At 36.4% G+C, this 288,358-nt stretch overlaps 7 protein-coding genes and 1 long non-coding RNA gene across 14 annotated transcripts; 2 read left to right on the forward strand and 6 right to left on the reverse strand.

Annotated features, from left to right (window-relative positions):
* Positions 1-22,890: 22,890 nt before the first annotated feature.
* Positions 22,891-133,411, reverse strand: LOC127959861 (neuronal growth regulator 1). 2 transcript variants are annotated; one of them, XM_052559263.1, is made up of 8 exons: positions 132,798-133,411; positions 114,068-114,306; positions 103,885-104,010; positions 92,414-92,545; positions 76,255-76,375; positions 71,794-71,942; positions 56,905-56,946; positions 22,891-27,719 (listed from the first exon to the last, which is right to left on the reverse strand). In XM_052559263.1, exons 1-8 carry the CDS (start codon positions 132,965-132,967, stop codon positions 27,619-27,621), a joined length of 1,080 nt encoding a protein of 359 aa, XP_052415223.1. In that variant the 5' UTR covers positions 132,968-133,411; the 3' UTR covers positions 22,891-27,618. The 2 variants fall into 2 exon arrangements, with proteins under 2 accessions (XP_052415223.1, XP_052415224.1); XM_052559264.1 differs by lacking the exon at positions 56,905-56,946 and having other exon boundaries at positions 132,798-133,396.
* Positions 63,140-67,612, forward strand: LOC127959860 (uncharacterized). Of its 2 annotated transcripts, XM_052559261.1 has the most exons (11): positions 63,140-63,764; positions 63,950-64,079; positions 64,198-64,375; positions 64,479-64,755; positions 64,855-65,032; positions 65,156-65,232; positions 65,349-65,535; positions 65,654-65,899; positions 66,008-66,179; positions 66,952-67,100; positions 67,428-67,612. In XM_052559261.1, the coding sequence occupies exons 1-11, from the start codon at positions 63,477-63,479 to the stop codon at positions 67,610-67,612; spliced, it is 2,067 nt and encodes a 688-aa protein (XP_052415221.1). In that variant the 5' UTR covers positions 63,140-63,476. The 2 variants fall into 2 exon arrangements, with proteins under 2 accessions (XP_052415221.1, XP_052415222.1); XM_052559262.1 differs by having other exon boundaries at positions 63,142-64,079.
* LOC127959862 (uncharacterized) lies at positions 67,684-69,214 on the reverse strand. The gene is made up of 3 exons (XR_008154310.1): positions 68,348-69,214; positions 67,962-68,113; positions 67,684-67,832 (listed from the first exon to the last, which is right to left on the reverse strand). It is a non-coding gene; the product is annotated as an uncharacterized LOC127959862 (long non-coding RNA).
* Positions 133,412-156,289: 22,878 nt separating the features above from the next.
* traf3ip2l (TRAF3 interacting protein 2-like) lies at positions 156,290-166,795 on the reverse strand. The gene is made up of 10 exons (XM_052557980.1): positions 166,644-166,795; positions 165,420-165,504; positions 162,097-162,779; positions 160,671-160,713; positions 160,464-160,531; positions 160,048-160,145; positions 159,874-159,942; positions 157,820-157,933; positions 157,663-157,737; positions 156,290-157,403 (listed from the first exon to the last, which is right to left on the reverse strand). The coding sequence occupies exons 2-10, from the start codon at positions 165,449-165,451 to the stop codon at positions 157,257-157,259; spliced, it is 1,329 nt and encodes a 442-aa protein (XP_052413940.1). The 5' UTR covers positions 165,452-165,504; positions 166,644-166,795; the 3' UTR covers positions 156,290-157,256.
* A 977-nt stretch (positions 166,796-167,772) lies between these two features.
* chd1l (chromodomain helicase DNA binding protein 1-like) lies at positions 167,773-183,117 on the reverse strand. Its single transcript, XM_052559743.1, has 25 exons — positions 182,920-183,117; positions 182,392-182,504; positions 182,203-182,309; positions 181,815-181,929; positions 181,667-181,698; positions 178,438-178,519; positions 178,141-178,303; positions 177,459-177,614; positions 177,269-177,361; positions 177,079-177,175; positions 175,286-175,359; positions 174,742-174,852; positions 173,778-173,892; positions 173,520-173,673; positions 173,179-173,359; positions 172,945-173,090; positions 171,677-171,840; positions 171,347-171,555; positions 171,108-171,206; positions 170,205-170,275; positions 169,995-170,109; positions 169,308-169,416; positions 168,412-168,703; positions 168,189-168,266; positions 167,773-168,096 (listed from the first exon to the last, which is right to left on the reverse strand). Exons 1-25 carry the CDS (start codon positions 183,011-183,013, stop codon positions 167,974-167,976), a joined length of 3,093 nt encoding a protein of 1,030 aa, XP_052415703.1. The 5' UTR covers positions 183,014-183,117; the 3' UTR covers positions 167,773-167,973.
* A 2,368-nt stretch (positions 183,118-185,485) lies between these two features.
* LOC127959155 (transmembrane protein 45B) lies at positions 185,486-192,092 on the reverse strand. Its single transcript, XM_052558161.1, has 6 exons — positions 191,799-192,092; positions 189,662-189,872; positions 188,046-188,258; positions 187,451-187,635; positions 187,192-187,334; positions 185,486-186,808 (listed from the first exon to the last, which is right to left on the reverse strand). Exons 2-6 carry the CDS (start codon positions 189,855-189,857, stop codon positions 186,712-186,714), a joined length of 834 nt encoding a protein of 277 aa, XP_052414121.1. The 5' UTR covers positions 189,858-189,872; positions 191,799-192,092; the 3' UTR covers positions 185,486-186,711.
* Positions 192,093-195,527: 3,435 nt separating this feature from the next.
* LOC127959308 (leukemia NUP98 fusion partner 1-like) lies at positions 195,528-201,043 on the reverse strand. The gene is made up of 4 exons (XM_052558387.1): positions 200,504-201,043; positions 197,514-197,744; positions 196,259-196,357; positions 195,528-196,026 (listed from the first exon to the last, which is right to left on the reverse strand). The coding sequence occupies exons 1-4, from the start codon at positions 200,657-200,659 to the stop codon at positions 195,883-195,885; spliced, it is 630 nt and encodes a 209-aa protein (XP_052414347.1). The 5' UTR covers positions 200,660-201,043; the 3' UTR covers positions 195,528-195,882.
* Positions 201,044-209,124: 8,081 nt separating this feature from the next.
* Positions 209,125-251,284, forward strand: LOC127959744 (dynamin-like 120 kDa protein, mitochondrial). 5 transcript variants are annotated; one of them, XM_052559102.1, is made up of 31 exons: positions 209,125-209,313; positions 213,203-213,521; positions 213,832-213,928; positions 214,061-214,168; positions 215,284-215,331; positions 216,528-216,616; positions 219,671-219,832; positions 223,941-223,994; positions 224,117-224,221; positions 225,629-225,715; positions 225,905-226,018; positions 226,115-226,195; positions 227,227-227,301; positions 227,412-227,483; positions 227,584-227,683; positions 227,782-227,912; positions 228,101-228,173; positions 228,256-228,328; positions 228,416-228,531; positions 230,447-230,511; positions 231,394-231,470; positions 232,512-232,677; positions 233,126-233,278; positions 233,390-233,498; positions 233,574-233,653; positions 233,771-233,911; positions 233,998-234,114; positions 235,110-235,203; positions 235,402-235,512; positions 249,045-249,113; positions 249,772-251,284. In XM_052559102.1, exons 1-30 carry the CDS (start codon positions 209,285-209,287, stop codon positions 249,107-249,109), a joined length of 3,111 nt encoding a protein of 1,036 aa, XP_052415062.1. In that variant the 5' UTR covers positions 209,125-209,284; the 3' UTR covers positions 249,110-249,113; positions 249,772-251,284. The 5 variants fall into 5 exon arrangements, with proteins under 5 accessions (XP_052415062.1, XP_052415064.1, XP_052415063.1 ...); XM_052559104.1 differs by lacking the exon at positions 219,671-219,832; XM_052559103.1 differs by lacking the exon at positions 215,284-215,331.
* Positions 251,285-288,358: the final 37,074 nt, after the last annotated feature.

Genomic DNA, 288,358 nt, shown 5'->3' on the forward strand with positions numbered 1-288,358 from the left:
GGCACTTTTTCATCAATTACAACCAATCTTTAAGCTACTGAACAAGGAGCATTTTGTTGCGATGCTGTATTTTATAAGCATGCTAGTGACATGTCAGTGAAATGAGATGGTAACTATGCACTCACCCTTTGCCATAGACACTGCAGATCTATGAGAGAGTGAGCCTTGTTGCTAGGATACAGAGCATGGCTCTTTACAGGGAGCGCTGAAGAATGGAGAGAATTGGGAAGAGAGAGATTTCTTGAAACTAATGGCTTTTCGATGAATTTTGAAATAGAGCTGATCAATGGAAATAACTACACATAACTATACTGGCTTATTTTTTTTGTTCAATTCACTTTCTCTCTGACCTACAGGTACAAAACACTGTATAGGAGATAATAACAAACACTATACATAGAAACTACTGATTTTGTCTGCTTTAAACACTAAAGTTATACTATATATATAAGGAATAATGTACAGTGCTGTGAAATAAACCATGACAGATTGATCAGGATCTCAGTAGATTAATAATTATGTGGACATGAACAGGGCCGTTGCAAGAGGGGTGCGAGGCCGACACCCCATAATACATCACAAATACATCACTTCGCTTCTGAAGGTCTTTATTACTGTAATATTGCACAATGCACATCACATTAGCAAAATATTGCAGAAGTTTCACATCTAAAAAAAGGGTAATATATATATTTTTTTATCTATGTGTGGAAATTTATCTCCTGATTGCACAGATTTCTATAGAAATGACTATTGAATTGCCATTGCTAAGCAATGGTAAAACATTCAAGTCGCTATTTTTTTATTGAACGCTCACTGTCGTGGCTGTTCGACTGATTCTGTGGATATTTTATAGAACTTAAGTTTATGCAAACGTCTATGCAGAAACATGCTAATTTATATTAGGTTTATTTATTTTTTTGTTAGTTTGAAGGTATGGCACATGAGCTTTGATTAGGCAGCTGTACTGAAATAGCTTTCTGTCTGCCTGTCAACAACAGCTCTGACCCCATAACCCTTCGTCTTAATTACATGTAGGATTAAAATGGATTGTCGTCCTTTAGAGATCCATTGTGAATTTTATTAGACAGCCTGGTTGCAAGGTCCTTGAGTGGATAATTAAAACAGAAAGGCAGTTTAGGTGATGAATTTAAACATTCTGCCACTGAAATTATTCAAATGGTTAAACAGTTCTAGGGCATCATATGGGAGCTGTTACCTTCTTATTAATAAAAATAAATGTGGACTGAAAAAAGGAAATGTGGTGAAACATGCCTTGGCGAATCAATCTTTGGTATCCCCGTAGACAGTTTGAAGGTTCTTTTGGAGTGCAGGTGCTCCTGACACTTCTGTATCATTTATTCTCCACCTTTTAGCCATGAAATTTAGTTTCTCCCCAAGAAACAGCAACAGGGCCAATCAGAGACGAGGAGAGCAGCTGTGTTGAGTTGCACTCCCTTGCTCGGAGTGGTTTGTTTTAAATGTTTGTGTGACAGGAGCGGGACATCATTAGGGAACTTGAACACACGTGAGCATTGGCTGAAAATGCAAAGACCTGCCTATGCTGACAGAAAACAGGATGGCCTCCTCACATATCCTGATCCTGATGTCTTCGTCAGCCAGATAATCGATAGATCTGAGGAACTTTAAGGAACACTTGCCACCACTGAGACCTGGCAAAGAGCATTTAAAACAGCTTGTTAGTAAAACACATTTTGCCCTCTGCTACATAAAAAAAAGAGAGTTTTATCTGATGAGATGAGCTCACAAAATTACAGCCATGTCGAATAATCTTCAGTTCTACTAAATTAGCAGAGGCCATTTGCATTTTGGAATGCATAAATATACCCATGAGATTTTCTCAAATGATGTTTGGTAGGAGGCTCTCTGATTTCCCATGCAAAATGCAGTGACCCTTCTAACCCAAGACAAATGGAATAATCTATATTCGAATCATATATATTATATTATCAATATATATTATCTATATCAAATTTGAATCATTCTGAGATTATTGAAATTGGTAACACTTTCATTCATAATATTAATATATTTTATATGATAAAGGGCTTAAGAGATGATTATGGATGTCACAGGGATTATAAGTAACTATAAGGTTTACAAGAGTTATATGACCTCAAAAACATTTTACAGTTTATTAATCTCAGTTTTTGTTGGTCTTAACAATGGTTTGACATTTTCTGTATGCTACCTTATTATTATAAGTGTTTCATAATTGTTTTACTTTTTATATTTATTATGATTATGATTATGATTATGATTATGATTACATGACAGCTTACCTTATACAGTGTGACAGCATTCTGTTCTGTAGAGGAATGTTTTCATGAAATGTTCAATCAGTTCTGTTTTCCTGAGCAATAACAGTGGAAATGTTCAACAGTTTTATATATAGCAATAGAAAACTGACCTGACCTGACCAGAGATATAGTCACTGGAGTAAAAAAGGGGACAACCTGTCTTTGTTTTGGTGGAGATAAACTGGAAACTATTTGATAAAAGATCACTAATTACAGGGCATTATTTGCACATTAGAAGGATTGAGTGGATTACTTTGTAAATGCTCTTGGTTTAAACATTAGTAGAGCCTTTTTGTGAGTAATGATACATCAGGTTTTAATGTCACAGAATCCTAAAGGCAAATAAAATGGAATGGAAATGCTAAAATATAATGTGTCCCATTATTTTAACCAGGTTAAATAAAGAGAATTACAATGTGGTTTTCAGATTTCTGTTCACTGTTAGTGTAATCAGTGTCAGAGTTGTCTGAATGAATAAAAAGCCAACACCTCAGCATGAGCATTTTAAATGTCATCAATATTTTTCTGCACATACTACTGTGGCTGTCTGATTAGCACTTCTAAAGAAGAAGACAAAATTGGCAGCTTTCCCTCAAGTTTGATGACTAAAGCATTTATTAAAGTCAGGCGTGCACAGTACTTCTGAATGTTACATGACAAGCTAACATAATAAAAAATTCTCCTCTAAAGATTCAGTTTTGCTGAGGACTTGTGTTTAGAAAATGACCTGATTAAGTGAACTGAATGAAAAGTACTGACATGATGCTGGACAGATTTATCTCGGCACAGAATGTCTATTCCTAATTTATTTTTCCTCAAACAAATGATTCTGGAAATATGTTTAAATATTTGAAATTAATGAATGAATAAATAAAATAATTAAATAAATAAAGACCATGTATCTTCTAGACCCTATTCCAAAAAGCAAATCACACATTCTATGCATACAGTACGTGTATACAAATATTGTATATTAATAAAATATTCTTTTAAAAACATCAGTTTTTACTAAAAATAATGAAATCATGTATAGTTAAATATTAAAGTCAATCAGCCAAGTGAATAGTTGCTTAGTGTCAGATGCTTACATATTTAATTTTACATCCACTACAACAATCGTTATGTGGTTTACAAGACTCATTTAGATACTTTAATAATTTAAACTGGATCAATTATCAAATTGATGCTTGTCAGACCAGAATATGCTAAGCAGCAGCAGAGCAAAAGTTCAGGTTGAACAAATGATCATGAATTTATAAGAGGAAAAACCCTCTGAGAACGAAGTGCCCATATTGAGTCATCATATTTCACTTAAAGATAAGAAAAACTCGGGCGAAAGGGCAAATAGTTTGTTCAACTACACAGAAGAAAATAGAAAAATCTGGTCCGACATGTTTTACAAATGCTTAAGGATTTTTTTTTCTTTTTTAAATACATAGTGGCACTTATCTCCAGAGGACAGGTGCTCAGGTTTGCAGTAAATAAATGCTACCCAGGGCAGTTTTCTGTGAAATTGGCACATGTTTGGCATAGCACTGAAAATATGCCATAAAGCAATTGATTTTAACCAGGTCGAGGCCTCCAGAAGGCAATCAGATTGTTCTTTAAGAAACATTTATATACAATTGCCTCAGATGATATAATATGTAACTGCGTAAATGAAAAAAAAAGAAGAAAATTGACTGATATCTCCATGAATAGCCCGAGAACGTGTCTTGAATGTCCTTCACCTAATAACCGACCGAGTTCTTCCAGCAACACAGCACATAGCATTACTAGCTAAATAACCTTGTTGCATCACACATTACAAATTACATGTCTGTTTTACACCGAATAGCATCCATCACGACGAAACTGATACTAGTACAAAATCCAAGCAGACATTTTCTGTTGGTGAGATATAAGACGACAAAGATATTTTATAAAAAAGAATAGGGAAAGCATTATTCTTTCTGTTCATTTTAATATACTCGACTGTCTTTTATGTTGAATGAGAGAAATATGACCAAAAAGTGACAGGGGCCATTGTGATGAGTTCGGTACATTCCCAGCCCAAGAGGCCAAGATTCACAGCGATTTAATTGGAATAATGTATGAAATGAGTCATGCTTGCAGCTAGGAACGTTAACTCCCAGCTTCGCCAATCTCAACAGAGATCAATGCACCTAACCTCAATTCAAGAAAACATCCTTTAATGGATACCCTGGGGAACCATGCCAAGCTTCTACCCTCCACTTATTTATTTATTTTTTACATTTGCGCGACTGTAGTGCACACTTTCTAATTACCCACTGGAGCACGAAGGGGCTTGTGTCAGAATGTAATTTTTAAATCCCATCACGCTAAACAGTGGCGTTTTATCCTCTTCATTCAACTTGTGATGTTCAGGTTTATAGTCTCTTTCATGCCTTGATAGCTATGGGGGAACATGTTCAGACAAGAGCTGTAAAGTAACTTGAGCTCTGGCGAAGACGCTCTCAGACTAACAGCACAACATCTTGCATTTATAGGGAGCCTAATGCTTGAGATTAATGGGGTGTTGCAATGATGCCATAATGTAATGGAGTTTTAGTACAATAAGTGACATAGTTTTAATCTCTCCGAAAATTGCTAAAACAAGTGTGACCTTTCGAGACAGTCTTTTACTTCTCGCTTTCTTTCATCTCAGAAGGAAATTAAATACATGCTTTTAGCTCATTTAGACATGACAAGACACTCTTTCTCCCCATTTTTGTGGAGGTTTTCTTGACCTCTGTGAAAGAGAGTGTGAATTCCAGACACACCGCAGCTGATTTCTGAAGATTACATTAAAAACCCTGATGAATGGGAGGAAAAAGCAGTCAGAATAGGAGGCTAGTATTTTATATTTGAGATTTCATGTGAGATGTAATTTTGTTTGGGCGCTTTCTTCAAAATAATTAAGAGATGAGACTCTACGAGAAAGCTTTTTTTTCTTTTAATGGCGAAAGCACAAAAGGCCTTTCACCTGAAGTTTTTTATAAACCTAAAATAAGAAAGAATATATAAAAGAATATATCTTCATACGTTCAGGATTCAGATTTTACATTGGATCTATAAAGAAATAAACAAATATTACATAAAAATCATACTTTTTAATCTTATGAGCTTCTTATAACTGGGTTAAAAATTAATCGCATCCAAAATAAAAGTTTGTGTTTGCATAATATATATGTGTGTACTGTGTATAATTATTTTGTATATAAATACACACATATGCATGTATATATTTAATATTTTTACTTATTTGTATATAAATTATTTATATTTATATATAATATAAATTATGTATAAATGTATATATACATGCAAAAAAAATAATTAATACATGCATATGCGTGTATTTATATACAAAATAGTTATACATAGTTCACACACATATATTATGCAAACACAAACTTTTATTTTGGATGCAATTAATTTTTTTCCCAGCACTAATATATATATATATATATATATATATATATATATATATATATATATATATATATATATATATGGGGGGGGGGGGGGGGTCACGGATTGTTAAATACGTAAAAAGGTTGGGAACCACTGATCTAGATATTCCAAAATTAAATGAGTAATAATTCATTGCGTTTCATGCACACTTCACATAGCTCAGAGTATGTTATTCACACACATCGTTTACATTGCAGATGCCAATGTTATTAGAAACAAGACAATTAATAGCCACATTGCCACATCAGATATTTCTCTCACTGCAGTTTCTTCCATAGTGCCGTCCTGGTGTTGAAATAAGCAAACACATTACAGAATCTTCATATAGCCCACATCAATTATTCATTCCAGAATACTATTATATTCCTCTCTCTACTTTTTATTACCACATTGAATTTCCTTTCACATTGATATTATAATGAGTACCTGAATCCAGCAGCCTCCCATGCTGGCTACATCCTCTCATTTGTATTTACTTTCTCAGCTTAGTGTCACACATTATGAAAGGATTAGGTATGATTTATGCCTTCCAATTCATGAAACCGAACACCACTACTAGGTATTCCAAACCTGTACCCCAAACAATATATATCATTATATATAACATTATGCCGCTTTCAACCAGGATGTTAAAATGTGCTGAATATTAGCTAAACGAACACAATCCAGTCGAACATAAACCAAAATTTAAAGAGTACCAATTGTTTTTTACTCTCAAGAGCTGCAAGCATTGATTTGCCAAAGACTTTCTTTCTCCTTGCCTCATGATGTGCCCCTTTATAAGACTACTACTTGGCCAGACTCCCCACCAGTCAACACTCCCCTGACAGGCAACGTGATCAAAAGCAAGAACTGTCACCACCTCACATTGGCTCTTTAATCGCTCTGAGAGGGAAAGGAGGGTAGGGAATCTACTTTGGAACTGTCACTGTGCTCTTTTTCATGCTTTTATACAGCCATTAAAGCAGCCGAGACGGAAGCGGGCAGATGGAGCAGGCGAACCAACAGCACACAAGAGAGGCTTTACAAATCCACCCTCGGCGTATACTAATGACTAGTTAGCGCTTTCCGATTTCACCTGTCATTGCATTGCTTTTTAGGGTTAACGAAAGCAGGAAGCTGGCTATTGTGCCGCGTGGATTATTTGGTTTGATTACTGAGGGAAGGACTTTCACTTCAGATGGCCTACCACAAGTGTTTGTGATTGGAGTTAATCGCACGCCTGCTCCTAATTTGTATTTCAGACTCGCGACTGCATCAAAGAAATTACCGTTCCAAGGTATAAATTAAATTGTCAGACTGTGGAAGATGAGCGATTCGACAGGTCATGTTCATCCGAGAGAGAGTGGAAGTGAGAAACACAGATTTGCTTCTTATTAAAGGAAATTAGTCTAAGGTAGTCAGATCATGTGCCACAGGCCTTCATTATCCTCTTCTCATGTCCACATCATTATCGCAGGCTTTGAGAATTTACCCCAGTTATTGCGAATACGAATAAGGGGATATCAGAAAACAGGAGTTTACAAGCAATAATCTATACTTATGAAATGAATCAGTCAGATTGGATCAATAATACTCATCTTACCCCAGTGTTATTCTATTCCATTAGATGTCATTACAAGTTGTTTGTGTAGATAAACTCAGATTGACTCAAAGAACTAAGCATGACTGATGACCGCAGAGAGTGTCTCTACACTCCAATCGTGAGCCGAATGAATCATTCGAAGCAGTAAATTAGCATTTAAGTCAATGATTTTCACTCAGCACTGTTTCCAAGTGCCGAGAGATTTCACAGTCACTGGCTCATATACGTTTTCGCAACCCTGAGATACAGTACTTCAATGGGACCTTCAAAGTTCAAAAGTCACCACGCTGTCGTTAGCGAGTATCCTTTGTCCTGAGAGTCACTTTGACAATCATTATGGAGAAAAGGTTAATTAGATTCCACCTGATTACAAGCCATGCTTATGTACAGGCGACTGGCATACAAACATGCTTTTGACTCCCTTGCCCAAGCTGACTGCCTGTCACAAGCCTGATGGATCAATGGCATTATTCATTCATGCACAATGGAATCTATGCCAACGTCCCCTCACAGCGCCACATTCAATGGCTCTCTTACTACATCACATTAAGCACCAATTACTCACTAATTAAAAAAGATCAGCGCATTGGGCTCGTACGAGGAGCAAATTAATACATTTGATAGGATTAGTTGCCTCAGAGATTATTGAAAATGTATTCAACTATCAATGAAGGTGCATTCAGGGTTTGACGGCTAATTGATCCCAAATGGGAAAATATTTGCAAAGTGTTACTGAAGAAGTGTTAAAAACAGAAACATCACTGAAGAGCCGCCTGACATTTAACTGGCTTTGACAGATTTCAACAGAAGATGCTTTTCTTAAACCATTTGGCAAACATGACCTTATTATTCCCTACGAGAATGAAGGAATTTGGCACAGATCTGACAAAACCGATGCACTTCTTTTGAAATGAAATTGGTTTTAAAAATATGAAGTGATATGATAGCTGATATGGCCTTGATGTTCTTAAGAGCTGGCATGACAGAGGAAGAATCTGATCTCTATCGGCTGTTCCATCTTAAAAAACGTCAGACGTACAGCGCTGCTAGCTCATAAACAGAGATCAGGGTTCAGATTGCTTGATTGGTAATTCGGCAAAGCTAATCTCCCCCTGCAAGAACCTTCTAAATACTCATGCCGTAAACACTTTGCATTAGATTTAGTGCTGGAGTAATTAAAAAAAAGTGCAAAAACGTCAGAAGAAATAAAATTCCGTATTTCCATACGGGCTCAAAATGCAAGCTGGCATTGAAAACGAGAGCTAATCAGGTATTAATGTATGTAAATGTCAAGTGAAAAATAGCCCAAGTTCAAAATGCATTAGTTTCCCAATAACAGGAACAGGGCTCATTATATTACCTGTGCAAATGTCAAGTCCTGTGATGCCGAGATGACACAGCTGGGGAAAATGGAAGAAAGGACAAGAGTCAGCCGAAAAGTGGAGTGAAGGTTTGGCTTGTTTAGTGATGGTCTGTTAGCCTTAGGGCTTACCTCTCTGTCAGTAAATTTTAGGCGGGTGATGTCTTAAAGGTGCACTGCACTGTCTAGATAATTTCAGTCAAGAGAGGCCAAAACAATAGCACCAACTGCACTTGAAATGCAATCCTGTTTAGCATGTTTATTTCCTCAAGGGGCATTTTTATACATCCAGATGTAGAGGTAGTGCGCCTCCGCTTATCCGCTCTGAATACATGATGAAACGCCATCAGAGAAGATGCACACACTAAATACAATATTATATTTCCAAGATCTTTGTCTCAGCCATTTTTAATACATTTCACTATATCTAAGTTGCAGCTGGAGGCACTTTCCACAGATTTGGTGCCACTTGACCTTTATAAAAAAAGCATTAGAGGCACAAATACCATGTTTTTTTTTTTTTTTTTTTTATTGTTTTGTCAGGACTAGAAAATGCGTATTAACTTTTATACTATTATGTAGCAAAACGAACTTAGCAAGTAGTTTCCAACTGTAGTTAATGGTTCATTAATAGTGACAATTATCTTAAAATAAAGTCTGCCCATAAAACCTAATCATATACACATATACAGTGATTACACACTGAATCTCATAATGAGTGTAGGACCAACATAAGCAATTATATTTGACATAGTACTTTAATGACATTATTTTCTATAAATACATTTGATATTTCTTTTAATATTAAATGTTGAGGATAAAATTCCCAATTATAATCATCCAAGAATCATTTGTATGATTCAAATAACTGTACATGATCAAGCAATTGTTTTTATTTATCTCCCATAAACTCATAATAATAATAATAATAATAACAATAATAATAATAATAATAATAATAATAGTTCATTTATAATTCTCATTTAGCCAAAAAATCTAATATTTTGAGACTTAACACTTATCTGTTTGATTGAGAGATGTCAAAATGTATATATATATATATATATATATATATATATATATATATATATATATATATATATATATATATGTATATTTAGTCTTGAAATTTTTATACATGGTTTGATTCTCTCTCTATGATGTCAGTGTTGCAAGTATTGACTTCTATTCATGTTTCCACCTGTGTGGCTTCATGGCTTCATCTGAGATCAATTTCTATTAACCGGTTAGCCAAATGAAAACTGCAACAAGCTAGAATGATATCACACAAACAGCTAAGCATGAACATTTAACAATAGTGACAGGAAGTGAAAGAAAAAAATTATCTTTGCTCTACAAAGTGGGAAAAAAATATTTCTTATATTTTGGCTATTTCATTTTGATAACTGTTTACATACAGTCACACAAATTAAGTTTCTAATTTGCATTTAGACAGCATTTAGTCCCATTTTTGATAACAGTGCTGTAAATACAGCAAACATAGTTTAAAAGGAAGGAATAAAACATAACGAATCATATATTATATGTAAACATTTTTTTTTTTACATTTGAAAAATCAAGCCATTTTTTACTGTCCTCATTTAAAAGCAGAGCAGAGCAGAGCCTGAGAAGAAATACGCATGCTACACATGCAACAGCAAATCCTCTTTACATGATAATGGAGGCTGAAGAATCGTGACTCATCCGTGCTGAGTAAGCACATGGGCTTTTGCGGTTAGGGTCACAGGATAAAGTGAATTTTGAGACCATAACATCAGTTACATAACAACATGCATATGGGCCTATATCTGATGACTGAAGCGTCCAGCTTTCCTATGAGGGCAGCAGAAGCTGGCTTAGATAAACAAACTATTTCAGGAAGTGTTGTATGTTTGATCACCAGTGCACTGATTTATGTACTACCTCTGCATTGCTAATATAAGTTAAGGCGAGATAGACATTATGTATCTGATGTAATGTCTACACAAACTGTGTAAATTGTGCAAACTATGTGCAAGGGCAATAAATTACTTCTCGTTTGTGTTAGCAGAGCTGAAATCCAATTTATTCCCACAAGTATCATTTATTGTCCAGATGATGCAGTGTGAATATTACGATTGTTGTGGTCGCCGTCGTCCATTCTGGATCTTGCTCTTAGAGCTTCTTTTTTTATAATGTTGGGGTTAGACTTTGACAATACGGTTTTCCGAAATGGATAAAAAGGAAAAGCAGGGTCTCTCCGAGTAATTGGATCAGGTGGTGCTGTTTCATAAAGATAACAAGTCAAACCCATTACCGTTGAATAAGGACTGACAGCCAGCAGATCTGAATTACTTTTATTATAGTGTGGCTACATTAATATTTTCAACAACAGGTGTTTTCTGAAATGCCGGGTGGCGTCTGAGGAATGATGACCTTGGGAAATATCCATAGCGATAGCAGGATGCATTCGGATTTGTTTGAAAGTGTTTCAGATGGCTATCGGCCACTCCAGACTGAGATTAAAACAGAGCAAAATGATAACAGTATTGAACTCACCACAAATCAATGTCTGCTTATGTGACAGAGCCCTGCCTAAACTTTTTTCTCTATGCACTAGATCCTACTTTACTATTTTTTTAATAGTGCGGCTAAGGGGGGGGGGGGGGGGGATGGGGGCTCACCACGATGGGTTCATTCATTGTGATGTAATCTCTTGGCGAAGAATGTTAATCTCTCTGTCTCTCATCTGTCACAATGATGGATCTTATTGTTTCACTACTTTAAGCCTTTATCTTTCATTAAAGTGTGACATTTATTTCACAGAGTGTTTTTCTGCATACGGATGGCCTGAGTTAACACTGGGAAAATAAAGCCATTGAAATGGATGACTTTCCAATACACAGAGCCTTTGGTAGCAAAGAGGAAATGTAGTCATTTTCAAATCTCCCTAGAGACATTCCTGAAATAAATTAGCAAAAATGTTTTTTTTTTCTTCTGCACTGTTGCTGAAACGGATGGTAGATGTCCCTGAAGGCATGATTGAAAAATTCTGCCAAAAACATTTAAATATCATTTTAATAATTGTGTCTCGAGACTGCAAAACTGAGCATATTTTATCAGGTATATTTATTATGCTGGCTGATTTAAATTCTCTACATCCTTAAGATGATGTAAAGCATTGAGAATTTATGCTTTGACACATCTTTACCTCATAAAGTAGAGGAGACCTGGGCTAATTGTCCCACTTTTTACTCAGGTGAATATTTCTATGTGAAAATACAAATCTGAACAGGTCCATAATTTAAAGTCTAGGCTATTGAACTTACAGTGTATTGAACTATTGATTTGATTGACCTGAACTCATTTTGACCTTTTGTTAACACTTTATGGGGTATTTTGTTACAACAGAGACTGCCATAAAACAGCATATTATAGGCTTTTAAGGTAATTTAAAGAATCAAACAATTGATGACACCATGAATATGTAAAGGGCAACAAGCAAAGACATAAAAAATGTTTTTAACCAACAAGAAAATTTACTTAATAAATTAAGAATAACATTATGTAATAAAAATATGATATAAATACATTAAGATATAATTAAAATGTAAATTAAATTTTAATTACAATTTTAAATAAAATGTTAAATTAATTGTAAATTAAAATTAAATTTAAATTTAAATTAAATTTGAATTTAAATTTAAATTTAAATTTAAATTTAAATTTAAATTTAAATTTAAATTTAAATTTAAATTAACACACACACACACACACACACACACACACACACACACACACACACACACATATATATATATAAGAAAAACATTAACACAATATAATTATATATAATATACATATAAAATGTTGGCTTTAAATCATCTGTTTTGAAGCCAACACAATACTTATACCCCTAGCATTTATTTCTATAAGAGCTTTATGTGATTAGTGACAGGGTTATTTTATAGAAAACAGAAAAACATATGTTGGTATGATAAAATTCATATTCAATATCATTTTAACTCATTTCAGCAGGACTCCATATGGGAGTGATATTTTTTAGGTTGCTGGAATATTCATCTTATTTAATTCTTTCCATGTCACACTAGCTGTATGTCTGTCCTTATATTAATAAAGGGAGATAAATGAGTGCATATTGGCAAATCAGATGAGGAAAGTTATGAATCAAATCTGTTAGACGCCTTCCTGGAATGAGGGAAACCTTGAGTTTTCCTCAGAAAGAGGGCAGGATTATGACTAGAGAATCGCCATCCATATTGTTGACATAAATCAATTTGGTCTGCATTGAGATTGAAATTCGTTTAGTGCCAGAAGGTAGGAAAGAAGTAAAGAAAAGAAGAAGAAGAAGAAGAAAAACAAACAAAAACAAAACAATGTGTCTGTGTGTGTTAAAGGAAAGGTTGGCAAATTCAACATAAGAGCAACCAAGCTATCGTAGTTCTTGGGAGGAAGAAAGCGATACTCTATAGATTACGGATACCGTTGTGACACCACAGGTGCAGTTCTGTAAACGTACACATCACTTGACGGGAAGTCAGTAAGTAATTGTACGTCAGCAACAAAACAGACAATAAAAGTCAGACAGGCCTTAAAGGTATGCATTGAGCATCCCACTGACTCCAGGGCCACTTTTGCAGTCAGTGTGACAGCTCCATTAGTGTTAATGACAGTGTGTGATACTCCCTGAAACCACTAAACCTGGGAAATAACATCAACAGCTGCATCTGAAGAGAGCATTTGATTCTGAATAGGTATACTTCATGAGACTTCTAGTCGCTTTATCTCGCTTGTTAAGAGCCGTTTTACATGATGCAACATATAATTTCCTGCAATATGCTCTTTTGTGATGTGGAAACCAAGGATTCAAGGTTTGTCTGGTTAGCATGGCCCAGGTAGCAACACCATCAGGACTAAAAAGTGTCTTTCTCTATAATATAATATAATATAATATAATATAATATAATATAATATAATATAATATAATATAATATAATATAATATAATATAATATAATATAATATAATATAATATAATATAATATAATATAATATAATACTGAAATATGTTGTGTAATAATATATTTAGGACTTATTTACAACTTAACTAAAATGTTAAAAACTTAAATTGATTCATCTACTAAAATTTTAACAATAATAATTCCCTATGAAATGGGTTTTATTTTTTCCAATAATTCAGTTTTTATTTAAATGTTTTTGGATTCTGTGTTTTATGATTTAATACAAATGTATTATCAAAAACTGTGGTGATTCATCAAATGAATGCAATTTAACAGTTTAACTACACTTTTAAGATCTAATTAAAACATAAATTAGATATTTTGAGATATTTCATCAAATCTTATCAACTATATTCTTAGATTTGTTATTATTCGTTTGTACAACAGTAATGTATTTCTGTTATGACCTCTTCAAATTATTGAGTTTTAGTAAAGACCTTTGTGTATGTGGCGGTAGTTCTATCATATAAAATTGTGGAGCTCATACGGCCCTGTATATAATATAATGTATTTTCCTGCTCTTCTTGATTGATTCACAATGCATTAATAGCTCAGGTTATTGGCACAGAAATGGCACTGATCAGAGCCTCTAAGGAACTATCAGATTTATCCTCCATTATAACCTTCTCCCCACAGACTGTGGTTAAACAAAAGGCCAGAAGATTATGTTAGAAAATACCATGTTACCTTTAATGAATCCGCCTAGATTAAGTCACAGTGAGGGACATGGATAAATCAACCAGGACACATTTGGTTTGATCCAGACTCCATAATCCTGATTATAAAAACCTTTAAATACATGATAATATTGTGTTGTTTAATGCTGTCCTCTTTCCAAACACAGCGACTAAACTTTGCGGATATGTTACAATCCAGCCGTCGACAGTTTACAGTGCTGTGTTAAACATATTTATTGAATCCGTAAGCAGTTCACTTGGTTGGAAGAATTATGAATACCGTTTAACGTCACTGAGGCGACCTTTTGCACAGTTGTCATGACTATGATTTTATTCACAGGCAATCCAGGTTTTTAGCTACTGATGGTGCTTGACTGAAGTTGAAGTGTGAATTACTTCTAATGTGGAGGGCATCCCTGCTCAACGGTGACTGCATGGGAAGATTCTGCATATATCAAGAGAAGAGACATAATCAACACGAAATAGAGGCTCATTTCGGTTAGAGTGCAGGGTGATATGCTTTCAGTGTCTATTGAAACATATTGTCACAAAGCAGGTTTAAGTGGCTACCTGGGTAAGCTTGAGTTTAGCTTGAGCCAGCCCTGGATTCTCAGTGTGTTGGAAGTGGATATGCTTTAAAGGTAAACACGATGCTACATCTAATAATGTCTCAGTAAAAATGTGTACAAATAAAAATTCTGCCAGAAATTTCAAAATAAATAAAAATTGAGCTAAGAATGAACTGCACCATTTGTGTGTTTCATTTGTGGTCCCAGGTACCTGCTTACCTCTGCTCGGCAGCCCAACCAAAACCAGAACTTATATTTCCGATCTCGGAGGCTAGACTATACTTTCATTCTAACAATATTTTAAAATGTCAATTATTACATGTGATGGCAAAGCTGAATTTTCACCAGCCATCACTCCGATCTTCAGCGTCACATGATCCTTCAGAAATCACTCTGTATGCTGATTTGGTGCTCAAGTAACATTTCTCCATTATTACTCCATTATTCTCCATTATTACAAATTATCTTTGTTGCTTGATATGTTTGCAGAGACTGCAACACATTAAAAAAAAAAAATTTTACATTCTTTTATGAATATATATATATATATATATATATAGTTTATCAGAACAGCATTTAATAGAAACCTAAATGTAAAAGAATGTATTTTCTGGTCATTTTAATGAAACCTGAATCAAACTATCAACTTCACTTAATCATTTGAAAGTAAGATGGGTTTCAATAAAATACTTGGAAATAACTGTTCAAGTGGTTTAATACACTAGCTATAAGTGATGATTATGTTAACAGAAATGTTACAGTCTCAATGCAGAGGTAAGCCTATGTACAGCTCATTTGTCTTTGACTAATCTGACATCCAGACATTGGCTGATCCCATTAGCCCCTGACAACCCAACTGGCGCAGCTGTTAGAGGTGCCATCATCATATATTACACTTAAAGTTCAATAAAACCATATTGGTATAGCAATTAAGTCTTCATCGCTTTTCACACTGCTGGAAAAATATACAAGGTCAGCCTAATAACAAAATAAGACCAAGCAATTAAAATACTGCCAATAGCTGGTTATGATTCACTCTTTGTGTATTGTCACTCACTTCAGTTTGTGGAACTGCCACCAACATCAGATCATTTCCTGAAGTGCAGATAACACTCACAGAGTCAGCCATATGCTCAATTAATAAATACGAACTCACACTCACACCCTGCATCAAAGAGCTTTGTTTGGAGGAGATCAAACCAGAATATTCCTTCCTGGATCTCTTCCTCTACCACAGTGCAGGTGGAGAAGATCCTCCTCCCATTTTCTCCATTTCGCATTTTCCTATTTGCTGCAGATGATTTGTGTGTGATAATTTACACAGCACAGTTTGCCATCCTTATGGGTTGGGGTAGCATCTAATTATAATGAAGATCAAGTGTATAGTCTGCAAACTCTTTTTTGGGCTTAAGCTGTGATTCCCAATCAGAGGTAGAGTACATGTACCCCTGAGAGTACTTAAGCAGGTTGTTAGGTCTTTTTAAAGAAAGTTATCGCCCCCGGAACTGACAAAGCTTTTGATAGACATATAAGCTCAGGTGTCTCATTAAAAGAAGATGAATCAACCCACACCCAGTTTTGACTGCTTTAAGTTTAAAGGTTACATTTTTTTTTTAATGATGGCTACTCAAAGAATATTTCACGGATTTAATGATAATGGCGAATGATATCCTCTATGACATTAAGAGGAACACACTTCTAGTTTGATGTTGATTAAGGACATTTTAAAGGATTTGAGCATTATTGATAGTGCTGTGAGGGGTGGAGCTTTACACATGAACAATTATATTTTGAAAAATAGATTTTAAAATAAAGGTTACAAAATAGGATTTTGGGATCCAGTGATTCCATAGAAAAATGATTCTGGGTTTTTGTGCATATCAAGTACCCTTTCCACTATAAATAACCTTTTATACAATTAAAAGATTCCTTGGATGTGAAAAGTTCTTCACGGAACCATCAAAATCAATTAAGAACCTTTATTTTTTAAGAGTGTATATTATTCTTGTTGCAGAGTTACAGACCTATATATGTATTTATAACTCCATGGGCTGTATCAATTTTCCTCAATTAGCCCTCTCAAGTGTTCATAGCAAACGTGTTGCTTTTTGCTGTGTACATGTAGTTATTTTTTCATTCTTTTCATAATAATTTCTTAATCTTCAGGAGAAATAAATGATGCTTATTTCCTCCATGTTTCACACAATTAAGTATAATATGAGCAGCAGGATTTGTTTAGTCACCCTGCATCTGAACATTGCTGATTCATGCATGACACTGATTATACATAAATGGAAAACACATTCAATTATTTCACTTATTAACACACTCAAACAGTTCTAGGAAACATGGGAGAGTTCAGCATTTTACAATGTCCATTAACCCTCTGAGGTCTAAGGGTATTTTTGGGGCCTGGAGAAGTTTTGTCATGCCCTGACATTTGTGCTTTTTTCAGATTCTTATAAATATCTAAATGGCTTAAGTCTAATCTCACTGTAATCAGCACAAACTGGGCTATAATAATATGTGCGCAGCATGTATGTACTTGACTGTGTTTTTTTGAGAATTTTTTTTTTATGCATGGTTAGTGAAAAACTAAACATTTTAAATCACTTGAATAAGGCCATAAAACACATACATAACATTGGTTCCCAGGACTTTTGAGAAATGGAGCTCGTAGCCTAGAATTTTTCTTTCTAAATGATGTGAAAATAATCTTGTTTACTCACAGAAAACAATATATCGATTTAAATTTTCTTAGACACTTTTTGTTTTTAAAAGTCATATGAGTATGCGTATATCATTGTGATTTGCACCTGAGAAGACAAAGGCCCGTATAATGAGCTGCATAATGAGGAGGAGTAGGAGGAGTTACAAGAAAGAATGTGAGGACAAAATAAATGTATATAATTTTATGTTTGTAGTTTATTTAGAATATATTTAATTATCCCACAAAATAATTTAATATTATAACACACACACACACACACACACACACACACACACACACACACACACACACACACACACACACACACACCAACACACACTCTCTCTTCTTTGTACAGCTGACCATTTTGCTTACTTTTTTCTATGAACCACATCTAATAAATTGGTAGTTAAAATAGCTAATTTATCAATTTTTTTGTGTGCATGAGATCAGGTTGGAAGATCCATTGCATGATGCATTGTCCATTGTGTTTCTTCCTGTGAAATGTATCTTTTGAACATCTTTGTGAGCCGGTTTTACAGATTAAAAACAGTCGAATTGATCAAAAGCTATACATTTTTGTGGTTTGCAGTGAAAATGTATCTGAGTAAAAGTAGAGCCTATTGATTTTATTTTGAAAACAGTGACATTAGTGAAAGACAACCCTCAATACTTGTGCAAACCAGAAATATCTCAAAACTTAAAACTTTGTTACTAGACCCATCTGACACTCATATATTTAAACATGCCATAATATAACGCAACATATGCAAGCTACAAGTAACTATCAACATTTAGGCGATTAATAATACAAATGATAACATATGAAATCTTGTTCTACAATGTTGTAGCAATGTTCAAATGCTAGATGCAATGCTCATGCAAGCTTGACTTAAAACTCTTTTAGAGTGCTTGCACGATTCCAGCCTTTAGAAACCTGCTTCATGGGTAAGCTGAGACACGGAGGATGTGTGGTGTGCTGGTGGAGCATCCCAGTTTTGTTCCTTTGTAGATTGGGTTTTTGTGTGCAGTCTTGCTCATGGCAATTCTTTGGTGGAACAAGATAGCGCTCTGTTTACCAGTGGGGAAGTTGAAATGGGATAAGAGAGATTTGTTTAGGTTTTGTCATGTGTAGTCAGTTTAACCCCAAGTTTTGCAAGCAATTTATTGGTTTAATCTTACAAGGTTCTGCCTGGAGAAAGTATGAAAAATGAAAACCAACCAAACAAACAAGCAGCCAAGGAACAATTGCTTGAAATCTTGACGTCCTAATTAGATTGGCTCTTATTGCTTTAACGAAAAAACATAAACAGAGGGCTATTTGCATCCTTGTGCCTTACGGTTTTGCTGGAGTGCTCATATTTGCTGCTTTAAAATCAATAAGAAAAAAAAACATTCATAAACCATGCTCTAAATAAAACACTCAACATAAAACGGCCTTCTGTGCTTGCTGCAGGATGTACAAGGACATTATCAGTCTGTCAGCAAAGCCTCCCTTAACCACTATTTGCATCTTTCTGTTATTCCTTATCGGGGTGCATTCAGTTTGACATGCATTATGACTGATTCTCCACTCTTGTCACTGATTAAATTTCCATTAGCCATGCTTACCAGTTGTTGTGGCCCTGAGAGCTCCTGAAAGATGTTCTCCAAATATGATTGCTGGGAAGAGAGCAGAGGTGGGATAATGACACAGTAACATGATTTTAGGAAGTGCTCTGTGTGACGGCTCCCTTCCTCACCGATTCAGTCTCTCCCTCACACGTCCTTTCTCATTCTTCCTCTTCTCCGTGTGGAGTTGCTTCTCATCTGCCATGAGCACAGCAATAAGGCACGTATATAGAAAAAGACACAAAGCATGTACGTGTCTGTGTGTAGGGGTGGTGTTAAGAGATCTATATAAATCCTATTGTGCCCACACACATACTCACAAACGGAAATAGCCATGTGTGGTTTAGTTTAGAATGAGATAGTTCATTCCTCACTGTTGTGTTATTTTAAACCCAGATTACTTTTTTTGGGGTCTTTTTGGACCCATTTGGTCTTTTGATGAATCTTGGCATCTTTTCCATACAAACTAAAATTTCCATACTCTAAAAATAACCAAAAACTCCAAGAAAATAAATACGGTCACCTTCTAGAATATAATTAAATTGAACTATTCTTATTTATTTATTTTTTAATGCAGTGAGCTGGTAACTTGAGGCCAGATAATTGAGTGCGTAAATGCTGATTCATGAATGAATCAGTCCAGCGATTCATTGATGAAATGTTCCATCCAATTTGTGAACCATATCAACCAGTTCATTCAAAAGTATAGCTTAAAAGAACGATTCTTTTGCCGATTCAGTTTGAGGTGGTTCTTGGATTTCACGGCTCAACAGAAGTTAATCAGTGAATAAAGACTTATATTTGGTCTATTTCTCACACAAAGCTATCAAATTTTAGGCTGAAGTGATGGTTTGAATTTGAATACATCTTGATGGATTTGTTTATGACGAACTCAGAGCTTTTCACAAGTTAACTTGTGAGGTTCAGTTATTTGATGAACTTGAGTCATGTGGATTACTGTGGTGTTTATATCAGCTGTTTGCACTCTCATTCTGATGGCACCCATCCACTGCTGAGGATTCACTGATGAGCAAGTAATGTAATGCCTTAGCTGAAATGGTCACTATGAATTTATATGTATTTTTTTTAAATGGAAAAATAGGAGCATACAAGTTTAGAATAGCAGAGTGAAATGCTTAAAATGAGTAAGTAAATAATGAAAGAATTTTTATATATCCTCATCATCTCAGTCTGTATGTTAATCAGTTTCAGTATGGAGATAACATAAAATGCCTGCTATTTGAATGAAGCTAACCATTATTGCTAATGACCAGCAGGATTAATTAGAGAGAGCAGGATGGGCAGCTCGGAGAGCAGTCTCTCCCTCATTAATCCGCTTACAGGTGTTCTTCTGCCACTCTCTCCCCCTCCGTCTGCGCATGGAGAAGAGCGACGAGAAGCCAACTCACACCAATTCATTCTCATACAGAAATCACATCCATGAAAGAACCTCCAGTGGAGGACAGCGGTAGATAAAGGCAGCAAGAGACTCTCAAACACAAAGATTTGAGGAAATTGTGCTGGGAGAACTTGTGTAAAGGTGGTATCTTCTGTGCTGAGAGACCAATGAATGTTGCATCTGAGAGGCTTTTTAAGGTTTGTTTTCAGCACATTTTCTCCAAGCTCCAAGTCAAAGCAGCATCATGTAATATTTGTTGTCATTATTTATAATGGGACTAAAAATTGAGGCGCAACCCAAATTCTAAATTAGGCTGATATTATGCTAATGTGAATTTTGCTCGTGCATAAAATAGGGTGAACAAATTATTATTATTTTTCATATAGCTTATCTGATTTTCAAGGCTACTTAAAACACATTGTAATTTTGTAAAATAAATATGTAAACATTTATGTAAATTAATGCAAGTTATATTATAATTAAAGTTAGATTATAATAAATTAAAATATAATAATTAAAATAAATAACATTTATGGTTAATGCAACACACTTTCATGGCATTTTTTTTTTTTTTTTACTTTCTGGGTAATTGGTGAATTTGTACAATCTATAATTTGTACATTTTCATAAAACTTAAGGTTATGTTTTGGAGTGGTGTGGAAATAAAAATCATATATTTCCAAAACAAATCCCACCACAGAATTATAAACAATATCCTTTTCTTCTGAAATACGGGTTATTAAGGATTTACCAGCACTTGAGATCAAACAAGTTTAAACCAAATATTCTCATCAATGGAAACTAAATCATGAAAACTACATTTCCAGATTGTCAGAATACAAGCAATGAGTTAAACACAAACTCAACACCCAAAAAAATAATCCATTATTGATTGTAAATACAGCAGGGAGGATCACTGATCTATGGCTACTGTTGGTTTGGAGCTGTGAGTATGGGAGACTGGGGAGTGTTGTCACACTGAGTGATTTGCAACACCATTTAACCAATTAGAATTGAGCTACAGGGGTGGAATCACTATCACACATGACCACCACCCTCCTGAAGAGAGAGCAGCAGTTGGAAGACAGTTTGTGAAGTACATTTATACATCTGGTTTTCATTTTAATATACAGCATCCAAGATTTTCATACATGAAGTAATAATAATGACATGTAAAAGAATTGCAGTATCATGGAAGATAGCATTTGCTAGATCATTACATAATTATTATTTATTTTTTCTCAGTGTACCTACACAATTTAAACTGATGTCCATGTTTTCCTTTAATTTTACAACTTAGTCCACTTGGGGAATAAATTAGTTTTATTCATTTCTACTTTTATTTGTAGCAGATAAATATAGAAATTTGATATCAAAAATTGAGATGCAAGTGCAAATAATAACTACATAACTACAAAACAAAATCCACTGCGACATTACACCTCCTCTAACTGGTGTTCTTTATTCAGCGCAGCTTTTTCTTGAAGCTGAAGGAACACTGTGATGTGGGCCATTAACTGAGGCTTTAAGAGGGCCATTGAAAATGACCTGGCCTGATCTCAAAATGAAAGATAAATATGCTGCAGTGTGGACATCTGTCATGGGGATGTGGGAGGAGGCTGACAGACTCGGAGTACTAAATCATTTCCACATTGAACTCTGGGTATGATTCACTTTGTGACGGCGCTTACACAACTTGTTTTCACCATGGAAGGTGAAAGGTTTTTAGTGTAGAATGAACTCTATTAACATGAACTGCAAAAGATGTAGCCAAATGTAGTAACGGGGGAATGGTCTTTTTTGGCAATTTAGGTTTTTCATTTAGTGCCGCAGGAGATCAGCTTGTTTGCAGCACACATAAAACGTTGTTTCCCATGAGGCACTGCTTGGATCCTAGTGCAGCAGGCCATGCACCACTGACATGAAAATTCAAATAGACCAGGGATTAACTCTTTAGACTTCCACAGACCCGCCAGTACATCATGTTCCTGATGAGAAACCAAACAAGGCATGTTGGAATGAAAGATGAAAAAAATAAAATAATTGAAAGATGGAAAATTTCTATGTCACTTACAGTACATGATCAGCATTGTGTTGTAAATGCACTTTACATAGGTCTTGCTATGGCACTTGATTGAAAGGGACAGGCAAAATAAACAAATTAACTAACAAACGTTTTAATTTTATTACAGTGCAACATTATACACTTACGTGGGAAGTAGTATTCCGACATAGGAGTACGTAGTCTTAACTACTGGAAATTAATTGAAATATATTCATATTTATTTTAAATGCAATAAAACACACCATCTCGCGTTCTTGCTGAATTATATCATATGCAGGTACAGCATTTTAAAATAATAACATTTCATTAAGTATCATGTAAAGCACATTTCACAGTTCCATCACCAACTTCCAACTTTATTAGTATCAAACCACTGCTACAAAATTACATCAAACATGATGAAAATGAACTTGCATACGTGCTATACACAATGTAAGCTTTTAAAGTAATTAAAGTATATGGTTCTTTTTTTTTTTTCTTGACAATATCAATATATATCAATGCCACTTAAAGCCATATATGTCATTCCAGTGATCTAGAGCCTAAAATATACAACTATATCCCTGGTGGCTAAAGTTTCTCCATACACATGTAAGTAAAGATGACCATTTCAAATTTCTCATCACAGAAATTTCAGCTTCTAGAGTTGAGGAAATAAAAGTACAGCCATCCCAATATGGTTACAATGTCCATTTTACTTAGTCACCAAATTGAACAAAACAAAATAAAAGGTACTGAAATCAAATAAACATGTATATACAAAAGTAACCGAAGCTCACCAAATGTTTCCCAAAAGCATTAGTGTAAACTTGGATCGTTCTGGCGGGTGTCCTCTGTGCTCAATTACTCAGTAGCAGACGGGTGGTTTCACTGGTGGGCTTATTCCACTTCACAAAATAACTGCTTAAGATATGAACAGTGCCAACACAAATAGCCCATGCCATTCAAAACAGCTAGCAACAATTACCAGGCCAACCAACAGCTAATGAGACATAACGGTAAATAAAAGAGAACGGTGTGTTTTTCGAAAAATGCTGGACTTGCGTACTTAAATTGATCCCTTGCTTTTCACATAAAAACATTTCTCCTGATAAGACGCAATCGGAGGTTTCAAACAGAGCTCAGCGAAAGAGGGCTCTGCTAAATCCTTAGCATTATCAAAACCACTGCATCAGTGCTTGGCTAACTTATTTTCCAGCTCAGTGAAAATAATGAGCGAGGGGGCCGACAAACACTTGATGGCGAGGAACAAAAAAAAAGCTTTGGAATTCACTCATTCTCATTTGGGCAGCTACTTTATTATCCAGACAAATATTTTTCCTATGCATGTTTCTAGGTACAGTCATGGCGGCCGCTTCATGTATCATCAGTTTCGTATCATTCGAAGCTTTAACACAACAGCCGCAAACCAAATGGGCTTCGCGAAGGATTACAGGTTTTTGTTCTTTACAGTGCTCCGTGGAGTCAATTAGAATACTGCAAAACTGCAATTACTGGCAAACGTTTTGAAAAGGACAGAGGTTTATGTAGATTACTGTCAGCCCTGCCAGAGTGCTGCTGAGAGAGTGAGCGCTCACAGCTGGTTAATGCAGCACCCTCCAGCACTCCACAGAATCATCCTCCAGAAACTGACAAAGGCACAGGAAGAATTTTATTAACTGCCAGGTCAGAAGAATCACCTCCCCTGGCCGCACACACAGCACTCTCAAACCGACTTTCAAAAGAGTCCGGCCAATACAGAGATGGAGCTGACAGGTTTTTAATCATTGAAATACCGCCTCCCACCCTCATTCTGTCTCGCCAGAAGCCTCGCTCGAGATAGGAGATGAAGTATCTGAAATGTTTGGGTTTTTTCGGACTGTACACGTGTGGTTACACATCCACCTTTTTTTGTATGGATATGTGCTCATAGGATTTCGAGAAAAAAAAAAAAACTTAATTGCTAGCTCATAGCACACGGCGACGACTCTGGGAAGGTGTTGGAACCCAAGGGGTCTCCTCGGGCCACAACATACTGTGCTGCTTGCAGTAATTTGAACCCATTCGAAAATAGAATTGGCCTTTTGGGTTTTCTTGACCACTGGCACCACACAAGTTCTGTATATCTGTCGCTTGGCTGACGTGAGAAATTTCGAAACACGTCATTGAATATTAATGCATGTCCAGGAATGTGATCATCAAGTCATTAGATGCTCGGAGTGAAAATTTGCAGCACATTTGCCAGTTATTTACCGACTCTTTTGAAAGGCTGTAACTTTCAGGAGAATTATGCATGCATGGATGCTCTTGTCTGCTTTTTTTATCTTGATACCCATTTACGCAGTTTTAATGATGCTTTAATGAGCTCTTTGTTAAGGTATCATTCACAATATTTATTTAAAGAGCATGTGCTGCTTTTATTTCTTTACAGAACTCAAAATTGGCAGACGTATAGTTTTTTAATGCCCCTTTTATCATCTATTAGACTGAAAGAAGCCAGAAATACTGCACAACACTGATTCGTCTTGTATAATAGCTATGAATGGCAAATGCATGAGGCTTACACATGCCACTTGACATGGTATGGCAACAGATCATATCAATTAATACTTTTAAAGGCACATTTTATACAGTACTTGCTTCTAGAGTGGAGTCAGAATATTGAAATGGAGCGTATTTACTGTAACTGTCAAAGCTCTTGGTTTTAATCTGCGATTATGGATCTTTGTGGCAATGATAAGCAAGTTCAATGTTACTTTTTATTTCACAACGGCGAGAGCCAGGCCTTCGCAGCGATGAATATTTAACAGCTCTCGTTTTGATCTTTGAGGCTTTTAGGTCTGTAATAAGCAAAGGGAGATATCGGTGAGACCTATATGATTCTTCATCAGAACATATCCGTTGTAAGTGAAATATTCCGACACTTCCTGTCATTGAAAATGTACTTTGCGCAAGAAATAATAAATTAAAAAAAAGTAATTCGCCACACGTTCCGAATAGCACAGTCCATAGGAGAGGACCCAGTATTGCACACTGAGCAGAAATGATTCTGTGATGACTTTCACATGAAAAGAACATTTCATCATAGCTCAACAGACAGGCCTAGTGATGTTCAGTAGTGTAGAACACATTTCATTAAGTCAAAGCAGCCTCGAAACTGGTTTTGTTCTCAAATTATCGATTTATGGTAAGTGGCCACCTTAACATACATATTAATTCGACATGCAGCACATTTATAATTTCTGCACATCTTAGTATACAACAATTGTGTGGGAACTAGGGTAGAGGTTAAACTAAACCTAGACACTGGCTCTACCAATAAGATAAAATGAATTCTACTTTCTTCGAATATACACACACGTGACTCGTTTTCTATTATACCGTATGACTGGTTCACACCCTCTGAGTTAAAAGTAGATTATTTGATTACAAACGGTTCTTTTTTCCAACTTCTACTCGTTTGACAAGAATCAACAACAGTTGTGGCATCTAAAATGAAAGACAACATTGTAAACTATGCCATACTGCATACGTATTTTGAAATAATATTCATTCACATGTTTGGATCCACACTTGAAAGTTTCATATTGTCCCCACAAGGGAAGTGCATATTCTGTTTTTTTCTGCTTCCCTATTCAAAACTATTTCACACTTACAGAAGCAAAGCAGGTAATATGTTAATACATTATAAAAATCCAGTTCAAATGATTACAACCATAAAACATACTCCATAAAATGAAAGAAAAAAAAGCTAATAATGATTTGAATGATCGTCAGATAAGTTCCATTAGACACTGTTCGTAATTTCCTCATTTAATCAAAGTGCACATCAAATATGACCTACTTTTTCCCCACTTTTTACTTTGGATTGGCCTGTTACAATATTTTGCATACTGCCAACTAAAGAATATCTTTTATGTGCTATTTTTATTTGATATCTTAATATATATAACATCACATGCAACACAGACAATTTCTCGATTGCTTTTTCACATTTCTCTGTAACTCTGCTTTGCTGTTTTATAACCTTTTGACCACCAGAAAAGGCTCATTTTAATTTTAAAATTAGGCTTACAAACAGCTTTATAAGAGGCAAATGTATCTCATATGATTACATATTTGAATCTCCAGTGCAATCTAGGTTTAAATTTTTTTTAACATTTTTTTTTTTTCAGAGGTCTAAACCATTGAGGTATGGCTGTAGTTTTGGTCAAGAAAATTAATAATCATATTTCACAGTCAATGGAAAACCATGTGCATTAGCGTATTAAACTAAAGCTGCTCTTCAATTGTTCGCTTCGCCTTTGACTGTATTACTTTTGATATCAATTTCAATATCTCTCCCTTTGTAAAATCTTAAACAGTGTTTCTTGGTTCACTGGATTTAAATGAGCTCGGCAAAAAACTTACTATTTAAACATTTAGTGGGTATGTGAATGATGGAGAGCAAGGTGGCACACTAGGGCGTCTTTCCTTTTTCAATAACAAAGACACTAACGTCACACACCCGTACTTTTCCAAAGCGTGATTTCGGCTAATTTGTGAGCGTTTGAAGGGGACAATGTGTGCTGATTCACAAAGTGGGAACTCAGGAAAAAGAAAATAAGAAAAGAATAGAAAATAAGACAAGAGAAAGAAAACCACCCCCCTAAAACCGTATGTATTTACATGATGACAAACACCACAGAAGAAAATTACCATCCCAACATAAGCAATGCTGATTAAAATCCCTCGCTGCTTTCCAAACACACTGTACCAGATTGGATCCAGCCATCAGCAATGTCAAAGGATCTGTAAATGCTCAAAAGGGTTCTTTACAGTCATTGTGTATGGCCATCCCCAGGACTAGTAAACGCTGACGAGAGAAGAGAGAGCCAGGATCAGGTACCGGCAGGCCAGCAGGACTTCAGCGCCTCCTGTACTTCCATACGGAGCGGTGTTGGGTGCTGTAAACAACAGAGCAGAGACACACGCTGATTAGCAGATTCTCCCTCTCTCCTGGCAGCGAGTCATAGTCTCAGTCAAGCACTACCTCCTCCCTTTTCATATGAGCGGAGCTCACGCTGCCTGCCTTTACGCTCTCAAATCAAGACTCTTGACGGGCTTGCATGCCGGAAGGAGTCCTTTCATAAGACGCCTTGTTTTAAACCCGTGCTGGGTACTTCAAAATAAGAAGGCATAACAATTCGTCTCAAAGATATGATCATGCTGCTTTCTCTTCTTGTACCTATGAACCTGCTAGAACTTATTTAAATTCATTTCATCCCTAATGAAAATATATTAGCATAAAATATATTTAGAAAATGTATGCAAAATCTCGCTGACATGCTTGGGTGTTCTGGGTGGTTGTCAAGGAGTTGCTACGCAGCTGTTAAGATGTTATGAGCTCTAGCTCCTTTGCTAGAGTGTTCTGGATGGTTACCGGGGCGCTGCTATGCAGTTGCTGAGGAACTGAGGAGCTCTGAATGATTCTTAAAACACTGCTACAATATGTGGTTGCAAGGGTTTTGTTATGCACTTGCTAGGGTGTTCTGGGTAGTAGCCAAGGAGTTGCCATGTAGCTGTTATGATCTGCTATGTCCTTTGCAATTTTGTTTTGGAAATCACCAAGGTTCATCTAAAGGGCACCTATCACGCAAAATTCACTTTTACATGTAGTTTGGACATAAATGTGTGTCGGCAGCGTGTGTACACAACCACCCTATAATAATAAAAATCCACTCGCTTCTATTTTAATTTTCATAAATCATAATCAGTGTCTCAGAACAAGCCGTTTGTAGAAACTGTAAAATGTGACGTCACATTTAAATAGGTACTGTATATTACACTGCTGTCACTTAATACACAGATCTAAGATAGAAAATATGTGTGATTTCTTTCCGGCTTTTTATCCTCACCAGACATAACCATAACCAGACATTTTTTTAACTTGTGTGTTTAAAAAAAAACTCGTTTGTGCTTGACAGTTTAAGTGCAACAAGACATGAAAGAGAACTAGTTTAGTACTCACATGCTGTGTGACAGGCACTTTCTGTGTGCTCAGAAAACCCTATATCAGAAGTTTAAACTAATATGGCTTTAAAAAGCATGGTTTCAGCACGATAGACATAATAATCAAAACCAAACAGTTGTTTTTTTTAAAAGAATATCTAAGGTAAGAGCTGTAAATGTAAAGCACTATTCTCAAAAGGAATGGGGAGAAGCAGCTCATTTGCATTTAAAGAGACACACACACACACACACACACACACACACACACAGATATATATTAGGGGTGTAACGGTTCACAAAATTCACGGTTCGGTTCGATACGATACACTGATGTCACGGTTCGGTTCGGTTCGGTTCGATACGTTTTAGATACAGCAAAATGTAAAAACATCTCAACTTTTCAGAATGCCGCAAGCGCACCGCGGGTCATGTGACAAGAACTAACCAATCAGCTTCATCCTTTCCCGTAACAACGTTGAGAGCTCAGCCAAGATGAAGGATCAGCTGATCATAGTTGTATATGGATTGCAATTTTGAAATAAATTTAGTAGCAGAGCTACTGCAAGCGATTTTTAGAGCTGCAAATCCATTTATCCTTCGCTGAAATTTCCGCGTCTCATGGAGAGAGCACGTCATTGTTGCTTAGCAAAGACAGACGCCTCATGAGCGCTTCTGCCCGAGCGCTTTGGAAAGGAGGAGAAAGACGCGCTTAGCGTTTTCCACGCGTTTTTAGGCACGATATGTGAACGGCCCCTAAGGCGCTCGCTCACTCAGCACGCGCTGAAGGCTCGTTGCAAAATGTCGCCTTTAACAGACCAGAAATATAAGATCCTAAAATAACCAACAGGTCTGGTGTTTGGGTTGGATTCCCTGTAAGCTATAGTTTCTAAATGCTGCAGGGATAGTTTGCTGCGTGCATGTTTCTCCTTTTTTTCGTCTTTTCCCAGATAGTACTGACGCATATATCTCAGATATTCACGCTGGTGTTTTTTTTTTTTTTTTTTGTAATCCCGCTGGTGTACCCTGTCATGTTGCAGATGCGACATACCGTTGTTTTTTTATCCACCACTCTCTTGCCATCACCATTATAGCTTAAAGGGAATCCAAAGTGCACCCAAACACCAGACCTGTTGGTTATTGGAGGATCTTCTCATTTCTAGTCTGTTAAACGCATTGGCTATTTTGCAACGAGCAACACCCCTAATATATATATATATATATATATATATATATAGATATATATATATCTATATATATATATATATATATATATATATCTATATATAGATATATATATAGATATATATATATATATATATATATATATATAGATATATATATATATATATATATATATATATATATATATATATATATATATATATATATATATATATATAGCATTTTTGTTGCTTCCACTCATAATAGGCTTTTTCAAAATTATATAATAAATGATCTGTGGGGTAATTTCAGCTAAAACTTAACAGACACATTCTGGTGACACCTGAGACATATACATTACATCTTGCAAAAGGGGGCATGATGAGTGCCCTTCAAAGATTCTTACTCTTGCCATTGTAAAGGTGTTTTGGATGGGTGCCAAAGAGTTGCTATGCAGCTGCTAAAGACTGGAATACACTTCATGACTTTTAAAATGTGAACAGATTTTAAAACACTAGGCATCATATACTTGCAGACTTTAGAAACAGGTACAGACGAAAAACTGTCCATCACACACCAAACAACTGAGGATTATACACCACCAGACTTTATCTTTCTGATTACAAAAAACACAAACACAAATGTGTCTTTTTGCTGAAACACATAACAAACACAAAATGTTTTCTAAAATCAGCTCAAAATATCAAACATCTTTGATATCCTCTGACTAAATTAATTCATAGTCTGAAGCAAAAAATACAATAAAAAAATCTGCAGACTGGTTCTGATTTTTGGCAACTAGCGTCAGCTTCTCCAGAATATAAATTGGAACAGAAATCTGTAGTGTATTCTAGCCAAAAGATACCCTGAGTTCTTATTTACACTATGTTGCTGTGCAGTTGCTTCGTGGTCGATGGTCAAAAAAGTATTATTCACATCCATAGAATGGTACGGGGCAAAGTTTAATCTCCAAGCATGAGCAATAGTAATAATGGTGCTTTCCTTAGCAAACCCGCTGATAAGCCTGTGCTACTGATGCTGGGTATACTCATATTTTCCCAGCCAACACAGATCTCAGTGGCTGAAAGCCTTCAGGTCTGTCCCCGAAGCAAAACAACTCGAGTGTAGTACTCGGGAGAGGCGCTTCAGAACAGGTGTGAGAGTGTACAGGCATTCATCTTCATGAGAGTTTTTGTTTCACAGCTCTGTTAATGACAGACACTGGCCTACCTAAGGAGATTAGTGCATCACACACACACACACACACAGGAGATTATGTGTCCTGGCTGGTACCACTGACTTTTTTTTACATCCATCCAGCAAATTCTCGTTGTGCATGTTATTTGCGAATACATGTGATGACAGTATCTAATGGAGTTATTATGATATGGATTCATTTGTTTGAACTGTTTTCCCGCACTGAAAGCCACAATAAGGCTGAATCATGGCATCAAATTGCACATCTGACAGTAATAAGTATCTTTGTGCATGGAAGGTAGATAAAATAATTGCTTTATGACAAGTCCTCTCACGAATTGCAAAAATGGGAGATGAAAAGCCGCGCATCCATTTTCGCTTCCATTCCAGCTTTTACGGCTTTAAATTACCAGTGTTGCTTAAAAATCTTTATACCAAAAAATTACAGCCACCTGCAACGAGAAGCCCAGAATATCAGAAATGGGTATATGAGATAGAAAATGATGCAAATTGTGATGGTCAGGAAACGAGGAGTGCAAACTGCCCTGTACACTGCGGCTTCATTCTGCCTCCATCCAAAGCACCGGATAATGACACAGTTTTTGCTAGGCAGAGAGAGTGGAGCCGGTAACCATGGAAACAGCTCACATCCTGCGCTGGCCCCTTTGCCAGAGCCACAGAGTGTGCACAGCGCTACCAATGGAACAGAATCATTTAGGCTATAGGCACCTGCTGCAGTATCTAACTATAAGCGCTCTTCGTCAAAAAACAAACAACGCCATATGGCCTGTGAAAGGTAAAAGGACGAAACGCTTTGTCCCTACAGTATATTTCTTTCCAGTGCCCCATCGGACTAATAGCTTCTGGAACGTCAGTGATGATTCAGGGTCGTACCAGAAACATCCTATCATCTGGCACTATAGAAGCAATTAAGGAAAGCACCAATATTACCTGCCTGGCTGTGTTGTGCGAGTTAGGGAGCTGTTTAATATCCCACTGCGTCTAAATCAGTCTGTTGTTGTAACGGTGCAGGTTGTTACTGCACTTGCCATTTTAATTAACTCAACTCAACCCCTCCCCATCCAGACAGTGGAGCCTTGTGATTTCTCTGCTTTAAATCTAAAGTGTGTAAATACAGTGAGAAAGGAGGTTATTGCACCGGCTTTTGCAACAACATGGCGGTCCTACAGAGCAAAGTTAGAACAGGTATTAGGAACGGCGTGACATTTTCGCACATAAAAACAAATCATCGGATTAACCGTCTAAAGACTGCATATCTTGAGATGCAAGAGCATCAATTTCCTCATTATATACGGATCAGGAAGTAATCAGTCATGTGCGTCTAAATCATGGTTTTGCACCCTATCTAAAGCATGCCTAACCTTCCCTTTGTCTGATTATGAAGAGGACACATTATAATTCCTCATAATGATCGCCATAGGCCACAGACAGAAGTTTCTGCATTGCCTATATATATAAGTACAAGACTCCAATTAAAGTAAATGAGAGCTCTCCCTCTGTTCTACTTTGTGTATTTGTTTTGCTTGATTTAGTTAACAGCTTAAGTTGTTTTAGGCATAATGTTGTTGGTGTGACATGGTGCAGAATAAAAAGAGGGGCTGGCACCCTATAATCAGCTACTAGTTCGAGTCCCACCATTCCTTTTAACTGGCACAAGACCCATCGTTAAGCTGCTTGATGAATTTCATCCTTCCATTCAGTGCTCTGCCTCTTTGTCTCGCTCTTATGCTGTGATAAAACAAGCTACAGTTATAATAAGACTATTTCCACAGTTTCCTTTTTATTGGAATTTTCTATTCATCAGAAAAAAAAACAAGTTTCGACAAATATATTATGGAGTACAACTGTTTTCAACACTGATAAAAAGAAACGTTTCTTGAAAACCAAACCAGCATATAAGGATGATTTATGAATGTCATGTGACACTGAAGACTCCAGTAATGGCTGCTGAAAATTTAGCTTTGCCCTCACAGGAACAGATTAGAAATGCTTAAATAGATAACAGACATTTTTTTTATTTGATACAATTTTCATAATATTAGCGTTTTCACTGTATTATTTATTTTGAACATTAGTGCAGATACATTTAAAGTTAAAGAAATTCATATAACTCCAAAAGGTCAAATTATTAACTGGGTAAAAAAAAACAAAAAAAAAAACAAAAAAAAAAAACACCCACACACATGTTTGTTTTTGTGAAAAAAAAAAGTGGGGTACTTGGGGTACTGTACAAACTGTATGTTCTATGGCCCTACACCAACCCTACACCTAACCCTAAGCCTCACAGGAAATTTTGTGCATTGTTACTTTCTTCAAAAAAAAAAAAAAAAAAAAAAAAACTCATTCTGTATGATTTATAAGCGTCTTGAAAAATGTCCTCATAAGTCACCCTATCTTTGTAATACCTGTGTCATACCCATGTCATTATACAGAGTTGTGTCCTGATATGTCACAAAAACAAGAGCACACACACACACACACACACACACACACACGTAATTTCCCAAAATGCCATAAGCCATAATTGATTTCTTTAAATTCCCATTTAGTAAATTCCACTTCCTGATGTATCAATTGAAATTTCACATCAACTTCCAGTGTGGAATGGTCAATTTATTTCAAATAATGAACTGAAAGGGAAGCGGTTTTTAGCTCTGAATTTTGCACAACCCTGATGGCCCTTAGGATCATTAATGTTAGTTCATTATCTAATTAAATAAATGATATCTAATATAAATAAATAAATCATTTTAAATGTGTACTGTTGTGAACATTCTGAATCACTCCTCTCTAAAAACACATGCAGTACAGCAGTGGCAAATGAAACAGCAGTTTACATAATTAAATGAAAGCAATCATCTCAATGGCGGTTATGTGAGGGTGGCTGTATCTCCAGGTAATCTGCACAGACGACGGCTGGCTGCAGCCCTTCTCCCTGGAGGCTAGTCTTCTTTGGCTTGGAGAGAAGGGTTCAATGTCCTTGACCATCAATCAGTGGCCTATTGTTCCCTCTACTGCCTCCAGAGAAAGGGGCCTAAGCTTCTGCCGAGTCCTTGGCAAGCTGGCGTAAATCCCACATCTCCAATCTTGGATTTGACAAATATTCCCTTTAAGTCCTCTTTCAGTGTTTCTGCTCTCCATATGATAAACTACCTAATTCCCTGTCTCATAATAGAACAAACATGAAAAACGTTTTGTTTTCCTCGGCTTGCTTTCTCACAAACATTCAGCCGGTTGGTTTCATTATTGCATCGCATGTATTAGAGGTTAGAAAACTTCGCTTGGAGTACTGTCCTTATCTTAAATCTGCATTGGAACAGCATCAGAAAGAAAGCTTTCAAGGGCTGTCAATTTAACACATTCACATAGCCCAATTAAGCAGACCATTATAATTATGGCCTTGTTAACGCCACTCGTGCTTTTTCAGCAAAGACTGATAAATGTGTTTTTATCATGTCAATATGCTTTCATATAATCTGATTAATTGATATGAATTTTCTGACAGCTCTTATATTCCTTGTTATTTACATGATAGTGGAGTAATTTAAAGAAACAGAAACAGGAAAACTACAATGAAGATCTTTTCTTATCTGTGAAATAAGAATACTGGAGTGAAACAGTTCTTCATTTATTCATTAGGGCCGTCGATTTAACACATTCATTTAGTATAATTAAGCAGCACAGAATGAGTAAAGGGTTGCTCACACCGTTATTGAATTCAAGAACAGCTGGATGGAGTGCAAATAAAATGGATCAGAACGCAGGGGTTTGGAGACATTTTTCTATATTGAATTACGTCAAACTTAACACAACCAAAGAAATCAGCACGAACGACATGACATGATGGAAAAAGATGCCAGTCTGAATGAGTTATGTAGACCTACAATTAAAAAAATAGCACAGCGGGAATGTGCAAAAATGGATTGCTGTGGACTGTAGGCCTGTGATAGGCTGAAAAAAACAAACAATATAATTTCTAATACAATGTAATTTAATCAAATTACCTTTATTAATAGGCTTTTCGCAATTAATTAGTTAGAATATCATGGAATTTATTTGTTTTAAAATGTTCATCTCTTTAATATTTATATGCTGAAATGTATGCAGTACTTAAAAGAATTCCATGTCCATAAAACATGGCACATTTGAAAAGAAACCATAATAAACTGCACAAAGAGATTCTAACACTGAGAATAGATGATTTAGTACATACAACAAAAACTCCGCACCTGCAATTATAATCTGAACAGCAATTGACAGAACAAACACATGGTGAACAAGCCACCACTATGAGTCAAAATTGAATAGCACTTGGAGAAAGTCAAGAGTCTGTGTAACTGTCTGATCAGTTTTGAGTTAACCACCTTTCTACAACTTGGGACACAGAAAGAGGTTGTTATTTTTGAAACACATGTTTATGATGTTTCTGCGGCGATAATGATAATGGGTTTGAAATCCCAAGAATGCATTATCATAAATAGAGCCTAACACTATGTGTGATGGTCTGATGAGATAAAAATGAGCTAATTTCTGATTCAGCGCCGAGTAAAAGCTCATTTCAATATTGTACACAGAAGGAGTTCACCTGACATGCTGGTATTGAATAAGACTTGACGGTGTCTCTGCCTGGCCTTGAGCTTCACCTGAACACCAACACAGCAGGAACTCTCTTTGATTCGAGACGGAGGCAGACAACGTAAAAACAACATTTCATTTCACTTCTCTTATTACATGCACTTTTCAGCACAGGTGGCACTAACGTACTGGACTTCCTTAAAAAGACACATTATTATTTTATGTGATAACCATCTGCTGCCTAGTCACTTTTTAAATTTCACAAAACATTCTTCCCCTTCAAAGCACATCTCATCCTCAGGCTTGTCTGTTCAGAGCGAGGAAGCGTGAAGTTATTGCCTGTAATTGACCCAATGTATCGATTGTTCATTGCGCTGCATTTTAAACGCCACTATTTCCTGCACATAATTATGCCTACTGGGTTTTTTATCAGATCGCAGTGAGCTAAAGACGTCAGCGAGCTCTTTGAGAATCCTCTGGAAAAACAACAAGGAAACACATCTGCTGTGGAGTAAACATCGGAGATTCTGTGTCTTTGCCTCCTTCATCAACAAGCGTCCCATGGGTGGCGTAAATAATGAGTACCATGAATTGGAGCAGTAACGCAAGGCTTCATTGCTGAATCAGCCAGCGCTGGTATAATCCGGCCATTTGTCCATTCTTGCCCCTCCACAACATGTGAGACGACTAATGAAAAACTCTGCATTGAAATGCAGCTGTTTGAGATTCCCTGTATTGCATCTTCCCTTTTCAAGCATGCTGTGAGATTGGTAGATATGCTTTTTGGGGGGTAAATGACATACAACATATCTATTAGCTTATCACCAGTTGTAACCACTTTTAATTTGACAGTACATCTGTCATTTTATTTTGTATATAATATTTCTCAATATCTCTCTCAGCCTTGGTCAGTATAAGATAATTATTTTAAAAACATCACACAATGCTACCAGCATCACAAAACGGTTTTAAACAGCAGTCAGTGTACATATTTATTAACATTTGGCAGCATATGACCGTACAAGACACTCTTGTCACTGCTTAACATTTGAACTGCCTATTTACATAAAAATGTATTGTTTGGTATAAAAATAAAATAAGCTTAATATTAAACCCAGCATGTAATGCAGAATATGATACCACCTATTGTGTAGAATTTAATATGCAATATAAAATTTCCCTAAGCACAGTCATGCACTAAGTGTAGTTATGTTTTATGGAGAATGAGGTTAAAATATGCAGTGTTGGGAGGGGATTCACTAATTAGCATATGTACAAAATCTACATTTTAAACCGCAACAGCCACTTTAAGCTTTTATCTGTGCTCATCGCTGCTTTCCTGTCATCAGATACTTCAATCTCCAATGGATGAAATATGAGTCAATTACATGAGGATGAAACTCAGGACCCTATTGTGCAAAGCCCAGGGAAAACACGGATGAAAGCCATAGTGTCCACGAGTGAGCTATATTCATTTGTGTTACGCACTTCTAAGAGTGCAAAGATCACCTGCTGAATACTAAAAATCAATTTTTTGAATAAAAATCATATGTATTATTCCTTTCTATTCTTCATCTCTGCTCAGGATGTTTTTTTTGCAAACAATTCTCACCGTTGCAAGGATGGGGGAAATGGTGCTTTTATCCACGTAATGCAACAAACCATTACCACATGCAAACAAAGTCTATTCTCAAGATAAGCTGGAAGTTACATTATTTGCTGAACATTTGCCTAGTGGTTTTCTCACGTTTTTATCTGATAATGGACCATTAGAGTGTTTGGACTTTGGAAGCTTTTAGGTCAGACGCTGTGTCTCATGAAAGATGAAACGTTGGACCTCAGAGTTATCTATTTCTGTTGTTGTTTGTTTTAATTCAAAATTCATGTAGCCAGGCCCGTAGGCCACACTGATTGACAGGACTGCTAGCACCAGACAGTCTCTACAACAACTACAATGACTCTCACAAACAAGCAGTTCTGCACACACAAACCTTCAAATGTTATCACCATCAAATCCAGTCTATCCTTTCTTCCGTTGCTCTATCCTTTCAGGCACTCTGCCACTATCTATGGGACTTACAGCACTGCATAAATACCAAACTCCCTACAGTGACACATGCACTTTAGCTTGATATGGATGCTGTCAAACTCCCATCGCTTCAGGCCAGGAAGTGCTTTATACCTTTGTGTTTGGGCCTTTCTGGAAGGGGTCAAAAATTATTGATCAGCCTTACTTGATGATTCCTGACAAATTAGGCTGGGATATTGACCCTTTCTACGACCCCCTCTGGCAGCCTTGGTGCAAATTACATTGCAGCTCTGTCAGAAATACATCCACCGCTGGGAAAAATCAAGACTAGAGCTGGAGAAACAACACAGAGACCCTTTACTCTAGGATTGCAGTGGTTGAAGGTAACATTTAAGCTCACAAGTTGTACATGAACATTGCATGAATGCTTGGAAAGAACTCAAACGTGTATTAAGAATACATAAATAAAAAAAGCATCTGCTCAGCTAGTGCAGAAAAATGTAATCTTGATTACAGGGATAGTTCACCCGAAAATGTAATTTAAAATTTGAATGATATGTGGGCTATTTTAAGTCACATTAATTACAATGTGTTTTATTGATAAGATGATTAAAGCATTCTGATTTAATTTAATTGATTTCAATATTTAACAACAGAGATAAATTCAATTACGTAATTAGAAAAATGCCATAGAAAATCAGTTACAGGGGGCAAATATTGCTGCCAAATAAAAATGTTGATTTCTGATCTTAAGTAACAAAAACATAACACAACAACATAATGCAATATACTCTGTTGCTGTTTTTATTCAGTCAGAATACACAGCTATTTTGGAATGCTTTATGCTGCAAGACAATGGTGACATCTACCAGCAGGGGCTAAGAGGCCCATGCTAACCAGACAAACCCTGACCCCTTGATCACAGCGACAAGTACCTTCAGGGCACTTTTTTGTGCATGACAACAGATTCTGTTATGAAATTTAGTTTTTTTTTTTTTTTGTCCAGTATTAATCTGTTTGTACCACTCCTCTCCACATAGAGTCCTATTCCTACATTATGGAGCTGACAAAGACCTTCGAATAAGTTATGTTCATGAATAAGATTTGTGGTGTTTGAGGTATTGTTAATCTCCAGGGAGCAGCCAAATTGCCTGCTGCCAAGAAGCTAATGATAAAATGTTCACAAGCATTTTTGAAAGTGTCAGTTCTCACATCATAATGAAAATCCAATTTTGTGGTGGTTCGCTGTCAATTAATATGCTCTTTCAAAAAAGAGAGTAAACCTTCTAGGTATTCCACAGTGCCTTTCTCTTGCGCCTCAGACAATTGTGTGCAATTGAACAAAAAATCAGTCATCCTGGCTGTTCTTAAGAAAGGGAATTTGGTTTATTTTCATTTCAGTAATTATTTATACAGTTACTTCAAAATGTACTTTCTAATTTATTTTTTCATATTTGAGACGAAGACTACGTTGTTGTTGGTAAGGGCATAAATAATTAAAGTGCTTTGAATAATATTTAAGAATAATTACATATACAAATAAACCAAAGTCAAAAAGTAGCATCAATAATCTTTAGCTAACCCCTGAATGAGTTTAAATTTCTACATTATACTGACAGAATCTTCCTCAGTATAATTTAAAAAACGAAAGAATAATCTAGATTTTTTTTCCTTTTTCGTTGCGACAGGTTCAAAGAAATTTGCGTTAAACTTGCTTTCTTGACATACCAACGATAAGAGGGCAATACTTTAAGTGCTGTAAGAATTCATATATGTATATAAATAGCATTACAATACTGAGATGCCACAAATACTGTACATGCATATACAATGCATTTTCTTTAAAAATGATTGTTGATTTATTCAATGCAAACCAATTATTAAATAAAAAATGTCTTACTGTCTGCAAAAAGAAAATCTGGATTAAAAAGTGAGGAAGCTGTATAAAACGGACTACATAACAATAATATTGACTAAATATCTAACCATTTGACCTGCAGAATTCTTCAAATTCAATTCAAAATATAAGAATAAGAAATACCAGTGCCTGTTTTCATTTAATCAGTATTTGTTTTTATTGGTCGAGAGAAATTTAGCTAATTGTGAGACAATTAGGCTGCTTGTTGGTCTTATTTGTGGCATGGCCATGAAGCTAAACTCAGCTAATAGTTTCATACCTTGCTTTGCCGCTGAGAGAGAGAGAGTAGATGAACGTGGCATCCAAACAAACCCACCACCCACAGGGTCCTTCATTAAAGACATCGAAAGAAACCAATACAAGACAAAAACAAATTATGCTCTTCTCTCAGGACGATCGAAAAATCCAATTATAGTTATTTGAATAACTGTGATTGAGATGAACCCTTGGAGGAGTCAAAAAGAGCCAAATGCGAGCGCAGTCAAAATGACACGATCTGTGTATCAAAAGACTGCGAGTTTATACTAGCACCAAACGATATCTGACATCTGCTTGTAAAATAAAGTCTCTTAAGTGAAACTGTTTTCCCTCTTCTTTCCTCAGACAGTGAGCGACACCTCCGTCTCAGCACTCCAAAAGACCTGCTTTTCATCTAAAGAATAAACCCACTTCAATCATCCAAATGTCAACAAAGAAAAGAAAGGACACACTATCAAAAACTAATCTCATGGAAAACATGTACAGCCGTTAGAAATAAACAACCCAAGGAAGCGAACATATCTCTGAGAATAATAATAAAAAAGCCCCCCCACAAGAACCACAAAACACTTGGGTGAGGGAAGTCAAGGTTTTAATACTCTTCCATTTCACTTTGACGATGGCGCACAAGAGAAAGAACCACCGGGGTAATGCTGTAATGCTCAAAAGGTTCCATGACAGTAAAACACTATAAAAATGAAAGCAACGCAAACTCACTAATCCTCTTTTCTCGAAGCAGCTCAGATAAAAGTGTCTGCCAATCCTTCGCATACAAATTACCGTTGTCAGTTTGGACAGGATGTAAGACGGGACTTATTAACGTCAACTGTTTGACTAGTCTCATTTGGCGGGATCCTCCAAATAGCATTTTAAACTTTGGCGGCAACAAGGTCTTGGGAATCGCACCTTAAGATCTCTTGTCAAAGAGAACATGCTGCTTTCTGACCTTAATCTTTTTCGCAGAGTGCAGAAAGAGAAAATGACACATCCCAAAGAGATTTTTGCATGCCTGTGTGTATTCTTGATGTTATCTGAGGTGTTTAGAAAATGAAAATGTTGAGCCCTTGGGGGAGCTGAGGCCTCAAGGCGTATTTCTTAATTTGAAGTTAAAAAAAAAAATATTTAGAGATTATGATGATGGAGCGCACGATATCTGTGATTAAAGAGATCTGATTAAAGAAGCACCCATTCCAGCCGAGGGAAGGCGAGAGAGAAGAGTGAGAGGTGATTGGTTTGATGAAGGAATTAGATCAGAAACTGCAGTGATAAAGCTTACAACAAAAAACATCTTTCAATTCATATTACCCAAGCATATTATAGTGGTAATTTCATTTACATTTTGAAGATCCTCATTTGTAGAGTTGCAAAAAACCTTACTGGTTACACAAACAACCCACTTACGCTATTGGTCAGTCAAACAGATAGCCACGCCCCAAACTCATGACATTGGTTGAGCCAGTATTGCTGTTGTCGGGCTGCTCAAACAAGCAGAGCAGTGTTTTTTATAATGCCAAAGTGTTTACACGTTTCAAGGAAATCAACCGATAAATGGCTTACTTATAGTTGTCTCTACATATTAAGCTGGGATAGGAGAAAGTATTTTAACATCAAAACAATTACACACATCACCTTTTAAATGGGAACAGCTGTCTGTAAAATTACATTAACTTCATAATCATGTGAAAAAAAGCATTTGTGCCTGGCTGTGCTCATGACATTTAAAAACAGTTGTGCTCACAGAAATGCAGGTTCGAATCTTGCCTGCAATATGTACAAATGTCATTCCAGCTCTCTCCATTAATTTTTCTGACGTTCTCCATGTTAAAAGGCAAAGAAAGGAATAAAAATAAAGGGTGTCTGTAAATGTCCTGACTTTTTGGCGAAAAATGCATTTATATATATATATATATATATATATATATATATATAGCTGGGATATATATATGTAGTTTGAGTTTCAAAATAACAGTTGCAACAAAAAAATAACCAAAAACAACAAAAATTTCTGTCCTCTGATGGATTGCATAAAATTTCAAGGAATATCTATAGCAAAAGTTTAAATTTATCCTTTTTTTTTTCCTGAGAGAATGTACGTTAGTTGTTTAGACCCCACCTACTTTCACTGAATGGATAAGAAAATAAAACAGAGAAAGTTATACAGTTTGGAGAAATATGAGGGTGAGAAAATAATTTTTCTGATTTTTGGCTGAACTATCACTTTAACTAAATCTATCCTTGGCACAGCATGGCTGTAAAGCGTGTCTTAATAAGGCTTGTTTATGGTTCAGGTAAAGTGAGCGGGATTTTAGTTCTGCAATGGTGATTGAGCACGAAAGGCTGGGGAAGGGCGGAGCAGCTGGTAGACAGATGAAATGAAAGACAGAGAGAGAGATGGGGAAAAGGTGAAGAGTGACAGAGGTTTTGCCACGTTCAGGAGAGAGCACAACCTGCCTCAACAGGCTTCAGAGATAATTGGATGGCAGAATAATAAAAAAAAAAAAAATCTAGTCAGAGATTATTCTAGAGGAGAGTGAGATTCTCAGAATATAATGACTGGAAAGAAGTTTGACTTTAATAAGTCTGTAAAAGTCGTCGTAATGAAAGTATATACCGTTTGAATGCAAGTCATGTCATTGAAGAATGATCTAGATCTAGCTAGTATGTTACATATATCACTTCTTTGTGATAGATTATCTTTGTTTTATCAAAATAGCTCATTAGTAACATTAGAAACAAATGTCACAGTGTGGCTGAACAGCATCTTATTTCCAATAATACTGCATTTAAATTTCACATCATTTCTCTTAAATTTCAGAAGTTGGCTTGTGAACTATTGTAGATTTTTGTTTTGCTTCTGCATCTAAAACAGCTTTTTTTTACCGGCTGCTGGCACAAACCTGTGTATTTCCTCAAACGAAGCAACTTATTCATGCCCTTTTACCGAGGTCAGTTTAGAATTTCCTTTTAATCAAATGCTCTTCAATGCTTTAGCTGCCATTTTCCATGCAGTGAAATGGTCATTTAATGAGACCCTGTGAGGAGCAGCCGTGGTTGGAGTAAGGAGGACAATAGCTTTATGATGCAACTTTCCCATTTCATCATTCTGAGGCAAAGAATTTCAATCCCTCAAACATGTAAATAAGGTAGGAAATATATTCTTATAAATACAAGCCCTGAGGTTCAGAGGCCATTTTAGACACAGCAAGATAACAAGAGCCCTGTTGGCGTGACAACTTGAAAGTCTGAATTAATCTCTCAGCTACAAATTGTCTCCGCTAACCTCACCAACATGAGAACTGTGAATTGTTCATCCACCAAACCTAAAATAGCTACAAGCATTTGTTCTCTGAGAACACCATCACCATTAGTGGCTAAAGGAATAATCCTTTGCATAAAAAAAAAGTTTGTTCTCAGCTAAAGCCTAGTAAATCTGGGCTACGTTTAGATGGCTAAACAAAAAATGCTTTCTGGCAAGAATGACAAGAGAGATTATGCATCTTCACAGTGTAACTACTGTATCATCAACAAAGAGCTATCCACTGACACTATCATTCTCATGTCATAAAAACCATTCCACACATATTGTATACTGCGTCATTGAGAAACAGATTGAGAGTTATTGACTCATCAGGGGTTTTTGCACTCTGGAAAAAAAAAGAGAGAAAAAAAATGTAAAAAACTCTCCAAGTGAGATCCATTAGTTTGCATCTTGAAATCAACCTGAAAGAATATTATTTCCCCCTTCAGCTTAGCCACATGAAAGAACACTGAAAACCAACTTTCTAATAACACTCCCTTTGACATTATCATTTAAATACAATCCCATGTGCATCTTACATTAGTAGACCATCGTTAGTATAAATTTAAATAACATTCAAATGTCAAGAAGGAAGGAACACAGACAACGGTGTCATGGTATGTTGTTGAGGGAACACGCTGTAGTCATAAGGAAAAGTTTAACAGTATTTAACGAAGGAAACGCAGGGAATAATCCACAATAGGAGCTTGAGCGCACACATAGACAATAAGTAGACCTAGCGAACACAAACTGAACAGACTGGGGCTATTAAACACAGGGCAATAAGGGGAACACAGATGCATGGAATCATAATCAAACTAATTAACAAAATGAGAACGGGGAACAGAAACAGAGACAGAACATGACACAGACAATCCATGATCCTGACATTACATGCCCATCCGGAAGGTGCGTCCTCGTGTCGTAGAAACTACATGGGAAGGGGTGGGTGGGAACTTTGGAGGAAGTTACGGAGGAGGATGGACACCCGGGAGGAAGCTGGCTGACATAGTCCAGGGAGGAGACAGGAGGGGAAGGAGCAGGAAGCGCCCAGCTGGATCCAGCCCACAGCCATGATATCGACCCATGGTAGAGCCAATGGAGGGAGGAGCCATGGAGGAGGAATGTCCACTGACTCCAGGGGGCCAACCAACAGCGGGGAGCAGGTAGTGGAGGAGCCCATGGCGGAGACGGAGAGCCAACGAGCCAGGCGGATGCTGAGGATCCAGGGGGCCACGGTGGAGCCGAGGGCTCTGGCAACCCAGACAAAGGTGGAGATGTGGAGATCCACAGTGGTGGCGGAGTGACTGAGGACCAATGTGGAGCTGGTGGGAGGAAGGAGCCCAATGGAGCCGGTGGGATGGAGCGACAAGGTGCATCTGGAGAAGCGGAGTTGATGCCCCAATCAAGGTGTTGCCGGAGGGATGAGGGAGCCCGATGGAGCTAGTGGATTGATGGGTGACAGTGGAGGTGAGGGAGCTAGGAGCCGAGGTGGAGCCGTTGGGTCTACGGCGGAGTCTGGGCCTCGAAGGCTGGAGGCCTTCTCTATTGTCGCCAGCTCTCGCACCTGGTCTGACGGGTTGAGCTCCACGTCTGGGGCGATCCTCCACTCAGTCACTCGGCTTCATGCTGGCTCACTGATCGCAGTTGAAATTAACTCTCAGTCATCAGTCATCAGTAATCAATCAATCAATCAATCAATCAATCAATCAATCAATCAATCAGTCACATAAAATTGGACTACAACTACATATATAAAACTGCACACTTACAGCAGTACATATATTGCAAATCCATTTCAGTATGTGTATTTGCATATGTGTTATGTATTTAAACAGACAGAAAGGACGATAGGTAATATTCAAGATGGGACTAAAATGGGACTGACGAGATAAACGTTTTTCTTTGAGATCAAGAGCAGAAAGGAGAGGAGGGTAAGAGAATGAACCGATAAGACAGAGAGGAGATGGGACTCTGTCAACACAAAGGAAGTTCTATGCAAAACCTCATCAATCCTAAGCAGGTGCTCACATATACATTTTCCTCTGAAGCCTAAATGCATGTGAGATTTCACAGAAAAATCCTCTCTGGTGACTTTTTTGCAAAGCTTTTGCATTTATACCTGAACGTTAACCTGCTCATCCTTTGTACACAGGCACTTGTTTGGGATGTGATGCTTTTGTGCAGAGCTGATGCTGGTGTGTATGTGGGGGAAGGGAGAGAGAAGCTACGGATACCATTTAATGGACAGCCCAGTGAAGGAGCCCCAGAGTGGGTGAGATAATCAGGCCGAGAGTGCATGTAGGAGAAGCACAGATAATTGAGCGTAGGAGAGGGAGAGAGAGAGATGGGAAGGAAAGGTGGGGGTGATTCTGTATAGGAGAATTGACTGGATGCGAGTGATCCTTTGCTATTGCCCATTTGTGGCGGAACATGACATCTCAGAGAGGGTACAGAGCTCAAGGCTAAAGATTAATCTTCACAAGAGGAAGAGTGCATTTTTGCCCCTGGTAGGAGATTTTAGGCCATGAAAAATGCATGTTTAGTGTAGGTAGAAAAAAGCGACACAGTGCTGGCTCAAACAACTCTGAATACTTTGCCGAGGACAGTTCCGGTGTGTTTATGTGTGCTTAGATGCTAATTTATGCATGTGGAAAATGATGAAAGCAACATTAGTGGCAAAACAACACACACATATGCAGAAACAGAGTCCAAATTTTATTTTATTTTTTTGCCCCACCTGGCAATGAAAGAAAATTTATGCTCATAAATATTGCTTACCGGTCACAATACTGGAATTTGCATTATTGCCTTATTAATATACAGGCCTAGTTTTGCCCTTAATAAAGTTTTTTTTTCTTTGCATATTTGTGACAAACAGAACTAAATCGTCATCACCATAGCAAAAGAAATCATACTTTACCCGAGTTGTGAATGCAAGCTCGTAGTCTGTATTGAATGTGATGCAATAAAACCTGTGTACCGTGAAATAATAGCAGGACACATCTTTATATTGAATTGCCATTGTGGGCTGCACACAAAAATATACATAGAATGCGTCTTACCAGTGTAGTCCAATTTCTTGAACTAATGACTCCTATGAGCTCGTTTTTTGAAAGAAGAAACAGTTCAAAAGGATAAGTTATTGGTTTACGCAATATATGATTTTAGTGCAAGGAAGCACAGACAGATCAACAAAACAAAAAATTTGTTTCTCATATTTTTGTTTTGGTAGCCTAATATGAGGAGCATTTCACATATGTGTTGCCACATGGAGAACGGATGAAAAAAAAAATACCGGCCAACTGGCGTATTGTACAAGTTTGTTTTCCTTTCTCTTCAAAGTCAGTTTTTACTTGCAATTGACATTTACTGAGTGTTAATTTGGAAACCCGCGCTTAACTGAATACTCGGGCACATATCTAGTGAATGATATAATTAATGTGCAATATGTAAATTCATATTTATACATGATACCTGTACAAACCCATCTGTGCAATATGCAAATTTGATATTTTTAACTTGTTTGACATTTCTATTTCTTCACATTCATACTAGCTCTACAGATCTGCCCTGCACATATTCATTTTCTGCTTCACATATCTATATATAGCCACTCTCTACCACTTGCATTTGTATAATCTTGTTCATACTACTCTGTAAATATATTTTTTTCTGTAATCCAGCTGATGTATTTCTATAGTGCAAGCTTTGTTTCCAATTTAAATTTCTTGTATGGGTCAACTCTTTCAGATTCTACAATACACATATATACATTGAAACTAAAATAATTAAGGTGGAGAGTCATTGATTTTACAAGAAATCTTCCAAAGAGTATTTTAAAGTTCATCCATTGGTGCACAAGCATTAAAAAAAAAAAAAAAAAAAACTACACAGTGAAACACAGCAGAAAGCTTTTCTGTGATGTGATGTACAATTAAACCGATTCACTGTATGCCCCTGAATGCGAGATTAAAGCAAAGCCCATCAGTATGCAGAGCAGGGCACAGTATTGATTTCTGAGCTATTCCAAGGGCTCATGTAAACACAGGATCATTTAGACTGGGGATGTCTTCCACAAAAGCACACATGAGACTCCAGTTGAACCATATTGAATGCAAGCATTATTGCTCTAGCCATGCCTGTTTAGAATCTAGAGGTCAAGAAAGATTTATGACATGCCACGCGCTTATCATCCACAACCAGAAATGGTGGCGTTCTTTTTTTTTATAACACGAAGCAAAATGAAGGTCAGGTAGCACTACATCACGTCTTTACAAGGGGTCTCTCCCTCCGTTGATCTCGCCCTTCCTGATGCAGCATTAATCTGATAAGCGCACCTGAAAGAATCGCTAAACAGGATTATTCCCCGATAGGCCACTATGCCCCATGCGGTCCATTCTGAGAGAGTTCACGGAGAGCCTGGAGACCACAAGCCTGAAGGATTAAACTAATAAAAAAGATGGATATGTGAACAGTGGCTTAACGACAGCAAGGTAAGCAAAAAAATCTTAACTCATTAATATTGAACTTTGGAGTGACAACATGAATTTTAATATCAAATATAAAAATTACACAACGAGCCTGAAGCACACTTTGCTCTTCATGTGTGACATATTGGGTCCAACCATTTAACTTGATTTTTACCTAGAACACTTCAATGTATGTACATATACATACGTATACACACACACACACACACACACACACACACACACACATATCTGTTGAAAATTTGAGGTCAGTAAAAAAATAAATAAAATAAAATAAAACAAATTATATATATATAGATATAGATATATAGATATATAGATATATATATATATATATATATATATATATATCTATATATCTATATAGATATATAGATATATATATATCTATATATCTATCTATCTATCTATCTATCTATATATATATATATATATATATATATATATATATATATATATATATATTAATGATATAATTTTATATTATATATATATTATGCTCACCAAGGCTGCATTTATTTAATAAAAAAATACAATAAAAACATTATTATTTAGTAATATTATTACAAATTATTTACAAAACTTATTTATTAAAATAACATTTTTATATGTTTTAAATGTAATTTTATATGTAATTGTTCTTTGGTGATAATGCTGGACAATTAGTTTTGAAAGAAGGAGTTGCCTCAACATGTCGTCTTTTATAAGTGCATTATCAATTCACTATTTTCAACCATTTACCAATGTAATTAAAACATTCTGAAGGGACAGATAAAAATATTAAGTAAGAATATTTATTATTGTCTGCCACTTTAAACATTGTAAATACAGTTTGAACATTAACATCGCACTGTGCTTACATACTGTACAGGTCAATACAAAACTTGATTAAATTAAATGATTAAATTAAAATGTACTGTACCTAAAAGTTATAATAAACCTGTAAGTTTTATTTTATTTTTATTTTTTTTACAGTACTTACAGGCATCATCACCTTGCTAACTTTTAAAAATGTTTTAATATTAATTTATATTCAGTTCAGTGTACCACACTTTGAGATTCAGTGTTCTATGTTAAAAAGCAACCTATTTAATAACTCCTTTTGTATTCCATTATACACGCAACATGAAGATGAGGTGGTGACTACAACATTTTTTAATGGCTTTAAGTAAAAGTCTAATATAAAGTGTTCTATATAAACCTGGCACTCTATAAAAGACTAAAGTAGATCCTACATGTGTGGGACCTCTTCACAAAAATAGCACATTTCTGCAATGCAGAGATAAAATGGGAGGATAAATGAATTGGGTTTTAGTGCTTGAGAGGCACTTTTTAACTTAAGAAATCTCTTAAGGAAGTTTAAGAGTATTAAAGTAAGTAAATAAATAGAATAATGTAGATTAATTTGAGCTCAAGAGCCCTAGATGTATAAATATGACACACTACCTTCTAAAAAGACAGTAACATTTATTTATTTATTTATTTTAAAGCAATTAATACTTTTATTAAGCAAGGACATGTTAAATTGACAGGCAAAGACATTTACAGTGTTACAAAAGATTTCTAATCACGGCTGTGCCTTTGAACTTTCCATTCATCAAAAATTCCTGAAAATAAAAAATTATTAGGTTTTTACAAAAAAATCAGGAAGCACAAGTCTGTTTACCATTGATACTACTATATGTATATGTATATATTTTTTATTTTCTTCCTCGGCACCAAATCAGCATATTAAAAAGATTCCTGAAGAATCATGATCAAAATTCTGTTTTTCTATCACAAGAATAAATTGCATTTTATAATATATAAAACTAGACACTTATTATAAAATGAAATAACATTTCACAATATAATTTTTTTTTACTGCATTTTTAAACAAATGAAAGCAGCCTTAGCATAAAAGACTTCTTTAAAAACATTTATATCATTTTATTCACCCCAGACTTTTGAATGGTACTGTGTACCATCTTTTAATGCTTTTGAACCTTCAGCTTTTCCATTTTACGCCATTAATTAATTAAATTATTTATTTACTATTAAACAATTTTTTTCTTTATTTGTAAAAAATAGGATATTTAATATTTATTTGTTGATTGACTGGATGATTAGCTGGTCAAGCAGGTTAAAAAACTTTGACATCTTGACCTATAAACAGCACAACCACATTTTAATGAAATAATACAGAAACATGAACTATGACATTTCTAAAAAAATAAAAAATAAATAAATATAGATTAGAAAATGATTATATCCTCACCATTCCAATGCAGACCATATCCGAGGTAAACAACCTAATTATAACCGCATCTCCATTCTAAGCAAGCGCATGTCCATAGGCAATAACTCTCTCTCACGCTGATGTTCATTTTGGTCAAAAAGGCCCTGTGTTTGCAATAATAATCAGTATTCATGCACCATGCATGCTTGGCATATGTTCTCCCATATGCTTGGAATCCACTGCAAGGATTCAGTACACAACGTTGTAACAGTTCACAAGAAAAAAACTGACAAGATTATTCCATCAAGTTTGCCAGATTAGTTCACACTGGAGATAAAAAGTGAAAGTTTCATTTGTGATGATGAAAGAACAAAAAAGGCGAGTATCTTGATCTGCTGACAGCAGTAATTGCTTTGTTTTGTAGACAAAAAAATTAGGGATGTGAGTCTCAGAGGAAGAAGAAAAAGCAATGTCAAACTAATGACATCCAGCTAATAACCTCGTTTGTTGATATGGTGAATGAGACACAGTTGGGCAGGATATCAGAGCTCTAGTTATGCTCTTAAACATGATTAAGCTCTGTAACTAAGCTCATTTGGAGGTCTGAAGAATGGGATCAAGAGAAGACAACTGAATGTGGACAAAGTGTCAAATTGAGATCCTCATAAGAGCTCCCTGTGAAAAGATTAATTTGAAAATATTTCACTTTGGATATTTCCTTGCATAATTTCTCTTTTGTAAAAAAGTCATGACATAAAAGCACTAAAGTAAATCTGCCAACCAGGAATAAGCTTATTATTATATACTGCCAGTGCTGGGCAGTAGCTGATTAGAAGTATAGTATAGCAAGTATAGTCAGATAAAAAAAAATAAAAAAAATAAATAAAAAAAAACCCACTGTAACTAAATTACATTATGCTTTAATGTGCTATTTCCTAATCAGATTACAGTTACTTTTTTAGGATTACATTATTACATGCTATTTATCAATGGAAGTAAATTATCCATAATTTACTACTTCTCCCCAATTCTTTTTTTTGTATCTCTCTCCTTTTGAATTCTTAAAAAAAACAAAAAAACAATCCTACTGGGTGCCACGTCATTTGGCCTACCATTTATCTATGTAAATACATTTGGGGATAAAAAAATCCAGTGATCTTCGCTAATTATTGATCTGGACAAAAGTCTAGACAAAAATATTTTCAACCTGGAACCCTTTAAACATGTAATGTCATTGCTGTTTTCATGTTTGTTCCTTTCACCTCAAATATTCACTTGGAGACCCTTGAGATAAGTTCATTTTTCAGTGTCTTAACAACACATCCACACCATCACTTTAATCACTTTTTTTGTGTTTAATTGTTTTGTTTTGATTTTCAAACTATTTATTCATTTTAATTTTACATTTTTATGATTTCATTAATCATAGCTTGTCATCAACACAACCCCCCCCCCCTGCAGTTCCTTCATTAACCCCATTTTGGGGAACCCTGGTGCAATGTTTAATACATTTGTGACCTGTGCTGGCAAAATGAGGCACCATGAGCAAATTCTATTTTTATTTTCACATTCTCCATTAAAAGATCATTTTTGTGTGAATACTTGAAAACTGTAATTCTGTGTATATTTATCGGGATTGTGTGCCATCTGAAGCGAGCAGAGAAAAGGTACTCTTCTCAGAAAACGTACAAATATAGATTATTTAAGATGTTCAAATATTACTGGGATTGCTAGACGAAGGCTTAATGAACTCTTTTTTTTTTTTTTGCATGAAGCTCAAAATTAGCCTGTGCATATTCCAATTTGCTTTGCCAGCACTGGTCACATTCCATGTTGTTGATAAAGAATGGAATATATTTTCTTTCCTTTTTTCTATTTTATATCAATATGGTACACAATAATTTAAAAGTAATCAAAAGTACTCAGAATGAGTTTTTAAATTACGTTACTAACTACAATTTGAATCATGTAATTTGTAATCAGTAACAGGCTACAATTCTACAATCTACCCAGCACTGCATATACCTATACGGAAACAGGAAATCCGATCATTTAAGGTTGCACTTTCCCTAAACACCAACTTCAGTACAATCCATGTGACAAAACATCAAGGGAGACATAAATCATAAGTTCAGTGCTGTGGCCTGAGCTCTCGATTTTTTTTCTTTTTTTTTTTTTAATGAAACACACTCTATTTCACCGAATAAATATTGCATGAATCCCAATAGCACAAATGCTTCATAAATCTCACTTTGTGAGGAAGCTGTCTGAACTATTTGTCAGAAGGACTACCGATAAGAGACAGGTTGGTTTCCAGTGGAATCAAAAGCATGTCTGAATGTAGCTGCTATTTCAGCCGACATGCAGAGAAACACAAAAGTATTGGCAGCGTGTTTGGAGAAAAGCGCACACTGCGTGCGAACTAGGGATTGATTTTCACAGTCAATTATAGCCATTTTTAGCGCAGTTGTAAATGTGTAAAGAAAGGCCAAAAATGTTTCAAAATCACACAAAGAAACTATGAGTAGGTATTGACAAGCATCTGTTCAGAAAAGATCTAACATCCCCTCCTGTTTCCATTCTAGCAAATATGAATTGTCTCGCACATACAAAGTAAAGAATGGATTTAACAGCTATTGTGCAATGCTTTAATTTTATTCATATATAGGGGAGAGTGGGGCTAATAGTCAAACCTCTGTTTTTGTATTCACTACAAAAAAGCTATTAGGTCTAAATTAAATTCCTCCGTTATTGTGCAGGTAAAAGGCACAGGCAATAAGTTGTCACAATAGAACCTCCATTCTAACATAGTTTTTTAAGCTTAATTCAATCAATAAAAGAATTATGAGAAACAAACCGGTCGATAAATATTGTAATTAAGAAATGACAACATACAGTACGAAAGTCATGTCACACCTGACATTTACAAGAAAATACCCTTGTCTTGAAATCCAATTAAATTCCCTGCGTGACAACTAGCCTCGGTCTCCCCTTATACATGCTCATATATATTTCTATACATCATTGCGTTTGCATACCGTATGTATTGCTTCTTTCTGAATACACATAATCCAACCCTCCTGTGAAGAGATGTCAAAACATAATTAGCATTTATTAATTCATTAATTTTCGATGTCAAATAAGTAGTGGACCTGTTGCAAGGAATTCAAACTATCCTCTCTCGGCCAAGTCACTCAACTAGGACAGCACAAAATTAACTCGAAATACAATTTGGAAGTTGGAACAAAACAAGAACAGTGGGACGTCGAGACAGTTTATCTCAGCGATTGATACTGCCGCTACTGCAGTGGACCATGAAATTGTCATTTGTTCTGCAAGCGTTGCATCAAATGAAAGTTAAGGGCCACACACTAGCAAAGGTCTAAACTCTGGCAGTGAGAGGACCCCATGGCTAATTACATCCATTCCATATAAATGGTATACCTACTAATACAGAGGCATATCTGTAAAATGGAGTATGAAAATGCATTAAGATCTGTAACGCTGAATGATACTCATTGTGGTTACTAAGAACGGTCATGCAATACAACACATCACACACACATTTTAGTGTGTGCATTGTGTCTGTAAATGTGCTATAGAGAAAGCATTAGGGGAAGTAATGTATCCCATTTGAGGGATTACATTTTCACACTGGCTTTTAAAAGGCGTGTCTTAAAAGAATAGTCCAGCCAACCAAAAAAAAAAAGAAAAAAAAATACACTATGTTATCGTTTATTCACAATCATATTGGTCTGAATCCGAATTATTCTATTTTATGGAACACAAAAGGAGAAATTTTGTTCATTGAACTGGATCAACTCATTCATTTATTTTGGACTGTTCCACACACAAAGCTATTGCAAGCTTCAGAAGACTATAATAGCACAATATAGCACAGATGCCTTATGATTAGTGGTCGACAGATATGGATTTTTTGTTGGCAGTACCTAGCATGGTGGCCAATGGCTGTTATGTATGAAACCATACCATTTACTTTTATTAACTATCGTAAATAACACAAGCATAACAATTACTAAAATATTATTTTACATCATTCTGACTGATGAAAAACAAAAACAAAATTTAGACTAAAAAAAAAGAAAAATTTAAATAATGATAAGCAATTCCTTGCGATATAGTGCTAACACTATAAGCAACAGTGCACTCTATATTCTGTTATACCTTAAGCCAATAATTATTTTCATGTTTAGTACCAATAACTATTATATTTTAAGATGCTATGCCATTTTGCCTAAATAAAATTAAAAACAAAACAAAACACCATAACATGTAATCAGATGTTTTAAATGCAACAAGTGCATTCAAGCACTATAATGCATTCTAAAAATATATATTAAGAAATGGATATACATTTTGATTCTTAGAGAATAAATTTAACAGTGTTGTTAAAATGTTAAAGTGTTTTTTAAAGATAATTAAGTAAGCATGGATGATGGCAAAGGTAATCTTAATGTAAAAAGAAAATAAAAGAAAATGCACAATTAAATATCCAAAACTAGGGGAAATATACCTAACGACAACCAATGCAATTCCATAAATACATGAATAAAAAAGTCATATGTGTTTGAAACAACATGAAGGTGAGTAAATAATGACAGAATTAGAATTTCTGTGTGAACTATCCCTTTAATACACACAGGCCCACACACACACACACACACACACACATACTCCACGCTCTCCCAGAAAGAGAATATCATGGTCTGTGATTTCAGTAAGGAGCACAACAGCGAAAACACAGTGACGCCATAGATAGTGAGAGATGTTCAGAGACGGTGGAGTCAGTCGCTGCTCAGGAGGAGAGAAAATGGCAGACAACAAATAAAAGAGAGAAGTCGAGGAGGCGTATTATCAATATCCCGCCCTTCATGCAGCCCGCACTAAAGCAGAGAATGAGGAAGCCAGAGAGAAGCAGTCAGCATTTAGGAAAGCCACTTGCCCCAGCGCTACACATGACAGTGCCCACCATAACGCCACAGTGCTCGCTCAGAAGGGTGTCAGTGCTGTACTGTGCAATGCCAAAAGTTAAATAAAAAAATAAAAAAAAATAAAGAAACACAAAGAAACCAAGTGAAAAAATTAGGGCTGTCAATTTAAATAACCTTATTAAAAGTAATGCCCTAAAGTTGATCTCTGTGTTTACCGATGTCTAATTTGCTAATAGGGTTGGGAATCGTTCGAAATTTTCTGGTTCCTGTTCTGTAAAATTCATAAATCTTTAATAATGATACTTTAGGATGGATACAAATCCTTCCGCCTAACGGTTCCGACTCCATTAAAATCATTAAACAACTATTAAAAAAATTGTGGTAAGGAAAAATGCACAATACTCAACTACTCAATGCTCAATAGTGTTTATTACTTGCTGTCAACATAATTTAAAGGTTGGCATTGTCAGAATTCAACATATATAACAGAAGGATATACAAATATTCAGGTTCCGATTCCAGTTCCATTCAAATGAACTATTATAATGTTTTTGTACTATTTTACCTTCATTGAATGTAGTGTTGCTGGAAGGTAGTAAGTAATGTTGAGTAATGCTAGTCCATCAATCAGCATGTGCTTCAAAGTTGATGTTATTTACACTACCAATAACATTTTGCTTTTCAAGCAGGAATAAGCTGGTTGGCCAAATAGTCCCATGAGGTTTAAGACACTTGTTCATTTCCCTAAATTAATGAAATATAAACTGTTACACTTATAACCATGTACGTATACACACACTCCATACAGCCCCTATTTTACAAATAATAATGCAGTCAGGAGATGGTGTGATGCAGTGAGTTGTTTCTTTCCATGTTTTTAAAAATTTAAAATGAATCAAAATAAATATTTTCTATCACTTTGTTTATCACTCTCGAAATGACCTGTACACGAAATAATCTAACCCTCATACGTACATAACAATATGAGTCTATTTATTTAGCGGTCCAAGTTGAAGTCAGTATGTATATTAATGACAATATGGGACAGATATAATGTAGTTTAGTAGCGGCAGGTTCTGCATGCTGCCATATCATGCACAGTCAGACAAAAACGACGTGCACAGTTATCAAAGGCACGGGTGCGCGTACAGTCGTGGGAAACATGTTCGGCAGTTAGAGACACGATGCAGCGCAGCAAATCTGTGGAGTGCACGTCATTGGAAACAATGTCCTTCACGGGAAATGCCGAATCATCAGAACACAGAACCGGTTTTTAGGACCGTGGTTCTGGTTCTTTTCAAAAACACAAAACCGGTTCTGAATAAGAACTGAATAATAACCGGTTCTCGGTTCCCAACCCTATTTACTAACAAATGTTTTATTTTATTTGGATCTTTAAATTATTAAACTGATTGATTTTAGAATCAGTCAAGATGATTTTTAGACTGCAAGTCAGTGATTCACTGGAATGAGAACCATCTCTTTTGGAAATGTCAGACTCGAAATGTAAACCACTGAGAATGAGAATGAACCAAAGGTTTGACTCATTTTAACAGCCATAAATGTTAACAAATAACACATACAGGAAACATGTTTAGTTTTATCAACACAAATACTAAAACTAGTTTGTTTTAATGAATAGCATATTAAAATATGCAAAACATTTTATGTAAATAAATAAATAAATAATTATTGTATTTTGTTTTGTAAATGCAAATTTATATTTAGGTTCTAAATTACATTTTTCGGAGCTGAGTCATGGCTACAAATACTTTCTCAGCAAACACTGATGGGGATGAATTGATGTATAATGCCATTTATTTTATTTAAAAATAACTAATTGACAGCCCTAGAAAAAAATAAATAAATAAATAAAGTGACGACACATAAAGCTGAACGCCAGCAGGCATCCTGGCCAATCGAGAGAAGGAGAAATTGCAATGAAGAAGAGGTCATTTTTGGTTAGTGCAGCATTTCGGATCCTTTACTGAGCTGCGTACAGCATGTGACATATACTGACCTGGACTTGAGACAGCACTAGTTGTTGTGGATTCAATAATTGCTACAGGAAAAGAAGAGGAGAGGGAAAAGAGGACATTTATATATTATTAACATAACGAAGACCCAAACGAAGGGAAAAGAGAACAAAAACATGAAAAGACTGGAAAAGAGGGTTTGGAAATTTAGCCTCTGTGGTCAACTGGCAGTAAAAGGGCCCTTTACACCGCAAAATAAATCAAATCCCTGCTGAGCTTGATCATCTTGATCAAAATATAATGTTTAGTCGGGTTTTCTGTTCAAAGGGGTTTTCAACGGAGTCGGTTTCAAATCATATTATGATCGCTGATCTTTGATACTCCAAATTAGAAGCTTCTGAGCATCACTCAATTCAACCGACCGGAATGAAGCTCAGCTCAATTAACACATGGAATTTAATTTGCACCTAGCAGACAGTCATTTAATCATGACGATGTAATATAGTTTTCATATTATTAATAGATATCATACTCTCTCAATTGCCCCAGCTCCCTTTTTGGGAAATGTTAAAAGCAGGACTTTAATGTCAATCCATTTTTAATCTCATATAGGCTCTATATTTTCCAGTGAGTTACTTAACTGATGGTAATTAAAACTTAACTGGGGGGATACTGTACGTCTAGATCTTGGGGAGATAAACTGAAACATGAATGTCTAACACATTTTCTATTTGCTGGTACATATACATAAAACAGTAAAATATAAAAAATGGAAAATGAATCCAACAGCCACAGCTATGGTGGACACTTGCATTAGATACAAAATATTAAACCAAGTGGCATCTGCAAACAAAAGTGGCTGACTTCATTTTTTTCTAAGCCATTACTGGTAACTACCTGGCCTCAAGGTCATCTTCAGTAGATGTATGAATTTATTTCCCCATAAGTTCATTCAAGTGTCCTTGCACAGTAAACACAGGTGAACAAAACACACTAAAGGTTGTTATCATAAATAATACATAAACCTCAAATAATAATAAATTCTATTGTTAAAATATGCCATTTACCGCAACAATGCACAACATGAATCTTTAAAATACATATGTTTTCTATTGAACCAAGAGGTTAGTAAGTCTGTTGCCAAACATGTGAACTTGTAGATCAGAGTTCAGAGTTCACCAAACACACATCGAAAGGTGAAACCCTCTGCTTGTTTGTGTTTCCAGTCCCGCACGTATAAATGGAAGTGAATGAAACAAACTCTAGCGTGATGGGACAGTTCACTCAATCATAAAATTCTGTCATCGCTTACTTGTTGTATGACTTTGTTCTTTCTTCTGCACAATAGAAAATTAGAATGTTGGTAACAAAACAGACTTGACCAATTTAATTTTATATAGAGAAAGGAAACACAAATCACATTTCTCAAAATGTATCTCCTTTTATGCTGCAAAGAAAGCCATACAGGTTTGTAATGACATGAGGGTGAATAAATGACAGAATTTTCATTTTTTGGAACACAAAAGAAGATATTTATCTCTCTCTTTTTCATGCACACAATGAAAGTCATTGGGGTCCAATGTTACTTCTACAGTGTTCTTTAAAATCTATTCTTTTGTATTGTACAGAGGAAAGGAATGCATAAAAGTTTTGGAACAATAAATAAATGATGACAAAAGTTGCATTTTTGAAAGTATCCCTTTATATCACCAGGAAATATCCTACTGCATCTTAATTTTGAACTCATTTTTATCTATTATCTATAATTTAAAACTAACCAAACTTCCTTTTGTCAAATGCTTTATTAAAAAAGGTCTTTCCTTTGTTTTCTTTTAAACAAAATGTAGATGTACTTCTGCCCAACTTCATCAAATTTTATTAACCACATATTACTATGAAAACATACAAGTGGTTGCATGACTGATGCTGGTCTTTAAAAAAAATAAATAAATAAATAAAGAACTCAGGTCACAATCAAACCATCTGGACATTTGTAAAAAGTATTATCCTTCCCTTTCAAAATCTGTTGTGACAGTAGAGATGAACTGAACAAGAAAATAGTCAGGATCTGTGTTTTTTCTTTTATTGTTCAAATCAACATTTCAGTGACTCCGTACAGTAAGAGTGACTTTGTGATTAAGGGGTGTAATGACCTCAACAGAGGCTTCTCTCTGGTAAGGCCTTTGCTAGATTGAGAGCCCTGGAGTTGAAATCACAGCGCCTAGAGACAGTTCGCATCATTACTGTGCGCAGGTTCAGGGGCAGGGTTGAGACTATGTGTGTGTGTGAAGCCAAAACACAGACGATGTGTGTTGCAGCTTTCAGCTGGCGTTCATGCTAAGCGCACAGACATGCAACCTGGAGCAATCATCACCACTGACAGCAGCGCACGCTTTGGGAATAAACTGACATTTCTCTGTAAATCAGAGAAAGGGTATAAAAGCAAATTTAGTGAAGGAGGAGAAAACAAAACTAAAAGATTTTTTACAGATTTAATAATAATAATAATAAAACATTCTCATATTTATTTACAAATGTACATAGATGCATATATTCTTGGTTTGCATAGGTACTTTTGGCCAGTGAAATTTCAGAAATCAAACAAACTTTCACTAGTTTATCTTATTTACTTTACTTAATGTTCAACATTATATATATATATATAGTTATATATATATATATATATATATATATATATATATATATATATATATATATATATATATATATATATATATATATATACGTTCAGGCAAAAATAAATAAAATCAAGAACTTAATTATTTCCGTAAAAATACATCTTTAGTAATGATACTTTAGGATGGATACAAATCCTTGGCTTCCTTTCAGAGTTTTTATTTATAAACAATTATGTTTCTCATTCTCACCAAATTTGGCCTACATTGCAATTTTAGTTGAGAATCTAAATTCTGCTAAAACTATGGTTCTTCTGAAACAAAGATCATGCATCATAGTCATAGTTTTTCGATGATCTTCATGCAGCTCTAAGAAGGTTTCTTCTCCCTCGGTTAATATCAGATGACCACCACAATGTGATTTGTGCAATTTATTTCCATGTGGAGCTCTCAGTCTTTATATTACAGTATTGCATGACGTGTAATATTCAGGTACTGTATAGAGCAGTAGCCTGCATTGCATCCATGTAAAAGCAGATTGATGTGTACACTGCAGGACCTCTGTTCTCACTTGCAAGAAAACAAAAATCATCATGGTGGGAGGAATTGCATTTCATTTTATAATAACATCTAATTTTTCCCATTTTCTTTTTCCAAAGAAATTAACATCCATCTTCTATACAATTCACAGGGACTTAAATTGCCAAGATTCGAGTGGAGTGCTATCTGATGTGCATTGTTAGACCACTCTGAGACTGAGAATTAAACAACGAAACTACAAGCTGTGCTTGAATTCATTTATTTTACGCCAACCTCTTAAAGATGGATTTTAAAACTTGAAGGTCAAAATGAATTATTTGAAGGGGCTAATTTTCTCTAATCTTCAGAAGCATAATGCACAGTACTGATGAAGAAAAACAATGCTGCATCCTTGAACGGCTAAACCTTCTATCTTTCATGCATGGTCAGAGGCATCGCAAGGATTGCTTATATCTTCAGGCGGTTTTAACCGCTGTCTCCATTAATGACTGGACAGGAGGTGTTTTATAGCCAAAACAGACTCTTTGCATCACAAACACCTTATTTTTCAAGGACCTGCTCGCTGCACATTCAATGCACAAATGGCGAGGCAGCACCCTTTAAGATGTCAAAATGATGACTGTTGTAATACAAGATAAAAGTCAATGAGAAAGATAAATGTCAGTCCATCTGTTCGGCTGTCCTTTTCAGTGCTGGACTGAATTTCATTAGAGCTTCAAAACCACTGCAAATGAAGACAACAAAATGCAACCTCAACAAGAAAATGCATTATAATAACAATCTCTCATATAGCATGCGCATCAAAAGAACAGAAATGAAATGGGTTAATGTAATAGCATTCACAATCTCAGGCTCAGATGGCACGGCACGTCCACAGACCACTTGGACTGTCTGATGCATAAGCACAAAAAGCTGGAAAGCACTTTTTCAGTCTGGCAAGCTCTAATCTGATTGGCTGGTTTTATGCCGCTTTTGGGACTAAGGGCACAAAGTCGAGTTTACACAGCTGATACAATAAGCGCTTTTCAGTAAGATCAAATCACCAGATTTGCAGAAGTTTTCAAAGTCACTGGCATCAAATTTGAAAGATATTCCAGAGTTTTGTTTGAGGCACTTACAAGCAAGTAAACTTGATATCCACGAATATAACTGTACTGTATTTAGGCTTGTCTGTGAAATAAACATTGCTTATTATATTTAGCTAGGCTGATTGCATCAATAACATCCATTTATAGATTAAAACATTTTTTTTTTTTTTAGCTATTATGAAGACTGACACAAACAGTGTTGAACGCCGAAAGAAACAGAACATGGTTAGTCTCTTTAAATGCCAGTCGTACATCTTTATTGGCTGTTCTCCAGATTAGTTGCAATGTAAACCAGAATTTACATTGCTATACAAGACAACATTTTTTTAAAATCTGGAAGTCTGTTTGAATAGCGTTTGGAAAAACTGGAAAATCATAGTGCATGTACCAGCCAATCAGATTCATAATCCATGTGCACTTAACACAGCACTTTAATGTATCAGCATAAATTGTGCACAGTCTGTATTTGACAGTTCTTTACAGTGCAAGTAGAGTTGCTTGGGGGGAAGGCAACCCGATATATGATTGATGGAGAAATAAGAATAGGATCAGGAGGGCTGGCTGAACGGCAAGATGAATGCATGAGTTTCCCAGCCTGAAGAAAAACTATATTCATGAGAATAAATTGACATCATATCTTCTGTTCTAGTTCACCTTCCATTTCATCCCTTCTTATATGCTTCCACCCCGTGACTCAGACAGGGTCACAGTATGGTAACCACGACAACAACATCCGGCAATACTCAGTAAGAGCGGTAAAGAAAAACCAGGACAAGAAGAAAAGGCAAGATATGAAAAGATGACACTGAGGTTATGATTGATAGGCATAACAAATGAACAAGGCTTCCATTAGCTGGTGCCTGCAGAAGATGTGGAGGCTTTATCAAGGGAGGCTGAAAGCTTCTTCGGGCTATGAGTGTTTCTAGTCTGTTTTAGTCATACTCCAATGACAGGTTGGAGGAGATTATTCGCCAAAGCCTACACTGTGCTATAAGCAAAAATAAGGGGGGAAAGATAGCTTGGATTACAGAGCAGACAAAATCTGCCAATTAAGGACAACAAAATCTTTGCTCGTCAGCATTGAGCCTTACAGTCAGGACAGCAAAATGTAGAAGAAAGAGTTGCAGAAAATCTCAGACAGGAAAACACGCAATATACTGAAAACAGCAGGTTCACAATGCACTTTGGTACAATGTGCGAGATACATTTATCCCCTCACACATACAAACTTATGCTATGCAAGACATAAAAAGAGATAGGGTCTTAACACATTTAGATTTAACAGTTTCTATATAGAAATATATTGCAATTAGCAATATGCATAACGTGAAAATCCTCACATGCACACTTAGAGCAATAATCTGAAAACAAAGCAAAGCTAACATCAAATTCAAAGATAAGATAATAATGGACAAGTTGACCCCCTTTACACTTGGAGTTTACATCAGAGGTTGCATTAACCAAAAAATTTCCATTGCTCACTGAATTTGTAAAACACGGATAATTCAAAATGCTCGCAAATTAAAATAAGCCATTTGGTCTATTGCGTTTGGCTGCTTTAGAAACATTCCCACAGTAAAGGATGCTAATAGGGATTAGAAGTGAAGAAAAGGGTGGAAAATAAAGTTTTAAAGCGCCCACGCGAAGAAAAAAAAAACAGACCGGGAGAGAGACGAGAGTGAGGATTTGAGGAGAGAAATGAGAGTGTAGTGCAGTGGAACAATTCATGAGATATTGTTCATTAAATTGGGTGACCAGATCCTAAAACCACAGTGTAAAACAGAAATAAAAAAGACAGCAAACCACAACGCAGGTGCCTGGTAAGCCAAAAATGAGCTTTTGCCACTGAAGTTCTTGAGATAAGATATTGTTATATTAAAAACAACCTCAAACAACTGTCCCTAACCATATTTGAATGTGGTTTCAATGATCCGATCACAATGTGCTCTGTGGTTTAAAGCTATCCGATTGCGATCCGATCACTGAAAATGCACCTTAAAGAGTCATGAAACCCTAAACCAAAATTTCTGAGATTTTAACAGAGGTATGTGTGTTGAACACCACTGAAGACAATGTTAGCATCTGTTAGATTTAATAGTAGGGGGGAAATGGTTAAATTTTAGTTTTTATACGCTATTTTCGTCTTCCGGGTTTAAAATCTTCATCCTGTCCACGTCACAGGCTGTGACGTGGCAGAGCACGATAGTACTTTGATGACTCATCGGTGTCTCATAATTATTAATGAGACTGAGTTTTTTATCCAATGAGAAGACACTCTCTTAATTATTCATGACACCACGTGGATCTTCCCAACGACAGACTTGTCAAGCAAGCTGTGATATCGCGCAGTAGATGAGTGAGGCGATCATGGGACGCAAGTGTTTGTTTTCGTGGTGCAAAAGTTCAAATGGGTTGCATATGTTTCCCCGCGATGCTGCCAGGGCTAGACTCTGGCTGCGGGCGGTTGGTTGGCCATCAACCACGGACACATCCAGATTATATGTGTGCAGCAAACATTTTTCGAGAGAGAGCTTCGAGAATTGGAGAATGGTGGACTTTGGCCTTGTTGACTACCAATGCAAGTTGCGTCTCGCGATTGATGCGGTGCCAAGTCCCGAGGACTTTTCTATACTTTCAGAGGTATGTGTGTGTCTAAAATTTAAACCTATTCGTTTTACTTGCCTTTTGTTAAATAAGCGCTCGTTATTAAAATATTTGATATTTCGATAGTACCTCAATTGTATGCTTAATTCGTGTAATTAAATATGTAATATATTTAAATATGTTTGGGAAGTCTTTGGAAATTAATATGTTTGTATTGTCAGCCTAAACTGTGTTGCGAGATGGCGTGTCAGACCGAACAGCCCGCCAAAAAAGATGCTGCATGTCAAACCCATCCCGACATGAAGCATATGTCAACGCAACATCGCTGGAAACCTGAACGAAGGAGCAAGAGTATGTTGCACACTTTACAGTATTAAACATCAAAAATCGTTAATAGTTTCAGAGTTTTTTTATTTAAGTGTATTAGGCACAATGTATTTATTTCATTTAGAAATATCTAATGTAATAGGCACTCAGGTGAAGCAACAGAAAAGGCATGTTGGTTGCAACACTTCCACACCATTCATACCACTAGAAAAAGGTCCTCTTGCAACCTCTACCCCTTTGAAAAGACCCAGAAGAGAGGCTGAGGATTCTGATTGTAGTTTCCAACCAGGAATGACTGACAGCAGCATCTATAATGAGAGGTACTCATAGACTGGTCATGTTTTTTTTTATGTACTTCTATTCATCAGACATTCATATTTAATTATTATTAATAATGTTTATTTATATTGCTGTTTGTTGTAGCACTGTAATTGCAACACCACCCCATATAATGAGGAAATTCATTGTTTATGAGGAAAACCTCATGGACCTGTTCAAGAATTGCCCTGCCTGCTCGAGACACTGTGCAATAAAGAGCAGAACAGTGGGTACAGTTCTACATGTGGACCAGACCTGTGTTCATTGTGAACATCACAAACAGTGGGCCAGCCAACCGTATGTCAAGAACATACCAGCTGGGAATCTGCAGCTTGCTGCTGCTGTGCTCTTTAGTGGCTCATCCTTCTTGCAAGTCACCAAGGTAAGATTTATTTTTTCTCTCCAAAATATGTGGGATTTGTATAATAATCATTTTTTACAGTTTTAACTTGTATATTTAACTGTTTTTCTTTTGGGTCAGTTTATGCAGGCATTCAACATTCAGGGGATTTGCCACACTACATACCTGAAACACCAAAGGACATTCCTATTCCCAACAATCAATTGGCAGTGGAAACAGCATCAAAATACTGTGATTGCAGAAGCACTCAAAGGAAGGAATGTAGTTCTGGGTGGGGACATGCGTGCTGACTCACCTGGTATGTGCAGTTATGTTGATAATATGCCATTTCAGTTAGCTATAAAAATGTGCTGTTATAAATTACTACTACAGAGTTTATTTCAAGCACTAAAAATGTACATGCTAATATGACATTGTTTAGGACACAGTGCAAAGTATGGAACATACTCGCTGATGGACCTCAGAGCAAACAAGATCATGGAAATTCAGCTCATTCAGGTAAGGTTGTAGTGATTTGTTTATTAGCATTGAATGAGTGGAAAGCAGATCATACATTTGTCTTTGAACACAATCATGCTTAAAGTTTTTTGAAGAAGGTTGATATGATTTTTCAGAGCAATGAAGTCGGCAACAGTCAGCGTATGGAGAAGGAAGGTTTAGAAAGAAGCCTGAGAGAGCTAGAGCAGAGAGGAGTAACTGTGCGAAAGATTGTCACTGATAGACATCCTGGTGTGATGAAGTTCCTCAGAGAGAGTAGACCAAGCATTTTGCACAGATATGATGCATGGCACATGGCAAAAGGTTAATAATTTAGTAGTTCTAATAATAGCCATATCTATAAAAACAAGGATTCATAATTATATGTTATGTATGTGTTGTTGTGTCTATCATATCGTATTAATGCTTTTGCATACTCTAGGTGTTGGCAAGAAAATTGATGAGCTTGCAAAGCAAAGAAGCTGCAAAGAGGTTGGCCCCTGGAAAAAAAGCATCGTGAATCACCTTTACTGGTGTGGAGCCTCATCATCATCAGGAAAGGAAATTGTTGCAAAATGGAGATCTGTTGTTAACCATGTACAAGATATCCATGAGCATGAAGGTGAATTCCAAAGATGCCAGCATCCTCCTCTTGTTGGTGACCAGGCAAGACAGTGGCTTAAACCAAGTAAATAACCTTTAACATTTATTGTAGTTTAATTCATTACATTTTGTATAATGTCTAAACTAGTGATTTATCAATATATTTTATGTTTTTACTTTATTTTATAATTAGGTACTGCTGCATGTGAAAAGCTCACTCAGGTCATCTTGGCACCCAAGTTGCTGAAAGACCTAGAGAACCTAAGTTCTGACTTCCAGACATCAGGACTGGAGTCATATCACAGTCTGATCCTCAAGTTTGCACCAAAGAGCGTGGCATTCTCTTTTGTGGGGATGTTGTGCCGGTATGTTCTGGTTTTAATTCAAATTAAGTTTAATTGCATTAAAAATTTTCTTACAGTTTACTTTTTTTCTAAACACATCTCTGCATCTTAACTGTTCATGCACTACCTGATCTAAGGCCGGTGACACACTGGATGCGTGGCATGTCCGTTTTTATTTTGGCTCCCATGTTAACAGGTTAGAGCTTGCACACTGCCTGCGTGATTCGGGTCTCAGGAAAACGTCTCGGAAAACGTGTGCATGCTAGAAATGGAACCGATGCCTATTTTTCAAGCAACATACAAGCGTCTTGGAAGCGTTTCCATGCAAACCTGAATAGGAAAAGATGTTTATATGTCATTTTGACTCGAATACATATTAATACATGTAATTTTGATGTTTGAAAGTCTCTAGGTTTTGACAAACAAAAATATAAATGTAGCCTAATGTAAAAACAATATTATCGGTTTTCAAATACTGCACCTGTCAGTACAGAACAAAATATTCAATAGCCTATTTTGACGTCAACACTGCCGACGATGTCTTTGCTGCTATATATTTATGTTTAATATGAAGTATAGGCCTTCCACAACTCTCTCCCCATATTTCAAATATATCACCATTGAGGCTCATCATATGTCACCTAGCAGCAGCAGCGGTCAGACACGCTTCTGGTGTGTAAAGACATGGAAAACACCTCGCAAACGCCACGCAGCTGACACACAACAGAAATGCCATGCTCACGCCACGCAGTCAGTGTGTCACCGGCCTAATGTTTCAGATCCTACTTTTTAGGACTCAACTTGCAGCCATGCACTACAATGAAAATAGCGGAAGACCACAAGCAACAACAGCTGCAGGGGAGCTCCGATGGCATATGCAGTATCCACGCTACAGAAGAGGAGAGTACACAGTACGACTTCTGAAAAGAAATCCCACATTTGGTATTATCTATCTATCTATCAATCTATCTATCTATCTGTCTGTCTGTCTGTCTGTCTGTCTGTCTGTCTTTGTGTCTATCTGTCTTTGTCTATCTATCTGTCTGTCTATCTTTGTCTATCTATATTTATGTATCTATCTGTCTATCGGTCTTTGTATATCTATATCTATCTATCTGTCTGTCTTTGTCTATCTATCTATCTATATATGTATATGTCTGTCTGTCTATCTGTCTGTCTATCTATATTTATGTATCTATCTGTCTGTCTATCTGTCTTTGTCTATCTATCTATTTGTAATGTACTAATTCTTTTTATAATGTTCTGCAGAATATGTTGACAGATTGCAGGATCTGCTTTTTGAAAGTGTGTTGGAGCAGCCACAACTGTTTCAGGAATCTCTAAAAGGACTGCAAGTTCCTGACCACCTCTGCACACAGTTTCAAAGACCTGAAAAGAGTGAAGCTGTTGCACAACACACGTCACGATTTAGACCACCTTCTGTCTGTCTGTGATCGAAAGTAAATAAACAAATTACATGGAAAAATTGAAATGATAAGTTCTTTATTTTAGTCAAGGGGAGGGGGTTGAAAACCTGAATAGGTTCCAGTGTTGTCAGGGAACTGCTCTCTGATGCGGGTAACAGCACACGAAGGAATCACCACCCTAATGTGTCGGCCAAGGTACCCCCAGCACCACCGGACAAAATTCCTATAGGCCAGGTGTCTGTAGCAACTGAGATTGAAACTTTAGTTTAACTTGTTATGGATCATTACATAAAATACTAAAATGCTACCTGTACTGTAAATGTATGTTAATCTGAAATGATATGTTTAGTTAACACCAGGTAAGAATGTTACTAACCTATTGAGGACTGTGTTCTCCATGTCACCATAGAGCTGGCGATATGTGCCATAAACAGCTTGCAAAACAAATGTGTTTAGGGCGACAGGTTCAAAACCTGGATGAGCAGTTATGCATGCTGCCCCACCAACCTGCTCACATCTGTGCATCACCTACATGTTAGGAATTAAAAGTAATAATAAAATAAAAGGTGTATTATATGTATATGTATATATATATACACACACACACACGTATGTGTGTGTGTGTGTATATATATATATATATATATATATATATGTGTGTGTGTAATGGAAACATGCCCAAAACCTACATATGATAAAACGCCTATTTTGACTGACATACTGAATTGCAATACAGTGAATTGAGTGTCAAGTTGCGTTTACCTGTGCCACCTCTCTACAGCACAAGTTTTCTCTTGGAGACAGCCTGGTACAGTGACCACAAGTACACCTGTTGCAAAATTATACGTTTATGAATGAAAACGCTATTTTCAGGTCTAGTGCCTGCAGAAGAGTTTTTAGTCTTCTCTGATTAGTTAGCTATCAGCTAGCTACCATTCTGACACTTCTCCCATCCGCACAGCCTCCGGTTCGTCCATGTTTTCGTCCACAGTCACGGCTGGGGCTATTGGCTCAAATTGATAGGGCAGAGGACCTGCACTGCCATCTAGTATATCTCCATTTAGCCCTTGGGAATCAGGAGGAGAGAAGTCCTCCACCTCCACAGAGCCCTGCGTACTGCTGCCACTGCAAATTTCTATGTCACTGTCCATCTTTATTTGGGGTTCAGCGGGCGCGTAGATCTATGCTATGTACGCAATGTTTTTTTTTAAGCGTTATTTTTTTTTTCAAATATATGCATTCATAGTGTGTATATAAACAACTTTATATTTTATAATGACTGTAATTACTCATGTACATTAATATGTTTTAAATAGAATTACGATTACTGTAGGATATATGTAGCAGGGCATTCAGTAACTCTTGAAAAGACAAAAATAAAGTGTCAGTGTATTTAATTAGATTTTAACTTTTCCAGTTTTTTTTATTTTTTTTATTAGTATTTCCTCACGTTTTACCACTTATTTTTAGTGACAGTCGATATGCTGGCGATGAGAGTTTCCTCCCTCCCCTCTCCTCTCCTCTCTCCTGCCGTACCACACCCACTCCCCTCCCGCCTTCTCACAGCCACCACGCCCATTTCAGTTGCATTTTTCAAAAAGATTGTGAGCTAGACTTGAGCTGAAAGAGGGGGGTTTCATGACCCTTTAATGTCATGTGCTAACAGGGCCAAAAGTCCAATCAAATGTAATGACAGTGAGTAATGGAGAAAGAGCCACGTAAATGTCAAGTCAATCTGATTTGTACCACATGTGCAACACATCCCCTATTTTTTTCTACATTTTTCTCAACATTAAAAGGACTTAAAAAAACATCCATTTGTTAAATTTATCACCTTTGCCAAATGCCTGCATATTTTTGTCTTCAAAAGGAGCCTGTTCAGTGAACTGGTGTTCACAGACAATGGTCAGGAAGGTTTTAGAAATTAAACAAAGGAAACACACTAACTGCCGGACATTCGTTACCTCACAAAACTGTTTGTCACGTTTGGAAATGGGTGCTCGCTGAAGAAAATATATCAAATGAAATACAGTACAGCTACAATATTGTGACAGCATTGTATGATCCTGAGGAATTTGTGGTTGTTTTTCCAAGTTACACAATCATTTACTAGTAGTGCTAAATTCATTCTTGAGAGTTCATATCTTTCACACTAATGAATTCCCATTGAGGCATTGAGGAAAACAAAGACTGACTGAGAGTGTTGCTTTGACATGCATTTTTTATTTTTATCTGAATCTGTCTTTGACTATTGCAACCAAGGCCATTAGTTATATTTAGGTCATTTGGCAATTGGTAAGGCTTAAATAATGCACTTTTAAACATCTGGTTCGATCTCTGAGTGTATCTAACTGTAACGTCATTAGCAAGAGTGCATGCCAACGCCAACGTTTCATGAAAGTGCACTTTTTCTTAATGAAACTTTAATCTCTTAAGCATAACGTCAGTTAACATTTTAATTCTGCTGTTAAAAAATACATTCAGAAATGTACTTTATGCGAAGCATAAAACAATGAGGAATAAAATATTAGAGCCAATGAGGACCTAATGGAGTTTAGACTCATGCACCAGCTCTCTTTTAGAGGTAATACTGGGCCAGTGTGGATAACAACATTAACCCCCCATTTTGAGGGTTCATTTTGGGCATAGCTTACCAAAAATTTGAAAATTCTGTCAATATTTACCAATCCTCATATTGTTCAAAATATTTTTCTTCAGTGGAGCACAAAAGAAGACATTCTAAAGCACATTAAGGCGTTTTGTACAAAGAAAGTTAGTGGGGTCCAAAACAACATTGGATCCAACACTAGAGTTGGACGCTTTTACAAAATATCTTGTGTTCCACAGAATAAAGAAAAATGCATACAAGTTTGAAACGACATGAGATGAATAAATGATGACCAAATTCTTGGTTTTGTGTTTTAATAAAAAAAATACAATAATTAAACTTTTGTCCAAAAACACTGAATCTTGACATTCAACTATAGAATAATGGCTTTTCCCCCCGCTTACATTCAACCTTTCCACAGAAGACCTTTAATGGAAGCTCATGCCATTAAACAGCATTTCACTATGCTAAATAGCCTTTGTAGACGCCAAAAGCACTCAATCACCTTGATGTTGGCGGACGTACAGTACAATAAATGACCCAGGTTGGTTCCATAAGGGGAAAGTACTTAATTCTGCGTCTACCGCATTTGACCAGGGATACTGTATGTCTGGGATGAAGAGTCAACAAAACAAATGTGTGGGAATAATCTAAGAAACACTTTCAATCAATACAAGGTATAAAATATGAGAGCGGAAATCATATGCGGGCTAAAAATAGAGCGAAATGATAGGTTTCTCCATGTTGAGGAGAAAATCAAACACTGCAATTTGATTAGTACTCCACACCTTGTCTCTGAGGTTGAGGTCCTCCATTAAATATTAATGTGTCCCTGAATCCACCTTTGCTTCATCAATACTTATTGACCAATATTATAACAGCAATTTAGTCCCAGGCAACAATGACCAGCATTTGCATTCGCAGTCTCTACAGATGTAGAGATGTGTGTGTTGTGGAGGAATTGCTTGCCATTTCTCATTAGGAGCACAGTAGGGTAGGTTTCCTTTTCATTAGCGATGAGGAAAATAAGAGGTACGGAGGAACTCTGGTGGGAGGAGAAGATGCAGCTTTCTGGTCTATTCTGGGTTTCTCGCATCACAGACTGTCGGTCTTCAGTAGAACGTGAAAGATACTGGAATTTTTCATCTCAGCTGGGCCTTTGATATGCTTCATTTATAAGCAGGGGACTCAACTTTTCCATCTGCCACTTATAAGACTATCACTATTTTGTTGTTCATGTGTTTTTTTTTTTCCGTTGTTGTCATTTGTTTATCTTGTTGGCCCACTTACTTTTATTATTGACTGAGCGGCCAGTGAATCAGAAAAACACTAAACACTTCAAACAGACTGCTCAAAGAAATTGCATCTCATTTTAAGAGCTCTTTGAAAATGCTTCACAGAAAACTTCAGGCTCCAAAACAATGACCTATTTGAGTAACATCTTCTCTCATTTCCTCTGCAACATATGCATCGAAGATGGGGGAAAACACTGCGTTTTCTCCGAGGAGCTCTGTGACGACTGTAAGAGCATATGGGAAAAAGCAACTACTGTACCAGCACAACACAAGTTAGCCAGGGAAGAGTAATGCTTGTTACTTACGAATCAGAGGCACACTGGCGTTGGCTGTTCCCAACCTGTTGACGGCCACACAGGTGTAGTTGCCATAGCGATCCTGTGTCATGTTCTTGACTGTGAGAACTGATCTGGAGCTGAGGTTCTTGATGTCTATTCCTTGGCCCATGTTAATCCTGAAAATAGGATCATGAGTTGACATGACACGTCAAGCAGTGACACCTGCTGCAGTATGGCATGCTGTAAATCCATACATCAAAAAGAATTTTTTAGCAGCACTTCTCATTTATACATGCAGAGAGGCTACATAGAATACTACTACTTTTAAAAAATTAATTTGGTCACACTATTGACGTAAACCGGAAAAAATGATTGAAAGGTGCAAAACTGAATATTTTTCAAATGTCTGAATATTTTTTTTTTAAGTACAGCAAAGACTTTTACATGGTTACAAAAGATTTATCAAAAATTGTGAAAAAAATATTTCAATGTCTTCACTAAATCTTCGACATCAATAATAATAATAAAAAAAATGTTTCCTGAGCACCAAATAAACATATTTGTATGATATTTGAAGGATCATGTGACACTTAAAACTGGAGTAATTGCTGCTGAAAAGTCAGTCACTGATTTCTTTCTTCATCTTAGAATGGTACAAGCTGTTTTAGACATATATTAATGTTTCTTACACCAAAAGATGGCAGGTAGATATATGGCAGCATGTGAGTTATGAAGGGAAATGTAAAAAATTACAGTTGTCCCTGGTCCTGAGGGAATAACCAAAGGGGAAATCAGAAGCAGAAAAATTTGCACATGGCTTGTAGCTTTGTCAAGGTCAAAAGTTCAGCTGCAGTTGCTCTCAAGTCCTGACTTGGGTCATCTGTGTTACTCTCACAGGTGAAGCAATGTGCTGACCTTTTGTCCCCTAACTCTCAAGTAGCTTGTCTCCTGCTGACATTTGCTTAAATAAGAACAAAAACTTTTCTTAAAACAAAACAAAACCACTGCTACCATTGTATCAGAGTGTTATAGGCCATTATACATAAAATATTTCCATAATCTATTCAGAATCACCTTGCTTATACATTATAACATTCTGTTCAGCCTCTGTTATTATTAGCAAGCAACTAGAAAACAGAACAATGGTTTTGAAAAACGCAATTTAACAAGTGCTTTCTATTGAAAAATTATCTAATTTGGAAACCCAGCTAGCTTTAGATTTTCATATAATTGATATATGTTTAGCTCAAGAAATACATAATTATATTTTTTCATGACTATTTTCTTTTTTAAAAACAAAACTTGTTCATGATTCTTTATCATTCCTGCTGGTTTCTGTTTCACTATTGTTCCCTGCTGTTAGTTCAGCATTGAGTCGGCACATTCAGACAAATACAGTAAAACAGACAGTTTAGCAACAATGCCCAATGTAAAGCCTTAGATTAAGCAGAGTACAGACCCAATGCCAATAAGCCTCCTTTGCAATTTGAATAAATTGAGTGAAGCCTATAATTACAATTAGCACAGTGTGAACTGCTGATTCAGATCGTACTCAGCAAGAGTGGGTAAATGATGGGTAATGCAGTAATTTGGTATTTAAATTCAAGAACCACCACTTGAGTCAATGCTGACTGGTGCGAAGACTAAGAATGCTCTTTACTAGTGACGAAGTTATATAAACATACAATTAAAATGCAGGGTTAAGATAGTAAGACAGATCCTCTTAACATTCACAGGTTTGTACTATTTCAACTTTAATGGAACTGTATAAAAATGGTGCATTTTGAAGCAGACTTCTGATTTATTTTCTTATTTGATCACATTCCATAACATTTCATTAATTTGACTGTCACCCCGTCCCGAATAAGGGACGCCTACATTTACTTCACTATATTACAAACAAATCTAATCCAATCTTGACAAACTATATATCGTTGGAAAGGTCTAAGACTCCCAAATATATATTTTACCAATGTTTTTTGTTAAAAATTATGTAGGAAAAGTAATAGATTGATTTATGAAAAGAGCGCACCCCCAAAAATGTACATTATAACAGTTCTGACCTTTGTTAAAAAAAAAAAAAAAAAAAAAAACTTTTTTCTCTATCACATTTTAGAAATCATCAGAAATTATATATCAACTGAAAACTTAAAATCTCAAAATTCATCCTTTAAAACCCATTTTAAATTCAGACATAGCATTACCATGTAAATGGTACATCAATATCATGTTACAAAATGTTTTCATCCATGAATGATAAAAATTTAAGTTTGGATCATGCACTATAAAGTCTTGGTTCAAAAATGTGAGTGACAGCATTAAACATAATCAAATCCTGTTATCAGTTTCTATTTATTCTAATGCTTAGGTGTCAGCCTATGTCAGTCTTGCATGTGCTCTATATTTAACGTTTTTATAAAACTTTTTTAAATTTCAATTACATTTTTCAAATAAATTCAGAAAATCCCCCACTGACATAGTGAAAAAAGTTTTGGCATTGGAAAAGTAGAAACCTAAAAATAAAATATACACATCTAGAATAAAAAAAAATTCTGATGCACAGCCACAAATGAATGTTCACAGAAAATAACAAAATACCCTAAAAATCAAAAAACACTGACAATCCTCAGAAAGGGGTCGAAACGTTGTCAAAAAATTGGAAGAACCAGCAGTGAGCCAGTGTTTTTTATTGTGTTGACAGTGATGGATATTTGCATATTGGCATTCTTTCTCGAATTCATTTGCTTATTGAATTGTGATTGGTCTTATCTCTCTTACATCTACTTAACCATCTGTAGCCAACTTTACACTGCAAAGAGTGAAAGCCACATTATGTGCTGATACTTGTACACAGCTGACAGGAAACTGGAAGCGTACTGAGTGCCATGACAATGGAAGAGTTAAGGATGGATCTTATTTGACATTTAATTTCCACACAACCGAAGAAGCCCTAAAACTCTTTCTTGCCTTGCAAACACTAGTCTTTCCTTCTAGAAAGGGACATTTTACCACTATTTGAGTCCTAAAAATGTATTTCACCCCTCCCCAAAACACATAATGGGCCCTATCATACACTTGGCTCAATGTGGCATAAAGCATAGCTCAAGTGTTTTTGCTAGTTTCAGCCCGACACAGTTATCATTTTCCCATACTGCACCATGTTGTTTAAATAGCAAATGCATATGTGACCATTTATGTGCCCATGACGTGCTGGTCTAAAAAAGCAGTTTATTGAGGCTCATTGTTAGCGTGTTGCTAACTTAAACCTGGTCTAAAATCAATGGCTCAAATTGTTTTATTTTTGTTATTAAGAGAGCACGTTAGTAGAAAATGCGCTTCTGGGTGGGTCCACAACATGTGTTCACTTTGCTTATTACACAGGGACGCACAGCAGCACACAAACATTTTTAAATATAAAACAATAAAAGATTAAAAGATTATTATTGTGTACATAAATATAAAAATGCCTACATGTCATAATGGATAGGCATTGCATGTATCAGAATTAGGCTACCTATTTGCTTGTGCACGAGCAGCTCTATTTTGTCTCTGGAGATGCGTTCTGTCTTTGTGATTGCAAATTTCGCCATGTAAATAGCAAATCCGTCATGGCACAAGCGCGACTGCCTCTTAAAGGGAATGGGAGATAACACTCTGATTGGTTTATTGCACGTTACACCCATTACTCATTAAGAGAATAGACACAACCTGTTTAGACCATGCACTCAGGTGCGCCGCCTGTTTTCCTGTCGTTAAACTAGCAAAAGTGGATCCGGACATGCCCTGAGTAAACCTGCGCCGTGCGCTTTAGACCATGTGCTTAGATCGTTAAAATAGAGCCCAATACGTTTAAACCAATGCTTAACATTTTACATAATGCAGACTGATCAATTAAGACATGTTTTTGTGTTGCTCAAATGACTCAAATGGTACAGTCTGCTTCAGAGCTCTTTTAGAAATTTAGAGTATTTTTACCAGAAGTGTATGACTTGTCTTTAATTAAAAGTTAAAAAAGACGGCAAAGTTGCAAAAGTGATTTTCATGAGCTTACGCTGTGCCAAGAGTCACTATCTTTCGAAATTAAGACTCTTTAATAAGACACTTTGTAATATTTGATAAGCTGCAGATCCATAGCTATTAAACTAATACTACTAAAGACTGTAATACAGCTTTAGATTAACGTTCAGTGATTAAACCTTAGGCGAAATTCTCAAAAAACGCTGTACAGTTTGATTGTACTATAATTATTCAGTGGATTCAACCAAGGCAGTTACTGCATATGATTACTGATCAAAAAATTTTCTTTTTTCTTTTTTACACAAGCACAATTGCCACAAAAAGTGGCCTCGACCGACATTAACCTTCTCTGTGGTGAGCATTCTGAATTGCAAATAAACTCACTTAACATGAATAATGAATGATAAATGATCACTGTACAGCTAAGCTAATGAAATGAAGGCTTTTAGCATGCGTCACTCTTGGTTTTACCTTTTCTCTCCCTTGTACCACTCAAAGACTGGAGAGGGGACAGCTGCTGCCTCACATCTCAGCAGGGCAATCTGACCGGGTCGGACCCCGTGACTTCTCATCTCATGGATTGCTGGAGGAACTACAGAAAGAAAATAAAAACCAACAAGATTCAGGGAAAGAGTGAACACATGTAATAAGCTAACTCAAATAAACGAACCCTCTGAGCCAGAGAGGGAAAATCCTTCTAAAACACAGCGTTTTCATTCACAGTCATGTGAATGAGGCAGAAATTAATTAGCAACAAGATTCAGAGTGGTCAACACGTTTAAATCGTATGGGTGAAATGCTAAGAAATACCATTCGTCCCAAGGGCTGAAGAAATGAAATGAACTGCTCAGTGATAAATTGTTTAATGTCTGTTCAAAGGCTGGGTAGCTGAGAAAGGTTCTCTGAATATGTGCATGTAAAATGAGAACCCTTTCATGTTCACAAATGCAGTGTAAATCTCTCTAGCGGTGTCTGTGAGAGAGCTTTAACTACAGGCTGAATTTTTATTTTCCAGCTCGTCAAGAAACAACAATTCTCTCTCAATGGGAAAAAAAAGAAATGTTTATCATACATAAATCTTCATTGTATATTATTTCTTATAGCAGGAGTAAACCGAGTAAGCTACTAGAATGGCATGCTTTCTAATACAAAATGACGGATAGAAAAAGGCTATAAAAGAAATAACACCTTACTTAATATACACACAAATAAAGCAGGAATGTACAGAATACTAAGTTGAACACGATATAAAAAATAAATAAATAAATAAATAAACTGAAAATAACTCCCTTCAAGCAGGTGATCCACTTATGTCTTTCTAGCTAGCGTTAAATTACTTGCTATGTCTGAATTTGAGTGGGGGACATTTATATTCCAGGCAACTCGTTCTTTGAAAATCACCTGCAAGTTATTGAGGTCTGTGTTCAGACTATTTTTTCCAGATTTAATTTCTGACACTCTCTTCTATAACCCCAGTGTTGAAGGTATGAAGTTCTCCAGCCCTTCAATGAAATGTTTCAAGTTATCTGAGGGCTGAAAAAAGAAATTTCCACCACTGTGGTGAGAACAGTAACAAGGATTTTAAAGCATGATTTGGCTCCACAGCTATGTCACATAAATGTTAGCGCATTAACATCTGTGAAGGCATGCGCTTCCCCATGTTGTACACGGAAGTGAGAGATTCTCTCATTTCTCGTATCAGGAAAAGTACTTTGCAGCATTTGAATTTCAAAGCATCTAACAGTAAGTGAAAGGAAAAGAAAATCTCGCTGTTTTTCTGAACTAGAAGCAGAAACATTCACTGAGATCAAATTATATACTATATAAAAATGATATAGTATTTGATAGATTGCTACATAGATTACCATCTGAATGCCAGGTACCAATCACCTGAATTAAATAATACATATCTCTACTAAAGAAATTTCCATTACTCTTTTTACTCCTAGAAATCCAAATGTTTTCCAAAGCTGAGAGAATCCTAAACAATATGGATATTCATCACAGTAATCATTGTGTTGAGAAATGTAGTTCTGTGATATTGTGCTGCTCATCATTTCTTCACTGCAAAATCTCCTGGGAAGGTATGAAAATAGCAGTGTGACACATCAACGCAGCTTGAATGCAGAGTTTTGGCATATGTAGGAAGAGAAGTCTGTCTGATCCAAAAAAGTGGCAACGGATGAATCTTCTGCTTTGGCTGGATCATGCATTTACAGTACAGGCATCAGCTCATGAAAATGCCTAGGGAGCATTACATAACCTGAGCATCACAGAAGCAGGCTAGCATAAGATATAAGGATAACATAAAATAAGAGATTAAAGGAACACATTGCTGATGACAAAGGCGAGGACAGATGACTGCTTAGCCTATAATATATTGGTGCAGAAAAGACAAGACTGAGAGTGCAGAGAATTGAAAATCAAAGTGAACTGCCTTTTGCAACCCATTTTTACTGCAGTAATCTGATGTACGAGTGAAACAGGAGAACATAGGAACAAATGGGGTTAGAAAATGGGCACATGATATAAATAATTACAAGTTATTGTTTTTAATGTTTTAAAACAGCTATGGTGCTTCAAATGTTTTTGTAAAACAAAAATATATAATTAACATTGTGAATGCCTTTATTTTCACTTCTGAAATTGAATGCATCCTTGCTGAATATATATATATATATATACTGTATTGAATGACAAGACACAAAATTTAATTCTAAATGAATATAATATAAGTATAATAAATATAAGAAAGTAAATAAGATACATTTTAATTCGATGTCGACTAAAGGACACAGGACACACAGGATCCACACTCCATAACATGTTTATGCACCGAGATGACAATGGAATTCAATTATAAACAGATCTCCATGCTGATGGTTCAAATAAGTCAATATATTCTTCATTTACAACTTGACATCAGGTGTCAAAAGCAATTTAAAATACATGCAAGCGCATATTTAGAGATGTCAGCTTCTGCAGTAAAAAAGATTCTAGCAATTCAAATCAGGTGTCAGGTGATATGAAAGCATTCGGATTTGTGATGCCAAGTTCAGCCTTTAACAGAAAACTGAATCTCTAGCACCGTTCACTTCAAACATTTGCCACACTACCTGACATTTCAGTTGGGATGCAGTCAAATATTTCACACCTTCTCTGGCCCATTAATCAGTGCGAGCTTACTTAAAATGGATTTGGATGCTATAATATGGCAGAACCAGAAAATTATCTGCATCTAGAGCCAACGTGAGAGAATTCAAGGGTGCATTTACTAGAAACATCTATGCGCCTGTTGTATGTGTGCACATGCTTCAAATCTGCAAAAACACCTCCATATTGGAGGCTACACAAGTGGATTTCAAGTTAATTCAGCTTATGTGTTTTGCAAATAAAAACAAGAGATTTGAGAGCGGCTGAAATCTGCTGAGGGTGAGATATGGTATGTATCTTTCTGTGTCATTCATCACTGAGATTTGTGCTGTATTGTAAGCTATTGGCATGCCTTGGCAGGCTGCCTAATAGCACAAGAGAAGCTGGCTCTGATATATATATCCACATAGCTAACTTCTCCTATCTAACAAACCACTGCATCTGTCCTCACTGAGGGATGATCCAGTTCATTATAAAGCTGCATTAGCGAGAACTACCCAGGGAGCAAAACAAAGCATTAGCCACAACTGCAACCACAACTTTTCACATTAATTAAAATCGTTTGAGCACATATACTGCAGTGATAAAGGGTCCGGAGGGACAGAATTCATGCAAGTCATCTAATTTTAAACATCAAAATATTTTTTGAAAGCATAATGGAAATGAATGTATCAGCTAGTCTTTGGATGCATCTTTAAAAAAAAAAAAATCTAATGAAATAATTAAAGTTTCAGAACTGATGTGCCAAATAACAGACTTTTTTGTTTTCATAAACAAGAATCATGAACAATCACAGAAAATGACTCTTTCTTTTGCAGATCACAAAAGAATATTTTTTTGATGAAGAAGGTTTCAGCTACCAGTACAATGATGACAGAATATTCAGTTTTGGTGAACTCTTAAATATTTGTGTTAAGAGAGCACAATTGCTAATGTAATAATCCACACAATGAATCATGAAAAAAAAACCTATTAAACCCCTATGGACAGCTTCTAAGTTTCAATTATATTAGTCTTTTAAGGAGTTCTCATTATAGCAAACACACATCAGCACAGGCTATTGCAAGAATCATGGTGTAAAAACCACGAAAGCCGTACAATCCCAGTCATTTACAGGCTTCATAACAAAAGCGTGCAACTGTAAATCAATGGTGAGTTTCTAAGCTCGTACCAGATGGGAGGGACTGAAAATAGCAAAGTTGGCATGAAAAATGGATGCTGCGGGGCTTACCGTTTGACAAATTTGCCAGTTGCGGTTTGATCACAAACGCAAATTAAAATGACAAGGTAGAGATTATGTTTTAGAATACCTGTGAACACAGCACCTCGCAAATCGGTGAATACGTCCATTTATGCCAAACAAGGTTCCCTAGGGTTCGGTGCCTTCGAGATTAGTCTTTCATGCACAGATTTGACACGTACAAAAACGCAGGTTGACTAATTCAAAATAGACTGCTATTGACTGATATTTTTATTCTTATTATTATAAATCTAGGCATGGTAAAACCTGATCTTTCAAGGGAAAAAATTCAATAGGAGCCCCAGTTCAATCAAGTTAAATAGGATTTTCTATTATCACACTGAAAGCTAGAGGTTAGTGGGTTGAACTGAACTGCATGCTAATCCAGTTTATTATTTTTCCTCTTAATAAGTTTCATAACATCACAGCATGTCTGACTTTAGAGTTCGCTGATGTTGGTGTCGGTTGGATGTACAGAATGACTAACTGGCACATCTCCCAACCAACAATAATTAATTTATCACATGACGCTTTGGAGGAAGGGATGATTTATACAGTCTTGCACCTTTATCCTCCCAACAAGTATAACATGTTATTTTAATTACAAGATCAATTAATAACCCACCTCTTCAGCCAGATGCTAAAATGAGTTTTCTTCACAATTAAGGAATGGACTCATCAGTCCATGACTTATCAGCTTATAAACAGAGAGACTGCTTCAATTGCTGTCTCCACCTCATTGTCCTATTCAGTTCGCCAGCACTGGGTTTAGCAGCCAAGATTTATTAATTCATTAAGTTTTCCATTTAAAATTCAAGAATAACATCATGTTCTTTCTCTAACACATCCAATCCTTATAAATAACACTCATGCTAAGGGAACACAGGCTTTAGTATGTCCCACAGAGAATATGCACTGTGGAGAAAAGTATTGAGTTGAATGAAATCATTAACCACAGTGTCACAAATCTATGTAAATAGACAAATTGGCTTTTAGCCTATCATGCTGAAGAATAGGAGCCATATTGTACTGTGCTGTGAAGATGGGCACTCCAGACAAGCTGTTATTTGTCTGTGAAGCCTTTTAATATGGAAAGGGCATAATTCATAGCGTCATTTATGGAAATGCATTACGGTCTTCCGTTAGTATGTGCGTCAGAGGAACACAGTTTGCAGTTTTGGGGGGCTCAATCAGTGATGACTTTCATTACTTTTAATCTCTGGTTTCAAACCAGACATTTACATCACAGCAAATAGTGAAGAACAAAGAAATATGTGTGTCCAGTGCATGCTAGAACTACATTAAAGCTATTGAGAACTACACAGAAAACTAAAAGTCATTTACAAAAACTAATTACAAAGGAAAGCAAGTAACACACTGAATTAACCTCTTAACTGAAATAAATACATAAACAAACAAATATATATATATATATATATATATATATATATATATATATATATATATATATATATATATATATATAAAATTGCCATAAAACAAGTAATGTTCCAAATTTGAAGTTGATGTCACAAAAATGTAGGTTCCTGTAATTTACTTTCTTATTTTCATGCATTTTCCTGTCAAAAATGTATAAATGTCTGTCATAATATTAATTCTATCACAAAATAGTCGAACATAGAACTTTAGAATAAGATAACATAAAACTGTGAAGACCTTTTCAATTAAATGTGTTTTGTCCAAATTAGAAAAAAGTTTTGGTTAATTAATTTTGTTGTATGATACTTGACACCTTGTAGAGGAGCTCGCTAAACTATTTAAAATATAATTTCTATTTTAAGACCATGTCTGATTTCAAATGGCTTTCACAGGATGAATTTCGACAGTTTAAGCTTCCAATATCCAATTTAGGACAATTACTAAAATATGTGATGGGGAAAAAAACACCAAGATTAAACATGACATTTTAAAGTAGAAAAATGTAATATATTTCCTTGTAAAACATAGGCTTTTCAATAATCTGTTTTATTTACAACTTAATTTTTGTACAGTATAAACAGCACATTATAAAAATGAAATAAAAATTAAAACATTATTGATCATTACTCAAAATGTGTGTTTTATGCTTATTATATAGTTGTGCCATTAGCTTAGCAACATCTTAACAGCCTCCATTGAAATCAATTGTTGCCAGTAGGTTTTGAAACAGAGTTAATGACATTCATTGATTTAAAAAGCCTATAGTAAGCCCTGGACAACTGTTAAGATTGACTTCTTCTGGCTAGTTTTTTATGCTAGGTCTCTACTAAAGTAAAATTCTACTGAATGCTATCTAGAGGCCTCCTCAATATCCTTCTTATCCAGTCGTGCAGACAAAGAGGCCCTTTCATTGCTTTACATAGTTCAGGAATTTTCACAAATCTACATTTGCCATTTCCTAACTGGGAAACCTTCCACAATTTCAGTCACACTTCAAATCAAACAGAAATGATGGGTCACTATCGGTCTGTGCCAAGTAACAGTGCATTTCTTCTCTGATAAATCTTAATGTTCCATAAAATCGGGCCATGTTTTTAACATATGCTTGGTTGGCTGCAATGTACTGCATACCCAATGAATACAGCTGTACAAGTTGAAAATTCTTTCAGTGATATGAATATGTCAAATCATAAATGCATGTGTCCGTGCATGGATATAATCATTAGAGTAAAATGTCAAGCTAGTAACAGCGTAAAGTCTTTAATTGCATTCACAAATACCACAAATAAGGTGAATACAAATCAGGACAATCCTGACGATGCCTTGACTTTTTAAATATATATCATGCTCAGGCTATAATAGCTATAAAAGAGAAAAAAATGCGCAGAGAATAGAAATTACAATGTAATATATACAAATGTATTATGCTAATATTAGAAAACGCATACGGAGATGTTACAAACTACACATGAACCTAAAATAAAAAAAACATTGATGCTTACACTGCATCTCAAAATGATGTCCATTTAGGGACAAATAGGGCCATTTTGTTGTTGGTTTATCTCTGGAGCACAGACCATGTTTTTATAACCTGTCTACAATCACCAAAAGACTAAAGAGAAAACCACCAGCTTTAATTTGAGAGTATTTATTTTCATAAATGCATGTAGAAATTGCAAACCTTAATATACACAAGCTGCCCATTTAGGGAACCAAAAGAAAGAGAATAAATTAAAATCGTAAGTGCAGTGTTATTTTAGTGACACTGATATACTACTACAATTTGCATTTTTATATTTTCCCTTTTCATTTTAGTTTTTACTGATTTTAATGTTTCTGACATTTTTATTATTTTTTATTTTTTATTTTATTTATTTTAGTAAATCAAGTGGAATAAAAATGAGAAATGTTGCTTTGGCATAGCTGCAATAAGACTTAAACAAAAATATATATATTTAATTTAATTGAACATTTATTTTATTTTAAGTAACATATTTTATGGATTTAGTTAACTGCAATAACTAAAACCCTTAAGTGAAGACCCATTATTACATACTTAGTAGTAAATCCTCAAGCATTCAGAGAGTGACAGCAATTTGTTTTGGGCATTTGAAAGACATGTTTAATTGTCTTCAGTGAGTGAAAAGCAGGCTCAATTGGATTAAGCAAAGGAATGACTTGGTTGGTCAAGACTATTCGTCTACTGGGCTCTGAAAAACTCATTGATTGCATTAGTACCATTCATCTTCATTACAGCTCACATTACATTAATATAAAATCACATCAAGTCATGGGAGACAGAATTAGCCACACATGCCTGGGGCATAGCACACAGCCATGTCTCACAAATAGGCTGGTATGCTTTGGATCACAAGCATCTCTATTTTCCATGTTCTGTTTTTTCCATACAGGTGATTTGAACATACCTGCTTTGCCTCTGATCAGTTTATCCTGCTGCTCGGCTTAATGACAACATGCTTTATCAGAACTGACATGTCTTTGGTCCTCATGTTGTGAAACTCTAGCAACAGACTCGAAATGCAAATTCCTAAAATTAACTCACGACTTTCTGACAGCTTTCTTGTGCATGAAAATGCAATAACACACACTTGGCCAACAACAACTGGCTGAACAGCCAATTTAAAATGGAAAGAATGCATGAAAAAGGGACAGTAATTGCGACATTGTTCACAGATTGTTTAAATAACCTCAAATTATAGCTGAAGTTTAAGCTGCACTATAACCTCTTACTCAATGACTATGTTTACACAGTGTGCAGAAGTGGACGCTTGGCCTCATTAGTGACAATAACAGGAGACCACCTTGTAAACACATCTATTCGAGACATGGACAATTACAAGTTTTGCCACATTACCAAAAATGTATTGCATATAGGCTCAGTTGCTGTTTTCAATTTAACTGCAATGAATGGATACTGTATGTCTGCACATCCTGAACACCGAAACATTACTTCAACTAGAGTATGTCAGCAGAGTAGAGCATCAACAATTTCCACTCCGCGCTCCGAGCATTTAATAATCACTCCACTCCAGCTCCACTCCGGGTTCACCATTTCCAGCTCCACTTCACGATCACTGATATCATAAACACCGCTCCACCTGTATATGTGTGTGTATATATATATATATATATACACACACACACACACACACACAATGTTTAATGCAATGAAAATGTACAAAACAAATGTATGTATAAAAATACATGACCTTATCCAGCTCAAGATTAACATCCATTAAAGATTAGTATTTTACTAATCATTCATGCAGCTTAAATCAACCTCTTATGCAACACAATAAGATCAATCCCTCTCTGACTACTAATGCCTTTATAAACCACTGGGAGGTTTGAAGGAAGGTGAATTCTGAATGTAAACAGACTATGTCTTTCTATGTAATTTGCAGAACAAAGTGGTTGTTCCAAGACACATTAGCTTAAAATGTGTCTTGACAAAATGACATATGAAGCAAAGGCATTATATTGCCTCTCCGAAACTCTACCAATTGCATTTTGCATGAACATTCTAACATCTGTGAGTGATGTGACATCACCTAATTTGTCCTATTTATATATTTCTTTTCCTTGATGTCTTTAGAGGCAGCGCCTGTATGGAAGTGAAACTTAAAACTAAACATCTGGTGCACATTCCAAAAGGAACATAAGAACGCTGTGGCATATAGTCATAAAAGACAAGATAAATTGAGCTACATTACAACTCATTTTACATCAGAACAGTGTAGATTTAAAGGGGGGGATGAAATGCTATTTCATGCATACTGAGTTTTTTACACTGTTAAAGAGTTGGATTCCCATGCTTAACATGGACAAAGTTTCAAAAATTAAGTTGTACGTTTGAAGGAGTATTTTTGTTCCAAAAAAACCTCTTCCGGTTTGTCACAAGTTTCGGAAAGTTTTTTTCGAGTATGGCTCTGTGTGACGTTAGATGGAGCGGAATTTCCTTATATGGGTCCTGAGGCACTTCTGCCGGAAGAGCGCGCGCTCCCGTATAACGAGGCTGAGCAGCACAGACATTTCACTGATCAGAGCGAGAGCGCCGCGAAAAGTCACAAAAGAAGTGTGTTTTTGGTTGCCAGGGCAAGACAACCCTGCACAGATTACCAAAAGAGAAACAGCATTAAGGGACCAGTGGATGGAGTTTATTTTTACAGAGCATCAACGGAGATGTGCAAGTGTTTTTGTTTGTTCCCTGCATTTCGGATTGCACATCGTTTATTTCTTAAGGATAATGCAGTCCCAACGAAAAAGGGTCACGATCGTGCGTTGGAACCGCAGGCGGTGAGTAAAACTGCTTCAAATATCGCTGTGTTGTTAACTTAGCTATCAGCGCGTAAGCACATCAAGTAAACAACATGCGATGTTGTCATCAAACTGCACTTTCCACATGTACAGCTTAAAAAAAAAGAAAAAAAAAAGACGACATAAAGTGGAACTTAGTCATTTTCCAAAACCGCTAACAAATATATACATTTTTCATTTCATTACATACCACATAGAGACGCCTTTGCTGATGCTGCTCTTGTTAAATTTCAGCCTCTGGATCTGTGTCACAGCTTCCAAACGCTCTCAACGCAAAAGCCTACTGGGGCTCGTGATTCTTTAGCTCCGCCCACACGTCACACCTCTAGGCACTCGTGTTTTTCCGGGAAAAATCGGTACAGACTATCTTTCTCTTATAAATATAATAAAAATAAAGATTTTTGGAGTTATGAAGGATGCAGTACTACTCTATAGGTACTCAAGATTAACAGGATATTGAGTGAAAACGGGCATTTCACCCCCCCCCCCCCTTTAAATGCACAAGCTTTTACAGAGACAAAGCCATGGTAAATTGTATAATTGTATGCAGAATTAATCAAAATTAAATTACTTTTAATTTTTTTTTATTTGAAATATATACATATACTGTACACTGTGTAAATATGAATATATTTTCTGTATTTTTCTTTCCTTCTGTGTTTTAAATTTTGCACTACATCGTATGTTGTAAAACTAATGGATAATGTCCTGGCAGACGATAACAAATACATTTTCTGCTAAAATGCATTGTTTAAAGAGCCACACATATAAATATAAAAAAAAATTATATATATATATATATATATATATATATATATATATATTGCTGTCAAAAGATTAATTGCAATTAATTCCATCCAAAATAAAAAGGTTTTTTTAACATAATATATGTATTTGTACTGTGTTCATTTATTATGTATATATACAAATACACACACTTTCAATATATATTTTGAAATTATTTACATGTATACACATTTATAAATTTATATCATTATATTTTATATTCTATGTTAATATATTAACATTATATTATATTATATATAAATATATAAATATATAAATATATAAAATATAAATATATTTTTCTTAAATATATACATGCATGTATTCGTATTAATATATACATAATAAATATACACAGTACACACTCATATATTATGTAAATACAAACTTTTATTTTGGATGCGATTAATCGTTTGACAGCACTAAAATATACCTTTAATATTTAGAGGTATATTTAAGTAACAGTTCCAGTTCCTCACCTTATTAATCCAGTTCTAATTCTGGAATTTAAAAGGCATTCTCAATTCAACTCTTAATGCAGCACAATGGAATTGTGCACCAGATCTGGCTATTGTTTACAAGAGACCGAATTCAGCATATTAGGAATTAGCTTTTATTCCTCAAAAATACAATCGCTTTTTTTTTTTTTGCATGAATGGAGGTTACATATGAAGGTTATAAGCTGAAGGTCATAATGTGCATTTAAAGTGTTAACACTATTTCAGTTAGCTGAGTGATCTACATGACTTTCACAGAACGCTGACAGAAGACTATCTTAGCACTCACTAGGGAACGAGTAGCATCAATAACAGTAAATGTTTCAAGGTGTTTGTCACACACGGGTCCAATGGGCTTTTATTTACCTCAAGTCTGCAGTTACAATAACTACTAAGATTCTGGCATTGACCTGTAGGTCTTCATTTAGAAATTATTATGTTGTAAATCCCTGAAAAAAAAAGGCCTATTCACAACTTTCTGCTTTATTTCTGCTACAAAAGTAGTGTAGTAACTGGCACAAGTCCTTGTGGCTGTAATAAAGTTACAACTTACACATACATGCTTTAAATGCATTAAAACACATGCACAGAATTAGTTTTCATCAAATGAATTAGCTTATTTCAATTAGTGGTCATAATCTGCAATTAACCTGAAGGTCAGTTCCGCACATACCTAAAAGCTGTAATTATTTTCAAACCGGATTATTTTAGCGTGTATTTAATTACGCTGATTACCCTTGAAATGTCAGAGTCGAGTCACACTATCCGCATTCGTGTAAGGCTAATAAAACGACACATACAAAGAAAGTGTCAAGGATGTCACATCAGAAATAGTTACATTTTACATCATTTTTACACGATTTCAAGTAAGACTTCATTTGTAACTTGTTTGTATGGAATTAATTAGCATTCCAAACTCAGAATAATATAACTTGAAAAATAAAATGAAACCTTATCCACCACATTACACTAGCAATATTATATATATATAGAGCACGTCATTGTTGCTTAGCAAAGACAGACGCCTCAGGAGAAAGACGCGCTTAGCGTTTTCCATGCGTTTTTAGGCACGATATGTGAACGGCCCGTAAGGCGCTCGCTCACTCAGCACGCGCTGAAGGCTCGTTGCAAAATGTCTAATGCATTTAACAGACCAGAAATATAAGATCCTAAAATAACCAACAGGTCTGGTGTTTGGGTTGGATTCCCTGTAAGCTATAATACCGGTGTCTAAATGCTGCAGGGATAGTTTGCTGCGTGCATGTTTCTCCTTTTTTTCGTCTTTTCCCAGATAGTACTGACGCATATATTCCCGCTGGGTTTTTTTTTTTTTTTGTAATCCCGCTGGTGTACCCTGTCATGTTGCAGATGCGACATACCGTTGTTTTTTTATCCACCACTCTCTTGCCATCACCATTATAGCTTAAAGGGAATCCAAAGTGCACCCAAACACCAGACCTGTTGGTTATTGGAGGATCTTCTCATTTCTAGTCTGTTAAACGCATTGGCTATTTTGCAACGAGCCTTCAGCGCGTACTGAGTGAGCGAGCGCCTGCTGAGTAGCCTAACATAAACATATAAGATGGTGTTTTTTTCTTCTTCGGGAGTGTCAGGGGCGTTGCCTGTTACGTTGTTTGGGTTATTGGGCTACCTTGTTGAACGCATATCATTATATTTCTTTCTCTCTCTTTTTTTTTTTTTTCAAATATAATTAATTACTCCAACGAACCGTTCGGTATACATAATGCGTACCGCGTACCGAACCGAAAGCGTCGTACCGAACGGTTCAATACGAATACGCGTATCGTTACACCCCTAATATATATATATATATATATATATATATATATATATATATATATTTTTTTTTTTTTTTTTTTTTTGGGGGGGGGCTGTTGAGTAGTTGAATGAAATCCTATTAGCTCTGCACATTTCACATTTTGCGCAAGGCAATGGGCACTGGCAGAGTAGTCCTCTTGCATCCTTCTCACTTGTATTTTGGGACATAATGGTGAGAAAACACTTCTCTTGTAAATGAAGCATTGGCACCTCCATTCCAGCAAATTTTTCACCCAGCTGTAGTGGGTAAAAGTGCTTTGATTGATACATTGGGATTATGTCTATCCCTTTTCCTGCTTTGAAACCGAATGTTGTGAAGGGAACAGGATCTGCTGTTACTGGTTCCATTAGCCGTCACTGTAAATCAGTGTGAATCAACCGGAACCTCCACCTTCTGGTTCTAGGGTGGTCTATAATACCTGGAGACTGCCATCCGCTAGTGTTCACTTGACTAATCACTTCAGAGAAAAAATGTCATGACAAGGCTGATTGGCGGATGGCACCATAAAACACAGTCCCAAAAAGAAAAAAGATATAAAATAACAAATACAATATATAAAGCCTTTTTTTTTTATCTATACTGCTCACAATAGCTGCATTTATTTGATGGAAAATACAGTAAAGCACTAATATTTAAATAATATGTTCAATTTAAAATAATTGTTTTACATTTTAATATATTTTAAAATGTAATATGCTGATTTGTTGCTCAAGAAACATATCTCATTACCATCAAAAAAAAAAAAAAAAAAAAAATTAGTTGGGCTGCTCCATATTTTTTTGGAAACTGTAACACAATATCATTCTAAAGTTTATTTAATATATATATATATATTACATATAATAATATATATATATATATATATATATATATATATATATATATATATATATATATATATATATATATAAAGAAATTAGTACTTTTATTTGGCAAAGATGCATCAAACTGATCAAAAGTGACAGAAAAGGTATTTATACTTTTACTAAAAAAAAGTAAATGCTGTTCATTTATTAAAAATCTACCATAGCTTCCACAAAAATATTAAGCAGAACAAGCTGTGTTCAACATTAACAACAACAATCATAATTAATAATTGAGCTCTAATTAACTGATGACTGATAATAACCAAACAGCCAATCATCAAATTAGGCAATTTCTGAAGGATCATGTGACACAAGACTGGAGTGAAATGTAGCTTTGTCACTACATGAATAAATTACATTTTAAAATATATTAAAATGGCCTTGGATCTGAATGGCTGCCAATGGAGAAAGATGCCCCCAGATGGTGTTGATACGACATCTACCAGCATGAGCTAACTGGGCCATGCTAACCAAACAAACCCTGACCCTTGCCTCCGTCCAAGACGATAAGCGCAAACATATGTAGAATAGAGCAAAAATAGGGGCTATAAAATAAATGGATTGCTCACTGAAAATGGTCATTAAGCTGCAGAATTGCGGCCCAGCAGACTCAGCACTGAGCCGTTCCTCTATCTTCTCAGCTTCACTCCTCATTAGAGAGTGTCAATACAATCGACGGGGAGGAGATGTGATATGACTTATGACTTCATCCTTGTCATCTAGCCATTCCCGCTCAAATCTTGACATTTCCAAGTGGTTATCTGCCCATTAGTCTGTGTTTGCATGATAGTAAAGGGAGCTGGCGTTTGATGGTCTGAACGCCACATTTATTCTGGTGTGAGTGTCGGCCTATCTGATTTATGTGCTCTCGCTGTGCCGTGATTCAGCATATGGTATATACAGAGACAAAGAGATTAATGATCCCGGTGACCGCAGATGAGACAAAATGACTTAAAAGAGAAAAGAGGAGGAAGAGGAACTGTCAAGTGTCCTTCCCCTTGTATTTGGTAGCAGGCAGATCCTCACTATGAGCATGATGGGTAAAGTCAGTATAATTCATTAATGCTTGGAGTGCTCATTACTGTCTTTTCACACTTTGAGAGACTCATTACCTGCATAATAGAAGACTCCATATAACACTGAGACCATTCCTCACTGAAAATTAATCATCCCATCACCGACAAAAAAGGGAATTCTCTCGTTAAATATTAAGAAACTCCAGTACCATGAATTCTTTTCTAATTTCCACCCCAGCCTACCTTAGAGATACAGAAGGAAGTCTTAAATTCTGTTTCAAATTCTAGTGAGCAGCCTACGAATCCCAAATTCGAAAGCAGCACTGCATGTATTCTTTGTGAAGACAACAATTCCAGAATGTACTGTGATGAACTGAAACTGAATACAAGATGGATGTCAAATGTGGATTATAAATTGTAAAATGTTATATAATTATATATAAATTGGACATGCACGGACAGAGGTGGGCCCTGCCCCCTACTTTGCACCGGACCCTATGTCAGCTAAGGACGGCCCTGCTTAAGATACTATTAAAGGTGTATTAGTAATATAACAAATTTTGTTGTGGGGTTTTTATGTCATTTTTAGTAATTTTTGGAGTATTTTTAGTCTTTATTATTTATATGTCCATTTAGTCTCGAGTTTTATTTCAGTTTTAGTTATTTTAGAACATCAAGTTAAACTAAATAAACATTAGAAATGTTGGCAACTAGCTAAAAAAGGATGCTTATTTTTAACTTTTTTTATGTTTTTAGTTTCAGTTTTAGTAATCTACGGATAATTACCTATAATTACTATAATTATATTAATATAAAATAATGATAGCAATTTATTTTAAGGATCAATCGTCACTTTAATTATTTGCTAATTAGCTAGTATATTAGCTGTTTATTAGTACTTATAGAGCACATATTAATGCCTTATTCTGCATTACCATATATTATATCCTTTAATCTGACCCCATAGGTAAACTTAACAAGCAGCAAATTAAGAGTTTATTGAAGCCAAAGTTATAATTAACAGTTAGCTAACTAAAGTGTGACTATATAATAAATAGCATTACATTATTCATTCGAATTATATATTACGTAATTATAAACACTTTATATTTCAGTCAGTATCGATAAGTTTAGTGTAATTTAAAATTATTTAGCTTAGCAACAGGCTAACACCGTGCTCTGTTTAGATCACCTGCGAGTCACGTTTTCAGTGCGCTTTCCAAGAAGACTGGTATTTATATGATGCATGGAGTTACTGCCTATGTAAAGTTTTTTTTACATCGGTCACACAGTCCCATTTCAGTTAGGGTGCAAAAGACAGTTGACAGCCTCACTAGGTTATGGAACAGAGCTGGTATCTCCAGTAAGAGGGAAAAAGACTCAATGTCATTGTACATGTGAATCTACACTGCCTGGCAGTAAACAAACAGAAACAGAAGTAGTATGGTACTCACAGTTGACTGTTACTCTCACGGTCTTGGTGTCGGGTGAAGCAATGTCATTTTCGGCGGCACACTCATAGTCCCCTGCTTGATCCCGAGTGATGCCTGTGATATTTAAATACTCCCCGCTTTCGTACTTCTTGGCTGTGAACACAAGAAAAAAAAAACAAGCACAATGCTTCAGAAACGTTCTTCTGCAGGCATGTATTAATTAATGGTTAAATGCTTAAAGGGACAAACACCATTGAGTCTCAAAAGTCACCCAAGTGCACCCAGAAAACTGAAAGAAAAAAAGCTTTATTAAAGCAAATAATTGCTTTGTTGGCTAGACATCCAGTGGGAAGCATCTCCCCTGTAAGCCTATTCACACAGGGAGGAATATTAATGGAGTCAAATACTGTGAGGAAATCAGAACTGTGCCAATATGACAAATATGACTTGAGGTCCTTGAGTAATGAGAGACAATATAGCACAGCGTGGGGCTGCCACACTTCTACTGGACTAAAAACCTCCCCAGGTTCCCCAGACCAGGATCCAACCTTATTGTGATATTCCTCACAGTGAAACCTATTTATATCCCACTTTACAGTGAGGTGAATCTTTCTCATGGTACACAGAGGTAAATCCTGCACTGGCATACAGATGAGAAGCCTCTGACTCAGCAAAACCCCCACAGAATAAAAAAAGCACGGAGAGCGATGCAAAAAAATGGAGGATGGAGAGGCTTTAGGAGGGGTGTGTTTTTACCAAGTCTTTTGTAAAGCATCACAGAGCTTCAAGATCTGACATCAACAAAGCTTAGAGGGATTAAAGGTCATTATTTACTCACCCTTATGAATAGCAGTTTTCCATGCAATTACAATAGGGATTGTAGTGTTTTATGCACTATAATGCAACTCTTCTGAATCCATATGGGAGCTTTGTATGACAAACAGATGGATTTTTTATTATTATTCATTGATATTGCGGTCCAGTCAGCTGTTAACAGCTGAGATCTTGATCTTGAGAACCAGATCAATCTGAATAAAGAAAAAATCATTCAGATCGTTTCTGTAAACTGGATTAACTGATTCCTTGAAAGGATCGGACTTAAAAGATAGATTCTTTCACAAATCAGAAATCACTACTTCTGTAATAAATTGAAATTTTGATCTGTTCCTTGCACAAATATCATTCTGACAAGCTTCTACAACACTGATAGAAACACAAGAACTCCAAATTATTCCATCCTTTCGTAATTTGCATGAATATCTGTGTGTTGCATGAAAACAATTACATCTGTATAGCAGGTAACAAACTGAACAATTGAACAAAATAGTTTTCTTTGGGGTTATCAAGGAACTGACTAAGACGTGTATCAGAGTTGACAAGGTGCTATTTGGCTCCCAATGCTTTACAAATGAATAGAGGCAAAGACTGTAATATAGGATAAATTGTATCAAACATATTCTTGCAAAACATCCAATATTTGGCTATACAAAGATGAAAAGGCAGTTGGACATCAGAGCAAAAGAAGTAAGCATCATAGTAAGAGATTGTTCACACATCAAGATTTAAGCTATAAAATGTAGTTAACTAAACTGAAGTGTTATTTTTACCTAGAACTAGTTTCCATTAATTTAAATAAATCTATATCTGAATTTCAATGTTTTATTTTTTTTTAAATCTAAATTGTATACTGTTTAAATGTTATACTGCTCGGATATACAGTGGCACTAAAATGTATTATTAAATCAAGCCATTCTTTAAAAAAAAACTGTACAACACTGTAATGTAATTGCATTAGGCATCAGGCATTTATTTTAAATAAAAGTAACATGTGCATACTTTAAGCAAAACATTTTCCAAAAAAATACATAATTTTAACAAGGTGCTAAAACCCCTGTTAGAAAAACAACTTCAACCATCTAAATTAAAATAGTTAGTCAAAAACTGAAAAAAAAAAAAATAGCCAAGGAAAGTGTTGTTTCTGAGAAGTTATTTATTTACAGTTATCACTAGGTTTGAACTTTTACATGTAATTAAATGAAAAACACACACGCTTAATTATGTATAACTTTTCAGGGCAAACTGTTTTAAATCGCAGCAATGGCAGTCGTCACATCATCAAAACAACTGTTCCAGGTAAAAAGCAAACTCACAAAATTAACAAACATTGAATACAACTTACCATATTTCTTCCTCCAGCTAAAAACCAGAGGGATCTTTATCAGTGATTAACTCACTCCACAATTCCCTTACTTCAGTGATTTATTTTCTTTTTCCTAACAGAGACTTCACAATGAGCCATCATTTATCTTACTGATTACACCAAAAGAGGAAATTACCAAGGTTTAGTGACATTTAATAAAGAATGGATCCCTTCGAGAAATCAACCTTTGTTATATCAACCAACTTGTTTGCTATAATACCAAGCAGATAGAGGAAAAAAAACAATATTTATAAATAATATATACAAATAAAATCAATAATGATATAAATATGTTAATATACTAATATTAATGAAAATAAATTATCATCAAAAGGGTTACTTATAACACCATCAAGGTCCAATATAGCATTTCCAAAGCATGGTTCTTTATGGAACCCTATAAAAAGGGTTCTGCTATTGTTACAAGCCGAAGAACCCAAGCCCTTTTCTGGTACTGTTTAGAACCATTTTTCTTAAGAGTGTATAAACGCCAACTGAAGCATTTTAAAGGCTTAATGGACACAGATTACGTGCCAGAAATATATTCAAATGTAAACTTGCTCTTTATCATCCACAATCTCGACTGACTCCCGAACTGTGTGTGTTAAGAGTTATTTGAAAGCTCAAGAGAGGCCTGTCGTAGCCTCTGGGAAATGTCACTCCAACCAAATTAGCCAAATCACAGCAAGGTTAATCTAGGATTCCACATTGCTCTGTGTTAAGTGCAGTCACAGTAAGCACTTTCCCCACATTGTGTGAAGAGCACAAAGTACATTTCCTTGAGGTCTGCCTGCTGCTGATATGATGAGCACTGGTGAAGAATACATTATGGTCTAAGGTGGCAGTTCTCGGTACACCTCTTCCGTTAACCCGTGAGAGAATACTGCGGCAACTCAAATGTTGCATTATGAGAGGCTTCCCTCCGGCATTCATTGAGTTGTCAGCAATGAACCATCAACCATCATTCAACAGCCACACATACTCGCTCCCTCAATCTCGCACACGCACCTGAAGCGCCTCCACTTTTTCCATTCCCGGTATCTCCCCTTAACCCTGATAGCCTTCTCATTGTCCCAAAGTGCCCCAAAACAATTGCTGAATATCTGTCTGAGCACTCTTTAAGAGCTGGTCATTGTATTGAAACCATTTGGCGATGTTTAGACAGACTGTCATTGCCGAGTACGGCGCTATTGTTCAGGAAACAATAAACCAGAGTAAAGACAATTTTGGGAGGCAGAGGCACGAACAAAAGATTGACAAAGGGCAATTGAACGCTTCACTGTAGCCTTATCATATGAGAAAAAAAATCAAATCTGAAGTGTTATAGTCAGCTATTTGAAAGGTCAGAGTTCCTTATATCCCGAGGCTTTAATTCACAATGGAAAAAGCTTATGAAAGCATGTTTGGGATCAACCGTGCTGGGACAGGCTGTACAGAGAGCATGAGGCTGCCCTGTAGCCTCAATACGTCTCTATAGGCTCGCTTTAGGATCTATCTTCATCTAGTCTACAGCATTTGAAATCATGTCGGTAAAGCAATTTTAAATGCCCTGAGTACTAAAAGTATTAAAAGAGAGTGATTTAAAGCTTAGACAAGGAATTGCTCATTTAAAGTTCTTTAATTCTCATTTCAAATCTACAGCGGTAAGAGTGTGCTGTATTTGTGAGTCAGTTTAACATTTTCATAAGTAATGTATGGTTTTAGCACAAGTATGTTTTAGAAACTGAAGTGCACATTATTGACGGCTTCTAACACAAACATTTAGCTTATGATCAGCTTTAGTAAGGTATCATTAACTATTTAATTCTGGAATTAACAGGTTGACATTAAATATGTTCAACAGCATTTACTTAATGCATTTAAGTAATCTGTAATTTTCTTAATTTTAATCGGTACTGTGTATCATAATTCAATGTGAAACAAATATACATCTGTAACATAAAGGATTCCCACTGTATTTTAGATTATGTCAGTGCATCCATATTGTATGGTGTTTATCTGCATGTAAACATTAGGATAGTTCTCACGAAAATGTATGTCTATTCATTGAAGTCCATGTAATCAAATCTTAAAAGATCCAAAGAGGTTATAAAGGCACTGTAACATGAAACCATAAGAATTGAGTGTTTAATCCAAGACTCCAAAAAAATCTGCTAAAATAGGGCAAAAAATTATTTTTTAATAATGATTTTACCTCCATTTTGAATTGTGCACTTTATTGCAATGTTTTAGGGTTTGCGGAAATGACCGTAAAATAAATGCATAATGTCCCAGTAAAGAGCTGCCAGTACTTTTTTTGTTATTCTACATTCATCTATTTTTCTTTCTTTCAATGAAGTCTTGTGAAGAGATATGATTGCTTTATATGATGAACAGATTTAATTTTGACATTTTATTCCATGTTTACCATATGTGATTACCACTATGGTTTCATTAAAAATAAGATTTACCAAAGTCTTATGGGTTTTGAGTGATATGAGGGCGAGTAAATTATTATTATTATGATTTCTTCTACTTCTTCTTCTTTTTTGTTGGGGGGGGGGGGGGTGGCGGTGATCTATCCTTTGTGCATATCTTTGTGCGATCTAACTGCTCAGTCAACTACGATTTACAACAAATGCTTACATGGGGACCAAACCTTTGAGTCAGATTTAAATCTGTTCATCATTACAAGTCAGAGGTCTTTGAAAAGTCTTAAATGCATGTCTTTAAAAGGTATTTAAGAGCAATTACCCCATTTATATTGATAAAAATTCTATATTCGAAGCAACAATAAGAGGCACAGAAGTCAAAGGTCTGATGACACATACACAAGAAATGCATTAGGCCAATTGCACTTAGAGTGTTTCAGCAATTAAATCTAGTGGTGCTACTGTAGGTAGCAGGTTTAGCCTCCTGCAGGGTCATTCAAGAACCACTGGAAGTCACAGTCCAGGAGCTGCTGTGATTACAGCTCTGACGATTACCACACCACCGTGCTGCCATATGTGCACCAAATACTGTTATACATGATGGTGCGCAATAATGTTTTCAGTCTGAACATATTGGCTTGTCCAGCGATAAAATCAATACAGTTGTAAATTTGTAGAAGTTTCAAACACAATTTTTGTGTTGTTTTGACTTTGTTCTCTGGCGGCATGGGAATCCATGACAATATCACAGTGACTATTTAAATACTGTAAATGAATCTTTTCAGTACATAACAGCCTTCAATGGAAGAAGCAGCAGTATCTTAAAAAAATCTATTGTCACTGGCTCTTAGTCATTGCCATCCTCTCTGCCCACACAGAAGTTAATTAGGCTGAAGAAGAATAGTTCAGACAAATGGCTTTCAGTCACATCTGGGCTAGACTGAATCTGCTGAACAAAAGTGAAAGTTCACCATCTGCAGGACGGTTGTCTGAGGACTTTTTTAAAATTACTGACACACTTATCATCTGGTTTTAAGTGTTAGGCAGTGCTGTGAGATCCACTGTGACGCACTTGTATTCAGCGAGGAACACAAATGACTCTGTAAGTTAAAGCCAAACAGGAAAAACACAGTGTGCAACGAGACAGTCAGAAGGCTTTCAATCTACAGATTACTATAATTTACCATGGATTTACTGTAGTAACACTCAATGCACCATGGTATTGTGGCAGACATTTGGGATATTTACACTGAATTTACACCAAATTGTGGTATATAATCATAGTATGTACCCTGAACAAAATTATAAATGCAACTCTTTTGTTTTTGCCCCCATTTTCATTAGCTGAACTCAAAGATCCAAGACTTTTTATATGTACACAAAAGGCCTATTTCTCTCAAATAGTGTTCACAAATCTGTCTAAATCAATGTTTGTGAGCACTTCTCCTTTGCCGAGATAATCCATCTACCTCACAGTTGTGGCATATCAAGATGCTGATTAGACAGTATGATTATTGCACAGGTGTGCCTTAGGCTGGCCACAATAAAAGACAACTTATAACTGTGCAGTTTTACTGTATTTGGTGGTCTGTAAACCAGTCATCTGGTGTGACCACCATTTGCCTCATGCAGTGCAACATCTCCTTTACATAGAGTTGATCAGGTTGTTGATTGTGGCCTGTGGAATGTTGGTCCACTCCTCTTCAATGGCTGTGCGAAGTTGCTGGATATTAGCAGGGACTGGAACACACTGTCGTATACGCCAATCCAGAGCATCGTAAACATGCTAAATGGGTGACATGTCTGATGAGTATGCTGGCCATGCCAGAACTGAGATGTTTTCAGCTTCCAGGAATTGTGCACAGATCCTTGCAATAGAGTTGGGGTACTCGAACTTGGACTCGAGTCCAATTTTGAATGAACTCGGACTTGTCACGCACTCGGGTGAATTTGTACTCGGACTTGACACGGACTTGAACATTTTGGACTCGGAAAATATTCCGAGTACAGTCGAGTCCACGTCATGTGTAACAATAAAACCAGCATAAAATTGAAATGATAAATTAATGAATGTCTACCCTTCTGTCATTTTACTGCACCACACCGGCAGACAGAAATCTCACGCTTGCAGACGAAACACACGCACCACTCACTGGATATCAGTGTGGATTAGTGATGGGAAGTTCGATTCTTTTCCGCGAACCGGTTCTTTCGGACGGTTTGATTCAATAAACCGGTTGAAAAAAAAAACAGTTCACCGGATACATAATCCATTGCGATGTATTTGTTATTAAATGAATTTACGTTTCGTCAGATTGCCCTTCATTCAAGCCCTCGGTTTGTGCTCATTACATTAGCACAAAATCAGTTCAGAATCAATCACCAAAAGAATCAGTTCGGTTCAGACGCGCTGTGAGTCATTCGGCTTCATGCTGAATCACGAATGCGCAGTATCATCAGCTCCTCGGTTCTCGAATCGGACGCGTCTGAAAGAAACGGTTTTCGGTTCAGTTTACTGATGATCTGAAAACTGATACAACCGGTTCTTGACTCGAGAACGAGAATCGCTCAAAACCCGGGTAGGAAAATCTGACAGGGTAGGATAAAATGTCAGGACACCGGCACATGCTGCAGTTCAGTATCATCAGCTTCTCTACTCGTGTCCATGTTCTGTTTACTACAAACTCAGTTTGTGAATCTGTCATCATTAACTATAAATACAGTACAGATATTTCATAAATCATCCCTTATTCATATTAAACATGGAGTCTTTAGAGTCTTAATTATTGTCCAACTTCCCTGAAAACCCCTTTGGCCCATACATAATCTACAATATACAGATTCGAAACATGTAGCCCCTATCTTAAAAAACACACACACACACACACATATATATATATATATATATATATATATATATAGATATATATATATATATATATATAGTTTTATCACACTTTCCGATGTTTAACAAAATACTTGAAAAATTACATGCATGCGCAGTATCATCAGTTCATCGGTTCTCAAATCGGACACCTCCGAAAGAAACGGTTTTCGGTTCAGTGTACTGGTGATCCGAAAACCGATGCAACCGACTACCAAAGACAGCAACAGCAACCAACAGATGCTGCACAGCTCAGCATTGCAGGATTTGCAAGACCAGAACTGACCAAACAAGCAATGCAACTTTATGATGCAAGTTCTCCAAGACAACAAGAAATTCATAATGTCATCATTAAGGATCTCCTCATTGGCTGCACTTTACCTCTGTCAAATGTGGGGGAGAGGCATTAAATAACTGAAATGTCATCTTTAACTGGAGGACAATATAGTGTGATACAATAATAAAATAGGTTCATTTGTATTTTCATGCACTTGTAATACAATAAAACCTTTGAAACCTTTTTTGATAGGAAATTAGTTCTGTTGACATAAAATAAAAATGTTCAATGGCAATGACTAGGTGTAACAGTGGTATTTTTTTTATTACATTTTTATATTGCCATTGGTTTAATGGGATGAAAGGTTAAAATATTAATAGAATGTAAAAATGTACAATACCAATTTATAATCTTTTTTATAATTTAATTACTTTCTGGACTCGGGCGGACTCGACTCGGACTCGGCCTTTAAGAACTCGGACTTGAGTCCAACTCGACCCCTTTTAGACTCGGACTCGGACTTGGACTCGATGTTTGTGGACTTGGTCTTGACTCGTACTCGACAAAGGTGGACTCGGACCCAACTCTACCTTGCAACATGGGGCAGTGCATTATCATGCTGCAACATGAGGTGATGGTCGTGGATGAATGGCACAATAATGGGTCAATAAAATGTGCCCATGTTCATTGTCCATAACATATACCTGCCCATACCATAATCCCACCACCAACATGGGCCACTCGATCCACAACGTTGTCATCAGCAAACCACTCACCCACACAACATCATACACTCTGTCTGCCATCTGCCCTGTACAGTAAAAACAGGGATTCATCCGTGAGGAGAACACCACAACCAAAGTGATAGATGCCATCAAATGTGAGCATTTGCCCACTCAAGTCGTTTATGATGACGAAATGCAGTCAGGTTGAGACCCTGATGAGGACAACCAGTATGCAGATGAGCTTCCCACCAAAAAATATTGAAGTCAGTTTGTTACTTTATTTTATTAGTCTTCATTCATTATAATAAACTGGATAAACTGTTACACCTTTTTATATTTTATGTGGTGTCATGATTTACTTTTAATAAAAACAAAGGTTTATTATTTTATGTTCGTTTGTCATTTAATTTATTGTATACCCTTTAAATTTGCTTATTGAAAGAACAACAGCAGCAGCAGCAGCAGTATGGTGTAACATTTATTTAACATGTATTTGGTACTTGCTACCTCATAACTTTACTCTTTCCTTTCATTCTTTTCATGGCTTTGGAAAACTTGTCTCGGATGTTTCTCTTTGTCTGCATAACTCCGGGTCGTCGACACCAAGCTTCGTTGCTATTTATTTCTAGGAATTCAAGTTTTCTCTGAATATTTAAAGTCTCTCCATGAGTGATCGTACAGGTGCAGATATATCTGTGCAGCTCAGGTATTCGACACGCAAGTGTATTCATGTTGCTAGTGACTAGGCCGGAGATATTGCTCTCTCTTGCCTGACCTCTGTTGAATGAGAAACAATCCGAGAAAAAAATAAAATGAATCGCACGTCAAAGAAAGTGGAGTTTCAGAACACACCCACTGATTGCGTAACCGCCACCGGCCAATAGAACATCGAAGGTGTTTAGGAGCCGAAACGAACTCCCCCAGAAAGTTTGCTTTGCTCAGCTGTTTCGAACTGCCAAAACAAACTTTAAAACAAACTTTATTTCAGCCTGATTTTGTTCGAAATGATGTCATATCAGTTCATTCTTCAATTTCGTTTGAAGTATATGGGGGACTTTACGGCAGAAAAATGAACATTCAATTCACGGGCAACAGCTTTGGTGGACAATTGCATGCTCCCTCAAAACTTGCGACATCTGTGGAATTGTGCCGTTTGATAAAACTGCACATTTTAGAGTTGTCTTTTATTGTGGCCAGCCTAAGGCACACCTGTGCAATAATCATGCTGTCTGATCAGCATCTTGATATACCACACCTGTGAGGTGGATGCATTATCTCGGCAAAGGAGAAGTGCTCACTAACACAGATTTAGACAGATTTGTTAACAATATTTGAGAGAAATAGGCCTTTTGTGTACATATAAAAAAAGTCTTAGATCTTTGAGTTGAGCTCACGAAAAATGGGGGCAAAAACAAAAGTGTTGCGTTTATAGTTTTGTTCAGTGTATTTATAATTAAGCTATATAGCATGTATGTATTTATAATGAATGTTTTCAGACTATTGTTTTTCATACAAATAGGCTACCTATAAACTATATGGTTATATTTTTAACATGATATTGAGGTATATGGGCCCTATCATACACCCGGCGCAATGCGACGCTATTTTCAGTCCGGTGGCGTTTGCATTTTCCCATCCAGCGCCACGTCGTTTAATTAGCAAATGCATTTGCACCCATTTGTGCACCCATGGGCATGATGGTCAAAAAAAAAGAGGTGTGTTCGGGTGCATTGCTGGCGCATTGCTATTTTAAGGAGCAGAAAATAGACTGCGCCAGAGACCAACTCACACCTGATCTAAAGTCTAAAGTCAATGGCGCAATATTTTTTTGTTATTTAAAAAGCGCATTGGTAGAAAATGCACCTCTCGGCAGGTCCACATTGTGTCTTGACTTTGCTTATTACACACAGGGATGCACATCACACAAACATGCCAAATATTAAAAACAAAAGGATTACAGTGTAAAAGAATATTATTGTGTAGGCTACATAAATATAAAAATGTAATGATGGATAGTCATTGCATGTATTAGAAGTAGGCTACCTATTTGCAATTCAGCCTATTACTACTTATAATGATGAATGAAATTGGCTAATTAATTGAACAATCATGCCAATACACACACATCTATATTAACTGATTCATCGATTCATCGCGTGGAGCTTTGGTGGATTCAAGCGAGTGAGCGAGATATTATTATTATTAATATTATCAGGCAACCCAAACCTGTTTCTTGATTTGAAACAATTTCACTCATTTGAACATGTAGGAACTAAGAAATCAATTTAAATGAATGGGCCGGATTTCTACAACTTTCACTTTGGAGCAAAAATCTGGCTTTAAACTTGAAAGAAAGATCTGACATTTATCTTGATAGTTATCGATATCATCTGATATGAAAAAAAAAGTATTTTGATATTTTTTGGGCCATATCGCCCTGCCCTAATTTGAAGTATCCTACCTTTGTTAAGTAGTTGTTTCATGACACTTCAAAGTCTTTAGATGATAATCTCAAAAATCTATTCGATCACAAAACACACTGGAGTATGAAATAAATAGTGAAGTTCAAAGATAAGTGCAGCTGACTTCAATAAAAATTCACAAGCACTCAAACAGACTGCTGTGCACTGAATTTTCAATTCACTTTGAAAATGTGCCATTTTTTTTTGCTTTAACAGCTGAATATACACTATGAAAGGTAAAAATAAGGTTGATGAACCCTCACATGTTGTTTACCCTACAGCAGAGTGATAACTTAAAACAACCTTTGTGAGAACAACAGCAAATTGAAGTGATAATTGATGTAAAGCCTTTTCCTAAACTCAGTTCATTATAAAGGGTTTAAAAAGAAACATCTTAAGTTTCATCACCATAATTTTCTGAGCCCCTAAACTCCAATACACTGAACAACTTGGACAGACATTTCTGCTGTGTTTTAAAATCTGTCAAATTCTGTCTAACTTATTGTGATGTATTTGAACTGATTTGAACTCACCTGATGGGGAGATGTGTTTCCAAGAGATTTTGGGCTCTGGTTTCCCACTGGCTGAGCAGATGAGTGAAACATTGTTGCCTTCGTTTATCGCAATGTCCGATGAAATGTCATAGATTTTAGGAGGAACTGTGGAACAAAACAAACCGTTAGATATAGATACACAAAGCTGTAAATGAACTTAATGCCAAAAGCCTGGATCTAAAAAATTCAAGTATGGGAATAACAACAAAAGACAAGCTGCAAGCAGAAACTTTCAGGGTCCAAACTAAATGCTGCTTTATGCTGCTTTTTAGTTTGTCATTCATGTTTTGAATGAATAAGTGTTTTCTTTTATTTGGCATTGTTCACATTGCCTAATGATTGCTGATTGGCTAAAAGTGGCTATATAGTTTCAGATCTGCCCAACGCAAAAGTCATTTTCATTGTTACATGCAGGACCAAACCCCCCAAAAAAATCTTTCATTTGTCTTTCGAATGATGTTCTAAGCATCTGTGCCAAATTTCAGGAAAATCTGTAATTTTATTAAGGAATTACAGCCATTTATATGAAAATCTTATTCCACTGGTTTCATTCTGACAGGATGAAAATTTCAGGATTAATTCACAAGTGTAATTATAAAGCCTAAGTGTAATATGATTTAATAAGTGATAATATGGGTATGCATAGTCCATAAGCCAAGGAGCCTGATTATATAAAATGTTTCATGAAGCATAACCAAAAACTATAACTACATTATAATGGCGTTTGTGCTATCTACCATGGTTCAGTATTTCATGAAGCATATCCAAAAATTATAACTAATGGTGTTTCTGTTATCTACCATGGTTCAGTATTTACCACAACATAATAATGCTGACACAATTAGCATAATTCCCAGTGTTTCCTGTTTGGACCTCAAAAAATATAAGAAAGAAAGAAATTAAAAGAAATGATTTGGTATTGTCAAACAATTTCTAATGAAATGCCCGATTTGGAATGCTTCATGGAACTTTAGTTCACATTTTGGTGATAAAACTGAAGTGATAGTTTTCTGGTAAATATATAGAGGGTAACTAGCCACTGTTGCATGATATCATGTGTGATGGTGCACCTCACACTTAGCTTTTTTTAACATTTCTTTTTTTAATCTAGATGTAAATCTATTTTTATCCCACCTTTCATCACACAGGGCCTCCACTCTTTCTCAAAACTACAATGTCAGTTGTCAAGGGGCTTATGAATAAATGTCTGACCTCCTGGTTTTGCTTTCCTACATAAAAAGGCAATAAACCATCGGAGTCTGCAAAATCAGCAATTCCCTTTGTTCATTTTTTGAGGTCTGGCTATGATGTGGATTGCATTTAACTAAACTGGTTTGGATTCTTTGACTCCCTCCTCACAATATAACATTCTAAACACCCTGCATTACTGAAGATCCTTTTATAATGACCAAACTTTCTCGGGAGCTATTTACATGTTCTTCTCAAACAATGAATGGAGTTGTAATTAACTTTTATTTTATTTAAATGTCAATTAATAGTTCTCCTGACAGGCAGACTCCCCATTGCATCCATGTATAACCATACACAATATATATATATATATATATATATATATATATATATATATATATATATATATATATATATATATATATATATATATTTATATACACATGACAGATCGCTACAATAGGATAAGCAATACTCATCAGGGGAAAATCAATTTCAAGAAAACAAGACATTGATGGATTTAAAACAAAATCCTTTAAAGCATGATGAAGAGGACATTCAAGTTCAAAGAAACTGTCTAACTTTTTCTTTCCAAGCAAAAGGACACCAAACATTCAGCCATTGGTCACCATGCAAAGAAACAGCAAGGTTATTTACTCCTACACTATTTGATCTCAAGCTTAGGTCTTTCTTATCTTGGTTTTGGTAATCTGCTGCCACTAAATGGTTGAGTTTAAATTCTAATGAACCCTTTCATTGTTTAAAAGCACTCATTCGACTGTCATGCTCTCAACTGCAGGTTTACTTGAACTTCCTCCCACTGTTGACAAATGTCCACAATCACTGATAGCACAAATGGAAAATGTTGCATTCGTCCCCTGATCATATCTGCCTTCAACAGGATCAAGACCCTATTAGTCAATGCCTGAGGAGTCAGATACCGGCCTTTTAAATGAGATGTGGGGCCTCTGCAGATCTTTAAACTGAACATGTTCAAAGAAACATCAGTTTCATCATCTTGCCATATATTACTTTCTTGGTAAATGCTCACCTTGAGATTTGAAGATGTTTTATTTCTGTTTTTTTTTCTTTCTTTTTTTCAAACACTTCTTTGCTTCTACAACGCAATAATGGCAAAATTGTGTCGAAACAAGTGATCTTTTTGATCTCATAAGTTGGCGGGAAAAAGATACAGAGGATTTGGTGCATTGAAGAAATATCTCTCATTACAGCCCAAGACAGTTTTGACTTTCATTACTGGTCTAGTGTGTACTACCTTTGAATACAGAGTATATTTTCAGATAAAATGAAACCCTCTCTGTATTTTCAAGTAGTTGAAAAGCTGAAAGGACCGGTATGCCTTGACACTCCACTGAACACGGCAGCATAAACAGATGCAAAGGTCAACAACCTATCCCGGTGTGCTCTTTTAACTATCACTAAGTTCATAATGAAAGCACGTGTTATTTAATTTCAAGCTTAATGTCTGACCGCGGTTTGACTTCTATGAATCCTTTTCCGAGCGTCAACCTCGACGCTTTCGGCCATAGTTATTTTTAACCTGTTTATTTCCACTCAGCCTGTTCAATTGGTAGGGTAATGATGACAAGAGAAAAACAAGACAACGTTAAGCCCTACCCCAAGGCCCTATTCAAGACAACCTGATGCTTTGTTTTCCGTTTAATTCATTAACTGCTGCACGATTGTCATGTTTGCCCATTCCACTCTAATTCTCCCTCCTCTCCTCGGCGGGAGGCGTTGAGATGGAGCTGCCACAGCTGACGGGGAAGGCATTATCAGTCTCTCAGCCCCAGAGTGAATAAATAAGCCTCTAATGACGCCACCTTGAATTACTGAAACGCTTACAGCTATTAAAATGCAGAGTTTCCTCTGAATAAAGTAGGAGTACATGGCTTGCTTTTCTATAAATTCTGACAGGTTCTCCAGGGCTGACTGCTGCCACCCAATTCCAAGACCCCATTGCTTCACACCTACTGCCAGCCCACATTCCAATTACAGAGCTGAGGGAAAAGTGGGCTCCTGTCATAATACAGACTAGCACAGGCAAAGAGCCAAGCAAAGACAGGCAGAGAAATCAGATGCAGTCTTATCTATTTGTTGTCTTCCGGCTGAAAAGGAATGAAAAAAAAAAAAGAAAACTAAAGAAAAAAGTTAATGCTGATGTTTAATAAATGGACTTGTATGTTACAGTATCATCTAAATATTAATAGTATAAATGAGGAGAATTTTGATTTGATATATGAAGCCTCTGCATGGTAAATTACCAGTGGAATAGGCAGTACAGTAAAAGATGCACTCCATTGCACACATGACCCCTTCATTAATATCTGTTGACAGAGTAAAATATACTATATTACTGTTGAAATCAGTTTTTGAGTTTTCACACTGGAGCTTTTAGTTCGTTTGGTCTTTTTTTTGTGTGAACTTTGGCATGCACAAGTTGGATGGTTTATTTGGACTTCAGCACGATACACAGTTGGTTTGAATGCAGTTGGGTCTAATTTGTGGAAGAGAACCAATGTTGATGACGTACAAATGTCTATTATACAATAATGTATTTCTAATTGCTACCATTCTCCACAGAAATTGCATTTTACATACATCGCATTTTTCATACAAATGTGTCTTACAAATCAGATTCATAAGTGCTGTTCATGCATTTTTCTTTATGGTAGTAAAACCAAAGGGAGTATAAAAGGTTAACGTTTCGCTTTCTTTTTGACCTTCTCCTTCTCCGCTAATTGTAAACAGTTGCTTGTACTGTATGATATCAATGATGCAAATCTACTGTACTGCGGTTTGGAATCAAATAATATAAATCAGCCAGAGGAGGAATCGAAAAATGGAAACAGACCAAATAAATTAACTCATGTGTGAAAAGCCTTCAATCTGATAATCCTGTTATGAACTACTTGTAAGACAGAACATACGAGCTAAGTATCTGTTAGGACAGACATTCACTGAATTAAGCTGAAAGACAAAGTGAGGGTAAGTAACAATTTGAACATAATAAACTCTTGTGCGTCCTGAACAACCCTTCTGAGTCATAATCCGGCTCTGTTCCAAACGCTAGCAAGCTGCCAACATAGGCAGCACTTGAAGAAATCATAAGCATAAACCCAATGTTACGGCTGTTTGAAAAGGTAGGAAGCATGATTATACTGCCATCAAATATCTTGTTCTGAACCAAAGGAAAAAAAGAAAATGAAAGAAAAAAAAAACATCACAAACTATTCTTCAATAAAAGAAGGTATTGTAAAATGGTAGGCCTATATAATTTTAGATTGAATTTATGCAACACTGAAAACGTTGATCAAAATAATTCAGTCTAATAAAAAAAAAAATTAGGCCATCCAAGAAGTAGATGAGCTTGTTTTGTCATCAAAAAAGATTTGGAGAAAAATTATCATTGCGTCACTTGCTCACCAATGGATCCTCTGCAGTGAATGAGTGCCGTCAGCTGATAAAAATATCACAATATATCACAATATAAGTCCATCCCATGTTCTCTTCTTACATCAAAATCCACCAACATATTTTTCAACAGAGGCTGGAAATAAGTCTTTCATGATCATGATGCAGAGGCTCCATTGGTAAACAAGTGATGTCATGTTAAATTACTCCAAATCTGTTCCAATGAAGATACATTAATCTCGGGTGGCCTGAGGGAAAGTACATTTTCCGCAAATTTTCATTTTTGGGTGAATTATTTGTTTAATACTCAGCTTAACAGGTTTTAAAACGGAGTGCATGCTGGGAATACTACTTATGATTCATCCATGCACACCATTACAAGGGAACACTGAATATTTTGATCCAGTGACTATACTGTGATACAAATATGCACATGCATTTTAAATATACTCATGTGGCTGGATGTGGAAATACGCTAAACTTGCAAAACTGCCAGATTCCACGTTCATTCATAGTGGTTCCCAATTCCCCATACAACCTGAAGTCTGCTAAAACCAACCAACTTAGATCCCTAATTAGGTGTCATAGACAGAAACAAAACACAAAACCCTGACAGGCTGCTCTACCCACTGGGATTTCTTCAGTTGGTAATGCCACGGAACGTGAGACAGTGAGAATGTGCACGACCCAGTACATGAGCTCTCTTGGTACACCGTGTCCAGTTGAAGAGTTAATTGAAAATGTAGCACCTTGAATCAGTGCATGATTAAAAGAAATACCATTTCTAACATTCTGGTGCTGTCTGTATATATTGGTTCCATCATGTTTCTCTCTTAGATATTAATACAATATAAAAGGTACGCAAGAAACATTCTGGCGTCGACCCGGTGCTTTGTTCTCCGGCACACTGTATTAGTTCAATCTATAAGCAGGAGTGCTTACAGTATGAACAGAGATATCAGTGAGAGGAATATTAGGCATTCATGAAAGGATCAACTTTCACATTAAAGACTTTGCAGAGTTGCTGTGAGGTGCAGCCTCACTGGTACAGAATCTAAAATGAGGCTTAATATTTTATGACATTTTTGATGAAGTTCAAAACATCTTAACCTAGCTTAATGATGTTCCACTAAAAAAAAAAAAAAAAACCTTCAGCAGGCTGAATTGGAGAACTTCAAACTAGTCATACCGGTGTTGTTTTTTTCTTGATACATACATATTGTACGTATCAATACATGTATATTAATGTTGACCAACTGAATATTATATATATATGAATATTATATCTGATATTATATTATATCAGAGTGACAGTATGAAATTAAGACACATTATTTTTTGTTCAAAACTCACTCTATTGTGACCTAATGCAGATATTATATATAATAAACTGACGCATAAATGTATTATGAGACAGAAAGTTCACGCAATATTGACTGAAGGATTGGCAGAGAATCGTCTTTATGCAAGTCATTAAAAAATTATGGTTCTATTCTCTTTAAAGAAATATGAGGCAAACGTGTAAATACATAACCTGCACAATTTTGGAGTAAAGGTTTGTATGTTGTGCAGCAAAGCACTGATAAAAAAATACAGAAGCAAATACGATTGAATATGTAGTCTATAGTGTCTCGTTATTCTGATCAAAATATCATTAACTCACCCATTTCATTTTGCATTCCTGGCAAAAATGAGAAATATTAGTGTCACTGTAATCAAGTATTACCATAAATAGTGGTCAAATATCGAAGCTATCTAATATTAAGGTGAAATCAGAATATCACAGAAGGAAAACTGTACAGAAGTAGGTTGATATGGAGGAGAGGTGATTTCCTGTGAACTGACTTAGAATAGAAAAAAAGCTACTGTGTGACTTCAAAAGAATTGGAAGTTCAACATTAAATAAGCCCTTGAAATGTAGAGCTATCGCTCTCTATATACCATTATAATCAATGTTTCATAATTTAACTTCTTCTACAGAAGTCATTGTCTTCAAAAGACGCCACGACAGAAATAATAATTTACTTCATCTTTTTTTGTTCCGTTTCATTGTTGTCGCAATACTAGAACGTACGAAGTGCTTGGTTCTTCTTCCATAATAAACAAAATGGTGGTTGCTGATGACAAACAGACCATCACTCCTAATATTTGGCTAAGTTAGATATATAGGGCCTATGTGCAGAATAGCAATACATTTGATCTGTCATTCACTAACTGAGCACATCTATACAAGAATAATGTGTTGGTCTCAAACTGCTCTATTTAATGGTGACTCACTGTGGACTATGATAAATGCCACTGTCCGGTAAACAAGGCTAAGATTTAACTGGTGGAGAAGATAGGTGATTATTCTCCGAAAAATGTGTGTGGGCCATCCTCATGCGATCCCTACAAAACAAACAAGCACACTCATTCTCTGATGATGCCCAGTATCGACCCGTCGGCTAGAAAGAATGACCTAGCAAAACTGTTTCGTCCACACAAATGTGCAGGATACATCAAGAGAGCTCGAAGAGACCGCAAGTACAGTCTCTTCAAATTTCACAAAGGACAAATAAGACGTTTTAATCGTATTACATACGATTTGGCGTTCCAGGATTTGTGCCACTGTAAGAGTCAATCAAGCAATTTCATTTTTGATACAATCCTGCAGGAGATTAAGTTTACCACTCACCGATTCCTATTACAAGACCGCTGTTCGTCATGTGTTTCCTGTCGCTTTTGTTCTCTCTCTTTACTTGTTGTCATTACCCCAACAGTGCGTGTATATTTTCTTACCAGTGCTTATTAATTATCCCAGATCATGTAGAGATACATGCAAGTAATGGATTCTATTAAGAACAAAAGATCCATCATGATCATGAAACAGCCTTCGGCTAAGAGAGTGAAAAGGGAGGACATTCATTTTGTTGATTATAATTACATAGAAGAGACTCAGCGAAGGGCTACAGGTTACGGCCTCTAAAACTACACATCTTCAGATATGATTGGCCTGTATTAGTTTGCTTTATCTCAAGGAGGATTAGGGAGCTTGCAGTGATCTTTCTCCAGTTAATTGCAGGCAGTGGATTTATGAGGATAAAAAAAAAAGCAAATTTGCCAACTGAGAGTCAGCACCTCCTACTGAGGTGTCAACCGTACACACCAACCTGTAAAAGCCTACCAGCAAATTTAGATAAATATCCATTATTGAAATATCTTATAATGACTAGATGTGAGATGAAGCTAGCGACCGAACAAATATGTACATAACAGGCAGCTATGAAATATTCATTATAATCATCAGTTTTACGTCTGTGTTGCAGCAAACACATATTGTGCCCAAATATGAATTTCTCTATAAAACTAAAATTGCAACAATTTAAATGAGCTAATAATTTTAAAAGAGTTGGAACAGATAGTAAAGGAAAAGCAGCCAACAAGGGAACAGGGATGCATGGGAACTCCTTCGATATAATTTCAAAAGCATCCCAGGTGGCAACTCATGAAACTGCTTGAGAGAATGCCCAGATTGTGCAGAGCTATTATCAAGGTAATAGGTGGCTAAATTGAAAAAGCTAGTAAAATAGATATGAAGTAATAAAAAAAAGTCAATACATAATTAGTGATAGGTAAAAATATATCCCATATGTGTATATATATTGTAATATAAAAATGCATAAAAGTACATTCTGTTATCTGTCAAGAATATATAAACACACACACACACACACACACACAGTATAAATATATATACTGTATATATCTATATATGTATATATCTATATATATGTATATATATATATGTGTGTGTATATATATATATATATATATATATATATATATATATATATATATATATATATATATATATATATATATGTATATATCTATCTATCTATCTATCTATCTATCTATCTATATATATATATAAATATTTATACTGTGTGTGTGTGTGTGTGTTTATATGTTCTTGACAGATAATAGAATGTACTTTTATACATATATATTTATTTATACTGTGTGTGTGTGTGTGTGTGTGTGTTTATATATTCTTGACAGATAACAGAATGTACTTTTATATAAATATTTATTTATATATTGTGTGTGTGTGTGTGTGTGTGTGTGTGTGTGTGTTTATATATTCTTGACAGATAACAGAATGTACTTTTATATATATCTTTATTTATATATATTGTGTGTGTGTGTGTGTGTGTGTGTGTGTGTGTGTATATATATATACATATATATATATATATATATATATATATATATATATATATATATATATATATATATATATATATATATACATATATATATATATATATATATATATATACATATATATATATATATATATATATATATATATATATATAAACTAGTTTAAATAAAAAATAAAATAAAAAAAACCTTCTCTCCAGAAAAACAAGACACACAAATAGCACACCTGACCTCTGCTGTCATTTATTTTAATTGCCTGTTTATAGCAAAAGCTGATTAATTTCTTCATACACATAAAACTTATGTTCACAAGTTCTGAGAGCAGACCTCGCGGTTATGCTTATTCACAGCGACGAGGGGTTTATCAGGCAGACATGTGAAGCTTTATGCCAACTGCCAATATTTGTAGCTGGCAATTGGAGGTTTGTTCAAAGAACAACACTGGTGGAATTCTTCTCTTAATAACCATTCAGTTAGGGAGTTCAAATTATTGATTAGAATAGACGGCCAATTATAATATGCAAAGCTAACAGTAGAATTTATGTTTTTCTCACTAAAAAATTTAAATTTACCATATTAACCGATGCCCATTTAACACAATAAAAAGTGAGGCTTGCAGGGTGGCCATTTGCACGCACTACTATGATGTAAAATGTTATTCCACATGGACATTATCAGTAATTATGCTGCAGAGCAGGATGAAAAAAAAAAAAACGCAATTTTTTTCCTCCATAAATTTAGACCACGAATGGAGCCACAATCCAACTCCATATAAATGTATATTTAGATCCACTTAAATGTGGCAGTATTTAATCTCACACTCGATACTGCACTCCAACTGCTATCTATAGCCTATAGGCTAATTCACAGACTTTACTCTAATTCTTTAAAAGGGGGACACACAGATGTAGACTTAGAATCTGAAATTAACATAATGAAACATTAAAAAGGTTTTTACTAACGTTTGATGATTTCATAGTCATTAGTAACACATTCAATTCATATTTTCAGTACGACTGCAGACATATAAACGTATGAAAATGTGCTCTAAGTTTTAAGCGCTAGCGTTAAAATTGCATGCAGTGGCCTGGAGATTCAAAACATTTTTGACATTTCGACAGAGCGGTTAAGCCGTCTGAAGTCAAAATATAGTGTCATGAATATGGATGCAAACACAAATTCATAGCATCAGTATTAATAAATATATCTTTAAGTCCCTTCTCAAAACTAAAACCAAACTAGGTGCGAATATAATGCTAAACTATTTTATTATCAATGGAAAAACATGGCAAATCATGATGAAATAAGCAGTTGTTGATTAAACACTCACCTTTTACAATTAACTGAATGAGTTTTGGGCGTAGGTTACGTTCACTCTGTATCGAGCAGGTGTACAAGCCCTCGTCCGTTACATCCACTTTCTGTATCTGTAAGCTGTATTCATGTTTATCCCCCACATTTGATACGATGGAGACGCGAGGATCCCCTGACCACTTGTCGTTCCCTGCGTAAATGATACTGGAACGATTCAACCATGCTCCTTTTGAAATCCCATCCAACAGGTAGCATCTGAAACCAGAAAGAAAGCAGATAATTAAAGACCCCTGTGGTGAAAACCAAGCTTTTAACATTGTTTACATGTCCATCTGCTGATTTTAAAATGCTTCGAGACAAACCATGTCCAAATTCATGAGTCAACATCATTGCTGAGCATTTTTCAATAAAACTCCAGTATACCAAATACTGTGAAATATCTTTAAATATACATATCAGTATCTCAAAAATGTGGTTTGAAACAGGCCATTTTATACTATCATAAACATGTAACCAATCCTTTCATTTTGCAGGGTGGGGCTTTTCATATCATTCGCTGTTTGAGATGTTTTTGTACCATTAGCAACACATTATTAGCTGACATTGTAGAGAGCAATTCTGATACATCAACTCGTAGAATATCTTTTTCAGAATCAGTTTCAGCGGGGAGTAATTTGCATATTCATGATTCCACGTATACTAAATGAGGTGAGAGTGTGGAGTTACATTCAAGCCATTTTAAGGCATGGGAAAATGACTTTCATGGGTAAAACGTTTAAATATGTAATTTTGATTATTAAAGATGAGTTTAAGGGATATAACTTGTGACTTTGGGGGGACTGGGGACAAGGACATTGGATGTTATAAATGTAATTTCAGATTTGCACAGTTCAAGTACACACATATATATATATACACAAAGAATATGATTTACAGTTTGCAAAAAAATGCAGAAACAACCCATCTTTCCAAGTATAACACTCCATACTTACTAGTGGAAGCAAATAGAAAGAAACAAACGAACCAAAAATGGTTCAGATCTACTTTTTTTTGTTAGATATTGAGGAAAGTTAAACTAAAATGTTTAATAAACCCCACCACTTGCAAATCATACAATCTGCATCAGTCCCTGGAGTGCACAAAAGATATCATCAAAAGGCAACAACAACAAAATTGCTATTTAATATTTAAAGCAGTGGTTCCCAGCTGGTGGGCCGTGACCCAAAAATGGGCCGTAGCTCTATTCTTAAACAGCACAAGAGATGTTAAATACAAAAAAATAAAATAGCTGTATAATCATGCATTCAGGACAGCAAATTAAACAGGCTTATCAACATTTCAAGAAAACACTTAAGGAGAAAATTATTTCCCTATCGTTTGTTGTTGACGTCAAAATCTATAATTAAACTCCATAGTATTCATGGTGCAAATCCGTCCATTACTTTGCAGAAGTCAAATTATGCTGATGCCAGCATGGACAGCTTGCTTGAAAAGGCCTCATCCTTAAAAAAAAAACATGTTTTTGATTTTGTTTCAAGGTCATTCCATTTTGTTTTTAATTTCTAGATTCCTGTCTGTATTCATTTAAAAATTATGTGTTCAAATTGACAGTTCTGACCTCAAAACAAAAGACTTCAAAACAGCAAACAAATAAAAAAAGATGGCTTAGAACTTCAATCTGGTACCACGTCTAACATCTAGGCTACTTGTTGTTTGGCAGCAACAGTGTGAGTGTGTGTTATTCACACAGGATACTCTTGAGGTTAAAGGTGAGGTGAAACGGGAGGCAACATATCCGTTAGTACATTGAAGGTCTCAACTCGCTGTCCAGTTGACTGGATTGTTTGGAAATGTGCTGGATATGTTCTCATGCCATATCAAAGGATTGAACTTGGGTTGGTTAAAAAGTGTACACAGAATGATGAGACAAGAATTAAAAACGATACAGTTCAGTTATCATTATGCATGAGAAAAGCCCACTTGAGAATGTGATTTAGAGCAGATCTTATTAAAAATGTATTGATGCTTCTAGAATACAACCTCTTAAATTAAAAACATTTCATAATGTCAAATTGCATGTTGTGTACAACGTTGTAAAGCAACTATTAAAACATTCATTATTGTTGTTATTAGTATACCATTAGTATCATCTGAAATCTGAAATGCATGACAAAATATCTGAAATATTAGTGATAAGTCATAATTTGTCAATTTTATGCATGCCGCATCCCTGAATTTCAATGCCAGATAATAGAGTATAACTTATAAGCCTACATTCATACGCATACCAAATTAACAGCAATAGAGATGATATATTCTTCACATTAACATTAATGCTACAAGAGATATGAGACGGTGCAACAATTTTTACACTTAAATAAAAAATAATCTAAATAAATAAACACTTGTGCTAAATAAGCACACATATATAACCATTACTTCAGATTAGTGTTCAACAAAACATGCACTGCTACAACTGCAGTACACGGAAGCACATTCTAAGGATCTTAGAAAATGTTAATGCTCAGCTCTGTCTTACAAAACCCAAAATTATTCTTTTAAAATGTTTAATTCTTATAAACATCTCCATATTCCTTGCACAAATTAGGAGTTGAGGCAATAGTTGTAGTTTGTAAAGTGTGACCCTTTTTTTCTATGGGACATAAAAGAAGACATCTGGAGGATTTATTTCTTTTTTTCTTTCTTTTTTTTTGTGTGTGTGCATGCAATGGAAGTCAGTGGTAACCAAAACTGTTTGACATAGGCTTGGAATGACTTGAGGGCGAGTAAATGATGACAATTTTCCTTAATGAACGTGATTTGCAATGTTGTCACAAAATCAACGCAATATTTAAAAGCTAATTAATGTAATGAAAAAAATCTGACATTTGTGCAAAGAAATGGTTGATTATAAATAGAACAAATATTTGACAAAGTGCTACTAGCACTACACAGTAAAATAATACTCATATTTATAAAGTCAAAAACTCAATAGACCTCTAATAAATTATGTAATACAAACTGATCAATTCTAAATGATGTGCTACAAGCTAAACTCTTTTGATTTTCCTGTAAAAGCTCCTCAGGCAAACTGCTCAACATCACTGACACTGAAGGTTTCATCACCATTTCTAACCCTGAAACAGCAGGATGGCTGGTGTCAAAGCACTACAGAAATCTACTCGGACATACCTAACAATTACTCCCCACAAAGGCATAAGTGCGTCCTACTGAGGTGTAGGCTACTGTAAGAAAGAGTATGGACCTCCACGTGTGCTATATTTCCTTTGTACCACCTGGAAGGAACAGGTGGAAAGGTTCAAAGCTGATTTTATGCGCCTACTAGCCTGTGCTAGTCTTTGAACCCTTGGACTGTAGGACTTGTGTGTGTGTGATTTTTCACCATCATTTACCCGTGGCTAGACACATGACTTGTGACACTAGAGGTGTGTGATATGACTATTTTTGATTGTGGACGATTAAAATGTCTCCATGATCTGCTTTTGAAGAAATATCATATTACCGTGCTACAGCACATATTCTATCAGTTCCAGTTCTGGCATCGCCGTGTCAATATACTGTACAACGCCACGTACATTCACATAAATGTTAACTCAGTTATACTCACAGAACACTGCACTTATTCACAATCACAAAAGTACATTATTTGCTTTAAAGCTACTGGTTAAATATTTCATTCACAAGCTGTTCTGACATGTGCTTTTTCTGAGCGTGTAAATCCGAAGTGCTGACGCTAAGAAGCATGCTAAACAGCGCCTGATTACTGAATTAAGTAAAAGTTGTGCTAATATTGTCGAACCAAACAAGGTTTACATATAGACTCAGTTGGTTAAACAGCAAGTAGGCCTAAACAGCAAAGAGAAAACAGATGAGTGCCTGTATATAAGATGCCTGCAAGTCTTAAAGCGACAGTACTAAACATGGTGCCGACATTCATATGGGATAGTTCACCCTAAAATGTCATTTCTGTCATTATTTACTAACTCAAATGTTGTCCCTAACTTGTAATAATTTCTTTCTTATGCTGAACACAAAAAATATATATATTTTGAAGAATGTGGGTAACCAAACAGTTGCTGTTCCACATTGAATTTGATAGTAGGAAAAAATACTATGGAAGTCACTGGGGACCAGCAACTGTTTGGTTTTCCACGTTCTTCAAAATATATTTTTTTATGTTCAGCAGAAGAAAGAAACTCTTTCAGGTTTAAAACAACTTCTGAGTGAGTAAATGATGATATAAATACAAAACACTGTGACAGAATTGACAGACAGATGGCAGAATTTTTATTTTAGGGTGTTCCTATTCCTTTGATGTTAATAAAACAACAGAGCACAAAGAGTGAGTGAAAATATCCACCATTTTTTTTTTATATTTTGTTACAATGAAAGGCTTTCTATTTATAATAGGGAAATTAGTTTGGATGTACTGCTCAGACAAAATACTAAATATACTAATATATATTTTCCATATTCATGCAGATTTATAAATATTTAATAATTCACAATTCATTTTTAGCCTGGTTTTACATAAGTAAAAAGTTTTTTTGTTTTTACATATATTTGTTCAGACATCACATCTGTCATGCAGAAAATGTACTTTGACATGCAAAGCAGACTTTTCTTAAAATATAACTTTTCTCATCAGCATCTTTCAAATCACAGGCAGCTGTATGTTAGACGGCAGCTTATTTGCTGACACATCTTACCCCGCTGTCCCCTACACCACTAAACCACCCCAGCCCAATGTCTTTTGCATCCAAATATGTATTTTCAGGCCAATGCGCATTGTTACCAATTTAAATAAGCAATTGCTTTCAAAGTCCCAAAACAGCAGAGAGAAGAGAGCGTAATCAAGTCATGTTTGTTCTTTCTCTTTCCCCAAAATTTCCCTTAATCATCTTTATTCATCCCTTCAAAGCACTGCTCTGTGAAGCTCATGAGGGCAAACCTCTTCACACTCATGGTGGGATTTTTCATCTCATGATCTCTTCAGAATCCACTGAGGCTTTCCACATTGTGAAACACTGATTAGGTCTTCATCTGGTATTTTTTGATTCTAAACATGATTTCTGAAGAGCAGATTCAGTAGACCTTTCTTTGTTTAGGCTTGAATTGCAAGTTTTTGGATTTGAGGCATCTGAAGAACCGTGCCAAGGTAAGATAAGCACGCTGAATCTGAACCATATCCTTAAAACACACTGAGCTCCACCAATTACAGCTGCTGTTCTACAGATGTACTGGGTGTTTTCTCTAATCCAAACTGGATTTTCTTTTCATTTCGGATTGACCCAGATTTCTTTTGTTCTTCTGATCACTCCTTCCAGCTGAATGCTTCACTAAAGGTATGTTTCCTAGCAGGGCCTATGGGATGGATTCCACTAAAGATTTAAATAATTCTTTGTTTATTTGAGAAAGAAGTATTTAAGTATTTATTATACTTAATTTTTTAGTTTTTAGTTTTTAAAGTTTGTTTTCCTGTTCTTTTTCTACTATATATATATATATATATATATATATATATATATATATATATATATATATATATATATATTTTTTTTTTTTTTTTTTTTTTTTTTTTTTAATTTTTTAATTTTATTCACCAAGCGTGCATTAAATTGATCAAATTCATAACTTGAACAAATATATTAATATATTATTATTATATATTAAAAATAGAAAACAGTTATTTTAAATTGTATATTTCACAATATTTAAATAATTGCTTAAAACTTTTTTCAAAAATATTACAACATCTTACTGACCAAAACTTTTGAATGATAATATACAGTACATACAACACATAATACACAGTAACAGCAATATATGTGTAGATATAATTTTTTTTTTTTTTACTAAAACCTTTTAATACTTGCAAAGTACTAGCCAGCAAACCCCATTTTATGATCAAATTGTGGAAGCAATCAGTACTGAAATGCCTCTAACTGAACCACAACCTCACTGACATTCTTCCTTCTTCAAAGCGGAACAATTCAAGCCAGCAGGCACACAACCAGGGTAGTTTGGGAATGGGAATAGGGAACAGGGTTTTGTGAAGAAAACAGCTGAAAATGCACCTTCCAGCCTTCTCTCTGTTCGCTACGCTAGTTACATACGGTGGCTGCAGCAAGCAGCAGACTGTATTTGAAACATGTTTGGCTCCCCCCCCCCGCTGATCACGACGATGTCAGGCAAAATGAGAAGTCGTTTCAGAGATGGAGCAAGTTATTACATTTTGATTAAAGATTAGAAAGACAACAGCATGCAAAGATGAATCGCTCACAATAAGAGCAGGAACAAGTAAATAGGGTCAATTCTGATTTCATGTCGACTTCAACATCAGCAAAATACAGTACCTACATACTAGGCCTATGACATACATGAAAATTGCATTACTAGAGAAAATCATATTACAAAAGACATTTAAACCGATCCTCAGAGAGATCCGAAAACAGAATGTCACTGGGATTGCAGCATCCTTCTCAATCCCCAAAGGAGCATCCCCCCCCCCACATACAATTTTTTATCTCGTTTTTTCTTTCATAAGACATATGTCCCTGTCTGATGTTGACCCTACTGTTGATGTGTGCCAAAGAGAGGTACTCTTTTGTGAAGACCAAGGATTAAAATAAGATTAAGTCGATCCCAGCCAACAAATCTTGTCTCACAATGTGCCTCAAGTTCTCAACACCCGATAAAACCTCAAAGCCAAGCTATAATATTGTCTCTAATGTGTTGAAAACCAACTGGCGACATTCCCATAAGTGCCTTTAGCAATGAGAAATGATAATTACATTACATCTGGACGTACATGAACATGGAAACTAAAGCTATTGGCTACGCAGTGCCAAACAATGGACAAAACTAATAAAGATGACTGAATATAGGGAAGCTATAAAAATGCTACCTTAGTGCACATAGGTCATGATTTCTAAAGGACAGTGTTTTTATTTTTTATGCATTTTTTTTTATAAATGAAGCAAAATGCACATTATGTTGCAGCTAACTACCATTTACCTCTAGCTCTTGCACACACATACACATACTCTCACATGCATGCACAATATTATCACAACATCTGCTATTTCAAATGAACACTGTATCTCCTGTGTCAAAATTGCCCATTCAAAACCGGCAAAAATACATCAAATAATCCACTAGGGATCTCAGCCTCCCCTAGCCATCTGTGCTCCAGTCCAAACCATCAGACAGCTAATAGTTATGGTTATTACAGTGTTACCTCTCAAAGGACAAATTTAAAGTTTCCATTTGGATTTCCATCATATTCGGATTCCACTCACCTAAGAAGCTTTTGGAAGATAATAACTATACTTTTCTGTCAACGTGACTGTTCTGAATATGACTTAACTCTGACTTGATGCAAATTGTTTATTCTGTGTTTTATTTACTTTGCATCATGCATCATGCATCATGGCGGTGAGCCATATTTTCATTAAATCTAAATTTTGGCAATATTATTTTTCATCAATTGTATGTCAAAATTGAATGATTCAATAAACCATGATTGTTGCTATTTGCCTGAAGGCATTTTGGCTGAGTTTGGTTTTATGCCAGACAAATGCATTATTCCAATTATTGTTAATTCCATGGTGAGATCCTAGTCTGTCTAATAATTAGGGTGGAGTACTGTATATTTGTGCTACATCTGTTGCCAATATAAAATTATGAGGGTCATTATTATGCTGTACATTTTTAACTGAAATTCAATGATTTTTAAGCATAATCATTTAGAAAAAAATGTCCCTATGTGGAATTTGTAATGTTTTAGCAATAATTATTGACTATTGGTGCATAGGAAATAATCATAATTCTTCCTTGTGTTGACTTGGATTCCAAACATACCGGTCATCTCCAGATTTGTACTGTTTTAGTTCCTAAAACCTTTTACATTTATTTGGCAGCATAAATCTGATCGGTTGAAACTCGAAACAATCACTGATAAATATTCTTTTAAGCAATCCCCTACCCACAAATTGGCAATAGAATTGTCTTTACATAGTAAATATTTCTGTTTACTCTCCAGGCTTGTCTAATGCGAATTGGGGTGCTCTGATTGATCAGCTACCGATCACTATTGGCCGATAATCGCTTTGGGGTGTTTGATCGGCGGTCTCTATGAAGGCAGATCTCTATAAACCGATCTCAAGCTGATGACGCGGTTTGGCATGACGTGCAGCGGCACCATCTCAATCTCTGTCCAGCAAGGGTAAAATAATTATAATGCTAAAGGTGAAGTGCAATTCATATTTCTTTATTAGATAAATTATAAAGTAATTCAAAAACTTTCTGCGAGGCAAAATTTCACAAACACCGTGAGTGAATCACCATGCTGCATGCACTAACTCTTTCTCTCTCAAAATACGCACATGGCTTAAAATCACGTCGTGTCTGCACTATAAACGAGCTGCATGCTGAACAGTTGACATGGGAATTGTCACTTGCACAATCAAGGCAGTGTCGCATCATCACTAAAGTTTCTAAATAGCATTTCTTTTTAATTCTTGCCAGTGTTTAAACCATTCAACCCTCACGTTCTCTCCTGGACACCGTGTGCTCAAAGTGCACACACTTATTGCTAGGGTTAGATTACTCGGTTTGCAGTGCATATGCATATGGATCAGGAGCAGACTCCTGTGTGAAAGAACAGTCCGTGCTGCTTCTGTACCACACATGGACTGCATACAGTACGCACTGCAAAGAGAGTATGTGTGAACCTGGTGAAAAAGGCCATCTCACAGCTCACAAAATCAGGCTTGTGCTGTGTGCAAGCTCTTATGCAACAATTGTACAATTGTCAAAACAAAAATACAGTGCATGATCAATCATTTAGGTGAAATAAATATATATTTTTAAAAAATGTCTAAAAAAATGCCCTCCTCCACACTCCTATCAAAAATGAAATTCAGGCCCTGAATAAATGTCTAAAATTCTTGACTGGGTCATCAGTATAAATAATTCTACATGATAAAGAGGAGGCTTTAACCGGTATCAGTGATCGTATCGGCAGATACTGCTTGCCATGAACAGGCATGGACACAGTTATTTTTAACCTTATTGCATATTTCACTTTAATCAAATATTCTACAGCTCATTCTCACCTTCATTAATGAGCTTCTTTCCCGTCAAATTCTCTGTCAGAATGTTCTACTGAAGAGGTCATAGGGCACAAAATGCAGCTAAAATATGTCAGTACTAAACTAATTATTAGACAATAAATCAGTGGTGTATAAATCTAACAATTTATTAGTCTAAAGACAAACGTTATTTAGTCACCTTGCACAATTTTTTTTTTTACCATATAAAAGTGATTTATTCGGGTAAATCCATTTCAAAGCAAATATATAATAATAAGTTATACTCAAATGATTAAAAAATATAATACATTAATAATAGACATAATATAATAATAATAAAATAATAATAGACAAAAAGTATGACTGACATCTGTGCTATTAAGTAAATAAAAAATTTTGGCTTCTCTAAAATGAAAAAAAAATATTTTATTTTTTATTTTTTAAGGTAAGTGGTTGCAATCAGTCTATTTCTGTTTTGATAAGATTTCCCTATGTTTCTTTTCTACCTCCCTTGACCTTGGCTGCATCTGAAAGCCTAGGCAGCTGACTTGCTGCCTTATGAGGCAATGACTTTATTTGCAGACAGCGTTTTTGTACAAAGGCATCTCATGAAAGTGATTTCAGACATGCCTCCTATATATTACTATAATATTGATTTCTCGCTAGAAATAACATCAAAAGTGCAAAAAGCTAGTCACAAATATACATTTACACACAATCTGACCACCAAATGCAACTTTCAGACGCCATCTTTATTTTTTAGCCCCACAGTCCTGGAATGGAATGCACAGGATTGTGGGATATCAAAGGCAGCGAAGGATACATCTATGCTGCCTTCAAAATACCTCCAGGGACAGGAAGTAAAGAAGAATTTGGATTTGGACGTGCCTTGATGCCTACCTGCCTTGAAACAATGCCTCCGAAGGCAGCATTTTAGAGCTTTCGGACGCAGGCTCAGCGCTTGTTTGACGCAGCCCTGTGTTCTCCTGTGTTCCTTTGTCCTGTATTAGTTTGAGCTTAGATGTTTGTGGTATCCTTTCTTCTGGTTATTCTCCTAAACTGGAATTAAAGACTTTCTATTGGATAACTCCTGCGTGTGCTTCCCTCCAGCCACAAACTGTTACACCAATTACCTCAAAAAACCTAGTATAATTAAATTTTCAGTGTATAACGTACACGGTATATACATATTCTAGCTACTGAGCTGCATGAAATCTGTCCTTTTTTTGCCATTTCCTTGTAGCTCCAGCCTATCATCAGGTGCGTTCAACTAGGCAGTACTTTCAGCTTTTAGAAGGTGCAGCTTCTCTGTAATCTTCTGTGACAATCTCTCTGATACTGGGTTAAAACTGGAAGAGTGTCACACTGTGAAAGTGGAGGCGATGCATCAGTTTGTTCCATATATGCAGCTACATAAATACAGTGAGGCCACTCTATTAGGCCTTATAATTATACCCCAAAAAACTATTATAAAAGCTATCATTACAATAATTATACACAAGTGGTTCCGTCCAGGATGATTTGAACTGAATTCCTTGTAAAGCTGCTTTGGAATGATTTGAATTATGACAGGCGGCATACAAATATCACTGAATTGCATTGAACATGACAAACAGCATATGTGAACAAGAAGCTTTCAGCACTGTACTAAAACTCAAACCCTGTTGAGACGAACGGTATGTGAATAAATCAACAGAGACGGGCAAGTGTCTCACGACTTTAATTCTAATTCCTGCAACAAATACTGGATAAATGATATGTGTGCGGTCCCGCTGGGACCCTGCCATATTTTGCATGACCTAATTCTGCTCACTGCCTTCCTTAAGTGACATATTTCTTGCAAGCCAGCAAACTCTTTGCCACTTAATGTAGTGGAAGAACTAGGCTATAGAAAAACTCGATCATTCAGCTGATGTTTTCTTTTCGTTGGGTGATATCATCTCAGCACTTCAAAAGAGTGAGGGAAACTTGTTCCTTGTGGTTTTCGTGCCAGTATTGATGGTGCTAACTGTCAGACAAAATCAGCCTCGCTGATGGATCATGACATAACAAACTACAAACAGAAGATATGTACCAGGTTGCCGTTTATAGCAAGAAGAAGACGTCAAAACATGAAGGCGTGCATTTTAGATCCCTTAATTTGAATGGATGAATAAGGAAATCTAATGAGCATTCTTCCCTCACATTCTTTGTGTTTTTGGCAGGGACTGAACCTCCTTGGGTAAGCTTTCTGTGAGACCATTTGGCAGAGATTACGCCCAGCTTAACGTCCGTCCCACAAAGGCCTTTGATTCATAACTAAGATTTGAAAACACACGTACATTCATGGAGTAACTAGTGCATGTGAGAACGCTTTAATCAGATACAGCTACAGAGCAAAGGGATTAGCAACACTAAAATGTAATCAGTGTGATTAAAACATTAATGCGTTCACATACAAAAGCATTTCAACAACAACCCGGCTACGCTGTAACAGCATAGTGCCAGAGAAGAGTGGAAAATATTCCACCATGCTGACAGTCAAATAGAGAAACAATTGCAGAGCATTTCAATACTCGATGAGAGTCAACAGGGGGGACCATTTTCTTTAAAGGGACTATGATAGGTGCTGTGATGCTGCAATAGGGGAAAATTGAAATGCTGCAGAGAAGGGAGGCTGAATCAAGGGAAGATCCGTTAGAAATGCATCCATGCTAAGACGTCTTTAAAAAACAGTGAGCAACATGATGTATATTAGAGACTCTCACTGGTTTCTTCATAGCGCCTGTGTTCCCGATACAGAAAATGACACCCGGCCGAGGTAACCATGGCAACACACCCTATGGACATGCACTAGATAGCCTCTGCTATCTAACACTAGTTCAAACACCTTGGTAGGCGTCTAGATAACAAGGGACAGTTCACCCAAAAATAAAAATCAGTCAATATTTACTTGCCCTCATAATAAGCCAAAACTGTATGACTCAATTTGTCTTCTACATAACATACACAAAAAGAGTTCTAAGTGTTCTTTTACATACAATGCAAATAAATGGGGTCAAATGTTGTTTGGGCCCCACTGACATCCATTGTATGGACAAAAACAAATGAACCATTGGCCTTCTTTTGAGTTCCACAGAATACGAAAAGAGGTCTTACAGTTTGGAACGACATGAGGATGCGTAAATGACAATAGAATTGTAATTTTTTGGGTGAACTATCCTATTATCTGATAAATTCATGTAGCGCACAAGCGCTATCCAAATAATACAATCCTTTTGCACTATCCACAATGTGTGAACAATGGCAAGCGTTGTGGGTTTGTTCTTTTGACTAAAACATATTCTCAGCTCAGAACAGCACTTAAATAATTGCAGTGTGAGTACTCTGCTTTTACCAGTTTCATCAATGCCCTTTTAAAGAGCCCCAAGCTGTTTTTAGAACTACCAAACATCTTTAAAGCAGCAGAGAAGAAAAGTTGGGTGATCTAAAAGTTAAAAGTAGTGAGCTGGTACAAATTAAACGCCATTGTTCATGTTGGTTGGGTTTTGACAGCTGCAATTAAAAGTCTCATGTTCTTGAAGGAAACCAGGCGCTGCCGTCTCTCAAGTGGCAACTGCTTTCATTTCTCAAATAAGCTCACTTCCTATCGGCTAATATTGTGTCATAATGCCAAACCTCTCTGGTTCTGACAAATGGAAAATGCAACATTATGAGACCTATTAAGCAACGTGAAAACAAAGTGAGATATGCGGAGCATGAAAAAATGTTTGGAAGAAATGGCAGGCATCTTCGCAGCTGACAGTCTGTGATGATGGTGTGGCATTCCCAGTCTGAGCAGGTCCTCCAGTCTGCCAAGAATGCAGAGGCAAAGCTGTTGAGATGATTGATGACAAGCCTCCACTGGCCCTCTCTTCCCTGCTGACATGCACTCACAACCCAACACTTTTCACCGCTAATTGGACAACCTTGCAAATTCCTTCTCTGAAACTGTGGTCCACTAAATTAGTCACTGATAACTGCCCAGAATTGGTTCAATTTATGAACGTGCTGGTAAGGTGTCACTCATACGGCAGAGGCTGTTGAATAAACCTGCCAGGCGTCCAACTTTCCAGACGAGTTTATTTCTCATCAGTTTTCCATTTTAATGTTTTGATCAAGCTTGCGGGTGACAGTTCATTTAAAGTCTAGTTAGGTAGAACTTTGCCTGAAATGGGGAAATAGATGTTTTTGTACATAATGAGTCCCGAAGGAAAAAAATCACATTGCGGCCATAAATGGGGCATCGCATGAGCTACTTTTGCTTGTTTGATTAGTCTGAATCACGTGCTAATTAGGTTTTCATCTGAGAAGATCCACTCTATAAAAAATTATAATAATCCAGGGGACCTATTACACCACAGCTTGCAAGTTAAAACATTTTTTACATTTTAAAAACTTGCTTAGTTGTGTTGACATTATAATGTTGATCATTAAGTCAACTTAATATTGTGTGTAAAATTCTCCGCTGCTTTATTTATTTAAAAAAAAATTGGTTACAGTAAATGAAATTGTCTTGATATTTTTGAAAACTGGGCTGTGGATTTTCTAGTTCCCAGCATGCTTTGCGTAGAACTGGATAATATCAGTTTAACCCATAAAGTCATACTCTACTTGTTTATTAAATTTCCATATTAAATAAGAACTCAGTTAATTAAAAATACCTATTTTTGGGAGGTAATCAACTTTAAAAAAAAAGTTTATTCTACAAAGTTTCTACCTCAGTCTAGTTTGTAAAATTATAACCCTAACGCTAAAAAATTAAAAAGATTGATGTAAACTATGGAAGTACCACAGCTTATGCTGTATATTGTGTACATACACATTCTCTGTTCATTTTTAAAAATAGTTTCTCAAAGATCTAGTGTTGTCAACATGATACTGCCTTGTGTTTTTCACAGACACTAAGTAAAACTGCAACTGCCATCCAGCCGGAAATCTAGGTCTGTTATGTAACCCAAATGTGGTCAATGGCCATTCAAAAATCTGAAAACTCCCAGGCTCAGTGTGAAGCCTTGACAAATGTTTTAGCAGAAGCCTAGCAGCACACAGTCAGATATTTAAACTATTTGAATGCATGACCCTTTAATCTTTCTAAGACATTTGAACTCTACAGGAACTAAGGAGCTTTACAGGATCAATTGGTAAAGCATGGTGCTAAAAACTATATAGTTATTCGTTTAGCTGCAGGAAACTCAGGTTGAAGAAAAATGTACCTTAAATAAGCTAGAAGTAGCTTTGAATAAGAGCAAAGTTGTTATATCTGAAAACTGTATGGTCGAAATAGCAGAAGAAAAAAAATCTAAGTAAACATATCATTACACAATTTGGTAGCTGAAATATGAATCTGTGTTAAATAAGCAATCCTCATAAAAGAGACCAATCATCCAGAATATTACTTTTTTCCATTCAACAAGGGAAACTGCAATCAACATTGCTTTACATCAAGCAATTTTGGATTTCTTTGTCGGCCAACATAGAGATATGTCACATTAAGCTCTCAGAGGGGGAAAGAAAGCCTAAATGCTATTGATCTGCTTCACTGCTTTGTATTCCGTTCACTAATAATTACCAATGCAGTCCCTCCAATTACTTGGCTCTACTTAACATTTACAGCTATGTGCAATCCACACACATTGATTCATTATGCAAATGACAGGGACTAATTTAAGGCTTGCTTACATGACTCCATTTAAAAACCTGCAGCCATGGCAATGCACTGCACAAATGAATTGAGAAGCAGTTTCCTTTTGATGCTGCACAGAGAGTACTGAACTCTATTTAAGCCAAATATTATCAAATGGTTCAAATGTTTCTAATGTTCTCAGTTAGGACTTTAGTGTACTCAAATAAAACTCAATATCTTATAGTACTGTGCCAATTACAAATGAGTCTTCAATATTAACACCGAATATGGTGAGGACTCATGATAGGATTACTGTTAAGGTGAACGGCACAGGCCCGTGTGCTCTCCAGTTTGAGAGTAGAGTGGGTGTCTAGCACCTGAGGGACAAAGAAGCTTATCTGGTATCTAGTGAGCCTGCTTCATCAAAAGCCATGAAAATCAGTGACAGGTTGAGGAGAAGGGAGGTTAAATCTACTTGAAAGGCACTACTGTTTTTTTAGAAGTGCTTCAGGTATAATTGCTTTGAAGATAACCATTATCTGGTGGCAATGATTATTTTTTTCTGCATATTTTATCCTGAGACTCGTGACCTCCCCCACAATTGGGAAAGGGGGCATCTTTAGGAATATTCCATTACAATATTGCAATGATACAGTTGTACTCCCTCAGAAAAGATCTTGAAAAGAGAAAGAGCATAGCTACTGAATATTATATTCTTTATCATCCACAAAATGAAGTGCATTAAACATCAGCCTACATTATTATCATGGTTTCCCAAACTGGAGTTCATAAGTTGATGAAAAGCTTATAATTAAAAAAACTAAAAAAATAATATCATGTTATTATAAAAAACTTATTTTAAATCTAACTACAAGTATTTTTTCTGTAATCTGAAATTAATGTAATCCAGACTACATATAATCAGTAACCAGTCGGCACTGTGTATATACAACAGGTTAGTAACTAAACTACATTCTTTTAGAGTTTCTGTACATTCCTGAAGTGGCTTTAACAAAAATTTACATTTTGACTTCTGGTATTCATGACTGGTGAATATCAGATAATGTTAAATTCCTGCCTGGCTTTCTACAGCTTTCCGTGTCATCTTTAATATCCAGGGCTCTCTCTGTATTTACAAGAGCAGTGTGGAATACACTCAATTTAGACTCCTCCGTGGCATACTAAATATTGAAGCTGATAATCTCTCACTGTGAGTTATTCTTGAACAAAATTGAAGAAAAACATGATAATGTGAACATTATAATGTTAAGATATACAACTGGCATCATATCTGTAGTATAAAGTATGTTGATATACTGCAGCCAAATTGCAAATATTTAAACGTGGGCTTATTGGCACAAAGTCAAGAACCATTTAAGCGAGATCACAGTATTTGTCATAATGTATGCTCTTCAGCTCAAGAGACTAACAATACCATGGATAAAGACAGATTAGATACACTCTAAGAAGTCATTAACATTTGAAATCCTAAATATTCTCTTCAGTACCTACAGTGTACATGATTAAATTTGTGATCATGTTGTGTTGACGATTCCACAAATATATATTGGTATAGATAAATTGATGCAATATGTATGCATTCAGCTTCTCTTGGATTTTGCGTTTACACTGGCACAACTGATATACAGTCCCTCTGTAATAACTGGATCAGCAAAACATCAATAATTTGAACACATCCATAAAATATTTCACAGAGCAGCACTATAGTTAAAGTGTTGGTGTTCAAATTAATAATACAACAGAAGAGATAAAACAGAGGAGAATATCTCACAGTAACATCCTTCCGATTAATCAGCACTGACAGTTAGAGGTGTGGCCTGAGGAGAAAAGGAGCAGGATCCCACCCACGTCTCCATGTAACACTGACGCTGGTGAGGAACGTTTAAAGCACAGGCACTAAGCATTCACAGACCACCAACTGACATTCTCTGGTCATCTGGGACAGTCATGACAGCCTTATTCACAGTACACAATAGCCTCCCTTTACAATTTTTTACCCAATTCTGAGATACAATAATGTTGTCACATTGAAATTACTTGGCATAAGTGCCTTCACTTCTGAAAATGTAACAACAATACAAGAAACATTGTAGGGTGTATTTTAGTCAAAGAGAGTATAAGAAAAACAAAATCTAAGATAACAATCAAGGCTTTCTGGGGGGAAAAAAACAGCAAGGTGCAAAACTGACGTTTGAATAGCCTGCTAAACATAACCAATGGTAGAAATTGACTGTCACTTAAGCCAAGCAAACAATTTTGTGGAAACAAGGGGTGAACAAAGGGTGATGGTCCATCATTTTCCCACAAAAGCTCTACTCAAAGTCCTCTGTGAAATCATAACGGAGGGTGAGTATAAACTAGCAGCAGCTGAGCTGACACAAACAGATAACACGAAAACCTTACTTGAGAAAAATATCCTTTACACACAGAGTAGATTAAGGATAACACAAAACAAAGACTTTATAAACAGAAAAGTGTTGGCTAGAGATACCTGATTCCTGAAATATTAATTTATTAATTTATTTATTTATTGAGTCAAATCTTTTCAATGAATCAGTTGACTGATTCAATAAACCGGCCCTGTGAGATTATTTTACGAATCGGACTGAATCAGTCTGAATATTTCTCGAGTCACCGACTCTTTAAACAGAGAACCGTCTCTGTCATGTCCGATTTGTAAAAAGCTGACACCCGCTGAGTCAGCTGACAATTTGTTTTCATTAACAATAATTTATTTTAAAACATGCCCAGAGATATAGTCTAATTTAAACGAATAAAATACAAACATTATTTAGGTTTTAGCTTTTACATAACTTAATTATTTTGGCGACAGCATACTGCACCGGCCTCCTGACACTAGCCTACGTGAATAACAAAATCAGAAAACTACAATAAAGAGCAACTTCTACTCACATATTACTTTTTAAAACGTTTTAGAGCAACGCCAGTGTGATTCGGACTACGTCGATGACGCACTTACGTAAAATTGGTAAAAGTGGTTTTAAACAGGTTCATTGAAACGAACTGTTCGAAAGAACCGACTCCATGAAATGAGTCGAACTTGCCGTCATAATGGTCCTGTGCGTATTAGAAGGGGCACAAGCTAAATTTCCAAGGAGTCAAACATGTATTCTAACGTATGTATAAATGTCATATAATGTTTCAAATTATTCCAAAAGTTAGATTTCACGGAAAACAATATAAACGACGTCTGGATCAATTCTTAAGAAGAAAAATACATTGGCTCCCCTGGACTAAAATCACTTAATAGCTGATGTTATGAAAAAATAATAATAATAATAAAAAATAAATAAAATGAAAACCTTTTTATTTAAATTAGAGTACAACATCCAGCAGCACACTACAAGAATGGACTTGTGAAACTGACACTTGCATCAGTTACCGTCAGACACACCCATGAAAAAACGCTTTCAATAAACGCGGATCGGTTGGAATTCTGTTAACATGTTTATCACAAACTACTCTGGACGTGACTCAAATCCCACTTTAAACCCGCATATAATCGTGTGCCAACTTTTCTGTCTTTTTTTTTTCCCAGGACGCAAACATTCGTGGGGCTCTTTCGGACGGTGGGGATCATGAATGACTTCATTGTAACTGTGCAAAGTGTTCCGCCTGGCGGGGTTTACAAAAGTCTACCCTTTCTTCCCCAGCTCCTTATGCAACCCCTCATAGACTCTCTGGACCCTAGACTTTTAAATATCTATAAGTGAGCCAGTTCACCTCCCAAACTCAAAATATCTCGGGAGGAAAAAAAAAATCATCACGGTCCCAGACTGTTCTGGTCTAAATGGGAATCAGTAGGGATTATGACCCAAATAAAAGTGATGGAGCGGATCTGCCGAGCGTTGTTTACAAAACTGAGAGCAGAGCAGAGAGACCGAGGCAGGTGCCATGCAGCCAAGTTTAGTTTGAACACTTCTACAGCGACTTGAGTCTCTTACCTGAGCAGCGCGGTGTCTCCCTGTCTGCTGACCACACTCTCGCTGGACGCATAGTCCACAGTTTGTCCAGCGGGCAAACACGATGGTAAAAAGCAGCAAAGACTAAGAATTATAGCGGTGAGCCACTGACCGGAGACGCACGCATCCTGCACTGCAATCATTATGTCCATCACCGCCGAATGGAGCACGATCCGCGCCGTTATCAGAAAGAAAAATATCTGGATGACAATACAATAATCCTCCGCGAAAACCCCGAGAAACGGCGTTCCGTGTAGTTTCCCAGATTTGTTTTGATCGGAGCCTGACCGCGTAAGGAAGTCGACTCTCCAGTGGCTTGCACACCATCTAGTGAGGAAATGGGAAACGGGAGCAGAGCTAGCAGCAGACAACCCCCCGGCTCTGATCCTGTTGCCATGCGGCCGTTTCCCAGGCAACCTGTTCCCTGTAGCTCGTGATGGAGCAGTTAAGCGGGTGGTTATTCTTGATACGGCAATGATATTTAAATGAGTGAGTTTTGACCAGCCGGGGTTTAGCGCCCTGCAACCTCGAGACGTCCTCCTGCAAACACGCACTTTGTTTTGTTTTAGCCTATTGCCTTAGACGTCTCCAAAAACGAGTCGATGAAAAGGGCAAGATGTAGAATGACACAGGTCAGGTCTTGTTTGTGTCATCGGTGGCCCATGCAGCCCTGCAGTAGGCTGCTGTTTGTTCCGAGGAGTTATATGCTGGATGTTCACGTTCATTTTTAGACTTGGTAGCTTGAAAGGTTTCCCTCAAACCAAGTGTTTTTTGTGTTGTTTATCAGATCAAAGTAGACAAAAATGTCCTTAAAATTAAACATTTGTGACCTCGACCACAAAAAAACAGTCGTAAGGGTCCTTTTTTATCGAGATTTATACATCATCTGAAAGTTGTATAAATAAGCTGTCATTTGATTTCTGGTGTGTTAGGATAGAACCATATTTGGCCGATTACATTGTATTGTACAATGTAATTTTGACCCATACAATGTATTGTTTGATTTATGACTGGTTTTGTGGTCCAGGGTCACATTTAAGGTTTAATGTGCGACTCATCAAATAAATCCATACTGTACAGTGTTGTGGACATGAAATATTGATCTGAATTTTAATTACTTTAAAACTTTGCATGTATCTTAAATGTTCTGCCAAAATAGTCCAAACAATCAACTGACCTTGCAACAACAACTTCAACTTTAGATTTAATATTAATACTGAAGTCCTCCAGTAAAAAAGCTATTTCGGTTTTGTGAGAAATCATTGCCTCTCTCAAATTTGTCTACTTCATCAACTCATACTTAGTACCCACAAACAAAAATTATCTAAAATGTCAAACTAATCTCACAAGAAAATCTAACTATTTCCAGGTGGTTATTTCATATTCATTTGTATGATGTGATTTGTACAAAACTGTATCGTTTTAAGAAAGAGAGAAAAAAACAAGATTCAAACCTAACCATCCATGGTGCATGAAAAGAAGACAAATTAAAAAATACTACACCAATTCACCCAAATCATAAAATAGGTACTCACAAATTGCCATGAGAGCAAGTTCAACGTATTTCTATAATTGATAACTATGGAATATAAAAAAAAATTGGTTTCATTGTTCTGAATGACTGTGCTGAAATTTACCCTTCGCAAAGACCCTCACTCCTTCATTACTGTTGTTGTCCAACAAGCCATCATGTTAAAGGGGTCATATGATGCAATTTCAAGTTTTCCTTTCTCTTTGGAGTGTTACAAGCTCTTGGTGCATAAAGAAGATCTGTAAAGTTGCAAAGACATATTCTTTATAAAAGTTAAGAGTCAAGCACACAAATGTATTTATGTCCCCTCTGGATGCAACAAATGCCTTGTTTGTAATGGGTTTTATTGTTTTTGTCTTGTCGTGCCAGGACACACGACACCACAGTATGGTGAGGGGCGTAACATTTTTTTGTCACACGCCTGAGGCATTCAGCCAATCACAACGCACTGGATAGCTGGCCAATCAGCGAACACCTCGCTTTTCAGAATGATAAGCTTTGTAAAAATTGTAATGTTTCTAAAAGGTGGGACATAGAGTAGCAACAGTAATGTACATTATGTGGAAAATAATGTTTTTTGAACTTCTTTTTAGCTACATCATATGACCCCTTTCCTGAAAAATACATGTGCATCTAAAAAAAAAATGAATGAAGTGGAAAAGGTCTTTATTTTTTGTAATTTAATAAAAAAAAACCTTTCTTATATTTTAGATTCATTGCACACAAACTGAAATATTTTAATGTTTTTTTTTTTATAATAATTATTCTGATGGTTACTGCTTACAACTTAGGGAAATGAAAAATTCAGTATCTCAAAATTTTTGTAAAGAGCCAGTAAGATGAAAATTCTAAGCTTCCTATCACTGTTTCTAAGTCCTGTACAACAGGTTTAAATCCATCCAAATTTAAAAAACATTGTCATTTTGTCAAAATATCATTTTAAAATTACCTCAATTCTCAGAGATCCCCAAACGGTTCGTGCGAAGCTGTTCAAAAGATTCAGTTTCCTTAAACCCCACCTTTCGATAGCATACTGTGTTCTGATTGGTCAACTGACATAGTCAGTTTTGATTGGTTGTTCCGCACACAACTTCACGGTAAACAATGCATTAGCATCTTTTTGGGGTGAATTATGTCTTATTCCTCTCATCGCGAAGCAAACAGTAAAATAAAAAACTTGAACAGTCTCGCTGCTTTTTCTTCTGTGTGGGTGTATTCAAGCAGCGCGCTTCAGTTTGAATCTGAAAAGCGCGTTCAGCGTGGTGGCGTGGTCACATTAGATATAATGAAGGGAGAAGTGAAAAACGGACATTGCGTTGTTTTCATATGGATTACTTTATCACAGAATATTTTCGGCAGCACTTGTTTAGTTTTAAAGTAGACATGTCAAGCTTTCTATAGATATCTCTCTCATGTCTCTTCGATGAGTATTCACGGAGTTACACTTCATTTTAATGACTTGTTTGTAAATGAAGATCAGCACAGACAAAGGCTGCAGACAGCACACATACTGATACGACGCTCGGGAGAAAACAAACACATAACTATATAATCATACTTACAGGTTGTGATTCGGAGATGGTCCAAATAAAGTTGGTAATGAACCCTATTTTGTGGCCTAACGCTTTGAAAATCCCGCCTTGAACTCACCGAGATTAGAAAAGCAGTCATCAGTGAAATGTTGTGAACACAACAAAAGTGATTTGTTGTACTGCTCTGGTATTGAGGTAAAAATGAATTTTAGCCATTGGTTCTTCTGATCTTCATTCTTTGGCAGTGAAAATAAAAAAAACTTGCCTTTACAATTAAAAACACACTGTAATGATGCTATCATGATGCAATCACACCAACCAGAGCGTCTGTGTGGGGGGTGGGGCAGGTCAGAGTTTTGTTGCTCCCAAGACGGTAGGCGGAGATTACTGTGCAAAGTGTTCTAGTGACGTACATAGAGATGGGCAAAAGAAATCTGTAACGACTCGTTTCAGCGATTCAGAGTCGACTCCTTACTTAAGAAGCCAATAACTTTATAAATTGTGTACTTTTTGGTTTAATTACTTTGCACATTGTTTACACTGATGGACAGCTACATCATACACTGTAATACAGGTAATTTTTGATTTCCCATCTGTGTGGCTCTTTAATATTAAATTTTGAGCTCGATTAGTGATTTTGAGTATAAATACTGGCTAGTTTAGAACATGCAAAAAGAATTATGGGAAAGAATAATGACTTGACAGTTGTCCATAAGACAATCATCAACACCTTCCACAAAGAGCGTAAACCACAGAAAGTCATTGCTGAAAGGGCTGGCTGTTCACAGAGTGCTGTATCAAAATATATTCATAGAAAGTTGACTGGAAGGAAAAGGTGCACAAGCAACAGGGATGACCACAGCCTTCAAGAACTTGGGAGAGTTTCGCAAGGAGTGGACTGAAGCTGGAGTCAGCGCATCAAGAGTCGCCATACTCAGACGTCCTCAAGAAAAGGGCTACAGCTGTCACATTCCTACAACCAAGCCAGTCCTGAACCAGAAAAAGCTTTTTTGATTTAAATGACAAAAAATAAAGCACTTTTCCACTACATTATTATTATTTGAGAAGCACCTGTAGAGTAAAAAAAAAAAAAAAAGCACTGACGATTATAGCCTTGAGAGCAGTGAGGGAGAAAAGAAAAGTGTAGGTTACTTTAATGAAAGATTTCGGTGTGGCCTATAGCTGCTATTGTGGGATGTGTCGACAATTATTTTAGCTGTGAATGATTTTTCCTTCAAACACTTCCTTTGTTCTAAAGCAATGGCTTTCAACTGGTGTGCCACAATTTTGTAACGAGTGGGTCATGGACATCAGAGAGAAAAAAATTCTCAATGCAGACAATAAACCAGAAGTAACAAATATAGTATCGATCACAAAGATAGATTGGCTCACCAGTATTTAAAAGGTAGAAAATACTTCCCATATCTTGTTAACGTCCAACCTCATGGCCTGTCATAAATTGGCTTATCAACATCATAAATTGGTTTACCAACAGAAAAAAAAGGTAACACTTTCTATGAAGCCCATGTTTATAATACATTATAAAGGTATTCTTAAGACATTATAATGAATGCATAATAATGAGTTGATATGTAGTTGCAGAGTTACTTATCAGCTCTCTAAAGGGTACTATCAAAATAATCAAAAAGAATAGTTCAAAGCAAATGTATCATATTACACATTCAACTTATGTATATAATATAATATTATTAATATTATTATTACTACTTCTAAGTGTTCATGTAGCTCAAGTGGTAGAGCATTGTGTCAACAAGTGCAATGTTAGGGGGTTGAATCCCAGGGAACACGTTACGAAAAAATTGTTAGCCTGAATGCAATGTAAGTCGCTTTGGATAAAAGTGTCTGCTAAATGCATAAATATAAGTGGTCTTATAAGTAGCATCAGAAAAATGGCAAGATATGAGACTTATAATAAATTATAACTATGAGAAGTATAATCCATTATAAAAGTGGATGCAACATGTCCATTGTGTTATAAATAATCATATTCTTAAAAGCTATAACCACAAATAAGTAAATATGATAATATATTAAAACTGTTCTTATGAATATTCATGAGATGATACAACATATTACGCGTTTTTTTTATAATGTATAATGCATTCATTATAATGCCTTAAGAGTACCCTTATAATGTATTATAAATACAGGCTTCATAGAAAGTGTTACCAAAAATAATTTAGTTGTTGTCATCCACGTTATGACACACACCTACTAATAATTCATTATCAAGTATATACAGTATGTTTTTAATGTGTGAATTTTTTATACATTAAATTATTGGCTAGTTAATAATAGATCTTCTCTATTATTTATCTTTACTTATATCATTTTTGACAGGTATGAAACAAAGTCTGACCTTTCAAATTTAGTAATTTTTTAAGAAATTCAAACAATAAATACTGTTATGTGGCTCTTTAACCATCTGAGGTCTAAGGGTATTTTTGGGGAGTCGAGAAGTTTTGTCATGCCCTGATATTTGTGCTTTTTTCAGTTGCTTATAAACATCTAAATGGCTATAGTCTAATCTCACTGTAATCAGCACAAACTGGGCAGCATGTATGTACATGATTGTGTTTTTGAGAAAACAATGTTTATGCGTGGTTAGTGAAAAACTAAAAATTGTAAATCACTTGTGTGTCGTGACAGATTGCTGTAGAGCCACAGCTTAAGTGGCACGTGAACCCATCTCCTCTTCCTCTTTACTAGTAGTTATAGCATGAAATAAACATGAATGGCCATCAGACAGTATCTTGTTTCAACTGCGGATAGATATCAATCCACACCACTTTTCAAGTTTAAGTCAATCGACGTTAATCAATGACCTTCTGATGCACTTCTATAGCCTCTTTAAGATGAAAAGCAGTATGATTTTAGGAGTCCAATATAGCTAGTATAGTTGAAAACATAAAGTGAGGACCAGATCAGCATTTTCACTAATAAGCTAGGGGAATTTCTCACACTCATCGCAAGCATTTCCTTTTTTATTTGGTACCAAACACTGCACTTTCCACAGCAGCAACTACTTGTTTGCTTGCTCACATTCACCCCTCTTTGATAGTGAGTTTGAAGAATCTACAAGGTGTATAGACGTGCTTTGATAAGGGATAGGTTTTTCTTTATTGTGCTTGTAGTTTTCATGTGCTCAGTGAATGTTTTCATTTTCTCCTCATGATGACCATTCCTTTGATTTCCGTTTCTGTTATCTTGCTGGGTTTTCTGTACTGTTTGTTTCCTTTCAAAAAACCTATTTTCTTTGTTACTTTTCTCTCTGCAGTCTGTGGTATTGCATTCTTTATTATAAATAATACACTCAGTGTACTGTGCACTCTCATAACATTCAATGTTGGTGGAACCAAAATTTTATCTTTTAGATGGGGATCTAAGGTACATGTCTGCACCTAGACCGGCTACATACACATTGGCTTTAGTTTTATAGATTGTGCATGCTGAAACTAATGGATTTGTCTAATAAGGAATATATTTACTGTTGACTCACTGACATGGTTGGGCCATTTGTAAAATGGCTCTGATAAAAACATTTTGAACCTGCTCCTGTTGAGTATTTTCACTTTAATTGGGAAAGACATATTTTGGATATAATTGCCTGAATATCATTAGCGTTAATGGCAACCAAAGTCCCTTCATTCTATTCTGTATCTAAATTGGACTGGCATATTGGGCTGTGCTAATCATTTACACTGCCAAAAGCCAAACACTCATTACTAGGTAATTCTAGCATCATGCCTGATGTTTGAATATCATATTCATACATGCGTTACATGCATTGCATATTAAACACAATCATTTTTTTTTTTTTAAGTAACAACTATATTAAGAAATATGTCTGCAAGCAGCGATTACCGGGGTTCAAGCACTTTAGGCATTTAAGCACATAGGGTAAAAGACATTGTGTTAACATGGCTGTAACCACCTAAATCAATTATTAAAATAGCATTTTTGGTAAATGCAGGTAATTATTATTATTATTATTATTATTATTATTTATTTTTGTTGTTGTTGATAATTATGGATCTAGAGGGTCCAGAAAATTGTACTGCAGTGGTTAGAACTAGTTTGCAAAAGAAGCCTTTTTGAATAATCTTGAATATTTAATGACCAGTTTGATTGACAGCACTGATCCAAGAGGCAAAGTTGTTCCAAATGAGTAGATCTATTATACGACATGAAGATCTCATGTATATGTGTGAATATATGAACCATTGTTTTTATTTATTTATCTATTTTTATTTTTTATTTAAAGTAATTTTCAATTGAAATGTTGTGTTTTTGAAGTCTATTTACTGTTGTAGCACCACCTATGGTCCGGTCTTGATGAAACTTTGCATGATTGTTAAGAGTCATATGACACGTTTTCACCAAGTGTTTGTAGAGTTTTTGTTTAGGTTTTATAGGCTTTTGGGTATATTTGACCACACCCATTTTCTAAACGACTCCGTTATAGCTAACCAAAGGACAAAATTGAAATTTGTTTTTGATAATTATTGATCTAGAGAGTCCAGACAATTGTGCTGCAGTGGTTTGAAAAAGTAGGTTTTTTAACACAATTGAGAATAATTAATGAACAATTTGATTGACAGCAGAATGAAGATTGAGTGTTTGTATGATAAATCATGCAATATAAAATCATTTATGTACTTGAAAATTGCAGTTTCGCCATCTGACTTCCTACACTTTTCTTTGTTTTGACCCAAGGATTCCAAAAATATGAGTCCAAATTTTTGGAGTCTTCGACAAACGGTCTAGATATGAGCAAGTTTACGTTTTTGTCTGCTGTAGCACTCCCTATTGGTCAACTGGTGTGAGTCTTTGTCAGGTTCTCTCCAAACTGAGCTCTATCATCTGTCCAAGTGTCACGTCTCTAGGCCTTATGGATTGGTCTATACGATCAGTTTTACCTAAAAAATTAAAAATTAAAAATCCTTACAATTACTATATGGTTTCAGCACTATGTACTTGAACCCCTAAATATTGACAATGAGTTAAATGGTTTAGGAGTTATTAAGAATAATGGGGACAGAAAAATAAAATCTATTTCACAGGTTCTACAGGAGAATCTAAACATAGCTATTGTGATGTTTTGTCACCTGCTGTGAGAGACCTGGGTCAATTATAATTTTTACACTTTCCATCATAACTCACAGACTTCTACAAACAGGATATCGGCATCATAATATCCAATTAAATATAAATTAAAATATAATAATATAATATAAAATATGAAAAATACATTATATTTATCTGCTTAATCTAAACAGCACATCTCAAAATTAAAATAAGTGCTTTAATATTATTAATTTTCTGAATAATTGTCACCTTTATTTAGATTTCTAAATAGTCACTTTTAGGGACTAATTTTGTTTTAAATAACTTAATTACTTGGATGAAATGATGTTCATTACATATTTGAGTTTTTCTATTCTGTTACTTTTTTGTTACAAATAATGATACAATAGTATTTGTAACTTATAACCAACAACTGAGAAATGAAAAAAAAAAAAAAAAAAAAAAAAAAAATATATATATATATATATATATATATATATATATATAATAAAATAATTCTATGTGATTTTCAGTGATTCATCCCTGCAAATCAATGAATCACTCCTTTTTCTCACTCAAACAGAGAGAGAACATTACCAAGCAACTGTCTTCACTCTGGCTTATATTGTGATAGAAAGAAGAAACTTAGTGTGTCACAATTACCCCAGTTTTACAATTACTCGCAGCCTTCCTTGTTGAGGGAACAAGTTTGAGGCTTGATCAAAGGAATCCATTCATCCATGCGAAAGTAACCTAAGACAAAACAATACAGCAAAGCCAGTTACTTAACTGAATTGACTTTTGAAATTCTCTCAAGCACACAGAACTGAGTCCACCTGCTCATGCATGAAAGCTGTGATTATTATTACTCCCCATCCTCAACACAGTTCTGTGAAGATGGGAGGGAAATGGGAGCTTTTCACACTTTTACACAATGAAGCTCCTGAAATAATGGACAAGATAAATGACGCTCAGGATTCTACCACAGTGGCAGGGTCTTTTGTTTTGTGCTGTCTTACTAAAACCTTTATAAGAGAGAAACACATTTAGATTCCGTAGTCCTTATTATTTTATACCAGTATTAAACAAGCTGTATCCCTAAAAGAATGCCAACGATTCAAAGTTAAAAAGAATAAAGTATAACGTTAGTCAGGGCAGGGGAAAGTTTAATCTCTTCATGAACTAGCTACTTGAAAAGTAAGCCTGGCTGGAGGCTTAAATCACAGAATATTTTTTTCCTCACGCTTGCATGACATTGGTTACATGCCTGACATGAGCAGTCCAGGAATGATTTGTGCACCCTGCAGTAACTTGTCTGGTATGGGCAGAGCAACTAGAAGAGCAGCATGCACTCAACAATAAATGTGATGTATGCAGTCAGAGGACATCCATATACAGTGCAACTATTGTAATCATCCTTGAATTTGATGGTTTGAACAATGTTCCCAAAGTGCTGATACAGGCCAACACGACTGGAAATCTTGTTTCTTGTGATTATGGTTTTCTCAATTCAGTTTTTTATCTTCTTTCTTGCAATTCTGAGGGGAAAAAGTGGGATAGAGGCCTATAATCGCAAGAACTGCGAGATATAAACTTTCAATTGTGAAAATGAAAGTCAGAAATGTGAAAATAAAAAGTACAATTTTTTTCTTCAATTACTTTTTTTTCTGTGGCAGAAGCAAAAGCTCAGAATTCATTTAAAAAAAAAGGCAGAATTTTGAGATGTAAATTCAAAATCTAGAGAAATAAAATATATTTTATGACTCTCAGTTGCCAATTGACAGTCATTACGTTTGAGTGAGTCATTGAATCATTCAACTGATTTGTTCAATTCAACTGATTCATTCAAAACATCATTGCAGGATTGCAATCTGGTATCACTTTACAACAAGGTCACATTACATTAGTTCATGTATCAACAAACATTCATTAACTATGCACTTTCATTTATCATTGTTTATAAAAATAGTTAGTTAAAACCGTTCATCCACAGTTCAGGTTAACTCAGTTCCATTACATAACATCAACAGATTTAACCTTTCATTTTATTAATATATTAGTAAAAATGTTAATCAATATTAACTAAGATTAATAAATGCGTTAGAAGTACACATTGAATTTACTACATTTCTTAAGGTAAGTGATTGCATTCAGTATATTTTAACTACATTTAAATAAACAAATTGAGTTGACTAACTTTCAACATTTTTTTAAAATATTTTCTTTAATTTAAATATAGCTAACATTATTGTTTTCTACCAAAACATAAATTAGTAAAAATGTTTTTGTTAATTTTTTATTATTCATCTTAACTAACTAGTGTTAACAAAAGGAACCTTACTATATTTCTATGTAATCATTGTGATGGGATTTTATTATTATTTTATTATTATCTTAACATAAAATGTAATTATTTTCACGGTGGACATCAAGGCCAGGTAGTTTGAAGTATTTGATTTATTTCTTCAATTAATCTCAAGAGAATGACCTTTAAGATGTATCAAACAGTGACAAATGGGGTCATTAAAGATAACCTTCTCTTAAACATTGCATTTTGACTGGCTGATGTGGTTGGAGAAATACAGTTCAGATGTTATTCATTGTAGAAATGCTGTTTGGCAATCAAAAAGAGTCATAATTCATATTTCAACTGTAAAATTCCAAGTCAAGAAAGACTGAAGTTGAAGTCAAATAATATTAGCTTCCGAGACTTATAAGGATTCTGCATTGAGTAAATAATGATAAACAAGAATGATATTACTATTTTTGATTATCAAAGTGGCATTTTGATGACATTTTCACTTTTGATTAGTAGCAGGAGTCACGGCAAGCAAGATGTAATTAATGCATAATGAGAGTTGTTTAAAGATGTATTCAGAACGCTAATATGTTCATCAAAAGGTTTCATTTCTGTAAACAGAGATGGTCTACAGGAGGAAGATCACGGGATGAATGTAGTTATGCATGCAAAAGATCCACCACACTGACAGTTATTGTTCTGCCAAAATGAAAAAGAAAATTTTATCCTGCGTTATGCTCACTTGGCATCATCAAAGAGAGTGACAGTGGATGCCAACAGGATATTGCCCAGCAGTACAAACACAGTTGGTCACAGTTGGGAGTCCTTGCAGTTCTTTGATTTTAACATAAAAACGTTTAAAATACACTGGAACATAGTGCCTGCAAAGTAAAAACTTGGACGACTTTTCATTTTTAAAAGTAAAAAGACAGAATGTTATTTTTTAATCATTAGTGTTTTTTATTTTTTTATGAATTAGCTGGTCTGTAGCTCAGTTTATTTGAATACAATAAAAGCTACAATATGTGTATGAAAGAAATACTGAAAACCACACTGTCGGTTCCCTTTTCTGAATTACAACACATGCCCTGGGGAATTTTTCCAATGAAAATAGACAGTGTTTCACTGAAAGAACCACTTCAAGAGTCTGACCTTCATATGCCAGACTGGAAGTTAATTTTACATCTCATTTAAAGCCAGTGATCAGAGAGGCTGAGTTTCCCCTGCAGATAGTGCTGCGGAAGACTGGGATTTTCAAAGCAGGTTATAATCTGCCTGACCCTCTCACATGGAAAGGTAGACTACCCATAGTGCACTTAGACCTAGAACAGCTTTATCAGAGCTCAACGTAAATGCAATTTAGATCCATTGCCTTGAACTGATTGTCCATGGTATTCACAACACTGAAACAATGAGTATAAGTCTTGCTGCAGCAATCCGACTTTCTTTATGCTTATGTAAGAATGCACTCTTTATTTTGTAGTATTAATATTTTACTTTTATTTTTTTTTATTCTTTTTAGTAGATTTGGTCTTTTTATGACGTATCTAAAAATATGCTGTATTATTTACATTAATTTCAGTCAGTTTAACTAAATAACAGTGTAAAGCTGAAATAAATTATATAACTTCCTATAAATATATATATATATATATATATATATATATATATATATATATATGAAGTTATATAATTTATTTCAGCTTTATATATATACATACACACAGATGTCATTATTGATTGACCCACATGTTGTTCCAAACCTGTTTGAGTTACTTTCTTCTGCTGAACACAAAATAAGATAATAGTATAGTATGGAAAAAAGTACTGTGGAACTCAAGGGCCACCAACTTCTTCAAAATATCATCTATATATATGTGATTAATCTTATGTGTACTTAATAGATTTGAGTGAATGAATTAAGCAAGCAAAATATTTCCCTTTAGGCTTCCATTGTTCCTTCACTATTCAGCGAATTTACAGTGTTCACTTTCTATCCGTCAACATAGTTTTAATTAAAATAATTTAATTATCATCATGTTATGCATTTTTGTCTTGAATTTTGTCAATAAAATATAAAATGGTAACACTTTACTTAAAGGCTTTATGTATAATGCATTATAAAAGTAGTTTCAGTACATTAATTATGCTTTGTAATGCACCTCATAATGTGTTGTACAATCCATGAATAATTGTTGTAACCACAGTTAATACATTCAAACACTTAGCAATTCATTGTTACACTGTGCATTTTAAATTTAGTTTTTATTATTTATGACAATATATAATGTACTACAAAACACATATATATTATATATACTATAATGCATTATATTCTTCAATAACCCTTTATAATGCATTATACTTAAAGGCTTAAAGTGTAGTGTTACCAAAAAAAAAAAAAAACTTTTTAATCAGAAATTTCATTGACAAAAGTGTCATTTAAATCTACGTGATGAGTAATTTTGCATGTGGATGCAAAGTTTTCCAAAATGAGTTCAAGTTGGTCACTCAGATTCATTACCAGTGAAATTTTGTGAAATTTCCCTAATATGATTACACCTTTAAAATGAATTTTCACCTTCTGCTGAAAACTTCAGCTCTCTCTGAATAGGGAGGGGGGAAGCTATTTAAAGAGGCCATGTCACAGGTTTTGCAAAGATCAATATATTCATATGAATGTGGTGACCTTCTCACATTCAAATACAAGAAGGACTGCCCTCAGGCAGTCTTTTCGAATGCTCTCAAAGATCTTTTGTGTGGCCTGATCATTTCAGAATAACTAATTCAGATCGATAGACCTCACTGGTCTTGAGAAAAAAAAATGAAGCAGCTCTCCGTGCAAGACCATATCTCTGATTAGTAATTTGGTTCCCTCTGTATACAGAGATACCCCGCATCCAAGCCAGAGCTCACACTGCAAGCATTTTAAGCGTTAGCTGTCAAGGGGCTCATTAAAACAGGAAATAAAATACATCTGAGAGCTGTGAGTAGTTCAGGAAATGACCAGCAATATCTAGCCTCTTCCCTTCTCGCTCCCGTGGCTGGCAAATAAACCCTAGGAGAAGGGAGGAAGCAACTTATTCAGTCTGGAATTGGCTAGATTGTGATATTCACCAGAAGATAATGAGAAGTGATGGGGCAAGGCAGACAGGCCAGATAAAAGGCCTCCAGGCATTCTGAACGCCGTTTAAAGGTGGGCACATTGACGATTCGCACCTCACGTTCAGGAGAACTCTTTATCCACACATGTTGTTTTTGTCCGCTTCTCCTGACACATAAGCATGAGCTTTTATTTGTAGTGCCTGACAATTTCGGCGAGCCACTGTGGAGCAGAAGCAATGGAGGCGAACATGTTTGTGTGAGGAGAAATGCTATTCAATTCCAGCGGGGTCCCTGTGGTTAGGGCCCAATATCTGCAGACACACAAGCAGAGCATAAGTAAACAGCCGTATAGTGCTATAGTTGAAGAGCCGGTTGGAGTCCATTTCATCTTCGCTGAGCCAGTTCAGGAGATGCACTGAAGTTTACTTGCCAATTTAAATGTATGCTGGTGTTTCCATGTGGTAAATTCAGTTTACCACCTGAATTGATTCCCTTACTTTGGCTTCATTTAAATGCAGCTGATGCATTTCAACCAGGTTTTTCTCTTCCCTCTGCAGAGGGACCTCGGCGTCTTCGAAGATCCAAAGATACTCGGGGATGACAAAGACAGTCATGTGCCCTCTGGGATGGTTTTTGAACGAAGGTTTGAATGTTTCATATTCAACATGCTTTCTGTGATCATACAGTACCTTGCTGGTGTGAAAACAAGCGCCAGGGATAAGGCTTGATTTGGTGCTTTTATTCTCCTGCTGTAAAACTAATTCTTTTTTCAACGCAGGGATTGCTGCTTGCATTATAATAAGGCCTGATTTTTTTTCAGCTGCCGTGACTGCACTTGTATCATTTTTTTGACGTCTCCTCTGTGAATAAGTGTTATTTATCTCAGTTGCATTCACAGGTTCATGGATAACTTGACAACAAAGGTTCCGTGTTAACCTGGGCCGTTATGCATTCAAGACAACAAATTTACCAGTGTCCTATTATGACAGAATCAGGATCAAATCGTTAATCTTTTCAAGCCACTCACTGTCTTCTCCAATAATACAGCTAATTTGTTTCAAATGCATTTATGCCAAAGCCTACATCACCTTCAGTTAGAGCTCCTTTTAATATATCGCATATAATGACCGCAGGGAATTACAAAGAACTGCTAAATTACCTATTCTGTTATCATAAAGTTATAACCTAAACCTCTCAGCCAGGTGATTACAGTCGGGGCTCGGCCGACTTACTTCTCTGAATACTGATGATATTCCATGATATTCCAAATATTATGAATATTTAAAACCATCATCTGGAGCGTCATGAATATTAAACCGCTAGATGTTGTATACTTCATATTGTGCATCTCAATATATAGGTTGTGATTCGATTATATGGGACATTTATTAAACAAAGTACTGTAATCCCAAGAGATTTCGGCTTGCCAGTCAATAATAGCACACGTCTAGGAACTGGTAAAAGGAAGAGAGGAAGGCAGTGGATTGTGAAATTCATTATTCTACTGATTTCAGTTAAAATGATGTGGAAAAACATTTCGCTCCTGGCGTATGTATGTGAAGAGCAAAGGGGTCTCCTTTCGGTTTGATCATTCATGTGTGCAAATGTTCCTATTTCTGTTCCCAATGATCAAAAGTTCTCATTCAGCTAGCACACAGAGGTCCATCAATCATGTGCATACTAAAATAATAGCACAGAGAAATCACAAGGGCAAACGGCAAATAGTTTTATTCACATTGAATTATTTAACTCTTTATTAATTTTCATGGAGAATTCCAAATTAGCATTACATTTTAACTTGAGATAAATAGACATACTGTCGTAAAATCTTTTTTAGGGAAGGCTGCTTGTAGCACATCATTGGATATTGGAATATGAGCTCTACATCTTTTCCCGTTATGACTTCCATTTTGCAAACCAGACTGTATTCAATATATATCCGCTTAGAGAACAACTTTCCAGCCATAAAATAGATATTTTTGGCAGAGGTTATGATCAACACCCTCATTTCCCCCTTCTACTTCATCAAAGCAATGACCTGGAAATATGTCACCTTGTAGTGTCACCACGTTCAGTCATCTTTGGAGGCCACCTGCAGTTCGAATGTCTCATTTTCAGATTCTGCAGATTTGTAACACGGTGTCCCCACAAGTTTCCTTCTAAATGACACTCGGCAAAAACTTGAAAATGACTTGCGACGTTTCATATGCGGTTTTATCAAGCAAATTCACACCACATCTTTACAGGGCTCTCTGGTACAGTTCAGGCAAGTTAGCAGAAAATAAATGTGTGCCCATTTATCATTTGTCAGACTGCCATCTCCTGATCTCATCCCTTCTGTGAAAAGCGTGTGGAAAGTGAAATTAAATTGGAATTCAACCTTTAAAAGCGTTTGAGACATGATAGTGCTCTCTATTGTGAAAAAAATAAAATAACCCTTGCGCTATGCTGAAAATCAACACCTATTTTGTGTTTCTGGTCAAAAATGACAGGAATTTGAAAATTGCTATTAAATATTGTATATTATGGTAAAATCTCGGATTTTATCTTTTTGCAACTTGTTTTCTTTCAATTTGGACGTTTAGTGTATTTCTTTTTGGAACTCCTTGGCTTTTGAGTGAAAGCACACACACACACACACATTATTAATAATGTGATAATTTTGGCAACGTTCACTCAAAATCTGAGGTGCATTAGCTCAGACCAGATGCCTATATGGCAATATGATCAATCAGTTCTGAAAATAAATATTAAAGCAATTCTAATCTAACTGAACATTTTTTAACATTGATTCCAGCATTTGATAATAATATGGCATAACGAGAAATGTAGAATCAATATTGTAGGCCAGTCATTTTTGACAGGGAGTACCACAATGTGAGCCAAAAATAAAGAAATGAAAGAAAATACAAAAGGAAAGTGGAAAGTTGTTACACTTTGAGCAAAGTCTGTATATTTTATATCATACTAGCATTTCAACGCTATCTCACGACTATACGTACGTATTTTACGAGGTGGCTTATTCGTACGAATTTGTACGACCTCACTCGTATGATTTTATACGATTTGTCTAAACCCCAGTGACGGTTAGGTTTAGGGGCGGGGTTAGGTGTAGGTCATTCGTACAAATTCATACGAATTGTGCAACTCGTAAAATACGAACGGTTTGGCAACAATCGTATGAATTTGTACGAGTGTGGTTGTACGAATTCATACGAATAAGCCACCTTGTGAAAAATGTTCGAATTGCTGTGAGATCGGGTTGAGCATTTTCATGAAATGCTAAAATGATTAATAATAAACATGAAATGAAAATATTACGTAAATACATAAATAAAACCATTGGATGCAACAGTAAAGCGTACGGTACAGAAATGACTGATCTTGCAGCCAGAAGACAACCTCCCCACATCCTTGACACTCAACTCTCCCTGAAATTAAGGTACATCAGAAACGAGGCACCTTTTGATATGCCTACTGTTGAGGGAGTGAGCTGTGCTGAGCAGATGGAGAGAGCAGCAGGGGTCTGGGTGGACCCACATTCCTATAGAGATTCCCTTGGACAGACAGTGGAAAGTGACTGTGGTAATTAATCCATCTTCCTCGTTTCTTTCTCCCTCTCTCTTTCATCCCCTGTAACAGGTTGGGGTCACAGTAGGGCAGCAGTGTTTTTCTGCTTTTTTAAATCTACCTTTTTCAGCCGGAAAGAAGTGGCAGAGGTTGGTTTAATTGGAGGTTGGTGTGATGCTTATCCCTTATGTTATAAAAACACAGGATTCATTGTGGCCTCCATATTAAGAATATAAAGACTAAAGAAATAAAGAAACACAGACAGACAGACAGACAGACAGATAGACAGACAGATAGATAGAAAGATAAATAGATAGCACAATATATATGTAATCCTTCACCTTTCTTTCACTGACCCAGTTTTTCTATCCTATGCTCATTTATAATGGACAGCCATTCATGTCCATTCCTGGCCTTAGGGCAAACTTAGACAGAAATAAGGACAGTTTGTGATATGTTTTAAAATAGAGAGTTTATAGTGAACTATATTTGAATAAATCAGAAACCCAAAAGATGTATTTTGATGTTGACTGCTTGGAACCATGGGGTATATGGCCTATCTTCTTTTAAGATTGCATTTGAAATGTAATAAAGTGTCATTTTAAGACATACTGTTAATTTATATCTTTCACTTTAGAACAGTTACTGAATGTGGTTCTCAACTTTGGGGTAAAAACATATGAGGTACAGTAAAATGCTAAATATGTAGCACCTTGTTCATTGAACCATATATAAATATCAGAATTTTAACAATAGGACCCATGTTAAAAACTTTGGTCAATGGTATGTTACCCTAATCTATGAAATGAAAAACTGTAATAGATCTAAAAAGACATTTGCTGTAATTCAACAGCAAAATACTATCACAAGTTTCTTCACTGATAGTCAAGAAGAACAAAAAAATTACATTCAGTAAACTGACATTCCTTGACATTATGAAGTGTCCAAGCTACTTGTGATGAACTTTGATCATATTGCTTTATTTATTTATTTTTAGGTGGTTTTCGGTATACTATAAATATTTTTTTTACGTTTTTAGTAATTTACATTTACACTTAGTTATTTTATCCAAAGTGATTTACAAATGAAGACAATAGACACAAAACCAACAAAAGAGCAATAATATGTAAGTGCTGTGGCAAGTCTTTGTGGTTAATCCAACCCAGTACATGTAGCAATTATTTTTATAATAAATAAAAAAGAAAAAGAATGCTAGTGTTAGATGGTCAAGTAAAAACATAAAAAAAAAAAAAAAAAAAAAAATAAGTAGATAAAACAGAAATAGAATAAGTGCTAGTGTTAGAGGGTCAAGTGTAGATGGAGGAGATGTGTTTTAGGTGTTTCTTGAAGATGGCTAAGGACTCAGCTGCTCGTATTGAGCTGGGCAGATCATTTCACCAGGAGGGAACAGTTAAAGTAAAAGTCTGTGGATGTCATTTTGTACATCTTTGGGATGGCACTACAATACACTATTGGTATTACAATGCTATTTGGTATATTAACATTATTTCAGTTAATTCTGTGGGGTTTTTTTCTTACACTGTGCAATAGTGATTAATACGCTAATGATTCATTTTAATAATGGCATATCACAAGTACATAGAATGTCTGCTAGACATTAATATACAATAGCCTATAACTGAAAGTAGTTATTGTAACTGACAGTGACTTATTTCCATTCCCAGAAAATACCTGCGTCTTCCTTTCCCTTTCTAGCTCTTGAAAACAAAGTATAAAATTAACTGTGAAACATGGCTTCAGAAAGACATAGAGTGATTCTGAGGGTTAGTCTCCGAGGAACCCTGCAATGATTCATAAATTGGAATTAAATTGGTTTAAACTGGGATTTCGTTTATTTCCTTGCTTTGGTTTCTTTCCAATACTCCAGGTTTAATTACTGTTGGCACACAGGTTCTCAATACAAAATAATCCTAGAAATGAATTCATTACAGGTCAGGAATATCCGACAGTCACACGTAATACAGAAAGACACATTTTTACCCAGTTCAATCGTTTTTGTCAGGACTCATTCCGCTCTTGAGTGAAGAGCAGGTCTGGGAAGATGACTACTTTGATTTTTGTCTCATTTCAGCTTTCATTGTTTCCCACAGGGCAAGAGATGAGGGCTTTTCCCAAAAGACTGCTGCTGTAGACGCAGTTATTTTTCTGAAGGAGGCCCTTGAAACACAGGACTGACCTAAGCATTGAGTTTTGAGCTTGACTGCATTGATGTAAAGGGATAAAGCTTCTTTGTCAGTTGTTATAGAGAGATGTAATGCCTTTTCCTTTGTGAGTCACAGAAAAAAACAGCCAGTCAAATGAGCCGGAGGGGTTTCTTGGATGGGCATATTTAGTTTTCTCAGACATATCTCACCTGCTGTGAACAACACACATTAGAATTCACTGACCAAAATGAGGTCCATGTAGTGAGAATGATAACAGGCATTACAGGGCATCTACTGTTTTTTTTTTTATATATACTTTAAGCTACTTTCAGCCTTTTATTAGTTGCAATCGTAAAATGTAAAATTAACGTTAATGGCTGGACTATTAAAATTTGGCCAGGGAAAAATCGAGCCCATCTGGCACTCAAATTCCCCCTTAAAAGTTGGATCACATGGGTCATAGGGCCTTCAACTGGAGTACATGAATTAATAAATAAAACCGAAACGAGTACTGATAGATATTACTGAATTCACGACAAATGCAACAAACGTACTAATGCATTTTTGTCAGATAGAAAAGCACTTGACAGTAAAGCACTGATTTTGAGATAGACTGCTGGAAAGTGACTGCTAATTAGTTCTGTCAACATTTCCTCAGCTTCATGTCGTTCCAAATGGCTTTCTTCTGTTGAACCCAAAAGACGATTTTGTAGAATGTCACCAAACCATTTTATTTACCCTAGATTTCTACTGTGTAGACAAAAAACGTCTTGAATTTCTCAAATTATGTTTCACAAAAGAAAGAAATTCATACTGGTTTGGAATGACGTGAAGTTGAGTAAATGGCGACAGTTTTCATTTTGGGTGAATCTCCCTTTAAAACTTTATTATTTTTAATGTTAAGCACCTAATATTTATCTTTAATTAGGCTCTTATAGAATTTACATTTTACTTCAATCACAATTCATTAGAACTAAACATCTAAAAAGAAAGCTCACTATTAGCTAGGCTACTAGGATGGTGGTCACAAGAAGTCACATGATCCTCATTACCATTGTTAGATGGTTTTAAAAATAAAGAATAAGTAATAATAAACTGTAACAATTGTATATTTAAAAAAAAAAAGTACAAAGTACACCCCTGGTTACAGTATCATTTCATCAAGGTTAGTTGTTCGAGTACCAGCATGCTATTGTGCCATTACTTAGTAGTTTGCGTCAGTCCATAATTGTCATTTAAACTTTGGCTCCTGTTATTGCACCGAACCTTGATGAACTGTGATGTTACCATGGCAACAACACTTGGCAAGTTTAAGGATCACCCGGTTTCCCCTTGCAGGAACAAAACAGCAGCCGTGATTTCAGGCGCAGAATTACTCCCCAGATACTTACTGAAGTAACTCCTATAAAACACTCCCACCAAATGCAATCAAAACGAAAGAAATACGGGGCCTTTGGAAGCGTCAAAAATGAGATTTGAACACTCTTTTTTCTTCCTAGGAGAGTTCATTTCCTTCTTTGATATTACTGTCCTTATTTGCCATAAAGCACATATTAAATTGGAATTTAATGATGAAATCCTGTGTCACTGATCCAGTGGGGGTTCAGTAGCATGGCAATGGACTGTTGCGGAATATGCTCAAAGAAATCTATTATGACAGCATCATTTAGCATCATTATATCATCTCCGTAAACAGAGACTCAATTAAAGTTGAAAGTCGAGGTAGGTTTTTGGACATTTTGTACAAATTCATTTATGTCATCTTGTGTCCTAGAACAAAGCTATTCATAGCTTCACAGCTGTACATCACTTTCTAGACTCCACATCGAGGATCAAGTGATGCAACCCCATTGTCAGACTGCTAGAAAAGAGGAAATGTCACTGATCATATATGGCTCTGTATTGAATTATTCAGCAGTGTAAAAATAGAATGTGTGAAACCTTCAATTCTGGGTGGAACTGCAAACGATCCGAAACAAAGCCCTGATGAGATACTGCCCCCTGAAGGACAGCCACAGCAATGCAGCTTCTTCTATTATTAGGATGATTTTCTAATTAGGTCACAATGCTAATGTACAGTAAAAAAAAAAAAAAAAATTCCCCTGCAGTATTGATTTGGTATTAGAAAGGGAAAAAATTAATATAACCGTTATTTGTTTTTAAAGATCACAGTGGACAGCAGTGTTGCTGGAGGACACAAAAACCAGAATAATATATTTAACTAACTTTTTGGGAAACAAAAGTAGGTATAATTTCAACTGCACTGGCTAAAAATTAAAACATGAATGTAAAGACTTTCATATATATTGATATATGTTAATGTACAAACATCATAGGTAAGATGGACTACATGTCAGTTAAATAGAAGTGACCACCGGCCCTGCTCTTGTGTTCTGATAACACTAAAAGTTAAGTGATTATACATGAACTGACTTGCAAAAATAAACCTACTTGGAAAACATTCACTCGGGTAAAAAGTATGATAGTGTGAAAGCTTGCCCTAGAATCCACCACAATAATGTTAAGTAGGCCTGCTATCTGACTTCTTATAGAACATCTGATAGCACATGTAAAGAGTGCCATCTTAAGGCACAATAAAGTAAAGATTGTCCTGCCAGTGATAATTAGACTCTGTAGATTTCCCAAATGAACGTGAAGGTGTAAAACCCTGTCACTTCATATTTTCACTGACAAGCCTTCAAAATATTTCACAGAGCTGTGTTGTAGTTGATGGATGACATATTCCTGGAATTAACTTGTTTAATCTAGAAATTAACCAGCTATAAAAAAGACTAAGTTGGAGTTCCTGTTCCCATAACCTTTTCTGTCACTGTGTTGAGTAATCAATCATTCTGTTTCTCATCTCATTTTAATTACAATCTGATAACCGTTTCTTCTCAGCAAATCATTTTTGGATACTGTTAATATTGTTCGTATGAGGACTATGTCAGCCTCTCTATGACCAAATCCTCTTGATTATATTGTTACGGTTGATTTAGAATAATTCATTTCTGATAAGCCTCAATAGGAAGGGTTACACTTTGTTTAATGGGGCTTCATTAACCTTCAGGAACTCCTTGAAGACCCAAACTAAATGGATTGAGCTCTCTAGTCCATCCTGCATCACTACTATCCTTTGATTTGACAGGTGTGTTGATATGTTTAGTTCAGAAGCTTTTAAGATATATTTCACCTGAAAATGAAAAATTCTGACATTATTTACTCAACGGTGTGTCGTTATTCCATGAGACACAACAGAAGACGTGTCAAACTTCAAAAAGGTGACCCTAAAAATTGCTTTGTGGGGAAAAAAAAATATTTTTTCAGTTGTTATTTCCATTGAAACTCCTGCTTGACAGCCCTGTAAATATAAATAAAAAACATAAATACTTTATGATAAATACACTGTTTTCAGTGAAAATTAATACAAGACTGGCATTATCCTTTTTACATTTACAGATGCTTTCATCCAAGAGCAACCTATATTGCATTTCAAGATATATTTCATCATTTCATAAACCCTGTTTGTTAAAGGGTGTGTGCGTCCACCTGTCAAGATTGCTAAAAACAGTGTTAAAAGTCTGCATAACTCTACTGGGCAGTTAGATGGGAATACAGGTTTTGTCTTTTAGAAATGAAAGACTATGGGAGTGAGGAATTTTGAGTCTCTAGAGCATGTGGCTATAGCCTCAGGCAGGTATTGTTTTGCACGCCATGCCATATTTTCTGGCAAAGCACAAAGCATTCAACCTTTTTTTAATTGGCAACTGCAATTACATAAACATGCATTCATACACACGCCCATTGTTATCTAATTGATGAACTCCCAAGCATCTTCAACTCAGTTCAGTTTCTTTGATTGAACCAACACCACCAGTGCATTTAATAAAACTCTACATTAAACTATACATGCATTTCTATAGTAGGCCCTAAAATATGGAACAAGCTTCCATTAAATGTAAGATTACCCTTGTCAAATCTTTTTTTGAAAAACATTTTTACTTTAAAACACTGGCACTTGTATATAATTCTATGAGTGTGGTTATTTTGACTGAATTTGTACAGTAAATAATTTGGTTCTTTAGTAACTCCTATTGTTTTAAAATATGCTCTATAAAAAAGGTTGAATTGAGTTGTGCTTTTGTCCCTCAAAGCCCTGATGTCTATTCTTGTTAAGGTTGTATAACAAAACACCCAGATTATTTCATTTATTAAATGGGTTTATTTTTTTAAAAACAGACTATGATCATCTAAGAACATGAAATATCCATGTGAAGCTCACAACATAAAAAGTTTTTTTTTTCTTCTGGCACAATTCTAATGATTCAAAGGGAAATCCTAAGGCACAATGCACAAGCGGTTTTGTTTATAATAAATTGTACAGTGTGTGAAGGCATTGTAGTACTGGCTTCTTTCAGGTTCACTCAACAGCAAAGAAGCATGATGAAAAGGTTTATGTCTTTGAAGATTTCTGGCCTACTATAGTTATTCTATATTTTAACAAAAATGTAATAGCTATCGGTTTTGTTACAGAAAGTTTAATTAACTCCAAAGGTGTGGTTATATTTATCATTGTTCACTGAATGTTTGCGGGAAAAATTTGATTTCAATAGAAATCCACAAGATCAAGAACTTGGCATGGAGCAAAAGGTTTCCCCATGCACATTTCACAATGAGTTTAAGTTCGTCGTATGGACTTGTCAATGACCAACAGAAAGCCGCTTGTTTTGAATGCAACTTCTGTGGAAGCACATCACTACACAACTGACAATAGACCTTTTCTTTCCCCGAAATTATTGTGATTTGATACAGCTTAATACAAAGTAAAGAACAAAACTGAGCTACAGTAAATTCCAAATATCAGCACTCAAGCTTATTTAACTCATGAACTTAATACATATGTAATACGCATTTGCAGTTCTTCTACATGTCGGGACACATTCTGATGTATTCATCATTGATGAGTTGTGAAATATTAATTATGACATGAGGTTTCTATTAAGATTACATCAAATAACTGTAGCTTTAGGGATTTTAGCATATTAAACACTCAATCTAGTTGCTCAGAGGGGTAAACAAATTTAAAACGGATCCCAGGCCTGTTTACAACTGGCATATTGTGGGTCTACATACAGGAACAAACCTAGCAAACTAAATTGGGATGGAGACAATGGTGGGCAGCTCTCCTATGGGTGGAGGGTTGTACTTCTCAACACGCATGAGTCGACGAAGAATGTCATCCCGGTCTCTGGGCCAGGTGAAGATCTGTGTGCTTTGAAGCCATGAAGGGACGTGGCACTGACAGACAGAAAGAAACAGACACAGAAATGTTGTAAACTAACAACGAGGCATCATTACATCTGAACTGGATTGAAGTGGAATCCAATGGAACAATCCTTTGGGTTTAACTATAGTACTGTACAAACAATCACAAATGTCTTTTGCTGTTATCATAATAGTTAATCGCAAATTAGTATCTTGGCTCATTGAGCGAGTACTTGTGCAAACACAAACATCCTGTTCGTTAAGCAATTGGGTTTATAAGTTGCAGTTTTACCTTCTTGGCACCGGGAAACAAGATGGGGATGAATCTGTAATTCCTGGCACCGTTCTGAATGAACTCGTTTTGTAACTAAAAGATAAAAGGTCGCTTATGAATCAACTGACAAAGAAAAATAAGGAAAAAGCTACATTCTGTTCCACTCAGGATGTACCTGCTTGTGTATGTAGACGGTGTTGAGTGTTTCATCATTTTCCATGAAAAACGAGGCATTGGTCACAATCTCGTGGTACTTTGGACTAATGACTATGATGATCAGATAGTCTTTCTGTGCAGAACAGAACACAAACGCACAAAATTAGACAACTGAATGGACATGAGGGAACAATTACTTCAGATAATCAGGAAAGAACTAAATCTACTGAAATTAGACATGCAAGGTTTATCGTTCTCAGTGCAGGTGACAGTTTTCTTGTAAAAAAAAACTAAAAATTATGCCAGGAATCTGTCCTCCCCCATTTCAGCTCTTAATTAAAATTATATGTTTGAGGGTCACGTGTTTTTTTTTATTTTTTTTTATTAAATGTTCCTTTCTTCCTCCTACAATAGCATAATATTAAAAGTTTGTTGGATTGTTTCCTGCCATCATACTTTCATCAAATATCGGTCACATAAATAAATAATGTCCAAGCTCAAACTGGCTGTATGCATTTAGAAGCAAATATTGTTGAGAACAAATAGGAACCACGCGACTGTGTGACACTGCCATGTTGAACCTGTTCAGTTTCTCAGCACAAATGCATTCACCCAAAAGCAACCACTTGTGGTCATGAATTTGAAAGGGAATATGTGTCTGTATGTTCAATAGTATGTCAGGGATCAATCCTTGCCATTTAAAAAGTTTTCAAGGTTAAATGGTGACATTGTATTAGACATATAATGTCAATGAACCAAAAAAAAGTGAGATTTTTGATAGCTGAAGACATCCTCAACAATAAAGAGCACCTCAGAAAAGGTTGTATGTGTTGATGATAAACAGCGATGTTAGTTCTTCCACTGTTTGCGATTCAATAGTAAACATTGCTGTATAAATGCAACCATTGAACAAGTTTGCCCAGCTGTGCCTTATTCTGTTTAAGAGGTGACAGAGTTCACGTGTCCTTGATGATATTAGGATTAACATTTCATTTTTAAGAAGCCAAAGATACATGTAACCTTGTATCAATATCATAGCAGTGAAAGTCTATTCAGGAAAACAAAAATAAATAAACGATTGCAGATGAAAAGTTTATTTACACCAAGAAGCAGCAAATAAATAAATAAATAAATAAGAAAAGGGCACTACTGTCATTTACACATATTAAATTTAAAGATCACTAATAATAATAATAATAATAATAGAAATAAATATTTTACTAGTTTTAACGCACTAGTTGCCTAAATTAATCCAACACCAGTCAGCAAATTGGAATAAATAAACTTTTTTTATGTTTTTAATATTTGAATGTTTTTTTTTTATTTGAATGTCTCTCCGGAATATTTTTGAATATGCTATTTACTATAAGTTGCTTATTTGTTGCTCAGTAAACATTTCTGTTTTGGTGCTTAATATTTTGTGGAAACCGTGATAAACTACTATTAAAAAGTAAGTGGTAAGTATGATTTAAAAAAAAAAAAGAAATTAATTAACATTTTTATTCAGCAAGGATGCATTAAATGTATCAATAGCGACAATAAAGACATTTATAATGTTACAAAAGATTTATATTTAAACACTTTTGAACCATCTCTACATAAAAGAATCCTATAATTGCATCGTTTTCACAAAAACATTAAGTAGCATTGTTTTCAACAATGACAGTAATAAGAACCATTATTAAAACTGAGCACCAAATCAGTATATTAGAATGATTTTTGAAAATTTCATGAAACTGAAGACTGAAGTATTGGCTGAAAGATTTCAGCTTTGCCATCAAAGGAATAAATTAAATTTTTAAATACAAAATCCTTCTAAATACATTTTCCACTCTTTTTTGAGGGTGTTGTGCCACTAATTATATATGGATTTTTCACTCTGGTCTATTATTGTCATATCATCTTATTCCAAAAAACATGCTCCTAAATGCCACGTAAAACTAAAACTGTTTGAGCTGCCCTAGAGTTATACAGTCCAGAATAACCTGCAGTGTGGACTAGATCTTCTGGTGCGCAAGTCAAACTAGGAAAAACACGCTCTCTGAAATACTAGCAGGCCTGGTTTCTACTTACTTCGCTGATGTATCTTTCCATGAAGTCAATCTTGCTTATGCTCTTGAATTGTTGTTCAAACATGTCAATCTGTGCAAAAAGATCAAAGAGAGTGAAGATGATTTCAGGCAGACCCTTATATCAGGAAACAAGCATGACTGCAAGGCAATGTCTGGAACAGGTTGCTTGTCTTACGTGAGTGTAGAAACCATTGTGTCTCAGTAGGGCGACAAAGTTGATGATCTCTTTGACATGTTTTTCACTGTCTGCTTCATATGTAACAAACACCTTCCCTGCAATAATCAAGAGTGAAAAAGAGCATACAATTCTTGCCAGAAATATAACTCAAGATCTTATATTATATATCATATTACAGGTATTTGGAGTGAATTTTTTTTTAAAAGTGCCATGAAATAAAATCAATATACTGTGTGTATATATAGCCAGTTTTAGCACATAGAGACTTTTTGGTAAACACTTTAGAATCACCTTGAAGAAGAAGAGATAACAAAGAGTGAACAAGAAGCGCCGTTTGCTTTTTATAGTCTGATGTTACTGGCATACAGATCTTATTCAAATTCTTTCAGTGTTACTCAACTATTTACACTTACTCTGCTCCAGGGATAGAGGGGCTGTGCTTGGGGTTAGTTTAGCTCGCGGGTGAGGGGAGGTGTGGCCACTGGAAGACATCAAAGCATTGCAAAAAGACTTCAGAAAGCTGCGTTTTTTTTTTGTATTAGTGAACATCAGAAGCCTATAAAATCATTCACAATACAACACAAGACTGGGTGTCCCATATTAATTGCATCACACATTACCTATACGTGAACTCTGAGGCTGATTGTCTGCTGTTTTCAGGGCCTGTTGGACATGAAATGAGGAAATGAGTGAGATGTGAATATGCACAGGGTTCGACATGAAGCCTTGATGCACTTGTCATTTATCGCTCCAACACACTGCCAGGATGCGTGAGCCTCAACTTGTTATTGTCAATAAATTAAAAATGTTTGCTGCTTCCCTAGTTATTTTTTGTTATTGCCCCTTTATTCAGGCTACTTGGGCATAAAAGCCTCTTTTACCTGTCCTTCACTTGTCCCAGACGAGCTTTAATGTTGAGCCCTGCTGCATATACTCGCAAAATGTTTTGTCAGGTACAGTAGTTTATGATACAGTAACATCTCAATAAATGGATTAAACTCTTATTACATACTGTATAATTGGTTTAACCTGATAATTTGAGTTACACTTAAACTTTACAGATCAAGTAAAATATTTAAAACATGGATCCATGACCATTTATAATGTTTTAATGCTACCATGTTCACTATAAATGTGCACTAACATTTCTTTTTAGTAAAATTACAACAACAATGGCAACAGCTTACCATTAACTGTTTCACACTAAAATCTATGGAGGATTAGGAGTGACATTTATACATAAAATGAAGCAATAAGTGATCAGTTTCATAACTGAAACTACGTTTTAAATGGACAAACTAATTTAATTAATGTTTTAAAAGGAAGTTAATAAAACAAAGTTGTAAAGAATTTTAAGTGGGAACATAAATTGACATGAAAACTATTTAATTCCTGTTTTTAAATGTAGTTAAATAACACACACACACACACACACACACAAAATGCAGGTTAAAAGTACTGTCATTTTTTTAATTTACATTGTAAACTAGATTTTGCCAATTGCTCTTCTTTGTCGTTTTATCAAAGGCTTTTCTTTATCAATTTGTTAATTAATTTTTTTAGAGTTAAAAAAATACCATTGGTCATTTAGTAGGGGCAACCAATCAGCTTGCCAAAACCAAAAAGGCCACCCATAATAAGTTAGATGGACTGTCAGTGGACAGTCAGATGGGTGGGTGGTCAGTGAATAAAATGTAGGTTTGAGCACCACACATAAACTGATGCTTTGCTTAGTGAATTTGCTCCAACGTCTAGTTTTGAGCATTATCTAATCCTTATATTTAGATGTTTCATCTTCTAACATGGGTGCCGCTTTTAAAATGGAAACTGGTTCTAAACATTTATTGCAATTGAATCTGGTTGGCACAGGCTGGATAAATTTCAACAGATAACGTATGAGGCAATTTTAATGACAATAGGCTTGAAAGTTGGAATCAATTATAATGCGACTGACAAATCAACAAGTTCCATGTAAAAGAAAGAAACTGACTCACTTATGAGTCATTCATAAAAGACATAAAATTTTAAAAGAGAACTGAGACTTACGTGAAGGCCAACAGGGCATGTTGTAATGTGCCCTATAATGAGAGCCCTGATCCATTTGATACACATCCACAGGGTATTGACTACAGCAGGGGGGCCCACGGGACACGCATGGGTGCGGAGGCATGCAGTAGTTGTTAGGCACGAACGCAGTTGGGATAGAGCGCAGTGAACGCGGCTGCTCCAGACTTCCCTCTCCCAAGCTGTGCCTGTCTGGAGAGCAAGAGTAGCTGGAATCCCCAGGATAACTGCAGTAATTTTCAGATACTAAGCAAGAGGGGAGGTTGCCACTGGGATATTCCATCGAACTGCTGCCTATGGAACTCGAGTGGAGTAGGTCCCTGTTATGCGGCCCTAGGGTGCTTGGAAATACTTCTGTCTGACTGGGAAAGGGCGTCTGGGGATTGTAGCCGGAAGGTAGACCTATCGGGGGCTGGTAAGGGCTGTAACTGGCTTGTGTGGATCTGTAGTTGGTCTTTCTGTCTCTGCAGATATCCTTAAAGTCAGCCTGTGTGCTCAAAGAGGACTCATTTCCTGACATGCAACAGTCTGCGTGCGAAAGCTGGGAATCGGTGGAGTTTGAGCCACAGATGGAGTCCTCAGTAATGATTTTCTCCATAGTCTCGACGTTCTCTTCTGGAAAGTTGAGGGATTGTAAACTGTAGTGGCCAAAGGGATAAATATACCTAGAAAGTGAGGAAAAAGTATAAAACACAAGAGTTCTTGAGCACTCTTACAGGAAATATTAACATTTGAAAATTAACACAACCACACAAAAATACCCCCCCCCCCCAATAAATGTATACATTTAATACTGTAGCTAGCAGATTTCCTAATATATAATAAAACTGCAGTTTCATTATAAATTAGTAAAAAAAAACATTTAGGCATTTTAATAACTACTGGTGCCAGATTAAAGCTGTAAACAGGGCAATAAATAAAGACAGCCCAGTGGCAGTTTTGGGAAAGTAATGTGTTGTGGCTCCATTTATATTCCTGGAACATTTGCATATGGTTTAATAGCTTTGAAAAATATCTTGTATCTTTAAGTTGACAGTGTATCTTGTTTTTCTTATCACTGTTAGATTAAAACATTTGAAATTCAATTGTCACACTAAATATGATTTCAAACATTAAACAAATGATAAAGAAAGGGTAAAAACTGAATAAAGCAATATAATCAATATTTATAAATGTGTTCATTTATAATTTTAATTTTAGTTAAAAAAAACCTTTCTGTTTGAGCATTGTATTAAGAAACCTGCAAGCTCAAGAAGTGTTTGGGATTTTTTTTTTTACAATATTGTGTCACATGCACCGACCTGCTATCCACAATACACAAGAGGTGTTTCTGTTTTCAAAATTAACTTTAAAAAACATCTTCTTTATCTAAGAGGTAAAATGCCACAACACAAGAATAGGAAACAATGATCATATGTTTAAAGCATTACAGGGTCCAAAACGAACACTTGGAATTCACCAAATGCAAGTAAAAACTAGTTTTGCTAAGCAAACGAAATTTGGCTTTCCACAAACTGGCTTTGAAAAAATAAAATAAATAAATAAATATTAGAACACGCACTATTATGGACACAAGTATTGGGACACCATACCATTGCATCAACTGAGACTTTAATAACATTGCATTCTAAATACATACACATTAACAGAGTTTTTGCAATTTATCCCATTCATAGAGAGGGACAAGCCAGTATCAAATTTTCATGTTGCGATTAATTGCTAATGCTTTTATCACAGTATACGGTATTATCACAGTGTTGAAATACAGTTTTAAAAAGGGGCCATAATACAGTATAACCGGTTTAATAACTTTTTTCTTATAGCAAAAATAACTGAAAAATACAATAAAGCAATACAGAAAAATGTATAAAGTTAAATGTTTTACACAGATTAAAGTGCAAAAAAAGAAGAAAAAAAATAGGTATCACTTTACCTCATTGGTTAACCTTAGTTAATGCATTAACATTCACAATGTGCAATAGCTACATTTGCTACAAACTAATCATCTTTGTTATAAAAAATACATGTCTTAGCTCATGTTAGCTAATTAAATAACACAGTTTTACATTTCGATTTTAACAACGTGTTATTAAATATTGGAATGAATATGAATTAATGATGAATGAATGTTTAGAATAATTTTTCATTGGCAGTTTATGTTAACTAATGAATTGAATAATGTTAACTAATGAAGCCCTAATGTATTGTGTGAATGAACAATAAAGAGCCAAAACACTTTCAAACAATATCTAGGGCATGTTGTAGTCCAGATTAAAATAATTAAAAGAAAGTTTGAAAATTAATAGTCTATTAAGTCTAAATATTTAAGTATTTGGCATTCTGAGGAACACCATAGCAAATCCACAAATCTGAAAGGCTATTTAAATCTATTAAAAATGTTTTAGAAAGTAGCCAGCTGCTTTATTTATGGGGTAAGGGCTGCATTTTCTGCAGTTTAGCGCCATCTGCGTGTGAATGTGCTTTCATTCAGCGCATCTCTCACGTCTTCCTACATGTGCTTCTCATGCGTGCTTGTTTACATCAGAGCGCACACATTTTTCAAGCAGCATACAGTGGTGTTGTGCATTTTGGCCAGTTGATGGGAAAAGTATTTTTAAAATGCATCCCAAATTCTGAATAATTTGTAATATATAATTATTCACTGTATTTAGAAGTGCTCACGATAACAATATTGTGCACATTTATTACCATGATATATCGCATTACAGAATACCGCCACATTTCTATTAACAGAGTATTTGTGAGGTAAGGCACTGATGTGGGACAAGAAGGCCTGGCTCGCAAACTCTGTTCCAGTTGATCCCAAAGGTGTTTCATGGGGTTGAGTCAGGGCTCGGTATATGCCAGTCAAATATTTCACACTAAATTCATCCAACCGTTGAACTCTTCAACTATGAAATCAGCATAGTGCTGGTGACTTTCGTGCAACATGTGCCACAGCACTCGCTGACCCCGTTCTGTGGCTTAACAGTCTTCTGCTTGATGGCTGCCATTTCTAAATGCTATTCTAAATTTAAAATAATAGCACTTACAGTTGACCATTGACTATCTAGTAGGGATTAAATTTCACAAACTGATTTTTCGTAACCTAAATTCACCATTTTCTTCCGAATGGCCAATTTGTTTTTTTCACAAATGTTGGTAAATGCAGAATGGATGCTTGATTTTAATTGATTGGGGAAATGGGTCTGATTGAAACGCATGAATACAATAATTGTGTCCTAATATTGTCCATATAGAGTACATTAATGACCATTTCTGTAATTATAAGATGTATATTTTACCTATATTGCAAGCACTGCGAAGAAGGCATCATTCTTGTGCCTAATGCAAAAGAGCTGCAGCCATTCCATAGTCCCAGTCAGCAATCTGAAATAAATTAATAAGATAAGAACACAGGGAACCTTGAATGATGATCTCCCTGTTAAATAAAACTGCATTTTGAGAAAAACTAGCAACCTTTTGGCTACTGAATACAGGAACCCACAATTATGCTAAGGGGATTTTTTCTCTCTCTCTCTCTAGTTTTTTTTTTTCTTTTCTCAACTTACAGTATGAATTTCAGTGCACTTTACAGATCAGCGGAAAACACCTCAATATGCAGTGGAAACCAAAATGAGACATGGGAAATCATAGGTAATAAAGGCCGTCAATATCAAAAGCACAAAAGAGGCAGAGAAGGTTAGCATAACACTGAACACTATATTATACATATTTTTTACAGTGACTAAAATATAGAATTTACTGACACAGATTTACAAAGTTAAATCATGTCATTATCCTTTCTGAAAAGTTCAGTAAATGATTGATAGATTAAGTAGTTGATGATTGACGTTTAATAAAAAAATGCATAAATGAAATGATTAAAGACTACTATACATTCACAAGCTTATATATATATAAATAATATATATATATAAAGCGTCAAAATACAGTTTTTATCATAATGCATTAAACAGGACATTTCAGTAACATTTCTTATAATAATAATGATAGTTTTGGTTACACTTTATTTTAAGGTGTCCCTTTTAACTTAAATGTAATTATACATTTAAGTACCGAGAATATTAATTAACTACATACTGTATAATTAGGGTTAGTTTTAGGGTTCCTTGTATGTAATTATGCATAATTTATTGTTATTATAATAGTAAGTACATGTAACTTGTAACATGGACACTTGAAATCCAAGTGTTACCAAAGTTTTTAAGTACCATTTTGTAAATATTTCGCCCAAAATAGCAACGTGTCAGTGCCGCGGGGCTACATACCACCCAGTGGCTCACATTTCGCGATACCTTCGCAACATATTGCTATACAGGTAACACCTCCTAGAACTAAAACCATATGAAAAAGAATTATAAGCTTAAATATAAAATAATAATAAAGACAACACATAGACAAAGTAAAACTCCCACTCAGCTCTCATATGAATTATTCGACAAATTAAGACACCAAAGCCGTCCGTGACAAACTGCTCGATGACGTCATATAAAACACGTACATACCTGATCAGCTGAAACAGTCGCGTGAATTATTTAATTTCGATACCTCTAATATCCGTGTACAAAATCGGACAATATATAGAGCACACGAGCAGTAGCAGTCGATGTACATACTGTTTGGAAGTTTCTCAACACCTGCTTACTCACACCACAAATTCCGCCCACTTCCCAGAAAGCACATCCTCGACTCAGAGCGCTTGTTTATCTGCCTTCAACAATACCACTAGTGTTGAACGAAGTGTTCAAGTAGCCTAGATTCTTTTTAATTATTCTTTAGAACCGATACAAAGTGCTTGTAAATCACTCGACAGCAAACTAATTACTTTGATGGTAGACTTTTGAGATCAAAACAACATTGGCAAGAATACGGACTATAAATTATTAACATTTATTAACCAACTAGCCTAATCATATATTAGTTACTTTTACTGACAACAATGTTGTTACAATATTGTCTGAACAGTAAAAACAACATTTGACACCTATACAATTTGACTAAAAATAAAAAGGTAAATTGCAGCACTAAGAACTTATCTTCAGGTCATATTGGGTCACTGAAAATAAAGGACCAAATTAACAGGAGTTCTGCTGAAATGACCAACCATGAGGCATAAAATCTAACAATATTTACTCTAGCACCATATCACTGTGGTTACAAACAAGGACAAACACAATGCATCACCTACCGTAGTTCACTGGAGGTTACTTTTATTATTATTATTGGAAATTGGCAAAAAAGACTTTCCAGAAACATAAGTTATATCATATACATCTGAAAACTTTCATATTATCTTAGACATCAGTGGTTTGGTTTTTAGTGCACTACATTTCTGAGTAAAACTGACATCACAGAACTGACACTGAAGAGATTTTACATCTTTATCCTAGATATTGTACAAAAAAAATAAAAAAAAATAAAAATAAAAATAAAGAACAATTGTTAAATAGATATTGCATCTCAGTTTTATTTATTTAATTTGCTCCTTTACATATGAAATCTTTTTCTGATGTTTTCAAACCACAGCACATGTGAAATGTATTGTGTAAAAGTTGTTAATGAACTCATTCTAACCATGCAGATTAGTAAATGCATCAGGGTTTACTGTAAAATATTTCCAGCCTCTGAAACCACTGCTGTTGTTGTTTCGTTTTTAATAGAAAGTAGTGTTTCGTTATTTGATCCATAGCATGACAAAAACCCTCGTACTGTCATTTAGCCATAACTGGATATACAGGGAGAGCCCAGTTCATTTCAAACTTTAAATGGATACTAAACTTGATTGTGAATACACCTAAGGCAAACTAACTTGAAAGGAACGTAGGAGGAGCTTTGTCAAGTTAACCTAATTACATATTTAGACACACTGACTTTCCTTTGGTTAGCAAAGCAAGACTCCAACCACTTTTTCTTTACAAGCAGAGTCTGAGGGTACTGATGCAATAGATCTCTTAGTTCCTGAAAGAGAAGAAAAAAGGAGAACATACTGCTGTTACTAAATTAATAAATATTAGGCAACCTCTTTAAAAAGTTAATTTTGATTGTACTACCTGTGCATGGACAGGATTTTCCACCTCTCCTACAATATGAGTGACGTGTGAGCTCATGAGATCCTCTTCATCGCCGTCATATGTGCAAAAACGTTAAGGTATAAATTATTAGTTCATGTCAACATCAACAAGCTTTCTTAAAAATGTGACTAAGATAGACATGTTGTAGCGGAGAGGTTTGTTGGCTTTGTGGAACGTTTGGGTGAAGATGAAACGTGAAAGGATATGTTATGAGATATCGGGCGAGCTTCTTCTTCTCTGTAGCAGCCATGTTGTAGAAGTAGACATGAACACCTCTCATGAAGTCAGCCAACCCTGGTGACCCCTGACATTCATGTGACATAGTGGAGGGTTCTGGTGTCTTTGTAAGGTCTTCACTGTTACCAATGGTGCTGGAGGAACCAGATGGTGATGATGCTGCTGGGTCTGAGGCCGAATGCGAGGTTGATGGAGTAGATGTGCATGCGGTAGAAGAAACTGTAGATGAGCTTGAAGGAGCACGTTTGTAATAGTAGCTGAAAGCCAAGTCAAGGATAACAAAAATGCTCGTCGTTTCTAAAGGCCTAATATATTTCAAATGAAATCGCACGCAAAATTAGGCTAAACAAAGTTTGTCTGGTGTTTGTTTAGGTAATTCAAAACATTTTGCTAATTGCCACCTTCAAACTAACATTCATCGGTGGAGATTACATAAGTAGGTGTGCTCTGGTGCTTCGCCTTCCTTGGTTTGGAAATTTCCTCGTTAATTTCTTCAGTCCGTTGACGTCAGATGCCAACAAAATCATGATCTAATTGGAAACTGCTTTATAGTAAAACTGAAAATGGAATTCTAATCGGAAGTGATACTGACAATGTTTTTCAGGTTAAATACTGAACAGGTTAAAAACCTGCTTGCTCTAAAGCAAACTACTACATTTATTGCTATATAAATAAATGTGACAAGATTTGATTGGAGACACTATTATTAGATGCTTTCTTAACTGCTGCTTTCTTTTTCTTTCCGTTTATTTATTTTTATTAAAAGGAAAGTGTGACTTTAGTTCATTGTTTTACTAGCATGCAGTTTTTGAGAAAAAAAAACTTTTTACATTTGTTTTCAGTTCTTCTTGGGTAGGATACATAAATGTAGAGATGCCTTTGGTGGCCAGGTGCTTGCGAATGAGTCTCTCTGTTCCATACCAGTTGAAGCCTTTGGTGGAGTGACCAATCCGAGGCAGATGGACACTTGCTATTGAAAAAAACCCACTGAAAATGTTAACTAAAGATCCATTTACACTAAAGAGACCACATTTCTCAAAGCTGAAGTCTTGCAAGAGACATAAACACAATAGATGAACACGTCCTCCAGTGCATGTTTACACAAAATATAAACACAGTTCTTGTGAAAGACCTTAAAACTAAAGACTGCTGTTACATTATACACATTCTAATTGAAAATTTTAAAATCAGCAGACATGAGATAAAACAAAACAAAGCTGCAGTCTAGACTAGGTAGGTTTCTGTTATGCCTAGGCCTAGGGAGTAGGCTTTTCTAAGCATTTTGAAATGAATCCACCACTTGGAAACAATCCCATCAAATCTTTATGATACCTAAAAAGGGGGCGTGCAGTGAGCTTAGTTTCTACTACAGCAGGTTTGCAGAAAGGATGTGTATTTCATTTGCAGCTGTATGTACCATCTGTTTTGACTGCATTAATAGATTTCAGATTACTTTTTTTTTTTTTTTTACATTTATTTATAAGATGAATAGAGAAACCTACATCAATGCAACCAACAACAGTAGTTTCACAAATGACAGCTGAGTACCGTTCTTTTGTTTGGCATCCCTGTAGATCTTCTTGAGGCCCTCATCCAAGGCAGTCAGCCGAATGCCTGACAAATTGTTGGCTTTATCCCTCTGCTGAGCAACTATAAGTGCCAGCTAGAGAAACAGGAGGCATAAAATGATTCAATAAATTCATGATTAAAAATGATTAACAGCAGTAGATTAAAGACATAAACAGCTTGCTGACTTACATAGTCTCTTCCACTGAGCCTCGACTGTTTGTCATCAATAGGAAAAAGCAGAACATTCCCCAGTTCTAAGTCTGCAACACACAATTATCACTTTTTCATTTATACATTTTGTTTACTGTATATCGAACTGTGCATGCTCGTTTCAGCCTATTTTATTATATTTAACTTACCTTTGAATGAACACTCACTGAAAATGTATAAAATCTAATAATTTGATAACTTTGTTAAATACAAACTACCATTTAAAAGTGTGAGGTGATTTAGATTGTTTTTTTTACAGAAATAAATACTAATGCAAGGATGCATTAATTGTTGATTGTAAAGACTCTATTTTCCTACTAATTTGTAATAATGTTACAAAAGACTTCAATTTCAAATACATGCTGTTCTTTTGAGTGTTTTAGTGAGTAACATATTTAGAATATACTGTAGAATTTTTACGGTAGCTTTACTGTAGAATCTGCTAACAACATTAACATTTTATGGGTTTATTGTTTTTTTTTTTATCCAATGTTATAAACCAAAACAAATTTTAATGTTATTAGCATATAAAACAAATATACACTATATTATCTAAATATTATCAGTGCATTCCAATTCTGTAACTTTAAACCTCAGAAAACTAATTGTACAATAAAACAGTATTATAAATGTCTATAACTACAAATCAGCATTCTAACTAAATGTTACTACTAGCTTATAGCTCTGAAACCACAAATGTTGCGAAGTCCCCAACATTTAACATTTCGGTAATAGGTATTAAATCAATCCTGACAGTTTTATTAACAATTATCTTGCAGGCAGCATAAGGAGCTGTGAATTGGACTCTAATTTCAGTGTGGAATGTTTGTTTTGAAACAGCACAAGTAAGACTTGTCTCAGCAAACAGGAAAGGTTTGTCACCTTCCATGTTCCCGGCCAACTCATACTGCTCCTTCGGCTCATCTGATCTGCGCTCCAGTGCGGTAAACAATCCTCCTCGGCCCCAGTGTCCAGAGTCATCTACACAATAAACACACGTACACAACACATGCCAAATTAGCAGAAGGCTGATGTTGTTATAAAAACGCCTCATATCATGCAGGATAATCAATACGTTAACAGTTGTCTTCTGACAGCGAGATGTTTTAATAGAGACATACCAACACAGTGCACAATAATGGCATCCTCTTGGTCAGCCTGAGGGTGAGTTACATCACCCAGCATATAGCGAATGGCTGTGTGATCCGAATCAGTGGAGCTACAGCTGACAACATCATCCTCATCTTCATCAGACTCAATATCCTCACCCTCACTGTCGACTTGCGGCAAGCACAGCGATTTGTAGCCACATGATTCCCACCACGCCATCCTGCCATTGAAGGATACACATACAAACAAGGCGGTAAAATACACATCCACGGGAACATACAAATAAATATACTATATACTGGCAACAAAAATATGCAACAAAATGCCAGAAAGATTTTTACTTCTTCTTGTAATTTAGTTCTTCTTGTTGCTTTTTCCTTTCCTCGTGCAGCTTCGCCCTCTTTGCAGCAGCTTCTTGTCTCTTCTGACGTCTCTGTTCTAACTCGGATTCTGTAAGAGGTCTTTTCTTTCTCTCTGGGTCGATCAAGGGCCCAGACAGGGACACCTGATGAGCAACAACAGGCTTTGTTTTTTTTGTTTGATTTAATTAAATATAAATTCATGAATAAATACAATAAATAAATAAAAAATACTAAAATATTTATTATTATCATTATTATATCGAAATATTTACTAACTAACAATCCACCGTATTTTCCAGATTATAAGTCGCACTTATTTTTCATAGTTTGGCTGGTCCTGCGACTTATAGTCAGGTGCGACTTATTTATAAAAATGTATTTGATATGAACCAAGAGAAAACATTACCGTCTACAGCCGCGAGAGGGCACTCTATGCTCCTGAAAACATAGAGCGCCCTCTCGCGGCTGGAGACGGTAATTTTTCTCTTGGTTCTTGGTTCTAAATAAATGCGACTTATAGTCCAGTGCGACTTATATGTTTTTTTTCCTTGTCATGATGTATTTTTGGATTGATGCGACTTATACTTAGGTGCGACTTATAGTCCGAAAAATATAGTTATGAATTTAATACACATTATACACCACCATTCAAAAGTCTGGGGTTGGTTAGATTTATTAAATGAATTTTTAAAACTGGCCTCTTATGTTTACCATTTTTGGATCAATAAAACAATTATGCTGTAAAATATTATTAAAACATAAAATTACCGTTTCCGGTAATATATTTTAATATATTTTAAAATGTAATTTATTCCTGTGATGGGAATGCTCAATTTTCAAGCGCAAATATTCAAGTCTCCAGGGTCACGCATATTTCAGAAATCATACTAATATGATGATTTGATGCTCAAGTAAGATTTATTATTATTATCAATGTTAAAACAGTTGTGCTGCTTAATATTTTTGAGGAAACCCTGATACTTTTTTCAGGATTCTTTGATGAAAAGAAAGTTCAACAGAAAAGCATTTATTTTAAAGTATAACTGTTTGTAACAATCATTTACAATAAATCATTTAATCAAATACTGTCACTTTTGATCAATATAGTGTGTCCATGCTGAATACTTAATAAAAAAAATAATTAATGATAGTAGCAATAAATAATAGTAAAACTGATATAAACATAAATACACACATATACAACCCAAATGTTTTTGAATAGTAGTGTAACCTTTCAAATAAGTTACCCCAGCTTTATTACGAAGTGCACGGCCTTCCTTCCCAGCATCCTCTAGATCAGCTAACTGCTTCTCAAGTAACAGTTCAAAGGTCTTCTCATCATCGGCACTGGGGTCTTTAGAGTAGTCCTTACCCTCGAAGTAGTACATGTGGTCTAGAAAGCCAGAAAAGACATTAATGGTTCATTTAATTTTCAAGTGCCAGTTACAACCAGATTACTGAACAAAAGCTAAGTGTTGTACGTTGACCCTCCAGGTCCTCATCTTCCTCTTCATCGCTCTCATTAAGCTTGGCATGCTCTTCATCTGTTAGCCATCGGCCGTCTCGAGATTGCCCCAGGATCAGCCTGAGGTCTACGTCTTGAATGGAGCTCTCCTCTGACGACAGCAGCTTATCCACACCAAACTTCAGGATCTCACTCAACTAGGTGAAGATGGAAGTGATAGCATACTGAGAAACTGTTAACATGTGCAGTTTCACAAGAAAGGAAACCACAAGTACACAGACAAAGAAATGAACCAGGAAACAGGGTAAAGACACAATCTGGTGAGCCTAAGAGATAAGGACATGTGTCTCTCTCCACCTGAAGGCCAGAAGCTGCAGATTGAGCCTGGTCCAGCAGAGAGAAACGTCCCTCCTCAATCACGGTGTCTGTGAGACGTAGTTTAGACACAGCACGGGAATAGATGATCTCTTCTACAGTATCTCTACCGAGAAGCCGGATCACTTTAACAGGCCTGCAATCAAAAAGAGAATTCATCTACATATATACTTATTTCTTTTATATGCTTTAAAACTTCAAAACTAAATAGAACAACATCAAATTTTGCCAATGGAATACCTTGTTTGGCCAATCCTGTGGGCTCTGGCTGCTGCTTGCAGGTCATTCTGTGGGTTGAAATCACTGTCCACAAATATCACCGTATCTGCTGCTGTTAGGTTCATGCCAACCCCTCCTAAACCAACAAAAATGTTTGGGCATAGAAAGATTTGGGCATAAAAGCCTCTTTTGCTCACCAAGTCTGCATTTATTTGATCAAAAATACAACAAAACATAATACTGCGAAATACAATTACAACTTAAAAATAACTTTTTTCTATTTTTATATATTTTATTTATTCTTTTGATGGCAAAGTTGGAAATTAATAGAATATCATGTTTTTTCATTGTGCATTCCAATTACTCTCAATCAAACTGCAGCTGGGTTTTTCGATTAGGTAAAGATACAGCGTTATCTGTTTTTGTTAATAAACTCTTCATATATACATGTATGCACATACATACACACTAAAAAAAAAAAAAAAAAAAAAAAAAAAAATTATATATATATATATATATATATATATATATATATATATATATATATATATATAATATTCTTCGATGAAGAGAAACTTTAAAAATAAAAGTAATAGTAATGTGAGTGTAAAAATAAAATGTCGCATTGAAAGTGAAGCTGTAATTATAATCTGAACAGCTAAGAAAATAAATGTCATAAAATATACAATCTCTTTATCACACTTTTTTGCACTGCCATTTCTTACAGAGACACAGTTTTAATGCATGGCCTCAATATTTATGCATTATCTCTTGTCACGACTTTCAGTTTTCAATTGCCTGTGTCTGTTTAAAAGATGCAGATAAGATTTGCATCAGACACATGAGGGCAATTTTGCAACCTGTAATGGTATTCAAATATAATACTCTGAAAATATAGTAACTAACTAAATGGATTTGCACCGCAGTTGATTATAGAGTGTGATGGTGTGAATCTCAGATTGGCTTTCCCAGACTGTGAACTCACCAGCTTTGGTGCTGAGGAGGAATATAAAAACATCTTTGGAGCTGAAGTTTTTAATAGCTAGGTTGCGTTCCTCTCCCCGGACTGAACCATCCAGGCGCTCATAACTGTAACCTGCAGAGAAGTAGGAGGGCCCAATCAGAGCTGGCAGTTACACAGCCGGTAGCACAATAATGCACATACTGCAACAAACACAGGATGTGATACTGAACCCACATTCACTGCTCTAGATCAGAGGACTAGATTACTAGAACATGTAAGGCACGGTTACATAAATGTTCCAAATTGAGAACAAGCAAACACGTATAAGAATTCAAGGCCAATACATTTTCTGTTTAAAATGATAGTCACGAGTGAGGAAATTTTCAAGAGTGGTAACACTAAGTGCTTTCACATTAAATTCATCATTGAAAGTCTGTGTTGAGATTTTTCTGGCATGATTCCATTAAGATAAGACAAGTAGACACTTGGGTGATCTTTCATGCACATCACCAAACCACAGTCTATTAAGAAAAGGCGAAGGCTCAGTAAAAGTGTGTCTTAGTACCTCTGTACTCCAAGTAATCTTGCAGAATATCCAGCATTCTAGTCATTTGAGAAAACAGAAGAACACGATGGCCCCTGTATACAAAAACATCTATTTTAGATCTCCAATTCAGTCAAATGAATTTAAAGACACACTGCGTAACATTTGGCCCTCTAGCAATTGACATACAAAACTGTGTCTAGGGAAGAACATTGCTTTGGTTGTGCGATGGCTCTGTTTCTGTGCATGGATAAATGTGGTCCGAGGCACTGGTGTGAAACCCCTAACAACTGGACTTTTATCTGTGTACGGATGATATATGACAAGATATACCGTATTTTTCGGACTATAAGTCACACCTGAGTATAAGTCGCATCAGTCCAAAAATACGTCATGATGAGGAAAAAAACATATATAAGTCGCACTGGACTATAATTCGCATTTATTTAGAACCAAGAGAAATGATTACCGTCTACAGCCGCCAGAGGGCACTCTATGCTGCTCAGTGTAGACTACAAGAGCACTCAGCAGCATAGAGCGCCCTCTGGCGGCTGTAGACGGTAATGTTTTCTCTTGGTTCATGTCTCCTCGTTAATTTCTCTTGGTTCACGTCAAATTAATTTTGATAAATAAGTCGCTCCTGACTATAAGTTGCAGGACCAGCCGAACTATGAAAAAAAGTGCGACTTATAGTCCGGAAAATACGGTATATATGCAATAACAGACAATTTCCTGCAAAATCTGTACATACAGCAATATAAATCCTTGTTATGGGCACAGGTTATAATAATTGATGAATTGCAAAAATCAGCATATTATACCAGTTAAAGGGGGGGTGAAATGCTATTTCATGCATACTGAGTTTTTGACACTGTTAAAGAGTTGGATTCCCATGCTAAACATGGACAAAGTTTCAAAAATTAAGTTGTACGTTTGAAGGAGTATTTCTGTTCCAAAAATACTCCTTCCGGTTTGTCACAAGTTTCGGAAAGTTTTTTTCGAGTATGGCTCTGTGTGACGTTAGATGGAGCGGAATTTCCTTATATGGGTCCTAAGGCACGTCTGCCGGAAGAGCGTGCGCTCCCGTATAGCACAGCACTGAGAGGCTGAGCACAGATATTTCACTGATCAGAGTGGTTCACTGATCAGAGCGAGAGCGTCGCGAAATGTCACAGGAGGAGTGTGTTTTTGGTTGCCAGGGCAAGACAACCCTGCACAGATTACCAAAGAAAAAACAGCATTAAGGGACCAGTGGATGGAGTTTATTTTTACAGAGCATCAACGGAGTTGTGCAAGTGTTTTTGTTTGTTCCCTGCATTTCTAAGATGCTTGTTTTACAAACAAGGCCCAGTTTGACGCCGGATTTGCACATCGTTTATTTCTTAAGGATAATGCAATCCCAACGAAAAAGGGTCACGATCGTGTGTTGGAACCGCAAGCGGTGAGTAAAACTGCTTCAAATATCCGCTGAATCTGACTGTTTGCCATGGTTTGTTTTGGTTGGTTTTGTCCTCACGGTAATGTCACAGCTTCCAAACGCTCTCAACGCAAAAGCCTACTGGCGCTCATGATTCTTTAGCTCCACCCACACGTCACGCCTCCAGCCGGTCGTGTTTTTCCGGGAAAAATCGGTACAGACTATCTTTCTCTTATGAATATAATAAAACTAAAGACTTTTTGGAGTTATGAAGGATGCAGTACTACTCTATAGGTACTAAAGATTAACAGGATATTGAGTGAAAACGAGCATTACCCCCCCCTTTAATGACAGAATTATATGGACAGGAAGGAAACTTTAGGTGAGCAAGACACACCCCTCCTGAAGATAAGACAGCATGGTGTCCAAAAGAGAGAGCTTTCCACTGGCCTTCACTAAATGCTCCCCCATCTCAAATGGTTCTGGTTCCACACCTTACATGGAAAAGGTTCAGAATAAAAAGAAAATGAGTTGTTTTTATTTTGTCTGAATACAGAAAAAACACAAAAAGTGCTAAGAGTTTTTACCATCAAACAAATACGGATGGTCCACACATTTCCTGAGCTGCATTAAAATGTTCAGAAGTCGGGTCTTAGTGTTCTGATCAGTCCTAAAGGCATCTGAAATGATCAAAACACTAAAATGAACACTTGTCCTTTTCCTTAAGTTTTACATTTCGAGCGTTGTGACAGGTGATTCATGTCGGGGCAGACTTACCAAGGTCTCTCATCAGAATGGCTTTATAGTATCTCTTCTGAAGGGCAGACAGCCCATGAAAAACCAAAAGATCGGTCTTCTTGGGTAGTTCGGCCGCCACCTCTGCTTTAACCCTGCGCAACAAAAAGGGCTGGAGCACTCGATGAAGCTCATCGGCTGCAGACAAGAACAGCAAAGTTATAACTCCCACACAAGGTCACACGAGTCCAAATATAAGAATTTATGATCTCTATCCACTGATAGCCTCAAGCAAATCTGACAGGTGAGTCGAGGAGAGAGAGCATCTATTCTACAATCAGACTGCCATTGCGAAACTGACATCTTTTTTTTGTGATCTGCCATGTCCGGGAGCTATCTGAGTTGTTATAGTTTGGCACCAAACCTGTCCAATGTTTCTGTCATTTAGATCTTCTTGACTGGTGCTTTTGTGATAACCAACAGTGAGTCACAGCACAGTAATTTCCACCACAAATATCAGTAACATTCAAAGGAACAAGGTTTTAAAAGCATTACTGTCTAACCAAAGCCCTTAAGGTCAATGATGGCAGCCACTATGGATTTTTAACATTTTCTGAAACAAACAGCTGTAAGTGTTAATGAGGGTGGTAGAAGATATAAATATCTTTCCAGCGCTAACAGTTTGATTTTTACATTGAAAGTGCAAAGGTTTGTGCAACCATACCAAGAGCAGGTTCAGTCTGTACATCTGCGTAGGCACTAACAAAGTCCTCAGCGGCTTCAGGCAGAAACAGACTGGGTTGGATGAAGGCAAGGAGGGAATAGACTTCTTGCAAGTTATTCTGAATGGGGGTGCCTGTCAACAGCACTCGGAAACCTACTGTAAACTAAGAAGGCAGATGTCAGATGGCAGTTAATAGCAGGGGAAGGCTGAAAAATTGACTGGCAAGGCTAGGTTTACTATCAGGGGTTTTACAGACTGACAGTAAGCGTAAAAACAATGAAAATGCAATCGAGGAACCTCTTTGAGGGTTTGGTGCAGCAACGATTCCTGGTTCTTCAGCCGGTGAGCCTCATCGACAACTAAAATCTTCCATTTCCAACTGTGGGAAGACAGTGGAGGGATAAAGTTAAATATGAATTGAAATATGCAGTCACAGACACCAATAAACTGATAATTATTTTTATGTTATATGGCTGATAAATGTAAGATATTAAAATTCTATGCTATTTTGTCTAAATAAATTCAAAGCACAACACACATATACACACAAAATGCTAAAACCAAACTTTTAATGGCTTCAAGTTACTAAATTATTAGTAATTATTAGGTGACAGTAAAGTTGCCTCCAAAACCAAGGAGGGCCAAGTGTGTTTATTGCAGATTTTAAAAGTCAAAAGATCATCTAAAGCAGGGGTTCTCAAAGTCTACATGGAAAGGTCCAAATCTGAATTTTCATCAGTGGCTTCGTTTACTTGCACCCAAATAATCCATTTGTAATCGGATTGATGACTCAATCGGACTGAAAAACGTTCATATAAACACTTTAATCGATTCGATTGAGCTTGATCCGAATTAAATATCGATCCGAGGGGCTTTTTATATGCATGATAAATATGAGCAGCACAGTTCAGCGGTTTATATGTATATTTATCCATAAACGGGTAAGTATTAAAACAAATGAAAAAAAAAAAAAACGTGTAGGAGGTTATTATGTGCAAACAGTGAGAAACTCTATATTATCTATGTCACTTTCACTTTTCACTTTCACTATTTGAGCAGTGTGCACATGTCAAAAAATCTATTCTGAGTTGTAGCTTGTGACATATAAACCCGCACCTCAACCTGATCACTTTATTTAGCATTCATATAAACACTACAGTCAGATTCATCAATCGTAATGAATTCAGTCCGATTGAACCGAAAAGTGTGCATGTAAACGTAGCCAGTGTCAGGGTCAGGTCCGGAACAATCGGTTATTACAAAAGTTGTTTTTTATAAACATACATGGATAACAAATAAACACTAATATGTTGAAAAAAATAAAATCAAGGCATCCAGTGGCCGATGATGCTGATATTGTTTGGCCGATATGTTTGGCCGGTTTACCGATATTTGTTTATGTTTTCTGACAGACAGCAGTTTCACACAGACTTGCAAATGCAAATTCATTCTCTGTCAGCAGGAGGCGCTGATGGAGCGGGAGATATATAACGGTTTCCCCGGTAACAGTTGTAATAAAATCAGTGCTGCATTCACAAACTGCTACTTTATCAGCCATTACAGGAAAGGCTAAATTAAAATGACATTGAAGATTTTCTGAAGATGGTCGGTTCTTTCAAAAATACAGTCACATGAAAACACATGCACTGGGTTTTATTTTTTAACGCGCAGTGCTCAATTTATTAGCCTTTTGGAAATTCTACTGTACGGCCCGTCACAATATCAAAACTGACCGCCACAATTAACTTAATTTATGGAAAACATTGAATACTGCTGTAAGTCAAATGGCCATAATCTAAGTGAAAATTAATTTGTACTATATATATATATATATATATATATATATATATATATATATATATATTATTTACAAGTTTAACATGCGTTTATCAAAGAAGGAAATATAATTAGTGCTCTTGAAATACAAAATGGAGGCAGGTACAGACTTTGAGAAGCACTGATCTATAGTGTAAATATTAAAAAACATATATATTTTTTTTTAAATAACACATTGTAAAAGAACAAGTTAGCTGATAAAACTAATCTTTATTTACAGTGTTACGTTTATATACAGAAGAAAAAGAGAAAAACATAAAACTAAAGATTAAATGTAAAACTACAAGTTAATTCAGGTATAAAAATGATATCTATAATGCACAGTATGAAAAATACAGATATTCATTTAGCAATTTGCTAAATGTTACATTAGTTTAGGTTAGTATATGCTTTTGATTATATTTGCCGATGAGAAGCTTCGTCACTTAGAGTGCATTTTCAGTCCGACTTCTCTCAAACATGCCGAGACAGATTCTTCCCCTGCTGAGCACTTAACTGGAACGGTGCCAGTTAGTTTGTCATATATTGAAGGAAAATAGCACCAGGTGCCAGATCAACACCAATAACTTATAGCTGTAAGTTTTCTCTAATTTTGATCAGAGTTCTTTTTCAAATAAGTAATTTAAGTTTTTTTACACTGTGCAATTAATTTATAAAATGTGCTTACGAAATGTCTACACTTATTGCGGTAAGTTCGGTTCCCTGAGAAATGGGAACGAGACATGGCGTCAGAAGCTGACGCTTTTGGGGACTCCCTTCTTTCCTAAACCTACCTGAAATCTTATTGTACAACGCCAGTGAAGTTGCAACCCTCACTGGCCAATGCCAGCCAAGAAAACAAATAGGGGCGGAGTCCTATTGCAATATAATGAGCCATCTTGACGGCATAAGCACAGAATCTTCCGATTGAATCAAAAGCACAGCAGACCTGAGCAGTGAACACGGAAGCCTACACCATGTCTCGTTCCCATCTCTCAGGGAACTGAGGTTACGATAGTAACCGGACACATTCTCTCTCGAGAATAGTCTCTCGACATGACGCCGGAAGCTGATGCTTTTGGGGGCTGTATAGAACAACACCATGGGAAGAGCGAAGAAAAAAACTCATTGCTCAAACAGTTCTTGCAAAGCACATAAAATAATCCCCAAACAATCATTCGACATGCTGGAACGCCGAGAGGGAAATCCTTCTTCTAACATTTTCTCCAAAGCTGTCTTGAGAAGGAATTTGCATGAAAGAGGAAGTTAGCAGTGGGGCTCTGTCACTATTTGTTTGTTTCTTGGCTGGCATTGGCCTGTGAGATTTGCAACTTCACAAGTGTTGTGCAATAAGATTTCGGGTACGTTTAGGAAGGAAAAGAGTCCCAAAAAGCGTCAACTTCTGACACCACGTCGAGAGACCATTCTCCAGAGGGAACTGCCCTTCTACTCCTGGTAGGATCATTTCAAATAGGACTAATGAGTGGACTAGAAATGTAGGAAATTGTAGGTTGTTCTCTAATTTAGATCTCCACTGTATATCACCAATACAAGCACAAGTGATAGTAAAAAAAATTATATCAACCAATAACCAACATGGTATTGATATTGTTGTTTAATTATGTGCAAAATGGCCAAGTAGCAGAATTGTGGAAACATAGTAATTTACATAAAGTTTCAAACAGCAAAAAGAAAAAATTAAGTTGATTACCTTTTCAGGTATCTGGCATCCTTGAGGCACATCTATTAAATATGATTTTAAGAAGATTTTCTGTTAATAAACAGTGTAAAGTCTTGCAACCCCTCTAAATACAGTTATCAGTATGACATATCTATTCTCTGAAAACAGCTGGACTAACCTCATAGGTGGTGAGAAGTACATGGAAACGTTGGTCATTCCTGAGCTCTTTCTGGAGCTCTGCTCGTCTTTCTTTATCCCCAGTGTAACAGATCACAGACAAACTGGGACAGAAGCTGAATTAAAAGAAAAAATAAGAGAACCTTGATTAGTCTTTCATGTTAAGTTGTACAAAAGGTAGACACAAATCCAGCGTTTATATGCAACTGTCTCCATCTAGTGACAGTGACAACACATTGTCTTTCATTAAAAATCAGTTCATGCTGGTTTATACATTCATAAAGTGAAAAACAGTCCCAGAGTCCTGTATCAGTAATAAAAAAACATATCTTTAATATGTAATCTAAAATGACCACACAAGTCTAATCGTATAGCAGCATTACCCTTACCGCTCTAACTCCTGTCTCCAGTTCTCCAAAACAGATAAGGGACAAAGCACAAGGAACGGTCCGTTCATCTTAAGGCATCCCCGAGCATATACCAGCAGAGAAATGGTCTGTAGCAGAGGATGACATCTCACTTATCTGATATCTGACATCTCGGAATAAATCTCTGCCTTAAAAGGAAGCATTACTAACCTGACAGGTCTTGCCCAGACCCATCTCATCACCGAGGATGCAGCCCTGCTGGTTCTTCATACACTGTGACAGCCACCTCACTCCATCCACCTGATAAAACCTCAGATGTATCGCTGTTAGGAAGGAGATAAAGGATTGCAGTGTTGTTCCTAAGAAAACTTTTAGAGTATTTCAAACCATAAAATGGTCCTTTAAAAACATTTCCCCCCCACTGGTTCCACATGAAAATCCAACCTTGTCCAAAAATGTTATATCATGAAATAGATGCCACTTGGCTCTAAAAGTTAGCTTAAAAGACTAATCTCGAAACTTGCGTAATGAAAATCATCATTTCAGATAAATTTCAGTTTAGTACTCATTAAGTTGCGACAACGCTACTATGAACGCAGTCCATTAAAATAATAATTTAATCATAGTAACTGTTACACATCAATTGTAAAACATTTTTATTCTAAAAATCTTAAAAGGCATACAAAACTTTGCTATATTGACTTTAAACACGTCACAAGACGCTCTTAATTCACACACCTTCTAATCCCCATTTTTTCAGATCGTTCTCTGATAATTCCGATTTTTCCTTTTCTGGTATGTTGTTTTTGACTGCTCGAAGAAATGTTGACATTTTTGTGCTTTAATTGTGTTTACGTCTACCTTTAGACACTTTATTCAGTGGATTACTAAAGTTATAATAGCTTGCCCGCGCCAAAGTGTGACGTGAACATGACTACTTCCTGCAACAGTGAGTGGGCGGGTCCCAGGACAGAGGTCATCCAATGACTAGCCAGCAATGCAAACACGTAGTTTAAAAGCGCCATTCTTAAAAAGATAAATGCATTTCACACACACAGGTCACATAGATTACTGCTGTCATTTACCAATGAACTACTGCACAATATTTCATTTATAATTGAATACAGGATAAAACCACAAATTCATCAATATGTAAATATCTAATGCTGACTAATTCAATATTTTGAAATCACAAAACATAACTAACCTTGCGAAAGGAATGTAGGTATGACATGCTATACCTACAGAGAATAAAAAAATTATTGATAAAATGTTTCCGTACAATATTAAACTGGGTGCTAAAGTACTCAACTAAATAATATGCATTAAATATATATTACTAAACAGCATACGTGGAAATTACCACGCAAATGCAAGGACTTGCAGAATGACAAACAGCAAAGTGAGTGAAAAAATCTTCCACTGTGGTACAGTGATCAGTGTTAAAAAGAATTCAATAATACTGCACCATCTGATTCAGAGTTTGAAATATACGTTAAGGATAGAGTAGAACTCACCCAAAATACTGCGCACAGTGTGAGAACCACTGATCTGTGGTGAGAACCAAAATTTAAAAAAGTCAAACTCTCATTAATCAGAATCTGCATCCGTTGTAACAGGCAGATTTTTAAAGGATGCACATGAACTAAAAAAAACTTTTTTTTTTTTTTTTTTTTTTCACTGGCTGGTGCATTAAATACAACATGAATTTAAAAATAATAATAATTAAATACAACATGAATTTTACTTCCAAAATGAGAAGTATATTCAAATGAAACATTTAATGAAGATACAGAATACATGGCTGATGGTGGAAATTTATTTTATCAATAAGAAATTGATTGGATCTTGAAAATAATTAACATTATTGGTTACATTATTATGAAAAATTTCAGCCAGATCATTATGGATGGTGAGGAAGGCTCTAGGGTCTCATTTATAAACGTTGCGTACGCACAAAATGGGCATAGTGCGCACGTATCGTGAAAAAATAAAACTTGGCGTAAATATGTACGCACCGTACAGACGTACACGTACACGAGAGACGTACCGTACACTCTTTTTCCCGGAGTGAGAAAAGTAATGAAGTAAACAATGATTTTAAACTCTGTTTTCATGTCAAAATATACATTCACATTAAATACTAGTAGAAAACAGTAAGATTTTCACGCTTTCTTTTTTAAAATACTTTGTCAGTGATGAGCGAATCAGACAATTGCAATAAATGCACTGCCTACTTAAACTTTTAGGAAGAAATCTACGGAGAATTTTATAAATGAGACCCCAGAATACTAGAGACAACATTACTACAATACAAAACATTACACTATCTCAGAGAATTTGAATATTGGGAAAAGGTTCAATATTAAAGACACCTGGTGCCACACTTTAATCAGCTAATTAACTAAAAACACCTGCAAAAGCCTTTAAATGGTCTCTCAGTCTAGTTCTGTAGGCTACACAATAATGGGGAAGACTGCTGACTTGACAGTTGTCCAAAAGACGACCATTGACACCTTGCAAAAGGAGGGCAAGACACAAAATGTCATTGCAAAAGTGGCTGGCTGTTCACAGAGCTCTGTGTCCAAGCACATTAACAGAGAGGTGAAGGGAAGGAACAGATGTGTAAAAAAGTCTACAAGCAATACGGATAACCGCACCCTGGAGAGGATTGTGAAACAAAACCAATTCAGGGGGAGATTCACAAAGAGTAAACTGCAGCTGGAGTCAGTGCTTCAAGGACCACTACGCACAGATGTATGCAAGACATGGGTTTCAGCTGTCGCATTCCTTGTGTCAAGCCACTCTTGAAGCGTCACAAGTGTCTGGTCTGTGCTAAAGACAAAAAGGACTGGACTGCTGCTGAGTGGTCCAGTTTCATCATCTCTGATGAAAGTAAATTTTGCATTTCCTTTGGAAATCAGGGTCCCAGAGCCAGACTCAACAATGCAGAAGAGCTGAAGGCCACTATGAGAACGACCTGGGCTCTCATAACACCTGAGCAGTGCCACAGACTGATCGACTCCATGCCACGCTGCATTGCTGCAGTAATTCAGGCAGGAGCCCCAACTAAGTATTGAGTGCTAAATGCTCATACTTTTCATGTTCATACTTTTCAGTTGGCCAAGACTTCTAAAATTATTTTCTTTGTATTGGTCTTAAGTAATATTTTAATTTTCTGAGATACTGAATTTGGGATTTTCCTTTGTTGTCATTTATAATAATCAAAATTAAAAGAAAAATTCCACAGAATATATAAATACAGATACATTTAAACCACTTAACTCAATGACTGCAATCGGGATGTGAAGAGACTTTTAATCAGTATAACAAAAAATGTTTATGAAGACGATCACTTATTGCACCTTTAAAAGTACAAAATACAGTAATTTACCTGCATTACATTTCTGTTGTCATTGTTTCCATCATGAACCCTCAGAATTGCTCTTAAAATCGCCTTTAAGTTTGACCAAATTAAGTTCTTAGCAATGCATATATCAAAAATTTTGACCCATACGTTGTATTGTTGGCTATTGCTACATTTAAACCTGTGCTACTTATGACTGGTTTTCTGGTCCAGGGTCACATATGGAGAAAACATACCAACACGTGGCAAATAAAAATCATTTAAACACAGTTATGCACTAATAAAATATTTTTATTGGAAAAAAAGAAAGTTTTAGAAATTATTAAGTCAAATTAAATCTATAAATAAATGCATGGAATAAGACTATAATGTCAAGATTCCACATACAATGGCCTTTTTTTCAGTCATGGACAAGGCAAACAATACTATGGCACAAACGAACACAGCAGAGTAGCTGAGGAATTGTTATGGCTGTCAAGAAAATACAAAAGCATAATTCATTTGACGACTAAAAAGTGTCTTACAAACCTGCCAAATCTCAAAGGCATTCAAATATAACAATTTTAGCACGTATATCAAATACCACTAAAGCATGATATAAAATATTATATTCTCTGTCCTTAGTTGACAACATATAAAGAACTGACAAGGCACACAAATAAAATCTCAAATTTACACAGTATTGCCTCAAAGCTAAACAATACAATGACAACAAAAAGTGTACATAAAGACTCAAAAATAATCAATACATCATATTTGATTGACTAGATGCAAGAAAATAATCAAGTTTGAATTAATTTATTAGAGTAAGTTGGTCCTGAGGTCCATCAGAGAAATAGGAATTAGTGAAATAAAAAAGGAATGACCACACAAGATACCAGACCGCATGGACTAAGAGTTGTAACTATCATACTGGGAAAATGAGTGAGAGATATAACACTATGGCTCTTGTGATTTACTTACAGTCCCTTGTTATAATATGAGAAAACAGAGCTTGGGAAGCAAGACTGTCACTGTTTGTCATCTCCCATCTGCTCTTCAGGAAATTAAGACCAAGCTAATATTTAGTGACAATGCCTCTCTGTTCATATCTATCTCTCGCTCTCTACTTTTCTTTGGAATCAGGTCCAAATGTTTTTCGATGCTGGCATGATGATAAACACTCATAAAAACTCATCTTCGGACTCTACTTCTTTCTCCCTTGGTTTCAAAAGCCCCATTTCCATGGGTGGCATCCTCCTTACTCTGGAACGCACAGCACTGGACGGAGAACAATGAAGGAAAAAGGAAAATAAGAAGGAACTCAATGAATCAGAAAGGAAACTTCAGGAAAAGTATCATGCTATGTACACTATTGTTCAAATGTTTGGGTCAGTAAGATTTTTAATCTTATGCTCACCAAGGCTGCATTTATTTAAGCACAATAGAAGCAGTTATATTGTGAAATATTATTACAAATTAAATAATTAATTGTTTTCTCCTTTTGATTACAAAGCTGAATTTTCTACTACTACATTTAATTTTAGGTGTCCTTACTGAAGTTCCCAAACTTTTGAATGGTACTGTAGTTTATGCTCCTTTATGCCTGAACTGTAATTTCTTTTCTATTTCACGTTAGAATGAATAGAATATGCCATGCTCACCAGAGAACAGACCAGTAAACTGCAGCTACAATGAGCAATGCAAACGCTAGGTGCCAGCAGTAGCATAATGTGACAAAGACCGAGTTGTCATGGTCTGTCTGATCCCATTTCACTTCACTGGGTGGGTACAGCACAAAGCCAATCTAGAAAAATACAAGAATGAGAGTTAAACAGGTAGTTAGTCTTTGGTCTAAATGACTTGCACATTATGTATGCATTTGTGATACACACGCACACACACACACACACACACACTGACCTGCCAGAACCAGCTGCCCTGTAGTATGGTGAGAGTGGCTCGGAGCAGTTCAAGTAGAATATTCCCTCTGTGGAAAACCTCCAGAAGGCAGATGAAAGCTTGTCCAAAGATTGCATAGAGGAGAAGGGTGTGCACATGGACATCAAGCATATCTCTACCATGGAGATGGTAAAGAAACAGAAATCCTGCAGGAGACAGACATGTGCTGAATTTAATTTTTTGTTGAATTATCACAAAATAGAACAAAAGTAATTTTAAGAGTAACAAAGAGTGCTCAGTTTGGGAAACAGTTCACACATTCTCCAACATCAAAAACCGCATTTATAAAATACTCTTTCACATAGTATCTTTGGTCAACAGTCACCCTTACACATCTGTAAGTGTTCAATATGTGTGTGGGGAAAATGAGCAAAAAAAGGTCCAACTTCAAAACAGAAAAAAATAAATCCTGCACACTATCCACACTTGCAAATGAATCCAAATATGTATTAACTTAATAACAACATTTCGGTCCATCACCTTCATCAGGCATGTACAGTAAATGGCATTTTTGGACCATTTTAGAAACAGTCTAGGGGAAAAAACAAGAACCTACCCTCATTAAAGAAAGCAAGACCCAGCAGCATCCGGTCTAAGGCCAGCGGGGCGATGTCTGTGCTGTGGACAGTGAGAGATATGGCCCCTGCGATGGCAAAGAACAGGTACATGGTGGTGTGCTGCCAGTTCATCAGCTGCTCCCAGTGCTGAGTGGAAGAATCATACAGCTGAAACTTGGGCCCACCTGCTAAAAGTTGCTCTGCTAACATACCTGTATGAAGGGTAGAGGAACTAGTTGAGTTAAAAATAGAATAAATAAACTTGCTTTCATTACGCTAATAAATGGCTCATTATAGGAGGCCAAAAAAACTCAACTTCAAATTATTTAAAATAAGCAGAAAAAAAACAAGCTTTAAAGGGATGCTCCTTCTCAAAATGAAAATTTTGTCATTAATCACTTAACCCCATGTCGTTCCAAACCCATAAAAGCTTTGTTCATCTTCAGAACACATTTTAAGATATTTTGCATGAAAACCAGGAGGCTTTTGACTGTCCCATAGACTGCGAAGTAATTTACACTGTCAAGGTCCACAAAAGTATGAAAGACATCGTCGGAATAGTCCATCTGCCATCATTACTTTATGAAGTAACGAAAGTACTTTTTGTACTCAAATTAAACAAAAATAATGATTTTATCCAAAAATTCCTTTGCCAACAGTCTCCTCTGTGTCCCTCCACTGCACTGACACAGAAGCGCAGTTTGAGTGATGTGGAGAGACACAGAGGAGACTGTTGACAAATTAATTATTTTGACGATACTTTTCATACTTTTCTGGACTTTGACACTGTTATTTACTCGACAGTCTATGGGACAGTCTCAAGCCTCCCGGTTTTCATCCAAAATATCTTAAATTGTGTTCCGAAGACAAACAAAGCTTTTACGGGTTTGGAACGACATGGGGGTAAGTGATTAATGACACACTTTTCATTTTGAGGTGGAGTATCCCTTTGAGAATAAACTAAAAATCAAGACACTTCTGCTTGAATTCATCTGCTCAACAAATGTATTTTTTCTTTGAGTAACCAGGGTTCCCACTGCTTGAAAAACTGGATATGCGAAGAAGCTTAATTCCAAAAGTGTGATATCTAAACATGGAAAAATGTATTGATGATGTATATAATATAGAATGAGTAGATGAGTCTCCATGAGTAGAACTCCATGTGTAGATTCACATTTTTTATGAATATACATTTTCTAGGTATGCCAAGCTCTAAAATATTTTAATGGGTAGAAACAGTGAATAAATTATTTTTAAAAAGTCTTTATCCCTTAATCCCTATCTAGTAAACTGAAAACAACTAAAAAACTCATGGAGCCTATTGTCATGGACAATGTTGGACTCAAATTTGAGAACCACTTATCTATACCACTATTACCAAAGGACAAACAATACACAGAAAATTACACAACCTATCATTTAATACCATTTTTAACCATACAATCAACTTAATCAATGTAACCTAAACCTAAATAATCAGCAAAACTGGCTCTCAAATTCATACTTGTTTCTTTGCTGAACCTTGGGTGTTTCAAAGACACATCAGAAAGCTTTATTTGTCCATATGTATGATGACGCTTCTTTTTCTCTTAATAAAGGCATAGCGGCAACTCACCAAAAATAGAAAATGATAAAATGACAGCTCCTTCTATGATTTCTATGCGCCGTTGTGTAGCTCGAGATGCAAGTCTGCCCGCACCAGCACTTTTATTCCTGCGGGTGGCATACAAAAATGTCTGCTTTGCGGCCCACCACAGGCCGGTGATCAGGAAGAAACTTCCAGGCAATGCATGGCCTTTAAAACTTCCCATGTTTTCCTAAATGTCCTGGAAATAAGAAAAACAATTGTATTCAATACTAATATCATAAACTACAAAACAAAAATATATCATGATAAAATTCACGCATAACTATATCTCAAAATGCGGCAGAGCAAAAAACAGTGTTTACTAGACACACTTAAAGACGATATTGGAGACTCTGTATTTATAAGCAACACTTTTGCCCTTAGGAGTGGCATATCAATACAAGTTTCCCATTTTTGCATTTTCTGGAACTGGATTGTTACTCTAGTGTAGAAATTAACAGTGTTAGACAATCAAATCCTACATATTTATGCACCTCTCAGTTCTATTTTAAACAGCAATGTGAGGATAGCTGAAAAAAAAAAAAATCCCCAAACCATGTTAAATCAGAAAGTCTGCTCTATTAATCTCAGAAATATGAACCTACATACTGATAGCAGTCTCTTGTCTTAAACATTCACCAGACACAAGTGAAGTAGTTTGCTCTTGGCAGATGTTTGAAAATTAGTTTAACATTTAACTTTAATATATGTTTTTTTGCTTTTAATCAAATATAAAGTAACCCAAACAATAAAAGGGTATTTATAAGAATTCCTCCTCTCCTCTTGAAGGGGATGATTTCTGTAATATTTAATCAACAGACTGATCAGTTCTTGGCCCTGAAGTCATCCAGGTCCCATGACATTACAAAGGAAGGTGGTCATTACTGCAATAATCAGTGTGCAATCAGAGTGTGTCCTTGAGACCATGACCGTTTATCACATAAACGTTGTACTTTTAGAAAGTAAGCTAAATTCAAACGTGTGAAAAAGGCACTGTTGAAGGGCTGCAATAAAGCAGACAGCAAACACATAATGAACAACTGGAGAAAAAAAAATATCAAAGTGATGATAATGATAATGAGAGTTTGAGACAAAACTGAGAAACCTACTGCATAGCCATTTTCCATATTATGCTGTTTTGTTTTGTAATTGCTTATTTCAGTAGAGGGTTGCATTAATGTTCTTTTAAAAATGAAATTTATGTAATAATCTACCCTTACGTAGTTCCAAAGCAATTCCTCCCATTTGAACGCAAAGAAAGAAAGTAATGTAGACACAAAGGTTAGTAAATATTGACACAGTTTTCATTACTGTGGCACTATTTCTGTATTGTATTATTCACTATATGACACTGAAAATCATGGCAATGAGTAGCATCTCTGCAGCCTTGATCAATCAGTCTTTCAGACTAAACACTGTCCTTCAGGATGCTCTGCGGTTGCCATAGAGACACACTGAAGCTTTGAGAGTCTCTCCAGTGAAGAGGCCCGATCCAATCCTTTCATGTATTTTTGACAACACAAGAACGACATTATTTGGAATTGTACATACGAACAATCAGTCATTTTGCTATACTAAACCAAATGATAGGAACCACAGTGCGGTTTTACAAAGAATGAAACATGAAAAACGATGTAAAAATATGCTATAACAACAATCCATGTTTATGTTCCATCATAAAATGACGGAAGTAACCTACTTTTTTTTTTTTATCGTTTATAAACCTTAACGTTACCTGAAAAACAATACACGCACCGTTGTCTGCGGAAGACAAACGTCTCTATTTTTATTATTCTACTTCACATATAATGTTTATTAAGGATAAAGGTCTGCTGTGGTCACGTCTTATTGGGTTTGCATGAGACTTTCTGAAGTCTACAGACTAAAACACCTTAGATACAATGATATAATTATGTTTAATTTTAATTCGGCCTTCTAGGGAATATATACAAAATATATTCTAGGTAATCACACGTTAAATACGTCAACTACAGTAGCTCACCACCTAGGTCCGGTCCGTTTATAGTAACGTTAACATGAAATAAAAGTGGAAAAAATAATAACTTAATCCGGGCACAGTAACTGGTCTGTTTTATGAGTTAAGACTACGTAGTTGATATCTTACCTTACAGATTGACCAAATAATGGGTATATTCTTGAAATTTTTTAGAAGAAATCTCAGAGTCGATGTTTTTTTTTTTCTTCTCGAGAGACTGTCATCTGATGCTGTAATAATATACTAAATTCGTTCAAACATTCTCACACTTTTACTATTATTTGTCCCTTTTCAGCATCGTGCCGTTTTATTCCATCGGGAACTTTCAAATTAGCAACTTCATCCACTTTTCCAGCTGTTTCGAAACCAGATTTGGGGTTTTATCTTTTTTCAGCGCGTCTTCTCACTAGAACCTCCCATTTCACGAAACGATTGGTTCATGAGGGGACAAGACGTCATTGGGTTGGAATTTGATTGGTTATCTTACCTGTCAATCAACAGTAGGTCTCTTTTACACGTGTGCATTTTTCTCCATAAGAAGCAGTAGAAGATCGTCCGCTATTTTAACAGTAAACAGACATTTCAACACAGTGGAATAAACTTATAAATATATATTTAACCATATTTGTTTATATATATATATATTTTTTCATGTATTAAAAAAAATCGGCAAATCAACTATATATTGATAGATTCCAATTAATTTCCATGTTAGGTAACGTTACTTTTCAATAGAAGATAGGCTACGGCTATACAAAGGCTAACATTTTCATAATGCTTTGTTTCAGTTGTTGTATAATATTTTGATGCCATAATTAACATCTTTTACAAAGTTGTAAGTTTTATAAATGTAGGGCGAGACGTGAGGGCAGGGTTTTTGTACGTGCACAAAGGCACGGTCACGAGAGGGCCTGGAGCCGAAGAGAAGAACATCACCTCGCTGTATTATTTATTTTACACTTTATAACGTGGCACTCATATTACGTAGTAGTTACACAGAAACTGAATGCATTAAAATAAACTACATCCTGGTACCAAACCTATGAATTCAATGAATTTTATAAAAACAAAACTGGGTAAATAAAACAACAACCTCTTTCAAAACAACAGCACTATATAAAAATCTTTACAGCAATGTAGGTATTTCTTAATCTGTTGATATTTAATTAAAAGTATGATTTTGGTACAAACAACATATTCTACATCTTTGAAATTTCTGAAACATCACACCAGACATAGTGTAAAATTATCTGCCTCTGAATTTGACGTGTATGTAAATAGGTAATTCAGATGTGCATTGTGCAATACATAAAAGCAGAGAGATGTACAAAAGAGAAAACAAAAAAGCTCTGTAGTCAGACACTTATCATGCATGGTTTTCAGCCTAGCCAAACATCCTGTCCTCATCACTCCACAGAGGAAAATAAGCAAGAAAGATGGAAAAGGAGGGTCAGGAACAAATAAAGCCGAAGCTCTTCAGATTCATGTAATGTGATCATGTAATCCGTGATGGTCTTTACCTATATTGTGTGTGCTAGGAAAAGACCATATAATCATGCTGGACTGCAAGACACACTTACCTCCACCCAGAGATGATGTTTTGTTGTTGTTTTTATTAACATATACAGTAAACACATTAAGTCAGTGTTCACAGGCTAAAAGACATGGAAATTATCATGCAATGATGGAAAATGGACATTGTCAGGGAAACTGGACACAAGCATAGGACCAGAAGAGGGGCTCATTCAGGCATGGTCAAATGAACTCGACAGATGGGACATGACTGTTTCTGCCAAAGCCATTTCTCAATGCACTGAAAGAAAGAAAAGTTAAATTACTGTACATCTGCACATGCTTAACATATTGCAACATTATTTTGCTTTTAAAGAACTTCCAGCTTATCAAAAAAACACTATCTGTTTGAATTTAAGCTTATGATATTAAAAACCTTGTATATATAGAGGTCGACCGATAGTGGATTTTATTGATACCAATAGCTACCTAATATAAAAAAGACCTCTAACACTTGCTCTATTCTTTTTCTATTCTATCTGTTTTCTTCTTATTTCTTATATTATTTAAAAGCCTTTGCTACGTGTACTGCGTTTAAGCTAACTGAGACTTGTTATAGCACTTATATACTGTATCATTGCTCTTTTGTTGTTTTTGATTGCTTCCAAACACCCTCATTTGTATAAAACCGTCTGCTAAATGACTAAATGTAAATGTAGCTGTAGGTTGGACCACACTGGCTAATGCTGATTAATCTACAGATTAAAAAATAGTGCTTTACTAATTTTAAAGAAAAGCAGTAACAGTACTGAACCATACTTTGTAAATGAATACAAATATTAAAATTATTTATTATGCTGATCATTAAAGTTATTTCAAAGTTTGCTAATGTTAAAAGGATCTTTAAAATGTAAAAATGTAGCCTATTAGTAACAGTGAATGTTGAAATGAACACACTCTAACAAGGAACAATACGTCTACAGTTTTCATTAATGGAACAAATGGACTTTTATTGTTAAAGGGTATTTTAGATATTTATAAGATATATAAGATATTTTAGATTTAGTCCGAGAGCTCTCAGTCCCTCCATTGAAGCTGTGTGTACGGTATACTGTCCATGTCCAGAAAGGTAAGAAAAACATCATCAAAGTAGTCCATGTGACATCAGAGGGTCCGTTAGAATTTTTTGAAGCATCAAAAATACATTTTGGTCCAAAAATAGCAAAAACTACGACTTTATTCAGCATTGTCTTCTCATTGAGAGCGCTCGGACTAAATCTAAAATATCTTAAACTGTGTTCCAAAAATAAAGGGAGGTCTTACGGGTTTGGAACAACATGAGGGTAAGTTATTAATGACATAATTTTGCAAATTGGGCGAACTAACCCTTTAAGCATTACCATTTAATTTCATGCTTAAAGATGGCCATCTTTAAATATCTACACAAGGCCATAGCATTACAATTACATTCATATAGATACATATGTTCTGCTGCAGGATTTTCTGTTGGCTGGATTTAAATGTGCATCTGGAGTATCCCGCTCTGTGCAGCACGCAGTGTCACGTGTCAAAATAAACAACACGTACTGTAAGTAATTTCAACCTCTAATGGCCGTTCTCATACTGTATAATGCCAGTGGACCCTTCTTAGCAATTCCAGCAGCAGATGCAACCCAGAAAACTATCGGCATGGATTTTTGCCGATAACCGATAGTTCCGGTGTTGTGCCCAATTTCGACCCCATGCCGAATTATTACCCCCTTAGAATTGGTAGGTTAAGGAGTAGGTGTGTGGGAGGGGTTAGGAGTAGGGTTGGGGTTAGGATTAGGCAATCAGGTAGCAATTTGAACAAGGGGGGTAGTAACCAAGTAATCGGAAAAACCAATGAATCAGTCGATATATATATATATATATATATATATAGAGAGAGAGAGAGAGAGAGAGAGAGAGAGAGAGAGAATTTAAATCTGACTACTGCATGCATGCAACTGCATGCATAAAAACTGTAGCTTCATAACTGCCACTCCCAACATATTTTATGCAAATTCAGGATGTCAGGATGATTTGTCATATTTACAGTTTCAGCATCCATAATTCTAAATCCAAAATAAGCCCCCCAAAAAATCTTGTATTCACAGTTTGGTTTTCTAATCCAACAGGACCATGAATAATAAAAACAGTTTATCGGATCAATGCACATTAACTTTGATTTACATAAAATTTGATTTTAGACTATCATAACCATATTATGGTTTATATGATTCTTACCATAAAAGCACAAAAAGTACTAAAACATGCCATTTGAAACAGCAATATTTTTTAAAAAAATGTAAATGGCTTGGGGGGGGGGGGTGATGCTGGTAATTACTATTGCTCTTTGCTTTTTTGATTTCAAAAGGGGGGAAAAGACTAAACTTTCCTGTAAACAAGAGATGTGGTTCATTTTGTAACTGACAATTAAAAGTATTTTGATAATATACTGAGTGATTACTGTATACTATTCATACATACAGTACACTTAAAAATCAAAAAAGGTTACTTTTAAAAAGTAATATTTTAATAACCTAAAGAACCCTTTTCCACTATTAAGAACCTTTTTTGCAATAGAAAAGTTCCACATAAAGGGTACAAGTTCTGCATGGAACCGTTGAAGCCAATAAAGAACCTTTATTTTTTAGAGTGTATGTTAAACTGAAAACAATCAACGTTGTCTACGTAAAGAGAACTGGCGATGGGGTAAGCGATATTCCTCCTGTCCAGGGCAGAACGGTATCTCTTTTCTTCGCTCACAAGCAGGTGCAGAACTCCCACTACGAGGACGTGTGCCATGCTCTGGCCATTTTATCTACCCAATACATAATCAGAAACGACAGAAGATTCAGTGTCATAGCTGGCACAAAAGCAGCAATTAACCAGATAAACTTCATGCATGCCAGGTGGGAAAAGCACTGATTATGGAAATGTTGTTCACTTGGTGTGATGCCTAAACTGCTATATCCATTAAGCCGCTGCTTCAGTTGACAATTTGATACTGTTAGAAGGTAACAGAGGAGAGAAATGGTGCAGAAAGTGTTTACCTCTTTATGAAAATGATGGCCACAGTGAAGTTCTAGGATGCCACCCCTTCCATTCCGTAGTTCTTCATGGCAAATAAGAGATATGCTTTCTGCATCACCCTACAAATAATCCAGAAGTGTTAATATTATGGCATTGATGCAGTTTGTCTAATACAGTATATACAGTATACAAGTTTTTATTTTTCATGATTTTAAAATAAGTCTATTTTGCTCACCAAGGCTGCAAAAACTCAAAAAAGTTATATTGTGAAATATTACTAAATTTTTACTGTTTTCTATTTTAACATATTTTAGAATTAAATGTATTCCTGTGATGGCAAAGGTGAACTGTAAGCAGCCATACTCCAGTCTTCAGTGTCACATGAGGCTTCAGAATTCATTCATTTTTGGGTGTTCTTCCGTTCTTCACAATGGAATTTTGGCATCTATATTGCCACCTGTTGTTAAAACATACAATTGTATGTCACTGGTGAAAGAGATATTAGACGCAAATTGTGTTTCGGCTCTGCTGGACTGCACACTTTGAGGAATTCAAGTGGATACTGACGATCATCTTCTGAGGATTTCTCATGCTGCACGAAGACCCAGTGATGGTGGCCTACAGCCTATCAGAAGAAACTCATTTGAGTGTATCATTTGCCATTGTGGTTCAGCATCCTCTGTCACCTTCCCTTTTTGATTGTAGACTCTCAGTTCCAGATTTACCCGTTTCTTGAAAAAACTGCTTTCTAAAGAGGTCTCACGAGGCACCGTTTAGATCTGTTCATGTTAAACAGCCTACAGTAGCCAGACCATTTCTGTTTATGGACACGAAGTAGCCTAAACACTAAAGCAATTGATGCGACAGGCAAAATCTGCTCAATCAACCCAAAATGATTGAAATTGAAAATGTGTTAGGCATAAAGTAGTGCCTTGAGTTTTTCATATAAAAAATAAATTCCATTTAATTGGATGTGAACTTTGAGATGAGCTAAGGGGGTATTTACCCAGAACCTTTTTCAACGACAAGTGGAAGAAAGAAAAAGTGCATTTTAGCCATACATTTGAATCCAAAACTAAAAGGAAAAGCTTTTGTTGTAGGCTACACCGTTGTCATGTAATACCCTAAACTCAAACTTTAATTTAGCTGGTTAACCCTTGCACCAGACCTGTTGGTTGGATGTTTTAAATAAATGCATTGCATTTGGACATTTTTAAGAATGACATTTTTGGCCTACTGTATGTGACATGAAATCATCTGGTCCCTTGATATCACCTTCTGGTTACTGAAACGCAGCCTCTTCTCTAAGCACTTAGTGAGCTCTGGAATGGTGCTGATGTGACTTTCAGGTCCCCCCGCTTTGGGTCGGCTGTTTTCATCTGAAGACACACGGCGGGCACGAGGATGTGAATGCATTTCCTTCTCCTCACGGCCCTTTAGGTGGACAGGGACAGGGACCATGTTGTTTGCATGGAGATGATTCGTCTGAATGGCTTCCAACTGAGACTTTTTCAATACAGAAACCAAGACAAAAACAGAGGAAAAAAGACCATGACATAGAAACAAGTGATAAGTTACGTTCAAGCAATATTCTTAATAATGATCATATTTAAATAATCAGAAACATTAAATGCAATAAACTAATGAATCTCATTAAAGCTTATTGTTTTTTTTGTAAATTTTGAAGTATACTATATATTTAATGTCATAAATGGGTTAGCAGTAATGATTTCCAATGATAAAGTTAGTATTGTAAGGCTTAACATAAACATAAACATCCATATATAAGAAACTTGTATAATCATTTTGTATGTATTTGCATTAAATAAACATAATAATCTGTAAGTTCTGGCATAGCAAGGGTCAAAATAGGTTAATTATTCTTGAGCACCCCATAATGACTTTTGTAAGCGTTTCACTTGAAGTCAAGATAATAGCTTCACCTATTAACCTTGTAGTTTTTCCTCTTGGATTACACTGTTCACAAATAGCTACATTACTTTCCCCAAGACATACTGAGCATGTATGCATTGCCAAAACTAGTTTCCTGACCTAATGCAACATAGTTCAAATATGCACATGGTTCAAATTATCTACTGTTTGCAGAAAATAAACGTGAAAAAAAAGCTGCCACAGAAAAAACTTTTTAACTTGCCACTATGGAAAGCTGAAAATAGGTACGCAAGTAAATGAATGAATGATTAAATTCCCACATAAATTTCCATGTTTTGCTCCATTTTAGTCAGATTCTGTGCATGTAAAATCATGCAAAGCCACCTTAGTTTGAGACTTTTTGATCAGCATTCTTTACATTAATCACATTACAGTCAGATCTGAGCATAATAAATAATAAGATTGAAGCAACAAAACAAATAGATACTGTGATATATAAAGCAAGTGGTAAATGTGCATAAGATCTTTTATGATTTTAATTTTAATTTATTTAATTTTTAATTAAGTTTCCAAGAGACAGCTGCTTTCTAGTCAACACATTATCACCACCAACGGTAGATGTATGTATAGTAAATTAATTATATTTAATTGAGTGTTTTTTAACATGCCGTTCACTTTAAATAATGTAATCCCACTTTTCACACACGCACACACACATGTTGGGTTTCCATGTTTTATAGACATAATGATTTTTATACTGTACAAACTTTGTTTTCTATCCCATTACCCTACCCATAATCCTTTCATACAAAACTTTAATCTAATAAATAAAAAAATAAAAAATTCTGTATGATTTATTATCTTGTTTGTTGTCCATATAGGGTCAAAAATGACCGGCATTACTATCTTTGTGGACACACTCACACACACATAGTTGATAACCTAAGGTAGAATCAGTAAAACGTATGACATGAAAAATCATACTTAGCACAATAGTGCAGGAAAATAATAGTCATTCTTAAATTTCTTTTGTAACTAAAGTTGCCAAATTTGTATTTTTAATTACATTTTATATGACTTTTTATGTAAAATGGGATTATCTAAAGCTAACTGCTTGTAAATGGAATACAAGAAGAATATTTGACTTAAATAATCAGTTCTGATTTAAATCTACAGGCTCACCTGCAGATGTATATTGTTTTTTATATAATACATTGTTGTATTGTTGGTTGTTTATAATACGCTTTTTTGTTTTGATTAAAATTAGCAGTAACCAGGCATCCATCGCACTTTTTTTTTTGACATTCTTTTCTCTTGTTTTTCTTTCTTTCAGTCCTGATTATGTGGAGCATGTGAGTACAGTGTGTACACATATAAAGGGTTTGCGAGGCGAGAGAAAGAGCATGTGAAGCACTGATGTGTGGGGAAGAGAACAAATTGCTGCTGGGTCACTACCGCTAATCAAGCATACTTTCCTGTTTTTTTAGAGACTTTCTTCCAAAACCCATTAATGCATTACCCAGCTTTGCAAGATCAGCTCAGGCTGCATATCAGACACAGCAAAAAAATCATGCCTTAAGCCATAAACACCGAAAATAGACCCCTGCTGGACATCTAGACTGGACATTGTTGATGGATAATAGCTGGCTCCCAGATGCTAGATAATGAATTCCTCTTTCTTATGGTAATATATCTTATTACATTGATAAAAATGCAACAACAGTACTACAATAAAAGACATCAATGCTTAGTAAACAGTTGAATCTATAGTTAATAATTATAAAGATTATTTACAATTTAGTTCATTCTAATTTATAATTTTATATAACTATATAAAAATGATTTTAATCATTATAAATACTATTAAATTACTATTTTATATTTATATTCATTTGATTATAGTCAGTATACTACAGTTATAATAATTTAAGTTGAATAATTTTAATCAATATAAAATAATATTTAATTATTATAAATTAAAAAAATTAAGTGTTACAAATTATTTTAAATGACATAAAACATGTCATTTTTATATAATATTATACATTTATAATGATAATATATTTATAGTTTATGATTGTTTTTCAATATTATTATATTATATTATATTATATTATATTATATTATATTATATTATATTATATTATATTATATTATATTATATTATATTATATTATATTATTTCTCAACTGTTGGTTCATTTTACAATGACTCTGAATATAGTTTGTCTAATCAGCAGGAACTGTCAATTTTAGAACAGGCAACTTTTACTGTTTAATCCAATCTGGGTTTTGTTTAGTATTGTACATTTACATATAGCATTTCTGATTATTCCCATTCTCTTAATTCCACATGTGCGATCTCTACCTTACCATGCAGGGCAAAGAGGCACGGCGGTCAGCTTTGTTGCGCGAGGGCCTCTTAAAACTCCTTTTCCTATCTTTGGTGTGTTCATCCCCTACCCCATGTCCCCAGTAACTGCTCATCCACTTGGTGAAGTTCCCATCATCGTCCTCGTCATTGTCCATAATAATCGCGGGAAGCAGCCGAAGAGACAGCTTGGGAACCGGTGTGCGGAGCTCTCGGTGAGGCTCCTGTCTCCTGCAAAGAAAAAATGCACCAGGCTGCAGTCGGCGTACGGTCAGACGAGGCTGCTGCAGCTGATGTTTTCCTGGAGCTACTGAGGAAGTCTTTCGTGGAAGGCAATGTGAGGTCCCGTCTCCAGACTGTGTAGGATGGGCTGGGTTTGGCTTGGTAGGTTGTAATTAGATTCCTCCAGTTTTGTGCTCACAATGTGTGGGTTAAATTTCTCTAAGCCAACCTAAAAATATTGCACACACAGCTTTTGTCGAAGCCTTTAAATAAGTGAATCCCCTGTAATCTATTTAACATGAGAGAGGGAGGAGAACATAGTATAGAGGCGGAAGGGAGGTATAGGAGGGAGAGGGCGAGCTAGATAGACAATGACAGAGAGAGAGAGAGAGAGAAAGAGAGAGAGAGAGAGAGAGAGAGAGAGAGAGAGAGAGAGGGAGAGGACAGTGTTTTTGGGTTGGTTCTCTGCTTTCCATTACAGAGCAATGGGCCTGGGGCTGGAAGGGAGGGTGGGAGTTAGTCACACACTCTTTGCAACTCCAATTCTCCCATACTTTCCACTCACTGAGCACATCAAACCTGTCAATAATTATGGACTGCTTCAGGCGAGAACCAGTAGAGAGTCAGTGTGATCATGATTTATGCTTCAGTACTGTCTGACAATGAGTAAAGTTAGACTGTTAATCAATGCAGATGGCATCCATCCGATGCAATGGCTAGACTTTGTTCTTATCATGACAAATGCTTTGCAGTATAACCACAAGGGCAGTAATATCAGTTGGGTAACAGCTGAAGCCTTTATGAATCATTATATAGGTATATATAATGTATGTTGTAAAGCATTTTATCTTTTCATTAATAACATGTTGTGATGCATTGTAATATTTGCAGATTCATTGTTATATCTGAAATTGGTTCTTTGTTATGTTTTTAATGCATTGTCATTTCTGAAGCTACTGTAAGTATTATTATTATAACTGCGGTTACAATTATTTGTAATATCAAACAGTGCATTATAAGGTGCGTTACATGGCATTAATGCATTAAAACAGTTTATATTATATAGTAATTATATTATATAAAGTGTTACGTAAGATATTTTAAGTTTTGGATCCCATTGACTTTCATTGATTTGAATTTATTTCTATATATATTTTGTGTTGCACAGAAGAAATGCATATAGGTTTAGAACAAAACGAGGGTGAGTAAACAACACCATTTTATTTTTGGTTGAACGATCCTTTTAATACAGAATGATTCCCAAATTAATCATTAATCAAATCCTATTATGTGTGCTCCACCATATATTTGCAAAATGCACAACATTTAGCCATTTACAAATTAACCTCACATTCTAAATGTGGCAGCTGCACGTTCAGTAGCCCATGTATTTTTTTAGCTGACCCCATTTTAGAATATGATAAACCCCCTCCCCTTCAGAAAGAAGCAATCTGGGGCACACAGCAACCACCCCCAAGCCTCGTCTACTGTCCTGCTCCAGTTGTTCCCACTGCTGGACTCTGGGGCAGCAGAGCGTACCGTATGAGAGGCCAGAGACACTGATGATACACTACACCTGTGGCCATGTCTGTTTGATCCTTGCCCTTAATCAGAACTGGGTAGTGTTGTGTGAACTAGATGTGAATTCTGGGTCACAATACACCTATTTAATTATTTTATTCCTTGTTTTCAGCAATGAAATATTACCTACATTAGTCATGACTGAAACAGATCTGCTGAATGCATAAATGGGTGCAACTTTGGATTCTAAGATTGTACACAAAAGTTGGGACACTGTACAAATTGTGAATAAAAACAGAATGCAATGATGTGGAAGTTTCAAATGTATATATTTTATTCAGAATTCAACATAGATGACATATCAAATGTTTAAACTGAGAAAATGTATAATTTTAAAGGAAAAATAAGTTGATTTTAAACTTCATGGCATCAACACATCTCAAAAAAGCTGGGACAAGGCCATGTTTACCACTGTGTGGCATCCCCTCTTCTTTTTATTACAGTCTGCAAATGTCTGGGGAATGAGGAGACAAGTTGCTCAAGTTTAGGAATAGGAATGTCCCATTCTTGTCTAATACAGGCTGCTTGTTTTAGGTCTTCTTTGTCACATCTTCCTCTTTATGATGCGCCAATTGTTTCCTAGGGATGAAAGATCTGGACTGCAGGCTAGCCATTTCAGTACCCGGATCCTTCTACGCAGCCATGGTGTTGTAATTGATGCAGTATGTGGTCTGGCATTATCATGTTGGAAAATACAAGGTATTTCCTAAAAGAGACGACGTCTGGATTGGAGCACATGTTGTTCTAGAACTTGGATATACCTTTCAGCATTGATGGTGCCTTTCCAGATGTGTAAGCTGCCCATGCCATATGCACTCATGCAACCCCATACCATCAGAGATGCAAGCTTCTGAACTGAGCGCTGATAACAACTTGGGTTGTCCTTGTCTTCTTTAGTCCGGATGACATGGCGTCCCAGTTTTCCAAAAAGAACTTCAAATTTTGATTCTTCTGACCACAGAACAGTTTTCCACTTTGCCACAGTCCATTTTATATTAAAGGAGCTGTATGTAAGAAATCTATTTCAATTAATCATAATATGGCCCTTATGTGTCACTAGACAATAAGAAATCACGTTCATTTCAAATACTTATATCACTGACAGCAGTAGTCCGCTCAGGATATTGTCATTTAAAAAGTGGACTTGCAGCCCTCAACTGGTGTTGATGTTGTCATTTTGTGTTTTGGCCTGATGTGCCTCCCTCCACCTATCTACCAATCACGAAGTCAGTAGTGTTTCGGGATCCATGTTGCCAGCTTTGCTGTAACCTACCCTAACTCCAGTCGGATAAAAATGTCTAATGTTACTAAATCAAAAAGACCTCATTATAATTCAGAAATTTGGTGTGACAAAGTCCGAAATAAAACCAGAATTTGTATTGGAGATGCTTTTGAAAGATGGAGATGGCTGAAAACGGAGAAGAATTTGAACACAGACGCCAACGTTGCTAATTTTCTCTTGGACAGTTAAGATTCATGTATGCTTGGCTAACTTGTACTTGATGTCAATGGATATTTCATATATTCATGACAGTCGAACGAAGTTATGCATGTTTGTGCAAAGTAACATAACGTTAGCTCACATGGACGTATGCTAACATTAGCAATGCATTACAGGAGCCCGTTTCTCTGTCATTATGCTGAGATGCTGAGGAAAACAACGTTACAAGCATACATCTTCATGATTATACTGTCACATACGAGCATAAATCTTTGCGACTATACTGTCACATACGAGCATAAATCTTTATGATTATATTTAACTAATGACAATAAGTACATTTTTTAAATACATAATTACTTATCAAAATATCTCTCATGAAGCATAAACATAATTAACAGAAAAAAAAAACTTACTGTGTACGTCTGTTCGTCACTTGACATTGGAAGCTCATTGAAGCAGCCTACGTTTCTGCTGAATCCTGCAGTTCATCTGGCAATTTTGAGTCATGGGGTAGGGGGAGGGGATACACCGCTCTACAGTATTTTTATAGTGATTGCAGTATCAGTTTAGGCCACAATCCTACATACGGCTCCTTTATGGCTTGACCCAGAGAAATAACTGCGCTTCTGGATCATGTTTAGATATGGCTTCTTTTTTGACCTATTAGGGTCAAAATGTAAAAAATGTAATGGTATTATCCTTGTAGTCTCCACAACAGAGAATACCAGTACACAAAGACACACACACACACACACAGAGAAAGAGAGAAAGAGTATGTGAGAGAGAGAGAGAGAGAGAGAGAGAGAGAGAGAGAGAAAGAGGTAAAGAAAGAGAATAGAGAAAGAATATTTGAACAGAAGTGCATATTATAAATGTATACACGTGTGTGTGTGTGTGTGTGTGTGTGTGTGTGTGTGTGTGTGTGTGTGTGTGTGTGTGTGTGTGTGGATAATTTGAATAAAAGGGGAGAGCGGGGTCGAAAGTAATGTGGGACGAAAGTAACAAAGCGATTTTCTCAGAGCCTATTACTGCATTTGCATTCCCAGCTATGACAGCATATTCAGCATGCAATCCTTGACGGAGCTGAGAAATATCATGTGATTTCCTTATCGTTTCCCAAAGTTAGGTCCGTAAAACTGTTTTCGAGTACAAAAAGTAAATTGTTGAAGCGGTAATTTTTTTTTATTAGTCGTGTTGTTTTTCTTGTTTTCTGTGTCACAGTAATGATCAATCTACAGGTTGTTTAGTGCTTTAACACATCCTAAAGTTTGCATTTTCAATTTTTTTTTTTTAAATAAAATTAAATCGAGTTAAAATGTCAGGAGTTCCTGTCGGGACGAAAGTAACAGTTGTTACTTTTGTCCCACTACAGTCACAAAAAGTATTTATTTTGTTCCAGTACAAGCTATATTGTGAATTTCTGTGTCTTGCATCATTTCAGGTCTGGTTTTATCCAGATGTTTTTGAGAGGGCGTTTCTGGACATATAGGAACATCACTCTCTCGGCAGGTGCTACATCACATTTATATTTAGGTTTTAGCCATATCTTAGCCATTACACCTCCACTTGTGAATTTGCAGTGTTTCCAGATGTTTCAATGCACATTTTCAATTTATGCATAAAAACAACTGGATGGAAACATAAATAGGCCTACTGTTACATTATGTTTAGAGTTTTTTTATTATGCTAATGTAATTAAATTTTTATATTGTGCATCCTGTAGAATTTTTTTTAATTATATAAAAATACATTGCAATTTACAATAAAAAAATACAGTCAGGTTTTAAGACATCTGATGAACTTAAACTTAAATTTAAAATGAAAATATGAAAATGTAATTTAATAGTTTTTTTTTGCAAAGATAAAGGACAAAATATGTTTGCAGTTACTTATTAACAAGATCACAATCAGGTATACTTAAGAAAAATAAGACTAACAGAAAGAAATCTAGCTTATATTGTTGTGTTACTTTTGACCCACCTGTGTGTTACTTTTGTCCCAACCGATGGGGTCGAAAATAAAAATTTTCAACTTATGTTCAAAGTGAAATTATACTGAAGTCTTTCTACATTTCTACAAAATACCACTTGGTATTGTTAGACCACACTTCTGAGTTACTGGCCACAGCTAAAATATATCTCTGTATACAACATTATCATTTAAAATGAAGTTTTTCAGAAAAATGGTACTTTCGCCCCTGCTCTCCCCTACAGTATAAAAAGGAACTGAAGATAATTTCATAATTTAACATTAGCCCAAAACTAAGAAATTACTGTAAATAGTATGTTCTTCAAAAGACTGTTTCTAACATGAGTATACTAAAATGTGAAAAAAAAAAAGATATCATAGCTACTTATCCAATAAAGGTAATTAAAAACATACAATATGTGATCTCTCGGGTGTTGCAAGTATTCTAAATGTGTCAGAAAGACTTGTTCTCACCTTTGGGTAAATGGTTTAAGACTAACCCAAACCTTGAGGACTGTGTCCTTACATCCTTACAAAGAAATCTGAATGGCCATCTCTTAAGCTATTCAGAGATCTTAATCTTATTGTCCCTCAGTGCTATGCAGGTATTCACATTATCTAGATTATAACACTCTCAAGGGTTTAAAGCTGATTCATGAATCATGTTTTATGTGGATAAGTAAAAGAGGCCTTTTCTAGTGTTGAGTTGAGTGTGACCCAATACTACTACTTCTTAACAAAATAGAGCAATTAAACACGGATGAATACTGTATATTATTAATCTTGTTCCCAGTTTCAATGCAAACCTGCATGAAGCTGATTTATTTGACCATATAAAGGCCCCTCTGTTTGTGGTTCTATTTCAGGTGTTTTCTTACACTATAATCTTAGTCCCATATTCACCAATCTAAAAAAAGCAGAGAGGACAATATTTGTTCTTAGTTTCTAACCAGAGCTCTGAATAATGACCGTACGGTCCAAAAAGGACAAAGTGCTTCTAAAAAGGGAGCCAGTCCTGGTTGTGTTCAATCATATGTGCAGTGAAAGTAATTGTCTCTAGAGGAGGTCACATATACACTCAAGTTTTGATGACATCAGCATTTATATATAGTAATGAACTGTAGTAATGTAGTAATGAAATCCTTTCTTTATAAGGAATACAATCCTAAAAATGGCAAGTTAACAGTACAAGTTTACACTCGGTCTGTACAGAACTAGATTTAGCTGTTGTGTGTACATGGCCTGACAGAGTTTATTAGGCCTTAGAAGATTAGGCCTAGTTTATTAGGCCTTAGAAGACCTGCTCTGCTTTTAACCCATCCAAAGTGCACACACACACAGCAGTGAACACACACACACTGTGAACACACACACCCGGAGCAGTGGGCAGCCATTTATGCTGCTGCAGCCAGGGAGCAGTTAGGGGTTCGGTGCCTTGCTCAAGGGCACCTCAGGTGGAGAGAGCACTGTACATTCACTCCCCCCACCTACAATTCCTGCCAGCCCGAGACTCGAACTTGCAACCCTTGGATTACAAGTCCAACACTCTAGCCGTTAGGCCACGACTGCCCCTAGAGGCTTATGAGGATAACTACTGTCCTCAAGGCATCTAACAGGAGCAATGAAGTATGTAATATGAATATATTTTCAGTGTGTGCTTCAGATTTTGTGTTTTGAAGGGCTTTAACCTGGTTTCAGTGAAGATGAGTAAAGAGACCCTGGCACTTTTCTAGGCTGAAAGTATACAGGGAGACAGCAGCCTTGTTCCTCATAACTGCGTTACTAGTGCAAACACGAATCGATCATGTCTCGTGTTCTAGCTAACAGCTATGATTGATCTAAACTTGCTATGGCAGTGTGCATTCAATTGACATTTAACATCATGTGTCAACCAGAGCTCCTAGATACAGTGCAGCAGACTTTCTTGACTACTGAACATGCACACTGTTCTGAAATCTGATTTTTGGAAATTTTAAATCAAACTTGTATTTTAATCAACATATCTATGAGGAATCTATAATAAAATATATAAACTAAAATCTATGTAGATGTGTTCATATACCAGCAATTTGTGAGTCAAGACTTGTTTCTACACTCCCCCCCCCCCCTACTTTCATACCCAATAGGCAGTCTATAATATTTGAATATTATGGCATAGTTGTAAGAGGTTACATGATAAGCACGTGCAATGGGCCTAAAAAACTTGTCTATACACTATTCATAGCCCAAAACCAGACAAAGAGCACCACCAGTTTAATAAAATTTGACCTTGCTAACTGAAGACACTCAAATAGGAAGATAACACACTCAGTACAGTCTTTGTTCACCTGACAAGGGACATTCATTACAGAAAAAAAAAATATTTCATTTACTACTACTTACCTTCACTAGAGAGAATGACTGAAGTTTTAATTCTAAAATCGTTTTGGTAGATCTTAAGTTTCAGATAAAAAGGTTAAAGCCAGACGGTCCATTGCATCTATCCATTTTACACAATGATTTTACACTGTCACGTGTATCCCTCTGGTGGAATATATTTGTACTGCAATCATAAGTAGAACTTCACTTTATTCTTATCCAAGTAATCTCAGAAGGATTGCCTACTAATTGGACTTAAGTCTTGTAATATCCTAGTTTATTGTTTACCTTTGTAGGCTTTATTACACTCTTAATATGCAAAGATTTTAACAAATAAAGAATGCTTCATTTAAAACTAAGGAGCACGCTTTTAGGAAATGCCCTGTCTATATTCTGTGATGAAATCATATTAGTTAAACATCTGACTTCTACTTAAAGCTACTTTATTTGTGAGAATATAATGTAATTTATAAGTCATTGAGTTTTGGTGGTGTTTTATCTTTTAGCTTTTTTATTATATTGTTTATATAAAGAAAAATAAGTAAAATAAATAAATGATAAGTAAAATGTTACAATTCTGTAAACGGAGAACATGAATATTAATTAAACCAAGCCTAGCTTTTTTACTTTCTCTTTCACTTTTCAATTGCAAATAAACTACACTGCAGTGAACTGCATCATACAACAAAAAGGAAAAGGGAAAAATTAAAATTAAAATAAATAAATATATATATATTTACACCTCAATTAGTAAGAAATACAAGGTAATCATACCCCTTAAGGTTTTTGTTCTAATTCCTGTTTAAGAGATTTTATAGTAAGTGAAGTCTCAGCAAGAAACACTTCAATTATAGGCAAAGTGTTAAGAAATTTGTGAAAGAAAAAAACAAAACAAACAAAGAAACAAAGAAATTGATAATACACGGTTACTGGCATAAAAAAATAGATTGATAGACCAGTTTAATGAAGCAGTTAAAGTCCTTGTAACTTTTATTTTTCTTTTACTTTTATTTTGACAACATGACGTCACGTCACGCTGTGGACCAGGAAGTATTTTCCTCGAGCATCGCTAGACTGGTGATCGCCTGCTTGAATGTCCTTGTTAGCCACACAGCTAAACTAAGTGCCCCATTTGGAAATATGAATTAAATTATATTTCGGAAAGCGTTCTGATAGACACCCATATCTGCCATTAGTTGCTTATAGCAGGATGTTACGAGCTGGAAGTGTAGTTACCTGGTAAGTAAAGCGGCACGTTTGCAGCAGCTATTTAAATTATTTTAATTTAACTACAGTAGACTGGAAACTAACATTAGGTGATTTGCTGTGTAAATATCTGATATACATATACCAATCTATATTTATACGTGTGAACTGTGAGGATTAGCTCTTAATGACTACAATTAGCTGGTATCGTTTCGTAAATGACACTGACAGGCTAACGTGCACTACTGAATGACACCACCCGAAACACCATCCCACTTTTTACAACGGAAATCACTTTTGCATTAACTAGAATTCTAAAGGAATTTCTACATTGATATCATATGAATGGTTTTATCAATATAGTATTAATAGCTGTCTAATTTGTCTGACAGTATTTCCTCCCTTTTCATAACGCTCTAGCCATTGGAAAACTGCTTTAGGAACCACACCTGCCCTGAGTTCTTTTATTTGCGTTCTAGCTTAAAAATGTATTTATAATCACTTAAGTAAGGATGGGAACCGGTTCTGTTCTTTTGAAAGAACCGAAACCGTGAGCAATTTTTAAGTTTCGGTTCCGAAACGGTTCTGATGCGCCACGTGACCAAGCACTGTGAGCATCCTTCCGCCAGTGTTCTGAATCTGACGATTCGGCGTTTTCCGAATCACAAACCGAATTACAGAATCGCCGCCCTGCCTCTTTAATTACTGAACACATCGATTCCAATTATGCGCATTCACAGACGCGCCGCGTCGCGCCTTTAATTGCCGAGCATTTTTCCCACGACTGTACGCGCACTCGCGTCTTTGATACCGGTGCATGTCGTTTTTGTCTGACTGTGCATGAACTGGCAGCACCTGGCGCCACTAAAGTACATTATATTTGTCCCATAATTTCATTAATATACAGTACAGATCAAAAGTTTGGACACACCATCTCATTCAAAGAGTTTTCTTTATTTTCATGACTATGAAAATTGTAGATTCACACTGAAGGCATCAAAACTATGAATTAACACATATATGGAATTATATACATAACAAAAAAGTGTGAAACAACTGAAAATATGTCATATTCTAGGTTCTTCAAAGTAGCCACCTTTTGCTTTGATTACTGCTTTGCACACGCTTGGCTTTCTCTTGATGAGCTTCAAGAGGTAGTCTCCTGAAATGGTCTTCCAACAGTCTTGAAGGAGTTCCCCGAGAGATGCTTAGCACTTGTTGGCCCTTCAGTTTGCGGTCCAGCTCACCCCTAAACCATCTCGATTGGGTTCAGGTCCGGTGACTGTGGAGGCCAGGTCATCTGACGCAGCACCCCATCACTCTACTTCTTGGTCAAATAGCCCTTGATGCCTTCAGTGTGACTCTACAATTTTTTCTTAGTCATGAAAATAAAGAAAACTCTTTGAATGAGAAGGTGTGTCCAAACTTTTGGTCTTTACTGTACATACTGACTTCAGCTTGGACCACTAAATAAATAGACTGCTATTGTTATGTAAGTATGAGGGTTAGATTATTTAGTGTGCAGGTTATTTCAAGAGTGATAAACAAAGTGATAGAAAATATTTATTTTCATTCATTTTTAATGTTTAAAAATGTGGAAACCATTCATTGCATCACACCATCTCCTGACTGCATTATTATTTGTAAAATATGGGCTTTATGGAGTGTGTATATGTAATAATACAAACTTCCTAATCATCCGGAAGGAGGAGGCAGGAACCAGCGCACAATCAAATAAAGACTTTACTGCCAAAAATAAACACAAAACAGCGCACCAGCCCCTCACGGACGACTAGTGCGCACAAAATAAAAAGCAAAACATAAAATATTATCCAGGCCTGGTCCTCTCTCGTCCTTCACTATAGTCGCTCCAGTTTTATATCCTTCCATCTCCTACATGGGACTCGATACCGGCGGTGGGGCGCAGGTGCAGCTCATCTCCAATCACTACACCTGGCCTCACTCCTCGCTCCCACACCTCTGCGCCCCGCCCCACTCGCCACACACCCCAATCGCCCCTCGCAGGCCGGGGGGTACTCCCGAGACTGTGCTCTACTCCCCCCCGCCCCCCTCCATGGGGGACCGCCCACGGGGACCTGAGGGAACCTGGGGGTAGGACAGACGAGGCGAGAGAAAAAGAGATGGAAGGAGGAGCGACAGAGATGAGAGAGGGGAGAAAAAAAAAAAATCAGGTTCGCACTGCTGCTCGGCCCTCCACCAGCTGGGTGATCTCCTCCTCGGTGCCTGGCGGTGGCACTGGACGGCCCTCGGCGAATGGCACGACACTCCTCCGCCGCCCGGTGGACGGCAATGGCTCCTCCGGTTTTGGGCAGCCGGCAGGAGTCCCCCGTTCCCTGCCCCTCCGGATTCCATCGTGGAGGCTGCAGACTCCGGCCCCCTGGCGAACGGCGCCGACTCCTCCGCTCCCTCACGGACGGCAGCCGCCCCTCCATATTGTGGGCAGCCGGCAGCGAGCTCGCCCGTCCCCGGCAACTCGCTCCAGCCCACCGCCTTGAGTGTCCCTGGCGGCACATACCTCGCCAGCTCGAGGGCACCGCGGATTCACCACAGCGGCGAGGGATGTAGCGGTGCGGGCGCAGGTGTAGCTCATCTCCAATCACTACACCTGGCCTCACTCCTGGCTCCCACACCTCTCGGCCCCGCCCCACTCGCCATAGTATACATGGTTATAAGTGTAACAGTTTATATTTCATAAATTTAGGGAAATGAACAAGTGTCTGAAACCTCAAGGGACTATTTGGCCAACCAGCTTATTCCTGCTTGAAAACAAAATGTTATTGATAGTGTAAAAAACATCAACTTTGAAACACATGCTGATTGATGGACTAGCATTACTCAACATTTCTTACTACCTTCCAGCAACACTACATTCGGTGAAGGTAAAATAGTAAAAAACATAATAATAGTTCATTTAAATGGAAACAGAACCGGAAAATTTCTAACAGTACCCAACCCTACTTATGAAGATCCGTGTACTGTATTATATGTTGTATTTTGACATTTCCAAACTATAAATTAAGTTCACAGCAAGTAATAAATGGTATTGAGCATTGAGTAGTTGAGTATTGTGTATTTTTCCTTTGCAAAATGTTTTGATAGTTGTTTAATTATTTTAATGGAACCGGAACCATTAGGTGGAACCAGAAAATTTCTAACGATTCCCAACCCTGCACTTAAGATGACTTTTTCAGGTATTTAGTGATCTATTAACACAGTCAAAAACTGGGACCTTGTGTCAAATGCTGTTTTGTGTTTTTTTCGTGCAGTGTGCGTCTGACAGAAACCAGACAACATTTTCTGCTTTTTAAATAGCTTTTACTGGTATATATCCTTATGTAAGAAATATATTAATATTTTTTCATTAATGTTTATATCCATGTTTTATTTGCAGAAAACTCTGATGTTACTCCATAACAGCAATAAATGGACTGTTGTAATCGCAAACAACGTCATACCGTGTGAATCACAAGCTATTCTCACAGTTTAAAAATCGTTTTTAACTTTCCAAGGCTTAAAATGTGTTACAGTTATCAAAATTGGGTCATAAATGCTATGGTTTTGCATACATTGTGTGTCTGAAAGAAAGCAGGAGACAATATTTTAAGGCAATATTGTTTGCTATTTTAATTAGTTTTTTAACAATATATTTGATATTTTGGTGACACAAATAGATACATAGTTTGCATTGCATATTTATATCTTAAGTTTTATTTATGTGAGGACTAGGAGGCCATAATGTTATTTCATAACATCTATAAATTGACACACTTTTGACCACTGAGCCATCCGTATTCTTTAGCCATGCATTTCAACAATAAAGGCTAAATTCTTCAAGTATTAATATAAATGTCATGCATGACTCCGAAGTGACAGAGTGATCACATTGTTCTTCTCTCTTCAGCATTGCCTGCAGGAATCTGCTTCCCTCCAGAATGGGGGTGAAGTTCAGAGTTCCGCTGCAGAAACTGCACCCGCTCTCCCGTGCCATCCATCACCGCTACACTGCTAACAACAATCCACAAAGACCTCCTCACTGTTCAGCTGCCCGCCATTACACATCCCTCTCCAGGCTCCCCATGCGTCCTCCCAAATCCCGGTCAGGAGGCCACGGCTATCAACAGCACCGGTCCTTCTGGGTGGCCCGTCTTGCAGCCAGACTGCTGAAACTGAGGTACATCTTGCTGGGCTCAGCAGTTGGAGGCGGATATACAGCAAAAAAGGTATGTTTGAGTAGTTGGTTGTGTTGTGTATATGAAATAACTTGCTCAAGGTCTTTTTACTTGCAAATTCAGAGTCCACAAAAAGGTACTCTGAGCTTGCTATCGGTCTGATAGACCGATAAAAAAAAAATATATATACATATATATATATATATATATATATATATATATATATATATATATATATATATATATTATCAGCTATCAAATCAGTTGTCAACAGAAAAATACTATTTACCGTTGGTATCAGGTTAAATATTTATTAGTGCATCACTAGTCAGTGTAGCCTGTCTGTTTTGTTTGTTTCCAGACTTACGATGAATGGAAAGATATGTTTCCTGATATGAGCCAGTACACATGGATTGTGCCAGACTTTGTTTGGGAGCTGAGTGAAAATATTGATTTAGGTAAGTAATTTGTAGAATCATGTTCTGATCAAACCTGTTTAACAAATGCATATGCTGCAGTTGCAAATAATTTTTTGGCATTGACTTTCTGATTAAAATCTGTGAATGTAATTTCTGTGTCCCCGAATAAAGACAAGCTAGCCAGTGCTTTGCCTGAACTTGAAGATCTAGCCAAACTATTACCTGATATGGAAAAGATCGGAGAGAACTTCACCTTCCTAAAGAGCCTCCTGTCCAGTGGTAAGCAGTGTCCTTTAAACACACCTCATGATGGACACAAATGGAATACAGGGGAACAATTTTGTTAAATAAAAGTGTAATGATTCATTAAAAATATGTATTGCTGTTCAAATGTTTGTGGTCAGGAAAGAAAAAAAAAAGAATAAATTAATGATTTTACTCAGCGAAGCTGGATTAAATTTATTAAAAGTGTCATTAAAGCATTTATAATGTTACAGTTTATCTAAGCTTTTTTATTTTTCCAAGAATCCTGAAAAAAATGTAACATGGTTTCCACAAAAATAAAGCAGCACTACTGTTTTCCGACACTGGAGTAATAGTTGCTTAAAGAAAAGGTAACTTTGTAGTCTCAGGAATAAATTACTATTTAAAATATTAATGAAAATGGAAAAAGAGTTATTTTAAATTTTAATAATGACATATATGCTGTGTATCAAATAAACGTAGCCTGGGTGAGAAAAAGGGAGTTCTTTCAAAATGACTCCCTTTTCAAAAACATGAAAACCTTAAACTTTTGAATGGTTGTGTACATTTTTCAATATATATAAAAAAAATACATTACAAATTGGGCCATTTAATCAAACTCACTCTTTATTAAGTTTAAAGTGAATTTGTGTCTGTTTTTCTTTTTAGTTTGATGTGTATTATCTCTTCTGAGTTAAAAAAAAAAAAAAAAAAAAAAAAACCTTGATGCACTGCAATGTAATTGTTCGGAAATGTCAGTTTATGTTAACGTGTGTGTGAATATTTCTACAGCTGAAAGGTACTAAATCTAACCTTGGGGTCTTGTGATTTCTATCAACTGAATGAATTACAATATTCTGTACATGCTGTTTTAAAACATCTGTGCATTGCTTATAATCACTTTCATATATGCATAATCAGCATCTTCCTAATGATAATATGATTTAAGATTTAATATATTTGTTTACATTAACATATTTCTCAGTATACAGTGCTGACACCGCTCTTCTGTTAGAAACCCAATCCAGTGTGCAATGGAATGAGCTCTTCACGCTTTTTTATTTTATATATTTTTTACAGTATTTTATTTCCATTTCATTTGTTCCTCTTGTTCCTCCCTCCTCCTCTCCCTCCCTTCACATTCTTCACAGGTTTGGGTAGTGAAGTCAATGGAGCTTCTGGTCTGCGTCTGTTATTAGGTGTGTAAACGCCTCACTTGGCGTGCCTCGATTCCTCCTGCGCTGCTGCACTTACGTAAAATGGATTTAAATTGACGGGGTGTGTGCCCCTCTAAGGATGGACCAGCTAAACCCCTTATCAAAGGGAACAATCTCTAAAATATCATAATAATGTTCTTAGTCAGCTGCTACTTTGTTACAGAAATTCAGTTTGAAAACAGCATTACAGTGTTACCTTGCTGTTTACATTAGTTTTCAAAAGTTTGAGGTCAGTAAGTTTTCATTGTCATATGGTCTTTCATAAGTCATTATGATATGCTAATTTGGTGCCCAAGATACATTTGTAACAATGTAAATGTGCCTACTTAAATTGTCACTTATGTTCAATTTAATACAGCTTAACTAACTAAATCCATAAAAACTAAAAAATACATTTACTGATCACAAAATTTTTAAAGTTTGTGTAAATTTAGTTTAGATTACAAAGACTATATTTAAGATTACAAAGACTCAAGTGCTAATTAGTTTGCCTTATTATAATTCAACCAAGATGAAATTGAACGCTAAAGCTTTCAGTTAACATGGGTCAGTTACAGATGCAGTTCCAGAGACTAACAGCATCTGAAAATGTGTGAATACTCTGATTTCAATTGTGTTGCCACTTGGTCCCTTGACTTCACCTTCTCTTCTCTTAAGATTTTGTGGGCCATTCATTCCCTGTGTTTGTCTCTTTCTCTCTCTCCATCGTCATTGACTAATTTATCCTCTATGTTTGAAATTCTTACAGCTCAAGAGTTTTGAAAAGTACACTTACTGAATACCTAATCTGATTTTCTTCGTAGCATCTTAGACAAGGAGTGATTGTATAGACCTGTATTTTATATATTGTTCATGTTTTCTATAGCAGATTATACATATTTTCTCATCACCACACTACAAAACTATGATATTACATTCTTTTATATGGTCTTCTAGAAGTGTGCCTATATTATTTACAAACTATTTATCGAGCACTTTTGCACCATTTACTTTTCAAACCTTTGAGTCTCTTTGGGATATGGTGACATAATGTAAATTATGTACTTTAAAATGCAAGCTAATATGCTTTTGCATGCTAATGTTTATTGTCACTTGACACGCAATTCTTTTTTTCTTAAGATGTAAAACATAAATGCTAAATGTGTGTTTCAACCCCCCCACCCCCACCCCGACTCCAGAAACCACGGGTGAATCAACCCTGAGAGCAACAGATATCCCTCCAACCTCTGCAGCCATGTCTGACAGCAGTGAAAAACAGTTTAAGAAGGTAAATGACCCTGTTTTCTGAATGCTTAAGCTTGCCCATGATATGGCGATCATTTTGTATTTCTAGCCACTATAATAATTAAGGCAGCTTAAGTTTCTTTGCCTGAATTTTTTTGCTTAGCTGTGTTGCTTGGGCTTTTTTCAGCATTAATTAAGTTGCCAACTGCAGCTGTGCATTTGTTTTGAAAATGTACTGCAAAAGACAGGCCACCATTAGTCAGTGGCTATCGTGCACTTTTGTAGTCCTGCTAAACATGGACATGGTTTTAGTCGCAACTGGTTAATGTTGAAGTGAAGCTGCTTTTTTATTAAGCTGTCCCCCAGCATAAAAAATGAATATAAGCTTATATATATGCTTATATATTATAAAATATGTGTACTGTCATACTGGAACAGAAATTTTGTTCATATAGTTCACCTGTGCTTTTTTTATTATTATTATTATTATTATTATTTGTGAGCAGTGCTGTTGCTGTAGTCTTCATGTTGCTCTTGATAATTTACCTGTTTTGGATATATTCACATTCTTTATAAAAAAAGTCTCTCTCAGTGCACACTAATGGGCAGATGTCTCTTTTTCTCCATTTACATGATGACAGATGAGCATCAAGGCTATTAGAAATATGTTTGTGTTCCAGCAGCAGGTTCACATATTTTGTTATAGATAGATTAATTTATCTTTTTCAGCTATGTGTTTGTCCGTCTTAATCATTACACGTTCTCTAAAAATATTGCTTCTCTGAGAGCAATTCACTCCTTGATATTTTAATGTTTGATGTCAGTTTTTTTTCTTCTCATTTTCTGTTTCCTCACTCATAAAACCCTCATTTTCTGCAGTGAAACGAAACAAATCAGCTCAGAGTAGCACTAGTTTAAGTTTTTCATATTAGCATTTTTTATTAGCATATTTAATCTTCTGTTCAGCAAGGATGCATTAAATCGACTATGTTTGTGAATGACCGTAAAGATAACTCCAGCTTCAGTGAAAACAGGCTTACAAAAACACAAATCTAGTGAAATCATCTGCCGTGAAAATAAAGCATAAATGATGGCTGTTGTATTCCCAAATGTGCACTAAACTAAGAGCACATGCAATAAATTAGTTCACTGCATTCACTGATCACCTGAACAAAGTGCATGCTTTTCTTTAATATGCACATCAACAGACTTGAAGGGAATAAGTCATATTGGCTTTCGGTTTTATTTCGTTTGACACATTCTGTGCCAAAGCATTATGGCCCAAAACACAACTTTAAAGGGGGGGTTAAATGCTATTTCATGCATACTGAGTTTTTTACACTGTTAAAGAGTTGGATTCCCATGCTAAACATGGACAAAGTTTCAAAAATTAAGTTGTACGTTTGAAGGAGTATTTCTGTTACAAAAATACTCCTTCCAGTTTGTCACAAGTTTCGGAAAGTTTTTTTCGAGTATGGCTCTGTGTGATGTTAGATGGAGTGGAATTTCCTTATATGGGTCCTAAGGCACTTCTGCCGGAAGAGCGCACGCTCCCGTATAGCAGAGCAATGAGAGGCTGAGCAGACAATCACTGATCAAAACGAGAGCATCGCAAAATGTCACAAAAGGAGTGTAGTTTTGGTTGCCAGGGCAAGATAACCCTGCACAGATTACCAAAAAAAAAACAGCATTAAGGGACCAGTGGATGGAGTTTATTTTTACAGAGCATCAACGGAGTTGTGCAAGTGTTTTTGTTTGTTCCCTGCATTTCGAAAATGCTTGTTTTAGAAACAAGGCCCAGTTTGACGACAGATTTGCGTATCGTTTATTTCTTAAGGATGATGCAATCCCAACGAAAGGGTCACGATCGTGTGTTGGAACCGCAGGCGGTGAGTAAAACTGCTTCAAATATCTCTGCCTCCTTGTTAGTGCGTCCGCCTCCCATCGGAGACCCGGGTTCGAGCCCCGCTCGGAGCGAGTCGTTGCTGCTTCTGCTCTCGTTCAGTTTCAGCCTCGGGATCTGATTCTGGATCATAAATAAACGGCTGAATCTGACTGTTAGCCATGGTTTGTTTTGGATGATGTTTTTTCCTCACGGTAATGTCACAGCTGCCACATGCTCTCAACGTAAAAGCCTACTAGCGCTCGTGATTCTTTAGCTCCGCCCACACGTCACGCCTCCAGTCGGTCGTGTTTTTCCGGGAAAAATCGGTACAGACTATCTTTCTCTTATGAATATAATAAAACTAAAGACTTTTTGGAGTTATGAAGGATGCAGTACTACTCTATAGGTACTCAAGATTAACAGGATATTGAGTGAAAACGAGCATTTCACACCCCCTTTAAAGACCTTTTATTTTAGAATAAGAAATGTAAATATATTTTAAAAACTACACTTTTTGCCCGGAAGACCTATGGTTTCATATTGTCATGTGACCACGATATCAATTAATTTTTGCTATCGCAGTACCAAGATATTGATAATACACTTACTTCTCTAATAATATTTTTACAATATTTTATTCAAATAAATGAAGCTAAAAGCATAAGACATATTTGTGTATATAATGTAAGACAAAATTATGAAATACAAAATTAATTCCAATGTACGGAAGAAGCATGTATTTGAAAGATGTCTTGTAATATCTGCTCTCTCAAGCTTCCGACTTTGCACTGCTCTGCAGCTAAATCACTCATTGTACCTCAAATGCCTGCTTTTATGTGATCTTAGTTCATCTATTAAAAACTATTAGGGTTGCCTTTACTGCAATTATAGCAGCTTGACAATACTGACTCTATGTGCAGGTCTCGAATGTGATTCAACATTATTAGTGTGAATAAATATATTTTTAATTCCCTCTGGTCTTTATAGTTCAAATCTTCCCCCTGCCTTTTGCTTGGAGACCCTTATGTTTGTCTCTTATGGTCTTCAAGGTTTTAGGTTCATCATAACTGGGTTAGATTCAAAACTACTTTATTACCAAGAGCAGTATATTAATGTTAGGTAGACCATTTCCCAAAATCTCTGCCATATCCTCCTATTAGTTGGTAATCAGGTTGATTGATTGCCCGTCTCTGTCACTGTGCCGTCCCTCAGCAGGGGCTGCTCAGCGAGCTTATACTCATTCAACAGCAGATCCAGCAGCATGAGGAGGAGATGCGGCAGGCGGCAGCCAATAATGCTCCGCCTCCGCCACGTGACCCCAGTCCCAGCCCGACCCCGAACCCGAACCCCAGCCCCTCGCAGTCCAAACGCAAGGTGAAGGTCCATTCCCCCACCACCCCTCTGATGTTGTAGACCCACTTATGCCAGTCTTTGGCAGCTCCACACCATTCTTTTGTAGCTGTTTTATGCCTTTTAATAGCATATATTTAAATAATGACACGCACAAATTTCCCCAAAATACTTACTAGCTGAATATAAAAAATAGGAATGGTGGAGGTATCAATGACTAATGTGAGAGAACTAATGCCTTAATATACTCTAGTTACAAAACAGATAAGTATAATACAAAGTTTCATGCATTGTTCAGAGTAATTAGACAGGGAGAGATTAAGGAAAGAGAAAGCAAAGTTTTTTATTTATTTATTTTTATAGATGAAGTCGAATAGTGACGAAAGAGATGAGTTTTCAGGTGTTGCTTGAAAATTGTCAGGGATTCAGCATTCAGATTGGGGTGGGACGTGAATTCCACCAGCCAGGAACGGTGAACGAAAATGTTCTGGAAAGTGATTTTGTGCCTCTGTGATGGTAGCACGAGATGTCACTCACTCGTAGATCTCAGACTTCTGGAGGGGATGTAGATTCTCAAAGATGAGTGGAAGTAGGAGGGTGGCTGTGGATGTTCTATATGCAAGCATCAGTGTCTTGAACTTTATGCGAGCCACAACTGGTAGCCAGTGCAGGGAGATAAAGAGAGGTATGTCATGGTCTCTTTTGGGTTCATTGAAGACCATTCATGCCGCTGCATTCGGAATCATTTGTAAAGTTTAGATTTTGCATAATGGAAGTCCATCAAGAAGGCGATTGCAGCAGTCCAGTCTAGAGATAACAAGGGCCTGGACAAGAAGTTGCGTAGCATGCTTTGTTAGGAAGGGCCTGAACTTTCTGATGTTGTGCAGTGCAAACATGCAAGATAGAGTAGTTTTTGCAATGTGGTCTTTAAAAGTCAGATGTTCACTGAAGATTACACCAGGATTTCATTGAACTGGATGGGGTAATTGTTGATATTAAACTGGATAGTAAAATCATGCTGTAGAGTTGGAGTGGCAGGGAAGACAAGAAGCTCAGTCTTTGCTAGGTTGGGCTGTAGGTGATGTTCTTTTGACCATTTTATTTATTTGTTTCACTAATTCCATTAAAAAAGTGAAATTTGTATATTATATTAATTCATTACACACAGACTGATATATTTCAAATGTTTTTTTCTTTTAATTTTGATGATTATAACTGACAACTAAGGAAATCCTAAATTCAGCATCTCAGAAAATTTTTATATTGTGAAAAGGTTCAATATTGAAGACACCTAGTGCCACACTCTAATCAGCTAATTAACTCAAAACACCTGCAAAGGCTTTTAAATGGTCTCTCAGTCTAGTTCTGTAGGCTAAACAATCATGGGGCAAGGTCATTGCAAAAATGACAAAAAGGTCATTGCAAAAGAGGCTGGCTGTCCATAGAGTTCTGTGTCCAAGAACATTAATAGAGAGGCAAAGGGAAGGAAACGATGTGGTAGAAAACAAGTGTACATGCAATACTGATAAACACACCCTGGAGAGGATTGTGAAACAAAACCCATTCAAAAATGTGGGGGAGATTCAAAAAGAGTAGACTGGAGTCAGTGCTTCAAGAACCACTACGCACAGACGAATGCAAGACATGGGTTTCAGTTGTCGCATTCCTTGTGTCAAGCCACTCTTGAACAACAGACAGCGTCAGAAGCGCCTCGCCTGGGCTAAAGACAAAAAGGACTGGACTGCTGCTGAGTGGTCCAAAGTTATGTTCTCTGATGGAAGTAAATTTTGCATTTCCTGTGGAAATCAGGGTCCCAGAGTCTGGAGGAAGAGAGGAGAGGCACACAATCCACGTTGCTTGAGGTCCAGTGTAAAGTTTCCACAGTCAGTGATGGTTTGGGGTGCCATGTCATCTGCTGGTGTTGGTCCATTGTGTTTTCTGAGGTCCAAGGTCAACACAACCATATACCAGGAAGTTTTAGAACACTTCATGCTTCCTGCTGCTGACCAACTTTATGGAGATGCAGATTTCATTTTCCAGCAGGACTTGGCACCTGCACACAGTGCTAAAGCTACCATTACCTGGTTTAAGGAATATGGTATCCCTGTTCTTATTTGGCCAGCAAACTCGCCTGACCTTAACATATTGTGAAGAGGAAGATGCGATATGCCAGACCCAACAATGCAGAAGAGCTGAAGGCCACTATCAGAACAACCTGTGCTCTCATAACACCTGAGCAGCGCCACAGACTGATCGACTCCATGCCACGCTGCATTGCTGCAGTAATTCAGGCAAAAGGAGCCCCAACTAAGTATTGAGTGCTGTACATGCTCATACTTTTTATTTTCATACTTTTCAGTTGGACAAGATTTCAGTTATAATCATCAAAATTATAAGAAATAATAATAATATAATTTACAAGTTAAACATTATGAATGGAATTAGTGAAATAAACTTTTTGATGATATTCTAATTATATGATCAGCACCTTAATATGGAGAAGAGGAGGGATCCAAGAACTGATCCCTGAGGCATTCCAGTGAACAGTTAATGTGCTTTGGAAACCTCCCCTGCCCAAGCCACCTAGTTGATGGAGTTAATTAGGCAGGCATAGGTTCCTATATTTTTCTATGTGGCTTATTTCAAGATAAAACATTTGGATTTGAGTTTATTATTTATTAAGTGTATTCTGTGATTTCTAGCATGACCCATACAGAAAAGATAACTCTCATGTGCATTTAAATACATCATTAAAGGGATACTCCACCCCAGAATGTAAATTTAGTTATTAATCACTTACCCCCATGCCGTTCCAAACCCGTAAAAGCTTTGTTCATCTTCAGAAGACAATTTAAGATATTTTGGATGAAAACCGGGAGGCTTATGACTGTACCATAGACTGCCAAGTAAGTTACACTGTCAAGGTCCAGAAAAATTGTTGAATAAAGTTGTCATTTTTGTTTTCTTCACTTATAAATGGTATTCTCATTGCTTCATAAAGTTAGTTGAACTACTGATGGCAGATGGACTATTCTGACGATACTTTTCATACTTTTCTGGACTTTGACAGCGTAACTTACTTGGCAGTCTATGGGACATCACAGCCTCCCGGTTTCATAGTATCATAAATTTGCTCATTTTATTGGGGACCTATAAATAGTGCAAAATATTTATGCATGAAATATTTCATGGTTTATATTACTGCAAATTTCAACAACTTATGATGACCGGATCACAGATATTTTGGGTGGTCTCAGACTTTTGAAGACTTTAAATTCTTTAGATTTTTAAGAATCATACTCTGAGTGACTTTGAAACCATCTTTTAGCAATTTAAACAATACAGTAAGATGCTTCGTTTTATTCAAGCAGCTTTCAAAAGACCCCTGCTCTAAACGTTTTCTTATTGTGAAAGTCAAAACATATTTGCTATCCACCTATTGCTAGCAGAATAAGTGAAACCTTTACAATTTCATCATTTGTGTGCTAAGCCCAAACTCTATCCATTCTGCCTCGCCCATGCAACCCATTTACTTTCACAGTTCAATGTATACAGTTAATATTCACTGCATGGAGTGGTGTGCTGTCCTGAAACATGGAGAGCAATGCACTTTGCTCCAGCTGTCAGCCAGCAAAATAACCTGCCTAACACCAGAATTAATTCTAATGCACATAGGTGAAATACATTTTATTTAGCACTAAACAAAGACCATTACAAAAGCACCTTTTTTTATGCAGATGTGTGTTTGTGTGTTTGATGTTTACCTTTATGTCCTTCTCTCTTTAAATCATCCACTGCTTTTCTATGATTTGGTAATCAACAATTGCATTGCAGGTGTGGGCCAAGAAATGATTTCGTGCTCTTGATGCATTCTTTACAAATCATTTTTTGAAGTGTGGTGATTTGTGTAAAGAATAAATGATTAATTAAATGCTTGAAAAACCTAGAAGGGAAATTTCTTCTCTTTGCATTAACTTGCCTTTCCTCTGCTGGGATGCATGCTGGAACTCAGTGCATGAGATGTGGATTGTTTGTGCAATGGCTCTTACATGGGGATATTAGGAAGATCATCAGCTTTACTAAAAATAAATAACATGGTCATAGTCTGCTACATTGTTTCTTGTGCTTTCAGTCATCTGATAAAGAAAAAGTTGACCAGCTTCAGGAAGAACTTCTTCGAACACAGGTATTAACAGCTATGTGCCACTGATTTTGAGCCTTGTTTTTTTTTTTTACTAAACCTAGTAACCTTTTCATCATGCTCGATTTTTATACATTTTATCCTTTATTTCCCTCATGCTTATGCAGTTAAAGTACCAACGGATGCTGGAGCGTCTGGAAAAGGAGAATAAGGAACTAAGGAAAGTGGTGTTGCAAAAAGATGACAAGGGTATTCACCAAAGAAAAGTCAAGGTCAGCAGTGTTGGGTATAGTTACTTTGGAAAGTAGTTAGTTAGGTTACAACGTTACCATCAATTAAAAGTAATCAGTTATGATACAGCGTTACCTATTCATAAAAGTAACGCGTTAGAGTACTCATGCGTTACCAAAAATTAAAAGCCTTTTGCAGCGGCTCACACACGACACACGACAGACATAGCCCCCGGCCCCTTTAAATGCATCTAGAAGTCGTGACTCCCGACAATGAATAACGTCAGTCATCCGACTAAATTAACACTGCAGAATAACAATAACAGGATAGACAGTCAGCAATCGGCTATTCCACATGGCGTTTTATTTATTTATTATCATAGAACATATTATTAATCAAAATTCGCACCTAACGTTACCCAGCCCGGGTAGCCTAGGCTACTGTATATTATGAGCACCACAAGATAACTCCTGATTTTTCTTTAACTTTAAATAATGCAGTTATCAAAGTACAAGTATGCTTTAAGGTTGTAAACACAACCTTAAACAGGCTTGCAGATTTAAATCCATTTAGAAATGATGAACAACCAGCCAGCCAATGATCTAACAGAAATTAACAGCTGCCTGTCAAACAAAAATGATAACAAACCGAATTAAATCCTTCACTGCCACACAGGCAAATGACAAATCGCTTAATAGCCGAACTAATTATTATTAAAGTGTCACTCACAGTCACAAGCCTAAATTCGCTTTAACACAGTCCTCTTACATTTACTCTTCAAAGTAGTGATTAAAACGTAGCGTTAAATTTGAGGTAGAATTTTTGGCGGTCGACAGAAGCTTTTCACCAAAGCAGAGTGTGCATTTTACCGTTATGTTCTTTTCTTTTTCGTTGACAAATTGAAAATAATGTGCGTACTTCCATAAACCAAACGCTGTCCTCTCTGCTATCTTGCCGGGAGTTCAAAAAAAAAAAAAAAAAAACCCACACACACACACAGGGTCAGGCGCAGGGCACAGACGCATCACAGCCATTGACTTTACGATCACAGAGCTTCGGCTCCGCTGATACTGTACATCCGCAGGTGGCACAGTAGACCTAGGACTACTGTCTGACAAAAAGCAGGCTGCAGTCGGGATTTTCCTTTCCTTAAAATAACGGATTACTTTTTTTTAAAAAATAACGAAGTTACTGATTACTTACGCACGAAACTAACGTGTTAAGTTACAAATTTCAGGAAAAAAGTAATTAGAGTACTCTAACGCGTTACTTTGTAACGCGTTACCCACAACACTGAAGGTCAGACACAGGTTTAACATTCTTCAACTATGCATATAAGTGATACATGCAATAAAGCACTTCTTTTATTATTTTTTTTCATTGCTGTACATAAAGAACAAATCACAGGGTTTTATTGATGCATTTCTCCTGTTTTTGATTCTGTGCAGAAATCTTTGATTGATTTGTACTCTGAGGTCCTGGACATTCTCTCAGATTATGATTCTAACTACAATACTCAAGATCATCTACCAAGAGTCAGTATTATTTTTCTTTAAATAAGCCAATGTGTTTTTTTTGCCTCTTCCTTCAATGTAATATTTATTTATTTATTTTGCATTTTTATTATATATATTATATAATCTTAATTGTTTCACTGCTATGTGGTTATATGGAGCACCCCTTAATGGTTCAGACATAACCATCTTCTGTCTTCTCTTCACTAGGTGGTGGTAGTTGGAGACCAGAGTGCAGGAAAGACCAGTGTGTTGGAGATGATAGCTCAAGCTAGGATCTTCCCCAGAGGCTCTGGAGAAATGATGACCAGATCTCCTGTCAAGGTGAATTAAACAAACCACACTCAGATAGTAGTTAAAGACACATGAACAATAATTGTACAGTAAATATTATAATAATTGTGATGTGTTTACCTGTAGGTGACATTGAGTGAAGGCCCTCACCATGTAGCAATGTTCAAAGACAGCACTCGTGAGTTCGACCTTGGGAAAGAGGCGGATGTAAGTTTGTTAACCAGGGGTGCTCCGATTGATCGACTACCAATCACTATCGCCCTATTCTCTCTCGCTAGGGGGCGCTTGTCTGAAGTTTAAAATCATTGGTTACCCGTAAGCCAATCAGATACGTTTAGTTATGACATATGTTATGCGCCTGTACAGCCGCATCGATGCACAGACATCATGCATCGAACTCAAATCTATGATTGAATTTCCACTGTAAACCTGTTGTTAAACACTCTTCTTGTTCTGGCTTCAGTTTGAAAAAGAGTTGAATGTTCTCCATAACAGAGCGAATTGCATCCCGTGTCTCGTTTCCCATTTCCGCGGTCGTTTTGGTTTTCGATTTCTCTAACCTACAATTTAAAACTCGGTACTTAGCATCTACGTCACGGCTCTCAGCCCGCCCTCTGCTCGTTGATTGGCCCGGCTGTTTTCAGACCGGTGGCAAACAGAAAGCTCTGACGCTGTATCAGACTGAGTACAGAAGCGAAATGAAATTGAGCGGAAGTAGGAAGTCTGACATAGTCAGGCTACATATGCACTGCAAACGGAGTATGTGTGAACCTGGTGAAAAAAGCCGCCTCACATACAGCTCACAAAATCGGGCTTGTGCTGTGTGTAAGCTGCTGTGCAACAATTGCACGATTGTCAAAACAAAAATGCAGTGCATGGTCAAACATTTAGGTGAGATAAATATATATTTTGGAAAAATTTCTAAAAAAGGCCCTCTCGACCCCTCCTCTTTCAAAGAGTCACCTAAGAGGGGAATTCATTTTCAAAAATAAAATTCAGGCCCTGAATAATCTTGATGGGACCATCACATTAAATAATTCCACATGAAAGAAGACTTTAGACTTTAAAATTTCGGTATTGGTGATCGTATCAGCAGATACTGCTATCTGTGATCGGTGATCAGCCTCAAAAATCCTGATCGGAGCACCCCTATTCTTAACTCAAATTATTTTGTACAAATTTGCCAGTCTCTATATTTCACTCTCAGGTCACTGAGATAGGTTTCTTTTTGTTTCTAGCTTGCAGCATTGAGGCACGAGATCGAAATCAGGATGAGGAAGAGTGTGAAGGAAGGTCAGACAGTAAGCCCAGAGGTGAGAGCCTACACTTCCTTTTCCTTCACTGCTTTCGTGAAAATGTTTTGAATTGAATCTTCCCGAATACTTTTTTATTCATCATTCATGTGTTTGTTATTCCGTGTTAGACCATCTCTCTTAGTGTAAAGGGTCCAGGAATTCAGAGAATGGTGCTCGTTGACTTGCCGGGTGTCATCAGTGTAAGTTTTGTGCACATTTCATACAGTTTTACACCTAATCTAACCACAAACATCTATGCAGAGCATGTTTGATGTCACTGACTGTTTCATTTGTATACAGACTGTGACAACAGGCATGGCGGCTGACACAAAAGAAACCATTTTCAGCATCAGTAAAGCCTACATGCAGAATCCAAATGCCATCATCCTCTGCATTCAGGGTGAGTTTTCTTCTGTTAAAATGTTTGTCATAAAATACTAGCGTTCTCTTTAGCCAACTCTGTGAATATTTCTCTGTCGGTTTGTTTCTCTCTTTCAGATGGCTCAGTAGACGCAGAGCGCAGTATAGTCACTGATCTGGTCAGTCAGATGGACCCTCAGGGTAAAAGGACCATCTTTGTTCTTACCAAGGTTGACCTGGCAGAAAAGAACCTAGCTAGTCCAAGCAGAGTAAGACCTTTAGATTCATACTCTTTCCATACATACTCTTGATAATGTGTTACTTCCTGTTTTAGCCACTAGAGGGAGGCATTTTGTGACTCTAAACAAGCACTATTGACTGCAGTTGTGTACAGATGAAGACATTCATTAGAATTTTTTACTTCATGATATTTGCTTCAAATTCATTTTATTTGTAGATCCAGCAAATAGTTGAAGGCAAGTTATTCCCAATGAAGGCTTTGGGCTACTTTGCTGTAGTAACCGGCAAAGGTAAGCATGAATATTTCTAGAAACCATTTACATTTGAAATTTGGTGCACTTGAAATCATTCAATCCCATGATTCTTTTGTAGGCAGTTCTAATGAAAGCATAGACTCCATCAAGGACTACGAGGAGGACTTCTTTCAGAGCTCACGACTGCTGAGGTACGAGTCAAATGCATGTTTCTAACTTGCCTCTTCTATAATCTGTCACACATTTTGATTGTACAATATTTTTCTAAACTGCTGAAGGGATGGCATGTTGAAAGCTCATCAGGTGACCACAAAGAACCTGAGTCTTGCTGTGTCAGACTGCTTCTGGAAGATGGTCAGGGAGTCAGTAGAACAACAAGCAGATGCCTTCAAAGGTAAGATGAACAGATCTTAGAGGGATCGTTCACTCAAGAATGAACGTTCTGTCTACTTTATAGAGCCCACATGTTGATCCAAACCTTTTTCATTTACACCCCCACCCCGTGAACCACAAAAGAAAAAATTAAACCCAATGTCCAGGCTATGTTTTTCCATATCTGTCAAATTTCCTTATCTGTCAAACCTTTAGGGAGCCAAGGGCCCAATAGAGGGACATTAGAAATCTCACAAATGTTTTTTCTTTTTTTTGCATTCCCATTTGCTCTAGAAGCAAAAGAAAAATCTACGACAGCTTTTCTGTGTCTTTCCAAAAGAGGAAAAAATATTGAGAGATTATATACAGTGGTCAGAAGAAAGAAATATGTCAAATAAGTTAAGGTAATGTAGCAATTACATGCTTTTATTATCCTCGTTTGTAAGGCGCTTTGTATAAAAGTGTCTGCTAGATGACTAGATGTAAACAAAGTATAGTGTTATAAATGTACATAACATTTTTATTCATCGTTTATGTTGCTAATACATGAACATCGTCATAGTTGGTGAAATGGCTCCATCCTTATTCAGTAAATTCATAAATAACTTGAAAAAAGTAATTGGGCCTTTAATTATTGTTGTGGACAATGAGAAGCCTTGGAGTCAAAAAGGTTGATAACTACTGCTAACTACTACAACATACTGCATCTGAAAACTACATAATAAAAATAAAAAAGGCACATGGACTGTGCTTTTAGGCCTTTAACCTGATCATTGCTATTTTTATCCCCTAATAAGATGCTGATTTTCAAGATCATTTTGAGAAGTAGAGTGCACATCAGGTCTCAGGGGACGTAGTAAATAAACCTTAATAGAATCCAAACCAACAGTTTGACAGCCACTTAACTCTGAAACCCACCTGAGCAGAGCTGTTTCCCTGTTCTGTGCGTGCTGATTCCCATCACACCTTAGCTCAGACGTTCTGCACAGGGCATGCTGCAGACCTCCACGCTGCCAATTAGCAGGCCACCCCTGCTAACACGCTGCCTCTAGATTTATTGCCTGACCTGGGACGCTTCTCAAACCTTTGTGTGGGCTATCGATCTCCACGGCTGCACTGGGGCTGGCCCGATAACCAGAGCAATTAGCGTCATCTCCATTGTGTGAGCGAGGCACCCGGCCCGTGTGTATGCTGGGGATGCAGGGCTCCTGGGGAGCTCGGGGTTGCTGATACAGTGCACGCCTGGCTCCAGGTGCATTGATCATGGCCACAGCGCAGTCTGTCTGGTGTCCCTGTATGGGGAATTAGACAGAGGGAGATGCGAAGTGTCTGAGGAGAATAGGGATGCTGTCACTAAAAAGTTTTCGTTTAAGTTCACTATTATTATAGGTGGCAATGCAAACTTTGAACACATTGTTTTATAGAAAATCTCTTTATTTATTTATTTATTTTAGATATGAGATTAATACCCAAGTTACTAATAATTGTGTATTGTTAGAGGAACTGAACTTTCGAAGTTGTGACCTTATTTAAGTTATGCTATTTATAAAATGAGTACACCCCAAAATTAAAATTCTATCATCGTTTACTCACCCTTAAGTCCTTCCAAACCTGTATGGCTTTCTTTATCCTGTGAAACAGAAACACTTTTGAAGAATGTAACAGAGTTTTCATTCCCCTTGATTTCTGTTGTTTGGTAAGAAAATACTATGGATGTCAATGGGAACTGAAACCATTTGTTTTCCAAAATTCTTTAAATTATTATCTTCTATTTCTGTACAGGTTTAACATGAGGGTGAGTAAATTATTTTTTTGGGTGGACTGTCAATAGTTAAAGAAAAATAAAAATAAAAATGCTGTATCCTTTGTAACTATCCAGATTTAAAAAAAAAAAAAAAAATCTAAATGAACTTTTCTTTATGTTTCCTGTTGACCAGCATCCCGATTTAACCTGGAGACTGAGTGGAAAAACAACTACCCTCGCTTACGAGAGCTGGACAGGGTAAGAACTGTCTCCTGATTAAACTATCTAGATCTTTAATTCTAGGACTCCTTGTTAAAGGGCTAGTTTACCCAAAAATGAAAACATTGCCTTACAATCAAACAACATTGCCTCAACAGTCTAGAAGACATAAAAATTTAAGTGCGCTCATCCATTAAACATGCCTCATATGGCTCCGAGGGATAAATAAAGGTCTCCTGTAGTGGATCCATGTGTTTTGTAAGAAAATATCCATATTTCGAACATTAATAAACACTTTTTTTTCATTTCTCACTGACTGTCATACATGCAAGCCATTCCGGCGGATGACGTAGGACATATGCATTGTGCAGATATGCTGGTTTTGGGGTTTTGATTACAGGAGCACTGGAAAGCCAGTCTCAACCGCATACCACAGTCATTGGAAGAGAGAAAAAAAGTGAAATTTTTCATACAAAAATGCATTTATTCACTACAGGAGGCATTTATCAACCCCCCCTGAGCCACGTGAGGGACATTTTATTACTGATGCGTGCGCTTTATTTCATGTCTTCTGAACTGTTGACAAAAAACACCCACTTAGCCCCATTGTGAGGCTTGGAGGGGCCAGGACAATTGTTTTTATGTAACTCAGACTGGATTCGTCTGAAACAAGAAAGTCGAATACACCTTGGATGCTTTGAGGGTGAGTTAAACTGGCTAATTTTCATTTTTGGGTGAACTAAACCTTTTAAGTGTCAGCATTCTTGTATTCTAATTCATGTATGGTAAAATAATCAAAGCAACGTTAATTTCTAATTTCTAATATTAGTTATTTATTACTTAAAAATCCTGTAATGTACTGTATAATTTCTTATGACGTTTTATGTTTTATACTGTGTATGTCATGCTCCTCATTCATAGAACGAGCTGTTTGAGAAAGCCAAAAATGAGATCTTAGATGAGGTGATCAGCTTGAGTCAAGTTACACCAAAACACTGGTGAGCACTTCTCATTTCATTAACTACAAAATTAATTGTTGGGTGCATTATTTGCATATTATTACATTTCATTAACATTTAATTTGTCCTGTGTGGATGACTTTGTACTAATTCTGTTTTGCCTACTCCATAATTGACTACTAATTTACAAAAAAAGTTAAAAGGTCAAAAACCATGGGTACTACCAAACATTATATGTTTGTATCTGCGAGCCATTCATTACACATTTTCCCTGTGTGTTAACTTCAGCAATTATGACTGTCGAATGTCTGACTTGACTCAATGTCTTTTGCCCCGCCCCCAAATATATGATTCGACTATCAATCAAACATCGGCAATATTCGAAAATTCGAAAGTTTTGGAACCCCTTGCAGAATCTGTGAAAATTTGAATAATTTTAACAAAATAAGAGAGACCATACAAAATGTATGTTATTTTTAATTTAGTACTGTTCTGACTAAGATATTTTACATAAATGATGTTAACATATAGTCCACAAGACAAAAAATAGCTCTCTATCTCATGGCTTCAGGGATGACTCTACCATCAGAATGCAAAGCTGCAAGCTGTACACGGAGTTATGAACCTAAAACCCAGAGGAGCAAGCTAAATGAAATAGATCAGATGTTTGTAGGGGGCCCAGTGTGCTCCATCAGCCTCTCAAATCAATGGCATGATGAATAGCTGGAGGGTGGCTTCTCTGGGCAGCGCTAGTTTGGTGGTATTGGAGATGTGTGTGTATTGATGTACCACACTAGAACAAAGCAAACGGGAAGCTATGAAATATGGTTTCCTTTTATGATAAATGAGCTCCAGCATCACCCTCAAAATATTCTCATCTTTGTCTTAATGTCAAGTCCTATACTTTCCACTCGGCTGTTTAGGATTATGAAGTACATTTTTGGGGTTCTCTCATTTGACTGTTGAAAGAACTGAAAAGAACGTAATTAACATTGTTTATTGTGCGCTTAGCCTAGATTGAATAGCAGCTTGGTCATGTATATTTTAAGAATTAGCAAACATCATTTAATGTCATTTTAGGGAGTCCATCTTACAGAAGAAGCTTTGGGAAAGGGTCTCGACACACGTTATTGAGAACATCTACCTGCCCGCCGCTCAGACCACCAACTCGGGCACATTCAACACCACTGTAGACATCAAACTTAAGCAATGGACTGACAAACAACTTCCTCATAAAGCACTGGAGGTAATGAACACTGATGAACCACTGCTATTTCTTTGTGCTCATAGTTAGTAGTTAAATTTGTCAAATAGTCAGGTAAAAAAAGTATATTATATTATATTATATTATATTATATTATATTATATTATATTATATAAAAATAATGACTATTTAAAATATTCATAAAAAGCATATTAATATATAAAATGTAATCCATTCATAAAATGGAAAGCTGAATTTTCAACAGCCTTTACTCCAGTACATTCTTCAACAATTCCAGCTGGGCTGCTTAATACTTTGTGTGGAAACTAGCATTTTCAGTTGTACTTACTGTATGGTTAGGATTAGGGTTTGGCTTAGGGTTACTTGCATGTAATGCATAATTAATTATTATAATTGTAAGTAAATGTAGCGGGTAAAAATATTTCTCTTATCCAGTTTTTAAATCAGTCTTCTTTTCTTTGCTACTCAGGTTGCTTGGGAGACATTGCAAGAGGAGTTTGCCCGCTTTATGGCAGAATACAAAGAGAAAGACCAGGATGACATCTTTGAGAAGCTGAAGGAAGCTGTCAAGGATGAAAGCATCAAACGACACAAGTGGAATGAAAGAGCCATGGACAGCTTGGTAAATATAACATATAGAATTACCAGAAAATGTAGATTATTTTAAAAATGCAGCACACAGGGGTTTCTTCAGTGTTGTTGGTTAAATGTTACTTATGTATGTGCGGTTTAGAGAGTGATTCAACACAACGCTCTGGAGGATCGTTCTATCACAGACAAGTCCCAGTGGGATGCCGCTATTCAGTTCATGGAGGAAACATTGCAGTCTCGCCTTAAAGACAGTATGTCTATCTCTCATAAAGCCCTTTCTCGTCTGACAGTCTATGGAGTGTGTGACTCATCTTCCTGTGTTGCAGCTGACTCAGTAATAGCAGATATGGTGGGGCCAGACTGGAAGCAGAGGTGGATGAGCTGGACAAATCGAACACCAGAGCAGGTTGAACAGACAACACTATACATTTAATTTCTTTTTAGTATTACTAGAGTTTGTGGTATTACTACATGCAGGTGCTAGTGATAAGAAAGGCTACATTATATTGTTCCCTATCTCTAGCATATCCGTAATGAGACTAAAAATGAGCTGGAGCATCTGTTGAAGCTGCATGAGGATCACACAGCCTACCTGGCCAATGATGAGGTCACTACAGTGCGCAAAAACCTGGAGGGCCGAGGAGTGGAAGTGGACCCCGTACTTGTAAGTGAGACGCTTGGAGAGAATATCTAACATAACTATATGCACATCAGATTTTATTTTTTTCACTAAATTTAATCTTTCCGTAGATCAAGGACACTTGGCACCAACTCTATCGACGTCATTTCCTGCAGAAAGCGTTATTACATTGCAACCTCTGCCGGCGAGGTTTCTACTACTACCAGAGGCACTTTGTAGACTCTGAGGTAAAGGAGAAGCCTTTTTAGTCAAATTTACTAAAAAATAATGATCTTCCAAAATGATAACTTTTGGGAATAATTATAAGCTTTATGGGAATACATATATTTTATTTAATTGAATATGATTTTGTTTGGAGAAAAAAAAATACAATTTAAAATTTTAAAGAAAAAAAACAAAACTAAAATGAATAAGTAAAATAAATGTAATGCTATGTAACGTTTAAATATTCTTAAATCTCAGCTGTGGAATGACTGCCATTGGTGTCCATTTTCAATACTTTATTAACAGGGAATTTATTAAAGCTGCAGTAGGGAACTTTTGACGCTCTAGCGGTTAATGAACAGAACTGCTTGCGTCTTGCGGAAGAACATCGTAGCCGGAGCTACTTCTCTCTGTTTATGTCTATGAAGAATCACAAAGGTACTGGGTTACTCCGCCGCGGTACCCCCGAAGCAATCTAAAATAGTCCGAATATAAACACTTATTATAGGTGCACCCTAGTGATTCAGGACAAGCTAAAAACACGGTTTGGAAAATGGATTCATGGTGTACTCGCTTTTTATGTTCATTTTTCTACATTTTGAATTTGAACACAAACAAAGTTACGGACCGCAGCTCTGATTGGTTGTTTTTTACCGGAAGCGGATGGCTTTCTGCAAATGGCAATAGGACCACTGGGAGGAGCCAGAGGAGCTTGATTTTTTTCACAGATTATCTGTCTCATAATCTACTGTCAGGACATAATGACAGGTTTAACAAATATGTAAAAAAAATATATTTTTACAAAAGTTCCCTACTGCAGCTTTAATAAAGGCAAACCAGATAATAAACATAACCAAAATATAAACATAACATTCTGTAACTAAAGAAAACTCATTTGCATTCTTTTTATATAGTATAATCTTTTTGCCAAAGAATGTAATAGCTGTTTATTTTTGTGTTAGGTCATGTTAAAAAGTTCTTTTTAGCTAATGGTTTGACTTATTTCTCTGTGTTCCAGCTTGAGTGCAATGATGTGGTTCTGTTCTGGAGGATCCAGAGGATGTTGGCCATCACAGCCAATACTCTTAGACAACAGCTCACTAATAAAGAGGGTATGTCTGTGGGTTCTCATTACCAAACAAGCTTTCCTGCAAAAATGTCGTCAGTTCTGGTTACTTACTAAATCATCTGTTATTACAAATTATACCGGCTTCAGTGGGAGGAAACTGTGACTGAGACTAACTGGCATCATTACGTTCTACGTTCAAACAACACAAAAGTTTGTTGTTGTTGTTGTTGTTGTTTTACAGTGCGGCGCTTAGAGAAGAACGTTAAAGAAGTATTAGAGGACTTTGGAGAGGATACTGAGAAGAAAGTCCAGCTGATCACAGGCAGGAGGGTTCAGTTGGCAGAAGACCTCAGTAAGTCCATCATGCTTCTTCCTGATTTTTCCTGTGAAACAGTAGCAAGGCAGGGCGACCATCAGAGGGCAGTGTTGTTTTGCACCTGATTACTTGCTTGTTATCTACAATAGATCATTTATTCAATTAACACATTTCAATCCAGCTTTACATTTCCATTTTTTATGTCATGTTTATAAAAATAAATATTTTTTTTATTTTTTTTATTTTTATTTTTTTTTACTTTGGATGTGTATTTTTTTTATTAGATTTTTTTAGTTCAACGGTTCAGCTCATTGATTTTTATCATTTATGTAAAAAAAAACCTGATTGTCATACACTGAGTTTGAATGGTTAATCAAATCACCTTTTTTAAGCATTTCCTCACATTTGATTTCTAAATTATTATTTTTTTTTAAAGGGCCTAACCCATTTGTACTTAAGTGCCAGCCGTCTGCGGTTGGAATTCTGCTGCTTCCAGTGCTTTTCCTGTTGTGCCTTCTTATTCAATTTAAGTAATAATACTTCTGAATAGGATACAGAGAGCTTTCCACACTCTCTTCACTCTCGCACTCTCTCTCTCTCTTTTTTTTTTTTGTTCCTTCCTCTGTTGAGGCTTGAACCCTTAATTGCCCTTCACAGTGTGAGAGAGCTCCTGGCTGCACACAGTCTGCTGTCTGTCATGTCTTCAGCCCTGGTTACTGTTAAACAATCTGTTGATTAAAGCAGCAATTTGTGGAGGCACGACTGACATGCTCAGACTTGATCTGGTGCAGACACACGACTCGCACACACGTTCTGTCATTACTGTGAAAACAGAGAGTGCGGTAATGGCACTGCCGCCCAGGTTAGTGTGTGCTTAGACACAATGGTCAATCTGCCTATACAATGTCTTCTCATAGAAAGCCTCTCTGCCTTTAGCAAGAAGAATTTGTTTGCGTATATAAGAGGCCTCTCTAAATGCTTACGGTCTCTTTTTGAACAGGTTGACTTGCTTAAGTGTCTTTGCAGTGGACTGGAAAAAGCATGACTGAAGACATATTCACACAGATGTTTGATATATTCTGCCTGTTTAAAGGCCTGTTCGCACCAAGGATTGTAACAGACTTTAATAATACAATTCTGATAATCATTTTTAGTGCTATGAGAATAGGAAAGTCCTCACCATAACCGCAATGTTAATGGCACAGAGAAATGATACGGTTGTAATCAAGATAATGAATGATATACATTGACAGCAAAACAGAATCCACATAAACAGTAGCTTGTGCTTATTATAAACAATAGTATTGTGCATTGGAGTGGATTCTAATGTAGTTATTGTTTTAGTTATCTTTATAATTCTTGGTGTAAACGGGTCTTAAGTCTTTAGGGCACAATCTTTTAGGACAGAGTTTGACCAGATTTTAACCAATTAGAAGTGCTTCATCTGTTTTGACTGCTTTTGTGTCTGCCTGAATACTGTATAAAGACCAGGATGTTGGGTCCCGTGAGCATGTCCACTAGTCTTAGATGTCCGCCCCTCCACTTTTTAAGCCTGGTGTTTGGCGTTGGGTAACCCTTAGAGTGGATTCCTGTGCTGTAAAGCATGACGTTGCCTGGTGGACAACCAGCACTTAGGGAAAACACAAGCATGACCTCCCAAGAAGTGGCTGTTATGCTAATAAAAGCAAGCCTGGGCATGCATGCATGCATCAGTGCCCTAGCGGTTGCCACTGCACAGAACACACTGGTCACTCTATTAACGTGCAGTCAGTCTTATGAGTGAGAGTGGGCTGTGGTGACAGGTCTTGGATTGTTAATAATGGTTGCCATGATATGACAAACAATTGTGTTTTTTTTTTTTTTTTTTTTTACTTACAGTAATGGTTGGCAAAGTCGTCACTTTTGAGATTAATTTAATGTTACATGGCATGAATGCCATTAGCAGATTTCCTAAACTTTTGCCCTAAAACAAAATTTGATAAAAAAGTGACAATAATACTTAAAGTATTTTTAAAGTTAAAGACACCATTAACAGGGATTTAACAAACATGAAATCATAATTTATTGATTTAAGCTATTGACATGCCTAGACAGACCTAGCAGTTGAATTGTGTGAATATATACACATTAAGCATCGTTCTAAATGCACTACCAAGTTTTTTTAAATTTTGAATTGAAGCAGAAACGTTCTTATTTATTAAACAATATCAGACCCAGCTGTTTTCGCCACATCATTGTTGTCCGTTTTGCTTTCAGTTAATGAATAGAAAATGACTATTTGGCTATTTTAGCTTTTCTGTTTGGCATTGGGTTACAGGAGTCATAATGGCTTAATCATTATTTGTAGTGTCACATATAGTTTTTCCATTTTCTTACACCGTATACTGTAAATTTGTATGTACATGGGATAAATAAAAAGCATAATTGAAGTTGTCAGGCAAGAGATTTGCAAATGTGTTTAGTGTAAGCATACTACATTGTCTGTGTGTATACACAATTTATGCAGTGTGATGTTTTACTAACGGTTTTGCCACTTTTTTTGGGGTGGGGGGCAGCAGTTTCTGACATATCCTGGGATATGCAAAGAACATGAGTTTGGACAGAATCCTGGCTATGTCCAATTTCTTTAAAAATAGCAGGAAAGAATTTGTGGGCCTGTCTGGCCTTGCTGCCTTTCCTGCGTGAGGTGGCATCATGTTCCCAGGGTTCCTGGATGTACTTTTTATGCACTGTCCCGGGTGCCTCTCAGAGAGAACAAATGATCACATTTCCACCATGCTCACCTCTTAAATTCTTAAAGCATTTAAACAGTGAGGTTTTCAATCTGGCCTGGTTTCAAGCACCAGTATGTTACTCTGAAAGTTTTTTTTTTTTTTTTTTTTTGCTATCACCTTGCAAGCTGATTCAAACTCTCTTTTTACTGGCATCTATGTTTCTATGAAGAACCTTAAACCTCAGTGGTACTTTTCCATTACTCGTAACGCTCTTTATGGGGGAAAAAGTCTATTTCAATTATTTGAATGTTCTTCACACTTAAAAATGCTTCTTCGAAGAACTGTTCACTGAAAATTTCTTTGGGAGTCCCAAAAAATGGTTCTTGTATGGCATCCCTTGAAACCTGTTTTAGATAATCTAAAACCTAAAATAAGCACAAGCTTTCATTTCTCACCTTCCCAGAAATCACATTGTCATATAAAAAAAAAAAATCTAAATTTTCCAGAGCTTTAATGACCCTAGCATACTCTCTCAGTTGGCTCTTGCTAAAGTTCCATCCATCACTTTCTGACCAGCAGTTATGACAAGTGCCTAACAGACGTCTGACTTCTGGAGAGCTTCTTGAGGTTTTTACAGTTCAATGAAGCTCATTACTCTTTACGAAGCACTCTGAGCGTTGTGCTTCACTTCACTTTGATGACGCTTTGGTAGATCCAATCTTGAACTATACTGAGTTTTGCAAAATTGGATCTTTTTGATTCGTTATATTCCACTGGATGGTGATTTTAGAAGTTGGAAAGTGAACGATTTATTTTGGGAATATGTCTTGAAGCCGCATCTTTTCCATGTCGCCCACCTTACAAGACCCAACAGGAAAAGATTCCAGAATCCAGCAGCGGATGGGAGGGGTTAGGAAGCAGGGGGTTTTCAAGCTCCGTGATCTTTAAATCACCTATGAGCTGTTGTTACACGCTTCCCGTCTCTCTCCTTGTTTGCCTTTTTGTTTTTTTACGGATTGGAAAAACTGACAGCCCCCTTCATAAAGCGAGAGATGTATTGACGGGCTCATGGAACCTGGGGCTGAGCCAGGGGTTGAGTCCGGCTCATATGAGGCCGTGATGGGCTATTACTCCCACAGGTGCAGGGAGCTGAGCCGCTGACCCTGGCCTCACCTGTCTGTCTGTTTGAAGATGAGGAGCTAGGGGAGGGGACAGGGGCACTTCCCTTAACAAAGAGAAAAAAATTTACCCCTTGGGGCAAAGTCTGGTGTTAAGAGCGATTTGCCCTTACTTGCAGGCAGACAGGCAGTGAGCTGCTCTGGTTTCACACTTGGGGATTGTGCATGTGTGTGTGTGTGTCTTTGTGAGCGTGAGAGAGAAAGAGAAAGAGGGAGAGAGAGGGAATGCGTGGGATTAGATGTGCAAGATGGCTGCATTCAGGCTTGTTACTGTGGCTGCTGCCTGTGGGTGATGTGTCGTGTGTGCGTACGCTGTGCCAGGGCAGCTGTATGGCACTGTGCCTCAGCTGGAACTCTGCCTAAATTGCTAATATGCAGCTGGAGCTGCGTCAGGACGGCTTTGTGAACCTTTGATTTACCTAATAGACTAAATTCAATTACAGCAATTCAGGGTAGGGTGTATGTGGCTCCCCCTCTTGTCAAGCTGTATGACAGTCATAGACTTGGCATTTAGTTTCTTTTTTTTTTTTATGTTGGAAAATTTATGTCTAAACAGCCAGAGTAATTATTCTTTAGGTACTTATTTTTTGGCTTTTTAAAGGCCCTCAAGCACAAAAAAAAAAATGCCTATGAGACATGGCAACTGAAGGGTTGTTTTTCCACATTTTGAGCATTACTCTAGCTTTTTATATGGGGTGATAGGACAATATTGTGTTGAGAAGGGAGAGAGAATCAGGGCAAAAATAGGCTGGCTTCAAACTTGCATCCCTGCAGCAGCAATACATGTCTACAGCATGTGCACAAGCAGTTGAAGTAATAGTGAAGTTTTAGTTTATATTGTAAACTCATTAAGATTATATGAGCTATTTTATTAACCATTACTTGATTTTTGTGTTTTTGTATAATTGGAATCCATTACTTTTTTTTCCAATTAGATTTATTTTGATTTATTTTTACTTTCATAATTGAAATACATTTTTTGGCGGGGTTTTATTTGAGAATAACTGAGACGGTGGATTTTAAATTGGTCTAGCAACGACAGGGCTATGCATACATTAGATCATGAATTTGTATGGGCAATTAAAAACACTTGATTCTGACAAAATCAGAAACTCCACATCATTGGAGGTAAGGCTTTGTATTTACAGATTTTATGATTAGATTTGATTAAGACCCTTTAAGAAATGCTCTTATGTTCAGTCTCACACTCCCCCTCATCACCTTTGCATCATTTTGTCTCCCTTGTGACAGGATGACGTGGAAACCAGTTTTAGTATTCAATGAAAACCGCTCCTCCGTTTCCTCCTTGCGTAGTGATGTACTGTTGCTGCCCCGAGCTCTGTATACACAGGGTTTAACTGTGTTTGCATCAGGCGTTAGGTCACCACAGAAGCTGGTGTACCACCTCCTTACAGCGTCTTTCTCTCTCACTTGCTTTGTCCTCTGTCTAATCATTCCCTTGACTGTATGTTTTGGCATTTTATGGGCTTATGTAGAGCTTGAAGGATGAAAGTTATGGTGCATATGGCGCAGCTCAGGTGTGAACTGTTGATCCTGTGATTGTGTCTCACACTTCGTGATGTTGCACAACTAGATGGACTGTTGAACGTTTCGTCAAAGATCTATAGAAATAATCATCTATATGTTAAGAACAAGTGTTATTTTACTATTATCACTGGGTTTTGAATTGGGTTTTATTTTTTTATTTTCTATTTTAATTTTTATTTTAGTTGAATTAATTTTTGTATTTAAAAAAAAATATGTCAAAGTATTTTATTTATTTATTAAGGTTTAAGTTTGTTTAGTTTTAGTTATTTTACTACTTCGACTTAAACTAAACAAAAATGATAATTCAGTTTTTATATTTTACTTTATTTAAGTTAATGTTTATTTTACTTCAAGTAATTTATGGTTTTGGTTTTAGGTTTAGTTAACAATAATCCTGTTAAAAATGTGAAAATAGCCAATTGTCTGGTCCCGAATAACTTTTAATTATTTGTTTATTTATTTACTAATATTTTTACTTAATAATATTTTTTGACCCTGTTTTTTTAAATAAACGTTATTATTCTGAACTCACAGCAGTACAGAGTCATACAGCTATAATTTAACTCCATAAAGAACAATTGTTGTGATCCCTTCAGCTGGCAACCATTGAGTCATTCTTACTGCTGAGCCCTGTATTGACATGAAAACTTATTTTTATTGATTTATGCAAATGAATGTTCAGTTCAGCAGAGACATATGCAAAAACTTAACCAGTAAACTTATATTCGCGAAAAACGGCACGCTTTAGGATGTCACGCATCAATTTATGGAGAGCTAAATGCACTTGCCTTTCATCTGTAGCCAGCTTCTGTGTTTTTCCTTTTCTCACCCTCGCCTCTTCTTTCTCACACGCTCCCACCATATTCCCTGCACCCCATTGCTCTGATGTGAAAAGCATGTTTTTGGCCTGGCCCTACAGTGACAGAAAGACGATTATGGCTTTCTTTCAGGCCGAGAGGAAACCGCTCCCAACTCTAAAACAGCTGGAGCAAGCCCCATTCCCCTCCACCCCTGAAGCTGGCTTGTAGGCCCAGTCTTCCCATGCAAGCTGATAATAGGCCGCCCACTCCCACCACCGCATCCCCGTCACCCCACCCAAGTGCTCTCAAAGGTCCTGCTCCCCACATATAAATCTCTCAACACTTGTCGTCCCAGTGAAAGAAGTATTTTCCCTCTTCTCCCTTTTACTGTCACCCTGCCTTCAAACCTGGGGAAGTGAAAGTCATATGAGTGGGAAATGAACCAGAGAACTTGCATTTCCATTTCACCATTCGTGCCGTCACAAAAAGTGCCTCTAGGGTCGGCAGGATCAAGCCCCGTTGTCATTCGGTTTCCTGCAAGGCTGTTTTCAAAGCATTCGCACAACGCACTATACATCTATTTGTCAGATAGTCTCTTATGAGGTAATAGGAAAACCATACATCCTTCCTCGCAGAGTAAAAATAGAACAGTTGTTGTAGTGCCTCACCTTCTGGCCCAGTCTCGATGACACTGCGTGACATAGTGCTGCTGCTTCATCATGTCTTTGTTCAATTCATAGTTAAAAGAAGGGATTTACTGAAGCTATAATTTCAGTCCCGGCATGACTTTAATGCATTCTGTGAACTGCAGGAACAAAGTGTTTTTTCTTTTAAATCCAGAGTCCTAAAGTTGAACCCTTAACGAGTGCACAACATTCATCAGTAAATATGTTGCCACACCTAATGATTTATTAAATCGGGATCTGATGAAAAGCCTCGATGGATTTCTGCACACACATTTCTGTAATATTCAGACTGATTAGGTTCCATACAAGTGGGGGTTAAAGGGATAGTTCACCCCCAAAAATTTTATTTTGTCATTTAATCTCCCTCAATCCAGTTCTAAACCCTCTATGACTTGCTTTCTTTGTAACACTTTATTTTAATGTGTCCTTGTCACCTGTTACATGTACTTACTATTATAATAATAATAAATTATGCATAATTACATGTGAGTAACCCTAAAATAACCCTAATCCTAACCCTAACCATATAGTAAGTACATATAGTTGAATAATATTACTCAGGATATAGTAATGTATCATATAAAATAAAGTGTAACCGCGTTCTTCTTTAGAACACAAAACATGATGTTTTGAAGAATAGTTTGATTATTTTTGTCCTAATGAAAGTTGAAGTCCAAAATAACATCGTTCCCCATTGACTTTCATTGCATGGACAAACAACACTAAGAAAAAGGTTGGCACTCACAACTTAAGGGTGAGTAATTGATGACAGAATTTTCAATTTTGGAAGAAATCTCACTTTAAGATGACTATCAGTGTTGTCAAAAATTATAGGGGGGATTGAGTCCAACTGTGGCCACCTTCAATTTGGAGTGCAGGGTCAAAGTTGGATCTTTATGCTGACTGACATGCAGTTATGAGATCGTTCTTTTACAGCATGGGTAACTTTTGGTCTCAAATGCTAATAGAGGGACGGCCGTCTATTGTCCGGTTTTCAGGCTGTTCCATGTCTTGACTTGCCCCTTGTCTTACCTGTGCCAAAGCCCTGTAATTAAATGCTTATTGGAGGCCAGGCTGGAGGGAGGCTGTGAAGGGGGGGGTGAGGAGTTCAGCGTAGACCTGGGTTGACAGAATGCTATCTGCACAGCCCTCATAAGCAGGAGTCTCTCACGCAGCCCAAGGGGAAAGCAAAGAGAAAATACCCATTAGTTGCACCATCAGATGCTGTTCAAAGCTTCTGACTGATGGGTATGTTACAAAAGCCTGTAGTGGTAGAATCTGTAAAATCGTCATGAAACCATAACAATAGCAATCAGATGATAAATATTTTAATATTATGACCAATAACTAATATATAGATTTTGTTTTTTTTATGTGAAACATAAAATAAGATATTTTGAGAATTTATTATTTATTTATTTTTGTCTATTCAGTGGTAGTCTGTGGGTTTCAGTGCTGTTTGGTTCCTGATGTTCTGCAGAAAATTGCATACAGGTTTGGAAATGACATGAGGTTGAGTAAATAATGACAGAATTCACATTTTGGGATGGACTTAATTTATCCATTTTGACGAATTAATTTTTTTGCTAATTTATCTTGCATCCCTATCTGTAATGCTATGTTTTCCGTTGTGGTTTCATTATCAAATTGTGACAATTAGCATAGATCTATCATGGTATGTTGTCTAAGATAAGTGGATCTAAAGGTAAAAATGCTGAAAAAAGGGCTTGGTCATATTTGTATAAAAGGCATATATGTGACAATTTTTCATCAAGAATGCCATTTTCATCCAGTCATGCTAATGTAAGTTATTTCTGAGAAATCATCACAGGCTGTGATTTAACATCAGAAAAGTGATACACTTCATCTTTAACTACTTGTGTGTAAGATTTCACACACCGAGATAAGCCTGTTGTAAGCTGGAAGCTACCCCTATGTTGAACTCTGAGGTTCCCAAGATCAGAACTCCGGCAGTGGTTCTTCTCCTCCTTGTGGCTATATGTTTTAGAGATAACTTGGAGAGCTGATTTGTGGAAACACTGTTTTCCATGGGTTATTCATAATTTTTGTCCCCTTCCCGATAGGTGTTCAGGTGTGAATGTTCAGATGCATTAAGTTCTATTAATAGGATAGTTCACCCATAAATGAAAATGTTGTCATTGTTTACTCACCTTCACATTCCCAAAATTATCTTTGACCCCACTGACTTTCATTCAATGAGCAAAAACTAAATTAAATGTTTTTAGAAATATCTTCGTTTTGTTTTCCACAGCAACTACTTTTTTTGTTGTTTGTCTTTTTGCTGCTTGAGAAGCTTATCACACAGGTTCACACTTGAAGCGACGATGATTTGTGGAATGTCTTCAGTCATCTTGTTTCCGGGAAGGCGTGGTGGGAAACGTGAGCTGCTGAAAAGGCTGTTGCCACTTTTAATTTCTTCACTATTTTCCCTATTAACAATCATGCTTCTTAATGGCAAATACCGAAGGCCACCATTTATATCAAAAGGGATTGAGTTTCTCTTCAGGTCCTTGCAGCTCCATCTCCTTGGCGGGATCCCGTGCCCTGACTCTCACTTTTTTTCCTCATCCTTCTGTTCTCCACGACCACACTGTTTCACAGTCTAATTACAGGTCAATTAAGTGCTTTCTCCAGCCTTCTGCCGCTCCGGCCCCGGAGGCTTAGAGGCCCGCAAGAGTGGGAGTGAAAGAGATATCATTTCATGTGGAGATCAGGCGAGAGCCCCTTTCAAAGAAGGGATTGAGGAGGAATCCTAAAAGAGAGAAAGCCACCCCACACCTCCCAAAAAAGGAGACTACTGGGACAGGGGCCAAAGGATTATGGGAATATTCATGACCAGATAAAGAGAGAAGACCTATGAATGGATGTGTCCAAAAGCTCATCTCTTAGGTAAACAGGGGTCTAAATGGAGTTTGGACACTGTTCTCGGACTCACAGAAGCAGGGGAAGGAGCAGTTCTCTCTCCTGTGTCACATTTCCGAGGCGTTGAAAAGACCGTCTTGTTTTGGCCTTTTTTTAGCCGTCATTCTGCGTTCCTCCATGTGGAACAAACAGATGGTGACCAGAAATAAATATCTGTTTCTCACAGTCTTTTCACACACTTTAAGCCCATATACACAAGTTCACATCATCCTTAGCTGTCCATTCTTCTTTAAAACTTCATTGGCTGTAAACGTACACGTTTTCAATTAGACTTTTCCCAGACTTTCAGTTGGCACATGCAGCATAGTAGCTTCCATCACGTACTTCTTCATTCATACCATGTTTAGTATTTGTGTATTATGAAGTAGTTTTATTAATACAATTGGGACAACCATTACTATGCTGGTTTCAAAACAACGTAAGCAAGAAATTTAATTAATAAAGTTACAAAAATATATCCAACAGTATATAAATACGTCACCATTTTTCTTAGTAAATATATTTCTAAAGGTGCTGTTGACTTGAAATTTTCACCTGATGTCAGTAACAACCCAAGTAAGCCATACATACAAAGAAAAATAAATGAATAAGTTATGTGTATTAGAATGGAATGACACAGGGTAAAAGTATTGAACACATGAAAAAGCAATCCTGCCCCTAGTCATTGTGAATTAATATTAGCTGGTTCAATCTCAACACCTACAGTACCAAGATGATGAGGATGAAACAAGGGTGGACATTTCAGCAAGACAATGATCCCAAACACAGCCAAGAAATCTCTCAATTGGTTAAAGAAAAAGACAATTAAGCTGCTAGAATGGCCCAGCCAATCAACTGACTTAAATCTAATAGAAAATAAGAACTAAAGATCAGAGTTCATAAAAGAGGCCCACATAACCTTCAAGATTTGAGGACTCTGTAGCAGAATGGGATCAGAATCACAGCTGAGCAATGCCTGCGACTGGTTTATCCATACAGGAAGCATCTTGAAGCTGTCATTACCAAAAAAAAAAAAAGGATATTAAATAAGTATTAAAGAGCCAGTAAGATGAAAATTCTAAGCTTCCTATCACTGTTTATAAGTCCTGTACATTAGGTTTAAATCCATCCAAGGTTAAAAAACATTGTCATTTTGTCAAAATATCATTTTAAAATTACCTCAATACTCAGAGATCCCCAAACGCGAAGCTGTTCAAAAGATTCAGTTTCCTTAAACCCCACCTTTCGATAGCATACTGTGTTCTGATTGGTCAACTAACATAGTCAGGTTTGATTGGTTGTTCCACACATACCTCCACGGTAAACTATGCGTTAGCATCTGTTTGGGGTGAATTATGTCTTATTCCTCTCATCGCGAAGCAAACAGTAAAATAAAAAACTTGAACAGTCTCGCTGCTTTTTCTTCTGTGTGGGCGTATTCAAGCCGCGCGCTTCAGTTTGAATCTGAAAAGCGCGTTCAATGCGGGGGCGTGGTCACATAAGATATAGTGAAGGGAGACGTGAAAAACAGACATCGCATTGTTTTCAAATGGATTACTTTATCACAGAATATCTGTTTTCGGCAGCACTTGTTTAGTTTTAATGTTAAGCTTTCTATAGATATCTCTCTCATGTCTCTTCGTTGAGTATTCACGGAGTTACACTTCATTTTAATGACGTGTTTGTAAATGACGATCAGCACAGACAAAGGCTGCAGACAGCACACAATTTATTGACTTATTTGTTTTCTTTGTATGGATGGATTACTTGGGTTATTACCGACATTTGGTGAAAATTTCATGTAAGCAGCAGATTTAGAAATATATTTACTGGGAAAAATAGTGACGTGTTGGATACTTATTTTATCCGCTGTATATGGGGCCTATGTTTTACATTTTTTTAATCAATTGCTGTTTGCAGATATTTGATATTTATGTTCTTATATTCTGATATAATTTATTTAACTTTTTCTTTAAGTATTAAATTTTTATTTATAATATAATAATTTATAATGTTTATAATAGTGATGTATAATTTATAAATCCTTTATAAAATTTTAATAATTATTTTATATTATATTTAGTCATACCATGTTAACACTTATCAGTTAATTGGTAAATATCAGTGAATCTTTAATAAATGCATTCGTCACTGTTATTCGGTGACAGAAAGTAAGATCATGTATCCCCAAATTGTTCAGATGGAATACATTTTATGAATCTTTTCTTGCTGCTATCCTGCCCTTTTCAGAAAAGACCACGGGTGGCTTCAGTTTCATCTCCACACCTGCCGTGTCATAAGGCCCTCTCCAAAAAATCCTAATGCCTGTTATATTCGCTAACCTTCACCATTACTCTTTATGTCCCTAGGCTCAAAAAAAAGATAGTCAAAGTCTAAGCCACAAGATTGCGTATGTGTGTGTCTGCAGAAGGTGCTGAAGGCTCGTGTTTCCAGGCTTCAGGATATTTGTGAAAGTTTGTACGTGTGAGCACGTGTGCGGTTGTGTGGGGGTCATAGTATTGTATTTCAGTCCTTACAGATGTCAGATGTCCACAAAGTCTGTCTTATTTCTTTCATCCTACACCTCTGAGGAGTTTGGGGAATCCCCGTACCACAAATACACCTAAAATGGCTGCACGAGCCTCAGATGACAGTATTTAGTTACAGCCACAAACTTGTAGCCCAGTGTCCACTTCAAAAGCCCAGTTAAACTGTTGTCATATGAGACTTTAGATTGTTTGTTCTCACACTATTAGGTCACAAATGGTCTTGCGTGTGTACATAACATACATAAGAGCTCTGTTCCAAAACCTACTGAGTTGCCTTGCTGCCAACTGGTCAGTGAAACTCACAAGTGACCGATTTGGAAATTACTTCAGGTTCTCAACTCGACTCTCAATTGAATTCAATGCAACATTATTTTACAATTATTATTATTATTATTTATTATTATTTTTTTTGAATTAATGAATGAATGAATTTTATATTTATAATGTCTTTTTTATCATGAATGAATGAATTTTTATATTTAGAATGTCTATTTTATCATCAGCCATCTTGGATCTGAATTTATTTTATTTGTATTTTATTTTATTAATTTTTTTGTGAATGGATCTCACAAAACCTTATTTTAATTTAACTTAATATTTTAATTAAAAAAAAAAAACTTTTGGAAAAATAAACCTGAACCTCAATGTGGGATTCACCAATTTAAGAACAGAAATTGTAAATGGAGAATGAAACTGAATTTCATATTTTACACCTTTTCATTACCTTTGCTGCACTTTTTCGCAAAGTTAAAAGTTGTCACCCATTCCCACTCCTCCTCCATGACTCCCTGAAGGGGACATGCTTTTTTGAAGTAGCATGTGGAGGTGATGAGGTGCAATAGAACACCACCTCTTCATCATCTGCTCCTCAACCGCATGCACCTTTGAGTGCTGAACTGTCATTGGCCACCATCTGCTGTTTTAGTGTCAGAGAATGTATCCACAGTGGCACTTGACACAACTTGATACTTTATCTGCAGGAAAACTTAAAAATATCTGTATGCATTTGAGTCTTCGCAATGATGTGGCCAGGTTAGGGGTTTTCCCAGGAGAAGCTTGAACTCGAGAAGACTAGTGAATTCCGTCAAGTTCAGCGCATGGGAGATGAAATGGTAATTCTGTGCAGCATTATTAGTATATGATTTAATCACATTTGCATTTCTCTTTACAGAAAAAGTTCGTGAAATTCAGGAGAAACTTGAAGCTTTCATTGAAGCTCTCCACAAAGAGAAATAGAGCAGTAGGTGGTGTTTATTTCTACTGCATGCTTAAAGAGAGAATTTGATAGTAGTTAATTATTTAATCTGTCATTAATTCATTATTAATATATAAATAATTATTATTAATACTATTTGATGATATTATTGAAAAAATATTTATGTAAATATCTAATTTTATAATTATCATTTTAGATTTTAATTACTTTTTTATAACTCAATTTGAAAATATGATTAAACTAAGGCTGCCAAAGTAACACATTAACTAGAAGAAAGAAAAAATTATGCTAAACATCTAAGAAATTCATCAATGGACAGCCCTGTATATACAGTCGAACTAAAAATTATTCAGACACCAGTGAGATTATGAATTTTTTAATTTTGAGAATAGCAAAATAAAGTAAACCGTGACATATTGTACCTAAAAATACTTACAGTAATATAGTAGACTACCAGTCAAACTAATAAAAAAAATTTGGGAACAAAAATTATTTAGACACTTTAACCTGAACATGTTTTGCTTAAGTATTTTTTTCTTTAATTGCTAATGCCATCTTTTTACACCACAGACTGAACAAAATAAAGCATTGCTTGGTAATTGGTTGATGTATAAAATGTTTTTTTGTTTTTTTTTTGTTTAATGATTTGAGAAATAATTCTTAATCTTTTGTCTTCTTTCAGGATCATGTTGTTTCTGGACAGTCATGCCCTGACAGAAGAAAATGCACTGATTAAATACAACATTTTTGCTTTTTGCCCTTTGTAAATGAACTTTCTTCCCAGCTTCTTGTCTTCTCTGTTTTTAATGTATCCTGCTTTAGCTCTCAGTCTTCTTACACACGTGCACACTCGCACTCTACCCCCTTAAAAACAGTGAAAGTAAGCAAAGAGAGCTGGAGTCCCTTTATGTTTGCTGTATATTTAATCACCTTTGGAGAAAAATGACTTACTCGATTAAAGAATGGAACATGTCAGTGCCATGCTTTATTCTTTCTTCCTCCGGCGCTTAAAGCCACCAATGTGTTCACCAGACAAGTTCTACGAGACACCAGTCAGACAGACATGCACGTACATCTCCCAATCCCCCGTTCCCAATAAAGTATTTTGCTCTCTCTTTCCCCTGACTTTCTTTATTAGTTAAGGGGATGTTTATGGTGAAGCCAAATGGTAAAATGCATCTGTTATTGATTGGCCTTACTATATATTGAGAAAATATTCAAAAATGTCTTTTCACCAATTGCCGCCTCCATTTATGTTTTGGAGCTGTGATTTCACAACATTTATACAACATCTCTCTTATGACATATTAACAGTTAGTGAAGTAAGAGTTACAGTTATACCAGTAGACCACCATATAAATCCTTTGTAATTATTTTGTACAGTCTGCTGTCGATATATGCAGTTGTTTGTACAGTACATCTCACCTGCTTCTCATTTGCTTGTAGTCATCCTTAGCTTAGTTTAATATATTCAAGAAACTTCTATAAGGCTTGGTTCTGAAGATGCAGAGCATTTATTTATAAAGAGACCGGATCAAACCATCTGCTCACACAGGTGGATGAAAATGCATTGGCATATCCCGTTTGTTCCTTTGGCCCTACACACCATTTCCTCTCACTTTGTTTTGCTTTACTTTATGACTGTTTACTTTGAGAGATTCAAATGGTTCTGATTGTCATCTTCAGCTTTAGTGCACTTTTAATTCTTTGCTTGCACATTTTCTATTTCGTGCTCCAGAATTTTTGTGGTCTCACTGGGTTTTATATAAAATCCACATAATTGTCCTGATAATTTTGAGTGTAAGGGACATCACATCTTTGTTCCTGGTTGCTCATAGATGTAAATGGATAAATATACATGAACTTGTAAATTATCTCTAGAGTAAGTTTATTGAAATCATGGATCTGTTGTCACAACGGGAAAATACCTGAGTGTGGTGATTGTAACAGAATATCTGTTGGTTGATTTAGGAATGTTTCCTCCTTTTTGTTGTAGATTGTAATGTTGCATGTTGTACCCCATCAAAAGTGGTTTATTTATTAAATTGGTGTTAAAGAAGGAGTAATAAAATTGACTTTAAATGTATATTAAACAGAGTTTGTGGGTGTCTACAATATAAAACGTGTGAATTTCTAATGTTGAGAATTGTGCTTGCTGTTAATTGAATGACTGCTATTAAACTTTTTGACAGGTACAGTTAATGTTTCAGTTCGCTTAATGCTGGTTTATTTATAAAGCATTTGTTGTACTTGATGATTGGAAAACATGCATTGAAAGAGTCGGTTTGAACCTGGCTTCATCAATATTAAATTTTTATGCATGAATACACAGGCTAACCAGAATAAACACCACATTTCTCACTAATCGCTATGCTGTAATTAAGAAAAAGTCTATTAAAATATCCTGCTCCAAAGGCCTTAGTTTCTCAACAGGTTGGTTGTCCAACCAGGAATTTCAGCATTCCTATAGTTCAAAAAGTAGAACATGGTGCTATAAATGCTAATGTTGTGAATTTGATTGCCAGGGAATGCATGAATTGATCAGATGTATACACTGAATGCAATGTAAGTCACTTTGGGTATACCAAATGCATCGATGTTAAATAGAATCTAAATGAATTTAAAATAATGTTTAAATTCTACCTATGACATAATGTTAATAGTCTTAAGTTTAAAATGGGACCAATGCACACTACAAGCTGTACTTATGCAAAATATTTGTGTATTTGTGTGTGTGGGTGTGGGTGTGTGGTCAGACTGGCCGGATCTGAATGACCTGTGTGTAAGAACAGGAGTATCTCTGGAGTGGGCTCGGTCTGACTCTGGGACGGTGAGGGTCTCAGATGATATCATCACTGACCCCCTGATCTACGTCAGAGCAACAGCTGTGTTTGGTGAATCTATCCCCCTGCTAACATCTACAGGTGCCTGGCGAACTCTCATGGATTTACACCATTATCACCAGAAACAACACTGGACTGGACTGAACCTTCAAAGAAAACTTGCTTGTGCTGCTGATCACTCTGTTCCTCACTCATTTCTCAAGAATACTGCACTCAGTGAGGACATTGTTATTTTTACAGTAAAAGCCAGACTACAAGTTCTTCCAACTAGACTCAACCTTTCTATCTGGTTTCCTACAGCTCAGGTTCCTCACTGTCTGCATCACACTACAGAACATTTCACAGAAACATTGCCACATATCCTGAACAGCTGTCATGCTTACAAAGGAATAGTGGATTTGATAGTGAAAGAAATATCAAACTATTTACCATCTTTACTAAGAATATCCACACATTCTTGTGGAAATTCATCCATGTTTCAGTATCTGAACAGTAACTGAAATCTTTTTTCATCTCTCTGCTAACACACCAGATGTTGTTGTGATTAATGAGGAGTGTAGAGAGGTGTTTGTTTTGGAGGTTGAATGCACCTTTGACTAGTATGGAGGAAGCTTTCATGACTAAAATCATTAAATACCAATCACTCCTAAATACCATTTTAGAAATAGGTTATCGGCAAATTACTTGTTTTATATTTGGTAGTTTAGGTCACACACACAGGTCGGTTGTAAGAGGGCTTCAACAACTTGGAGGAGATGCTGTTATTTATATCCATAAGAACTGAGTGTTAAGCTTAATATTGTAAAGACCTGTTGCATGCCGCTGGTCCATGATCGTGTACATGTATTTAACTGCATCTATAATATTTATTCTTCTTTTAAGTGGACTTAAATTGTTAAAATGTGCTCAAAAACAGATCTGAAAACTCAATTTTCAACAATAATAAAAAAATGTTTACTGATAAAATAGATAACATTAGAAATACAATAGCGAATGTAGATTCTACATCGTCTAATACGCACCCAAAGATAAACTGCAGTGCTTTGAAACTATAGAACAGGAAGAGCTAAATAAACTAATCACTATATCTAAACCAGCGATGTTTATTAGATCCTGTACCCACTAAATTACTGGAAGAGTTGTTACCTGTAGCTGAAGAACCGCTTCTCAATATTATTAACTCGTCGTTATCTTTAGGTCTCGTCCCAAAGCCATGTAAGCTGGCGGTTTTTAACCCTCTTATTAAGACCCACAACTAGATCCTAGTGAACTGGCAAATTACAGACCTATTTTAAATCTCCCATTTATGTCTAAAATTTTAGAAAAAGTTGTGTCTGCTTAATTGAGCTCCTTCCTGCAAACAGATCATCTGTATGTAGAATGTCAGGTTTCAGGCCCCAGCATAGCACAGAAACTGCAGTTGTTAAAACTTGCGTCAGATCAAGGCTGCATCTCATTGCTAGTTTTACTTGATCTTAGTGCTGCATTCGACAGCATAGATCATGACATACTCATAGATTGATTACAATCTCATTTATCACCAGTAAAATATGGAGTGCCACAAGGATCTCTCCTAGGTCTCCTTCTATTTTCAGTATACATGTTGCCCCTTGGTATTATTCTTACACAATTTGGGATTAAATTCCACTGTTATGCAGATGATACTCAACTATATATCTCAACGAGATCAGATGAAACTTCTAAATTATCTAAGGTAACAGAGTCTGTTTAAAATGTAAAAGATTGGATGACCAATCATTTTCTCCTATTAAATTCGGATAAGACAGAGATATTAATTATTGGACCAAAAAACAGCACACAGAATCTAGCAACTAGACGGATGTACTGTTACTTCCTCTAACCAATTAATTTTACTTTGTTGGAACAGCATACGCTAATTATGTCTCTGTTTGTTTCTCTGTTTTGCAATGGGATTTACATCCCGTGGTTACTAGGGTTTACACAAGCTTCAGTCTGGATCCAGAACACCTGAGAAGAGATGATGCTGACCCCCTCAGAGGACCCCAGATGATGCTAACCCTGAATCAACAAACATAACTAACAAATATTGCCACAAGTGGGATTGCATCATATAATAATTGCTGTTAATAATGTTCATCGTCTGGCTGACTACGTCTTGTATTCATTTTTCTGAAAAATCCTGTCATATGCACATAAATTGACAGTCACCACTTATAAGCTACTACTAAATACTGTAGAAATATAATTTTCTGTTAAGTTGCTTTGTAACGATTTGTATCATTTAAATTATTAATTTTTTACTTAAGACTGGTTTTGTGGTCCAGGATCACATACACACACACATACACACACTAGTACATTAAAATTGAGTAAGTAATACATAAAACATAATATTTTGCTTTATCCTGTTGTGCAGTACTTCTTTAAGGTATAATTTTCTCAAAATTTCCATAACTGAACTGCACCAGAAGTTGTGGTGGCCAGAGAAAAATATGTGGAAGCAAAATTGTTGTGCAATTTGATCTTATAAAGGGGTGTGATGATGAACGTAGGTTATCATCACGTGAACAGCAGTTCACAGTGTTATTGTGTATATTGATTTATGGTATGTTATTATTTGATGTGTATAGAGACAATGTCATGTGTAAAGTTCAAATTGTATTTTGTAGGCGAGTACAATCACATGTGACGACTCCGGGCTGGACTCCATGTTGTCCAAGGTGAAAGCCGATTCGGCGATCCACAGTGCAAAGTTGATGTATTTCCTCAGCAACCAGCACGGATCAGCTCCAGGTATGACGAAGCAGATATCGTCCTCTTTTGGAAAGCCAAAGAAAGTTCCGCTTTTACAGGGTCTATATGACATGGCGGCGGTGGCAACAACAATACTACAATGAGAATAAAAGGAACGCCTTGTTTCTTGGACATCTGGGCGGCTTATACAAATATTTCCACATAGCAACGTAATATTCAGCCAAGGATGGTGACCCATACTTAGAATTCATGCTCTGCATTTAACCCATCCAAAATGCACACACACAGAGCAGTGAACACACACCCAGAGCAGTGGGCAGCCACTTATGCTGCAGCACCCGGGGAGCAGTTGGGGGTTCAATGCTTTGCTCAAGGGCACCTAAATCATGTTATTGCCAGCCTGAGATTCAAACCCACAACCCTTGGGTTAAGAGTCAAACTCTCTAACCACTAGGCCACGACTTCCCTATAGTGATGTAGAGATGTAGAGATGTGGGGGCATGTTAGAACAAGCCATTTTAGGGGGGCGTGGACGAGTCTTAACTTTTATAAAGAATATCTCTTTACAGAGAGATTGTAACAACCCAAAGTGAAAGGAAAAATGTAAATTATATGCATTATATGACCCCTTTAAAAGTGAAAATTACGTTACGTCTTCATTTCTTGGAATACAAAAGAACATTGAATAACATTGCTAACCTGAAAGCAACATTTCATGAAAAAATAAATAAATTCCACAGAAAATGAAAATTGTACAGGTTTGGAATGACATGATGGGGGAGTAAATGTTTTTATTATTATATTTTTTTTCTACTAGCCCTTTAAAGGCATTTTTGAACTTTGAACAGTACATTTAGCAAAAACCAATTTGACACTTAACATCCAGAATGAGAATGAGAACCACTGCTCTAGATCAGTTTTAAAAAAAAAAAAAAAAAAATTGCATATAAAACTGTTATTTTTAATTACTGTATAATAGCCAAATTCTAGATGCTGTATGCACGTGAGTCTATGTACGTCAGTGTGCATTTCCTGCAGCTAATGAAGCTGGAATGATGTATGTTAGGTGTGAGTGGCCCTTGCTCTGAGATATGACTCTATGCTCCATGTCCTGTGCTCATCATCAGTGCAGGGTTGTGGAGCTGGACCTCTGGGCTACGTGTGGAAGCGTGGGGCCCTTGAGCTCTCAGCTCCAGCCCGCACTGATGAATAACACAGTGGGTAAGAGGTCTTTAACTCCTGGGCATCCTCTCCCATTTCACAAGGCCTTGATTGTTACTGGCATCGTTACCTCGCCGGAGGGGTGCGGAGGGAATTGCGGGGTGTCTGTTTTTCAGAGAGCGCTCTATTTCTTTTCCAGCACCTGAGGGGCCACACGCATACATATGCTCCAACCTCTCTCCCGTCTCAGAGAATGATTATATTCCCTGTTTGTTAAAAAGGATAGTCTGAGAAGGAGTGTTTGGGGGGAAAAAAAAAGAGAAAGACTTTAACCTAATGACTCTGTGGCGTTTCAATAGGGGCGAAGAAGAAGTCAACCTCCAGCGAAATGCCTTTGTGCTATCAGATAACCGGCTTCTGAAGACGGGGGAGGACACACTATATGGCCATTAGCATCTCCAAAGGCCGTCACGTTGACTAATAGCCCGGGCCATAACGCCACAGTGGCTCAGTTTGTGTTTTTCTCCATTATGTGAGTGACACAAAGGAGCTGAAGACTGGTAAAGACCTGTCAAATGTGCCACCACTGCTGTTGCTCACAAAGCTTTATTTTTCCCTCAAAAGACACTGACTTGTTCTGTCTATGCCCCTTCTGTCATCGGCCCCCAGTCTACCTCACTGCCCGCCTATTTCGGGGAGGGTGGCCACGCAGAGTCACTTTGTGAATAAAGCTTGGGAAAAGGAAATAAATTCAGCAGATCAGCTCTTGGGCTGTTTTGGCCATGTAACCGTTTGTTCACAGGCTTGTCTTTTGGGACGGGCCAGCCCCTCTGGGCTTTGTGCTGTCCCGGGCCTATACAGATCGCAGTTGATAAAGGGCTGTAAGACAGGGTGGGATATATTTTTTTTACTTCTCTGATAAGGCCAAAGCCAATGACAACTGCAGTGAAGCCATTTGCAATATGTATAGTTGTACTCTTGATACTTTGAGTTCTTTGACTTAATAATTTGGTTGGCTTTTTTTTTTTTTTGTAGATTTTTAACTATTTTGCAAATCCAAAAATACATATCTTTAACACACTTTGTTTTCTTTACCTTATTATCTCTTTTGTAGAAATAAAACAGCAGTTAAAGTAGGACTCCAGTCCATAAAAGAACAACATTTATGAGTCATATTAATTTTTTTTTAGTTAACAAATTAAAGAATTGCTTGATAAAGATGCTTGTTCAGGAGCGCTAGTGCATGCTTTTACAGCAACAATGAATACAGTCTAAGTCTTTGATTTGCAAACAAATTGATCTTTTGCTTTAGTTGTTTTTAAAACTCAATCAAAACTATTTAGCTTCTGCAAATTTCGCTGCCTTCCAAAGTTTTAGTTTGGTGAACTCTGCCCTGCAAAGTTACAATAAAAGATTGATACATCACGGTGTGACCTCTCAGCTGAATTGAATTAACACTAATCTGCAGGATTGCAGCGTTGCACTAAACTGAAGCAGACTGCACATTTTTACATTTTGGATGTATTATGTTACATTATGTTTTTCAGAGCAATTCTGCAGTACGTAACATTCAAATAACTACTATTGCAGTGTTTTCCATAGAAAATTTGAATGCTCAAATAATATTGTGAACACATCATTAGTGAATTGAATCAGGCTTACAGTCACTGAATTTATTCTAAATAATTAAAAAATGATTCTCTCACTGAAACACCAGTCATTTATTTGAACTGTGATGTATGTTTTAGGTTTGTGAGACTTCATCAGTCTGTTTACTGACTCCAGGTTCATGTGAAAATGAGTAATTAATAATAGCTTTTTTTATTGATAGTTTTGTTATTTTAATTGATCATTAATGGTAAAAATATTATCGGTTATTTTTTAGCAATTGTTTTATATAGCACTTACAATTTAAATGTATATAATGTACAGTATAGTGCTTTACAATATATGTTTTTAAACAATACTAAAGAAAGAAGTATGTACTCACATGGACTGATTTTTAATTAATGCCGCAAATTATTATTTTTATTTTTGCGTCTGAAGCACTGCAAATGGATTCTTTCTGTCCCTTCCAAAGAGAAAAATAATGATTATTGCATCCTCAACCTTTCAAGAACACTGTATTTATTACTGTAAACGTGCTAAACAGCTTTAGCATTTATCTTGTACAGCCTTGTATATCTCACAATGAAATCCTATTGCCCCTGTTGATTGCTGAGTCGACACCCCTTCATCACCGAGTGTCATCGTGCCTGAGAAAAGCAACAGGCTTCTTTCACCCTTTACTGTCCCCTGGGCTCTTCGCTTTATGTCGAGGAGAGAAGCCAATGCACAATTGGCTATTGTGTGCATTATGTTTGAGGCATCTTCCCATTGCTGCTGTGGGGTCCATTCCCCCAGCTGAATTGGGCCCATGGGGATTTTGACCAAGGCACAAAGGTCACTTATTTTCTATCCCATCCCCCTGGCCTACGACTCAGGACGTGTCATAAATTACTATAACTATTTAGCATAGATATTAGCCACCGGTTGTGAAGCACACATTCCTTATGCTTATGGGAGAAGTTGAATAGATCCATGATTCAGATTCTCAAGCGCTGGACGTGTCTTTTTCTTTTTTCTTTCTTTCCTCCACTATTCATCTGAATAGTAAAAGTGGGAAAAATCAATAAGATGACCTCACTGTCTCATGGTCTGGAATGTCATAAATGAATTAGCTCCTTTGTTGGGGGAACGAGGCCATTTAATGGATTCCCAATGGCAAATCTATATTTCGGCTCGCTAATCCCTCGGTGGCTCTATTCCACTCACAAGACAAAACAAGCCAGTCTCTTTCTCTTCCTCATAAAGGGACACGAATGCTTACTGTTAGAGGTTTAATTTAACACACCAAGCACTGGGAGTAAACATGCGGTATCCCATGAAAGGCTCTGTGACGGTGGGAGGGCGGCGAAGGCAGTGAACGAGGTCTGCGTCATGACAGGCTCCCACTTTCATGTGGAGATAAGGGCTGCTGCCATGGCAAACTGATCAACAACAGAATACCGCCTCTGCTGGGCCGAGCGACTCAGTCTGGGTGAATTTGCATGGACTTAGAGGGATTATTGGGGTATTCATGGCAACCTCGGGGCCAGCAGGTGAGGTCCTTGCTCAGCTCCCTCATCCTTTAGGTAAACACTGCTGTTTGGTACGAAGACGGGATGAAGGGGGGATCAGTTGCCAGGATGAAAGTGTATCCACAGGCTGGCTGATCCCTCATAGCAGAGTGGCTCTTGTTGTGGCTTGCCACTATGGCGTAGGGGACTCTGAGGGCTGTATTCACTGTGTAAGTGGTATAGTGTGTCTGCACCAAACGGAGTCTGGTGACATTACTTCATCGGCAAGAATGGTATCTTAGCAGATGCTAAAGCCTTTGGCAAACAACTGTAGAGCCTTTGCATTGAAGCGGAGATTCTTTACAAGACCAAATGCTGGTTGCATTTCCTCTGTAGCTTAGCAGCACTAGATTAAACCAAATTGAATCCAGTTGAAATTTTGGTAACACAATTTGGTCTTTGTTACACATAACATGTACTAAAGTACCAATGTAACAATAAATTGTACATAATCACATGCAACTAACTCCAAATTCCCATCGTAACCCTAACCACATTAATCAGGAGTTAAATGCATGGACACCATAATATAACCCTAACCACATTACTCAGGAGTTAAATGCATGGACACCATAATATAAAGTGTAACCAAATTTTCATTCATCCAGCGTTATATGTAATGTAACCATGTTACATACAGCTTAATTAATACACTTCTAATCAACTCTAATATTAACCCATATATAGTGACATAACAAACTGCCAAATATGGTGACACATACTCAGAATTCGTGCTCTGCATTTTACCCATCCACAGGCTGTTCACATTTCCTCACCCACCTTTGTCTGAAAACAGTGATGCATTTTTTTCAGGATTCTTCGATGAATTCAAACAGCATTTATTACAAATGAAAATCTTTTATAATATTACTATTAATATTATCAATTTACTGAGAATTTTGACCAATTTTGTGTGTTCTTACTGGGAAAAAGTATGAAAAACCTTACCCCAGACTAAACCAAAAATTCTCTTAACCAATCATTTTTCTTTTTTTTTAGATGTGTATACAAAAAATATAATGTATAGTTGTATATTGTAATTTGTATATATACTGAATTTGTAACTAATTTAAATAGAAAATACTACAGCATATTTCCTTTAGGAAATTACAAATGAAGTGTCACATGACAAAAACTCTTAGTCCAGGACATATGTGTCGGGTGAGCCTACACAAGATTACTTGTTTGTCCTCGCGAGACACACAAAATGTCTTGTGCAAACAGGCATGGAGCCCAGTACCTGGCACAAGACCTAGAGTCCCCGGAGTATGTAGCTGATAAACATCACCGGTGTTACTATGGATACTGTGGACACCATGTTTATTCACCTGCTTGTTAGGGAGGGACATCTCGCTGTCTGATCTGAAAGCATACATCTCCAAGCATAAGGATGCTCGTTCTGTGGTCAACACGCCCACAGGCCTGCTCAAATATTGGGTTGGGACCTTAAGGATGGTTGATACACACCCTACAGCCTTTGACAGTTGCTGCCTAATGGCCATTGTGTTCATTGTCCAGGCTGACTGCTGTGCCCCTCATCAGACCAGGACCTGCCCTTTGCAGCCAGGGGACAAGAATGCCTGTGTGTAAATATGTGTGTGGGTGGGTGTGTGCCAAGACTGTTGGTTTGTGTGTGTACGGGGGGTGGCGATTGCGAGTTTGTGTACCCATCCCTGTGATCCTGTGCTCAGGAATGTTTGCTCTGACAATAGACAGCAACTGTAGTCTGTCTTGTCTAAGCCCTCTCTAGCCTCGACTTAAACAGCACTTGCAAAAGCAAGAGGCTTTTCTTTATCTGAGAGATGTTGCCCTTCTTCAGGATGGGGAAGGTAAATAGTGACAAGGCTTTAATAGGTGGATAATGTGCTCCCAGGGTGCTTGGACTCACCATGAGCAAACAGGGCGATCCATCGGCTCTCTTGAGAAGCACGTCTCAGTACAACACACACTTTTATAGTCACTACCAGGAAGTGCCATCTGCAATCTCTAAGAGCAAATCCTGGTTATCAATCGATCTATCTATCTGTCTGTCTATCTGTCTCTCTGTCTGTATGTCTGTCAGAGTCAGCTAGTCAGTCTGTCTGTTTGTCTGCATATAGACACTTTTTTTATCACACACACTATTTCTATCTGTATGTCTATCTATAGAGAATATCTTAGACAAGAGTTAAGCTATCCTTGAGGTCATATGACCATACTTCTGCATTTTTAACAATGTTGTAAATACCATTCAGTGCTGTAAAGACCTTTCAGGAGGACAAGAGCAAGGTTTCCTTTGTCAAGCTGACACATGCACACACTCCTTGGCCTAAAAATAGAAATTCATAGTGACCAGCCCTCATGCACTGCTTCCAAAGCCCTGGGGCATGATGGTTAATGAGCTGAGAAAGGCCTGCTCTTATTTTGCACTCAGCACATTATAGAAAAGCACAGCTATATGGCAGTATTTATTGCCTTCTCATACCGTTGCCTCTACACAGCTGCGTTTGCATCCTCTCACACACTCTTTCTCTTCAGCTGGACACATTCCTGTCATTCAGAGAGAGACAAACAAGAGATGTGACCCCCACCTCTTCCTCACACTCACTACATCTCTCCGTGTCCTTTTGCAGCTGCAGGCCCTCTCTTGTTAATGAAATTACCCAGCACTCCGTGATGCTTCTAAGTTGAGGTAATGGCAGAGTTATGTCAACAAATTGGTGAGGACAAATGCGAAAACTTTGCATGGGGATGAGGGAGTGAACTTTGAAGAGAGGGTCAGAGGTTATGGAGAATAGAGCATCTTATTAGTGTTAAGTGTGATTAAGTTTAGTCTGGCTAAAAATTGGAAGAGGTCACCGGCAATAGAGAGGTAATGATACCATGGTTCAAACTTTGAGAATGCTTTATAAAAATTCTAAAATTCCAATTCATTTACTGAAGGATTCATTTGGCTGTATCATTCCACAGGAAATCTTCACCCCATGACAGTTCTCTTTCCTCCAGTCATTATCATAAATGCTCCAAGTTCATCACAGACTAACTCCCCATCAGGCACAGAAAATCTTCTCTTCTCCCCATGGACCAATTAAGACCCTACCTGCCTGAGGCCTCAGCACTCCCTTCACACCTCCAGACCTGACCTTTCACCCCTGACACACGACCCCTGTGCTGAATGAGAACACACAGGAGCATCAGAGCGAGACCCCCCCCCCCCCCCCCCCCCACAGCCCCTGGCTTCACATTTCTGACAGGAAATGACCAAGCAGACCACCAGTTCAATATTGGCACTTTGCACAATTCTTGTACACTTGGTGTCCCTTTAATTTATATTATACCGCATCATTTAGACAGTTTATATTTTATATATTTAAAAAAAATAATAATTTTTAGCTTATGTTTTTTTAGTAAATTAGTTTTTACTAAATATTTTTTCAATTATAATTTGTATTTAATATTTTAAAAGAAAACTAGGCAAACTTAGTCAGCTGCTGTCTGTGGGTGGAGGGGATCCATTAAAGGTTGTGAAAAGCAAACATCTTGTGTATTTTGTTCACTGCAGGATTGTTTTTCATTAAGCTGAAATATAAGTGCAATATCACTGTCACATCATGTGTCATATTTATATCAAAAGGTTCAAAAAGAAAAGAAAAGTTTGTACCATTCTATTTAATTTAATTTAATTTAATTTAACAGCAGTCCTTGGAAGCAAAGATACTAAATTAAATATGCACACATGTTCTGCAGTCATTGCTATATTTTACTGTGATACAACCTTTACCTAATCTCACGTTTTAAAAAAGAACAAAAGGCTCAATCCACAGCATGACTAAGCACAATCACTGAATTCATCTTAAACCTGAGGCACAATTGAAAGATCACACTGAATACAGACTCGGGATGATTCCTTATATAATGCATCCCCACAAATCCATCTTTAAAAAGAGCAGAAGATGAGACTGTGTTTATCGTCTTACAATTTGTCCATCTCCATGCCAACACTCTCTTTGCTGGCCCTGCGTTCACCATGGTGGGGGCACAGGTCCATAGCCTTACACCCTCTTTTATCCTCCCCGTATGCTAATCTGCTGGATTAGGCCCTGTGCAGCATTGTACTCACATGTGTCCAAACATGACAGGGGTCCGAAAGGGTCACAGTGGACGCTGACCTTGGCCCCAGAGGCCTCTCTGGCCAGTGGAGGGTCCCGAGAGGGCACTGGAGCAGAGCATTGCAGCGTCCACTCCCCTAATCAGCTCAACAGCTAGACTGAGACCTCCTGCGCTTTGTCCAGTGGTCCGACAAAAGCCGCTAGCTGAATGAACCAAGACTCAAAGGTCAGACCGGCCGCAGAGGATGGAAGCTTTGAAATGCAATCCACAATGCGCTTCCAGCCTTCATCCTCTGTTTTCTTTTCACAGAGATGTAAAAAAAGGCAGTCTGTGTTAACTGTATAGCTTTATTTTGTTTATACACAGATGTGCAGATTAGATCCTGATAGGGACTGTTCTCTGTTTTCTTTTGCTAGTGTAATCCAGCAGCACAGGATTAAATATGTGTCGACTTTAAATAATCGTTTTCGTATTTCAACTCTTTCTAAGTTCAAATATTCAATTCTTGTTGTGTATGCATAATACTATGAAGTATTCAATGGCTGGGATGCCGGTCAGGTGAAGGAGATCCATATCCATTGGGACTTTAGCTGTTGACACAGCACTCAATTAAGGCCAATAAATGTCTGGGTCGAATGTGTTAACCAGTGCTGCTAATGCTGTTAGTCCCTCATAGGAAGCGCAAACCACTAAATCTATTTGAGGTGTCTGCTTTGTACCATTTGTAATTTCATCAAGTGTTCAGTGTGTTAAACTTAAACACGATAATCATATTTTGGGAAAGCTAATGCTAGTCAAGAGGGTAGAGAGGAATCTACGTAGTCATACTGTAGTTCATGGCAGTATTTATTTAAAGAAAACTATTTAACTTTAACTAATATATGTTAGGATTGTTCTTCAAATTCAGACAGCCCTTGTCAGTTGCTACATAATAAATAATGCTACAGAATGAAACTGTAGTTTGCAAAGTTAAACATTATGAATTATTTGAAATATAGTTAAGCTAAAAAAAAAAAAAAGTAGTTTAGCAAGTTATTTGGGGGCAATGTCCCTCCTTTGAAAGTCCACTACACCACAACTTTGATGTAAAAAGTTTTTAAAGAAATTGTAAAAGATATGAATCAAGAGCTCTAATTTAAGTTTCTTCAAGAGCAACAGCCTCATTTTATAATGAGACAATTTAATTTAGGGAACAAAAAAATATAAAAATAAAAGCTCAAATGTGAACAAACGTTTTGTAGGTTTGGTAAAACATAAGGGTGAATAACTGTCGACATTTATTTATTTGTATTTTTTTGATTGAACTTTCTGCTAAGATTTAATCATTTAAAAAAAAATTGGCTTCCCAACTTGAGAGAGGACACTTTAGGTGAGTGTGTTTGATCCTTTTTTCATATCGCTCTGTGTAAAGCTCTGTACGCAATAAAGTGCGACTAAAAAAAGTTGTTTTGTCATATTACATCACTTCAAGTTTGCTCGCTCGTTTTGTAAAAAGCTAAATATGACCCTGCCGGTGAAAACCTAAAGTGATTTTCTGTTTTCTACATAAAATCATCCTTCATAAAGATGCAGAACATTCTGTGAAAATATAACCTTTATCTTTAATACTGACCGAGTAAGGTAAAAGACCAAATCATAGTGAAATTGATGGTTGAAATCAAACGTTTATGCTTGTTATCTTATAATTAGATTTTGAGACGGTCACAAATTGTGTTAAAAACTCCTGTGCAACTGCTACACTGCTGAACAATTTATTTGAGTTAGTAACTTCCCAAAGCTGAACATAACAATAAATGCTTTAACTATAAAGAAAACCATCCTGAAACCATTAATAACTGTGCTCTTTAGTAAAAAGTTGTGAACAGAATTACTGTGAAATCTTGCCAATAGGGCCTTTTCAGGTCACAAACCAAAACGAGCAATTAAATCAAATTGGAGTCTTTGGTGAGTGCTGAGCCCCTGTGGACTTGACCAAATGCTTGATGCTGAAGTGACCTATTTGTGCAGCCTGATGAATGGCCACTGGGAGTGAAACCAGTGGCCAGTCATTAATCTGGAACAGATCAGGATCCAAGTATGTCTCTATTCGGTGTTAATTGGCCAGTTGTTTTATTGCAAGTTGTGAGGATGGGAGTGAACTAGCTAGTGGAAGTCACATAGATCTATGAGTCTCACTGTAAGTAAAAAGCCATTGACCCTCAAGAGATAAAGTGTTTTTGTAGCTCTTAGGATACAAAAACACTTCACAATGCTTCTTAGGAAACATCTTTACCCAAATCCATAAAATATAAAGCCAAAGATAGGATTTACAGTAGCTTCTTTAATAGCATTATTTTTCTTTTACTAATTTTTGTTTTTTGCATTTTTTGTTTTTTCAATCTCTGTGTCATCTTACTGTTCTTTGTAGTCGCACAAGTATGTCAGATCAGTGAGCGGTGAGGTGTGATTCCAGGCTGCCGAGCAGCTGATAGACGGATGGATGCAGAATGGCAGTTTGGCTAGGTCCTGATAAGGGCTATCTCCAGCAGGGCTTCCTCAAACGTTTGGAAACAGTCAGACGATGTCAGGCCAGAAGGATTGGGGCTGGATTGATGAGGGGCTACAGGCAATCAGCCGCTTTCCTCACTCTTATCATATGGCCGTTTTGGCTAGAGCAGAAAGCCCTGCTTGTGGAGAGGAACAGTTTTCTCATGTCACTCAACTTATCAGCCCTGTGAAAAGGAGATGAGAAAAGCCAGCTTAGATAAACAGGAAGGATGTCACACATTTCGGAAAGACACGTGTTTGACTGATGGTGCTAATGGAGGTGGCTAACAGAATCCTTTTTTTTCATGGTATTACACAATGGAAATTAGGCGCATTGTATGGAAATAAATGGGAAATAGTAGCGCATCAATATGAAGGCCACAATAAAATACATGATTTAATTTTTAAATGCTTTTCACATTTAAGTCATCATCGTTTTGCATGCACATTAGCCAGACAAAAAATACAGAAGTTTTGCATGATTTGAGCTAAAGAATTTTTTTTTCTTCTAATAGTTAATAGAGTTAATAGCAGATTTGTATTATGCAAATTTACTTGAACAAAATATTGATAAGGATTTTGAGAGATTTTGGGCTTATAGCTGTACTTTCGTTACTGGAAATAGCTGCTCACATGTTAAAATAGTCGCTGAGTGGACTGATTTTAGGGACTTTTTAAGGGCAAATCCCAAATAAGAATGAAAGCTCCTCTTTAAAGCACGCTACACTTTTTATTTACTCTTTACTTTGAGTTAATTTCTTTCTGATCCCTTTTGAACCATGGTTAAGCAATATTTAACTTTTGTATTTTTGAAAGTGGGTCATAACTGCTCTGAACATTGCACCATGAAACACTAGATGTTCGTTCATATATTAAACCTTCATATGTTTTTTCCCCACCATATGAGGGAAACAGATGACAGTGTTTGCATTTTGGCAGACACTTCTAAATTTGTTGAATTTTTTTAGCAGCAGAATTTTTTACTTCAGTGTTCAGTGTCACACAATTCTTCAGAAATCATTCTTAAATGCTGATTTGGTGCCAAAACACATTTTGTATAACTATCAATTTTGAAAATAGATGATTTTTATTCAGTGTCTATGGAAAGTTCCAAAGAATAACATTTATTTTTTTAACAGATTTAGTTTGAAACAATGAAAAAGTATTGAGTTTTGATCAATTCAATGCTAAATTAAAAATGTAAATTTCTTATTAAAAAAAAAGGAAAAAACTTACTGAAATCAAGGGTATGTAAGAAACAGTTTGACAGTAGAGATTACAGTTACCTTGGGTTAACATTTTCAGGAGTGAAAGGTCCAGTCTATTCTATACGACTGCAACTGTCCTTTTCACACTATTTATGTCAGCGCTCACATCCTGCATTAAGTCTCATTGAAAGGAGCAGGAATTCCACAGGTCTCTACACCAGATGACCTGCGCTTCCTTGGGTGGTCAGAGCTCAGACGTCTGTGTGTTGATCTCTCCTTTCTGTCTTCTCTGGTCAGACCAGTGCCGACCCACTGAGCTCCGTGCCAGGGTTGACCTGGTGTCAACAACCTACTGAGAGCTTTCAGTCCATGGGTCCATCGCTAGGATTGGCCCCCTGTGGGATGGGGGATCTTGGTCCCCAGGTGGGTATTGTGCATGTTGCTGACCACTGACAATATTTCTTTGGAGGCTAGTGGTCAAGATGAGAAGCTGGTGAGGTGAAAGGAGAGAGGAACGTACTCCCTGCTGTTCTGGTTTAATTTGGCAGGATGCCGACCGACTGCCCTCTAGAGCAAGTGCGGGCATGGAAAAGCAACTCGGCACAATGCTGTGTGTATAAAGCTTTTCTGCAGTCAATTTAGGTCTCTCCAACCACCATCTGTCCAAGATAAACACTTACATTCTATAGAGACATTTTCCTTTATTGCTTATCAAAACACTCTTTGTTCCTTCTAACTGTGTATCTGAACAATATGTTGTGAATACACATATATATATCCTCTCTCTGTATCATGTATAATATGCTACTGTTCAGAATTTGGTGTTAGTAAGGTTTTTTGTGTTATTGAAAGAAGCCAACTATGCTCACCATGGATTGATTGCATTGCATTTACCTGATCAAAAATACATTAAAAAGTATCTATTTTAATATGTTATTAATATGTTTATTCCTGATCATTTTTTTTTAGTCTTTAATGTTACACGATCCTTCAGAAATCTTTCTTATATGCGAATTTGGTTTTCAACAAACATTTCTCATTATTAGTTATTAAGCAATCTTAAGCAATTGGGCTTAACAATTTCAGAATTCTTTGATTAACAGAAAGTTCCAAAGAACAAAATTTTATTACAAAACTTTTGTTATAAATGTCTTTACTGTCCCTTTTGGTCATTTTAATGCATCCTTGCTGAATAATAGTTTAGTTTCTTTCAAGTAAATAAATATTTTTTATAACTTTTAACATAAAATGTAGACAGGAAATCTCAAATCTTTTTTAAACTTACTTATGATAAAATGACAAAAAATTTAAACTTGCATCAAGAACCCACAACATTTCTAGAGTTCAGAAATGCATAGAAATTTAAGGTACTTATTGGTCAATAAATAAAGAGTTATGCAGTGCTGCTCTCTTTGTGAGACAGAGGTCATATGATTTTTAATCTTCTGAAATTCAGATAGGTCTGTCTGAACTGAAAAGAGGACAATAGAGATGAGCGATGTGCAGGCTTTCAGATTTACCCCAGGCCTGTGTCCAGAGGGCAAGAGTGAGAGAGTAAAGACAAGAATTCCCTAACATGATACAGATGGTGAAGAAGGAGAGCCAGGGCTGTGAGTATGATCGGTACAACCTGTTGGCCCTGCTGAGACAACTGGGAAAATCTGAGATTCCACGCTGTCATTCACGTTCATAGAGCCATGTTCTCTCATAAACTCCCCATATGCACAGGTCTTTCATCCAGGACAGCACATTTATAATATAATGACGTTTCTCTGCCCTTTAAAAGTGGTCTTATAATGAAAGTGATCAATAGATATGTTTACTTTAGTTTAAAGATGCATTTTTAAAAAGGTGTTCTGTGATATTTGGCAAAAGGCACAGTATTCACAAGAAAATGGCTTTGTGGTGTTTTTTGAGCAGCCCAACACACCAAAACTGGCTCATATCAATTCACTATTGTGAGTTATAAAGCCACAATTATTATTTTTTTAAATCATTAATTTATTAGGCAGAAACAGGCTTTAATACTTGGCCATTATGAGATATAAAGAGAATTCATTAATTCCTTCCTTCCTTCCCTCCTTCATTCATTTGATCATTCATGCATTCATTTGTTTGTTTATTTATTTTATTAGGCAAAAACACGATTCCACATTTTGCAATGATTTATTCTGTATCATTCAATCATTGGGTGGAAACAGGCTTCCATAATTTACAATTATTCAGTACCTTTCATTGATTCATAAGGCAGAAACAGGCTTCCATAGTTTGAAATTATGAGACATAAAGTATAAATTTAATGAATTAATTAATCAATCAGTCAGTCAATCCATCCATCCATTCATTCATCCATCCATCCATCCATCCATCCATCAATTAATTAATTAATTTACTTATTAGGCAGAAACAGGCTTCCAAAGTAGACAATGCAGAAATGACACACTTCCGTTTTTATTTTTTATTTTTTGCATTAGCACAATATAGGTGTTTTGCTCCAAATTCTAACTATCCAATACATTGTGTGCATTGACAGAATGACTATAGACTGGTCTTTTGTAATATGACATGACATCATCTGTTCCCTGAAAGAGGCTGGCAGTCTTCTTTATTAGATAGTGAGTCATATTAGAATAAACTCTGCTTTATAGCAGTGTGTCATGAGAGTGAGGGTGGATGCTGGGTGCAGCCTGGCTGCTGCTTCTGGAGCCCCACATTTAATGAATGGCTGGGAGGAGGAACGAAAGTGAGGCAAACAAGCTGCCTGCATGCCTGGCTCCGGCCCCTGGCTCCTGCAGACAAGATGTGGGATTGTAACAGGCGGCCAAAACTCAGCATGCCGTGTGTCGGGCACTTCGAGAAATTGTAGGAGCGTGGAACTGTAATGTATGGGAAAGTAGTGTGTGCAAGGGAGAAATTATGCATGGTTGTGTCCATATTATAATTTGCAGCAGCTGCACAGTCAAGTATACTGCTGGGCTGCTGACCCATTGGAACATGAACTCAAAGAGGGAAGTGCTGCTGAGATTCCAACATTGTGCATATATTAAAGGTTAAAGAAATAGTTCATCCAAAATTTAACATTTATACTAGTACTAAATATACTACGACTACTAAAACTATAATAGTATGTCTGTGATACTGAAATCAATATAATATAATTAAAGGGATAGTTCACCCAAAAATAAAAATTCTGTCATTAATTACTCAACCTTAGTTGCAAACCCGTAAGACTTTTGTTCATCTTCGGAACACAAATTAAGTTATTTTCATGAAATCCAAGATATTGCTGACTCTTTATTGACAGCAACAGAACTGACCATAGTCCATGTGACATCTGTGTTTAACCTTAACTTTATGAAGCTACAAGAATACTTTTTTGTGCTCAGGGAAAACAAAAATAATTTTATACAAAAAAATAATTATATTCCGTGTCAGTCTTCAACGTGCGCTCACAACAGTACTACTGTTTCATCAAAAATATCTTAATTTGTGTTCCAAAGACGAACGAAGGTCTTAATGGTAATGACAGAATTGTTAGAATGATCTAAGATACAAATTATGAAATGTCTTCCTCTTCTTTTAAACTATTCATGACCATGACAAGCAGGGTTGTCAAGACATTCTATCACTCACTTTATTGGTTCATCTGCTCCTCATAACTGTGTAAACATCAAATGCTTTCTGATTGTGTCATGTTGTAGAGCATTTTCATATTCAATGCAGACAGAAAAATGAATTGCCTTAGCATGTAACACACCTGGTAAGGACACCCTGTAAACCCTGTAGACATGCTATTTAAAGATAAAATACCAATTTTGTATTGTAATCGCATGCACCTCATAAAAAAAAAAAATATGCTAGCACATCTAGAGGATAACAGATCGAGGCAGAGAGAGCATATGTATGTGAGGGGGTCATTTAACTCTTCTTACTTGAACAAATTGCTGCCTTCCCCTGTCTGACAGCCCTTTTTCCTTTACTTGTTAAAAGGGCTGCCATTGTTAGCCGTAGCTCCTCTGACAAGTCGCTGCTGGTCATGATGTCAGGGGGAGACTAATAAGGGCTAATTCACAAGCTGCCCTAAGAGCTCGGATGCACTGTTAGCTAGGTTCCCAGGATACTTCCAACCCACTTGAGATGGAGAGAGAGTGAGAGGAGAGAATTTGCCCGAAAGAGAACAAAAAGGGACGGGGGGAAGCAGCAGCGGGCAAGACGGCGAAGTCAGTCAGGGACTGCATTCAGAGCCCACGCAGGTAGCCCGACTAAAGGGGCCAATTTGTTATAAATGACACAGACTCATTGAGTAAGGACAGGATGTCGTCTGCTGCAAACTCCGTCTCTTTCTGTCTCTGCTGTCACCAGAGACGAGGGCCCGTCTGCCTTTTGTTGACACAGTGATGGTTATGGGAGGGGGAGCTCTGGATATGTCGAAAGCAATTTTATGTGTGTCCAGGAAAGCCCGAAAACATTTACAACCAAATTTAGTTAGCGAGCATCCAGCAATAAAGCACATGCCAATGGGAACAAAAGGCGTCTATTTTAACATGTAAATTACCCCTGATTAATTCCTTAATCTAGACATATCTAGACGTATCCTGTCTTCAGTTTGTCACACGTCATACCAAGCTTGCTTTCTCAGACTTAACAAATCTGAGAAAGAGATGAGTTTTATTTTTATATAAATAGTAAAAAAAAATAAAAAAAAATAAACCAAATTATTATTTGCCCTCATGTCATTCTAAACCTTTTTTTTTCTTTTCTTTTTTTTCTTTTTTACTGTCCAAAAAAATAAAATAAAATAAAATAACCTACAATATGTGGTATCTTTGTCTGATAAACAGACTGTAATAACAACTTTTTTACTGATATTTTTCTCTTCAGCACACCAGGAGACAAAATCAAATCAAATCAAATATAGTACCTACTGTATGCCAAAAGTTTGATGTCATGAGATCAGATATTACTGACATCCTTATAAAATAACACAGAGGTGCTCTAGAACTGCTGCAAAAAGTAGTAAATAAAGAAATGGCACTTTGTTTCTCCGACAAAGCTCTCATATGGATTTTGAAGTCTTTGAATATTATATTTCAGTTCATGCATTCCCTGGGAAATAAATCCCATTGCAACTGTCTTGCTTTAACGACTGGACGAATGGAATAAAGAGGATAACAAAAAAACCAAACTATATTATGTGACAACACTATAGTATAGTATTATTTGACATTGTTATTGATGGAGTGCCTCCATTCAGTTTAACTGTACGTCTAACCTTGTTTCAGAGAAACCTTTTATATTATATCATATACAATGGCATCATGTCCCATTCCCCATCTGTGCCTGTGTAACTCCTACTGAGACACTTGATGAACAGTTCTTATGCTTTATGATGTGACTACTGAGTTATACTTTAGACCTTCCCCTCTTCAGGTCATGAAACATAAAGCATTTCACCCCAGTCCAACCTCTCCCCATTAAAGAAACATACTGTTCCAAGTTCATATTTCAAAGCGCAGGTGGTGAAAGAAGCAACTTTAGTAGATATTCAGTCATGTCCGATACAAAGGCCAGGAGAATGAATTTATGTCATCTAAAATGTGTTGGAAAGAAGGCAAAAGCAGGAATCAGGATAACCATGGCAAAGAAGCAACACAGAAAACACACACTTCCCAGAGTATAAGTGCCATGTAAGGGTGCATTCAAGTATGGAGAAGTTCACAAAACCTTTAATGTCATACACTGGCGCATTTCTTTTGTGTTAGCGGCCACGATCCGTGACTTCTACAAAAACTCAAAGAGCAAATGGATAAGAATACCATTAAAAAGATGACTGAATCAAACCCAGTGGATTGTGGTGATTATCAAGGCAAAGGAGATCAAAATGGAAACAATGCAGTGATCGAAGAGCCTGAGAGTGGACTTTAATCTACACAACTTCTCTAATTTGAGGCTTTGCCAGTGGGAAATATTTTTTTTTTTTTTTTTTTTTTTTTTTTTTCATTTTTGCATACCTCATTCACTTTCATGGGCTCACATCTAATCAAATTTAACATTTATTAAAAAGGAACTTAATGAAAATTTATAATTTAACACATATTTACTGTTCTTTCTAAAATCATACTAAAATTTAAAAACAAATGGAATCTGAAAAAATTTAATGATGCTTATGCAACTTTTATGTGTTGTTTGCAGTGGGTCATCACACATTTTTCAAGATATGTGGGTAAACAAAACAAGTTTTAGTGTTTCCAGCTTTTTACGTGATGACTGTGGCTTGGAAATGATCAGTTGACAAACATTCTAAGCCATTTGTCCAAACATCCAATTAGTATTAAGCACAGAATGCCCATATACTAGAGACCAAACCATTTTTTAAAACAACAGGAAAAGGGTTTTGTGAAGTAACTTTAAGGAGTTGTGTGTGTGTGTGTGTGTGTGTGTCTAACATATCTTGGATGGTCACTGTGGAGATCCCTGCTATTTCTCATCACATGCCTCTCTCCCCGCCCCCTCCCGCCCACCATTCATGCTTTTCCTTCTTCCCCGCATAAAACAAAAGCGGGCAGCTGAAAGCGCTCTGAGGTAGGTAAATGTATTCAGTGACATCGGCCGGATGATTCTATTCTGCGCCGGCCCTGTAACATTTGTTTCCAGCCTTGTCTGAGGGCTGGGACACCGTGTTGGGCCTTTTGTCCCACGTGCTCTCCACACAGGGCCGCAGTTAATGGTGGCCTTGTCCAAGGCCACTGGAGCAGAAACTTTAGCTAGCCAGAGCAGGGAGGTTGAGCTATGAGGGGGGTTTTACGTAAGACTGAAAAAAAAAGTCTGCCGGGCCACCTCAGAGGTTGCCATGGGAAGACGGCAAGACAGCTCTCGGAAAACCCTCTCAAAGGAAGTGGTGCAGGGAAAGAAAGAGCTCAGGGCAGCCCTCCCTTCTCTTTTCCCTTTTCTCCTGCATCCTCTGTTTTGCCTGTCTCCACATCTGGTCTATCTGGCATCTTAGGCTTTTTGCAAGAGATCTAGATGAATTCTGTCTTTGGAATTCTAATGGAGATGGAGGCTATCTCTGATTGATTCACACTGTCTTTTCCTGTGAAACTCTTCTGCATTATTTGGGACAGGGGGCCCGTAGGGTGCATGGAGTTGGCAGGCTCAGAACCAGGTGCGGTTGGAGAGGAGGAACGCGAAGGGGAAGGATGACTGTGTTGGGCCTGCTCAGCACCATTCTCCATAGTTGAGTGGAATCTTCAGAAGAGAGGCTCTCCTCTTTGTTGGCCCCTCATCTGGGCTTGGGTGGCTTGGCCACGCTGATCTCTCTCATGACCAGGGCTGAGCTCTTTTTCTAGCTTTGACTAATCTTCTGATAAAAAAAAAAGAAAAGAAAAAAAAAAGTTTGAAGTGCCTTCAACCTTAAATCATGAAATATCTTAAATTCTGTGTGAATTTCACACAACACTGCTGCATAGTTATTGAATTAAATACATAAACATAAAGAGTAGATTTTGAGATCTAAAGGAAAAAATGATAATGTCTGTAGCAGTAATATCAAAGACAAGAAGTTCTACATAATGAAAACACCATCTCCAAACTATCTACACTTTCATTGGAATATGAATGATTAATTATGCACATTAAAGTGCATTGTGTGTGTATGTGTGTGTGTGTGTGTGTGTGTGTGTGTTTGAGATCATAAATAGCAATAATATGTTTGAATAATTATATTAATGCAATATTTTATTTAATTAATCATTAACTCATATATCACACATTTTTAAGTATTTTGTAAGTACAAAACCACATAACAAAAACATAAAATAATCACGTAAAATACCAAATGACTATATTCCATCAAACAAAAAACAAATAAACAAAAACAAAAAAACAAAAAACAAAACATATCTTTTGCCCATTTAGAGAATGCAGATTTTCCATTCAAAGAAGCTGTATGTTGGGAGTACACACTTGTATTTTATTTATTTCACGTCTAATTTTATGTTGTTAAAAAAAAAAAAAAGTCTTCATTATAGGGATTTTCACAACTTAAATATATTCCAGGCCTGGTTCATATTTTTTTGAGGAAAAAGTTTTAAACTTCTACATTTTTAGAAAATCTTTATTGATGTGATGCTATTCACACATCAAGGGAACCATTGTAAAAGGCCAAAACCAAACCGTCTATTTTTATGCCCATACATAATTCCAGCATCTGTGAAGGTTATAACACTTGACGCTAATTAACTCACTGCGAGAGCTAAATAAGCTCAATTTAAGCATGTGGGTTTTTATCTTTTGTTATAGATCATACATGTTCCTCTAATAGTAGCCTACTCTAGGCCAACATGTGACATTGAATCCATAATGAAGTTATAATGAAAGAGGCTGTCATTGGAAAATCCAAACCTATTTAATTCAAAGGGGTTTTGCTTACAATTATTCACTCGTGAAAATCTGCCAAAGAAATGCACTTCATCTATCATGCTGTGTTTCCCGGGATCAAATTCTCACAAGACTTTAGTGAGGCTGGAATGGCAGTCTAGTGTGCCGTCAGTAAAGAATAGAGGAGCCCCAGTTAACATCACGGCTTTCCTTTTCATTTTACAGGATCCAAGACTACGAGGGGGTTGCCGCGGAATCAAAAATGAACCTCTTTCTCTTTTTCTGTCTTTCTGTGTATTTGTCTCTCTCAGGCACACACACAGAATGCCATGAGAAGCTTCGGTATGGGGCACCTTTATTGGATAGGTATTGAGGGATTAGAGATTCTCAGTGGCTCACAGAATAGCACACACAGCATGGCCTCTATGATTATGACACTTAGATAGTCCAGAAATACAGAGAGAAAGAAGGGAGAGGGATGAGGGGTCTGCTAAGGAACCAACCACATGTTCTTCAAGGATGAAATGAGCCTGTAACCTAAAGCAAAGGAGAAGCCATTAAGGGGAATTTCAGAGCACATGCTGAGGGCAGCATTTCGGCCAACTATTTCAAAAACACAGCTTTAGATTCAGAGTGGCAATAATGATTAATAAAGAAGGGGACAATAATGAATGGAAATAGATGTTGAAGCACAGCTTGATTTAATCTCCGGGACTACAGCGATGCATTTGGGAAATGGCTTATAGAGTCTGGAGGAACACATAAGCTCCATGGTATACCTCTCATTCCTTATTACACTGTTTCCCAACCCTTTTTTGTCTTTTATTTGGTACTCTCCCATCCATGTCAGAAATGTTCAGAAAGGCTCAACAAACAAGAAATGTGCTTCCTTTTATTTAGAATTATATACATATACACACACACAAAATGTATACATAAAAATGTGGAACCTGGATACTTTATTTATTGAGAACTATTATAACTCAGAATCAATGACCTATTAACAGTGTTAGAAAAGTTACTTTGGAAATGTAATAAGTTATAGATTACAAGTTCTCCTATTAAAAATGTATGAAGTAGTGTAACTATTTCAGTTAGTAAAGTAATGTAACTGATTACTTTTTGATGACTTTTCTACATTTCTAACAAATGTTAATCATTTTGAAACATTTAAACCAACACTGATTACTGTCAGACTTTCGAAACATTTCATCAGCCTAATTAAGAAATTTAATTTTAAAATTATTTTTAAAGCACAGTCACAACAAAATCAGACTGAGGTTAAATACAGATAACTTGATTAAAATTGTTGTTTTTTAAATCAATTTTTTTTTATAACTATGACAGGAAACACTGACATCTAACATTGCTTTGGGAAAAGAATTAATCTTAAAAAAAATAAAGAATATACATAAATCCAAACAGAAAATAAAACAGCACATACTATGTACTTATTATAGTAATTACAATAACTATGTGATAACTAGGTACTAACTCTGAACCTACCCCAAACTTAATCCTACTCCATGTAGTTACCTTGTATTACTAGAACTTCCTTAGATAAATACACTGTAAGTACACTATAAGTACATGTAAGTATACAAAGTGTAGAATAAAGTGCAACCAGCATGTGTCCTATACTGTGTACTAAACTCAACATTTTTTTTTATATTTTAGAGCAGTCAAAGCAATTAAGAAAAGTAAGTGAATCTGTATGTGTGAAAATATTTATATCTAACCCCCTTTGTAATCTTTAACATTTTCATATGTAACTTTAATTTAATTACACATTTTTTCTCAGTAATTAACAGATTACAGTTACATTTATTTTGTAATTAAATTACATAATTCCGTTACATGTAACTTAACAAAGCCTATTAGATTGGTTTGAATCAGTTTAAGAGCTGTGAGGATGAGAAGATAAAGAGTGGAAAACATCCTGTAAGTATGATTTACAGTCAGAGCAGAGTAAAACAGAACATAAATCTATTTCATTACCATCTCCGTGTCCGTCTGCAGGCTGGCACTGTGTCAAAATGTACACAGTCACAGGAAGTTACTTACAATGTAATATTTCATCTGAGACAGGGAGAAGGTCAGAGATAAACAGTTTTTTTTTAGGTACTCATGACACCCAGAGCATCCATCATGACAGGTGTTGATATGTGTGAAGGCTCAAGAATGACATTATACATTATTATTTGGTAAGGAGCATTTCCTCCTCTCAGCTGTCATGTTTCTCACTAATGTGTTCATTTCCTGCCCCGTTTGTATGAATAGCAACAGCATGGGAGGTTTGTTTTTGTTCAAAGTTTCATTTGCTTTGTGGTGCTTGTAAGGTGATCTGTTGAGATCCCACTTGATTTCATTTGTGAGAGTCACTTTGGGCGGTCAAGTCAAGTGCTTGTAGCTGTTGTTGTCTGAAGTCTTTGAGGGTAGGTGTAATTTAACAGTTTTTTTTTTTTAATCTATGTATGGTATTTATGGTGATAATAATTATAATAGTAGAAGTAGTTGCTTATTATTATTATTCATTCTAAAGCACTGTTTAGTAGCTGCATCCAGTGGCTGAATATGAACCTCTAGGTCTTTGCAACGTAATACTTTAGATGGTTTTAAAATTGCAGCTGGAACTAAGTTATGAGGCAGGTGAACATTTGCAGCCGTATAAGGCCTCTGCCCCCAAGGTTACATACTTTTCTTGGGACACAATCAAAGCAAACACCTGCCTCTGTGCTTAGAACCAAATCATGTATACTGTATTTCTGCCACTTATATTTTTATGGCTTGTTGAAATTGTCTTGTTTACATTGTTGTTTAAAAGCATGAGTAGACCACACAGAATAAGGGCCTTAAGGGAATGGCAGATTTGACCTCTTGATGGTTTAGTTGCATATTCATTTACATAAATAGTGCCTTGGAAAATAATACACATTAGAAAACATGATAAAATCGATGTGCACAGTAAGGTCCAAAAGCCTTAAAAAACTAGTGATTTTGCTTAAAAAACTAGTAAAAATGCTTTTTCATTTTCAGCATTTTTGTTGTTGTTGTTGTTGTTGCATTTTTCCACATTCAATAAAAATTTTTTATTGCAAGTTCTATTACAGGACAATAATTTGAGTGGAAAGATGAATTTAAATTATTATTATTTTTAAGTGTTTGATGGGCCCTTCACCGCTTTAATGGCATGAACTCCACAAGTTTGAGTGAATCATGATATCCTGCGTGATTCGAGCTGAAAGGCATCTTGCGTATAAATGTAAGCGAAAACATCTGACTGCTTGTACAAAAGTTCACATAGTCAAAAAATCCCAAGTCATGGTCTAAGTATGCCAGAACGTTCTAAAATAAAAGTGTTCAAGGTTAGCTGAGTGCAAAACACAGGAAAACCCATGTATACATTTAGACCACTAGAGGGTGGTCTTGGTTCTTAAAGTTTGTATCTTCTCCAGGCCCATGGAAGTGAGTGCCACCAACTGCTGTTTAAGATTTGGTGAGAGGAGGGTTACTTGTTTTGTTAATCTCAGCCTGCAACACAGCTTTTGAAAGCATTTACATTGGAGTGACTGATATATGTGGACCTGTCTGTATTAAAGCACTGATAACTGAAGCAAAGACATCAGTATTCATTGCATCATTGTACAATGAAACAAGCACCAGCATGCTATAACTGTGTATACATTCAGTCAGCACCTCTTAAGCAACCATTCGCTTCGAATTACTCTAAAGTTATCCAGACATCAGCTATTTCTACAAGTGACTTTAAACTCTTTCAATAACTGCAATTCCAGCTCTTAACACTGTCATAGTTTCCCTCAGCAACAGTCATACAGTATTTGCTGTGTGGATTACTATGCTGGAAGTCTGTGGGACAGCCAAGCAAACCTGTTAATGTCAAAGGCACAAGCAGCTGAGATCTAATGAGGAGAGAGCTGCAGGTCCCAGTGCTGCTGTTGACTCAGATGTTCTGGGTAAACAGGGCTTCGGGAGTTCCACTAGAATGGGCAAAAGACCCAGTGGATTAGGGTAATGCTAACCCGTGAGGAGGTGGAGATCCAGGGTTGCCTTTGACAGAGCATGATGGATTAGAGTGCTGGTTTGGGGGTGGGTGGAGAAGGGATGGTAGATGCAGGGGTTCTCTTAGAAAAGGGCAGGGGCAGGGAGCTTGGCCGGGCCAGGATCAGAGTCTTGTTGACAGGGGATAATCCTGTTTGTCACGTCACTCCAGGGCACAGGTCTGGGCTATGCTGTAGGGATCAGGACAGTGATGTAGGGATGTGCTCCGGGGCACACGTTCCACCTGAGACTTCAAGGGTGGGACAGTCCATGTGTTTTTCCTGTTGGTAAGCTTCACAAAGTCCAAGAATTTTAGCTGCATCAATGAGGACTTAGCAAATCTTTAAAAAGGATAATTGATCACCACCATATCCAGAGGATACCTTGTCTTTTGACAACCCCAGTCCTCATTCACCTTCATCATATTATGTTCTTCAAATTGGAAAACAGAAAGTCATACAGATGCACCAAAATGAGAGTAGATGATTTCATTTTTAGGTGAACTCTGCCTTTAACACGTCATCTTGTAGATTCCAACAGTTTCTGGGAACAAACGGATGCAACAGTCTCCCAGACTACTTCCCAAACTGCCAACTTCTCAAATGAAACCAGAGTCTTCTTAAATCAGCCATTATGATCAATCAGAGATCACTGCTCAAGGTAAACTCAAATAAAGCGTCAGTCACTTAGACTCCAAAAGGAATCTTGAGGTTTGAGGTGGAATATGAATCAGAGAGGAGGAGATGACATCGTTAGGCCCTTTGCCCAGCCTGCTCTACTCAAAGCTCTCGCGTGTGACATGTGGCACGGAGGTTTCGGATTTGGCAGAGGTGCTGGCCGTCACTTCACCTCCTCCCAGTTTTCCACAAGACTCGTGTGTCACGCGTGGGCGCCCCCGTCACATCTCTCACTCCGTCTGGCCTGACACAGGCTACCGAGCCTCGTTTTTTGGGAAGCGCCTACTTAACACCACTGTCTGCCGCGCCAAGACGAACTGCCTCCGTGGCCAGACAGAGCCTCTGGCAGAAAATAAAATACATTTAAAGCACCCCATCAACTCTCGTCCTGCTTTTTCTATTGGAAAGTTTTTGGAATCATTTACTGTCAGATTTGTATATCAGCAGAATCATTAAATCTCATGTAATTATACAGAAGCGGGATTTGGGGATAGACCAATGCTTAGGAAAATGTAGTGGCGCAAATTACCCGAAGCCTCTTAGCAATGTCCATGTGGTGTTCACATATACCACACACCATGATGCACATCGCCTTGCTAGCAGCTCTGTAATTGCTTGCTTGTGGGGCAGCTGTAATTTGGACCTGCATTCAAAAGATCTGTTGTGTTAACAGTAGGGTGAACATATTTTAGTTTTCAATAAAGAGGATAGTGGGGGCATGATCAAGTTGTGGTATTGAGGGTGGAGAGAGTTCCACCTAAAATTCCTTCTGGCCCAAGACTTGAACTCTTCAACCTCTAACCATTAGGCTTTCTAGGCTTTCTAAACACAACACTTAACATCTACCATAGTTTTTTCATTGGTAGAATGCAAAATGTTTCAGTACAAGCATTTCAGTCAAATGTAAGTTTCCAAAACTTTAACCCATGGCGAAAATCAAACTGAAACAACAGTTTGAAATCAGCGCAATTCCATGGAAAAAATGCAGATTTGGGAACCCTGTAGCCAACACCAGCTTTATCCAAAGTGATTTAAATACTCTACATAGAGGGCCCCTGATGCACATAAATTATATTCAATATTAGAAGAGCTTTAATACAAAAATGCACAGAATGAAAGGCAACTGTAGAATGCAAAATCCAAATCCAGGACATGTTGGGCGATTTAGAAATCCCGGCTATATATGGTCACCCTATAGTTGACAGGCCATTTGCAGCAAGATTTAAAGCCAACTTTTTTTTCACCTTATCATACGTGCTTATGGCACTCGTCTCATAAAAAAACAATGAGGACTCTGGTGTTTAAGGGCAATTGTACAGGAGTGATGCACATAAAGATTTGTATGGGAAGGAAATTCAACTCTTAGATTTGAAGTTTAGTTAATTGATGGAAATTATCTGGACATCTAGTGCGTCACACTTTACTGCATATATATTTGTCTTGTTTATGTCAAATTTTTTTTCACATGTGGTTATAGTACAGTACCTTCCAAAGAAGGAGATAAGAGTTGTTTATAATCCAAAGGTGTTAGATCTTTATCTGCATGGTGGCCTGGGTGCAAGTTATATTTATGCATTTGGCATTTACACATTGCCCAAACCAACTTAAAATTGCTAACTTAAAGTTTATCAGTATGCAGGTTTCATGGGAATAAAACATTTGTCACTAGTGTTACTGGTGCTATGCTCTACTAGTTGAGCTACAGAAATGCTGCAATTGCAACCTCATATGAAACATCACTATGGTACACTGTGCACCTTCTAAACATTGCAAAGAAATTTAATTGCCCCTAGGCCAAAATTACACCACATTGTAAGTCCATTCGTCCCTGCGATGGACTGATCATTCTTTTAGGTCAGGAGTGTCCATTCCTGCTCCTGGAGGGCCACTTTCCTGCAGAGTTTAGCTCCAACCCAAATTAAACACCCCAGAATCGGCTAATTAAGGTATTAATAGGTATACTAGAAACTTCAAGGCAGATGTGCTGAGGTAAAGTAGAAGCTAAAGGTGGAGAAATGTGGTCCTCCGGGAATAAGTTTGGACACCCGTTCTAGGTTGCTAGGGTAGTTTCTAGCATTAAGACAAGTGGTGTGAAACATATATTGATGGAGTTATGACCAAAATTGGGTCTCTTAGACAGTAATACATGTTTTCTTAATCATTTTTTTCCCCTCATTTGCGGTATTTGCATAGCTACAGTATGACACTTTGTCTTTAAATGTTTATGGGAGGCACTTTATTCTTTTCTAGGTGGTAGTTACCAGATAAAAAGACATAGATATTATTAATGTTGCTTTCTCAATACTATATTTATGTAATGACCACTTTGAGTTAGCAAGCTCATGGAATATAGCACATCATAACTCAAAGTGATGGGCCAGCTGGTAAAAAATGTTTAGGTGGTGAATGGACAAAATCATTGTCAGTGATTTAAGTTTTTTAAATTTTTTTCTTCCTAACAATCAGTGTCTAGGCTGAAAAGGGCTTTGACGCTTATTTGCAAAAGCAGTTTCAACATCTGTCCTGAAGTTTTTGTTATTCTCAGGGTATTGTACTTCTTTTGGGGATTCTACCCCAAAAACAATGACAGGAATTTTTGCATTGAACATTTGTGTATCCCACTCAATATGCAGGTGTGTGTAGGCGTTAGACCCCCAGGATTCGCCTACTCAGCAGAGTGGGTTGGGTCCTAGAGAAGAGGGGAGGGGACCCTGAAAGTGTGGGGACAATGACCCCATCCCATCTCACTCCGTGGGTGTGGGTGGGAGGCAGTTATGCGTCCTTCAGCCCCCACTGAGTGCTCCCAAGCCGCCCTCGCATTCTGGAGATGCCTACCTGCCTAGGATCCCTCCTCTCTCCATCTGTCCTTTTTGGAAAAGCAAATGCAAGGAGAGAAAAGGATGTGCCTGGATACCAAGTAAAATATATATTTTTAAATAGCAATAGTAAGATAACTATCAAGACAACTTTAAACTTTAACAAGAAATGCTTTATCATTGTAAAATATCTTAACTTGCACTGTTAACACTGGGTGTTAATTCATAATACCACAGCAACATTTGGCAACAACGCTTATCAGAAATGACCCAGTACTACATGCTACCCAAGATAGCATACACTAAAGCTGTTAAACTTCTTTACACCCAGAGTGGGAGAGATGGGAGGAGGTAACGGTTCATTTCAACACCCTAAACTGTGTCAGTGGACTCAGAGCTTAGACATGGGAAAGGCCTCAGTCTGATGATATGCAGCCATGCTCCAGCAAGCTTTGCGGTACCCATCCCATAATCTCAAGGGTCTGAAAGGAGGGAGATGGCTGCGGTTTTGGAGGAGCTCTCTACAGCTGCTGCACTGCCATTTATTTTGTTAACGCAAATCCAAATAATTCCTGTCAGGATCTGCTCCAGAGTGTCTTAACTCTGCCCTTTATAAGTTCGCGATGGGAAGTATGAATTGCAAAAGTGGGAGTAACTATTGAAACAGCTGCATTTCTAGTAGGAGTGAGTGCAAAAATCATGAAGGGATTGCTCATTGTTATTTGTATTGTTTCATCATTTTGCCCCATTGCATTTTAAGAAATCCTCATCTTTTTGTTATAACATGCTAGTCCAGATTACTGGTTTGCATTGCAGATGAGACAAGTTGATAATGAAGAATTTATTATGTTTTCATGAAAATGAGTGTATTTGCATGAAGACTATAATCAGGAATGCTAATGATTTACCCAAATTAGCCGTCTTCTGTTTACAGGTGTGTAAGTAGGCTGTAAAGATACAAGCAGCCCAGCCACTGGTTGTTTAATCACAATCTCTTGATCTGTGTTATGGAGTAATTGTATGCTGAGACTCCCGTGTAAGTTTTAAATCCTTTTAGCAGATTAAATTGACAGCAGTACCATCATTCTCCTATTTCAACCTGGCAATTACTCACTACTTTTGGTAAACTCCTATCCTTGGAGCTACACTCATCTGTTGAGGGTTATAAAGTGAGCAGGTGAGACTTCTTTTGGTTTTTAACTTTGCTGATGGCAACACTTCAATCAGTTCCGAAAAGGTCTCTAATGGTTGCTCAAAAATTCTTGCTTGTTTCTTAAACCTCTTATCTTACTCTAATTACACTTATATGGTCATATGAAAATGTTAAATGATCTTTTAATGGTTAAAGGTTCTAATAGTAGAAAAACATAATAATCTTTGCTTTGACTTTTCAAATAAGATAATTTTTATTACATATATAGCATATTTTTAGCATGTAAACACACACAAAGGCAAATCATTGTATTTGCATATCAGTCTTTCAATACATTAATTTTATAATAAATAAAATAATAGGTGATACTTCCCTTAAATGATAGTTCACTCAAAAATGAAAATTCGAACATGACCCTCACGTCATTCCAAACCCGTAATACCTTTGCTCATCTTTGGAACAGAAATAAATATATTTTTGATTAAACCTGAGAGCTTTCTGATCCTGCATAGACAGCAAGGGACTACCATTTTCAAGGCCCAGAAAGATACTAAGGACTTTGGTAAAATAGACCATGTGACATTAGTGATTCATCCATTATTTCATAAAAGAGAATGATTTTTGTGCGACATATTGATGAAGTTTCATAAAATAATAGTTGAACCACTGATATCACATTTGCTATTTTAACGCTGTCCTTACTACCTCTTAAGGGGGGGGGGGGGGGTTGAGATGCTCGTTTTCTTGAGTACCTATAGAGTAGTACTGCATCCTTCATAACTCCAAAAAGTCTTTAGTTTTATTATATTCATAAGAGAAAGATAGTCCGTACCGATTTTTCCCGGAAAAACATGACCGGCTGGAGGCGTGACGTGTGGGCGGAGCTAAAGAATCACGAGCGCCAGTAGGCTCATTTAACAAGAGCAGCATCAGCAAAGGCGTCTCTATGTGGTATGTACTGAAACTGTAAATATTGGCTTAGCGGTTTTGGAAAATGACTCAGTTCCACTTTATGTCGTCTTTTTTTTTTATTTATTTTTTATTAAATTATAAAAGATCTCGCTCTGATCAGTGAATCACTCTGATCAGTGAAATGTCTGTGCTCAGCCTCGTTATACGGGAGCACGCGCTCTTCCGGCAGAAGTGCCTTCAGGACCCATATAAGGAAATTCCGCTCCATCTAACGTCACACAGAGCCATACTCGAAAAAAACTTTCCGAAACTTGTGACAAACCGGAAGAGGTTTTTTTGGAACAAAAATACTCCTTCAAACGTACAACTTAATTTTTGAAACTTTGTCCATGTTTAGCATGGGAATCCAACTCTTTAACAGTGTAAAAAACTCAGTATGCATGAAATAGCATTTCACCCCCCCCCTTTAAACATGGTAGTTCCTTTGCTGTCTATGGAGGTTTACAAAGCTCTTGGGTTTCATCAAAAATATCTTATTTTGTTTTCCAAAGACAAACAAAGGTCAGAACAACATAATGGTGAGTAATTAATGACATAATGTTTTTTTTTTTAACTTTTATCTAGTGTTTAATCAAGTTTAGAAAATGTTTCAAATATGAATACTTCTAAAGAGACGTCTATTTTGCATTTATAGTTTAACATTAATACATTTAGTGTTTTCATGACCCCATTTTGCTTTAATGACAGGATTCGAGATCTAATCCACTTGTTTGATTGTGTAAAACATCATGTTAATGTATGATCACTGACCAGAAAATAGTCCAGCGTCTTAGTATTTCCCATTTCATTATCTCTCTTTTCTTTGCTTATTTATTTACTTCTTACCCATCCAGACTCGAATAGATTAAAATAGAATGGATTTATTCATCCTCTGTCCCACTTGCCACACAGATCAGCTGCACCAAGAAGAAGCGTCACTCACTCCTACTGCCGATCTCATCAGAAGAGCACACTCATGGATAGACTTCCCTGGGTAGCAGCACAAAAGGGTACACATGTCACTAACCTCTTGCCACAAAGCAGGTGCCGCTTTCAGAGGTCTACTGGGAGAGACAGCTGTTCATCACAGTGTGATAAACACTTACACAATGGCCATGTCAGCTACATTTTGAGTTTTTTGAGTTACTTTAAGACTTTTGACGATCACTTGGAAAAACATTGCAAGTGGCATGACTTTTTTTTTTTCTACTGGAGGGTAAGGCAGTTTACATGCCCACATTAGTATTTGTCCCTCCCTCTCTTTGGTTTTGTTTGGATAGCTGCCCACAGCTACCTGTAGATTCCCTCTACACCTCATGCTGGGGAACTGTAAACTCTCATCTCCACCCTAAATGAATATCCAGCCCCTTGGAAAGTCCCCTAATTTCACCCCAGGCCTGTCTTTTTTTTGACCTCCCCGTCATTTGGGTTTCAACAGCATGTGGGCTATCCTGACAGTATGAGTTTAGCTCAGCTGCTTAGTGGGGGTCTTCTTGGACATTAGAGGACATGTGTCCACATCCAGGCAAGTCCTTACATGTCTATCCTCTCATCTGGAGGTATCCTGCAAAGGAAATGTGGTGTGGAATAATTATAAAGTGTTTATTCAATGAGATTTTACATTTCACTTGCGTGCATGGAAGCTATTGATTGTGCCACCAAAATAGTTCTGAAGTTTGTGGTGGCATTACACATCATGCTGTTTCCCATTTTCACATCAACACATATTACGCTTGGTGCTTGAAAGGAATTGTACAGTATTTTCACTTCTACATGCTTTTTATTAATAAATCCACCCTGACATTGACTATTAATATGTAGCAAACATATGGCATTAGCTATAAAATTCTTATCAAAATTATATAATTTAATTTGTATTGAAAACGTACTAGTTTTTAGGATGTTTTAAGCCCTTGGAGGGCTACTGGAACAAGAAGTCTGTCAGTGGCAGTCTTTATTTGCTCGCTTGGCAGCATTCTCATAACTTCCATGTGAACATTAAACTTCTTCATGCCCACTTCTAAAACACTTTGATAATTGATATGGACAGCTAAATATATTACAGCTTTGCTGTAAAATGTTTCAGCATGACTTTATTAATTTGTGTTGCTGTGGAAATACCCTTCGTTTGAAACTGGATTACTATATTCAATGAGTTTACCCTCTGAAATGGTATAATTGTATAACTATATCTAATTCAATAGATGTGTTGTTTTTCATGACCACATTAGAAGTATTACAAGTCAGTACTGTTTTTTTCCTTTCTCTTTTCCTACTTCCAGAGCATATAGGCATTTCAATGTTTGTCTTCAATTGTATTCTTTGATGATTATTTAATATAACTTAAGTTTGTTCTTTTTGTTTGAAGACTGACTGAAAGGATATTTTGTTGCTGTTCATTTTGAGTCTGTTCTATGAGAAAGTTTGTTCTATGGTAGAGTTCTAATTTCTCAAGGTCTATTTAGTTACATCCGTCTTATTTGTTTCATAAAACTTGGAATGAGCTTCAGCTAGCCCTTTCCTCCAAATAATTAATATCACTGTAATTTTTACAGTCTGAAGTAAGCGTAGTCCACATTATTTTCTTTTATTAGATCAGTGCTATAAATAAAAACGGGTTTCTAAAGCATAATTTGTTGTATTTTTTAATGACACAACCTACAAAACAATCACAAAAAAGTGCTAACAGAACTTTATAAATGTAAAAATGTTATATGCCATCTCTTTGTAAATAGAATCCATTACCACATTCAGTGGTATTCAGCTCATGGTGGGTTTTCATGTTTTTGGGGACGTTCCATATACATCATAACTTTTATACTGTACAAACTGTATTTTCTATTTCCTTACCCTTAACCCCAAAAGCTACCCCTCACAGAATATATATATATATATATATATATATATATATATATATATATATATATATATATATATATATATATATATATATATATATATATATATACATTTGTTTTATTTATTTTTTTTATTTTTTTTTCAAAAAACTTAATTCTGTTATTTATAATCTGCTTTCCTCCAGGGGACCAAAAAGTTGGTCCATTTTTAGTACTTATTATTAAGAAGTACCGTATGAGTGTCTGTAGAAAATATGAAGTAAATTAGATGAGAAACTCCCTCTGTTAAGTATATTGAATGAAAATTTCAATTTTCTATTACCAACAGTATAAAAGTACCCCAAATCCATTGTAAAATTCTAACTTGACCAACTTGCACAGTTTCATCCCTTTAAGCAAAATGGTCTTAAACAATGGAAAGTGGTGCACTGTATATTCAGTTGCCATAATAAGAGCAGTAGAGATAATACATTTTAAATTGAAAGACCATTCTGCTGTTGTGCTGCATTAAATCAATCACCCGAAACTCCATCATCTCTAACAGAGCTGAACAGGTCCCTGCTGTTAAACTGTACTCCTTGCGTGGTCTTGCACATATCTTCGAGTTTTTAAATGGGATACCTGTGTCAGTCAGCCTGCTGCTCTCCCCTGAACCAGG

This window comes from Carassius gibelio, chromosome B6, assembly GCF_023724105.1.
Source record: "Carassius gibelio isolate Cgi1373 ecotype wild population from Czech Republic chromosome B6, carGib1.2-hapl.c, whole genome shotgun sequence".
Classification (NCBI taxonomy): domain Eukaryota; kingdom Metazoa; phylum Chordata; class Actinopteri; order Cypriniformes; family Cyprinidae; genus Carassius; species Carassius gibelio.

What these genes read in the sequence shown, in the direction of transcription:
- LOC127959744 (XM_052559102.1), top strand. Translation starts at nt 209,285, where the DNA reads ATGTTACGAGCTGGAAGTGTAGTTACCTG. An exon ending in GTCAGACAGTAAGCCCAGAG is followed by an intron (nt 227,302 to 227,411) that starts GTGAGAGCCTAC and finishes ATTCCGTGTTAG; the next exon opens with ACCATCTCTCTTAGTGTAAA. An exon ending in ACAGCTCACTAATAAAGAGG is followed by an intron (nt 235,204 to 235,401) that starts GTATGTCTGTGG and finishes GTTGTTTTACAG; the next exon opens with TGCGGCGCTTAGAGAAGAAC.
- chd1l (XM_052559743.1), bottom strand. Translation starts at nt 183,013, where the DNA reads ATGTCAACATTTCTTCGAGCAGTCAAAAACAACATACCAGAAAAGGAA. An exon ending in CATTATTGTGCACTGTGTTG is followed by an intron (nt 171,207 to 171,346) that starts GTATGTCTCTAT and finishes TTTATTGTGTAG; the next exon opens with ATGACTCTGGACACTGGGGC. An exon ending in AAAGGCATCTCTACATTTAT is followed by an intron (nt 168,704 to 169,307) that starts GTATCCTACCCA and finishes CTTGGCTTTCAG; the next exon opens with CTACTATTACAAACGTGCTC.
- LOC127959860 (XM_052559261.1), top strand. Translation starts at nt 63,477, where the DNA reads ATGAGTGAGGCGATCATGGGACGCAAGTGTTTGTTTTCGTGGTGCAAA. An exon ending in AGCAGCATCTATAATGAGAG is followed by an intron (nt 64,376 to 64,478) that starts GTACTCATAGAC and finishes TGTTTGTTGTAG; the next exon opens with CACTGTAATTGCAACACCAC. An exon ending in TGCATGGCACATGGCAAAAG is followed by an intron (nt 65,536 to 65,653) that starts GTTAATAATTTA and finishes TGCATACTCTAG; the next exon opens with GTGTTGGCAAGAAAATTGAT.
- LOC127959861 (XM_052559263.1), bottom strand. Translation starts at nt 132,967, where the DNA reads ATGGACATAATGATTGCAGTGCAGGATGCGTGCGTCTCCGGTCAGTGG. An exon ending in CGTGAGAGTAACAGTCAACT is followed by an intron (nt 76,376 to 92,413) that starts GTGAGTACCATA and finishes TTCTTTCTGTAG; the next exon opens with TTCCTCCAGCAATCCATGAG. An exon ending in TAGTGCTGTCTCAAGTCCAG is followed by an intron (nt 27,720 to 56,904) that starts GTCAGTATATGT and finishes TGTTGTTTACAG; the next exon opens with CACCCAACACCGCTCCGTAT.
- LOC127959155 (XM_052558161.1), bottom strand. Translation starts at nt 189,857, where the DNA reads ATGGGAAGTTTTAAAGGCCATGCATTGCCTGGAAGTTTCTTCCTGATC. An exon ending in TCTTGCTTTCTTTAATGAGG is followed by an intron (nt 187,636 to 188,045) that starts GTAGGTTCTTGT and finishes TGTCTCCTGCAG; the next exon opens with GATTTCTGTTTCTTTACCAT. An exon ending in GTTTACTGGTCTGTTCTCTG is followed by an intron (nt 186,809 to 187,191) that starts GTGAGCATGGCA and finishes TTCTCCGTCCAG; the next exon opens with TGCTGTGCGTTCCAGAGTAA.
- LOC127959308 (XM_052558387.1), bottom strand. Translation starts at nt 200,659, where the DNA reads ATGGACAATGACGAGGACGATGATGGGAACTTCACCAAGTGGATGAGC. An exon ending in GTGCCTCTTTGCCCTGCATG is followed by an intron (nt 197,745 to 200,503) that starts GTAAGGTAGAGA and finishes GTATTGAAAAAG; the next exon opens with TCTCAGTTGGAAGCCATTCA. An exon ending in TGCGTTTCAGTAACCAGAAG is followed by an intron (nt 196,358 to 197,513) that starts GTGATATCAAGG and finishes GATTATTTGTAG; the next exon opens with GGTGATGCAGAAAGCATATC.
- traf3ip2l (XM_052557980.1), bottom strand. Translation starts at nt 165,451, where the DNA reads ATGATGCCTTCTTCGCAGTGCTTGCAATATAG. An exon ending in CCCTCTATCCCTGGAGCAGA is followed by an intron (nt 160,146 to 160,463) that starts GTAAGTGTAAAT and finishes TGATTATTGCAG; the next exon opens with GGAAGGTGTTTGTTACATAT. An exon ending in CCGTCTACATACACAAGCAG is followed by an intron (nt 157,738 to 157,819) that starts GTACATCCTGAG and finishes TTTATCTTTTAG; the next exon opens with TTACAAAACGAGTTCATTCA.